Source organism: Perissodus microlepis, chromosome 8 (assembly GCF_051167445.1).
Source record: "Perissodus microlepis isolate ML-2025 ecotype Zambia chromosome 8, ASM5116744v1, whole genome shotgun sequence".
NCBI classification, from domain to species: Eukaryota; Metazoa; Chordata; class Actinopteri; order Cichliformes; family Cichlidae; genus Perissodus; species Perissodus microlepis.
In genome coordinates this window covers 20,406,550-20,690,287 of record NC_140468.1, presented here as the reverse complement: position 1 = coordinate 20,690,287, position 283,738 = coordinate 20,406,550, and the positions used below count along the sequence as shown (strand labels likewise).

The window sequence follows — 283,738 nt, the reverse complement described above, 5'->3', positions numbered from 1 at the left end:
GCTGGAAGAAGGAAGAGGAAACCTACCTTTAAAATGACGACAAATGTTAAGCGGTAGTAAAAGTGCATTAAGATAGGAAAAAGATGCAGAATATATGACACACAAATGCATTGTTTTCCCTGCTATGGTGCGAGTTCCCAATTTAGACTCAGGTGCTGAAAAGCTTTTGCACCACAAGTTGCTGGGCCCAAAGTTGGAACCTTTTAAATCATTGGTTACATAAAAGAATAATGCATGAAATTCAATCACAGCATTTCTGTCCATCATGAACTTCCAATACCTAAAGCTACAAAACATTTTAATAGGTTCTCAGGGCTGAAATGTCCTCTGGCTTTCAAAATGACGGGTTCGTTATTGCAGTGGTAATGACACTAGAACAGTGGAAAATAGCAATCAAAGAAAAACAAAAATGTCAAAATGTGTGCTGCTCTAATGCAATGAAATGTCTGGTGAATTTCATACACTCCTTTAAACAATCTTCATATAAGAAATATAAGGGAAGGTGTCATTATATAAATGTATAAGAGTGCGGTGCTAAGAGGATATAAAGTATAAGTATATACTTTTGTATATAAAGTAGCATTGTTCCAAGGTTATTAAAGGGCAACATACATACAGAAATATATGAAAACAGTGTCATAAATTTCTGTATTTTTCGGTCTAAGCTTGTATTGTTCAGCCAGGTTTTAAAAAAACAAAATTAAACCTCACAATTTATATTATTTTTGTAAGTACATTCTAAACTCTAAATATGAGAATATATAAACAGAATACACACACATTTGTTTCATGTACGTTTACATTGACCATGCTGGATCAGCTGGTGCTGTTTGTTTCTGCATGTTGCAAACAGGGAAATAGCAGAGTGCCCTCTGGTGACTAAACTATGCAACATCAATGCCTGTAACACAGTTGAAGGGTGTTTCTCCGGTCTCTCGTTTACACTATTCATTCTAATTTATCCCCAGCTATAAATGCCAAAACCCATTAGCAATTAACTAATATAAATAAAGTGGCTGTGGTCTGACAGACAATGAATGATGCCCTCATTCACACCTACATCTGATTTAGAATCAGTAGTTAACCTAACAAGTACGCTTTCTTAGGTCTCGTATAGAGAGAACTCATGCAGATACTGGGAGAACAGTGTGGATTCAATCCTAGGATGTTCTTGCTGTGAAGTCAGAGTGCCAAACACTGTATCATACTAATTATTAAAATATCAAAAATCTAAATGTTATGACTGACTAAAAAATATAAAGGATGTTAGCATGGGAATCCTCACTTTAAGGACTTTTGAAAAAACAAAACAAAAACAAAAAACTAAAAAGCTAGAAAATAAATTCAAAATTTAGTCTATTTATTGAAAATTATGGGATGAAAATGCAAATAAGAAATCTGGACGTTATTAGGAAAGAGGATCATGTTTTCTCTCCAGCCTCTCTGACAGGTTCATGGGCTGTGTGCTGCCCTTCATAGCACCCTAGTTCAATAAACCTAATACCATTATCAGTGACAGTCAATTAAACATCTAAATGCCAATTTCTGAATGCTTTATGCTACGGCACAGAGGGCAATTGAAGATCGCTGGCCATTGACTGATTGGTCTGAATATGCTTTGGGGGGAATATTGAACTAGAGACACACTGAAAACATGCTTCATTTCTCTAGAAGTAACCTTTGTAGTATCGCCTTCTTCTTCTTGCCCGTACATACGTTGCTTTTTTTCAATACAGCTGTCATTACGGGCTCATTTTGTGGATGAAAAAAAGGTCGTTTTTCTGGTCTCGCCGCAGCGTGGTATACAGAAAGTTTTGTCTCGCGAGGCGGCCCCACTGCCCGCAAAGACAGGCCACGGCAAACAGCACAAGTAAGAAAGGGCAGAACAAGACGAAGACGGATGAAAAGGTTGTCATGTGTTTGCTTTATTGAGAGGGAACACTGGTGAAAATTTCTGTCACATTGTATTGACACAGCAGGGAGTGGGAGAAAGGAGAAGCAGAAGAGGGGCTGAGCGATACAGAGAGAAGAAACAGTGAGAAGGAGGAGTGTTTGTTCTCTTTTTCTTCCCTCCTCAGCCTCAGACTTTTCCCTCCCTTTTTGTCCATTTGATGGTGTATGTGCTTCTGTGTGTGTGTGTGTGTGTGTGTGTGTGTGTGTGTGTGTGTACACAGTCTCTGGCACACTTGAATCTTTTACTGATTACTTCGCACACGTCACGTCTTTCTGAAGGGCTTTTAACGCTGGAGGATTATCAGGCAGTCGGGCGCTTTTTAACCCTTTTTCTGCCCTCCCTGCTGCAAGCAGGCAGTTGATGAATGCTTCAATTCCAAAAACTTTGACATGCACTTTTTTCTAATCTTAACGACAAATTAATACACAGTTATTAAGCAACAGGACGTCCTCATGTTACTCGACGCGGCTGTTATACGCCCTGTTGTTGTCTTCTCCTGTTCACAGTTCAAATAGGAATTGAAAATGTTGCATGAACAGAGAACTATCGAGCATCATTGGCATCAGCAGTCATGCTTAATATATTGTTTTCAGTTGTTTTGATACGATTTTTTGTGTCTATATACTGATTACACATTAGCAGCTCCTTTTTGCAATGCAGTGCAAAAACAAGGGCAAAAAGCCTGAAACCCCATTTCATTTCATGTGTCTGAGATGAGACCTAACGCACAAATTTGTAAATTTGCACCTAATCGACAGCCTTGCAATTACTGGCACTGCAGATGTCATTCGTTGACTTCAGCTTGAGGACATTTTCGAGATCCTTCCTCCTAGAAATAATAGCGAAATCTCGAAGCCTGGATTTTTAAAGCTTTTGATTAAAGACGGAAGATTTGTCAACCAAATTAAATATGGGAAACGAGACAAGGCCTTTCTGCTTGCTCACATGTGTCATCTCTAAGGTGGTCGTGTGTTTTGTCTCCGCTCCCTCCTTCTCCTCCTCATGTTTTCCTCTGTTTTATGTGTGTGTCCTGCTCATCCTTTTCCATTCAAACCCCCGTTTACCATGACAATAGTTGCCTGCAGAGACCCTCTCCCATGTATAGCCCGACCACCGCTACTGGCAGGAGCCTATTCAATCCCACAACTCGACTCAGGCTATAAAGACCCTGGCAAGACCAACCAGGCCCCCCTGTAAATGGTCGAAACCACACTTGTTCTGTCTGTCGGCTATACTATCAGGGAAGGGAGGCAGGGTGGTAGAGCAATTGGGTTTAAATACTTGGCTTTGTCAGGGGTAAAAAGGAGGCGTTCAGCTTTATGTGCCCAACAGTATAGAGCTGCAGATTGAATGGACAGGAAAACTGTTAAGGACAAACTGTCAAGTGTTTACTTTGAAAAGGAGGAACAAAGGAAATGGTGTATGACCAGATTGTTTCAAGATGAGATGTGCTCATGTGAGCTTATATGCTAATTTACTCTGAGAAACCTTAATTATGCTCTATAACAAGAATTGGGGTTACCTTTTTAACTATGTGACCGTTCGCATCTAACTTGAAATGTCAGAGAAAGTCCAAAAATATTAGCTAATCTTGTTTTAAAGGATAAGCTAAGATTAGCTAAGATTAGCTAACTAGCTACATGATGTCTACTTTTCATGTACACATTAATTTATCTTCTGACTTTCAGGGAAATTTGAACTCATTACCAACTTTTAAAGACAGTAAAACGACAGATGGAGTTGCCATTCATAATAGTATATAACCACTTTATTTGTTTTTGCTGAGTAAGGAAAATATGGACAAAAACTTGGTCCCTCAAGTCAGGTAAAAAGAGGCCTCAAAGCCCCTTCTTAATGAAGTTAAACAGCTACAATGCACACTAAAACATAATTTCTTTGTACCCTTTCATCAATTTAGACTCATTACAAACTTGCATATGACTACTGTATCCTTACGTTCTTTTGCTTACCATGTATACGTTTTTTAAAAAAATATATACTATTATATTAGTGTTGCCTATAGTTTTACTTGCTTACTTACTATTCAAGATTTGTTGAAAACTATAATTTACTTACTGTTGCTTGGTGACTGCACCGAATTATTTGGTAGCTGCGGTGACCAACTCCTTCAATCGCAGTTTGATTACATGAGTCACCTGTTGGAAGGCAATCTGGCTCTAAATGATCATGGCCAGAATGACTGCAGTCTCTCAGATTCGCAAGGTTCTTTAAACACAAACTTGACTGCAACTTTTTTGCAACAATTTTTTTGCAGCGGGGAACTCTACTCAGCTGGTTGCTAACTGCTTGCATTCCTGTTGTATTCCTACATAAAAGCAATGAATCTCTGTAGACAGCAACAGATTTGCTGTGTTTGCTGATTTTTCACATTTTGTGATCTTGTTGCCATTTTATTGCCATCTTGACCAGTATTACCATGTATAGACGCATTACATAGTAATGTGTTGATGTAACATTTCAGTAAAACTTACCTTTTTGTTCCTGCACACCTGTAGCACAGTCGTGTGATTTCAGTTCCTGCACTGGGAAGAGGAAAATTGTGGGTTTTTGAAAAACTTTTTTAAAACTCAAATACATATTTTCCTGTCACGTTATCTTTTTAATTACACATTTGTCACTGTCTCACACTCACATCTATGCATTAGACAAATGTAAGTCTATTATTCTTATTTTTTAGGGGCTTGTATTACTGGGCACCATGGGTGAACGGCTAGTGTCAATGCTTTAGGTCATTTTTACAAATCTTTCCTAAAATGCTCTGAGCAAAATGAGTTACAGCCGCAGAAAAGAAGTCAATTCAAAATCCAGCTTGCCTTAAAAATGCAGCCCGACAGTCTAAAATGAGGACGTTTGAAACTGTAATGTACCCACTGATTCTGGAGGTCATTTTGTTTTGTGCAGATGATTGTCAAATTATAAGAAACACAGTCATAAAATGTTGCCCGCTCTCCTTGGTGATACTTGGAGGTCATATGGGTTAGCAGGCAACTGTAGCCTCTTTAGCAGAAGCCATGTATGATTGCTCCCCATCTGAAGAGCTGCATTTGCTCCAAAATCAGTAATTTACTTGTGGGGCTTTTTCAAGGTCTCCATTTGATTGGGCAAGCTGTGTTTTGTGTGTGTGTGTGTGTGCGTGCGTGCATATATGATTATGTGTGTGCATGCCTTAGACCTTGGGAGGGCTGGCTGTGCAAGTCCCAGCTTGCCCCAGCGATGCCACACAGCCTGTCAGAAATGAAAGATAATGGCAGCCTACAGCCGGGAAATGTACGATATACACCAGTAATTCTTATGAGAACAAATACACAGCCAGCTGTAACACAAAAGCTGTGATATATGATCCAGCCACACTTACTGGCATTTTTTTTCCTGTTACAAATCTGCGATTATCTCTCTAGAGAGAGAGAAAGAGCTGAGAAAAGAAAGAACAAGGCACTTATCTGGAGGAAGAGTTGCATCCAACCGTTATTGACGCAGGTGACCCACAGTCAACAGATTGCAGTGTTTAAGATAAAACAGCTGACAAGTACTGCTTGTGTATCAGTGTGTGTGTTTGACTGTGTGTGTTCACTGACCTCACACAGCCAAACACCTATAAAGAAACAGAGCACAAATGCCTACAAATAAGCAATGAGAGGAAAGAGATTGTCGTTGATTTTACCTTAATCCCTTTTAGAGGGACGACAAAAGTTGTCGCAGAAGTTGTGATCAATTGGAGGCACCAGGTCGGATGTGGAATTTTCCACCAATTTGACCCAGGAAGTGTCACTTTTGTCTCTAGACTGAATCCTCTGAGCTGTCAGAGGCCAGTTAGCCGATTACAAGATCCTGGTATACAGTAACAAAGTAACGAAGAAGAAAACCAATCAATACTATAGCTCATCAATGTTAGAATTTTCAAGCAAGTGTCAGAAATACAAAGCAAGGGAGTTTTAAAGATTAAAGCAGCATGGCTGGTGATAGTGTTTGGTCTGAACTCATCTTATGGATGAGTTCATGAAGCTGTGCCAAAAATATTCATGAGATGCTGAATTGCCTGTCAAATTGTATCTCCGAAAGGAGAGGCTCTGATTTGTTGCTCTGTGGAGAGATAATGGGAGTAGATGAGGAATAAGAGCGATGGGATGTTAAGACATTTCAAGAACTAAAATTGGGATTGAGGTTGATTTGGATTGTGATCATCGGAAGCTGAATGCATTTTCTTTGCATAAATTTGTAACGGAGATAAACATACAGTATCTGATCCAGTTTTGTGGTCGTCCTGCTATAAAAAAAACAAAACAAAAACAAAAACCCCAAAACTGAAGTGAAGTTTTACATTAAAAAATACAAATAATCTGCTGCTTAAAAGAAACTAAAATGGGTGAATACAACGAGAGGTGAAAAACGACATGATATATTACATTGTGTCTTTATTAATGGAATAGAAACTGAGCCAAAAAGCATTTTATGTGATGTTATTAATCTGTCATGTGGCAAACATTAAATCCTGCTGCAGCATTTCAGTCAGGTTGAGGTCTGGACTTTGACTGGGTCATTTCAGCACCTTTATTCTTTTCTTTTTCAGCCACTCTGTAGTAGATTTACTGCTGAGCTTGGGACCATTGATCTGTTGTATGATCTAATTTCAACCAAGCTTTAGCTGTTGCACACATCGTCTCACATCAGACTGTAGAATATTTTCAGCATACAGAGTTCACGGTTGACTCAGTGACTCCAGGTGCTGTGGCTACAAATCATCGCTCCTTCACAGCTGATGTGACGTTTTTGTGCTGATGTGCTGTGGCTGTTCTTCACTGTGCATTATAATCGGAAATCTCCGCTTTGGTATTCTTAGTCCATTGTTCCAGAAGCCTTGTATTTCATTCGGGTGCAACTTTGCAAGCTTAAACCATGCTGCCATGTTTAAGAGGAGAAGCTTTCTCCTGGCAACCCTTCCAAACAAGTCCTACTTTTAAAATTGCATTTTGTTAACTTTTGACTGTTTTTGTTTTATACTTTGTGAAGCACTTTGTGATCTTTTATCTAGAAATGTGCTATATAAATAAAATTTTACTTACTTTTACTTACTTACTACTTGTTTAGTCTTTTTCTAATTGTGCTGTCATCTTTAACATTTAACATACTAACTGAGGCCTGCAGAGCCTGAGATGTAGAGATGTAGCTCTTGGGTTTGTTGCAGTTTGACCATGGAGTGAAATTGCTTGGATGTCCATTTCTGGGAAGAATAGCATCAGTAGTTCAATAAGGATGTAATTTCTGTCAAATTTCATAAATGTAAGCTATACACTGCTAAAATTAGCCCAGTCTTATCCCCCCTGTGAAAACTTTATTTGTTGACAGGTACAGGTGTAGTAAATGACTTAATAAAAAAAAAATCATCATTCAAAAACGGCATTTTGTATTTACTCTGGCTATGTTTGATCAATATTAAAACTCGCTTGATGATCTGAAACATGTAAGTGTGACAAATATGCCATAAATTAAGAAATCAGGAAGGGCATAGGATGTGAACAAGTGGCCTCAAGCCCAAGTGATGGACTGTGATGTGCTCAGTTCCTTCAAGTACCACAATCAAAAGAAGAACTGAGGACATGTCAGATGGTACGGATGTTTTTTTGCGCAGGTATGATGATGGCGTGCTTTGTGTGCAAAATGTTTGCAAAGCAGTCACTTAGAGAACGAAACAATTAAAATGCTCAAGTTTTGTTTGGATCAAGAATACCAGCTGCACTGGTTTTACTTTCACCACGTGTCCATATCCTTCACATATACTGAGTCGTAATGGCCCCATAACACCATCGTGACTGACTGGTAACAGCCAGCAGCTGCTCCTCAGTCCGGGCAGGTCCAGGCTTGCCTTGTTCAATGATTATTCCTGCTTGTCTTACACTGGACACAATGGCCCCTTCCTCTTAGCCTTGCACAGCTATTGACCCAGTGCTAACCAATTGGAACAGAATGAAACGAGCGGGGTAACCAAACCGTTTCATTAAGAACAATAAGAGAAGTGCGATGTGGGAGAGCCACATTCCTGATGTCTGTAATGACTGCGTATATTAGTGGAAATGTGACAGGCTGTTGCCATTCTTATTCACCTCACAGAACTACGCAGTGCTTTAGTGGCTACTTGGCACTGTCACATCATTCAAGCCTGCGACATACTAGATAGTAATGATATAGTAATGATATCTCTGCAATAACTTTAAGGTACTGTGTTAAAGTCCAGGGCACTATTTAGAAATAGATTAAGTTTTTATATCCAAGACAGGGATCTAGTAGCTCCTCTATTCATTCATTTATTCAAATTTTCCAGAAATTGAGCATTTGGTTAGTTTAGGTAAACCATCAAGTGAAGCTAAGCAGCAATCCTACCATGTCAGCTGATCTCAGTTCCTGCCCACATCAGCTGAAGGCTCAGCTGATACCCTTCTGTACATATGTCTGGCAAATCTCAGAGCAGTTACAGCACCTGTGCAGGCCGCTTTGCAACCCACATCCAATTCAGCTTTTAATCCTCTACCATTATCATATCTGTTGCCATGGATGCCTCCTCTTTTCTTAGTGAGGTTATGTTTCCTAAAATAAACTTAAAACCAGTGGTGGACCATTATGTCTTTGTTCTGGACACTGCAGATCTTCTGCCTCAATTTCACCTTATCCCTAGCATCCTCATCTATCACGCCAACCGTCCACATGTCTTCCTCCACTACATCCCTCAACGTCCTCTGAGGTCTTCCCATTTTCTCTATATTGACTATCCTTTGTCCAGTATATCCACTATCCCTCCTCTGCACATGTCCAAACCATCTCAGCTTTGCCCCTCTACACCATAAAAAAACACACCCTAACAAACAGTAATATTCCGGCAGCTGGGGCGCCAAAATAATACCAGAAAATAACAGAAAATAACTTTCCCAGGAAAATATGGTTATTTTCAGTAATGACAATACAGTTTGTTGCCCTAATTTTACATGGGATTTTGCCTTTTTCAAGTGCTTGTAAACATTAAATTAGGAACAATTTAATGTGATAAAACAATGACATTACCTATAAACAAGGTCAATGAATGTGGCAATATGAATAATAATACTTAAATGTACAGAAATATACAGTTAACTTAAATAATAATGGATTGCATTCATATCGCGCTTTATGAGACCCTCAAAGCACTTTACAACTCCACTTTACAATTCCCCTCTGACCATCACCAGTAGGTGAAGAGTCTTGCCCAAGGACACAACGACCGAGAGTGTCCGAGCCGGGGCTCGAACCAGCAACCTTCTGATCACAAGGCGAACTGCCAACTCTTGAGCCACGACCACCCTAAATAGCCGCAATAATAATAATTATTTGATGTAAAAAAAAGTTTATACGAATCATTTTATATATTTTTCCATAGCATTACATTTGAATTTAACAGTTCAATCTTTCAAATAATGGACACATATTTGTGAAATTATGATGCATTTGTGAATGTATTTTAACAATCTAAATATGCATATGTACAGACAAATACATTTAAAAAACAAGATAATTATGTTTTATTACATTTACAGTGATTTTACGTTAATTTACATTTGAAATGTAAGATCACAGTCTATTTATGTGAATTTAATGATATTCTATAAGAACAGTACAAAACTGTAAAATACACAGTAAACTACGTTTCTATTACAATTTTTTTTACAGTGTAATTTAGTCTCCAAACTGCTCAACCCTCTAATATACCATCTTGTAAACCTTCTCTTTCACTCTTGGTGCTATGCTTCTGTCACAAATCACCCCTGATGCTTTACTCCACCCACGCCACCCCGACAATCCTTCACCTCCCTTGTACACAGTCCATTTTTGGCGTAATACTACAAATTTCAGTTTACAATTGCTGGGCAGATCAAATTTAACGGCACAATGACAGAACAGCACTTTACATGTATACACACTTCAGCATTGTTTGTTTTGTTTGGTTTGGCAAACACAAGCACAAATCTTTGCATAAAAAGCAAAATCAGGAAAAGAAAGAGGACGTGGTTAAACAGCTGAGTCACAGATTGGCTGGGTTTCTTTTTGCAGCTCTGGTGTTCAGCGTTGATTCCAAACTGCAGTTTAATGAAAAGTTTGTATGAACTATTAGAGGGATTTTTTAGTAAGAAGAACAAATATATTAAATAGGTGAATTGAATATGATGATATAGATCCATCCTTTTATTTATAGCTTTTAAGATTAGTTTGAAAAGGGACTGCTGGTATAATTATTGCTTCCATAACATCCATCCTATATGTAATACACTGATGTTAGTACTGAATTTCTCTCAATTTTATTTTACAAATGTACTATTTTATTTACTGATGAAAAAACAGTGTTAATGGGCTGCACATTGGCTTTGAGGAAAATCATTCCTATTGTCTTGTTAATATTTAAACCAGGACAGAACAGGTCAAGCTGCTATGTTAACCTTTCCATAGCCGTTCTCACTGTTGCTTCACAGCTGTTAACTCAACTGTGTAAACCATGTCTGTCTAAGTAGTTTTTGCACTTATGGACAGATGCAGTGAAATAGTTGCTGCACATTTAAAATTTGCGTCAGAGTCTGCAGGAGACAACTGGGTTGGATGTTGGGTGTTCACAGAGACCAGTCAGAGACCTGGCTTTGCATTCTGGTTTTGGGCAATGATCCCATGGTGGATTTGTGTTTCCAAGAAGCTACCAACAGTGTTTCTGCCTCTTGGCAGAAATCTTAGTCCTTGTCCTCTTCTTCCTTTTCTGCCTCTAAAGTGACCGCCTATAGGATTCTCACTTGACATCATGTCCACATTGAGATCTGAAACGACCACCGGTTGTTGGAGAAAAATATGGCTTTCCTAACTGAGTGACAGTGGTTCCTGGAGGTTGCTGGTGTCATTACTCTAAAAAAAATAGACGTATTACACACATTACACAGAACACTTTTCTTAAAAGTAATTCAGTACGTTACTTAATTATTCCCAGGTCTGTTTGCTGGACATTCACTCAGCTGTAACATCACTCTGGGTTTTTGCCTAGCTTAGTGTCTGCATGCTTTCTGTGCAGATGCTTGCGAAGAGCTAAAGTTGTGTTAGCAGCATAATGCAGTTGTTTCTGTCCTGGATGCAGTTTGCACTTTAGCATTGCGCTCTCATCCTTTTGTGCAATAAAAATAAAAGTCATGCCCCTATCCACACCGTAGACTGCAGCACTGTTTTCCTCCTCTGGCACAAGAACTCAAATCAGCTGATTGTAGTGCAAGTGCAAGAACCAATAAGCAGAATCAATCGGTAAGCAGACTAACAATTCCAAGAAATTCTTTGTTGCTTTAGAAAGACAATGCATCACTTACCTATCTAAAGCATCAAAACCAATGTTGGCACATGAAGTCTGGACTCCATTTACAGCTGCTCAGCACTATAGGGGTGTGCTGCAACAAACTAGAGATGCAGCCCTAAATCACTTTCTTTAAATTTGCAAGAGTGTGCACTTGCAGATGACCACGCTCTCTTAACACGCTTTGAGCTTTGCTTTCATTTTGGGGAAGGGACTTGCTGTTCAGAGGCATTTGGTATATGCTACTAGTATATCAGTTACTCTATAAACATGAGTGGAAAAGAAAAGTTTAATAATGCTGCAGCCTACTACAAGGGGATATTGTTACTAGAAATTTGTTATAACTTTCTTCACAGTGTGGATAGAAAGCATCATCGGTTTACAAATGATGTTTGGTTCAGAATGTAGCTGTGTATATGTAATGTAATTTCTCTGATGCAATGTGTGTTACAGTGTCAGTGTTATTGTTATTTTTTTTTGTCACAGTTCAGTTGTGGAATATTATAACATATAACCTAAATAATAGGGGTCCTAATAAAGTTCCTTGAGGAGCACCCACTGATGACTTCATGTCAGCCCACTTAGTGCACGGTTAATTTTAGCACGCTTTTCTATTTTGCTTTTGAACGTTCTCTTCTCTTTCCCCTCCTCCCATGTGTACTGTGTGAACATCTCATAACAATTCCATGAAAATGAATCCAGTGAGACGTAACCTACACACAGGGGGGAGCACAGGAAGGAGGGGGGTGGGTGGTCACATAAACATGGACACGCAGAGCGAGGAGAAGAAAGAGAATTACTAACCATCGGAGAGAGTCTGAGAGGGCATTCAGGGAGAGAGCATTGTCAGAGTGATCACTAATGAGGTACGTGCATGTCGGTGCACCTATGTGTGAGTGTTTGTTTGTTTGTGTGTGTATGTGAGTGTGTGTGTAATTAGTGACTGTGAGCCCATGAGTGCAGGATAAGAGCAAGTCTTCAGGGCGGCTGGAGGACACATGGCATAGAAGGGGAGGATTGTCCTCTGGAGACGACAGAGAGGTGTGTGTGTGTGTGTGTGTGTGTGTGTGTGTGTGTGTGTGTGTGTGTGTGTGTGTGCGCGTGTGTGTGGACGGTGTTGCACCACTTTGATATTATTTGGCACAACTATCAACAAGATAATGTTGCATATAACAAAGTCCATTAAGAAACTAATGTCAAACCCAGCCCATAATTTCATGGAAAACATGAAACAAGACACACACACACACACACACAGACATACGCACGCACATATATGTGCATGACTTGTTGTTTGGAAAACATGAACCAGGTCTGTGACCACTCGCAGTCAGTTGCCACCCTCATCTTGAGTGAATCAAGATGGCAATAAAACAATAATTTGCTATCAGCCTGCTATGAGTTTGCAACTGAATGGGGTCAAGTCGGCAATTATATGCAGTCTGTGATGCTACAGCAATTAAATGTGATAAATTGGCAAAGAGCAGGCACAGAAATTTGCATGAACTAACTCATATTCAGAGTCCATTCAGAACCTCATTGATTTGAAGCAGAAATTCAAATATTTTTCCAAGATTAGTGACATCACATAGGTGCTCTGCAACCTAGCTTTTATGTAGAAATGTAACCAAAATGCAACCAGATGGCAACCTATTGCAAAGAGACACGCTTCTTATGAGTTGCACTTAGCAGCGTAGGCTGACAGACCGCAGCGTGTTGCCAATCATCAAGCAATCATCAGTTTTTTTCTAGTTGCAAGGAGGTTGCTATCTTATTTTTGCTCTGGTGTGACTGAGCCATAATGGATCCAAGCTTTAAAGAAATGCAAATGAGCTACAGCTATAGTTGCAAATAGACAAGCTGGAACATTAGTACAAAAATGTCACTGTGGATACACATCTTACAGTTTCAGAGAGCAGAGATTGTCTTATAACCTGCACATGCTTGATGTTTGTGAACCTCGCAGATTAAGCAGCTACTAGATAAAGATTTATAGTGAATACACACACACACACACACACACACTAGCGGGAGAAGGTTTTTCAGCATTAGTCCAGGTGGTGTATGGGACCATGTTGGGGGAGGGTGCTATAACATTACTCTCCATCAGCTCTGACATAGGTGGGATCATCAGCCAGGTGTGTGCAAGCCCTGCGGTACAGGTACACCTCCCCCTTCTCTCTCTCTCTCTCTCTCTCACACACACACAAACACACACACATATAAATACAGCCACCCCTCCCTTGCCCACTTAGTAGCCTCCTTCACCTGATGGCCAGGGTGCTGAGTCGGAGGAGTCTGTGTGTATTATTATGTGTTCCAGGCACAATGAAGAGAGAGGGTCTGTCAGTTGCCACCTGTTGGCCAGCTGTCAGGGTCCCATTTCAGGGTCACCTTTCCATCTTTCCACGCAGTAGTTACATCTATCTATCTATCTAGCTATCTTACCTGCAAGTGACATAAGTTTAATTTACTCCTATCAGGCCCGAAAAACCAACCAACCATTACGACACTACACAAGGAGGTGGAGGAAGAGGAGGTGGGGGGAGGTTCAGGGAGCACTGAAGGGGTATCTAAATGTGTCTCGTTTGATGCTGATCAATGGGTCGCAGATACCACCCTCTTCATGTTACATTACCATCTCTATGGGAGCCTTGATGGAGAGTTTCAGGGGTGGGGGTGTGCAAAATGGATGGATGGACTAGAAAAACCAAATGATGAATGAGTGATGGAAAAAGGGAGGCATGAAATGAGCATGAGGTGGAGGAGGAGGTGGACGTGACAGGGGTTGGATTGGAGAAGGGATCAGTGCAGAAGTGTGTGTGCGTGTTTTGGGGGGGGGGGGGGGGGGGTCGTGAGAAGGGAGAGATAATTTCCTCTGAGGAGTGGTGGTGGTGAGGTTGGGATGGGGAGGTGGGCAGGGTGGTGGTTGTTGTTGGGCGGGGGGGTAATGGCTTTGGGTGCTGCCTTAATTACACCAAGCAGCCAGTAGATGACAGAATGAGATTATTTTTCAGGAATTGTACGCAGGGTCATTAACTTGTCACTATTAGTTGCTCAGCCATACAGCATAGACACAACACAGAAAAAGGAGATTATAGGAGAATTCTTATAGTATAAAATCACAAATCACCACAAAGTTTTAGTTTATGAAATTTAAATGAGCCCACAGAGAAAAAGGAGGTTGAACTAGGCGCCTTCTTCGTGTGAGGCAACAGTGTTACCCATTTATCCACCCACTGTGCCACCATGCTGTCCAAAGAGTCCAGACAGTTCCAACTGTAGAAATTGTGCAAACAAAGCAGTGCAGTGATTTTTTATAGTGCTCAAGTTTTATTTCACTTAAATGCTACGTATAAAAATCAAATTAATTAAAAAAAAAAAAACACTGGAAGTTAACACAATCTGCTGGTGATTACAAAACAACAAACAAACAAAAAACAGCCTTTGGAACAATAGGTTTGGGGTTTGAATCCTGACCACGGCATGCCTCCAGTAAGTGTCCCCTGGCTAGGTCCTTCATGCTACTCAAGCTTACTTTGGGGTATGATTGAGAGACACATAACTGAAGCCATACCAGCTCAGTTGTTGAGAAACCAGGACACCACACCAGGCAGGTCCCCAGGTACAGGGTGTGCAAAGATACCCCTGAGACAATCCAGCACATAACAGCAGGGAGCAAGTGGCTGGCATAGTATAGGGGAAAATGGGAGTCAAAATGGGAGACGGCCCTAGGGTGGTTGACCATAACCAAGCAAAGATCCTGTGGAACTTCTAGATACAGACGGACAAACCAAGTGATAGTGACAGAAAGTGACAGCAAGATCAGGAAGAAGGAACAGGAGAAGCTGGGGAAATAGGGTGGAGGGTGAAGGCAACAGTGGTCCCAGTGGTAATCGCAGCAGTCGGGGCAGAAACCCCAAACTGGGCCAGTGTCTCCAGATCCCAGGAACATCCAAGATCTCGGTCCAGAAGAGCGCAGTCATAGGAACACTAAAGATACTGCGCAGGGCCCTCAAGCTGTAAGGAGTGGGGAACTTTTCTTTTTTAAATTTATCTGTCTTTCTTTCTTTTTATGCATTCATATATAATTATTATTTGTTTGTTTCTTATAATTACAATTCAATTTAAAGTCCATTTAATTACTGGGGAATTACACCCTTGCACAGGCTGTATTATGAAGTGTTACTGTTTTTCCTTTCATGCTTGCAGAACTGGCTTAAAGCATCTAATCAAGCCGGATTTTGATCAAATATGAGATTTTTAGATTAATTAATTGTCAATTAATTGTTAATCCTGCATTCCTGGCCCAATTGCATATTAATAATAAAAGAGAGTAGGACAACAATTATCACAACACCAAAGTCAACTCCAGCTAGTCATACAAAGACGACTTCTGCTCCATTGTGTATGCAGATCAGTGTTGTCCTCTCAGCTCCTCTCTAGCATAAGTGCGCACTTATTTAGAGTCAATTACAGACAAGACTTAATGAATGCCAGAGCAATCACACGTGTGTATGTGCATGCAAACGCCAGTGTGTGCGTGTGTCCGTGCGCGCTCAAAGAGAGGAGGAAAAAAGCGCCGGCGTCGACAAACCCATCGGTGCAACACGCGGTGAGCATCAGGGGCCGCAATAAGCGCTCTGCACGCTAATAAACCTTCTGCTTGAATTAATGACATTCAAATCCCCGAAAACACCACAACAGCATTGCTGTAATTTGAGCTTCGCACCCTCAGCGGCGGTCATGTTGCACCCCAACCTGTAAGTTATTGGTCTCGGGTTGCCATCTATTGGCCGTTCCCCAAACGCAGCAAGACTTCTATTTGTCCGGCTCTGACCAGTGTTAAGAAATTAGCCATCAGTATTTAATGGTGTTTATAGTTTCAGTGTAAAAGGGCACTATCATCATTGTCGGCTTACGTTATTGCACTCACGAGGCGTCACATCTGATTTGATTCTTTCTGCGTGCCCAAGAGAGGGTTACTGATTATCTGACAAACCGAAAAGGTCAGTTTATATGCCAATTTCATTATGATATACCATACTCAGAATTTTAAAAAGAATCACTTCTGTTAGCAGTAACGTAAAGTAAAATATCTATATTCACTGAAACAAAAAGTGTACGTGTTTTTGAATTCTGTGTATTATAATGGATTCTCCATTTCAAGGAGTGATTAATGATGTTAATGTATTAAAAACACAACTTCAAAGTTAAGAAATAAATGTGTAAAATGACAGAAAATGATCTGGTAGCTCACTGGCCAGACTGTCCTGTAATTATAAAACAAAGTTTCTGTGTTAACTCACAGAAAATGGCCTTTTTTGTGGATTTGTTGTAAATAAATATACATTTATATAGTCAGTAGTGAAAAAACAGGAACTTTTTTGTTATTTTATTGTTTATATTACTTGATTACTGTGGTGCAATATGAGCAGCTGTGGTGGTGGGGATGGGAAAAAGTTGTAAAACGTTTTAAAATGAATTTAAAAGTCCAAAAATGCGGCTTTTCCAAAGCCATTCAGCGGAACAGGTTGGAGTCTTTTCCAGGCCAGTTCTGCCCCTGGTTGTCAACCATGGTCTAAAATAGGGGTGGGGAACTCCAGGCTTCAATGGCTGGAGTCCTGCAGGTTTTAGATCGCACCCTGGGTCAACACACCTGAATCAAATGATTAGTTCATAACAGGCCTCTGGAGAACTTCAAGACATGTTGAGGAGGTCATTTAACCATTTAAATCAGCTGTGTTGGATCAAGGACACATCTAAAACCTGCAGGACACCGGCCCTCGAGGCCTGGAGTTCCCCACCCCCTGGTCGAAATGATCTGTGTGAGACACAGTCATTCATGACAATTCACAAACTCAAAAACCACAGACACTGTGGGCTCCAGTGGTGCAGTCTGGTAGAGTGGAGTACTAACTTATGAAGCAATGCTGAGGTTGTGAGTTTAAGCATCAGTCTCTGGCTATCTGAGAACAGACAACACACAGTCACGGATTTTGTCCTCTTGTGTTCATTGCCAGGTAGCTAAAACGCCACCACTTTTAATAAAACACACACACATACACAAATTCACCTTTTAACAGCTTTCTAGGATTGAGCGCATGAACCCACCTGTTTTTGTTGTTGTTTTTTGTAAACATATATATATAAAAAAAAGAGGTGAATATTAAAAAAACAGAACATCCATTTGTGACTGGAGTGCTTTAAAGGCTGTGGTTTCCAGAGTGGTAAACAAATAAACAAAAATGGCATTCCAGCCTCCAAATACTGAAGTAAAAAACATATTTGACATGATTTGTGTCTGAAAGCAGTTTCCACAGACATTAAAGTCAGAGGCTGTGCTGTATCAGTAAGGCACGCTGATGAATTTAGAGCCTTGTGTCCTTAGAGTTCACGGCAGAGCGTCCAGGAAGCTGTGACTGCTGGGTAAAAAGTACCAAATAAAACTTCCATGTGGCCACTAAGGTGTACTGTTACTGGCCAGTGCAAGTGGACATTGATTAGCCCAGTCACACACAGATCAGTTATTAGTCCATTGTTCTCCTTGTTTTCATGCATATTGATATATTCAGTCAAACTCCTGAAGGCTTTCATGCATGTTGTTTTGTATATTGAAAAAATACATCTGGAATTCACCAGTCCGTACAAAATCTAGAAATACTGATGGTTTTATCAGTCGTAAGTGCTACCAAGCACCATTTCACACATCCTATCTTATCAGTGGACATCAGCTTGGACTCCAAGGACTAACAGTCAGAGGAGGTGTGCGTTTAGGTCGTACTTCTCGCAGAACTTGTCTGTGATGGGGATGCAGGTGAGGTACTCGCACCAGTCGCACTTCACGGGGTAGATGTAGAAGAGAACGGCCAGAGCGGAGAACAGACCCAGGAAGATCAGCAGGAAGACGCAGATTTGGACTCGCTTTCGGTACATATCGGAACGGCCGAAGCTGGTGGGTGAAAAAAACAACAACAAAACAACAGTGACATCATTACTTCCCTCAGAGAACGGTCATTGTTTTGCATCAAACCTCTTAAATCATGAAAGTGATGAAGGGAGTGAAAACTGCATATAGACTGAGGTCAGACTGAGGAAACGTTCAGTCAAAGGAAAGAATAGAGAATCTAGAGGTAAGCCAAGTGAATGCTAAGCTAGGCTAACTAGCGCCAGCTTAATTTAGCTTTAAATATAAAGTGGCAACAGTTTTCAGTCTCTTCAATTTCCACAACATGTGAACCATTCCTTTCATTTCTTTATATTTTGCTTCCAAGGAGTCAGACCTTCCTACAGCAATAGTCCTCCAGGCTTTCTGAAGGTCTTTCAAAGCTTTTCTTTGGACACTTACTGCTTTTTCACTCGTATTCAGAATCTGTTTTAAACTGTATCTTTAGGCACTTTGTTACTAGCAGCCTGTCTTAAAAAACATAGAAAAGATAAAAGAAAAGAGGAAAGGAGAAGTAGTAGAAGCAGATAAACAGTAGATGAAAGTGTTTAAGAGATGCATCTGGCCCTTCAGTTAATCCGTCTACTCCATCAGACAACACTGAGGTATGCTAGCTACACAAGAGCTGGACTGAACACACATAAAAGTGCGGTCACATTTTGACCTACCATGTAATACCATCTAGAAAGCATCTGGCCTCGAATGTACTGCCAATGCAGTAAAGCCTGGATAGAAAGGCACACAGAGCAATAGTCACTTACCTGATGTATGGGAGGAAGGCGAAGGACAGGAAGAATCCGGAAACGAAACCACAGATGTGGGCAAAGTTGTCGATCCAGGGAAGCAAACCAAAAGAGAAGAAGAACACAGAGATGGCCAACAGCTTAGCAAACGCTCGCCACGGTCGCTCGAGGATCTGCCAGCTCTGAAACAGCTCCACAAAAAGACAAGCCAGGATGCCGAACTGGCTGCCAGCAGGACCCACCTGGGAGGAAAAAGACAGGCACCTATAGATCGCACACAGATCGACTAAATGAAAACAATGTATAACTATGATATTTTTTGGTAACATCAACATCAGCTTGTACCTCTGCTCTATAGGGCAGGAAGATGGCAGAGGCCAGGTTGCCAGTGATGCCACTGAGCATGTAGATAATAGAGATTCTGAGCCAGCCAGCCAACTTCTCTATATCCCTCAGCACCGTCATCTGGAACAACACCGAAACCAAGCAGTGCAGAATTCTGCAGGGACAAGCAAGACAGGCAACCAGTTATCCTTAACATTCCACAAATGCATGCACAATTTCACTGAAGTATTCAGGCAACTAAGTTTTTCCCATAATTTAACATCTTCATGGCTGCTTTAAATACTGAAGGGAGAAAGGAAGAGTGCAGTCACCCAGCATGAAGAAACAGGGACAACCAGAGCCGAGAGAACTGATCAGGGACCTCTGGGTTGAGGAAAGGCAGCAAACCGCAGACATCGTCCATGCAGGCCACCTGGGACCAATGAAAACAGCGATACAATCAGTCAGGGTTACGGCTACAACAGTCAGTGATGCTCTGCTGCCACCTTGTGGTGGAATGTGCCAGAGGTGAATGCAGTCCACAGTCCATTCTGTTGCATTGCGCGCTGCAGGCTCCAGTGGCGCAATCGGTCAGCGCGCGGTACTTATACGACAGTAACCTGCAGAGCAATGCCGAGGTTGTGAGTTCGAGCCTCACCTGGAGCAACAATGTTTTAAATCACCAGGCTCTCACTTAAAGGAGCAAATTTACACTGGCCAGTTTTTAAACATGCAGTTAAAAAAGGTGTGTGTGTGCTGTTTGTCCTACCTGTGAGCAGAGAGTAGCCTCCTCATGGAAGTAGCCATGCATAAAATCACAGTACTCTCTAGAAGTTATTTCACACCTGCAACACGAATTCAGGTTTTTAAGTAGAGATCAGTGTACTAATCTTTTATTCAAACACATTTATTATGTAATCAAAATGTGGATCAGTTCCTTTTTTCACTGCACCATAAAGATACTGTTAATGTTTGACGCTGTTACTGAGCACGTGTTGTAAATAAGCGATCCCGATCCTCACCGTCCTTTGGTTCCGATGCAGCAGGGCCGGCCTGTGATGGTGCAATCAATGTGGGGGAGGTTAGTGTGATTCCCAGAGTTGAACCTTGTGCAAACCTACAGATCAAAACCACAGTGAAAGTTTCTCATCGGATTACAGTTACAACAGTTTAGAGAAAAAAAACCACACACACAAGGAGAACAAGGAGACAACTGTCTGCCTCACATTGACTTGAACCAAACCACTTAAATGCAATATTACATTAGTCTTTAGAGACTCTCTTGACTCTCTTGCAGTACAGTTCTACTGAGCTACAGTTGTATAATCAGACATCTTAGCCTTTTGGTATATGACTGGCTTAGAAACAGAATCATTGCTATCTGATACTACCTGATCCATGTATCTACTCATTGATAAATAATAGTATCAGATGAACACTTGGCCCATCTGGAGTTAGGGGTAAGGTTTGGCTTTGGTTACGAATTTTAGCTGTAACACTGAAAAATGCTTAAAGACTTCAGTGGAAATGTATCTCCTAGTTTCCGAACAGTGGCCTGTTTAGCATTTGTTTTATATAAAACCAAACCCTTAATCTAACCCTGTGGATGTTGTGAGGTTAAACTGTTAACATGTTAGTGTGCTTACAGGCCAAGAAGTGATGTCATCCGGCCACTCATGCGGTGAAACAGAGGCTGGCTCCAGACAGATTCTGCAAAATCAAAAGTACAAGAAATAAGAGTGAACACTGACGTCTTCCAGCAGGGTAAGTCGGCTCCAACAGCTCAGCCCACACATGGATAAAAACAAAGTCTGTCCGGCAGACTGTTGCTCTTGTCTTAAGTTATGAGTCCTTCATCCAAAATTGTTTTCTATTAAAGCTGAAGAATGATAATCATGTTACCTGGGGTCCTGATGGCAAACGGCACCATGTTGCCGGAGTTCACTGTTCAAAGAAGGAGCACTGGGGTGCTGAGGCCACTTCACCCACACTGCCAGTGTGCTCTGCAGAGCAAAGACATGCCATGTATATTCAGAATGCACTGACACTATACGTCAATGGACCGGTTCTTGTATAGCACTATCTGAGTACTGAAAGTGCTTTACACAACTTGCTTCATTCACTGTTTTCTACCTAACATGCATGCAAGTTCTGCGTAGCATCAGTAAGGTATCATTTTCTAAGCACAAGTTTCAATAAAATCATTGTGTGCCTGAAATAAACAGGTCGTGGTCGGTGCTGAGACTCTTTCAAATCTAAGCTGGTGTCACTGACCGAACACTCCTCCTGTAGAGTCTGCAGGCAGCCGGAGCGATCATTCCTCACACAGCAGCCCGATTCTCTCTCTAGTGCTCGCTTCTCCTGGATCAGCTTGTGGATCTCTTCATCCTGACGCATGCACGGGGAAAACTTGGCTCCCAGGTGAATCAGCGCTTCCTGTGGCGAAGAAGAGATGACGTGACAATTTGAAAAGAAAAATGTCCATCTGGATCCTAACACTACGCCTCTGTCAAATAAGTCTTTCAAGACACCAGCCACAGGAAACAAACAAATACATTTGTGCATTCATTTCAACTGAAGATTGTGTGATTGATTTAAATATGGAACCTGGTGTGTTTAAATACTACTACAACAGAAAATGTATATTTTAACCATTTATTCCTTTATTTAGTCAAAAATCATACATGCATTTAATTTCGACATGCGTTTGAATCATTTAACTTTTAACTAACACTAACACATTATATTTATATGATATTTGTGTGTATTAGTAGCTAATGCAACAAGTGTTCATGAATACATGAGCAGATTATACACACTTATGGTTAAAGAGGGCGTACAGCCTCTTTCAATTCTACATCACTTTGTTCTTTAATTATCGCATTCACAAGATTTTTAGAAAACTCGACTTCTGACCTCTGACCTTGAGGCAGAGGTCACTGAGATTCAAACTCGCCTGCGATTTTTAGTAGTGTGAAAGGCGGTGGATAAAAGACTGGAAGTACTTACAGAGCTCGGACCCACCCAGAAGTTTTGCTGTTGCACAAACTTCACGTTTTCGTAAACCCCCTTGTTCCTCAGCACCTCAAAAATAAAAAAAAATATAAATTTCAGTATTCAAAAATTTGTAACAAAGCAGCATTAAACCCTTATAAAAGTCGAACAGTTTACTTACAGAGTCGACAGTTTCGTGTTGCGAGAAGCCGATAGGGGCAATACCGTAAATGGTGACAGCCAGAATGGTAATGAGCAGGTGGACGCAGGTGATCCAGTAGGTAAAAAAAGGCCTGGAGAGGGAAGCATTTTTAATGCATTGTTTACTTTTTGCATTCAAACATTTCTAAACAGCCACATCCCGTCTCACCTGTGATCATCCATGTCTTCAATCTGCCGCTTGACGTAGCTGTCTATGCGTTTGCGATACGACCGGTTAGTGAGACGTCCGACTATGCCCAGCCCGTACGGCCTCTTCTCTCTGGCAAAAAGCTTCTTAACCGGAACCACGATTCTTTGCCCTCGCTGCTGATGGCTGTTGACGCTCACCACCTCCTGTTTCAGGCGGACTTTGGGTTGGACCGCAGAGCCGGATTTTGCCTTCCGCCACCCTCGCTCTAAAGGCCTGAATCGGGGAGGAGGAAGCATTCTAAGGGATTGCAGCTCCTTTCATTTTTTTGTGTGCATGTGAAGGATACGGTGGAGACCTACATCATGAGATGACTCCTCTCTAGTTCGTTCCTATCCAGAGCGCTTCCCGTGAGCTCGCTCTCATCTAGCTGTTTGAGGGCAGCCTCCGATGGAGTCTCAAAAACCTCGTCAGCATAGCTGGACAACTCATCCTGCAGGCCTTCCTGCAAAGACGACTCGGTAAGCTGGACTCATTTCATAAATACACCGTAGACAGTATTTTTAATTTATTTCACAGAAATAAGCACACATGTTTTTGCTACATAAAGTCTCTGCGGGCTATCGCATTCAGAAGATTGCAGAACTGAAAATTATGCTGCAGGAAGTTCTTATACTGAACGAAAAAATGCAAGCTTTATCAATCTGTGAATTCAAATGAATGTCACAGTGACTAAAAGTCGCTTTGGGAGAGTGTGTCCACTGCTCACTCTGGTGAAGAAAGAAGTATCTAGGTCATCGGGGAAATCCGCAGTGTCATCTTCGAAAAAACTAGGAGGCATGAAACTTCGTCTGCGGCGCCGCCCAGCGGTGCTCTCGCCTAACGTCCGGCCCTGAGAAACGATCAGAAACAGGACATTTCAAACAAAGATGGAGAAAATTTTCTAAATCACATCGACAAAAGTACCTTAATAATAAAGGTATTACTTTATCATTGCGAAATGAGAGCTGGTTTCTATTAATGGAGACAAAATATCACCATTTTTTGTCAAAGCTACTGGTGACACAAATGCACACAAGGTGGCTCACTGGGTTCATGGTAATAGTGAAAAAGCTCTAACCTATGAACCCCTCGGTGTCACACTTAAATGAAAAATCTAAGTATCATGTAAAATGTCCTTTCTGTATTTCTTTTTCTAAATCTTTTTTTTGGCCTGTCTGTCACCGTAGCAACCAGAAAAATGCCCAACAGATTTACTTTCCCAAATGGATCATTATGGCTTTTCCCATACTGGTCTACTTGATTGTCATTGCTTGTTCGATCTGCATTATTTATTTATTTATTTATTTTACTTTTAAGAAAAGAGAAGTTGGGAAGAGGCTCAACAGAAGGAGAGGGAAAGAAAAACAGAGGAGAAGAGAGACAGCGAGAAAAGATACAAAAGATCAGTTTGTAAAAAGAGAACAACACAGTAGTGAAACTTTTCCTAAATCTTCCCCAAGTAGTTTTTGGTAACTAAACCTAAGCACTGACGCAAAAGAGCGAGACCGCGTATCGTTTCTTAATGATGCGATGTGGCCTCTGCGGGTTTGCACCTATATGAGCTCAGCTCTTCCAGAGTGCTCTGAAAACAAAGCAGCAGATAACTGAGCATTCGCTGGTGTTATCACGGACCATCTGCTGGTAAAACCCCCAGTAATCCCCACCCACCACACACACACACACTCTGAACAGCAGCATAATTCCTTTACATATGTGTTCTGTAGCTCGTGGTTCACACAAGGACAGTCACGTGCACACTGCTGTAAAGTATAGCGCCTGACTTTAATCCCCAACAGGACACGCAAATCTCCTGTATTACACAACATGCTTGTGTACAGAAAAAAAAAACTGCCAAATCATTATGGTAAGTGTATTTTTTCTGGGACAAATAAGAAATAACTTAATGTAAATCAAAGTCCTTTTATGGGCTATCTTACTAGAATCTGTTGCAAAAGCTTTTAATACCAAGAATGAGGAACATGCATGAATATCTTGACAGGCAGCAGTGTAGAAGAATTCAAAGGACAGCAAGACTGTCTTAGGTAGGAATTCTGGAATAAACAACAAATATACACCTTCATTAGCGCCGCCGCCGCCTTGAGACTCATGACGGCGACAGATTCTCGCTTGCGTCGTCGTGGGAGACGATTGAGGGCGGAGCGGGAGCTGGAAAATGAGCAGAGGGAAGCTGTGCCGGGCGTCATGGGAGTTTGCAGGGCGCTCAAGCCGTCTATTTCTTCCACATTGCGGAAGGCACGACCCCGAGCCAGGGGGTCTACGATCTGCACACAAACACAACGCGTCGCACAAGTGTGTCGGTTCACCACAACCTTTTTCTTTTAAGCTCGATTGACACGACAGAACAGAAGAGGCAACAGGGATGCACATACACATCGATATTAGGGTTAAATTGATGTAAAAGGGGGTAAGTAGATTTTACTTCACATGTGCTTTATGTTTTACGTCTGATATTATCTTTTATACTAAAATTAAGGGCAAAGTTTCAGATAAATTTGCTAAACCAAGGGCTTTTTAGGCTACTAGCACTTAGCGGGCTACGCTGACATGCTATTAGCTACACAGAATTCACAATGAAAGGAGTACAGAATTATTAGCCCCCCCCCACCTCCCCGCCATGAATATTTAATTTTTAAGCATTTAACAGAGCAAGGAATTTCAACACAGCTTTTCCAGCATCCTAGATTTATTTTTGAATGCTTACATCAGTATTACTGTGTACTGTGTGACTCAATTCATTTAATTCAATTCAATTCAATTTTATTTATATAGCCAAATCACAACAACAGTCACCTCAAGGTGCTTTATATTGTACAGTAGATCGTACAATAATAGATACAGAGAGAAACCCAACAAGCATATGACTCCCTATGAGCAAGCACTTTGGCGACAGTGGGAAGGAAAAACTCCCTTTTAACAGGAAGAAACCTCCGACAGAACCAGGCTCAGGGAGGGCCATCTGCCGGGACCAGTTGGGGTGAGAGAAGGACGACATTTCTTGATGATTCTTCAGTTCTTATAACTTTGAAATGCTGTGATAACTTTCTATATCCACCTCATTCTCTCAATAATTCTTTTTCTCAGCTCTAAAATGACTTCTTTGACTTTTGGGCTGATGCTTTCTAACGTGACAGCTCAAAGTTTTGCAGTTTTAACTTGGGACTGATGATATTAACCCTGGTAATTTTTCTTTTTCTCTGAAATAATTATATTTTTGTGTAACAACAGAAATAATTGATGCTTTCTAAAGACGTCTAATGTGTTTAAAAATGCTACTTGGAAAAACCATGAGAAAAACTTCATTTTGCATCATCTGTAACTGTATAATTAATATCAGTGCTGCACTCATTATTGTGACTTTCAGTGGCTTGTTGTTTTTGTGGTTAATCGTCAATAAAAAGTTCTTTCTCTGTTAAGACCCCATCAATTGAACCCTACGAAAGCGGACAAAGCAAGGCGCTAAAGCGACCCCGATTTTCAAGATGTGACATGAAGAACAGGAGGAGAGAGGTGGGGGAGAAATGTGACGAAAGAAAAGGTGCCCATCTACGTCTCCATCCCTCTAACATGCTCCCCCCCCACATTGGCGCAGGCCTACCCTCTGCATGCCATAGTGGTGATGACTGGGGTGGAGGGGTGGGAGGTAGAGGGGAGGAGGGGTCTCAGTGCTGGCAAGGGAGAGATTGTCTTGGCTGTGAAGCTCCATCTCCCTCATCACCTGCGTCTTCAGACCCCCGTACAGATGACTGCAGTGCTGCAGGCTCTTCCTCCTCCATCGCTGGGTGCTGTCGCTGTCTTTACTCACCCCAAACCAGTCAGCCGTACCCCTGGGGGAGAGGACACACTCTGCTTAGTGAAAGCTTATACTTTTTTTTGATGTAGAGGTAGTGTGTCAGAAATGAATCAGGTTCATCTTGGCACAAGAACTTAATAATGAATCAGGATGAAATACGGGCCATGATTTTAAAACGTCAAGAAAACAACACTTTTATATTATAACATCTAAGATGCTCTTCTTGTACTTTTATCTCTGTCTAATGTGTGCAAGTTTGAACCCAGCTTTGAGAGCCTGGATGACATACACTGTCTTGTTTCCTTATATAATTTACAGCCCTCTGCTGGCAGAAAAGAAGCAGATGTTGCCTCATATTCCCAGAGTAGATGACACAATATGGATCTTTGTTTATTACATTTCAGTTCGATAAATGTGCATTCAGGTCCCCCTTTTTCCAAGAACTGTGTCCGCACATCAGGCTGCGTGTTAACCGATCAGTGGGAGGAGGGGGAGGCTGTTTAGAGAGCAGAACGTTTAGTAATAAACACTCAGCCCTCATCATCAAGAAAAACGCCAGCTGGGGAAGCCTTTTAAGGCTGCACAAGGACAGGGTGGGGGTGGCGCAGCCCTGATTACTGTCCCTCCAGAGAGGGATCTCTTAAAAAGAGGAAACAGGTTTGGAACAAAAACAAAACAACGGTAGGATTTAGACTGGATGCCTTGAGCAAGAACGGAGACGTAAACAGTGGGATTAGAGAGAGAGAAATAAGGAGGACAGGAGATCCAGATTTGAAATTCTGAAAAACTTTTGCACAGTTACAAAATGTTTATTTCCTTAAATGAAGCTAGCAATCACACAGACCTCATAAACAATATTAAATCCTGGTGGAACGACAAGGCCAAATTTCAGAAATGGGCTCATTTCAGGCTCGGTGACAGTTGTTTGTTTAGAAAAGCAGTTCTTTTTCTTTTTGGGCACACGCACGAGCAAGCGAGCACGTCTTTTTCTTTCTTTTCTTTTTCTTAGTCAACCACACAAAACGCGAACAAAACATTCAGACTGCTTGACGACAGCACGAAACAACCACACATCGCAGAAGATTAAAGCAATTTTAACACGCGTGAATTAGTCTCCACATCCTCCAGGTAAGGCTGGTACACATGAAACAACAGTCGACGTAATTATGGGCTCACACGGCATTTTGGGCATCAGGGAGAAGAAAAGGCAGAAGGGTAAAGCTTTGCACAATCCAAACAAACACTACACAAAAAAAACAGGTAGCTATCAAACAATTAGACTACTGCTGGTTCAGTTTGCACATGCCCAGTCTCATTCATTCATAGCCACATGTGGAGGCAGCAAGTGTGACCACTGATAAAATTACTATTAAAGTCAAAACAGACATTATTTTAAGAATGCATTGTAACTCATTCAAGTTGTTTTCCTATGTACGACTTTATGTTGGTTTACATTTTTCCTATAATTTAATATTTACTTTTCAACTTTTATGTTTTCTAGAAACAATATGAATGAGTTTTTTTAATACATAACTACAAAGTACAACATTGTGCTGTGAGGTAGGTAAATGGTTCATCTGCCCTAGTCTGAGAAGTCCAGAGTTTCTCTCATGAGTTACATTTTCTAAAGCCTGAAAAACGTGTGCAGCACTCTAGTTCCCTCTAATGCTTTTGAACCACAATATGCTGAAAGGTCATCGGGGATTTATTTGTCCATCCATTGAAAGCTGGTTGTCTACACCACTTTTTTAAAAGGCCAGCATGTCAATGACGTAGTGTCTCATTTGGCCATTAAAGAGACAAAAATATAGAAAATTACTCATAAAACTCATAAAAGTATGAACTTAACATTGACCTTGGTTCATAATTTGGATTAGTTGATCATTCTGTGCAAAAATCCTGTAGAGATTCTTGTGAACTGTGGATGGACGGACATAGAGACGGATCAGTGTCTCGCAGTTGTATAAACTTGTTGGTCCTTCAGCTCAATGAGCCTAATAATGGCACCTTTAAATGTCACAAGTTAACAAGTTTAATCGTTTTTGTTTAACTTCCATAGACAGCTAAAAAACAAAAATGATATGCTACCACTGAACAGAGCTGTTTCAGTGGCTGTGGGTTACGCTAGTAACCAATTATTATACACTTTGATTAGATCACAGTTAATCATCTCCTGGCTACAGTTTAATTTATATTTATCCCACATATACGACAGCTTTTATCAGTCTTCTTACTGAACTTCCTAAAGCAAAGCAAATAAGCCACTTTTTCAGAACTATTCTCTTCAAAGCTTCAAAACTTCCTATTTTTAAAGAGATGGCATAAAACAGATGAGATGTACATGCTGGCAATCACAAACCCTTCCGTAAAACTCAACGTATAAGACTGAAAGCAATTTAAAATGTGAGCTGCTAGTGACTCTAAATCCTGTAGTTAATTTTGAGAAAATCTTAATCCCCCTCAAAGACAGAACAAGTGCTTTGTTGAGAATTTTCACTGACTTTCCAAAGCATCTCATGCTGAGCCAGATGTTTTGCTCTGCTCCAGTTTGCCTCAGCACACTCACCTGTCCTGAGATCTCCAAGAGGGCTTTAGGGTATGGCTCATTCCTGATTGGGCTGGGGACTCTGGAGCTGAGTGATCTCCATCGCCAGTACTGTCCCCGCTTAGCCCCTGACCCCTAACAAACCTCAATCTGCCAAATACAAACTGATCCTTCACAAATCCCACATACAATGTTCCATAAGGGGATTTCCTGATATCCAGGCCAGCTCTACGCCACCGCTAAGCAAAGAGCGGAGGATCAGCACATGTCTGGAGTCTGCTGAACATCCCTTTCTTCTACAGTGCTCTCCTGGTTAATCAAAGTTTGAGAGAATCCAGTGCTAAACTCCTCAGTCAGACGGGAGGCTGATGTCTACATCATGACGTGAAAAGAAATCCACAGAGAGCTTCCAATTTCATCCAGCTGGACTATATAACACACAATGAGTGGGTGGATCTTTGTTTTCTGAACTTGTGTCACCAGCACACACAGCCTAAATTTCCGTACCCCACAAAGAGCGTTAATTTGTCTGGAGATGTCCCTCTTTAAGAGCTCACATGAAAGGATGTGACCTACTGGGCAAAAAAGACAGTGATGCTGGTCCTCGTCAAACTGAACATTTTCCCATATCAACAGCCCCCAACGATCTCTATCAGTGAGTCCCCTCTCCCTCTGCCTGCCTGAGTCTCTGCCTTGTTTTGCAGGAGTGAATGTAAACACCAGTTCTCCCTCTAACATACCACAGGAAATGGAACGTTAGAAGGAGGGAGAGAAGAAACATCATCATGGGCATTAGGAGGGAGAAACGATGAAGGGAGTGCACCTTGGACATGCCTGGACATGACACATACACACATACTGTATATACACACACTACCGGAGAGGTTTATTTTCTCATCGCTCCAAGCTAAAATCCCAACGTGCTCTGCAGTTCGGAAACTCGCGTGAGCTTCTTTAAGGAAGTCAAACTGAGCATGTGAACCTGCGGTGAATGGCAAAGTTATCTACCGTTTAATTTTGTGGCCTCCTTAACATGAATAATGACCCGTAAAGAGCGCACCGATTGTCCTCCAGATAAACAAGCATCAGGGTGTCCTCCAAGATACCCCGTGAGCACACAACAAATCACACTCAGAGACGTGCTTTGTTTGAATAGTAAAGATTTAGCATGGATTCATGAACTCTTGCGAAGGAGGGACCTCAACTAACCTCCACGAGTCACATACAATCGCATTAATTCTCTCACAAACATCAAACGCGTCCTGTGCTTCTTCCACAAATGCAAATAAAAAGCTAATACATTTCTGCAAGATGAAATTAAGACATTAGGACACTCTCTTTTGAAGAGTATCTGCAGGTTTGAGTTGCGGCTCCGTCTTCTAACGTTTACATTAATTTAATTCTGTTTAAGCAGCTGCTTTGAAGTGGTATGACGCACATAAGATAGCCAGAATGAGCGTTTGTGTTATGTTGTCTCCTACAAACCACGTGGTCCTGTGTATGACCTGGACTGACACCAACAAACCCTCGCAGCTGTGGCATGAAGAAAATGCGACCAATGAGTTTGAAAATCTTTTAAACCACGATGTCAACTGAAAACATAATAAAGACAACACATTAAATGCTGAAACTTGTACATCTTAATGGTTTTTTGGAAAAGAAGTTGGGACAGTAATGTGTTTTCCTTTGTGTTGCATCAAGTGTGAACCAAAGACGTCAGTAGTTTTAGTTTTGAAAAACACGTTTGCACAGTTATTGCTTGACATGCAGTTTCAGCCGCTCAACGCTGTCATATTTAATAATGTATCAGTTACTGCAGGCAGGCCAGTTTAGTACTGTCATACAGTACTGAGCAAAACTCATGAGTCACCCCTCATTTCTTTATGTTTTGCTTCCAAGGAGACTGACTTTTCCTATCATTTTTTAAAGTGTTCTTCTCTGGGCTTTCTCAGGCTCGTTCATTGGCTTCTTTCAGTCCCATCCTTGTATCTGACCATTTTCAGATGAATAATATTTTTGTTTGTAAAGCCACTTAACACTGACCTATGAATCATTCAAGCATAAAACAGGCACCTACCTCAAAGGATGGACCAGTGTTGTTTCTACACGTAACAGACAACTTAGCAATAACCCATTGTAAACTGTATCTTTGGACACTTATTAACAGCCTTCTAAGTCAGGAACACATAATTTGTTCCAATTTCTTTGGCTGAATCAAAGAAAAATGCCAAAAGTAAAACAGTTTTGACAGACATAAAATAGCATTTTTGCATTCATAAATGATGACTGACATTAGGGCTGTTCGATATAACGATATATATCGGATGACGACATAAAAACGTCTATGTTTCATTTTACACTATCATTTGTTTCTTGGTGTCTCAAAATAAACTGTTTATGGCAATATTTTTTCATCGTTTTGATGGTCACTGTAGTGGCTATATTAATTTCTTAAAGTTCTCTCTTTCTCTTATATTTAATATAACCACACTAGGGACGGACAAGTGCCTGTTTTTATGCGTTAGCAACAACGATGGTAACAGCATCGCGTGTCTGCTTGTTTATGTTCCACATAAACCTTTCACAATAAAGCTCAAGATCCTGTTGAGACTTTTCAAAATAAACTGAATCACGTGAAAGAGCAGATTATTTACGGATGAGAATTAAAAAAGAGCCGCCAGGTGCTAAAAAATAAACCTTAGACTCAAACGTTAGAACAGGCTGTAATAAATACTCACAAAGAAAACGGCGGCCTTTACAACTTATGTCTAAAAATGTATAGTTTCATGCATCGGTTAAAACACTCGACTCCAGCTACATGACGCGCAGCTGGAAACACTTCCCGCAAGACGAGCTGCCCGAGATTCACAGAATTTACAGAAAATGTTACATTTTTGTGATTTATATCGTTATCGGGACGATAGAATTCTTATATCGGAGATTTTGGTCATATCGCACAGCTTTAACTGACATAATATAATGTAAATATAAATATGACATTAAGCGTTCTGGGTGATAAACATGTCATCATCATAAAATGTATCAAATCTTACACGAACATTTCAAAAGAAAATCATTTTTTAATTTATTTCTATTATTTTCAATATAGCATGTAAATGCTTCACAAATCAGCTCCATTTTTACTGAGAATTTCAACATGTTTTAAAGATAAAGCACAAACACAACACAGATATGTCACCTTTGGAGTTAAAGGTGTGATCTTACAAGCAAATAGCATCTGTTTTGAAGACTCAGTAGTTATTTGATGTCTGTATGTTAGTCCACCAGCTTTCAGTCTCAGTTTAGCTGTTTTACTCAATGTTAAGGCTGGATTAGACATTAAGCAACAAACATGTTTTTAGCATCACTGGACAAAAAAAATAAACCCATATTAACCTTTCAGCATACTGCAAATCAAGTGGAGTGACAGAGAACTGGAGTCCTTTACTTCCTTTTGGGCTTTGTCTTTGGGATTTAAGAAATCGAACCTGTGCTGAAAGCCCATTTTCAGGTCCTGTTTTAGATCAGGTGAGTAGTTTAAAGGATAGAATTTGTGTTGCAACGGGTTAAGCAGTAACTTTTCACCTGAAAGTCTGAGTCAAGACTCACTTGACAAGATGTTTCAACTAACTAAGTCCATGCTGGCATCCCTGGAGCTTGCTGAAGCCCAATAATCTACCAGTAGTCAAAAAAACACAGCTTCTACTCGCTGTTATCCTGGCCCCCTACTTCACCTCTCAGGTACCTGATGATTTGTTTTGGTATAGATGAACGCCGCCGGGTCAGTATCTTGGGGATACAGGACCGCCTTCGGATGGTTGACACCCTCCTAGGGCTCCTCTGGCCCTTTGGGGGAACGGTGTTGATGCGTTCAAAGTGCACCCTTTTCTCACTACGCTCACATCGGAGTAAGAGGTTTGAAGGGAGACAAAGAGGGAAAGAAAAAAGAAAAAAGCAAGGCCAAAGTAAAAGGGGGGAAAAGAGAAAAAAGAGAGCAGGATTAATTGAAAGGAAGCAAAAGCATCTAATAGTTTAGTTGAGGAATTATTAGAACTAGAAAACTTTGCATTTCCTGCGAAAATGCAGTGTGGATGCTTTAAAGCTGTATGCAAAAACTAGCTGAAAAAGCTGAAAAGTTGCAGAAATTGTAAAAACTTTGCAGAAGCAAAGGAACTTTGCTAAAATGGAATAACTTAGCAGAACTGCAATATCTTAGAGGAAACATAATACTTGGCAGAAATACAATAGCATAGCAGAACTTAGCAGAAATATTGTAACTTACCAGAAACATGATAACTTCTCAAAAATACAAGAATTTAGGAGAAATAGTATAAGATAACAGAAATAATATATTTAGCCAAAAATACTTGAACATTACAGAAACACTATGATTTAGAAAAATAGTACAACAGAGCAGAAATACTGTGATTTACCAGAGACACTGTGATGAACTATGAATATTGTAATTTTAAATCAATACTATGTTTTAGCACAAATACTATAATTTGACAGAAATACTATCATTTGGCAGAAATACTATGTTTCAGCACAAATACTCTGGTTTAGCACAAATATTATAACATAGCAGAAATACAATTATATAGCAGAAATGCTATATTTAGAAAGAAAAATATAATATAGTAGAAATAGTATGATTTAGCAGAAATACTACAATATAGCATAATAACAATGATTTAGAACAAATACTATGATTGAGCAGAATAGTAATAACTTAAGTGAAAATACTGGAAAAGTAAGATGACAAGCTGAAAAAAAAACGGAACATGGTTAAGTTCCCTCAAAACTAATTGTTGTTCACCTTTGAAAAAAAAATAAAGAAATAAAAATAAATTTAAAAAACAAGAAGGAAAAGCCAACAGATACACACAAAATCAAATATGTATACACAAATGCACAGAGAGAGAGACACACGGAGGGTCTATGCCAGTCAACCAGTCTGAATATATTATATTTTTTTCCAACAATGAGATGCTGCCCTAAAGAGGGTCTCTCTCTCTCTCTCTCTCTCTCATGCACACACACACACACACACACACACACACACACACACACACACACACACACACACACACACACACACACAGAGGGAGAGAGAAGCATGTTTTCAGTCAAGCAGCTTGGGAGCTGCTGAATTTGAATCCACAGAGGCTGTGTACTTTTTCCCGCCAAAACAGGTGCACACACGCAGCACAGAGACAGGATTTTTGTAGTCTATTTCTCATAGTGAGGATTCCCCTCAAACAAATGACCATAATTTCCTAACCGTAGGGGCTAGAATGGTCATTCTTACACCGTTTTGTTCAGAAGAGATGGGGGAATCATCAAGTGTTGACAATTTATCATTAAAATATGATTTTTTAGAGATATATGACATGGATGACTTGTTGGCTTAGAAGCCACGAAGGCCCTAATATGCAAATTTGAACGCCTCAGCCCACATATATGATTGGCTGGCTGGGAAGCCGTCCAGGCCCTGATTTGTAAATTTGAATATCTCAGTCCTCACAGAGGATTGGCTGCCTGGGGACCTGGCAGAAATATATAGAAACAGTATGATTAAGCATAAATACTACATTTAGTAGAAATACTATGTTTTAGCACAAATACTATAAAAAGCAGAAATACTATAATTTAGCAGAAATACTATATTAAGCACAAATCCTATAAAAAGCAGAAATACTATATTAGGCACAAATCCTATGAAAAGCAGAAATACTATGATTTAGCAGAATAGTAATAACTTACAAAATTACAAATATTGCATATTGAAACACAAATGCACAGAGGGACACAAACACAGGCTGTAATCCAGTCAACCAGTCTAACTATATTCAATTCAAATCCTACAATGAGATGCTGCCAAATAAGGGTAGGGTTCTCTCTCTCTCTCTCACTAAACACACACACACACACACACACAAGATCCAATTCAGTCAACCAGTCTAAATATATTGAATTTGAATCTTACAAAAAGGCGCTGTCTCTCTCTCACACACACACACACACACTCTCTCTCACACACACACACACACACACACACACACACACACACACACACACACACACACACACACACACACACACAGGGAGACAGAAGCAAGTTTTCAGTCAAGCAGCCTGGGAGCTGCTAAATTTGAATCCACCAATCAGAGAGGCTGTGCACTTTTTCCCGCCAAAACAGGTGCAGCCGTTTTTACACACATGGAGGAGAGAGACAGGATTTTTGTAGTCTATTTCTCATAGTGAGGATTCCCCTCAAACAAATGACCATAATTTCCTAACCGTAGGGGCTAGAACGGTCATTCTTACACCGTTTTGTTCAGAAGAGATGGGGGAATCTTCAAGTGTTGACAATTTATCATTAAAATATGAATTATTAAAGATATTTGACTTGTAATGCACCATAACTGAGTAGAGGCGAAGCAAAAACTGCCTTGACCTGCCCTCAAACAACGCTTTCTAACTCTAAATCTATTTGGAGTATCGATATCATTCTTTCACCGTAAGAGACAGCAGGCTTTGGTGAACAGTCATGGAAATTTTCAGGTCTCTGTGGAAATCCAAAAAAAAGATATGACGAGAGAAAAAATTGCCTCATTTCCAGAGTTTGAAATCTGAAGAAATCTGAGCGAAGGACGAATTTCCTACCCTCAAACAAGTCTAACTCATTTCAGAACGGTAATAGGTGAGAAAATAATTCTTGAATTGTGAGCGTCAGGAGTGTCTGAAGATATACTGGGACAAGCCTTATGTCTTAACTTTGCTTCGTTAAGGAGATATGACGATTCGAATATGCCTCTCATTACAGAAATCAAGCGGTGATTTTGAACAAGCTCTCCATTGACTTTCTATGGAGAGTTTTGCGACTTTGTGTTGGTCTGAGGAGATTTGCCAAAATTCTATAAATCCCACAACAATGATAGTGACATTTTCGGAAAGCCAGCAAAAATACCTACGTTTTGATGTATAATTTGTGGAAGTTGAGTGAAAATTGAGCAAGTAGCAAGAAGTTCGGACATGAAGAGAAGACTGCAAAACCTTCAGTGGCACACTGGAAGCCAAGTGCATAGCAACCATAACAACGCATGTATTTTGTGAAAAATCACAATTTTGCAACTGAAAACTTTAAGAGGCATAAAAGTAAAACGGTAAAAGATTTGAAAAAGCTGATTTATACCTGAATAGCCCAATAATTTGAGAACATTTTAAAGTTTGAATGGTTGTTCTACGTGAAAATATGAGGAAGTAGTTAAGTTTCAAAAACAAGCAAATTTTAGCAGAATTGCAGAAGTTTCCCATTCATTTCAATGGGACAAATTAAGCTTAATATTTTAAAAAGTATAATAGTGAAAAATACCAAAAGACATAGCACACATTAGCAGAAATAGCAGAATAGTTTAAAATTTGAACGGTGAAAATCGGCTGAAAATTGTGGAAGTAGTTAAGTGCCAAAAAGTGTACAGAAGTCCCAAGAGGAACTCAATAGTGTGGATGCCTTAAAGCATCCACACAATTATGGATTTTGCTTGCAGAAGCAGAAAGAGGAAATTAGCAGCTGGAGAAAATAGGAAGAGAGGACAGAGGAGTTCTCTTTATATACCCCTGTGTGTGTGTGTCTGTGTGTGTGTGTGTCTAACCTTTTAATGGACTGAGTGATGGAGGGCAATCTCTCCGCAGGAGGTCTGAGGTAGTTGTTGGAAGTTTCCAAGGCAGCAATGCAGGTCTGAGGGTTTTCCCCTGGCATGCTGACGCTGCGCAGGCGCCTCACTGGCTGTAACGTAAACACACATAAACACACACACAAATGATACAATCATGCTCTGTACCACTGGGAATGAGTGACTGCATGTCAAGAAACAAGCTAATTCCACACAGAAGAAGCAATCCGCTAGGCTAGAGTTTTCAGTGTCTTCTTCATTTGATGGAATTTCTTCATTTAATGGAATTTACTGAGTTGCCACCAGAGATGGGCAGTAACGTGTTACAAGTAACCCGTTACTGTAATCCGATTACTTTTTTCAGAAAAAGTAGAATTGGGCTGAAAGATCTATCGCTTTATCACCTATTCAGGTTGTAAATCATGTTTTTAAAAAGTAACTAAGTAATTAATTACTCTTGAAAATAAGTAATCAGTAAAGTAACAGGATTACTCTTTGGGGGAAGTAACCAGTAATTAGTCACTGATTACTTTTTTCTAGTAACTTGGCCAACACTGGTTGCCACCTCGTGAAAGATCGCCAGATGTTGTTGAAAGCGCTCAAAAACATTGATTTTTTTCCCAGTATAACGTATGCTTGTAGTCAGAATTTTACACCTCTTATCTTCCTTTTACTCCAAACATGCTTTTGAGTCCTGTGCCTTCACCTGGTTGGGCGCTGGCGTGTCATCCGGTGTCAGCTGGATGGTTGGGATGTCCAGTTTCAGCCATGGTGGCTTCTTCCTCTGGAGGCTGCTGTTCCTGCTGCTCGGCTCATCCATGCTCGCTGCCTCTCCTGACACCTGCCAGCTGGGCAACACAAACAGAGAAGGAAGTGACCAACTTGGCCGATTAATCGCAGACAGTAGACAGAGCGTGCTAACAAGAAACAGCTGTAATCCACGTGATGTGACCTCGCACAGACACAGTACTGAGGCAAATTCCTGAATAATCCAAATTATGAGCCACTAGTCTGCCAACAAACTGAATCACAATGTGGAGTGACACTGAACCACAGTTGAGCAGATCTACTATATGATCTTCTTTCAGATGATTGTGTCGACTGAATTACTGACTGAAATAAACATGCTGATAGTATTAGGAGCAGCGGCCCACTGTTTTCTTATTCTGGCCACAAGCAAGCTGCACCGTTACGCCTCCGGTGTCCTGAAGTTTAACTCCTCAACACTGATAGCTTCAGTTTGCTCCTTTGCTCCAGGTAAGGCTCAAACTCACAAACTTAGCATTACTCCGTGTTTGCCGTCTTATAAGCAGCACTGCAGCACATTTAGATAACTTAATGCAAACACATGACACATTATTTCAGCTGAGCTTAAACTTTTCCCAAACACCAGTTAATATTTTCTCCATTCCCACAGGATACTCAGCATTTATCTGCAAACTAAGATCTACCAGTACTTACTCCTCCCCTGGAGTTTTGGAGGCACGTTGGTGCAGCTATGTTTTACAACCACAAGGTGGCACTAAGCTGCTCACATGGAAGGCTTGTGCTCAGATACAACACAAGCACGCCACTTGTGTGGAGAGAAAAGGATGCTGTTGCACTGCAGGCCGCCCATTAACAGACAGCATCAGACAGAAAATTTGACCCAAGCTGAGCCACACCAGCAGACGGAAAGACAAAAAAAAGAAAATAAAAGGCCGAAGCTTCCACTGATCCCAGTTGCTCACTGGTTTATGACTTTGAAGGCATTCAGAGAGTGAAAAGGGGTTTTCCTCTTTATCTGTTTCCACGGCAGCTGTATGAGAATTCATGAGACGTTTCCTCAGTTTGTGAATGTTTGCTCTGGAACTTTTTAATAATGTGCAGGACCAAAACTGTAATTTCTTTCTCAAAGCTGCTGCTGCTTGGTGATGTATGCACATTTTGTCTGTTTACTGTCTCACTGTTTATTTAGTTACTCTACTCTAAAAACGATCCTGATCTACTGGCATATGTGGATTATCTGATTAATTATCTGTGTTGGTGTAATTGATGTTCTATATGTGATATATTGTGAAAAGTTCTTGCTGTGCTGAAGAGTCAAGTTCCGTCTTTAGTGTAATTTTTAAACTACTTTGTGCTCATTGCTTAAAGAATATCAGACAAAGTATTGTGTAGCTATCAAAAGCCAGCAGTGTGTTTGTGGGGTTAAAGTTGTCATCAACTTAGCACTACTCTACCCTCCCACGCACACAGTCTGGCTTAAATCTCATAAACCAAGGAGCCTAAAGCCTGACTGCTCCAGGTGAGGCTTGAACTCACAACCTCGGCATCACTCTGCAGGTTACTGTCTTATAAGTACCGCGCGCTGACCGATTGCACCACTGGAGCCCCTGCAGGATGTCTGCATTTCAGCTCATTTTGAGAAGTCTTTCTCAGATCACAGTTACAGCCTGTGCCAAGTGGAAGTCCTTATGCATGAGTGAAGGGGACTATTACTGCATAATAGGACATCTGCATGGGGCTCTGGTGAGAAGTAATGAGCGACCACCGCCGAGGTTTCTGCTGCGAATTGTTCTGTGATTCGTGGCGGTGAGTGAAATTACAGGCTCTCCTCTTTTGCCATAAAGTCATTAAAGTCAACAATAATCTCTTCCATCATAGGTGATCCCGGAGCTGATATTCAGACTTCTGGCCAGAAAATCAAAGGCGGCAGCAGGAGTACTTCTTGATGCAAACGAATCCAGACAGGACGGCATGTACTTCCAAAGCCCAAGAACTCCTGCACACAAACCTATAGAGTTGCAGCAAAACCGCGAATCTCTTTTTTGGATAACTTGGCTTGTCATTTCGAGAGTGTATTTTTCAGTAAAATCCGATTTTCTTGTGTATCTGCTCTCAGGCGAAAAGGCCGTGTCTATTTTGATAGTGATCTTTACGTGCCTACAGCGCAGGTGTGAACTCGATGTTGTCAGTATAGGGTGGGCGTTTGCACAAATAAAGCGTGATTACTCAGCTGCAGATGGGAGTAGGAGTAGTGACACAACAAGGAGCGTGAGTTGTGCATGTTCTTTGTTGTAGACAGTATGTTTAGCTGTATTATATGCTGGAGCTATTCAGGTTGGTGGAGTCTGGGAGGTTTGGTTGGGCTAAAACAAACTCATTTCTGCTAAGCACAGTTTATTTTGGAGGGGTTGTGACAGATTTAAATGAAAAGTGGAAGGGTTCACCACAATCATTTGTCTAGGTGGTAAAAACGTCAGTCCTGACAGAATAATCGTACCTTCTGTTGGATTGCTTCAACCTGAACTGTATTGTTCTCTAATACTCAGCCTACACTATAAATATTCATGTTAAATATCAACACAAACCGTTAGTGACAGCAGAACATAAGACTGAAGGAGCGGCAGCGTCATCCCTTATCAAATAATGTATCTCAATATCGCCTTAGACTGCCAAATATTTTGTGCAGACATTCATGGTTCCCAGGGGGATAAGTCTGCTGACTTTGACGATCCCCCCGATTGCTCAGCCGCCACCATGAGGTTTATATTTGTGGTTTTGCATGAGCTGTCTAGACTGCCATGAAATTTTGCACAGATGTTTCTCTCTCTCGAGGTAAATCGTTAGGCTTAATTTTCACCTTATCCAATACTTTGTTTTGCATTTAAAGTCTGCAAAACTAATCACACCCTCATCAGCTGGCTCTTTGTGCTTTGTCTTTAGTCCAGCAAGATTTCTTAATGACCGGTTGAAGATGATTATAAATGCTTTTTAAGACTTATTTCACATCCATATTGGCAGAAGAAAAGGATGAGGGATACAAATGAGAATCACAGAGCCAGAATTAGTCCAGAGCACCACCACTTTAATGTCAGCGTAGCTCCAAGCACTGTCTGGAGTTACATTGTCATACTGGCTAAACATACAACAATACTTCAATCTTTCTGGATCAGTAATTCCATCTATTTTAAGAAGATCTTCAACACTGCTGTCTGAAATGCAGCCTCAACCCATGAAAGAGCCTCCACTGTGTTTTACAGATGGCTGTTATTTGACCTCTTTCCTGACCTAGATGAGAATCCGAAGCAAAAAATTTAGACCTAAAAAAGATCTAAGGCATAGGTGTCAAACTCTGGCCCGCGGGCCAAATTTGGCCCGTAGCCTAATTATATTTGGCCCGTAGCCTAATTACATTTGGCCCGTAGCCTAATTACATTTGGCCCGCGAAGCCATACAAAATTACTATTAGAGCTGGCCTGCTGGTATTATACAGTTCATGTACTGCTAATACTACAATTCCCAGAATGCTCTGTTGGTGTTTTGGCGTGTCAGTCATGACAAGGACCCATTAGCACCCTCTCCTCTGTTGACCATAGTCATAGCAACCATGCAATCCTAAAATGGCAAAAAGAAAGGCAGAAAACAAGAGCTTTCTGGACAGGTGGGAGAATATGATGAAAATTTGATAAATGATAAAATGATCAAATTTAATTCAAAAGGCTGCAAATACAATTTTTATTTAAGAAATGAATTCCACTGATGTGTTATTTAATTGGAATTTCGATATATATATATATATATTGTTTACTATTAAGCTTTGCTTGTTCCATACTCAGTTTTTCAGCAAAACTCGTTTGAGTCCATAAGAAAAGATTCCTTGTTATATTTGGAGGAAGATTTTTTTCCAATGAATATTAATGTTAGCCCGCGACTTTGATCCAGTTTTGAATTTTGGCCCACTGTGTATTTCAGTTTGACACCCCTGACCTAAGGCTACTGATTTTAAATCCAGTTCTTGTGTAATTTGGCACATCTCTGTCTTTTCTCCCTGTTTCCTTTCCTTAAGAATAATGGCTTCTTGACAGCCACTCTTCACTGAGACAGACTGATGAACCAAAAGGCCAGATGCATCTCTAAGGTCCTGTGTCAGGTCTTTGTTGGATTATTTCCTATTTCTGTAAATCATGACTTTCATGTACTGTTCATCTGCTGTAAATAGCATTTAGCCCTGCCACTTCTTCTCTTGTCCTCCACTTGTCTAGTTTCCTCAAACTTTTCAAGGAAACACTCCACAGCATGCTCAGATTAGACCAAGTTTTAGGCTTTTTGTAAAAATGTACGGTTTATTGGTGCAAAAATACTGTTTTACGTCTGTCAAACATTTTTTATAGATTCAACTAAAGAAACCGTGTGTTTTTTCAACTGGCTGCTAGCAAAGTGATTCAGTTTTAAATGGGTTCTTTGCTATGTTGTCTGTTATGTGTAGACACAACACTCTCTCCTCCTTTGAGTTGGGTTCTTTTTCATGATTGAATGATTCATAGGTCAGTGTTAAGTGGTTTTACAAACAAAACATTCCTCTGAAAAGGTCCGGTACAAGGACTGGACTGAAAATAAGTGCTGATGAAAGACTGAAAGGCCTTTAGAAAGCCTGCAGAACAGTTGCTCAGAACCACTTTTTGAAAATTACAAGAAACTCTGGGACAGTACAGTATACAGTAAACACTAGCGTGCTACTGCCAAGTTTCAAGATCATCAAACAGATGTAATTACAATGTGGCTTTGAACTCAGATTATCTAATAAAGTATTTTAGAATTCTTCTTTGAAAGTTGAGAATGCACATGTAGATGTAGAGTGCATTCATGCACTGGGCCAACGCAATTTTGGTCACAAAGTAAAATATCAAACAAAAGTTGGATTCTGTTCTTTTCGCTTCTCAGCTGCCTGTGTCAGTGTTTTGGTCCCTCTGCGGTCACATGAAGGAGTCTGCGCGTTCTTTTATAAACACACCCCTGCAAATAGAAGGCTTCACTAAAATCCTTTGCTTCACCACATCCTTTGCTTATTTTATAGTGGTGATATTGTGTGTGCACGGCAACATGAACTCAGGCACTCTGATATGCACTTTTCAAGTAAGGTCAAAATTCGCTCACATGCATATACTACACAGCGCTCGCCTCAGCCCCCCCGCATCAGGTCTTTGCAGGTCTCTGCTAGAAGGTGCAAAGCGGTCCAAAATCAATATCCCCATTTTTCATCTGCTTTTGTAACATTCGCCATTTGTTATTCCATAATCTTGATCTCTTTCCTCTTTTTTTCCTCTAGTTGGATTTTTCATGACAGGCAGATTAGGGTATGTAATCCCCGTGCTGTATGCCACATGACATCGCCCTGCTGTTCAGCCACAGAAGCTTGTACTGCCCACCGATTCGATGGAGGTGATGCTGTGATATTGTCGTGAGCAGGATGTGGTGTCACTGATATCAATGAGTCAAATTCAGCAAAAAAGCAAAAGATAGTGTCATTGCATAATCCAACTTGCCAGTAAAGAGCTTCATATTTCAGTTCTGAAAATTATCCTCTCCTTTTGAAAGCATTAAGACTGACTACTTGCTCTGGATGAAGTAGCATACTTTTTATGATAGCAAAAAAGAACGTTTAAAGGCTTTTAAGTTCTTATTTTGGCTTCAATTTGCCATCAAAACTCCAATGTTGTCATGTCAAAGTGTTACCTCAAAGGAAATATGAACTTCTGTGCACAGCCTGCTGTGCGTTCAGGGGACTACAGCAGAATGGTAGCGTAATTGGATCTGCTTTACATGGAGTGACATTTGCTGACGTGTCGAGACAGAATAAAACAAAGGCATCTCTTTGGCACCGAAGCAGGACTTGTCCTGACACTGCTCCCTGATCATTTGCCTTTGTGGTGGCTGTAGCTCAGGCGGCAGAGCAGGTCATCTACTCATCGGAAGGTTGGTGGTTCAACTCCTGGCTTCCCCTAGTCTGCATGCCCAATATCCTTGGGCGAGATACTAACCCCAGATTGGTCTCTAATGCATCAAAGTATGAATGTGTGTTATTTAGCTAGAAAGCATTTAGAAAAATGTGCTCAGGTGAATGCACAAGTTGTGTAAAGTGCTTTGAGTGCTCAGAAGAGTAGAAAAGCATTATATAAGAACCAGTCCATTTACCATTCTGGTCTTTGAGGCTGCAACCAGTAACTGTGCCATGTAAAGCTACCGTGACTGCATGTCAGTAAGCTTTGATATTCAGTGGCTCATCATGTTAAGCAGGCCACAGTCTGCTCTCTGCACTGTCTCCCTTTTATTCTCTAAATCTCTTGCCTTCTTTGTTCTTTTTCTTTCTTTTTGGCTCCTCTTTGAGGGTGCAAGGCTTTCATTTACTCTGCTTTTTAATATTCAGCGTACTGCCCAAAAATTGTTTGGGTGCTTTGGTAGGATGGCTAAAAAAATTCTGGATATGCAATATCTAGCTATAATTAAATGAAAGTGCTGTATTACATCAACTTCTTTCATGCAAAGACCGAGTAACACAGTTAACTTAATCCATGCATCTTTAGAATATTTAGCTTTAAAAACTCTGTGACAATGTGACACTTGGTAAACTAGCGTACCTGCCAGCCCAGCTGCTGCTGCTCCTGCCAGCCAGGCAAAAAACAGTCAATTAAAACACCCAGGCATCAACTGTTTCCTGCTGTCCAGTATAATCTCTGGGCACTGGGTTGGTTTTAGTGTTACTTTTCATTGTTTCCATTGGCAGGATCCATATGAGCTTCTTTTCTATTTTCTCTCCGGTAGCACATTTAGCACCCCTGGCATTTTATCTGTGATTGTACAGAATTTCATTCAGCAGGAAGTCAGAGAAGAGAAAAAAGGCTTTTAGAGTTCTGGGAAGTAAGCAGGCTTAGCTTAGCTAGATTCCCACGACACAAGATATCAATGCGTCTCTGTCTTCTACTTTTTGTAACAATTCATGTTCTCAGAGAGAAACGTTTTCTTCATTTTAAAACCCTTGGCTCGCTTTCCCTCAAAGATCAATGATGTCTGGCTAAATTTCTGTGCTTTTGTTTCATTGCTGGAAGCAAATCCACAAATCCCAATGATTCCACTTGATTTAAATACACTTGCATGGTGTGGCCATGGCTTAATACCAGCATAATTTTATTTTTACATATTTTGAATTGTGGAAAACCAATAAAAGTTTTTCAGCTGGCTGAAGCCAGTTTCATTGCAACCTTAATATACTGACTTTTGACAGATTGCCCAGACTAATCTTTTGCATTACTGTTGCCTTTGATAGCAAAGCAATAGCAACTCAAATAACAATTCGTTACAAACCAAGATGTGCAGAAGAGCATCTTTGAATGCACAGTATACTGAACTTGAAGCAAATGGGCTACAGCAGCAGAAGACCACACTGCGTACCTGTCAGCTAAGAACAGGAAACTGAGGCTACAGTTTGTACCAGCTCACCAACTGCTACCAGTTGGACAAGATTGTAAAAGCATTGCCTGGTTTGATGTGTCTTGATTCCTGCTGCAATATTCTGATGGTGGGTCAAGGATTTGGCGTGAACAAAATGAGGACATGGATCCATCCTGCCTTCTAGCTTGCTTCAGGGTGGTGATGTAATGGTGTAGGAGATATGTTTTTGGCAAAAGCTGGGCCCCTTAGTACCAACTGAGCACCATTTAAACATCACAGCCTACCAGAGTATTGTTGCTGACCATGCTCATCCCTTTATGACCACATGGTATCCATCAAGATCACATAGTATGTCACATTCCTCAAATCAACTCAAACTGGTTTCTTGAACATAACGATGAGTTCACCGTACCTAAACGGCCTCCACAGTCACCAGCTCTAAATCCAACAGAGCACTTCTGGTATGTGGCCCATTTCAACTTCAGTGTTAAAGTAGTTTTTCTTCGCAGGGCAGCGCTTTTCTGATTTACTGCCATTTCATTGCATTCATCTGTTCCTACAAATCCTTTTGCACACAAAAACCCTGCTCCCAGAGACTTCCCACAACTGTGCATCTCAGTTCTTTTAATTATTTGTTATGGTTATGTAACAATGCATGAAAATTGAATTGCATTGAATTATCTTGCCTGCTTCTATCATCCTACCCTCAATCCCAACCCCCTACAAAGGGACTACATTTGCTCTGGGCTCTCATCTGTGCCAGATGTTAGTCATAACACAGTAGGTCATTTCCTTTCTGTTTGCAGTTTGGATGATGAGTGCATGTGTGTGTTTCTCTAATCTGCTACTACCTCTAAAACAAACACTAATAAATGATTAAACATCTGCCGCTACAGAAACAGAATTTCGGTCATGTCAGTAAGTAAAAACAAGAAATGATGAATGACAAATAAAACAGAAGAGCAGTCACGTCTTTCCTTGCCAAAAACATTAATTAAAATTGTATGTTGACTTTTGGACTTCCTGACTTTCTAAATTTGGCAGCATTAAATGCTTCTTTTAGAGGGTTTCTTACTGTAAAAATATAAAAGTACTGTGCTGAATAAAAGATTTACAGTAACATGTATAAAAGTAATTTAGATCTTTAGACATTATTAAGAGGAGACTTTAACTTTTGTGTCTATACCCCAACTCCTGGTTATAAGACGGCTGTGGGGATACAGCCTTATTTAACATTTTGGCAGCCACGCTGAGGCCGAACGCTGGCCAGAAAAGATTATTCACCACAGAAGTCTAAGTTGGACTCATTGCTAAATCGTGTTCTCAGCTGCATATCCGAAACATGCAATATGTTTGAAAAAGAACAAATAAACGAACAATATGAACATAACAGTTTATATTACCATCAGTCTTTGTGCCATAATCCAAGCAGCCACCTCCTCTCGCTGATACTATTTTTGCTTTTTCTTTCTGCAGCCTGCTTATTAAATGCGCTGGATGACAAAATGATTTTGTCCAGGTTAGTTATAATTAGGCTCATCCCAAATAAATGAGACTCAAATTTGACAAAATAAAAACATTGTAAAACAGAACAAGACTGCAAAGCAGCTCCTCAGAGACATCAGTGTTCAGAGTATTCAGCTGCACTGAACTGAATTATCTGGACTCACGATCAGATGAATTCAGCTATTTATCAATTATAAAATTCTATGTCCCAGACACAGGAAGGAAAGTGAGGATGTCGACTGATATTCATACCATTATTTGGTGATTTAAAAAAGAAAAATTCCCGATATATCGGCCAACATATCTTTTTTCTTTCAGATACATGAAACATAAACAGATTTCCTGACATTTGTCATGTGTAGTTATTTGTTTATTTATAGTATCCCTCCGATGTCTGTCTTTTAAATGCTCATTCATTGGCCAATATAAATGCCAATACTAATATATTGGTAAAAAGCTAACAGACTGGTAAATCGGTAAGTTTCTATGCATTCTTACAATAAAGCCCACCACTGATTGCCTGTTTATATGCCACATCACTGATTCCTTTTCCAAATTCTAACATCAATCTGTAGATTGTTCACTTACGAGTTTGATTGTGCTGCAAAAGGCGCTGACAGACTCACAGTGGGGGGTCTTAATGGGTTCAAAGCATCTGTCTAAACACTGCTTTGATTGTCCTGCGGCGTCTGTCTTTTATCTTCTTACCGCAGATTACACGACAGTGAGCAATTCATTAGTCAATCAGCCGCTGTGCAGCTACAACTCAACTCAGATCAGCGCACAGGGGTGCGGGAACATATCCCACCCGCTTAGACACACACACACACAAAACCACCAAAAAGAAACCCACACGCAAGTGACGCTGCTAGGCTACTGTATGTGTGTACATAAACACGTCCCACTGTCAAATACAACACACTGGAATAATTTATAAAAGAGACAGGCTGAATAAGACCACACTGTAGTCTAAACCTGTCACAAAGACATCTTTGAAACCTTGCATCCCATTCCTTAGTGATGCTTGGTTTTCTCATTCACAGAAGATGAACGTTTTTCAAGCAATTTTTCCATCTGCTTTTGAATCTTTGCACCATCTGCCACGACAAAAACTCTCAAGGGCTCCTCATCTATTTTAGAAGAAAACCACTGCCCTCACCTTCCTCTATAAGCAACCTCCCTCTGTGCCATAAAACAGCTTTAGTCAAACGTGATCTGGTTGCACACCTTGCAAAACAATTTTGAATTATTAAATGAAGCTGCAAGGCTTCTTGTTGACAAAATCGCTTGTTTACAGCAGTTTATTGATGTTTCAAATGTCACAAAAAAGAATAAAATGTCAATTGATTTTATAAACCTTTGAAATTTTGCCTTGAGGACACTGGTACAATCAGAAGCAGAATTAAAATAAACAAAAATGTGCCGTGTTCATCCTGTCTGCCTTTCACAGCGACACTGTAGGCTAGGAAATGCCTCACATTCCTGGAAAGAGCCCGAGTACCTTGCAGCCTACTTCTACTCTAATTTGTCAGCTGCAGTATGATAAGTGTGAGAACCGTGACCGATCAACATCAGGCTAGATATACGAAGATCAACTTTTCCAAAGAATGTGTTACTAAAAAGCAGATTTTTATTCTTGTGAAACTGAAAAGCTGACAGTGAATAATACTGACTACAAGAGGTGCGAAATCTTTAAAAAATTCAATTCGATATTGTGGTTTGACACATATTAATAAATGTAATAGGGGCAAGTTTTATTATCTCTAATAAAGCTTTATTGCTCTCCCTTAACAATGGGTTAGAGGTACTATCACCCAGTAAAGGCTAAAAAAAAGACACTTTTTATTCAGTTTTATTTACAGACCACCAGTTTGCAACAAAAGCCTTTTATGCTGTAAGGAAAAAAACTTACATATACGGAGAGTAACCCATGAGTCTCCTGTAGGCAAGCAGAGAAATGTTCCCTTTTACTCCAAGAACCAGATTTTATCATTACTTTCTAATAATTTATACACTCTAAAATCTAAATGCAAAGTTTATCTGCTTACAAATATGCTTGGCAGAATTGCTAGAATGTCCTTTTGCCTTAACGCAGAGGGGAACGGCTTAAAAAAGCTGCTTAGCTATACAAAGATAAACAGAAGCCCAAACAATGAGAGCAGGTCAGAGGTCAAATCTGCCTCTTAGTACAATCATGTCTCTCAACTAGTGAGCTATCGAAGCAGGATGGATTTAATTGGGGCAGAAGCGGGAAGTAAAAAATCGACACCTACACTTCCTGCACTCTTGGTTTTGCATAATCCAAAAGTCTCAGATGTGTTTCACAAAGGAAAAAAAATGTCTCCTATGAATGTCATTAAGAGATTAAAGGATTGGCACAGACTAACGGCATCAAGTGTTTCCACACTGTAGATTGACACGTGGCCCGTGGGGAAGCAGTTTCAGACTGACAAGCAGGAAAGGCACGCAAATGTGCGTGCATTCAAAATCCGACCCGCTGCACTTTAATTCACACCCACACAATTCTGATGAAGCAGTCTGCATAGGAAGACAAGCCTTTTTATCTGTGCAGAGCTAGCGATCGCGTCGAACCTCAAGGTAACCATTGCTGGGAAGCGAACAGTTCATAACACATCAAACTGTGACAGCGATGCCAGTAAAAAAAAAGTGGCAAAAGTTGCAAGGATGCATTCATTAAGGCTGGGAAAAGTTCTCCAAGGACGTTATAACGTGATAATGGGACGCAACCTCACGCTGCCTCTTGACTTGAGATGACCTGGAATGCATCGAGGCAGAGAGGAGAGGAAAAACAGAACAACAGATGGAGAGAAAATGGTTTTTATGTCATGTTGGCAGAAGACGAAAGATGGGTAAAAGAAAAAAAGACATGCTGCACCAAGTCAAAGAGCATAAAAAACCCAAAGGAAATCCAGTGCAGCAAAGCAGAGAATAAACAGTGTGATACTGTGTGGAGAGGAGATGGACACAGAACACACAAAATATCCCTCTGAAACGAAAACAGTCATCTGCATGTCCAAACAACATAAACAAGCTGTTTGTTGTGTATGTGTATGCATCCATGTACACGTCTGTCTGTCTGCTATGCCAAACATCTGCATCCGTTTACCTGTTTCTGCCTTTTAGTTTCGTTTCGATGCATGAAATCCTTCACATGTTCATCTTGTCAGAGCATTGAGAAGCCTGTAACTGAATTTCCCGAGCAATGCAGATATGATCAAGCTATAAACCCAGGTGACTTTGAATTACACTGCACTAGTAGGACATTATTTACACATTAAGCAAATGAAGCATTCGTGTGGCAATCGCCATCTTTGTGTACTGAAACTGGATGTGACAAGCGGATATGGATCACACTGTCAGACAACACCTCAGTCGGCATTGACTCGTCAGTCTCAAGTTCGAGGCCCACTTGTCCTGTAAACTTTCCACAGACTTGTAACCACAGCTATCGTCCCCCTGGTGGCTATCAAAAACATTGCAAGCTTAAAGGCTAAAAGCACTTCTCTTCATTTCGCTCAAAGCACTGAATCCATCTTTCATACTTCCTATGGACACAAAAAATGGCAATAAAAATATGTTGGGAAAAGTTTTACGTAAAATCTTTTCGGATTAATTGATGGTATCATTATTAGTTTAAACAGTAGGTAATTATTGGCAACTGCAGATAATTCAACACAAAAGACTCGATGGAAAACCTCTCTGTAAGAATTAGCCTGCAGCACTGCCATTCATCACTTTAAATGTTCCAACACCTCATAGCTTCATAGCATATATCGCTGCCAAAAATGCAGCTGGAGAGAGCACAGCAGTTTACAGCCCCTGTGCCTGGTATGGGACTTGAGATGATGGTGCAGAGTTTTCTCAGCAGAAGACTCAGAAGACTGGTTCCCCCGCCTACCATCCTGGTCTGTTATAAGGTGGCAACACCAGACTGAACAATAACGTGAGGGAAGAAGAGACAAAAAGAAAGAAAGAAAATACTGAACAAAAAGTCAGTGACAGAGGGTAAGAGAGACAGAAGCCAAAACAGAGTGAAAGAGACTACACAGTAACAGCCCCAGGAGAGCAGACTGAGACTGACGATGGGTTTTATGTTTCATAGCATCTTAGAATCAGTGATCATTAGATCCTCAACAATAAATAAAAGGAGCACTTTATAAGGTTGATTCTGGGCACTTTTAGGACTTCCCTTTCAACTAAAAACAGGACTAGCCGACCAATCACCATGCCCTCTTCTGGGACGGGCAAGGGGGATAACTCTGAGTCTGATGGTTAACCTTGGTTAGAGCACTGAGTTCTAGCTGAAATAGCCAGAAAACACCGGGGGACAAGATTTAACCCTCATTTAACATCAAAGATAAGAGTTACACATAACCAGAGATGGGAAGTAACGCATTACAAGTAACGTGTTACTGTAATCCGATTACTTTTTCAAGTAACGAATAAAGTAAGGGATTACTATTGCAAAAAAAGTAATTAGATTACTGTTACTTTCCCGTAAGCACACTACGTTACTGCATTACTAAACTGTGATTTTGTGAGAGTGTCTCATGACACATGCGACGTCTGTGACGTGTGATCAACAATAGATAATATGGAGTGCGGGAGAGAGTACGACCGTGCAGCGTTTAAAGCTTGGAGGTACTGACATTACTTTGAGTTTGATTGGTTAAAAAGTGATAAAAACATTAGCATCTGCTGTACAATCTGCGTGGGAGGAAAACTTCTTCCTAAAGCGAAAAATTAAACTTCAAATCTGAGCAAGCACCTAGCACGCTGCCACGGGAATGTGAGATTCATAGAGAAACCCCCGGATCCCCCCACTGACATGACCGCTGCGGCACCGGGCAAACCTCCACTGGCTCCACTCCAGCTAAACAGCTGAAAATAGACTTAAGGGCAGCAGGACTTAGTGCTGCTGACTCTTTGATTTTTGCTGTGTTTTACTTTCATCTATTTGAAAGAGTGTAAACACAAAACATTTTATTTCATATGCTGGAATATGCAGAATATAGGTTTAAATGTTAAACAAATTTCTTCCAGGTAAAGACAGTCGCATATAATATAATTTTTGCTTGATGCAATGTGCATGAAGTTAAAAGATTAAAACAAATAAAACAAGTTTTAAACAGAGATTTTTTTCATTTCATTCAATTTTATATGATGGATTATGCAGAAAAAATAGAATTGGGCTGAAAGGTTTGTTGCTTTATTATGTGTTCAGGTTGAGTAATAAGTAACCAGTGAAGTAACAAGATTTTTTTCTTGGAGAAGTAATTAGTAATTAGTAACTAATTACTATTTTCATGTAACTTGACCAACACTGTACATAACACAATGAAACTAAACAAAGCATTAAAAAAATGACTGCTCAGGGAAGAAAAAACTAATTTCACTGAAATTTCCACAATAAATTTTTACCACCATTGATTGCCGACACTCACATCAAGATAACAATTTAAATGTTTCTTTAAATGTGGTGTTGATGGCCAGTCTGAGCCTTGCACAGGTGCAGACTAATCGAACAGCAAAATCTGTCTTTGAGCGAGTAAAACGAATGAACCCTTGAACTCAGATCTTTAGAAGAACACTCATATAATGTAAGTCAGTGACCTTAACTGGCTAATACTGTCACACTTGCGATAAATAAGTTACTAATTAATTAAATAATAATATAATACAATAACTGTTAAAAGGGGCTTTAAACCAGCCAAACACTGGGGCATTGAGAGAATGCAATAACTAGGAAAAGAAATATTAATAACGACTAAAAACGAGACCAAGGGAAGGGTTGACTCGCAGGGAAGGGGACAAACAGCACATGCGCCTCATATGAAGCTGTTTTGTGTTAGCTGCATGGTGACAGGAAGGTCACCACTACAATAAGTGTCTAGTCAAGTGTGGGCTCGCCTGGAGACATGAACAGGCCTCCTCAGCAGCCATCTAACCCTCCTACTATTCCTCCTTCCTGCCGTCTCTCTACGTTGCCAGCAAATCCATGCTGTGAGCGCCAATACAACAGCTTCCTCTGTTGGCTGGCCTTGTATGAAAAGTTAATGGTAATTGCCCACAGATGCCACATAAGAGTAAGATAGCGAGGGGGATAGAGACTTGGCTCTGAAAAGAATATGAAGGAAAAATGGTGGTCATAATTGTGGTTTCAAAGAAACACAGAGGAGTTATTCAGGATTTTCATAAAGCAGTCTGGCCGGGGGAAAGCATTGTCATCAAACAGACACTGAAGGAGTGTTTGGAGGCCACATAATGGCCAGATTAAAATTCTTTTTTGACAGGCAGCTTTCTATTCATCCGGACTTTTATTTTTTAAATTTCGAGATAAAGATGATCTTTTCTCGCTGATTTTCTTTTCATGCTAAGTGAAAGTATTCTCGCCAAAGTCACAAAGAGTGATTCGATGTTCCAGCAATCCTCTACGCTTTATGATATTACCACCTGCAACAAGTCATATAAGCAATTAGTAACTAATTACTAGGGTAATGCAGTTGACATGCGTAATACTATATTTTCCCAGCTGGCCATTACAAAGAACACAGGTTTAATTTTGGTACCAACTGAAAGACCTCCATAGTGGGTACACTGCTAGCTGTTCATTTTAATCCATGTAGAAGCAAGTCTCACCATTAGGCAAGCATTCTGGTGGCACCTCTGAGCAATTATTATCTAAATGAACGGAGAGAAAGTCTTAACTTTTCCAATAAAACTGCTTGAGTAGAATTACAAAGGATTATTACTGACATGAACAACACCCCTGGTGCATTCCAGAGCTCTTGAGCAAATGCCGTGGTAATTCAGATTATAGATTTAGTAAGCCAAGAAAAACAATAAGTAGACTTACCTGCATTTATGCTAACAAGCACATGTGCCTCACGTCTTTCCCTGTTTGTCTGTTTATTGCTTCTTTGGAGGCAGAGGCAAGGCAACCGCCACCTTTGTCATTCCAGAACTCTCCTAAAAATTTATGGCGCTCTCACTTTTAATATCGAAGTAAGGTATTGTCCCTCCGGTATCACTGCACACCCACTGCAAGTCTACTCTTCAAAGACTCAACATACACTCGGGAAATCTGTTCATGCAGCTCCCACCCAACTCATCCTGAAACAAATGTTTCACAGTAACTGCAAGACTGCACATCTGCCCATCGGTCATCACCCCATCACACACTTATCACACTGATCCACTCATGACTGTTCCGTGACCTGCATGTCCGCGCTTACACTGTATAAATAAGTGAACCCGCGACAATCTGTTGCAGGGTACTTCATCGAATTTATGGAGTCTGATTTTTATTTTTACGCGAGACTTGAATGATCGAGGAAACTTTAGAGGATATTAAAATCAAACTAAAAATGCATACTTATGGCAGAGTTTATTTATTGCTTACAGTAAATAAAAATAACACACATATGAATGTGAACACCTTTTTTGTACTATCTGTCACTACTTGCATGGTGCACTGAAAGCACCTGTCTGATCTTATCTGAGGAAAAAAAATGAAAGCGCAAGCACCATGTGGTGACAGGAAAAAAAGAAAAAAGAGGAAGAGACACAATAATGGAGAGAGAGGATTAGAGAAATCCCTGTCCAGATTTGTGCAGATCAGCTCAAATCTTGATCATTTGTTTCTTCCGGGGGTTGGGGGTGGATGCAGGGTAAAACAAGCTGCACATACTCAACTATTTAACCATTACCTGTTAGTGCACATTTAGGAAAGTCATGTCATCGCACTGCTAATCATTCATGCTGCAGCTGAAGGTCTGAATTCGTTGCCAGCCATGAAAGGCAGCCGCGGTCTGCTGCCCCTCTGCGCACTCTGACTAAGACGTGACTGTAAAAACGAACTTTTTTATGGAGCCAGCACCAGACTGTTACCAAACAATCAGACAAATCTCACATTGCTGTGGACACTATCTACCCAAAAGTATGGGTTAACTCATGTTGGACTTGTTAAAGATGGCTAGAGGATTCACACCTGGCTTCACTACAGATTTTGAGCTAATCTGCTGATGCCTCAGACTTTCCTCTTCCCGGAAAACACATAGGTAATTTGTGTGGTACACGTGCATGTAAATCATGTGCTGTGCTGTTGTCATTTTTAGATGTAACAGCATCCTGGAAAGGCAGGAAAGGCAATGGAGGTTTCTAGCAAGTGTTAGTGCCAGTATGCAATTGCATGTGCACGTGCGGGCACACAAACGGAAGTGCACAAGAATAACAGAGATCGTCAGCTGCCCCCACACAGAGAGAGGAGACTTTAAGTCTACCTTTTTAAAGTAAACCTTGTTCTGCTCTGCAGCTAACATGAGCCTGACATAGCAGCACACACTCAAGGTTCTCCCTAAAAGGGCCTTCCATCTGTTAGCTGATCTCCATGACAGTGGAGTAAAGATACTGCATCAACACCAAAGAGCTTCTGGAGAAGCAGCTGAACAATATGAAGAACTACCACAACAGCAGCCAAGTCAAAAATGACAGAAAAGGCACGGAGAAGCTGGTTAGCAGCACCTCAACTTTCAAAATATGAGTCAGGGGATGACACAATATTCAATATTAGTACAACAATTGTGATTGGATAAAGAATATCTAAAAAGCACTGCAGAGTGCACTTGTGATTCTATGTGCAAAGCTGAGAAATCTTAACTATTTAAAAAATCAAAGTATTGTGACAATACGATTCAAATGAAGCGCCTTGAGGCGACTTTTGTTGTGATTTGGCGCTATATAAATAAAATTGAATTGAATTGAATTGAATTGAAAAGCTTTTTGAGTTTTCTCAACTCGTGATAGTTTTTGTTGATTTTACTAATATACACGCATTTAGACAAGAGTTCTGGCAACTTGAACTTTCTTGTTCACATAATTGCAGTATACTGATGGGCTTAACAATAAAATTTAATGTTAAAAAGCTAGTATTAGAAACATAAAATTTGCAACAGCTGGCCAGCTGGTTGTATTCTGGTTATATTCCTGGAGAACAGAAAGTTTTCTTTGTGAAAATGTGAATGTCTGTCTACGTAAACAGCAACAGATGTGCGGTTTTTGACAGTTTATCCCAGTTAATTACTGTATTATCAGAAACAGACTGCATGTAACTACCAAACTTGACCTTATTCAATTGCAGATATCTGATAACACACTGACTAGATGGAACAGATATTCCAAAACTATTGCAAAATGTTAAAAATCTCAATAATATTGTACCGTGAGTGAGGTATTGTGACAATACTGCATCATAAATTGTCAGCAACTAGGAGCAAACACAAACCCAAAGGTCAAAGCCTAGTGCACTCCCACAACCAATCATAAGTCTGGAAAATTAGAAGGAATACATCAACCTCATGGGAATATTTTAAGTAGATGAACAAGAAAATTCAAGCTGCCAAAACTCAAAAACGTATTGATTAAATTTTTGTTGATATTTTGCTTTTTCTCAGCTTTTTCTTTTTTATGTTGTGTGGAAAAAACTGCATGTAGTTAACCCAAACTGGGGGTTTTCCTGAACTATAACCAAATAGGTTTTGCGCCAAACCCTAACCAAACCACGAGTGAAAGCAAAACATAAAAGCAGCCAAGACAAAACTTGAACTCCAGTCTGTTGATCAGAAGTCAAGAGTTTGTGTGTGCCTGCCACTTAGACTGCAGACTGGCCAGGGTTGCCTGCAGCAGCCAGCTGATATGACAGGCACAAATCGCCAACACAACCATTTAGTTGCAGGGTTTCTTGAGATGTTTAGGAGTCATCAAAGATTACACTTTTACTGAGTTAGTTTAGCATCAGTATACCATTGTTTAAATACTCCTAAACTGAAATTGTCACTAAGGCTGTGGAGAATGTTGCTTGTTTTGCAGTTATTTGATCAATTTGACCTCCTTTTGTAAAAACACGCTTTTAGAAAAAATGTCTTTTAAAAAACGGGCAACCAAAGGAACCACAACACCTCCCATTCAAATTTGTGCAAACCTATTTACCGGCATATCCTACATGAATGAACTAGTTGCCCGAAAACAAGTAGTTGCATAAATCACATGAAAAATGTAGAGTATGGCTTGTAGGCACTAGAGATGATCCACTCCTGGGCAAGCTGCCATGAAAAATGAGTTGTAGAAAATGCTTGAGGGCTCCTGTAAAACCAACGCAGTTTTCCACCCTGGTGCACCCAGCGGAGAGGGCTCAGTATAAACATGAAGGTGCATTTCACTTGTGAGAGCAGCGGCCCAGAAATAAACCTGCTATTGTCACCGTCGCTTTTATGTCTAACTTGTTCAAACAAGCTCGATGCGGCAACCTCAGTGCGCCCATGCAAGAGACAAAGACACACCTGCGAAATGTCTTCATGCTTTACAGATGCCTACCGTTTTACATCTAGGTTACGCTGTTGGCTTCCTGTTTAGCGCTGTGGGTGCATGTGTGCTGTCGTACTTTTGTCATCAGGTTATATTAGGCGCTTTGAGTTCTAATTTAGGGCCACCATCATAATCAGGACTTCACGGCAGAGGTGATTTATGACACCATGAGCTGCTTTTCCATGTGTATTTATAACAGAGTTGTTGAGTGATGAAAGGATCTGTAATAACAGCAATTTAAAACAAAGTTTAAAATCACTTACATATATTTCCTTTAAAGTGAGAAATTGAATGTTTTTCACTTTAGAAATGTTAGTTTGTTTTGATTATTATATTTTAAAGATCAAATAATATGTACAATACCCAACCACTCTCTTTGATATGCCTGTTCAACTCAAACATCTAAGCAGCCAATCTCACGCCACCATCTCAGTGCATTAAGGCGTACTTGGTCAAGACGACCAGCTGAAGTTCAAACTGAACATCAGAATTGAGAAGGAAGGTTTGTTAGTTGGCTTTAGTGCCAGATGGTCTGAGTATTTCAGAAACTGCTGATCTTTCGGGGGTTTTCCTGCACAACCATCAAACCAATGATGGCCTGAAAAAGTGAAAATATCCAGTGAGCAGCCTTGTTGATGTCAGAGCTCAGAGCTCACAGGAAGACAGCAGGAAGTCAGATAACCACTCTTTTAACCTGAGGCATGCAGAAGAGCATCTCAGAACATACAAAATGCTGAACCTTAAAGTAGATGGGCTACAGCAGCGGAAGACCACACCAGATGTCACTCCTGTCAGCTAAGAATGGAAAACTGAGGATAAGATTCACAATAATTGGGCAAGTTATGACTGAAAAAACGTTGGTTGGTCTGATAAGTCACGATTTCTGCTGCAGCACTCGGATGGTAGCGTCAGAGTTTGGTGTAAACAACACAACAGCATCGATCCAGCCTGCCTTGTATCAACAGTTCAGAAAATCATAGAAAACAGCAGGTTTACTTGTTTAGAAGTGTTATAAATCTAGACATTTTTCATAAAATACTACATTGTATGTCCAAATTCACTGCCAGATCCATTTCCCTCCAAAATAAAGAGCATCCTGCATCCTGTCTTATTAGTAACATCAGGTACTACTAACATACAACACAACACAGTTACAGCTGAAAGAAAACGAAACATGTGTTTGTGACAGCTGAGCAATGAATTTGTTTTTGCCACACTCCATCAAGTCATCACTGAGATCGCAGGTTTTAACCCTGACCAAAACTGCTGTGTCCCTCAGTAGGGAGTTTTTTTTACAGCTGTGCCAGGTGATGTGTGTGTGTGTGCGCGCGCTTCACAAGTGTGTGTGCAAGTGTATGCTCCTGCCATCTGGCCCAAAAAGTCAGCTCCCTACCACGTTTCCGAACAGGAAGGCAAAACAAATCCTTGATGACACGGGTCAGTGGTTTAATTGTCTCTGTGGGATTCCTGCGCAGCCAGCAACTCTAGCAGTCCCCTTCATCTCAGCAACAGACGAGCCTGCAGCACTCTGAAATCAATTCATCACTCTTAAAAACCTGCAAGTGCCCTAGCGTGTGTGTGTCTGTTTGTGTGTGTGAATCATCCAACCCTGCCTTGACTTACTATATCATTTAAGAGTAGACAACATACAGAGATACTTTGCCAGTGGGTAACAAGGTCTGCCTTAGTCTGACTTTCCCTTTCTCTCTTTCATACCTCATTAGACCCGCTGATGGTCCTTATGTCTTGGACTTCCACCCATTTGACAGACCAAGGTATGTGTCACACACATTTGCTACCCAACAGCGTGGCGTTTTAATTCACAAGGCTTAAAAGACAGTCCAGATGTGTTAAACTCCCTTAGTACACACAACAAGCATGAACGCACAGTGCCACTAATGGGTGTTTGGTGTGAGCCTCGGGAGACCCCACCCAGAGAGCCCGTGTGCTGCAAAGCAGTTAAAACACAGCGTACCTGCACCACGAGTGAGATGCTGACAGCTCAGCTCCCGCCTTATAAATACTACACGGTGTGTATTCATTGAGGAGCCGGCTCAAGCAGCGACGATGTCCGCTATGACAGGCGACGTTATTCCCACCTACCTTCAAGATGAGGCCGGTTCCTTCTGCCGAGTACAGCACAGAGGGGTCCCCGCCGGTGAAACGCTCACTGCCCTACATAAGTTCTACCTGCCTCATCACGCGGCCACAAGGAAGAGTGGTTTCCCTGTTAAGCGCGAGCTCCAGATGTTAGTGAGGGCGGTACCGTGTTCACGTGCCATAAAAATGTGAAACAGCTGCCAGCTGAAGCCCCCGTACTATAGCGCGTACACCGGATTCTCCGCCGTACCAGCCACTGAGCTGCTCATGTGCAGTCTCCCACCCGGTCCGCCCACTTTGCCGCTGCTGCCGCCACCGCTGGATGGACGCCGACCGACAGACCGACCTACGGGCGACTGGAGGGCGCCGTCTATCGGCGATAATGAGCAACTACAGGCTAGGCGATAAAACAGGCTAAGAGTAATCTACATAGTTGTAATTGTAAGGTTTTTAGGCCAGGGAAGATTAGAAATACCATCTGGTCTCACAGTTATTTATTATTTTTTCAGTTTAAATTAAAAGTTGTACATATGTGAGAATTACCTACTTGAATAATAAAGGTGGTTTGCTTTAACACTATTTTCTTTCATTTATTTTTCCTTGAACCTTTTAGATTGAGAGCACAGTCAGCCAAAACTAAAAATTATAAAACAGTATCTGAGAGTGTATTGTTGTTTCTTTTCCTATGAGTTTGACCTTATCTTAATACAGTATACAGAAATCACTGTAAATGTCATATGCAGTATTTTAACCTAGTTGCCATAGGGCAAGAGGCAGGGTTCTGGGACAGGTTACCAGGCTAACACATGGAGACAGATAACTATTTACACTTATGGGCAGTTTAGAATCACCAGTTAACCTAACCCCACTAACTGCATGTTTTTGGACTATAGGAGGAAGCCAGAGAACCCATGCAGGCACAGGAGAGAAGAGCCAAACTCCAGACAGAAAGGCAGGATAATGGACTTGACCCCAGGACCTTCTTGCTGTAGGGTAGCAGTGCTAACCAACATGCCACTGTCCTACCCCTCATTGCATGATATAATAGCCAAAATCTTTTCTGTTTGGATCAGTTACAGCATGAGCAAGGTCGATATAGCAGAAATCCAAATTTCTGCTAATTTGGATCTGGAAGCAAAGTGATGTATGAAAAAGTACTTTCCTCAACATTCCTTTATAAAGCACCTTGAACACTAATTGAGAAGGATATATAAAACTCCTACAATTTCTTAAAGCCTATAAAAATGTCACAGCAGTAAAAGTATGTGTATGATCAGGAAATGCCCTTAAAGCATTACAAGGAATAATAAGAAAAATGCTCACAATTACAAATGCCGCCAGTGTCCCAGTAATTCAAATCATTCCAAGAGCAAATTGTACTCATATTGTAGGATTTAGAAGTGTTAAAAGAGACAAAACATTGTTAACTAAGAAAGCATATTTAACAACTGGACATATCCCTCATTATTAGGGTCTAAGTGAAGAAATAAAGTTTATCATGTTCCAGAAGCACTAAACATGCATGAAATCTATATTTAAGATCCCGCTAGACCCCAGGAATATTTGTGTACTGTTAAGCTAGTGAAACCTAATGTAATGACTGAAGAGCAGAATTGTCACGATGATAAATACGTAACTGATATGTTATTGCATTAGTTCAACAGAGGCTTTGGAGAGATGAAGATAATGGCTTTAGCTTTTTTGTTTGCCACCAGGTAAAGAAGTGAAAATACCTTAAATCTATTTTGCATATATTTTGGCTCAATGATTCAGTCAACATATATGCAAAGACTTGAAACCAACAACAACAACAACACAATTAAATGCAAAAATAAAATACAATAATTTTAAAATATTACAAAAACATATGCATAAAAAATAAAAAACAAATCAAAGCATGAAAGAAAAAAACAGGTCAAATTAAAAAGAGGGAATCAATACAGACTAAACAAATGCAAAAAAACGAAATAAAATTATAAGTTTATCACATTTCATAAATGAAATAATGTCTGCATGAGTTGTATTACTATTGCTGATGCATTAAATGGCATTTTCTTTATTTATCTTAGATATTGGCATTTTAAACATCCATATTTCTCTGTATGTCAAGGATAAATCTATCCAAGGGTCCTACATATATGCTGGAAAAAACATGTCATATATATATAGTAAAGTAATTTTATCTTCTTGGTCACAGTGCAGACTGCAGGAGTGATTTGTTCGCCCTAAAACAGACTCCCCTTCAGGGTCAGTGTCTTGGTCTCCCGGATCTTCTTACCATCCTCTTCTATACACAGCCATCTAAAGTCTTTAATAGGTTCATCTGACCACTGTCTCTCATCATAACCCCCACGACATTTAGTTCACACAGCGATGTGATTGTTGTAAGCGAAACAATATTGCCCACAGGTTATAGCCTAGAAAACGGATCATATTTGCGGTCACAGGTTGTGCAAGCCTGGCCAGGTGTTCCTGGGTGTGTTAGGGATAAATTTTCACTTCAGTGGAAATGGAGCTTACATGAAAAAATAAAGAATGCAAGGCAGTTATTTAAACCTGCAGAAATTGTATAATGACTAAAAATATACATACACAAAAAATCAAAGCAAGAAGTCATTGAACCTTTGGAAATGTGAGGGATTACAATGTCCAAATGGGTGAAAGTAACTTACAAGAACTATTCAAGGATGGATGGAAGGGAAAGAAGCTAATGTAGAATATATTTTCAAGTTGCTTTTAAAATTAGGTTACATCTAGTTATGCACAAGAAAACGTAAGACATTAAAATGAATTGGGAACCAGTTGCTAAATAAAGTGTTTCAATTATGCTTAAATAAAACATGCTTACAAATTTGCACACTAAACACCGGTCTCCGTGAAAAAAAGAACCATTGCCAAAACTGTTTAGCTTTGCTGAGGTTTGAAAGGGATGTTGTGTGGTAAACAGCTGTGTGCAGTTTGTCTTTTCTGAGTATTGGAGAGCAGGTTTCCTCCTGCTGCCTGTTTAGTTGTGAGTTGCTTGGCTGCATGCAACACTTCAAAGGCCACTTCCTTCTACTGCTGGAGGCCAGAACAGGAAACAGCATTTGCCAAGTTCTTTTTTCTCAGCACTATACTGAGAGGGACAGAACCTCTGCGATCGTAAATGCTGTATCGACCATCCAAATCCTGGTTTAAGCTCATTTACAGACACTCAGGTAACAGCACAAATACAAGAAGCCATAAACATGTGCACACATGTCACTTAAAGCTATTTCCAGTTTGTTGTGTGGCACATCACGTGGGAGTACAAAGAACCGCTTCTGTCTGTAAAAACTGCTTATGTTGAGGAGCTGCACCAAACTAGCTTTGAGGATAATTAGCTGGGGTAATCAGAACAGACTCGTGCTGTGCTTTTAGGAGACTTTTATCAGTGTTAGAGGGAAATATGTTAACTTTTTTAAGTATTATTTTAAAGGTTGAGATTTTTAAAAAAATATTAGAGTACAATTTAACACAGGATGAGTGAAAGATAAGTAGCTAATGTAAAACAATCATAACTGTATGGTTGTATTTATTTTACTGCTGACAAGCAGTTTATAAACATTCAAATCACACAGTCTGGAAACATGTTGGAATGATTGTGCTTCTTGTTGCTGGAGTGAAAACTGCTGTGTTGCCAGGACTTGATTATTCATAAATGCAGATGTTGTACAACCTGGAATTGTACAATCACACCAGTGAGTTAGTGGTTACTAATTTATAAAAGGCAAACAAATGTAAATCAACAAATAAAGTCAACAGCATACAGTATTTTAAAACGTGTTTTTGCCTCCTATTGTTGGACTTCATTGAACTGTCATTAGATGGATCCCACAGCTTATTCGGTTTATTTGGTTTTGAAGGCAGCAAACTTATTTATTATTAATGTTATTTCTCTAACAAATAAAGGGCTCTCTGTGTGTTGTACTGCTCACTGAAACATGTACTCCTGCTGATGCTGGCTTTTTTTTGTTACAGCAGGTAGAGAAATCATTTTATTCGTAAATAAAGGAATCTCTGTATGTGCGTTCATCTTTCTTTCATCCTAGTCTGGCGATCTAAGTGAGTGAGTTTGAAGTCATTTAGGTAAGCAGTGGTCTTTTGGGGCGGTCTTTTCCTGTTTTGTGAAATAAACAAATAATTTATTACACATAAACCTCCAGCAGAACTAGGCTCAGGAAACGGCAGCCATGTGCCATTAAAAGCCAGTAAAACTATTTGGTTGGTTTAATCAACAGTTATCAAAAATTAATAATTGGTTTAATCTTTATATTGCAACTCAGCTCCAGTGGTGCAGCTAGTCAGCGTGCAGTGTTTCTAAGGCAGTAATGTATGAAGAAATGCTAAGGTTGAGGATTCAAGCCTCACCTGGACTCTTCAGTGTGGAAATTATGTTACATGACCATAAATAGCAATTTAATCTGTGTTAGTCTCACTACTTAATTTAAGTAAATGTTCATAAAAATCATTCAAAATCTTCCATTTTCATTTAAAAGAGCTTAACAGAATTTCAACACCATTAAGGAAATCTTCAGTCACAGTCTGGTGCTCCAGTGGTGCAATCAGTTAGTGCACAGTACTAATGACTTAATATGCTGGAAAGCAGAGTTCAAGCCTCATCTGGAGCAGGCAGCTTTAATCAATAGCAAATATGGTGAACAACAAAGAGCACATTCTAGAAAACCTAACGGTCCACCTATGGACATAATGGTACCTTTCATTTCTTAAGCACTACAGGACACATACTCTACATTAAAAGGCTTTTTAAATCCTCATGGCCAGTCAATTTGAAGCAATAACTGGAATATATGTCTCTAACAAAAAAACTGCATACCTGTTTTGTTTTGTTATTTTTAAGAATACGAGCTTGGTCTTTGTGTGGACAGATTCACACTTGGCAAGCCTGAAGAGACTGTCGGTGCTTGTTTGAAATCATATATCTTGCTCTATAGTGGTGTCATTTTAATGTATTTACTTTTATTTTAATTATCTGTGCATGTTCTCATTTTTGTGAATTTGTGATATTATTTATAGTGTGGCTAAAAACAGTGGTAGGGTTTACCTACTGACAGGAGACCATTATCAAAACTATGTTCCTATAGATGTTCGGTGTATGTAGACGAGTAATTGTTTGGAGTTGTTTCTTTCAAACTGAACGATTCTGGCTTTTTATAATCTCATCTCTTTGTTTTTCTATTCAGCTCAATTCATGCGTTAACTTACTTTGGCACAGTATGTGTGTAACACTAAATTCAAGTCGACAATCATAATAAAAAGGTTATTTCTAATTTACCATGTTAAGCTTTGGTAATAATTTTGAGCCATATAAGAGGTTTTATGTGACTTTTGACATGAGAAGGGTTTTTTATAGCTTATTATTCTTCCAATCATTATTGATGTAATGTTATTTAATAACTATAAATATTAAAGGGACACTTGAGTAACTGTGACTCTTCAGCATTAAACATCACTTTTAATGTATATTTACCCAAACAAAAAGACACTTGTGCTGAGTTTTTTTGGTTCACCATATAAAACTGCTATGGACAGCTAGAGTCAATCAGGAGAATTAGGAGTGGCTTAAAAGGAGAGGAGCTAAAAAATAGCTTGTTTCAGTGGATGATCTGACAAGCTGTTAAAAAATTAAAAAACGTGGATCTGGAAATGAGCAAAACAGCTCCCCAGTAAGTTTACCATTGCTAGAAATCCAAAGTTTCCAACTCAGAATTTTGGTATCCAGAAGAAACGTTTAGTTTTATTATTTGTTTAAACCTCACTCAAGCTTCAAATTGGAAACAGAAAGAAGTCCAGTAAACAATATTAGCTTACATACAAGGCTCACTGAGTCCAGTGAGGCAGTTTTACACTGGCTCATTTTCACGTCTTGTGTTAAGATCAGCAGAGGCATTAAAACTTGGCTTATATGTGATCTCTATGTGCACTGCAGTGTGGTTCATAACGTTATGGGCTCACACCCACTGTTCTGTAACCGGCAACTTGTGGACCTGCAGATAACAGCAGCTGAGACAAAAAAATTATCATCCAAATTACACTAGTATTGACTCATTTTCTTTATTTTAATGTTGCTGACAGAAGCACTAAATTCTGTTTTAATAGTTGCTAAGGTTTAGAGAACATATTCATTAAAATAAACTTATGATTCAGTCTTAGTTTTTTAAAATGTTATTTTTTAGTGTGCGTGTGTGTCTTTGTTTTTTTGAAGCAGATACAGCAACTAATCTGCTAAAATGCCTATAAATTAAAAACTATTAACAATAGGCTGAAGAAAAAGAATTCTACCATCAATGAAGGGGGGGGGGGACCTCAACTACAGCTGCACCTTGAGCTCTACCCCACCAATGATATGGTAAATATGCAGTGTGACACACATACGGTAGCAGATAGTGTGGTGGTGTGGAGCCCGCACCCTGCCCTGGCTGCGGTCTGATAACACAGAGGCAGAGAGAGACAACACATCTGCTGAGAGATCAACCAGTACAAGCTGTTTTCTTCAGGCAGTAGGAACTATTACTTTTGCTCTTTCACTCATCCTTCTTTTTTAGCATTTAGGTTAACAGGTTAATGCAGCGACAAAAAATGGTTGATTAGTTTCTTGTTTGTTTTTTTGGCTGTAAAGACCTAACACTTTGGATATTTGGCTACAGTGTTTCTGTGTATGATAGGCCACAATGTTGTCCAAGAAGGAAAAAGACTTAATTAAGGAAATATGGGAAAGACTGACTCCTGTGGCAGCAGAGATTGGAGCAGATGCACTCCTTAGGTAGGTTGAGACTTACCTGTGTAACCTTCATACTTTACTGCATTGTCTTTAAATGGTTTTGCATGAAGATTTAGGCTCCTACACACAAAGTAACATTTTCAGTAAGAGTGCGTGTTGTGATAAATAGATTCCTCTACTAATACGCTTTCATTTCAGTTTGCAGATGTTAGTATTAGATTTTAGTATTGTTACGTGATTTCCTAGCCATTACTAAAGTAAGTAGTTACTGCAAACAAATCCCGCAAGAGAATGTAATGCTTATCTACTGCTCACTGCTGGGTAATTCCTGAAGTCTCTAATAGGGATTTCAAGGTGTTGGCAATGATCCGAGATCATTTTAGAAACTTGTGGGCCTCGAGTTCACACAAATGATAGTTGGTGACCAAAGACAGTCAATACGTAGCACTTACTCTGTTGCTCCTATCATATCAGCATGGAAATAATTTCACTTTTCCCTTCTTAAGGATGTTTGCTTCTTATCCGGGCACCAAGACATATTTTTCCCATCTAGACATCAGTCCTAACTCCTCCCACCTGCTTTCTCACGGGAAGAAGATAGTCCTGGCTATAGCTGAGGGGGCCCAAGACATCAGTCAGCTAACTGTCACCCTGGCTCCCCTGCAGACTCTGCACGCCTACCAGCTTCGGGTAGACCCCAGAAACTTTAAGGTGCCTAAACACCTCAGACCTATTTGCAGCCCTTCCATCCCCTTCTTGCATTGGATTTTTTTAAATTTATTTTTAATCTTTTAATCAGAGATAATCAGTTTTTTGTTATTCAGATTTCCCTATTAAGTATATCTACTAATCCAGTAAAGCCTGAACCACAAAATAATTGCCAGAAACTCATGCATCAAATATGATGCACTTGCTATTACAGGGTTAATATATATACTTGTGCAATTTCTTTGTTGTATGCTATAAGGCGTACAGGTGACTGCAATGTATGAAATTGCATTTATTTGTGCATTTTAATTCTCCATGCAAAAGAAAATCCTATTAGTATGTAGGGATTTTTTCAGTAATTCTATAATAGAGTTTAACTGAACTAAAAAGAAAACAACAGATTTACTAACTGTAAGTCTGCTGCTGTTTTGTTTTTCCAGCCTGTTCAGATGACACATCAAATCAACTAGTTTGTTTTATGGAGGAGAAAAAAAATGGAAAAATGTTTTTTTTTAAATCTATTGACAGCACTAATTAAAATAAATAATACATTTGATTAAATGGGTTCCTCCAGGAATATTGGGGTGCAAAAAGGCAGTATGTGAACCAGTCGGGAAATCTGAAAAATGGTTAAAAAAAATTATAAGTGAACAAAATGATAATGTGTATATTAAGTATAAGGTATTGTATTATAAATTTAAGACAATTGTGGATGTTTGGGGAATTACAAGCTGTGAAACTAGCCATTGTGAGGCGAGAGGGTGAGGAGGAGATGATATTTTTAATGCATTGTTTGGCACTTAAAATTATCAGACATGCTTTCTGTGCAAATTACACAATATTACATCACTATATTAACAATAACACACTGAGGATGACAAATGGCAGTGTGGGGGTTCATGATTTTCAGAAAACTGACACATGCTATAAATTATGCAAGTATGTTGTTTACTTTTTACCAATCTTTTGTGTTTCTCCTGCAGCTGCTGTCGCACAGTATGCTCGTCAGCCTTGCCTGTTACTTGGGGGATGAATTCACACCGGTGGCTCACGCCGCCATGGACAAATACCTGTCAGCGTTTGCTGCTGTTCTTGCTGAGAAATACAGATGAGACTCAAGCACTGGGTTTCCAGAAAGCATATGAGGCATTTATGATGCTATGTAAAATCTTTTTGTTTTTCTCTGTATGTGTCACTGTCATTACTTTGTTACATTTTTTAATGGTCAAAAATGTGCAATTCGTGTGTTAGTTTTTGTGCTGTTATATTATCAAATAAAAACAAATCGAATCTGTGGTTTTCCACGCATTATCATATCACGTTCAAAATGCATTGTGTTGATCATTTTCAAGGAATTCATCATTTGACTGAGTTAAGTTTTTTTAGTTGCTCACCATCATGTCAGCTGATAATTTACATTATTTTGCTTAAGCAAGCTTTCCTACTGTAAAATATTTTTAGAATAAATAATACATTTACAACTACAAAGGCACATTTAATATTAAATCTAATCTGTTTTTTGTTTTATTGTTTTATTTTTCTAGTATTACAGAAACAAAGGATTCAGGTTTTAACACCAGTGAATTGGGAGGACTCCAGGTTTATCTATGGACCTCAAATAAAGTATTTACCAGTTTACCAAATGGGGGCACTGTTGCTCTGTGTACCGTGGTAATACAGATGCATACTGATGCAATATTCAAAGCAGCTCATAGACAAGATGTTAAATGTCAGTTTTTTAGTTATTTAAGTGAAATAACTTCTGTAATTTACAGTCATCTTTGTTGTGAGGTTGATTACACAAAAATTTACTTTTTTTTCAGGATTGGATTGTGATGCTTTTAAGCCAAAACGTGCTAATACTCTTTTTTACTTAATGGGAGTGTAAATGTTTTTAATATCATGACAGCAGAATGAACTGCATTCATTTCTTCATCCTTGCTTTTACCTTTGCTGGGGTTTTTGTTGGGTTTTTTTTAACATTTTGAGTTGATTGTAGCAGTCATCTCATGTGAAGAGCATGAGAGATAATTTATGCCTTCTGTTTGTATCTGCGCACAGTTACGCAAGGTTGTACTTTTACAATCTACATTTTACAGGCTACATAGTCCAAATAATACCAAATTACTCATAATTTAGGAGCTGTACTATGATTAAGTTGAAATCCTCAGACTTCTTTCCCAGTAAAGTAAAAATGCACAGGCTTGATAGTTCCTGTGAACCCTAAACTTGCAGAGACTGGTGTTCTCACCTTTGGTTCTTATCTGTAGCTTCACGTACGTGAAAATCCATGAGTCAGACAAGGTTGAAATATTTTTAATGAGAGGGAAAAAAGACAAAACATCAGAGACACAGATGAAATTTTTATACACCTGACATCTGTGAGGACCGTGCCCTGTTGGTCCGAAGTTAGAGTTTGCTTGAAGCAATCTTAGCATTAAAATGACTGGGAGACTGTGCAATATGTAAGGAAGCAGTTACAGTTAGAGCACATGCTGAAGAGTAGGTGGGGTGTGGGTGTAGATGAGATTGGTAGAGGAAGGGCAGGTGATTGGGGGGATTTGAGAAGATGAGAGTTGGGAGGGTGAGGGGAGCTACTGTTGTTCAAACGTTGAGCAATCAGCAGTCTCCTCCACCTTTCGGCTGCTGTATTGAAATGTAGTACTGTGGGACACCCTAAAACGTACATTTTTCTTCATAACTCACTGACTAGCTGAGATGGTAATAATTTGATATTTTTAAAACATATATACAGTATGTACACTAAATAATAATACATTTTCTATCATTTTAATAATAATAATATTACAGTAATATTACATTTAATGTAAGATGTCAGAATATCTAATTATGTGAGGGTTTTTAACAATTTTTTAATTTTTATATAGTTAAAAACCAGGTGTAGATGTCAGGTACGCAGTGGGGGGAATAATTATTTGATCCTGAGGTAAATTTGTACGTTTGTAATTTGCAAGTTTACTGTACAGTGACTGTACAGAATATCAAACAAAAATCTAGAAAAACACATGAGACCAACATTATAAATTCATTTTCAGGTCACTGAGGGAAATGATTATTTGATCCCCTACAGTCCAGACAGAATTCTGTTTGTGCTCATTTCTTTGGAAGTGAGAAAAATACAAATTCACCAGAGAATAAAATAATTATTTCCTCATCTGTACCATCAGACTTCTGTTCTAACGTCATGAAATGTGACCTCCTTGCAAGTAAAAGTGACTCTAGGTAATTTTGAAGAGTCTAATTCAATCTTTACCATACCAAATATTCTTTGGTATCATAGACATGTTCACAATTTCTCTTAAGAATATTGTTTGAATACATGAATTAGATACTTTTAAAAACCCAAATAGCCTGTGTTTAATAAGGAGCTGTGATTTAGCTCTTCAATACACCATTTTTCAATGTCATTTGGTGAAAAAATATTTCTTTATTGACAGAAAAGTTTATTCTCATGGAAAGATAAGGTCCTTTTGTTGGGCCTGATTTTACAGCCATGACTCCAGATGTACATTTACAAAAGTTACTAAAGTGGAAGAAAATAAAAACTGTAACGTCCAACTGTAACTGTGATTAGTTGGTTTGAACCATGTGTCCACCAAAAGCCTTGGGCGCCCACGACCACGTGGACACTTCACCGGTGATCTCTCTCTGGGCATTTGTTCTCGGTAGGTTATGAAGATATTCTTCGATCGCTATGTGTTTGTAGTTTTACTTTTTCAGGGTTGAATTAGCACGTTTAATGTGTAATGTGTTTTCTGAAATTATACGTTTTTGTTTTCCATTATTTCATCAAATGTGAAAAGCATAAATATCTACTTCTATCTTGTTGATAATGTTTAAAAACATTCGTATTAAACATGAAGCTGCTGTGAGGACGTTGAACACGGCGCTGTCTCTGGTGCTGAAATTAGTTTGATTCCACTGCACTTAGCTATAATTTTGTATTTTTTAATTAGTTGTTTTTGTAATCAATGTCCTTTTTTCATTCATTTTTTTAGTTTTTTTTTTTTCTGTTAATTCAGATTTTTTTTTGTTTGGGTTTTTTTTCCAAACTCTTCTGTAAATAAACACAAATATCTTTATGCCCAGTTTGTGGTGTATAAATAGCTCTATTGTAAAGATGTGTAGAGGTGAAGGGCTAATTGATCAAGTAGTGGGGCGGTCACGTGCCCGCCCAAGTCCATGGGTTCACTGTTGAGTTCTCATTAATTTCTGGGGCTATTCCGCCACATTTGATAGTTTGCGTTATTCAGCTATAACTAAATAAAGTAATCAAATGACCGAGTGACGTGACGTGACCATTTTTATCACTGCCAATTCTATCACAGCACCCTGCTGCTTTTCTGTTTCTTTCCCCGTAGGATTGTCTCCCACTTTCTCTCTCTCTCTCTATATATATCTTTAATGTCATCTCTCTCCCTTACCTATCCTCTTGTGAATTATGAATTCCGCCGCTTTTTTAATGTCAGAGTTACAGATATATGGGACAGCTAACAGCACTGTATCACAAAGTCTTCCACCGTGTAAACCTGAAATCAGTGTTGCAGCTGACCTGTTCCGCTGTGGAGAAGAACAGCTATTGAATGTCTCAGATTTAAGACATTAATCTTAGACACTTCCACTCTTTGAGTCCCGTTTGTTACAGATTAGAGGGAAGAAGGAAACAATAGTCTAACGCGAAACTTACCGCTTTGGAGAAAGGGGGGGACACGCGTCATTTCGGTTGTAAGATATGGGATAGTTGGTGTGTGTTCATTTATTGGAAGCGAGTGCGTAATTGTGACTGGTGGATGGCCCAAAGCTGTGAGCGGAGTGCTGAATCTTTGGCTCTGTCCTCTAACTCTTCGCTTGGTCCTTACTGCTGCAGTGGGCAGACAGAGATTTTAATGTTGTATTAATGTATTTTCTATCATTAAAAAGGTGTAGGTGTCAATGTGACTGTGTTAGTGCGCAATCTGCAGAAAAAATAAAAAACATGAGCAGTGTGAGCATTTACGCATGAGACACATTAGCTATGTCTTCATTGCAAAATAGAGGGGTCGGGATCTGACGGTAAATGATGTTTGGTGTTCTTCTCGGTATAGCACAGGTCAGCTATACACACGGATGTCAGGTTTATGATGGAATAGTTTATAACAGTGTAGCTCTCCTCTGGATAAATCTTGCGCTCCACCTCAGTCTCGTTCCCCTGGAACACACTCATTCGCGGTGCTTTCTAACAAAATACTTCAAACCCAGTCTCACAGACTTGACAGTGTGACGGGGATCTATTAAAATCAATGCCCCTTTTAATAAACCATTTACCTCCCTTTTCCTACTGTGGCATGTTAAAGTGTCTCCTGTGGAAAAGGAAGTACTAAAAGAGATGTTGCTGCTGCTGAAACCGATACTTTTCTTTCTCCAAACAACCAGTTTGTGTCCTGTATAAAATGTAGCTCAAACACTGAGTCATCTTTTATTTTGTGCCAGAAAATAACAATAATGACTTTCTTATTGGTCGTGTTACAAAAATACATACATGAACATTTTCCAAGTTTCTGTTTTTAAGTATTAAAAGATTCATTGACATTCATTGCCAAGTCCAATTGTTGTTACTAAATATGCCTTTAAAAAACTCTGTCATGTCCTTAAACAGCTGCCCACTATGGGTTTGTTTGTTTGTTTTTGTTTTTTAGCCATACAAAAATCAAGGACTAAAATCAACTCACTGAAAAAAATTGTAGTTAAAATTGATCATTTACAGCGCTGAAGCCTGAGGTTTCAGCTCATAGAGATTGCCTGCATAGATATACTGGCCTCACTTTATTAAAGGTTTAATATACACTTTTACCACGAGAGGGGAACTTTCACTGGCCACTTTATTAGCTACACTTTGCTAGCATCAGGTTGGACTCTGTTTTTGCCTTAATTCTACACGTATAGATTCATCAAGGTGCTGGAAATACCCCTCAGCGATTCATTCTCTTTAAACCGATGGCTGTGGAGGAATCTTTTTTTAATGAGCAGCCTAAAAGAAGCCCATTTGTCAAAGGTAAAGAAAAAGCTAAGATGTTCCTTGGAACTGATGCATTTTTTTTTCCACATAAACAAATAAGCAAAAACTGCTGAGACTTAAAGGAAAAGTGTCACGTAATGTTCAAGTCAGGTCTCGTGGGACACTCAGACAGCGCCACCTGCTGGATTCAAGCAGAATTTGCACTTTTCTTTTCTTTTCTTTTCTTTTCTTTTCTTTTCTTTTCTTTTCTTTTCTTTTCTTTTCTAATTAACGCAGCCCGAGCTTATATAAGCGTGATGAAGTTTGCAACAGTGAATCTCATAAAGGATCTGATGGCTGACCTGAAACAGACGAAGTCGAAATCGTCCTGTTGTTTTGGCTCAAAGGAAACTATAGCAGCGCAGTTTTCTTCATTTGTATCATTTGTATAATAAAATATTAATTTTATTAGTTTATTTTTTTCAGATTAAGGTAATTTTATTGAGCAACTGGGCAATTGAGAGCAGTGTTGGTCAAGTTACTTGAAAAAAGTAATCAGTAACTAATTACTGATTACTTCCCCAAAAAAGTAATCCCGTTACTTTACTGATTACTTATTTTCAAAAGTAATTAATTACCTAGTTACTTAGTTACTTTTTAAAAACACGATTTACAACCTGAATAGGTGATAGGGCAATAGATTTTTCAGCCCAATTCTACTTTTTCTGCATAATCCATCATACAAAATGTAATCAAATGGAAAAGTCTCTTTTTAAAACTTGTTTTATTAGTTTTAATCTTTTAAAAAAAATTAATTATATGCAACATTCTCTGACTGGAAGAAATTTGTTTAACATTTAAACCTATTTTCTGCACATTCCAGCACATAAAATAAAATTTCTTTTGTGTTTCAAATAGATGCAAGTAAAACACAGCAGAAAATAAATAACATCAAAGACTCAGCGGTCCTGTTGCTCTATTTTCACCTGTAAAGCAGGAGTTGGGTAGGCGGAGGTTTGCCCTGGTGCAGGTGAGCCGCAGCGGTCAGTTGAAGAATCTGCGAGTTTCTCTGTGAGTTTCCCATTACGTCGTAGCGCACTCGGTGCTTGCTTGGAAGTTTAGGGGGTTTTTTCGCTGTAAAAAGAAGTTTTCTTCCCACGCACAACGGACACTGTTTTTGTCACTTTTTATGGAATCAAACTCAAAGTAAGGTCAGTACTTCCACGCTTTAAACGCTGCACGCTCATACTCTCTCCCACACTCCATATATTATCCATTGTTGATCTGCACACAGCTGTTGTCACAAACGTCGCACTCGCTTACGTCACTGTCATGAGACATTCTCGCAAAAAAATCACGGTTTTAGTAATGCAGTAACGCAGCGTTCCTGCGGGAAAGTAACAGTAATCTAATTTTTCTGCTCTTGCTCTTGACGAAGGCGGTCGCACTTTTCTCCTCTCCTCCTCCTCGTCTCCCTTAGTTTCCCTGCTTAGCCTCTTATGTCCTTGTCTAGTCTCGTGTTTTTTGCATTACTTTTCCCTGGAACACTCTCTCACAGTCTGTTGTCTAAAACCTAAAAGAGGAATTATGGATTGGATCAACTGGTCCCTAGATGCAATTGACACCCCTTTCTCAACGAGAAGTTTGGGCTTGGGTGAGCCTGAGTGCTGAAGATATCTACCTATTCGGAACCATGGTAACAGGGTTCTGGCTAATCGGAGCTGGCTTGGCCCTGACTTATCGAAGAATTAAGAAAGCGGAACCGGCTGTTCAAACCCCCACAAGGCTGCCCGCTGGGATTGGAACGATGGGAGAGGGTGAGTTTCTCAAAATGGGCTCATTGAGTGCAGCACGGATAAGATCTTGGAGATGCTATGGCTGCTGTGAATACTCAGAATAAGATCTCTGACTGCAGACTGGATTACATCTCGGAAGGGCTAGCTCGGAATAACATCTCTGGGCGCAAATTGGATGACATCTCGGGGAGGCACACTGCCGTGAGTTCTCAGAAATCGGCTCCTTGAGCACAAGAAATGACAACATCACAGAACGCAAGTATGGCGAAGCTCGCGGCTCTCCAACGGGAGATTGAGAGACCAGTGTTGGACTGTAGAACTGCTTTGAAATTCATATGAGCTGTTCGCACTAAAGTAAAAACACCATCACTTATGCAGATACCCCTTTGGCGCCAGCTGCAAGGCTGGAGCTGAACAACAACACCCTGATAACGACTGTGTTTAGTCTGTTCCTTCCCATTCCATGCAAGGCCACCTGGGTTGGCTGGAAGACTGTTTACTTAGCCTAACAGGGCGAAGGACACTGTCTCAGCTGAACTCTGGACACGCACACACATACATATACACTGATATGCACACACTCATCCCCCCTCCCTTTCCAAACGCCTTCGACGCTTATTCCCTTCCGATGCTGACGGGGATCAAGGAGACCAGCGCACGCAGGCCCGGATGCACTGTCTAAATCGGCTGTCTCTCACCCTTTACCCACCCCTGTTGCTTGTCATGTGTTTCTTTGGTGTATTAAGAGTTTTTTCATGTGCTTTGTGCAGAGGTGTTTTTTTCTGTTCTCAAACTGATCTCCCTGTTGGAGCTCAGTCTGGGGGGAGTTATTTTTTCTCCTTATCTTTCCTCATGTGGTGCATTTTCCATTGTGATACCTCTCTGACCTGTCTTCCCCATGTGATGTTTTGTGTAATGTATGTATGGCGCCGCCATTGTGTGCAATAGGTCGGCAGCCTTATGAAATTTCCCCTTGTGGGACTAATAAAGGTATATTAAATCAAATCAAATTACCGTTTTTGCAATAGTAATCCCTTACTTTACTCGTTACTTGAAAAAAAGTAATCGGATTACAGTAACACGTTACAAGTAACTGCCCATCTCTGATTGAGAGTGAGGAGAGCGGCATAAACAGTGAAATAGAAAGTGCAAGCAAGATAAATAAAGTATAAAAAATATAATCTTAAAATTAAATGTATGTATGTATGTATGTTTGTTTGTTCCAATTGTAATTTACAGGGAGTGCAGAATTATTAGGCAAATGAGTATTTTGTCCACATCATCCTCTCCATGCATGTTGTCTTACTCCAAGCTGTATAGGCTCGAAAGCCTACTACCAATTAAGCATATTAGGTGATGTGCATCTCTGTAATGAGAAGGGGTGTGGTCTAATGACATCAACACCCTATATCAGGTGTGCATAATTATTAGGCAACTTCCTTTCCTTTGGCAAAATGGGTCAAAAGAAGGACTTGACAGGCTCAGAAAAGTCAAAAATAGTGAGATATCTTGCAGAGGGATGCAGCAGTCTCAAAATTGCAAAGCTTCTGAAGCGTGATCATCGAACAATCAAGCGTTTCATTCAAAATAGTCAACAGGGTCGCAAGAAGCGTGTGGAAAAACCAAGGCGCAAAATAACTGCCCATGAACTGAGAAAAGTCAAGCGTGCAGCTGCCAAGATGCCGCTTGCCACCAGTTTGGCCATATTTCAGAGCTGCAACATCACTGGAGTGCCCAAAAGCACAAGGTGTGCAATACTCAGAGACATGGCCAAGGTAAGAAAGGCTGAAAGACGACCACCACTGAACAAGACACACAAGCTGAAACGTCAAGACTGGGCCAAGAAATATCTCAAGACTGGTTTTTCTAAGGTTTTATGGACTGATGACATGAGAGTGAGTCTTGATGGGCCAGATGGATGGGCCCGTGGCTGGATTGGTAAAGGGCAGAGAGCTCCAGTCCGACTCAGACGCCAGCAAGGTGGAGGTGGAGTACTGGTTTGGGCTGGTATCATCAAAGATGAGCTTGTGGGGCCTTTTCGGGTTGAGGATGGAGTCAAGGTCTACTCCCCGTCCTACTGCCAGTTTCTGGAAGACACCTTCTTCAAGCAGTGGTACAGGAAGAAGTCTGCATCCTTCAAGAAAAACATGATTTTCATGCAGGACAATGCTCCATCACACGCGTCCAAGTACTCCACAGCGTGGCTGGCAAGAAAGGGTATAAAAGAAGAAAAACTAATGACATGGCCTCCTTGTTCACCTGATCTGAACCCCATTGAGTGGTCCATCATCAAATGTGAGATTTACAAGGAGGGAAAACGGTACACCTCTCTGAACAGTGTCTGGGAGGCTGTGGTTGCTGCTGCACGCAATGTTGATGGTGAACAGATCGAAACACTGACAGAATCCATGGATGGCAGGCTTTTGAGTGTCCTTGCAAAGAAAGGTGGCTATATTGGTCGCTGATTTGTTTTTGTTTTGTTTTTGAATGTCAGAAATGTATATTTGTGAATGTGGAGATGTTATATTGGTTTCACTGGTAAAAATAAATAATTGAAATGGGTATATATTTGTTTTTTGTTAAGTTGCCTAATAATTATGCACAGTAATAGTCACCTGCACACACAGATATCCCCCTAAAATAGCTAAAACTAAAAACAAACTAAAAACTACTTCCAAAAACATTCAGCTTTGATATTAATGAGTTTTTTGGGTTCATTGAGAACATGGTTGTTGTTCAATAATAAAATTATTCCTCAAAAATACAACTTGCCTAATTATTCTGCACTCCCTGTACAACAAATCCCCAGCTGTGCACGCAATTCATCGCACAACAGAAAATGAAATAAACAAAGTAGTATCTAGTATACTGAAAAACAAGTATAGGGTACTCTCGTTAGAATGAAGAACAGCCTGTTACTGGTCATTTTGCGGTTATGGTTGTTTTTACTTACAAATCCTATAAAATATATGGTTTGGATTTGTTGTTATTATTTATTAGTTTAGTTTTTATTATAACCTTTGCAAGAGTGAAATCCGCTCTCATATTTCGCCATGTCACAGTCTAAAAACATAAAAGCACTAACAAGATCCTTTATTTGCCCTCTACTCGGCATCCAGCCCCCCAGTGTGATATAAGATATAACCTATAACCATGTGTAAAATTTAAAAAAAAAAAAATACAAAGGGAAAACGTAAACTTTGCTTCAGTGGGCCTTTATTTCTTTTTTGAGGTGATCCATAACATATTGAAACAGGCGTTAGATCTCCTTCTGGCTTCCAGATGCAGACGGATCTACATTTTAGTGGTACTGCTTTCCGAGAGCGGACACCACCACGGCCAAGAACTTCTGGAAGGTAGCCTGAACCTCTGGGGTGAAAGCGGAACCCATTTTTCCAGCAACAACAATGGTCAGGCAGTCAGAAAGCAGCTGCATGGAGAAAGAAAAAAAGGCATGAGAAAATGTCGTGTTTGCATTAAAAAGAAGAAGAAAGGCGGGTTCTGAGGTTTACCTTGAAGTTGTCGGGGTCGACGTGCAGCTTCTCTGAGTGCAGGACGCTCAGCTCGGCGTAGGTGGCTTTAATGTTGTCCATGTTCTTCAGAGCGCGGTCCAGACCGTGGAGCACTTTGATTCCGTGGGCAGCGACTTTCGGGTTGGTGCTGATGGCTTCGGCGTTGTAGAGGTTACCGAAGGAGGCGAAATACCTCTGAGTCCAGGGGTAAACGATCAGACACCTGCAAGGGAGAAACACACGTGAGTTTGGCCACAGGGCACGTCATAGGAAGGCTTGTCCTCTTGCAGATGTGTTCCTTACCTGACCAGAGCCTTGGGCCCAATCTCGTTATAGTCCAGGTTGGAAAAGATGTTGGAGATGATGCTGCGTTCGTTTTCGCTCCACTCAACCATGGTGGCGTTTGATTATGATTTTTTTCTTCAGGCTTGAAGGAAAAGGCTGAATAGTGCTTCACTAGACCCCCTGCATCTATTTAAATGCGTCGAAGCTCCCCCACCCTAAATGAGAAGTCTGCTGTGATAGGCTGGAGATGATGCGCGTGAGATAAACTGCAGACTTCACCAGAAGTTTCTGGATTTGTTGATACGGTTTTGTTATTCGTGTCCTGCGCAATTTTAGCAAAGCCAAAAACAACATTTCAATTAGCGCAGTTACTGTGCGGCCAAAGATTCCAAAGCCCAATACTTTATGCGCAAAATATTCCCAATATTTATCATGTACATATTCTATTACAGTTATTTCAAATGCAGTCCTCAAGTCTCTGATAATTCTTTTTTTTTAATTAATTTATTTTATTTATTCAGCTATTATTAGCTGAATCCTGAGTTGCTGTTGATTTTTTTTTTTTTTTTTTACTTTATTTTATTTATTTATTTATTTTGCTTTTAAACAAATCACACAGAGGATAAAATTCATAAAATGTAAAATGGGACCTTTTGAAAATTATCTGTCAACATTGATCAAAGTTTAAATAAATAAAATAAATAAAGTGTGTATATATTTTTAAATGTGAATTCTGATTTTAAAAAAAAAAATATGGAAATGCATAATTCGTCTGTATCTGCCTGATATTATACAAATAAAGGTTCAACAACTTCACATCTTCACAAAAATATCAACATTATATGGAAATATAAGTAAAAAGGCTAAAAATTTATGCGGAGAAAAATGAAAGAATTAATTTATTTATTTAGTCTTTATTTGTCTTTATTTTAAATGTGAGGAATGGTTGCCAAGCAGCTCGAGAGTGTTTGACGCTCTTTAAGTTATATCTCGTAAACCACACCGGTGTTATCTGCAGCAGCAAACCCCCCTCCACCCAAACCCCTCTGCGCCCAAAGATGCATGTGTTTTGATTAAGAACACTTGAGCTGGCTGATAAAGGCCGTCTGCTCTATGTTCTACCACTGATAGGAACTTATTTTATGGCCCGAGCCAAAAAAGGAAAAAAAATGCTGAATTAAAAAATTAAATCTGAGAAATCTGAGAAAGCTTTAAACAGTTTCAATTTGATAAGAAGAGCTGTTTTTTTTAATCTTGTATTTTTAGTATATCCTAGATCCACCGAGTGTATTTGCATATATTATAGAATTTTGCGCTCTTTTCTGTAAGTGCGTAATGTGCATGCACGCATTTTTGTAACTCCCACCTGCATCCATAAATGACCCACATTCTTTGCGATCATGAAATCTGTTTTTTACAAATAGATCATTTTCTTATACTTATATTGTACTTCATTGGTAAAATTGTTTAACTGATGATCACATCACGAAAATATACTTTATTTTTTTATTGATTGATTTAAGTAGTACGAATCGAATCGAATTGTTTTCTAAATATTCAAAATGATCATTATTATTACTACTACTACTACTTTTACTATAATTTACTTGGTTCAGGCCTCAGTAAAGCTGGAAGTAATAGAAAAATGTGTTCAGTTTTATGAATCAATCAGTTTTATTGGCATTAATTTCACAGCAACTCCTTAGACACGAGTTCACTCATTGTTCTTAGAACTGTAGACTTTCTGCACATGATATCACTCCGCCTGAGATGTTCTCCACTCATCAGTCATCAGGGGACCATGTGCTTCACCTCTAACTTCTCACAAACTTGCAAAGCAGAAAATGTGGTTACGTTGCACTTTTGGTATCCTACACGAAGAGTGTTTTTGCAAATTCACACCCAAGATGTCACCAGCAGATATCACCATCTGCGTTGGCCTAAAGCCAAACAAGTTTCTATCAGGTCCGGTGAATGAGTCCTATCTGCGTCACAGCTTGCGGCTTGGTATCAGATGCCGTGGGTGTGACCGAGGGGGAACTGAATTTAAGCAGAGCTCCTCGCCGGGTAGCATCATCGGAGAGAAAGAGACAACCAATCCAACATGAGTCTGAGTGAGAAAGAGAAGGCTGCCGTCAAGGCACTCTGGGCCAAGGTCTCCAAGTCTATGGATACTTTTGGAGGCGAAGCTTTGGGCAGGTAAGGCTGTATAGGCACTTCTTTATTGAATTCAGTTCAATTGAATTTTATTTATATAGCGCCAAATTACAGCAACAGTCGCCTCAAATATTTAAACACACTTCAAATTAACATGACTTCGACTACTTAAAATAAGCTCGTGCTCCAGGTGAGGCTCGAACTCACAACCTCGGCATTGCTCTGCAGGCTACTGTCTTATAAGTACCGCGCGCTGACCGATTGCGCCACTGGAGCTTGTGACCCACCATGTTCATCTCTGCTTCCACAGGATGCTCCACGTGTATCCGCAAACCAAGACTTACTTCTCCCACTGGCCGGACCTGACTCCCGGTTCTGAGCCCGTGATGGTTCACGGAAAGCTGATCTTGGGTGGAGTCACTGAGGCCGTGTCCAAGATTGACAACCTGAGAGGCGGCCTGCTGGAACTGAGCGAGCTGCACGCCTTCAAGCTGAGGGTGGACCCATCTAACTTCAAGGTAAGACGCGGATCATGTGCATATGCGATTTCAGTTATAAACAGAGGTTATTGTCTATTCCTATTTCACGCACGGTTAATTTATGTAACAAAGTAATCCAACGTATTGAAAAGATTGTTTTTAAGAAGATCGAGTTTATTGACTATGCATTTGTACTAACAAACAGTCTGTTTATTAAAAGCGATTTCTGCCGAGCAAACTTCATATTTGGTGTAAACTGTTTCCTCTCTCTGCAGATCCTGGCTCACACCGCTATGGTGGTGATCGCCACTATATTCCCTAAAGATTTCACCCCGGAAGTTCATGTCGCCTTCGACAAATTCTTGGCTGCCGTGGCCCTGGGTCTCTCTGAGAAATACCGTTGAGATGTCGGCAGTGAAAAGCGCAGTTTGTGACCATTAAAATCATGGTTGGAAAACGAAAATAAAGCATAATAATCCTGCTCTGTGTGTGTGTGTGTTTTTCTTTTTTTAAATATCCCACTGTGTCGTTTCACACCTGCACACGTGACACTGCAGAAAAAAGTCCCAATAAAGAGTTTAGATTAAATGGCAGTGTTCTTTTTTTAATGGGGAAGAACTGAGCAAAAATTATTTTATGTATTTTTCTTGATTTATTTTATGCTAAACAACAATCCATAGATTACAAACTGTCGTGGAATAACAGTATCAAAAAGAAATATCCAAAAGTATGCCCTTTTTAAAATATATGGAGTGAAAGACAGAGCTTATGGATATATTGAATCCTGCACCACAGCTGTAAATGGAGTCATTTCATTATGATTCGGAGTTTATCATCACCTAGAATGATCCTGCAAAAACAGGAAGAGACAGTGACACTGGTGTATCATTCCTGTGTCATTCAAATTTAGTAATCCAGTTATGTGTAACTTCTCTTACCTGACCAAAGCAGCGGCCACAAGACCTCCCACAATGGGACCGACCCAGTACACCCAGTGGTAAGTCCAGTAACCGGTCACCACAGCTGGACCGAAAGCCCTGGCAGGATTTAGACACGTTCCTGATATATCACCCCTGCACATAAGTGATAAAGTTAAACAAGAGGAAAAACAAGTTTTTAAATCATTTACTTAAGCACAAGATAAAATCCTGCTTAAGTAGGCCAATAATGCAAAACACTTTAGAATATGCCTAAAGCACCAAAAGCAATCAGACCAGGATATCATATATTTTTACAATATTATTAATGGGTCAAAGTTTTTGATTCATTAATATATAAAGGTGAACAACACTAGAGGGCAATTTCAAGCCAATAGCACAAGTCATCTTCAAGTGCAGGATCTACCATGGATCATACTACCAGAAGGCAACATTGCAGAAGTTGAGGACAGCTACAAGTACCTGGGAATCCCACAGGCAAATAGCAAGAACAAGATCCAGGCTATCAAATTGATTGATTGGTTGATTGATTGATTGGTAATTTATTTCAACATGTGAACAATATACAAGTGCATTTAGAAAAGAAAATAAGAAAGAAAAAAAAAATACTATACAAATTACATACAAAAAACAAAAAACAAAAATTAAAGCTGCAAGCAGCGTTATGAGGGCCCTCGCACCCCGGCACGTCGAGCCACGCCCAAAACCTAAAACCAGCACGTCTGATCTGATGTCACATTGATGGAATTCTTGCATTTAACCACCAGCTAACAATTCATCTCGTTCAATCATGATTACAGTCGTCCCACTAGGTGGCGCTCTAACCATTAATGACAAATGGCATAACAAACATTTCCGAGCTCGAGTCTCATCATGCCTGCGACCTTTGGGAGAGATTGGACATTGTGTTTTTGAGTGACAGCAGATTACTGCTTTTGGCGAGTGATTGAAACTCCACGTGCCGCCATGACCACCCCGTTTCCCTGAACGTAAAAAGCTTCGCAATTTAACATCACAAAGGTCTTTAGATTCTACACACTGGAGATCGTGTCAATCTGATGAAATCTCTTGGAGGAGTTCATCAAAGTACGGTGCCTGAAAAGAGGGGAAAATGTCGCCAAAATTACACGTTAATTTTAAAATGGCTGACTTCCTGTTGGATTTGGGATATTGCTCCAAGAGACTTTTTTGTACATCTTGATATCTCCCATAAGCTTACCAGGTTTCAAACTGATAAATAAAACACAGAGCAGGGGCTGATGATTTGAAATTTTGTAGGGGGCGCTGTTGAGCCAATTTGCGCTATTCTAGGAAAATGATCACATAACAACAAAGCCTTTAGCACATTGAAGCTGTGGGCCAAATTTCAAGACTTTTTAAACTTTCAAAGCCCCTCAAAAGGCCCTTCATTTTTCATGGTGAACCGCGTTACCACCAGGGTGCGCCGTTCAGTTTAAAGTCACAATTTTCTCACTTAAGCATCATGAGGGACTGATAGTGATATTCACCGCTTTTGAGGTGGCCACGATGAACCTGTGAAAATCAGTACAACAAAATTAAAGCCATGACATTTCCTGTTCCCACTAGGTGGCGCTCTGCGTATTCCTGACAATGGGCACATCAATTTGTTCAGGGCGGGTCTGACATCATGCCTGTAAAGTCTGGTACTAATCAGACTGGATTTCATGGAGTTATACTAATTTGTTTCTTCATGGCGAGACATCAAAGTTCGCCATGCTGCTGAGGTCACACCCTTTTGTGAAAAGTCACAGTTTTCACTGTAACCCAAGACCAACTCCTTAAGGCTTTCCTGGAGAAATTTGAGGCTGCAGATGTCACCCATCACTATACTGTACCCCAAAGTGTAAAACATGACATTTCCTGTTCCCACTAGGTGGCGCTCTCCCTGATGTCAAATATGGCAGTTTCCCTGGCCATGTCTGAGAACATTAAAATACACAAATTTTCACCAGACCTGACGCGTGTGCAAAATTTCATGAGTTTTTGAGCATGTTTAGGCCCTCAAAAGGCCGATTCATTTGCCGAAATAATAATAATAATAATAATAATAATAATAATAATAATAAACAGACCAGATACAATAGGGCCTTCGCACTCTCAGTGCTCGGGCCCTAATAAGAAGAAGAAGAAGAAGAAACGGAGCAGATACAATAGGGCCTTCGCACTCTCAGTGCTCGGGCCCTAAAAAAACGTTCTGATTAATTTACATGTTGAAAGGGAGTGGGAAGAAGTAAACACTTATTTAATCCCACCCCTTTGCCATAAATTATCAGTTAATATTTAGTCAGCTTCCTTACTGATATAATTTGTAATAAAAATAGTGAACATATTTCTGATATATTATATACTATAATATCACATCATGAGGTTTTTTTTTTGTCTGTTTGTTTGTTTTTTAAATAGAGATATTCACTTAATTTAAATATTTTCCTTTTCTTTATAGTTTGAGAAGATCATATTTTTATAACTCTTTTTGAACAGTTTTATGTATGGACATTGCTTTAATTCCATATTCAGACTGTTCCATAGTTTCACTCCATGAACAGAAACACAAAAGCCTTTTCTTGTAGTACGTACCTTCATTGTTTTGAAGTTACAAAAACCCCTTAAATTATAACTTCCTTCTTTCAAAAAAAAAACATACTCTGAATATTTCCTGGCAGTTCTTTATTTTTTGCTTTGAATAGAATTTGTGCTGTTTGGAATTTCACTAGATCGTCAATTTTCAATATTTCAGACTGCAAAAATAGTGAGTTTGTATGTTCCCTATAACCTGCATTGTGGATGATTCGAATTGCTTTTTTTTGAAGAGTAAAAAGTGAATGTAATGTGGTTTTATAGTTATTGCCCCAGACCTCTGCACAATAGCTTAAGTATGGTGAAACCAGTGAACAGTATAGAATATGAAGTGATGTTCTGTCGAATACCTGTTTTGCCTTGTTTAGTACTGCAATGCTACGTGATACTTTGGAATGAATATATCTTACGTGAGCTCTCCAGTTAAGTTTTTCATCTATTATTACCCCCAGAAATTTATTTTCACTGACTCTTTCAATATCAACACCATTTATTTGAATCTTTGCATTTGTATTTAAACTACTATTTCCAAATAACATAAGTTTAGATTTATTCAAATTTAATGATAATTTATTTTTATCAAGCCAGAACTTCACTTCACAAATTAATATCACCGCCCTGCCCGTGATAAGGTAAAATGGTAAATGGCCTGTATTTGTATAGCGCTTTACTAGTCCCTAAGGACCCCAAAGCGCTTTGCACATTCAGTCAGCCACCCATTCATACACTAGTGATGGCAAGCTACATTGTAGCCACAGCTGCCCTGGGGCACACTGACAGAGGCTGTGGGTGAAGTGTCTTGCCCAAGGACACAACGACCGAGACTGTCCGTCTCGAACCGGCAACCTTCCGATTACAAGGCGAACTCCCAACTCTTGAGCCAAGATCACCCTGCAGGTACACTGCTGGGATAATAAGCTGGCCAAAGAAGGAGATAGACACCACTGACATCAAGACAAGGAAGCTCATGACCATGCATGGAGGATTTCACCCTAAATCCAGCACCTTGAGACTGTACACTAAGCAGAAAGAAGGAGGCCAGGGGCTAGTGAGTGTCTGAACCACTATCCAGAAGGAGACAACGAACCACAGTGAGTACATGAGGAAAATGACCATAACTGACTGCATGCTCAGTGAATATCTCATGCAGCAGAAACCCAAGGGAAAAAAGGAGCAAGGAGAAGAATCATAATGGAAGGACAGGGCCCTGCGTCTCACCCTGCCAAGACATTGATTATGACCGTACAGCCAACCAGGAAAGGAGCCAGTGGGGTTTTCGTCCTGGTATTGACGGCCACCAGCAGCACCACCAAAGTTATCAGGCAGGTCATGGCCACCTCTCCGAATATGGCTCGTAACAGCTGGCTGTCTGACTTGAGGATAGTAAACGCTGCTCCCGTGGCATTGATGAAGCGTTCTGGAGGGGTCATCAGCTATGAAACAGTACAGTTGTGGTGAAAATTTCACAGGATACTCAAACATGCATCCGTTTAGAAGATGTGAAGGTGCTGAACCTTCAACTGACCTTGGCCATTGCAGCTCCCACCACTCCTCCAATCAGCTGGCAGACAATATAGAGCCCCACCATCATCAGGTTCATGCCTCCACACAGGTAGATGGCAACAGTGAAGGGAGGGTTAAAGTGAGAGCCACTGGGAGGAGGCAAAGGAGCAACAAAGACAAAGTTGAGAACAAACTGAGCTAACTCCACTCAAATCTGGTAAATGTCTACATGGTAAACCTTTAACCTAGAGTTATCAAACATAAGGCCCAGGGGCCAGAATGGGCCAGCAAAGACTCCTGATAAAGACCTCCCCATGAACACTTATGCTACTTCAAAGTAAAACAAGGTGATAGATTAACAGTGAAATGACAGAAAAGGTTTTTTTTCGTCACTTACTGTAAAAATTTCTTTTTGTTATAGTGAAGCCACAGTCAAATAAATAAATCTGTGCATTAACAAAAATGGTCTGTTTTATAATTACATGATAGTTTGGGCGATGACCTATAAGAAATTGTTATTTGTTATGTGATTTTACACATTTAATTCAAACAATTTAACCCCAAAGAGTTATGCCGACAGATTTCTTGCATTTTCTGCAGTGACGCGCTGTCGAAACTGACCTTCCTTTTCTTATATAAAGACATCACAAGGATTAAATGTGTCATATGTGGCAAGCTACGTCAAATCCCTGCTTTACCCTCTAGATTTTTTTAAATTGATTTATTTGCATTAATCATACATACACTGCCTCATTTATCTACAAAAGATATCCTGAAAAGATTTAAGGTAGGTAAATGAACTTTATCTTTAACCTTCAAGTAACCAAGGTTAAAGTTTGACATAAATGATATTCAAACAAACAATCCAACAACTAAAACATAAATGCCAACGTTTGACTTAATAAATAACTTTACCTGATTTTATCCATGACAGCCACCAGCACGGCTACAGCCAGACCGTGCACCAGGGCTGGCTGTAGCCGTCCAGCTTCTGGTACGTTCTCGATCACAGACACACAGCCGATGAAAACAAAGAACAAGGTCCCCACAATTTCAGCCAAGCAGGGCTGGTACAATCTCTCGTAGTTGTTAGGTTGAGGTTTCAACACGGGTTTAGTCTTCATAGGCTCCATTAGAGCAGAATCTCCCATTTCAATTTGCTCCTCGCCCATTGTTGCTCCTTATTTTCTTGCACCTGCAGCTGGCTTCTCTGAACTCGGACCAGTGTGCCGAAGTGCCAAAGGTGCTGCAAGGTGTTGGGGTTTATTAATAATCATCCCCCATAACCTGCACACTGAAAACATATTGCATTACTGGTTATAAAAGCATAAAGAATGAATTATTGAGCCATATAAATGGCTTCACACCTGTTCAGCCATGCTTGGCAGTGTTTGAAGGAGTGCACTTAAGTGACACCTTTAAAAAAAATAAAACATAAAACGCATAAAACATAATGATGCATGAGGGAGGGGTGGAGGTCACAAGTTCCAGAGTTAAAGTATTCTTCTGTCATAACAATCATTGTCTTTGCTTTATTTGAATCCCCTGCCAAACCTAAAGCAATCGCCAAGCGTCTATATAGATAAGCTAGATTAGAGACTTTGCAGAAAGTTATGGTCCAGGGTAAGTGGATTTTACACTCTTGGATAACAACATTGAACTTTAGACTATGTCAGACTAATTACATCCTAAACTAAGATAAACATGTATGTACCGAAACATATTTATATTATTTAATAGACAAATGGCATCAAAGAGGCCAAACGTCACAAAGAACAAAGAGAAAAGAGCGGTCAGAATCGTGCATCTGACCGTGAATCAAAATCTTGTTTCTCAAATTTATAACACAAGCAGCTCAGCCAGTGCAAATACAGCAGAAAATAATCAAACAGTGTCATATGACAATATATCAACCACTGGGACATTTTCTTTTTCGGCAAATCTTCTTTTTTTAATATGTGTGACATTTTTTTAGTGTTTATGCACTGCTGCAAGTACTTTGATACTTTCCCTCTATTGACCCTGAGACGAGACGGATTCAATAAAAAGAACTGAGAAAGTAAGTAAGTAAAAATATTATTTATATAGCACCTTTCAGGACAAAGATCACAAAGTGCTTCACGAGAAAAAAAATAATGTCAGGTCTGTGCTGTTTTGAGTTTGTTTTGTATTTTTGTTTCCTTATATTGTTGGAAATATGTTAAGTTCTTGTGTTGCCACTAGTAGTTAGGATTTAGTCGAGTTTCATTCTCGTTTTACTACTTTTATAACATTTATAAGTCTTCTCTTGTCTTCAGTGTCAATATGTTGTGTTTCTTGTCTGCGTGTTACATGTTATCAAGCTTGTGTGTCACGTCTTCATTTCTCTGTTTCCTGTTTTATTTTGAAAGTCTCTTGTTTCTTTGTTCAATGTGTTTACTTTTCCCCTGTGAGGTAGTTATGTTCATTTGTGTCAGCTGTTTCTACTTCCCCTGATCACCTCCTGTGTGTATTTAATCTTTTTGTTTTCATCCATTCCTCTTCTACGGTGGCCCCTAGAGACAAAGCACCTACAAACTCCAAAACACTTGCAAACTCCAAAACACATGCAAATTCCAAAACACTTGCAAACTCCAAAACACTTGCAAACTCCAAAACACTTGCAAAATCCAAAACACTTGCAAACTCCAAAACACTTGCAAAATCCAAAACACTTGCAAACTCCAAAACACTTGCCAACCCCAAAACACATGCAAATTCCAAAACACAACGGAAGTGCTCCAGGACGCTAGAGGCAGTGTTGAGCTTTTGTTACCTAGTAACTACACAAGCCAGGAAGTACCAATGACCGGATTTGGGCTGTATCCCAATTCAGGGTCTGCAGCCTTAAAGGCCGCATTTTAAGGCCGATTACGTCACAGCGACACAACGAAGGCTGTCCCAATTCAAAGGCTGCTCGAAATGCGGCCCTCAAATGCGTCCTTAATTTCCCTGAATTTTGAGGATGGGCCCAACATATCCCAGATTTCATAGCGCGGCGGTGGTGTTGATAATTTTGCCGAAAAAAACGGCGGAAGCAGAGCCGCCGAAGAGTAAACTTTCAGAAGTAAGTACTGAATATTATGTCACTTATTTATGCGCAAATGTTTTTATAATGAAGAACATTAAAACATTACTGTTGGCCACATGTCGGGAAAGTTATGTGACATTAGCGATAGTCAAAGGAGCTTGCAAAGAAAAGCATCTGGACTTCTTTAAGTTACTTGAAGACGTTTCACCTCTCATCCGAGAAGCTTCTTCAGTTCTAAGGTCAAATGGTGGAGAGTCCCGAAACTCTGGCTGATTGGGACCCACACCCAGTTTCACACCTTGGCTCAGGCGATTAGAGGATCATCAGGGGGTCCTTTTGTCCCTCTGTGGGGGGATACTCCCACTAGGTTTATATCTGGGACTCTCCACCATTTGACCTTAGAACTGAAGAAGCTTCTCGGATGAGAGGTGAAACGTCTTCAAGTAACTTAAAGAAGTCCAGATGCTTTTCTTTGCAAGCTCCTTTGACTACGATGACCTGGATGACTGAGAACCTTCACAGACATACTGACATTAGCGATGTTTGTACTAACTTGGTTTTAAAGCCTTTACTTCAAAATATACGCCTTTCAATAGTTGACTTTAATCTTACAGAGAATGTGATGATTTTATGGATAAATAAAGTCAGTCATATATCCACAAACACAACAAGCTGAAAGTCAGTGATGCTGCTCGATTTGCAGTCCTGAATATCACGGCACAAGCAGGATTCACTGCACTGTTAATGTTAGCTATGTTATATTGCTGCCTCTGTTCGGTGGTGTCGAGCCAAACGGACTTTAACGTGTGTTTGAACGAGCTGACGGTTCACTCGTTAAGCTGAAAGAAAGATGCTTTAATCACAGGAGGAGAAAGTATGAACATTCATTTATAAGTTACACTTGTGTTTGAATCCTGCAGCTTATCACACATTTGATTTCCATGTGTGACAACTGCAAGTGTCCAGAGTGAGGACAGACTGAGGGACCCACTGCTGCACATCATCTGTGAGGCTTTGCATCCCTGATGATCCACCAGGACAAACTCAGCAGTGTGTGAGGAAGAGGAGGAGGAAGAGCCAGCAGCAGCTGACAGATGGAGAGAATAGACAGACTGTTCCCTGTTTGTGAAGGACTGCTAGAAAAGTTTAGAATCACTAATTGTCTGTCCTGAATCAGTCTTATTAGGTAATGTTCAAATAATTTTATCCTCCCAGTGTTTTCAGTGTGGAAGAAGTACTCAGGGCCTTCAAGTTACACACTATGAAAGGCAGCAACAAGTTTAACATTCAGAAACCTAAAGTATGTATCAGCAGCAGAATGGACCTAAAAAAAAATAAATGTTTGTTTCAGTTCTATGAAGCTTTGAGTATTTTGCATTAGTAGCACTGCTGTGTTTGTTGCATCATATTGCTGTAATTGTTTATATGCTTTATATATTCTGAGGTAAGTTGATCTATAGTGTTACATCATATTTTATAAGGATGTTATGTGTTTGTATACTTTCTGCCCAGTTTGACCCATTTAGCAGAAGTCAGCCTGTTTAAGGCTCTGATATCTATTCTGTATGACTTAAAGCAGTTATGACATGGTCTGATTTTCTCACCCAATAAAGGAATATTCAATATATCAGTCTACTCTTCATTTTATCAGAAACAGTTATCACAGCTTGTACATTTTCTTTTTATAAATATATGTAAGCAATGAGCCAAATTTAGTAATGCTAACATACTGAAGGAACAACATTTGTCTCTTATATATGATACACCTATATATACACTGTCAAAGACACTTGTCTTTGAGTGAAGATTTAAGGTGATAAGACATATAAATAACTGCAACTTGAATCTGTACTGAGGCTCAGTATTTGACACAGAGTTCATGTTCACTGCTGTAATAGCTAATAATAATTAATATAATAACTATAATATTGGCCATATTATATTTACATTACCAAAGTGATATGACTTTAGTCTCATGAACAACATTAGCTAATTGTTATTTACTAACTAATCTTAAATGACTGTTCAGTACAGAAATTAAGCCCAAAAATCATGTTTTACTGTCCTGTGGTCTCAGCCTCAGATACTTATCAAATCACACAAAGCTCTTGTAGAAACAAACAAACAAATTAACAAAATATGTTCTCCTTCATTTCTGTCAAACAAAGTTGTATAACACGTTTCCAGCGGTTAGTATCATGGTTGCTTGGCAACCTGGGAAGCGAGACGGAGACTAGACCGTCCCATACAGACAAACTTGCCGTTTATTTTGCAAATCGAGCTCAACACTGCCCCTAGCGTCCTGGAGCACTTCCGTTGTGTTTTGGAGTTTGCATGTGTTTTGGAGTTTGCAAGTGTTTTGGAGTTTGCAAGTGTTTTGGATTTTGCAAGTGTTTTGGAGTTTGCAAGTGTTTTGGATTTTGCAAGTGTTTTGGATTTTGCAAGTGTTTTTGGAGTTTGCAAGTGTTTTGGAGTTTGCAAGTGTTTTGGAGTTTGCAAGTGTTTTGGAATTTGCATGTGTTTTGGATTTTGCAAGTGTTTTGGAGTTTGCAAGTGTTTTGGAGTTTGCAAGTGTTTTGGAGTTTGCAAGTGTTTTGGAATTTGCAAGTGTTTTGGAATTTGCATGTGTTTTGGAGTTTGCAAGTGTTTTGGAGTTTGCAAGTGTTTTGGAGTTTGCATGTGTTTTGGATTTTGCATGTGTTTTGGATTTTGCAAGTGTTTTGGAGTTTGCAAGTGTTTTGGAGTTTGCAAGTGTTTTGGAGTTTGCAAGTGTTTTGGATTTTGCAAGTGTTTTGGAGTTTGCAAGTGTTTTGGAGTTTGCAGGTGTTTTGGAGTTTGCATGTGTTTTGGAGTTTGCATGTGTTTTGGAGTTTGCAAGTGTTTTGGAGTTTGCAAGTGTTTTGGATTTTGCAAGTGTTTTGGAGTTTGCAAGTGTTTTGGATTTTGCAAGTGTTTTGGATTTTGCAAGTGTTTTTGGAGTTTGCAAGTGTTTTGGAGTTTGCAAGTGTTTTGGAGTTTGCAAGGTTTTTGGAATTTGCATGTGTTTTGGATTTTGCAAGTGTTTTGGAGTTTGCAAGTGTTTTGGAGTTTGCAAGTGTTTTGGATTTTGCAAGTGTTTTGGAATTTGCAAGTGTTTTGGAATTTGCATGTGTTTTGGAGTTTGCAAGTGTTTTGGAGTTTGCAAGTGTTTTGGATTTTGCATGTGTTTTGGATTTTGCAAGTGTTTTGGATTTTGCAAGTGTTTTGGAGTTTGCAAGTGTTTTGGAGTTTGCAAGTGTTTTGGATTTTGCAAGTGTTTTGGAGTTTGCAAGTGTTTTGGAGTTTGCAGGTGTTTTGGAATTTGCATGTGTTTTGGAGTTTGCAAGTGTTTTGGAGTTTGTACGTGCTTTGTCTCTAGGGGCCACCGTACTCTTCAGGTCATCTGTTGTTTCTTGCCATGTTTCCTGTCCAGGTTCATTTAGGTTCATGTCAGGGTTCTTCATGTTGTTTTTTAGTTCTCCCAGTTTAGGTTAATGTTTAGTTTTGTATCAGTTTGCCTTACCTTTTGTTCTGCTTCTGAATACTGTGACAAATACCAGGGCATTTAAAACAAAGACAAAAAATTAACCAAATGCAATTCCAGAAAGATTTTTTAGTTGTTGTTTTTTTTTTTTAAAGAGACTACTGAGTCCACAGATCTCAAGCTCACAGGAAGAGAGTTCCATAATGTGGGGGCCACAGTGGCAAAAGCTATGTCTCCCTGAGTTCTCAGCCTTGTTTGCTGTATAACAGGGGTGGGCAACTCCAGGCCTCAAGTGCCGGTGTCCTGCAGATTTTAGATGTGTCCAATTCAAATTTTTAAATGACCTCCTCAACATGTCTTGAAGTTCTCCAGAGGCCTGGTAATGAACTAATCATTTGATTCAGGTGTGTTGACCCGGGGTGATATCTAAAACCTGCAGGACACCGGCCCTCGAGGCCTGGAGTTGCCCAACCCTGCTGTATAACAAATAGGCCCTGATCACATGACCTCACGGACCTGCTAGGGACACAGGGCTGTAGAAGTTCAATAATCTAAGCTGGTGCTTGTCCATGAAGAGCTCTAAAAGTCAGAACCAGAATCTTAAAATGGAGCCAATGGAGCTGTATTAACAATGGCGTCACATGCGAGTACTTTGGTCAGAAGCCTTGCTGCAGCGTTTTGAACAACCTGCAGATGTTCCAGGGAGTTTTTGCTTAGACTTATAAATAATCAATTACAGTAGTCCAAATGTGATGAAATGAATGCATGTATAGCAACCTCCAGTTCAGTACGTGACACAATAGGACTTAGTAAATAAGTAAGTTCGATTTCTTGATTGTTTCATTGATTGATTGACTAAAGCTTACTTACAAAAACACTAGAAGGTGTTGCGACCCAACTTGTTTTCCTTGAAGTTTACTATTTCTGTTTTTAATTTGTACAACCTGTTCCTTCAATGTTATCACATCTCACAGTGAGGTTAGATAAGATTATGAGATAGAGATTAAAAGATTATACTATAATGTTATGTGTATTATACAACACATTTATTGACAGCATTCTTCAACGGAGTAATTGTACATCCACCTTTTTTCCTATCTTAAATCCAGTACTGTGCAAATGTCTCATTTCTTTATATCTTTCTCCCAAGGACAGACTTTATTGTTTTTTGGTCTGGAAGTTCTCCAGGCTTCCTAAAGGTCTTTCAAAGTTTTTCTTGGACATTGACTGCTTTTTCACTCACTTTTAGTCAACTGCTTGTACCTGAGCATTTTCAGAGAAAACCAGAGCCACTTAACACTGACTCGTGAGTCGTGATTTATTTAACCACTTAAAAAAGCACATAACTCAAGGGATGAACCAGTGTTGGGTCTTCACATAAAACACAAGTTAGCAAATAACCTATTTTAAATCTTTAGGCACTTTGCTAATGGCAACCTGTTGAAAAACACATAATTTATTCCGTCCAAAAGGTTGATTCTGTTCATCTGGACGTAGCATTTTCAGCATAGCGTAGCGCAACATAGCATTTTCAGCGTAGCGCAACGCTATGTCCAGATGAACAGAATCAAACCTTTTGGGATTTACTTACCTGAATGATTGAGCATGCATCAAGACATCATTTATTTCTATTTGTACAGTTAAATGATGCTGACATGGTTTGACGGGCATAAAATTGTAGTTTTGCTCCACGAAGCTGATTACCAAAGAGCTATTAGCTAAAAGCCTGACATATCTCAGCATTCTGTGGAGGACAAAAACAAGAAGTGGGGGAACAGTATCTGAAAGTCATGTCCTTAAGACTTGACAAAGGCCTGTTCACTGAAGCCTCATCAGAAATGGTCTCTGTGGAAGACTGGCTGTTAAGAAGCTGTTCTTAAGGAAAGGAGGGAGAAAAGGCTAAGGCATACTAGCTTACACGAGAACTGGACTGAAAAACGGCGGGAACGGGTTTTATGGTGTGTTGAACTGAGATGAGAATGTTTTGGCTCAAACTCTCAAGCAGGTCAGGAGAGAGGTCCAACAGCGAGTGTTTACAGCCATCTGTAAAACAGGTGGAGGCTCTGTCATGGTTTGGAGAGCCAGTGGTGTTGAGGATCTTGTCAACATTGATGGAATTATGAAGACAGACAAGAACAGTCAGATTTTGATCTGCCACGCAGTAACATGTTTAAGGCATCTGATTGGCAAAGGCTTCATTTATTAGCATCACACCACCACTGCAGTAAAAGCATACGTGTATAGAAACACACACAGTGGACACTATCAGTCATGGGCTGGTCTACTTAGGCAGAGAATAAAAGCGCTACATAACAAGCAGTCCTTTTACTTTCAAACTCAACAGAATTGTACAAGCTAGGTTTTTTCCTTATATGCTGTTTTTCCACATGTGTTAGCACGTTTCAATAATTCCCCGACGAGATTTACAATGAGTGACTCCAGACTTTTGTTCATTTTGATTATGAAATTTTCACTTGCAACGGAGTATTTTGTCTTTAAAAAAAAGAATCTACGTTTCAAGTATCATTGGATCGAAGTACACCAGTTTATGATTCTAATCTGCCTTTATATTTTAAGCCACTGGCCTGTCCTTGTACCATCATTTAAGTAATAAAACTATTAAAATGCTCCTTACCATGTGGGACTTTGATTCAAACAAATACAAAAGACTCAAGTAAGTAGTGCAGAGAGCAGACAGTGTGAGCGTTTGGAAGAAACTTTTATTGTTAAATATGCCTGGACTTTTTCCAGCCAAACAATAGAAGCCAACAGTTATGGTGGATATCTGTGGGCACACATTCTTCACATGTTGCTGAGAAATGTATGACCATCCGAATGGAAAAGATGCCAAGATACCCATCAACTGGTTGTGGTCTCTGCAGTCCTCTTTAATGAATTAGGCCTTCACTTTAGCACAACTCGAGTTTTATGGTCACCGATCAACAACCTGCGAAAAAAGATAATCTTTACTGGTTGTTTCCATCACATTTATTATCCATTTATTGTCATGACCTTTCATTCATCTAAGAAAAAAATTGCTAAATGCACATGATGTGGTACAAAGCCACTGTGTGCTTTTTACACATATTCCATCTTTTGTAGGATGTGTGTATTCTGAATACACAGATTCTTCAAAGAGGCATAATCTAAATAGAAACAATAGAGAGACTTAATGTAACTGCAAAGTGTGTCTCATAAGACCCCAGGAGTTCCAGTGTTGGGTCTATAAATGGTTAAGAAGGATATAATACTTAAGCATTATGATTGGCCTTGCAGAAGTAACTAATAATAAATAAATAACACCTACTGAAATACTAAGAGTATTTAAAAAGGTGAACGTATTGTGGCTGACTATCGTACTTGAGCTGACTTGCCACCCACTTTCATCCCAACAGTAGTACTGCAATGCTACATGAATATGGCCTTTTTTACGAGGAACTACAAATCTATACTAGACATATGTGAAATGTGCACGTTTGACTTTTGGACGCAAAAGCAAATAACATGTCCTGAATCTTTACCTGATGATGCTGACAGTTAGCAGTGCACCAGCAACGGGTCCAACCCAGAAGACCCAGTGATTGTCCCAGTGGTTGGCAGCCATGGCAGGACCAAAGGCACGGGCAGGGTTCATGCAAGCTCCAGACAAAGTCCCTCTGAAATAACAGTCATGACAAACCAACACGTTAATACAGCTGGAGATCAGTGATGCAGATCAGCAGCACACTTCTCCTGCAAGAAAAACAGGATATACAAGCAATGGGATAATGGTCCACATGCTTGTGCATGACATAAAGACTCATTTAAAAGGGAAACTTGATGAAGTTAATAAACTCATGAGGATGTATTAGAGGAAACAGAGATTAACCTGTTCCAGTGGTTCTCAGACCTTTGCTGCCATGCCTTGCTTTATGAGCTGAAAGAAGTTTACACCCTACATCTTTTGATTTGTATCAGTGATTTAAGTAAAAAAAAAAAAAAAAAAGTTTAATTTTAGTAAAGTAAAAAGATGATGTAGTAGCAGTAGCACGCTCTTGTTTATTTTCCCTAAAAAAAAAAAATCATATTATCATATCATACTAGTTTCACTTTCATTTCCCCCCATTAGCAACACCCCCCAAGGTGGCACTTCCCCACAGTCTGAGACCCCCTGGGCTATAATAAGAACCAGTATTTTTAGGTTCTGCCATTTTGAATTTTACTTTTTCTCCTTTTCAGTACTTATTACAAAAGTCAACCAAAAGCAGGACAAAATAAACAAGTAGACCTTTTTTTATTTTTATTTTTTATTTTTTTAAATCTGAAACCACGGCTCCTATCATGGCCCTAATAGTGATCAGAGTCTAGCTCCCAGTGATTCCTCCTGAGATTCTTACCCAGCAAGTATGTTGGCAGCCACAGTGAGGCCAATGCAAAAAGGAACACAGTCTGTTTGGGTTTTCCTGTTGACGGCCCCCAGGCACACCACCATGGTGAGGATCAGGGTCAACAACATTTCTGCCAGGGTGGATCTACCAGCGTCAGCAGAGACCGCGTTAAAGGCTCCTCCGAGGGAAGCGGTATAGTTATTAGAGGGATACACTGCCTAAAAGCAGAACAAGTAGAACACATAGGATATAACATGACTGGAACCTTAACTCTTTTTTCAGTAAATCAAAATATCATTTAATGATCTTAAATTACAATCTTGTATGGTAAATGTTTTTGGCTCAATCTTGATAAGGTCAAGTCAATGATGTTATCAATCTTGAAGTCAAAGTGCTGCTTGGTAAGTCATCAGAAATCACAATTCTGAACTGTCATAGTGTGTCATCCATATTTATACACAGTAAGTCAAAAATATTGGGTTCAATGATGTCAAAATGATGACATAACCTTGTAAATTCACATTTTACATGACAAAACATTAGAGTCATGCCAGAATAAACAAACGCTGACTTACTCAAAACTAAGATCAAAGTAAAAATAATGAAATAATGAAAATTCAAGTCTTGAGAGCCCAGTTTTACTGATTTTTACAGATTTTAAAACATATCACTCCATCAGTTAATTAGTTAATTCATTCATTAATTATTATTATTTCTGCATTGCAAGTTTTTTTTTAACTTTTACATTGACATATAGAAATAACATAATTAAATGAAATATATAGTGATTTGCACAACTTACAGAAAACTATTTGTAACAAAATAAAACCCTAAACATAAATTGTTGACATCTTCTTACCACTATCTAAAGGCCAATGATTACAAAGAAAAACAAATTTTCCACACTGGTAGTGCATGAAATAACATTTTTTGCATTTTAGCATTTAGTTAAAAAATCAGCAATTAGACTGACGACAAAATTTAACATCTTGACTTATAATGAATTTGCGTATCTTTAGTATTTCATCTTTTATTTAGACTATATCTTACCTTTGACAAAAAAGCACCAACCACTCCTCCGGCCATCTGAGCTACGATGTAAGGTACGAGCAAAATCAGCTTCATCCCCCCGCACAGGTAGACGCTCAGCGACACTGCAGGATTAAAGTGTCCCCCGCTGCAAGAATTGGAATTAATTTTAGTCTATAAAGTGATCAAGCAGTCACAACTGTCCGTCAAAAATGGATGAATAGATGAAAAAGGATCAAAGAATAGAATCGGATGAATAGAGCATTTGAATAATGTGTTTATGTGTGTGCTACCTTTGTTGTATCAAACTGAGGCAATACAAAGTGTGACAAAAAATGCATCGTTTTTTTGCTGTGGTTTCCAACACCTAGATGCTCTTTAAATTAAAGAAACTTCTACAAGTTAGGGCTTTTTACTCTAAGTACTAAATCCTAAAAATATCCATAAATTTGTTTTTTCTTTGCTTTTACACTAACCAAAATCCCCCCAAAAATTCTATTTTAATACTGTAAATACAAGAAGAAAAAAAAGTATATAATAAATCCGTACCTGATTTGCCCAAACACTGTGATCAGCACTCCCAGGGCCAGTCCATGTGCCACGGCAGGCTGGATGACACCCCCCGTTTCCACGTTCCCGATAACAGAGGCACACCCCACAAATACAAACAAGCAGGTTCCCAACAGCTCAGCCAGACAGGGCTGCATGTACAGCTCGTATTTGCATCGTATCTTACTTCTGTTGCCAATGTCTTTCTCCACCTTCGGCTCCCCCATTTCGATTACTGTGAAGACCTCTGTCTTACTTTCTAGCCCTGACATGCTGTATTTGAAACCTTCTGCCCTGTGCTTGACTCCCTACCACTTCCACTGGTGGACTACAGTACGATCAGCATATAGTTCTGTATATAAGCCTCACATATGATGATGCAAAAGGGAAATACATACGTCCATGCATTTGCGCTGTGATGCCCCTCCGTCCTGCAATTTTTTATACTGCCAAAATATTTAAGATGAGCTTGTTAAATGATTAGTGGAACATCAAAGTAGTCAGGGTGAGGGTCCTGTTACACAATCACAATGTTTAGTTGTGTTTTTTTTTTATTGCTGAACCTAAGCTCATCAATAAGCCTACAGATACCAATACAAATAAATAAGTAACTTTTATGACCTATAAGGTCCCCTAAATAAAGTCATCAGTCAATGATACAACCCAACACAAAGTCTACCTGCGCAATTAATGCAATCAAGAATTCTCAGAACTTATCGTGGTGTTCACTCCCAAGAATATCGCACGCACTCTGGATAAGCCAAGGCTTTAAACATAATCGTTCAGATACTTTGTCCATAACAAAGTAGATAACTGACAGTTCAACGACATCTTACACAAAAGATTTTCTTTAATTATCTGCACTTGATTGATCATCAAATATAATCAATAACAAACTAATCTGTCACTTTCTCTCAGCTAGGGTCAACATTTTGCAGGTAAATGTAAAATTAACGAGCATTTGTATGCATTTCACTATTTATGGCATGCAAGTAATAATCTGATCAATAAATTAAATTAAAATGGCACATGAAAATCAGGAAAGCACAAATAAGTAACATCTGTGATTCTTAATACATTCTTTCATCTCCATCATACAAGAGCAGATTTTGTTGATGTTTTGGACATGTTCACAATTCTCATCATGTCTTCGACACATACAGGGATATCAAGGATGCTTGTGAAACTGCATTTTGCTGATGCCGGGACTTTTCACACCAGAACGAATCCCAGATGAGGGGCTCGGCAGAGAATTAATGACTTCCTCTTTCCTTAGGCCTCCTTTAACACGTCTTCTCCCGCTGTTGGTTTTGGCGGACACACAAAAAGTGGCGCAATTTAATGCTCAAAACGCCAACTGAGAGAGACCTGTGGAAAGAGAACATGACCTGTTCTTGTTAATGGCCACAGCAGACATTCAAACTGATGAGCGGGGGATCTGAAAAACACGCACGAGTACGACAAAGTAAATACGCTGACAGTCAGTTTGTCACCATTGTAGTCAGAGAACATCCTGAAACATAGCATCTGTCACTTTGATGTCCTCTCACAGCTTACGTATCCATTCACAAGGCTAACATTAAAGTGTGCATTACCCAGATTAAGTTTATCCTTGGTGGCCCAGCAGATATTGTAGTGCTGAAGAAGTTGTTGCAACAGTTCCTTCTCATCCAAGAACTCCAGATGCTCAATTCTGAAAGAAATGAAAATCTACTCAAGACTTTGTCTTAAAATGTGACTTTTCATTTCAGGAAGCTACAGTCATGTAGACTGGGTTGTAAAATTCAGGTGTGTGTTAACACAATGCCACATTCTTCCCATGGTGAACTCACCACAGCGACAGATGGCGCAACGCTCAAAAGAGAGCTGAAAGAGAAACAAATCGAGGTGTTGCAATGGCCCAATCAAAACTGACTCCTCAACTCTGAAATCCTGTGGCGGGACCTTAAAAAAGCTAAACTGATAAACTGAAGCAACACTGAATGATTTCAAACTAGGTTTCAATAGATTGCTGCACTCAAAAAACAATATAAAGAAATCGGGGGGGCTTGATTCACAGTACTGGATAATGCAACAATCCTATAAATACCTTTCACTGAGGCTTTTTCCAGATGAATTCCTCATAGTAAAACTCCACAACATTCAATATACAATATTCAATATTCTCGTTATCTCCAGTCAGAGAATCCATAAAAATGTACATCAATTATACTGTCAGGACTTCAAACTTTACTGGCCTTCACTGGCAGCTTTACTAGCACATAAAATGGTAACAGTCACAATTTAACTGGATTAAGATGAAGAAGCAAGACAAGAACCCGAGCAAGCCCACTCTACGCTCGGCGAGTATCAAACGTAACCACCAAAGCCGGACCGATCGACAATAAGAAAACTGGAGATATAGATTAAGCTTAAAAATTCTTTAATGAGCTAAAAATCACATAAAACTCAACTAATGTATATAAAGACATAAAAAATAAACCATTAACTGCAATAAAGAAATGATTAAGTGAAACAATTTTAAAAACATTTCCATATAAAAAAAACAGATAAAGATGAATTTATAGCTGAAAATGAGGAAAAAAATGTGGAACATTTGATTTGCTACATATATATTTGCTTACTTAATCCAGTGTAAATGTATAATGGTAAAATAAGGAAGTGAAAGCACTGTGGGAAAAGAGCAGAGAGGTGGAGAAAGGGGAAGGATTTGAAATAAAAGAGTGTTTTAATGAGTCAGCAAGGTCAAGAGTTCATGGACGACAAGAAGCGAATTTCGGGTAAATGGCCTTGGAAATTTACCAAAATGTGTAAGTCATGACTCTGCCACGGCATTCACAGCACTTCCATTTACCAACTGCAAATGAGCTAACATGTAATATCCGTATCGGAAAAGTGAAAAGGGTTATAAACATTTAAAGCATTCAAATAAGTTCAGAATCGTCTGCTTCAGCACAGCTGAGCTGCTTTATTTAACCAAGATAAATAAAGCGGCTATATGTTGATATGTTAGAGGACCTGAATACTGGGACTGAATTTAGGTCCCACTAGAAATCCCTCCACCATCCACACACAGGTGGAGATGGGGAAAAAAAAGACAGTAAAATAAACTCTTTTCCACCAACGCAGAGCCATTGCTGGTGCAGAGCCAGCACTCTGACAGTACTTTAGTGCATCATGACATAACGTAACCAAACATTACATAGAGTTACATAATAAGTGTATGGGTAATTTCTACAGAAGCACAGACCAGATAGCAGATATCAGATAAGCAGATATCCATCCTTCCATAGAGAAAGCATTTATATAGCCCCAAATAGCAACAACAGTTGCCTCAAGATGCTTGATACTGCCTGCATTACCTTGCCACATCATCCTGAGGGAGCATACTGTAGACCGTCATCATATCTAGAGCGTCAACGTGTTCCCAGCCAGTTTTCAGAAACCGATCCTTCTGCAAACGAAGACAAATTAATGTCTGCAAAACCTCCCAAAACAAAATAAATAATACATCCAGCAACGCAGTGTCATTTGTTAGTGTACACAGCATCTCTTGGATGTTCAATTCAATTTTATATAAGGAGCTTTATTATTGTAAGGTAAAGACCTCACAATATTAAAGAGAAAACCTCCAAAATCAGCCGACCCCATGTGAGCAAGTACTTGGCAACAGTGGGAAGGAAAAACTCATTTTTAACAAGAGAAAAAAACCTTCTCCAGGCTGAGTGAGGGGACTCAACTTGTTGGGGGTCTGTCTAAAACTTGACAGCTAGTTAACCTGCTCATAATCCCTTATGATGTGTATTGATGCTAACAAAGTCACTGATGAGATGGAGGTTACCTGAGAGTCCAGAGTCTGGCAGGCCTCCACTCCCGCCAGGGTGCACTGGCGACGCTGCAGGTTCTCGATCATCACTTGACCAAATCGATCACTCATGTTGACCTGGACACAAAGACAGCACATAAATCACATTTTGCTCCCTTGATAAAAACCTCCCTGTTACTCAGCTCCAATCGACATGAAGCATTTCAAATACTCAGTGTGTCGTACTTAGGTTGCAAACAGTTGACGACTAGAAAGGTACAAAAGAATTTGCAACTAATGCTTGGAAAAAAAAAACAAGTACTTAATTATGAAGTTGTTAAATTTGTTTACCTGTTCATAGTTGATGAACATGGCAGTGTGAAAGGTTTCTGCTGCCCAGTGAACAAGGTTGGAGGAGTGAGATGGTGTCATGTAGACCAGCACACACTCTGACAGAAGCAATGTCGGTAACCTGGAGACGAGACCAGCACGTAAAAGAAGAACATATCAAGAATGCACTTAGTGAGATCTCGGCAAAGACAAAACATTTATCCACATGCAGAAGAATATAATGTGCAGAAATGTCTTCATTTAATCCAGTGTAGTGGAAAAAAAGTGAAGGTGCTCATATTCCTGTAATGCTGGTAGACGGGGAAAAACAGCTTCCTGTTCTTATGCAAGCTTTCAATAGTAAATTAGGCCAAAAAAAAAAAAAAAAAAAGAAAAGTTCCCAGCTATCTCGAAAAGGTCCGCTAGCCCTGCTGCAAAAATGTCCTTGTCTTATCTCTCTATGCCCTATTTTCATTCAACACAACTGGTAAAGTGATTCTACAGCTGAAATCTAAATATCAAGCAGCTGAAGGATAGAAGGTGGCTGTAATGATTCCTCATAACAAAATGTATTAAAGTGGTGTCTAAGGTTGTAAAGGCAAATTTAGCCCCTCTATGATTCTTTTACACAATAACTTAAAAATGAATAATCTATTATGAGGTACATAGTCATATAATAGACAGAACAGGAAACCATAAAAGCACACCACTGTCATGTTTTTAAGAAATTCAGTATGTTAAGGTTCTTTGTGGTTCATTTATAAAGCCAATTACTGTGTAAAATGGAAATGAAAAATTAAAAAGCAAATGATTTCCAAATCTCACAAACCCATATTTTATTCACAATAGAACACAGAATAGTCACAGTAAGAAAACCATTTTAAGAAAAACATTTTTTGATGGCAGTAACATCAAAAAGTTCAGAAAATCTGTAGGAATCTCTGTGCGCAAGAGACAAGAATGTACATTTTGCACATCGTTTACAGGCTCCCCAATTGCTCAGTGACCTCATGGTTCTACTAAGAGTTTTGGGCTCCTAACGCACAGGAAGTGCAAGACACAATTTTCTAAACTCTTATTTCAAACATTTTTTTCTACAGATCTTAAACGGGATCCTGCATAATTTTAAACTTAGACAAAAGCTCATTTGTAATAAGTCATAAATAATCTACAGTGCTGTGGAAAATATTTCTTTTAAAATGTATTTATTTTAGACATGTGTCACACTTGCATGTTTCACAAATGCAATTTTTAAATGATCATTTCTAAAGGGAAAAAACTTTTGCTTGTGTTTCTCGCTGGCTCTTTTTGTGTGTGTTGCAGAGTTGTATGTGTCATGTACCTGTAAATGCAGTGGTGTGTGGCATACAAAGAAACACTATAATATAAATAAACTACAACTATGGCGGTTAAAATGAATCTTCCATGTCGTGTTTCGCAATAGAACAAATTAACGCTCAGATCTGCTGTTCATGAGTCATGCTAGCTCCCCGAGTTAGCATATTTAGCAGAATGTAAGCAAAACCATGACTAAGCATACAGACGCATTTTAAGTCTGAGTTTTAGTGTTTCATACTCAAGCGTGCCTTATGGGCGTGGAATGCAAGATGCAGAAGGTTGACATTCCATCTGCTTTGCAGCCACACACATCAGTAGGGTGCCCCTTGTTATCTTCAGCTACTTACACACAACAAAGAGATAAGCTGCAATTCTTGAGGCCCCGGACGAAAACAAATTACAACTAATACAGAGCTGTAAAAGGTACTAATAAAGTGGAATGACAGGGAGCTTTTTTAAAATAGATTTTTCCATTTAAGAGATAAAATACAAAAATGTATAACACATACTCTGGGTTAAGTTGAAACTTTTTCAGTTTTTCATCCAAACTGGAGATGTCTCTGAGGTCCGCCCCAATGATACAGTAACGATCTGATTCGAGGCTGTGGGCATCTGGAGAAAGACAGAACCACAGTTAGAAAGAGTTGGAGTCATATAATTGGTATTTAAAGCCACTGAAGCATCATCTGGATACCAAAATAACTGCACCAGTTACTGCGTACCTAGCAGTAAGGAGTCTGTTGAGTGGGTTTCGATGATGGGTTTGGACAGAGGAGGTTTTGTCCTAATCAAAGAAAGCAAAGTCATAATTAAAATAGAATATCAGCAGTAAATAAGTATCCAGGTGTTTTACATACAAACTAGCAGAGATTTTCAGTTCCAAAGTGTTAAAAATGTATTTATACATTATAAATATACAAATCAGAACTACATAATTATTAGTTCATTAAGTGCATGTAGCTTTTAGTGTATTTTTCAACTCAAATTCCCTGTTAGTAAATTAATTAATGTGGCATTTAAATTTTTCTTACAGGCTGATTTGTTTTGCAAATACAGTTACGATGTTACTCCAGCCCTTTTGTGGCCCAGCTGTAAATTATCTTTTTTATGAAACAAGAGGCTCTAGCTCCCTCTATGGATCGCTCCTCTACATTACAGTCACCAAAGAAACCAATATAAACATGACATTCACTTTCCTTTCATTTAGTCATAATTAAATCCGCAGAGGAGGTTATAAGAGCCATTCTGTATGCAAATATCATTGAATGAGGCTCGCTTCATTCCCCTAGAAAATCACAGATCCAGGTATTTGATTCTTGCATGTATGCACAAAAGGTTCAGCCTTGGGTGATCTTGTTATATATTTAATGGATATAAATTAAGATAAACCTAAAACAATGACTAATATACAAGTTCAAACTTAGAATTTTAAAGACTGGAATACAGCAGAAAAATCACGTTGTCTTACTTTATATTGTGTATTTTCCTTGCCACAACAGTTGGAAAGTCAACTTCAAAGAACTTCCGTGGCATGAGGTTTTCATCCTATAACACATATAAACCCTCAAGATTAGCAGTAAGTTTTTTGAGGGCAAATAGAAGGTACTTGGATGCAGTCACGTCACAACATGAGACATGATTAAAGTCACAGATTAATGAAAATCAGATTTAGAGCACAGCGAAGGAAGCAAGCTGATTGTTTGCAAACCTTTAGCCTCCAAAATGTGGTATCCAGTCCAGCACCCAGGTTGATGACTTGACAGTCACACTGTGTTTTCCTTAGAAACGCATCGAGGAGGTGGTTCACTCCCTGCACACGGGCGTAGTAACCTGTCAAATCACATGAGACATGCAAAAGCTAACTAAACTGTACAACAAGTGTTATGAGCTGGTTATATTTCACCAGCTTATATGTTAAATTACAAATTATGAAATTATATTACAAATACTACACAGAGATTGTTCAACAAGCTATAAAAGGCCAAGTGCTTTTAAGGAAAGCTGCTTCATTACTTGCCTCTGTTGATTTCGGGGGCCTTTCGGTCTCCTACAGATCTTACAAAGTATTGGATATAAGGGTCCTTCCAGTAGCCTTTACTGGTAGCAAACCTATAACATAGATTTTATATACTACATGAAGCTGTGTCATACATTCAAAGCCAGATTACTCATTGAAATATTAAATGGATGCTTATGATAGAAACCCACAAAACAATACAACTAAACAGCCTAGTTGTGTCAACAACAACCAGAGAGGAGTTTCTGTATTTCGATGGTGTTGCTGTAAATAACGATAGCATTGAAATATCAGGGTAACTGACTCATGCAGAATAAGCTTTAGCCTTTGACTTCTTCGCCTTACGTTACCTTTACTGACTAAATGATGCTGTTACCTTTTGCATGTGGTTGCATCGTCACACGTCGCCCTCACTGCTTCATCGGCAGTGTCCGTGTCTGTGAAGGGTTGCCGAGCTGCCATTGGTGATTCCCGTCCTGCTGCTCGTCCACCTGCTGGTCTCTGGTTACCTGCTACAAGCTAACTAGTAAAACTGCAGAGAAAACACCGCGAGCGTAGTCGGGAGGCGGAAGTCCTGGTGAAAAGCCTGCAAGTTACGAGATGTCAGAAATAATAACCGGTACGTAACGAGGTTATAAATATCGCTGCCTATTTACGAACTACTTGGAGCTGAAAATGTATGAATAAACAACTGCCCGGAAGCAAAATATAATCACCTCCGGCTTGGGTTTGCTTTTCAGATTAAGAGTACTACAGGTGCTCTTATTTTGAAAAAGGAGGAAATAAACCTCGAGAGGTTAAAGGGGAAAAAAAGCAACGCAGAGTGCTGCAGTACTTTTGTGCAGTACTGCAAATGTTAGTATTGATCATATACCAAATAAATAGAGGGTCAGTACAGACAATACCAATACCAACACTAATACCTTTAACGTATAAAGACCACTTATGTAGGGGAGAACGGTGTGTCATGATTTATGAGATGAATCATCACCAATTAGCAAATTTTTGACACATTTTAATGGGCCACTGAATCACTGTGATTGTTAGTTTCTATAATAATTAGTTAATACATGGGGGAAAACACCTTGAAATATTTTGAAACTGGATTATTTATTTATTTATTATTTATTTTGAGACCTGGGATCCAAATGCACCTGTCTCTGAAGCACTTTGGGTCAGCTTCTGTTGTTTCAGTGTGGTATAGGCTATAAATAAATTAGACATGACAGTCAACACAAAAATGTTCAGACATTTTTCATTACGTATGTTTGAGATATCTTCTTCATCGGATGATACCCTAGACAAAATATGTTAAATTTGAAGCTGCCAGAGAGGACGTTCATGCAGAGGGCTGGTGTGACAGAAAGCTCTGGATCGGTTCAGATGGGAGGCAGATGATCCGCAGTAGCGACCCCTACAGGGGACAGCTGGAAGAAAAAAAGAAGGTGTGTGAGGTAAACCAGCTCTTACAGGATAACACTAACAAAACCACAACGATCAAAAGAGTTAAACAAGCAATGTAGGCGTGCATATGCAGAACAATAGCATATGAAATTGGACCTCTGACACAGTTGTGGGCAAACTGAAAGGGAAATCCCACCACGTTAAAGTCAGTCTCACTGAGGACACCGAATGTCACTCAGATAATCAGATAATTAATCCTTTTTAATTCTGCACAGGAAGATAAAAAGTGTACAGTTGCTGAGACCATGAGACAAAGACTGTAATAAGTAGCTGTGAGGTTTGCATTAAACAGTCTGATACTGTCAGAGTGATTTCCGAACAATCCACGTGACTGCATTAATGAACAGCTGAGTGGCAAATCTTTAAAATCCACAGTTTCGATCTTACAGAAGCGTAATGCATTTGGCTCTTGGCATAAGTCTTTTGGAGCTATTTCACTGGTGTCGGTTACTTGAGTTGAATGGCATTAAGGGTGAATATATAGCCTTTTTTATTGCTGCATAGCAAAAAGGATGTGGGCTCCATTCCCAGACTTGGTGATGCCAATGCTTCCTGTAAAATGCATCTCTTTCTGTGTATTGTCATTGCTTTCATTTTATTTATTTATTTATTTATTAGAAAGAACATCTTTTGTGTTCATTCTTGTTGGGTTTGACATAAATTTGAGATCATTCAAAATGTTAAACCCTGGAAGCCACGTTAACAGAGTAGATCTTTATCAGTTGAATGAAATTCCTAATTATTATTAACATAAAGCCACATAAAAAGTCTGTAATATCAACAGCTTTGAAAGTGTCTTTTGCAGCAGCTGCATACCCTGCTCCCATTTTTTTCACTTCCAAGCTGTTTAGTCACTGGTCTTTGTGGAAAGTCCCATCAGAAGTTTGCGGCTTTACTCGCATTTTTTCCTTATCTTTTTGTTTTATAATGTGCCTAATTTCTTTTGTTTCAGGTCAGTGAAACTTTTTTATTGTATTTTTGACTGGCTTAGGTCAGAATATATTCAAATGGTAATATGTTTTTTTCTTTATATTTTAGTGACTTATCGTTTAGGAAAGCAGCAACCCAAAGGCTCTTATCTGTCCTGCCAGTTTAAATCAAGTCTTTTTTTCCCTTTGCTTAAATACAATGAGTCTGGAGACTTTTATTAGATTTTGCATAGTGAATTTTTGGTGGTGTGACTGTAGTTAATGATGTGGTCCATCTTCATGTTAAAGAAAAGGAACATTACTGTAGTCAAAGTTCATTACTGGAACTTAAAACAAATTCCTATAGTTTTAAGTTTTACAGTGGAACAAATTATTGGCCAAAAACATACACTGCGTGAATGAGCATATAGAGGGCTTTCAGGCCTGCAGGAAACATAAAGCAGGAAATATTTACAAATTCACAAACAAGCTAACAAAGTTAAATCTACAGTTGTGTGAAACAAAGAAGGTTTTTAAGCATACCCTCAACTACTTCTGTTGGAATTAAGAGGGTCAGAAGGAGCCAGCTGCTAATGCACTTGATTCATTGGCCATTAGCAAGTGTGAGCACCTCTGTTTTGGCAGTTTGTAGGTCTGGAGCATTCAGGTGCATTAACATAATACCACAAGAGACCACATTTACTCCGAGGTCAAACCATGCAATGCTCAGAGAAACTGGAAAAAAAAACCCTTGAGCTACATCTTAGACTCTGCAGGCTTCAGTAACTCATTAAATATTAAAGTTCATGACAGTACAATTAGAAAAAAAAACAAGTATGACTAGTTTGGAAAGGTAGAAATGAGCCCTTTCTAACCCCCCCCCCCCCAAGAAAACAAACAAACAAACAAACATGGCAGCATGGTTTAGGTTTGCAAAGCTGCATCTGAATAAACCACAAGACTTTTGGAACAAGGCGAGAACAAAGTGGAGATGTCTGGCCATAATTTGGCAAAACCCGAACCAGCACAAAAACACCTCAGACCAGCTTTCAAGCACGGTGGTGGAGGGGTGATTTGGGCTTGTTTTATAGACACAGGATCTGGGCGCCTTGCAGTCATTTAGTCAGCCGTGAACTCCTCTGTACATGCAGATATTCTGGAGTCAAATATGAGCTCCAACAGAAAGACTGAAACAGGAAGGAAAGGTGCTGCAATCACTCAGCCTGACTGAAGTGCTGTGGCAGGATCTCAAGAGAGCTGAGCATAAGAAACAGCCTGCAAACCTCAATAAACTGAAACAACACTGTAAAGAGGTTTGGGCCAAACCTCCCCAACAAATATGCAAGAGAGTGATAAACTCACACAGAAAGCAAACACCTGAAGTTACTGCTCCTAAAGGTAGCTCTACAAGCTGCTCAATCACTTGCACTTAGTTTTTCACAGAACTGACTGAAGAAAGAAAGCTTCCTTTTTCACACCACTGTAGATACTATTTTTTAACCTGCTGGGAAGAGGAAAGAAGGTTTAACAAAATGAATGTGGTTCTATGTAGAAACCCTGTGAGCAAACTCCTAGATGCTTTATATTAACTAGACCCACAAGGTTTAAGTGCATTCAACCCATTTTAGCTAAACCCAAAAATGTGTCTGTGATTTTTTTTATTTTTCACTATACTAATATTAGTGATATTATATGATAGTGATATATATATATTGCTAGAAGCCCTTTCTACACCCCCCCCTCCCCCATTTTCCACTATACTAATATTAGTTATACAAATGAAAAACAAAAACAAACAAACATCCTGGTGTTTTAGTTTAGGAAGGCATTGTTTTGAGTAGGTTTCTCCTGGCAGTGTCCAGGGGGAGGTGGTGCTGCCTGGCAGATGCTGGCCGTGCACTTACGTTACTTCCTGCCGCTGTGTGTGTGTGTGTTGGCAGTGGCAGAGGTGAGGTGCTGCTGCTGCTGCTGCGCACTCAGCTCTCAGTCATCTGCTGTGCTCTGGTGGAAAAAAGCGGCCGACGGATTATCCAGCTCCCCTAACAGTGTTAGCTATTCGGCTAACAGACAAGCCAGCAACCGAGAGGAGCCATGAAAAGCCGCCGGAGCCGGTGAAAGTTAGCCACGGGTTACTTTGGGACTTTAATGCACGCAAAGATACCAAAAAGGAGGTTCGCGGGTCATGCCGTCGCCCCCAGCGGGAACTTTTGCCTAGAATTTCCACTTGGGAAGGGCTAGCTCGGGGGGCTAGCTCGGCTACGAACTATTTTTAATTGGCTTTGGGCTCAATGGCTCTCGCTTGTTTTTCCCTGTCATAGCGACAGCTTGGGAAATTGGAAGAGGCCCCCTTGTGAAGTTCATGACAAACCAAAGGCCGGTTTTGAAGCTTAACTTCGGACGACTAAACTGGCAAGGGAGCGAAAATGAAGAAGCAGTTCAATCGGATGAAACAGCTCGCCAATCAAACAGTCGGCAGGCAAGTATTGTGTTCAGCTCCGAAGCTTTATAGGCGAACTAGCAGACACACTTTTCTTCTTGCTGTTCTCAGCAGCTTTCTAAAGCTTGTTGGACCGGAATTTAACTCTTAACCTTATTTTAAACTAACACCAACTTGTTTGGTAGCAGTTCTGGCTGTGAAATTCAACGAAAGAGAGTCGCATGAACTGATATTAATTAAAAAAAAAAACTAATAAAAGGAAAGGCTACACTGGCAAGTAGAGCAGGTTTCATGAATGAATCGTTTGACAACCAGACTGAAAGATGAAAAACTCTTAAGGCTGAACTGATTTAGCAGCTTTTCAAATGTTTTTTTTTTTTTTTGTAAGTGCTTATGTAGAAGAGGGTGAAGACTTCAAATCTGGCCATTTATTATTAGAGCATTAAAAAACAGTTATAAAAGATACTGGGTTTCCTACCATATCAGTTGTTAGAGTCATATAAAATGATAAGAGTCTGTGTCTGATACCTCATGAACACTATATTGATATGTCTGTGACAAAGGGGTTAAACCTTTGCTGTCTAGTCCATGTATTTTCCTGCTTGCCCCCGTGCAGCTGAGTGTAGGCATCAAATTCAAGCGCTGTGCTGACTCTAAAGCCTATGAGACAGTGGCAGTGGCTTTATGTGCCGCCTCCACTTTTATTTTTGGGTTGTTTTACAGTTAAAAATAACCCTCTTTTATTCTTGACGGAGCCCTTCACTCAATAATGGGTCTGAAAATCAGTGTTTTAGCTCATCTCTCTTTAACACAGCGCTCTTCTGGTTGATTGGCTGACCCTTGCAAACAGAAAGTTTGAGCAGCTGCTTCAGCGCTGGCAGCCAGAGCTGTGTGGCTGAGATCACTCCAGAAGTGATATCCTCAATTATTAAAACTGTCTGAAATTGAGCTTTAAAGCAGTCCAAAGCCTGAGATTTGGTTTAATATTCACATCCGTCATTGTAATAATATATAAAGGAAAGAAAACAGAGAAGAGCATAGCAAATCTTCTTTCGTCATTCCTTTGAATTTGAGACGTGCGGCAGTGTTGAGGCTAGATCCATTCTTAGAAAAAATAAGTAAGGGTTTATTTTGTCGTGTGTGGACCTGTCGGCAAGTGCTTTTATGTTTCTGTGTGATGACACATGCTGTCCCTGTGTAACTGGATATCTAAAGCTGGCGATAAGCTCAGCCTTGTGAAAACATGAGGGTGAGACATGTCAAAGGATCTTTTCACCCTGAGAGGTTTTTCTCATGATGTCAGGTGTTATGGGTATGCACCTTAGGCAGATATTGGGCACAGCCAACAGTGGATGGTACCAGATAAAAGACCCTAACAGGTGGGTTTTTTTTAAATTTATTTTTTACAGTGGTTAACAGTGGTTTAAAAAATAGAATATATAAGTTGCAAAATCCAAACTCAAAGCTATTTAATTTGTTTTATTTCTATTGTACTGTTTTATATGATGATTACATCTTTTATATATCAGTCAGGCAGTGCAGACATAGGATGACGGATGTGTGTTATACACTTTGCCTAATTTAGAAATAATTTGTGCAGTTTGGACTTGTAACATTTATAAGTAATAAATCGACCAACTAATCAGCAGTAAATGAAAATGCACATGAGCAGACAGGGCTAGCAGAAAATAAGTTGTTGGCAGCTTTGTTAAGTTGCGGTTATTAGTGTGTTGATGCGCATTCTGTGTTTACTTTAGCAACAGCAGCACTGACACGGAGGTCTATGGAGATATTCTGCTCCTAAAGCCAAAAACTCAGGACCAGGAGAAGCAGGACAGCTGGAATACTCATAATTCCCTGTCTGCACTCAGCAGCAGTAAATTAGAAGTGGAGAGAGTGTAATGCAGAAAACAGACACGTGTGTGCATGCATGCAGTAGTTACTTGCTCTTATGTATGCACAAGTAGGGTTAATCCCTCATACACTCATATGCACGGCCTTCTGAGTGAGTGGTCTGTCAGCGGTTGGATTTGGAGCAAAGCGAGCATGCTCTGTTTCGTCCATTATGTTTGTGGCTGCTTGAGTCTGCAAAAAGCCTGGGAGTGCAAAAGGCCGTCTCGGCCGGCCCCCGGGTTCCTGTGATTGTGCGAAGGCAGAACACTGTGTCCAGCGAGCAGCCGCTCTGAGGAAATCTCTCCTTCTACAAACAGGAAGCTGCGTCCCAGAGCCACGCTTTCTAAAGAAGAAGAAGGAGAGAGAGTTTCAGGAGAACTGATGTTGAATCAAGACAGTGAAACAGAAAGATAGCGGCATGTGATTCATGTTGGGGATTTTATTTTCTCCTCTCCTTTTAGATTACTGTGGTTTGCTGTCGATGAACTTTCTGACCCTTTGTCTATCTTTGTTTGCGGCAGGTAATGTGCTCAGATAGTGACACCTTTGGAGGAGATAACTTGGCAATAGGAAGTTATAGACTATGACTGCTGTCTGCATTAAAATGAATGCTCACAGACCTTGAATGCAGTGAGAATTTTACTCCATATAACTTTAAGTTAATGGCGACTTCATATGCTTTTCCTATTTTTTTTGCCATACAGTTGATGATCTGCATATTAAACACGACAAAAGCCTCCGGTGAGTTAAAAGTTACAGCTTCAGGCTGCTCTAAACACTTTGTTTCAGACAGTTTTTCTACTTGTGAGAGAGCGTATATCCTTAATATCTTAGGCATGCATCAAACCCACAAACCTGCCATTCAAATTTTATATTCAGAAGAAAGCTGGCTTAAATGGAGCCTAAACGCCTTGTTCTGATAGTCGATGAAGGCATAGCCTAAGATAAGAATTATTTTGAATCGGAGATCTACTCTTGTTAGAGAATAAAGCATAAGGAGCTGGAAATGCGCATCACAGATCTTTTCTGTGTTTCGTGGTGATGTCAGGAACTAGAGTGACAGTAACACTTTGGCAATAATGGGTGGTGCTGAAGTGTGAGACAAGCACTTGTATGTGTGGGAACTCAGACAAAGATGAATCAGAAAAACATCTCAAATGTTTAGAGTTTTTCAAGTTAAGCATGTTGGCACACTGCTTACCACCTCAACTAAATTTAGATGTGTGTGACATTATCTGGGTTGCAGAGGTAGATTGCCACAGTCACTTGCATCTCTTTTAATTATAGCTGCTTTGTTGTGTGCCTCTATTCTTCCAAGCGTGCGGTCAGCACATTGACAAATACTTTTAAATATCATCATCTCTGCTTGCACTGTTTTCATCAACGCTTTTATCCTCCTCCCCCATTGTTAATAATTGACTGGCTTTATAAACAACAGTATTATATAATCCTCTTTTGATGCTATATCTAACAACATAGCTGAGTGTTATGCAATTTAATCATGCATTGTATTTGAAAGTCCTTGATCGACTTGAGAGAGGCTCAAGTTGAAAAGAAACTCTCCCTACAGGAATCAACAAAATGTCACCGTAGAGCTAACAAAGATAGGTGACTCTGGGCGTTCCCCCTCCATATGAACAATGGCATGTATCAGCTGGGATGCCTCTGTGGCACTGGTAAGCTATACGTGCAAGGTTAGGCTGCTGTTTCCAAGTGCTGCTTAAAACCAAGCGCTACATCTCAAAGACTTAAAATGACAGTGTACTAACAAGATCACTACCATGTGTCTCAATAATGGTTCCATCATAAAAAAGTTCAAATAACATAGAAAACTGCCTGTCACCAGGGAAAAAACTGGTGGTTGTCAAGTGATTGCACTGAATGTTTTTTGCATTTGGTGATTGACTAAAAGTATAGTTGCTTGCTTGGTTGAGTGTGGAGTCAATTCAATTCATATGTAGCCAAATCACAACAGCACTCACATCAAGGCACTTTATATTGAAAAATAGAGACCATACAACTTTACAGTGAAAATCCCAACAATCAGACGTCCCTCTTTCAGCAAGCACTTGGCGACAGTGGTAAGGAGAAACTCCCTGTTAACAGGATGAAACCTTTAGCAGAACCAGGCTTAGGGAGGATGCAGCCATGTGCCGTGACCAGTTGAGGGTGAGGGGAGGAAGAGAGGAAAAAATAAAAAGCACACTTTAGAGAGAGCCAGAGCCTAGTAATAACTAATGATTGAATGCAGAGTGGTGTATAAATGCATAATGAGTGAACAATTGGGGCATCTGGTTCCAAGGCTCTGCTACAATTCTACTTTTAAATATCCCAGCAACCATAAGTAACCCAGCGTCCAATTTATCGCAAGGTCGTCTGGTCGGAGGTAACCTGTCTCCACCCAGCTACAGTCTGACTCACACTGATTGCTAATTTGCCGACACGTTGCAGTCAATCTGAGTCAGTCTGCGCTGAAGAGCACATCTCGTGTGCACACGTGGCTTTGTAGCAGGTGACTCCATCTTATAGCAGTTTAATCGCCGTCTTGATGCACCACAGTCACTTTGAAGATGGCAGCTAATTATGAGTGGTTGCTGCAATTTCAAAGCAACCATTTCAAAGCCAATGAGATGGCACTTCATTGCACACAGCCACAGTAATTACTCTAATAGTAAACATGGAGCTTATTTAAGTTTCAGTTTGACAAAATAATTTTTAAAAGTCATTTTCTGGCAACTTTCTGTCATATTTGAGACTTTTGAATCAAGAAAATAATTGTTGTTTGCATCCCTTTTACAGTTTTGCACACTGGACTAGTTTAATTACCTAGTTATTATTAGAACATTTGGATATGAATATTGGTGGTTAGCTTTATCTTGATGTGTCTCTATACATCTTTGCTGTTCATCCCCATCTTATGCTTCAGGTTAATTTATCAGCTTACGTAATCAGCCACATTAGATGCGCTGTATGAGCTGAGTCACTCCATTATACCTCCAGCTCCTTTCATCTAGGCCCAGTATCCATTACCGTATGCCTTAAGCTGCCAACTGTTGCTGCTGTAAGTGCAGACCCTTTTTGGCTCCTGAGTTTAGTGACTGTGTTGAGTGGCCGGTAACAGCCGCTGTATTGTGCTCACGGCTTTGCTTAATCGCTTTCTGTGTTCATAGTAGATCACCATGGTTACCATTCTGAACAAGCAGCATCCACGGCCGTGCAGCGAGGCGCTCTTGTTGTTAAGAAGTCACATGCAGCGCACAGTTGACACACTTTTCTCCAAAGGCTGCTGCTTCAGTGAGGCACGTCGGGGTCAGCTCTATTCACTGTCAGTCAGCTGATGCTGGCAAAACAATTATTGTTTTGTTTGTTGTTTGTCCTCTGATCTGGCTGCACACAGCCTATTTTTGACTCTGTGACACTGCATTTAAAGGTTTAAAGTGTTGCTTTCAGGTGAAATACCAGCGTCTCCACGTGTGATCAGATCATTCAGTTGCAGCCTGCGCTGGGTCAGACTGTGGACACGTCATAAACACACCTCACCAGGTTTCTTTGTTCACATCAGCATCAGGAAGCGGAGCTCAGGGATACCAGTCAACTTCTTGTGTTTCTCTTGGCTTGTAGATGGTTTAGTCTGGTTTCGATTCAGCTCATAAATCACACATGTCATTAATTGGGCCAGATGCAAAATGAATGTGTTTAAATGGCATGAATATGGCAGTGAGTTTTTTTAAGTGCCTTTCCCGCAGTTTTTGTTTAGGTACCTTAGAAGTGTAGCTACTTCTTCTTATTTTTTATTATTAATATGATCTTTTCTGTTAGCAATCAGAAATATGATGCATATTCTTTCAACCAGCTACATTTAGGCCAGCAACTGGAAATTGCTGATGAAATCGCAGGGGTGTGAGTGCAACACCTCAACCTTTGCATTCATTCAGTTTTTGCAACAGAAAAACAATAAAATGATTTATTTAGGTTTTTTGTTTCAAAACAGGCAAGGAATCTAAACCAAGGATGTCTTGCGGTATCTACATGAACAATTGAACAAACTGGTTGGATAGTATGCCCTGTTTAATGATCTGTGAAACGGTAGCACCACTTGGCCAGCTTAGGCCTCAATCACACAGGCCTGTATTTTCCAAATGGTTGGCAAGTGGTTTCTGGAGGTTGCTGTCAGTCACTAGTTGAAATCAGTCACAAAGAAGGTACTGCTCTCAAAACCTCCTTATGATTTCTTTGGTTGCTAACATATTTAATCTAAAATTGAATTAATTAAAGTGATTCTAGACATAACCAAATGGCACAAGGGTGTGATCTGTAGGAGTGTTGCAATGAAGGGAAAAGTACTTGATTTTTAAGATCAGGACCACACCAAGAGCGCTCCAGCATGTACACTAGACCAAAACATTGATTGCATATTGTGGTTTTGTAATCACTTTTTGCATGTGTGCACATTACTGTGTGTGTTTGTTTGTGTGTGTGTGGGTGCGGGGCGTTTGCATTTTTCCACATCTATGTTGAAGTCTTGTCTGTAGGTTTCTGTGGGTTATTAGATGTTTTACTGTGGCTTTCTTCTGGAGAGCATCTTTCCATTCATCTCAGATTCCAGATTATTCTGGTTTGAAGTCTTTAACTCCCCCCTAATTGCCTCTGAAAAACCTAAATAAATAAATGGATTACACTATTTGTGCGTCTTTCCTTCGGACCCCAAACCTATGGTCCCTTCTCTGTCAGTCTGTTTCTCCTTGCTCCCTGCCTCTGTGTGGTAATTGAAAGCAGCTGTGTGGAGGTTACCATCGTTCATAGAGAGCAGTTTTTGGAGGAGGGCCCAGGATTTGTTTAGAGCTCAAATCTCCCAAAATTCAGGCAAATGACAGTCTTCAGGTTCTCTCAGTTGGAGGACTGAACCTGCACTTGGAAAAGTTTGCACAATAATTGGGCACAAATGCATCAGTGTAGACTACTTGAATGTCATGCCTCCCTTGCTTGACTCACAACTAGGGATGGGTATCGTTTAGGTTTTATCCGATACCAGTACCAAACCGGTACTTTTGAAACAGTGCCGGTGCTTAAACGGTGCTCGAACCGGTGCTTAAACAATGGAGAATACAAAATTTGTCCAAAAACCTCTCATGTTCAGCTGTTTTTTTTGTAAAAAGATAACAATGTTAGCCTTTTCTGCAGCTATAGGGCATATATGGTATCACTCTCAGCTGGAAGCAGTGCTTAATCAATGGAAAAAACACAAACTTTGTCCAAAAACCTCTCATGTTTAGCTGTTTTCCACCTTTTCTTTGGTCATTTTAGCCTTTTTGGTCAGGGTGAAGGGAGTATCTGCCATCAAACAAGAAGACAGCCGCATGTAGCAATGATGGTGTTTGCTAGTTCACCTTACGTGCATTAATGTAATAACGTGGTTAGCCTACTCAGCGTAAATTACACACGAACAACATTAAGCTACTCACGCAGAGAAGAACGGCTGCTGCTGCCATCATCATCCGTCATCATTTCTGCTACACTGCCAGGACTCCTCTTCGGGTTTTGGGGGGATGCTGCTAACTCCGGGTCCGATAACAGGCCGCACACCTGCGGTAGATGTGCACGGTGTGAGGTCTCGCAACAATCTATCAAATACGGTGCATTTCTCGGCTTTTAAAAAAATGCTATGCGTCGCCAGGTGTTTCATTGGATTTGAGGTGTTACCTCCTTTGCACAGTATCACAGTATCACCTTAAAGCACTTGTTGCAGGCTGCTGAGTTTGCATCTTTTGCTGTGAAGTACAGCCAGACTTTTGGGCATTTTTAATCTGTAGCTCTGCTCTAAAAGAACGTACGTACCTGGGTCCGCCTACTATCCTCGGAAACGCAAAATGATTGGCTAGAATCTAAAGTGTATCACATCTCAGGAAAAAAAAGCACCGAAATAAAGCACCGAAATGTGTGCTGCTTTTTGGTCTGGTTACTACCGTTTATGTCAGATACCGGTACCCATCCCTACTCACAACCATTTATTAGTTCATCCCTAGAAATTTGGATGTTGGCTAAAATACAGCACTTATTCATTGGAAGTATTGCTTGTATGAGCTTAATATAACTATGGCACACAAGGAAAAAAATAACAATACAGCAGGCAGTAAACTGTCCCTTCTCTCTAACAAGAAGCCACCACCCCGTGTGAAGGCATTAACAAGCAGTCTGAGGTGTGCCTGTGTTTTCCCAGCCTTCTCTCTTTAAGTGAATCTAATCTGTCTGACCTCTTCAAGTCCAACTATTAGTTTGCTATTAATAGTTCAGGCAGAGCAGGGCTGCATGCTGTGCGCATGAAGACATGAGTCTGAGCTCCTGCAGCTTAAGGAAATCAAGGCTTGTTGAGCAAACAAGAAAGAAACTGAAAGAGTAAACAGAAACACACCTTCTGCATTGTTGCTCGTTTTTTTTAGTTTAAGGACACACTGAAGTTTGAAGAGAAACAAGACTTGCTTGACTGCTTGAGCCATGGAAACAAACTAAAAAGATCAACACACTCTTTCAACATTCCCACAGATTCCAAGGGCACAGCTTTGATTTTAATTTAACTGTGGAAGCCAGCGTTTCAGGGTTAACGTCATTTCCCTCAGATATTTTTCAGAGTGTATTGAACCACTTGTCTGCCGTCATCTGTCAGTGCTAATTTGTGCTCTCTTGTTTATTTTTTCTCACCCACAGAGCAGAGAAAACAGAAGTTCTCAGTGATGACCTCCTGCAGGTAAATCATTAACCGGACACTGTAGAGCTCTGACCAGCTCTCAATGTGGGCGTATGTGTCAAGCAGGGGTTGTAGCTGGTTGTGCCATTGTGTCTGTGTTTTGTATGAAATCAGTTTTTATTTACATCTCTACAATTCAAATATTTGGAACAGGTGAATTGATGACATGTTCCTCAATAAGGAACCAGGAGTGTTCTCAAATGCACTGAGTATTGAATCCAGGACTCCACTGTGGTGTTGACACTGAGCTTGAGCTTATCATCTACTGAAATTTCTAAAGTATTGTGTAGTAGTGTATAACTGATTGTCATTAGTATTAGATGTACAATGCTGTGGAAAAGTCTTGAGTCACCCCTCATTTCTTTATGTTTGACTATAAAAATAAACAATACATGCAGTGCTTTGTTGAAATATCTGATATATAAGGCTGCTGCCGGTTGGGAACCAAAAATTTCCCTTTTGGGTTCATCACCTCTTGCTACTGACTTTGAGTCCTTGAGCCTTTTCTCCCTGTTTCCCTTCCCCACGAATGGCTTCTTGACAGCCAAACTAAAATTGATACCATTTCAGATTCTGCTTTAGCAAACAGTAACTGGATCAACTGAAGGTCCAGATGCCTTTCAGGTCCTTTGTCAATTCTTTGCTGGATTTCTTTTCTGTCTCTCAAGGACATGAATTGGCTCTAGATGGTCTTTTACACCTGCCAACTTGTGCAACAAGTTGAAAAAAAAAATGTACCTGAAAATGGGCATCTACAAGGACTGGATAGAAAATGACTGAAACCAAACCAGAAACACTGCAAGACTTTCAGAGGGGCTGGAGAACAGTTGCTCAAGACTTTCTCAGCTTGAGCAGATTAATACTATAAATTTGCCATTCTGTTGCTGCTTCATGCGACAGTTACAGCCACAGTGTAGGACGGATCGCTGTCGTAGGAACTCGATCTCGACAGCAGTCAGACTGTACAATACCCACACAAGATAAATACTGTATAAAAGCACATGTATATTTTATCACTCCCACTGCACTTTACGTACATTATAAAAAGAAAAATATTGGTGTATTCTGGCTTTTCTTTTTTTCTATTTAAATTTTTCTAATATAGCTCTAATTCGCCCTTTCTTCCTGTCGCTTGTGCAGCTGTAACAAGTGAATTTCCTCAGTGTGGGATTAAATAAAGTCGATGTTTATGTCAGTTACTTGTCTTGTCTTCTAGGGTAGTCACTGGCAGCACTTTGCTGTTGACTTCTCAGTACTATGAAGTGACGAGCCAGGACATGAATTTAAACCACGGAAGCGTTCATTTTTAACTTAAAGCGTGACTTCACTGAGTACTGTAAAAGCTAGCAAAGAGTTGTCATGACAAGTGCTGGGTGAATAACAGTATATCAGTGCATTCATTTGAGTAGTACTTGTGTAACTCATGTGGCTGTTGCTGGTACAGGTGAGAGTCACCAGGCACCAGTGTTGGTCAAGTTACTTGAAAAAAGTAATCAGTAACTAATTACTGATTACTTCCCCAAAAAAGTAATCCCGTTACTTTACTGATTACTTATTTTCGAAAGTAATTAATTACTTAGTTACTTAGTTACTTTTTAAAAACACGATTTACAACCTGAATAGGTGATAAAGCGATAGATCTGTCAACCCAATTCTACTTTTTCTGCATAATCCATCATACAAAATGTAATCAAATGGAAAAGTCTCTTTTTTTAAACTTGTTTTATCCGTTTTAATCTTTTAACTTTATGCATCAAGCAAAATTTAAATTATATGCACCATTCTCTGACTTGAAGAAATTAGTTTAACATTTAAACCTATTTTCTGCACATTCCAGCACATAAAATAAAATATTTTTTGTGTTTACACTCAGTCTTTCAAATAGATGCAAGTAAAACACAGCAGAAAGTAAATAAAATCAAAGACTGGCAGTCCTGTTGCTCTATTTTCACCTGTAAAGCAGGAGTGGGGTAGGCGGAGGTGTGCTCTGGTGCCGGTGTGGCGCAGCGGTCAGTGGAAGAATCCGCGAGTTTCTCTGTGAATTTCCCATTACGTCGTTGCGCACTCGGAGCTTGTTTAGGGTTTTTTCCGCTGTAAAAAGAAGTTTTCTTCCCACCACAACGGACGCTAATGTTTTTGTCACTTTTTATGGAATCAAACTCAAAGTAAGGTCAGTACTTCCACGCTTTAAACGCTGCATGCTCATACTCTCTCCTGCACTCGATATATTATCCATTGTTGATCTGCACACAGCTGTTGTCACGAAGGTCGCACTCGCTTACGTCACTGTCATGAGACATTCTCGCAAAAAAATCACGGTTTTAGTAACGCAGTAACGCAGCGTTCCTACGGGAAAGTAAGGGTAATCTAATTACCGTTTTTGCAATAGTAATCCCTTACTTTACTCGTTACTTGAAAAAAGTAATCAGATTACAGTAACGCGTTACTGCCCATCTCTGCCAGGCACTCTGAGACACAATATTATTGTGATTTTTAACATTTTGAGATATGCCGAGTATTGAATAACATATATGATAACATCTATAGTACTGAATATTGTAATAACCTATATTGCAATTTATCACCTTTTTTAAAACTGCTTTGTCTGTATCTGTTTTAAACGATAAGATACAATCATCTCACTTTGGCTATTTTTTGCTGCAAGATAAGATTGTCAAGCACGCCATCACTGTCCATAAATGTCAGTCAGTCTGCAATTGAATGTTGCAGTCGAGTTGGCAATTACATGCAGTCTTTCTGATAATATAGCAATTAACTGTGATAAGTCTTGAAAATCACGTATCTGTTGCTGCCTACAGAGACAGAAGTTCACAACACCCTCACATTCCAGACACAAGCTGCAGTCGGTCACAGAATATGTAAAAATTCTGTGCAGCCACTGATTTTTGTAGATGCAAGGAGGTTGCTGTCTTGTTTTTACTCATGTGACTGAACAGGTAGGAGACAGCTTTGTTAGGCTGAGTTTGTCCAGTGTTGAATGGTGTTACGATTAAGCTGATTTAATGTTTACTTAACGTTAATGTGAACGTGCTTGAGATGAGCTCTCTTGTTTGTAATATTTAATTTATTTCATAAAAAAAATTCAAATACTACATTGATACAATATCACCATGCTAAATATTGCGATGCTATGATCTATCAATTTTTTTCCACCACCTCATTGCTAGAAAAGTGCTGTGAAGCACATGCAAAGTACTTCTGAACTCTGCGTGCAGAGCAGCAGATATATCTGTCTGCTGCCTCTGAGCTGATCTGAGGCAGACAGCAGGTGGGGCTGGGGCAGAATACTGGCTGCTCAGCAAAGAGATTCCAGCAGTGAACATGGTCTCTGTTTTAATGGGAGATGAATATAAACTGTCAAGGAAGCTCTGCTGCCTTTGCACTACTTCCTGCAAAGAGATGCAATGTCCATCACCCTCCATTATTTTCATTGGTCTCTGCACTGTCACCTTATATTGCTGATTATCTAAACCAACAGTAAATGAGAGATGATGGACGTGAAAATGAAGTGAGCCTCATATGGACAAAATACACATTTGAGTGACAGCTAGAACATCAGATTCAGAGCCAGCTGGACTTACTATAATTCAAGTGGACAACAGTGGTGACTTTAACCGCTTGGGGTGCTTTTTCACTGAAGAAAGGAAGTTATATTTTTCTGACAATTGACTTTGACCGCTCCTCAAAGACACTGTTGTTCTACGTCTGTCTGGAAATCAGCTGTTGTTTTCCTGGAATCAGTCTCTAGGATCTTTCTGATAAAGAAAAATGGAGTGAGTCACTCAGAGATGGCGACTCAGTCACCTTTAATTCCTACGAAGGCTGCTTTCACTTCTTGTCTCGAAATAGGAATTCTCTGTTTGTTTCTTAGTAAGTTGAAAACCTACAACTTTTGTGTTGTCCTAATGTTTTTGCAGAAGACAGTTTAATTTGTTGTGGTACATCTTCCGTTAATACCCAGTGATAATGTATAATTTCCAAAAATTCTTTTAATCCCACCTACTGTATAGCCACTACAGCAACAAATACTCTGCTTTGGCAGTAGATGTGTTGAGTATTGTTAATTTCTCATTTCTCTCAAGGGCCTTGTGAGCATGACTTAAAACGCTAGTAAGATACATTAGCTAACATAATGATTGTCTATACACTTAATTAATATCCACTGAGGTTCTAATACATACCCTCATAAAAAAACAACAACTTTGTTTGGATGTACTGTATAGAGCTAAGTGTGGCCACATCAAAGCAGTAAGAAAATCCTCATTGCATCTTTGTATCCAAGCAGTGAGTCGAAAGAATTCTCATTCATGTTTTTGTTTTTCTTATACTGTCATGTTGCAAGCCTTGCTTTTTTAGATCCTTAAATAGCTTCCAGTTAAATATCGAGTTTAAGTCTCATTATAGATAGATGTCATAGATGTGTTTGCTTAGTACATCCCCAATAGTAACAAGGACCAGTGATAACAATAATGACCACTGTAAGTACAGGCAAGTATTCTTAGTAGTTTATTTTGCTCCAGTCCACTCATAAAATCCAGTTAAAGCCTGCATGTTGGCATGGTAACCCATTAGTGTTGACTCAAACCTACATTAGACGAAGGTGGACAGTTTGTTCCTGAGTGTCTGGCTAGAGATAATCGAATTCCCTATGTAATCACTGCTTATTATTAATCTGCTATTGTGCCTATGTTCATGTTTTACTTATTTGTGTCTTTATTAAGTTTGTCTGTAATATATTTGGTTTTAATTAATGGCACTTTGATTAATCTCTTTATGTAATGAGGGATGATGGAAGTACTGTCTGAGAAGCAGCTTAGATTAGAACAAAATAGAATAGAAAAGAATAGCTCTTTATTCGTTATACATGTAGAACAAAATTGTGGTTGCTCAATGCCAACTATGCAGGAATAAAATATAAATGAGAAGACAGCAGGCAAAAATAACAAACAGGGGAAATGTACACAATCAAGAAGAATATATGCAAAACAAGAGTAAGGCACAGAATGCAGAAAAAAGTGCAGTCAGGTTCAAAAAGTATTTGAGCAAAGACACAATCTTTTTTTTTTTTTGCGTCTGTACACCACCACAGTGAGTTTGAAATGAAACATGGTGTGATTGAATTGCAGACATTCAGAACCATTTTTATATGTAGTCCCACATTTCAAAGGCTTCGGATGGATAAAATTCCTTTGGAGTCTGTGACTGTCTGAAGTCAAGAGCCCACGGACGTCACTAAATGCTGTATTTCCTCTCTTGGGATGCTCTGCCAGGTCCTCAGCTGCTGCTTGTTTGTGGGCCTTTCTCCATTCTGTTTTGTATTTAATAACTGGAAAGCATGCGCTGTTGGACTGAGATCACATGACTCAGTTGGCTATTGAAAAGAACCCACTTCTTTTCCTTGAGAAACTCTTGCTTTTGCTGTAAGCTTTGGGTCATTACCCATTTGCACTCTGAAGTGTTGTCCAAGCAGTTCTCTTTCATAGCATTCGTTTCGTGTCTCACTATGGGAACGCCTCCTGCGTGACCTCATCAGAAGCTCAAATACCATTGCGCCAGCCCTTACAGGCTGGCTAGGTGACGCCCATGTCAGGAGGGGCCAGTGCCTCCCTATATAATAGGCTGACATAGCGTCAGACGTCATTCAAAAACCTCTTCTCGCTTCTCACAGAAGCCTGTAGACAGCTGTGCTATTGGGTGCTAAAGCTAAACTGTCCACAGATTCGAGTGAACAACTCGGTCGCCGGGCGCTTTGTTCCCAGCTTTTCAGTTGTCCACTAGCATACAAGCAGTAGCAATACTGTTCTGTAGCTAGTGCGGGTGCCAAGTAGCAATACTTTCACCCAGGGAAGTAGCAATACTTTCCGAAAGCGAAGTAGCAACACTTTGCTAATAAAGGTACCCCTAGCTTCACCATCAGGTAGCAATACCCTTCGACGCTAGCGGTTTCACACATTAGGTAGCAATACCTGTAGAAAAGTAGCAACACTTTTCACCACACGTTAGCGAGGAATAGTAATATTCTCCGCACTCAGTGTCAGGCTCGCTAACGTGCGCAACCCTCTAGCTAACCATGGCTACGACGGCCAACGAAGTTGCAAAACTCTGTCCTTGCGGCAAGAAGATTTCTGCCTGGGATACACACTCCGTGTGTGCGGCATGCCTGGGTTTATCTCACGCTCAGGCTGCCTTGACACCGGCACAAGATTGTATCCACTGCGCGGCTTTCCCACGCAAACTACTCCACCGCAGGCTAGCTCGCCAGGCTAACCTGTCGGGTGGTGACCCTTTGCTGTGTGAGGCTGCTGCGGCGCAAGGAGAAACTGAGATGCCCAATGATTTGGCCGCAACGCCAGGGCCGAGCTGGGCAGAGGCAGACCCTCAGCCCATCGCGACCGCTTTCCCGTCGCTGGAGGCACACGGAGATCGTGTGTTTTTCCCCGATGCTGGAGTCACCTGGGGAGGAGATGCCAACGAGGACGGAGATGAGTCGGCTGACTCGGAGCTCCTGCTGTCTGACGACGGCGAGGAGGAAGATTCCACCTCCTTGGCTAGCATCGGCTGGGCTGCAAAGCCCTCGGCTATCGGCGAGGTTGAAAAACCGACACCGCCGTCTCCCCTGGATCTCGACATGCAGGACATGTGCAAGCGCGCAGCCGCTAGGCTCAACGTCCCGTGGCTCGCCATACAAACAGAGGTTGTAAAGTCTCGTTTTGACGGTAAGAAATTGCCGAAGGCGAAAAAGACGGGGAAAGCATGTGTTGCCTGTTTTCCCTGAGCTACTCGATGAGATAGCGGTGACGTGGAAAGCAAAACCTTACAGCGAGAAACACCCCATCGTGGGGAGCTCCCTGTTGGATTGTGAGGGGATGGAGTCTGTCGGCCTCTGCCAGATGCCACAAGTAGAGCCGTTGGTAGCGAGCCATCTTCACCCGAAGACGTCTCTGTCCTCATCGGCCCCGTCTCTCCCCTCCAAAGCAGACCGCTTCCAGTCTAGCCTTACAGATAAGTGCTACAAGGCAGCGGCTCTGTCAGTAAGAGCCCACAACGCCTCCTCTATGCTAATGGCTTACCAAGCTGAGCTAGAAGAGGACATGACAGCTAAACCAGATACCACAGCGTGGGAAGAAATCTGCGTTATAACTGACCACGTCCTCCGCCTCCACAAGGTAGCGATACAGGCTACTGGGAGAGCCATGGGCCTCATGGTTCTTCAGGAGCGAGCACGCTGGCTCGGGCTCACCAACCTGACGACCAAGGAGAAAGAGGAACTCCTCGACACCCCTGTCGTCCCTCACGGCCTCTTCGGTGCGGCTGTTACATCCACACAGAAGAGATGTGAGGAGAAAAAGAGAGATGATGAGGCTCTGAAACTCTGCCTGCCGAGGAGGGCCCAGCACGCCACCCCAGCAGCACCGCGCCAGTCATTCGCGCAGGCAGCGTCTCGCCCGGTCCCCGCTTTCAGGATTCCCAAAGTGCCTAAGACGCAGGCAGCCCCCCAGGCTGCCGGGGCCCCTAAGAATCCATGGACTCGGAAGCAGTCTCCCCAGGCCAGACCTCAAGCGGCCCCTCCTCCTCCCCCCGCTGCCGCGATCGTGAGGAGGAAGAAGCGGCCGGCCTGACAGCCTCTCCTCTAGGCGGGAGCGGACCCAGTTTCCCCCCTTCATGGGCCACCCTGCCGCCTCCCAGCTCCGTTCCAGAGCAAGTTCAACGGGACATGTTCCACACAGAGTGCTTAACTCGGGCCGGCGTTCCTGTCACCGGACCCGCCAGAGGGAAAGAGAGCCAAAGTTCGCAGTGTTGTTTCACAAGCACTTCTCTCATGCATTCTGTATTAAAAAAGCCCCGACACGCGCATCCAGGCAGTTTGCCGAGGGCGCTGTCGAGTGTTGCAAAACACATGAAAAAATCAAACATGCTGAAAAACAGAGCACCGTCTGCCATAACGCAGCCCGTGGAGACTCGCGTTTCCACGGCTGTGATGATGCAGATGAGCCCGTCACCTCGCTCACCTGTGACAGAGGTGACGGGACACCGGAATGGCGTATGTTTCGCGCTGCGACCACAAGGGGGCGCCAAAACGCCATATTCGGTGGAGTGGCCAGTGAGCGCTCTGTCTCTCCACATGAAGAGCTGGGCCACCTGCACTCAGTCAGCATGGGTGCTGAGGACATTGGAAAAGGGCTACAGGCTGCAATTCAGTGTCGCTCCACCACATTTCAAAGAAATCGTTTACTCTTGTGCTCTGGGCGAGTCTGCCAGTTTTCTCCTGGAGGAAATTTCCACCTTGAGAGACAAAGGAGCTATAAGAGTTGTCCCTCCCGAGGAAATGCACAGCGGATTTTATTCAAGGTATTTCCTTGTGCCAAAGAAAGGGGGGAGGGGTATGAGAGCCATTCTGGATCTCCGTGCCCTGAACCGGCATTTAAGGACATACAAGTTCAGGATGTTGACGCACACCTCGCTGCTACGGTTTGTACGAGCGGGCGACTGGTTCACATCAATCGACCTGAGGGATGCTTATTTCCACATCCCCATATATCCCCCACACCGAAAGTATCTGAGATTTGCTTTCCAGGGGATAGCATACGAGTTTGTAGTCCTGCCTTTTGGTCTCTCACTGAGCCCAAGGGTGTTTGTGAAATGCACCGAGGCAGCAGTGGCCCCGCTCAGGAAAAAGGGCATTCGGGTGGCCACATACATCGACGATTGGCTGGTGGCAGCCCCAACCCGCCAGGGAGCGACTTGTCACACAAATGCTCTCATACACCATCTGGAGAGTTTGGGTTTCCAGATAAACGTGGAAAAGAGCACATTGACGCCAACTCAATGCATTACTTTCATAGGGCTCAGCCTAGACTCCCTCCGGGTGAGGGCTTTTCTGTCCCCGGAGAGAACAGCGGCCATACGGTCATCCCTAGCACTGTTTCGCAGAGGCAACACAGTGACCCTCAAACAGTGCCAGAGGCTGCTCGGTCTGATGGCCTCTTCTCTAGTGGCGATAACACTGGGATGCCTGCACATGAGAGGCTTTCAGCGCTGGGTGGGCTCGCAGGGACTGGACCCTCACCGAGACGGCCACCGTCGCGTGAGAGTCTCTGCAGACTGTTCACTCACTCTCCGCGAGTGGAAGAGGCCAGGTTTCTTGTCTCAGGGCGTTGCCATGGGGGCAGTTTCAGCCAGGAAAGTGATTTCCACAGATTCCTCTCTTTCGGGCTGGGGGGCCACCCACGAGGGCAGAACAGTGAATGGAGAATGGGGCCCTCACATGCGCTCCACCCACATAAACTGTCTGGAACTGCTGGCGGTTCACCTGTCGCTAAAACACTTTCTCCCTTGGCTGAGAGGTCATCATGTTTTAGTGAGGTCGGACAATTCCACCGTTGTGGCCTACATCAACAGACAGGGGGGTCTGGGGTCCCCCAAGTTACACACACTGGCACACAGACTGATAATCTGGAGCAGTGTCCACCTGCTCTCACTGAGAGCAACTCACGTGCCGGGGATCTTGAACTTTGGAGCAGATCTTCTCTCTAGGGGCAACCCGCTGTATGGGGACTGGAAGCTTCACCCAGAGGTGGTGAAGCAGATCTGGCTGCGATTCGGTCAGGCGACCGTGGACGTTTATGCATCCAGGGAGAATGCTCAGTGTCCCCTGTTTTACTCGCTGCGCGATCAGAGAGCTCCTCTCGGGGTGGATGCTCTAGCTCACGAGTGGCCGAGAACCCTCCTCTATGCTTTTCCCCCAGTGGCCCTCATTTCTCCAACTCTGGCCAGAGTGAGGGAGAGAAGTCACTATGTGATCCTGATAGCCCCGCACTGGCCAGGGAAGCACTGGCTGGCGGAGATTTTTCAGCAGCTGTGTGGCCCACCTTGGCCGTTACCACTACGCAGAGACCTCCTGTCTCAGGCACAGGGGGAAATATTCCACCCCCACCCAGAGAGGCTAGCTCTATGGGCTTGGCCCGTGAGTGGTTTAACCTGAACACGGTGGGGCTCCCTCATAGTGTTATCGACACTATTCAGTGTTCTAGAGCATCGTCTACTAGGACGCTATATGAGCACAAGTGGCGTGTGTTTGAAAGCTGGTGCGTCGAATCACAGGCCATCCCTTTTCAGTGCTCTGTAGCTGTGATTCTGTCATTTCTTCAGGCCCTAATTGATAAGGGTAAAGCCTTCTCCACCATCAAGGTGTATTTGGCAGCAATTTCAGCCTGCCATATTGGTTTTGAGGGAAAGACTGTTGGCCAGCATCCCTTAATATGCCGTTTCATGAAGGGTGCACGGCGTAAATTGCCTACATCTAGGCCGTTGGCTCCATCGTGGGACCTTCCCACAGTATTGGCTGCCCTCTCCTGTTGCCCATTTGAACCCTTGGAACAGGTTGAGTTAAAATTTCTGTCCTTGAAGACGGCTCTATTAATTGCTTTAGCTTCTGCTAAACGTGTGGGAGAGATCCACGCTCTCTCAGTGCATCAGTCATGCATTCGGTTCTCCTCGGATAATACGAGGGTCAGTATGCGGCTCAACCCTGCCTTTGTCCCGAAGGTTGTCGGCACATGTTCCCCTATAGAACTGCCGGCCTTTTGCCCACCGCCTTTCTCCTCTGAGGAGCAACAGCGGCTGCATACCTTGTGTCCGGTCCATGCTCTACGCATTTACATGGACCGAACCCAGAGTGTCAGACAAAGTGACCAGCTGTCCGTGTCCTGGGCTAAACCACAGCCTGTGTCTAAACAGCGCCTCTCCCATTGGATAGTGGGAGCAATTGCCCTGGCCTATACTAGCAGGGGCCTTCAGCCCCCTGCTGGCTTACGTGCGCATTCCACTAGAGGTCTGGCAACCTCATGGGCTCTCTTTAGGGGAGTTTCTATTCAGGAGGTGTGTGCAGCTGCATGCTGGACCTCACCTCATACGTTTGCTAGGTTTTACAGGTTAGATGTGACAGCACCTAACCTAGCACATTCAGTTCTCAGTGCAGGTTCTTCCCGGGTGGGGGCCTCTCCCCTGTGAAGTGCTGTTGGGGACAGTTGTCTTCTTAACAGGCATGTCTGGCAATCCGGGAGTCAGTATTTCTCCCATAGTGAGACACGAAACGAATGCTATGAAAGAGAACTTAAGGTTATGTATATAACCCCGGTTCTCTGAGTAGCATGAGTGAGTGTCTCACCAGACCGCCCTCCTTGCTATGGAAGCGAGGAAGAGGTGGGCTTGTTTTGAATGACGTCTGACGCTATGTCAGCCTATTATATAGGGAGGCACTGGCCCCTCCTGACATGGGCGTCACCTAGCCAGCCTGTAAGGGCTGGCGTAATGGTATTTGAGCTTCTGATGAGGTCACGCAGGAGGCGTTCTCATAGTGAGACACTCACTCATGCTACTCAGAGAACCGGGGTTATATACATAACCTTAAGTTTTCAGGATTTGGCTAAAGCTGAGCAGAGAGTACAACCCTGTGCACTTCACAATACATCCTGCTACTTCTATCAGCAGTCACATTATCAGTATATCTTAGTGATGTAGTTCCAGTGGCAGCCTTACATGCCTCCACTATGTTTGACGGGTGTTGTGCTGTGCTTCAGATCATGAGCTGTTTCTCTCCTTTTCCATCTTTGCAGTTGTCAGTCCAGTACTTTTGGAAACTAACCAACTCTTTACAGTCAGCTTCTTTCTTAGCTCGATTGCCTCAAAGCGGTCCTCTGCTTGATCCTCCAAGGTGGGAAAGAGTCAGCCAGCATTCCTGTGCCAGCTGCCTGCCCATTTCTTCTTCTCTGTATATAGCATCAGTCCACATGGGTACTGCAGAAGTACTTCAGAAATATCGTGTTGCCAGTGTAATAAGTTTGGAGCCACCTGTTTGAACACTTCTGTCATTGATCCCTCCTGCAAACAAAGAATATTTTGTTTCCCATCCAAGGCTTACTGAATAATTCCACCCTTAATGCGTCATCTCTAGCTATTTTTTGCTCTTTCAGGACATGTTCAGACATGTTAACATCATTTCTCTTAGGAACCAATAAATAAACACATCCACTGTCTGTCTTTTTCCTCCCTGTCTGTCCTACATATTATTGGGATTCCCTTTCCTATGACGCATCATGGGATTGACCAAGTATTGACCTCATCACACGGCAGGAGGGGAAAAAAACACGCCCCGCTGCTTTTCAGCTTCTTTTCGGATCTGCCGAGGCTCCTCAGGATAATTTATTCTTTCTCTGGCCCCACTTTCTAACAATGTAAGGAAGAAGGTTCCTGCCATGTAATCCAAACATTTCCCATACACCCACACAGGAATTTACGCCCTTCTAGAGCATAGGGAGGGGAATCCCCTGAATGATTTTGTACCAAGCACTAAATGAACTGGGTTTAATCACTGTTCCCAAGCCTATAACGCGTGTATCCTTGTGTTCATGTGTGTGTTTTGGTTAGATTGTATTTAAGCCAGCTGTTTTAGGAATGCCGGGGGCCACCATGGGTCGGTACTGACGTAAGAGCGCGAGGAGAGGGGAGGGGCGGCACACGGAGGCGGATATCTGCTGTGCAGTTCCTGCGTTCCGACTCCGTTCTGTTTTTGGAACACAATTGTGCGGTATTTGGTTTATCCTCCTCCTGAATTCGCCTCCCTCCATTTCTGCTCGTGTTACTGTCTAGATCTCACTCTTCCCCTTTATAATTTGAACATCTCGTAAGTGCATGTTTAGCGCTTTGAGACATTTATAGAGTTCTGATTTCTCACTTCAGTAGAAACCTGTTCTGTGAAGTTGCTTTCCTATTCTTCACAAGTAAGGCCAACTTTAACCAATTCCTTGCGTTGTCACGCTGTGTTCACCAGACTTCTAAGTACATGTGAACAGTAACTCGCCATCAGCCCTTCCATTCACGGGTTAGCGACAGTCGGCCTAATGTTGACGCTGACCGTCGCGGTCAGACACCTGGCATGACAAGCACAGTGAATAGTGACCCTGGGGCGTTTCAGTTGGCCTCTGTCCTTCAGCCTGAATAGCTGTAACTTCAATCAATGACAGTATTATATCTGGTGTCAGGCTAAAGGCACAGAGTGGATCTGTGGAGTCAACCGAGTAAACAGGAGAAAGTCTGTGTAATCAAAAAAGCCTTTTCAAAGCCAAAGAGCTGCTCGCCATGGGTCACATCTCGGTGGGCGCTGCTGTGAAGACATTTCCGATGAGTCACGTGTTTCGAAGATAACATTCCAGCGTTGCTCCGCAGGAGCAGGCCTTATCAGTCACGCTTGAACTTTGACCCCTGACCCTGACAAGGCCATCACAAATCATGTTTCTGCATGGAGCTGGAGCTCATTAGCCCTTAGCTGGGCGCTCTGCCATGTTGGGTTTTGATGACAAGTTAGTGGGGTTGATGAGATTAATCTAAAGTTCTTTAAAGAGGCTGGTTACACTTTTCCTTCTACAGTGGTTGACACTAGGGTTGTTGATACTACGTTTAGTGTTTGCATAGGCCAGTACCGACAATAACATCAGTGACAGCACTATTAAATTGTCTAACACAGTGGTGGACGTACAGTAACATAACTGTAATGTATTTGTGACACATTTCAATGTTCTCTTAGGTAGTGCAGAGACGAGGAAAATAGTTTGGTTGTCTGAGGTCGTGCTGTGCTTCTGGTTACTTGGCATCATATTTCCACGCTATCAGAGGTTGGCTCCGACTGCTTGTCTAGCCGCTGATAGACTTCCTCAGCTTCAGTCTGGGATTTTAACAGAAACACAAATAACTGCTAATCAGTTGAGTTGACAGGTTATGGGCAGGATTCATCACATTTGCTGCCTAACTGCTGCATTATTATTCTATTAGTAGCCAAAGCGGCTATCGGGTATAGTGAATGTTTAGCATTTAACATGTGCACTTTCCAAGTTACCTTAAAGCAGTGGTTCTTAACCTTGTTGGAGGTACCGAACCCCACCAGTATGTGCAGTCACTGAACCCCTCTTTAGTGAAAAATAAAATATGATTTTTTTTTTTTTTTTTTTTTCAAATTCAAGACATAGATATGTTTTTTACTGGTGCACAAAATGAGCCGTGCATGTCAAGGCGGAGGCTCTGCCGAACCCCTGAGACTGACTCACCGAACCCCTAGGGTTCGATCGAACCCAGGTTAAGAACCACTGCCTTAAAGTGTTGCTCAGTGTTGTAAACATACGCTGCTTCAGCTGCTAGTGGGGGGCAGAGCTGTGTCACGTTGTGTATCAACTGAATTTTCTCTCTGTCTCTGAACCAAAATCTTCATTGCTGCGTTCCAGTTGCCTTGGAAGTTGGGTGTCGGTCACTTCTGAGTTAGTTAGCTTGCTGCTCTATATAATGTTAGTGACAGCTAATATCCCTCTCATTGGTTCTGGCTGTGATCACTGCAGACCCACCCAGCTGCTGTTTAAACCTTCTGTTTGTGATGGGCAGCCAATCAGAAGATAAATGAAATGTAGGCAGGTAGAGGATGACGTGGTGGCTCGTGAGTCATGTGAAGTACTCTAAAGGAGTGCCTGAGCCTGGTTCTGCTGGATGTTTCTCCTTCCCACTGTCACCAAAGTGCTTGCTCATTGTGTTTTTCTCTGTTGCGTTATTGTAGGGTCTACCTTACAATACAAAGCGCCTTGACACGACTGTTGTGGTGATTTGGCGCTGTATAAATAAAATTGAATGGGATTGAGTCCAAAAATAAAAATATGGTTGTCTCCTTTTCTAATTTTGATAAAGTACAACATTAGTTGGGTGTTTGTGTTCTCAGTGTGCTCTTTCTACCTCAGCAAAAAGCTCTTTATTTGCCTAAGATCTCTTCTTGTATGTCTTGTGCACAGATCGAACGGCGCATGGAGCTGGTACGCGTGGTGTCCCACAACACACACAAAAAGATGGTGTCGTGTCTACAGGGACACATCGGTGCAGAGGCAGAGAAGAGACATGTAAGCCATCAAGTTTGTGGCTATAAAACCTGTTAAAGCAAATCAAGCAGCTGTTCCAGGATTTAGCTGTTCCTCCCACACACGTCGGGGTTTTTTTTATTTATATATATTTTTTTCCTTGAATGTGTCCACAGTAGGAAGCACAATCTATAATTTCTCTTTTGTTTTGTTTTTCTACCCTACACCACCCAAAATATCCACCTCAGTCTGTACCACGCCTCTATACAGGAAATGGTCAGGTAAAAGCACTTACTCCACTTCTCCAATCCTCAGCACCACTTGCTCCATTTCCCATTTCCAGCATCTGTCATCTTCATTCACTATGCATGACACGCTCGTCTTTGGGGATTCTCTCGATTAAAAACAGGATGCTGCACACACATCAGTGTTTATTCGCTGATGTAAATCATATAACTGTAAAAATAAGCTGTCATTTAGCAGATGTGTCACTTCCTTAGTTTTCGTCTTAAATTGTATTCATCGTCTATTTTTTTTTTCCCTCTTCTGCTCAAAAAGCTCGCTTCCTCTTTCTGAATTTACACTTGATATGTTCAATGGAAAGTCCTAAACCAGTTTTCCATTGGCTTGACCTTGTATGCATAAGTTCATGTGTTTGTGCACCCGCATCTAATCACTGTTTGCATTTTTTCCTCCACTAAACACACAACAGAAAAAGCTTCCCCTCACGGCACTGTCCCAGGCAATGACTGAAGGTGGAAGCCAGTTGGGAGAAGACTCCTTAATAGGGTGAGTGTGTGATTGATTGACACACCAGAAATCCAATTGCCTTGTCTGGGCAACGGTTGCCGATATAGAGCAGAAGCACCCCAGAGAGTGTGAAATGCAAGGTCTCACATTCAGGGTAAGCGGCCTTCCCGGTTCTGTTTGTCTGTCAGGGGCTTTCAGCAGTTCCCTTACAGAAGAATCAGATCAGCTATTCTGGCGCTCATACGCAGAGTAGTTGAGGATCTAGAAAGTAGATGTCTACAAATCTACACTGCAGCTATGAGTCTGTCTGGAAAGAATGAGGAAGGGGAAGTATGACAGTCTGCTTGCACTTGTGATTCAATCATGCCAACAGTTTTATTGATATCTGGAACTCGCTGTTTCTCGTGTCAAGGCTTATAGGTTTCATATCTGGGAAAACTGCAGCTCAAAACTGATTCACTCGTAGATAAAGTGTCACTAGGTCACTTTGTGCTCCTGGCTTTGAGTGGCTAGAAATTATGACATCAGTGACCTGGTTTTGTTCTCAGCTGTTGGCTGTGGACAGATGAAGGCCTGGTTACGCAGACTGTGGTCCTTCTGTGTTGTTATGTAAATTCCATTTTGCAAAGAACACGTGTGATTACACTGGTTACAGAGGACCTAACATCCACATCTGTTAGTGCAGATATGTTAATGAGGCATATGTGTGACTTTGCTTGATTTTAACAGGCCTGTCTCTCTCTCTCTCTCTTCATGTGCTTGTCAATAGGAAAATGATGGAGGTGTGCGGAGATGCAGAGAATCGTCTGGCATCAGAGCTGATGCAACATGAGCTGCAGATAGAGAAGGACGTTCTGGATCCACTTAGCCAGTTAGCAGAGGTCAGAAACCCTATGCATTAATATTAACTTAATATAAAGAAACTGCTTTTTGAATGGCTAAAATAGCAGCAGCACCCATTTCTCCACTTTAACTGGTGTCATTTATACTTTATATGATTAATTTTCTCTTGCTTTGTGCTGCCCAACTCCAAATGAACGAAAGCTTTTTAGTAAAAAGCAGCTAGTTGCTAGAGCAGTGACCCATTATGGTGATTGTCCTGTGTTTTTCGAAACATCCCAGCCCTTATAACACTAGCCAAAGTATCCTTGTCCTAGATACTGAACCCCGAGTTGCTCCTGATCAATTCACCAGAGTGTGAATGTTGGATAGTAAGAACTTAGGCATAGAAAAAGTGCTTGTGTGGATGAGTGAATGAGACGTTTTTTAAAGCTGTTCTGAGTTCTTAACTAAAGTAACTAGAGTACAATAGCGCTATATAAGAACCAGTCCATTTAACAATTACCATATTTTATTCCACCTCTAATAGTCATGCAGGAAAATCAGTGGCAGTGCCTTGCAGGTCTTCTTCAGAGGTATATTTTCTTAAGCTTGGTGTGTTTTAACCATTCATTTAGGTGGAAATCCCTAACATCCTGAAGCAGAGGAAACAGCTGGCCAAACTGGTGTTGGACTATGATTCTGCCAGAGCAAGGTGTGTCTGAATGTCTTTCTGCTTGTTAGGCGATGCATTCTAAAATACCTGGAACTGCTAACACAGTAGCATAAATCACATTTATTCACAGGCATTAACTTTTTTACAGTGCCCACATTTTAGATTGCGGTCTGCATTTCCTGCTTTTTCCTCTTTTCTTTCCGTATTCAGATGGTTGCAGGCAACCAAGTCAATAATCTCAGGAACAAACACTCAAGCACTGACGGCCAAGGCTGACCTACTCAAGGAAGAGGTGGATGAGGCCATGAACAAAGTGGAGCTTTGCAAGGTAATCTTTATGTGCAAACATACTGATTCATTTCTGCAAGTCTATATCAAGGCAAACTACCAGTCATGTCAAATCAGGACCATATCGAAGAAATGCCACTTGCAAGGTCATGACCTGATTGATAATGTAACTCAGCTGATGCCATTAAATGTAGACTACTTTGTTCATGGCTACTTGTTGTGTTTAAGACTACTTAGGCTTAAAAGCAATCACATGGCAGAGTTAAAGTGATCTGAGTAACAGAAACTGGAAATAGGCCTGGGAGTAAACTCATTAGAGCAACAACTGGACATTCCAAGACCCTTGGAATGGCCGGTTTGCTGACGCATGCAAACTGACTCTGTCCTGTCAGCTCTCTGTGTGTTTGTGTGCATCTACTGAACTGAGTCACTGGTGACTTTAGTGTCATGACTCCATGATGTGTTTTTCTGTCCAGGAAGTACAGAACTTTCTGTAAAACTTAGGATTTATGAGTCGTGCGAAGCTTAACCGGCCACTGACGCCTGAACTTGTGCCACCTGAAGCACTTTTTCATTCGAGGGATGACACTAGTAGATATGATCCTCTTTAAATAGCCTCACTAATTCCCCTGTTTTCTCTTATAAATGATAACTTAACATCATCTTTATATATCTAACAGCATGCCTTTTTGTTTCTTCTACAACAGGATCAGCTTGCTGCCGACATGTACAGTTTTTTCTCAAAAGAAGGCGACTATGCCCACTATTTCGTAACGGTGAGTTCACTGTGTCAACAAGCCAGCGCTGTTGTTGCACGACTTTCCGTGGGAACGTTCACAGCTGCAGAGTAGCTGTGGGGCGGATGCTTGGCAAGCTGTTTGTATTTACTTTGCTGTCATATACTTTACTGCTCTTATTATTCTGCTTACTGTGTGTGTCTCTCTGTTTCTGTAGCTCTTAGAAGCTCAGGCAGATTACCACAGAAAGTCTCTCACTGTTCTGGAGAGTGTCTTGCCAACCATCCAGGCTCAGCAAGGTATAAGATATGCAAACATGCTTTAAGCACACACACCTGTTTAACACAAAATAGTGCAACGTTGTTGTGGGGAAAATAAAAAGGCACTTTCCCATGCATAACATGTGACGTGACCCTTTTGCTTATTTCTTGGAGGAACCTCCTGTACCTCCTTCCCAGCAGCAACCTCTGTTTTACTCGTTTTTTTGGCTCCCCCTTTAAATATCTACTTTACATGGAAATTCACTCATATGTGTCCTGACTTGCAATGAGGAGAATCAGATTTTCATTCTCAGCTGACTCAAGAAATCCAAAACCGCTACTTTCAGTTACATCCCGCCAATCTCTTTTTCTTCCCCACTTTTTGTCATTGTTAAAGGTACAGTGTGTAAAATATCACCACTAGATGTCAATAGATTACAGATTGCAGTCAACTGAATTCTGTCTTCTTACCATGTCAGATTCGAGTGCGTAATCTTAACGACGCTGGCCGCTCTAGGACAATCACTTGGCCCTGTTTCTATTACTGTTTGTTATAACATAGTTGAATATTATCAACACTTAGCAATAGATCAGGAATAAAATGAAAATGGATATGTGTTAATTAAATATTTTGGAGTATTTTGCATATTAACTCCATGTCTCTAGCTACGGTGGCCGTTTTAGGACAAACAACTCTGGCTGCCGTTCATCTGTAGTGTGTAGGCGGTCAGTGCGCTGTTTACCTCAGCTGTTCATCCTCGTCTATTCATGGGGAGAGGAGGAGACTGCAAAACTTTGAAAAAGGTATCCAATGCAGTGTGATGAGTCAGGAAAGCTCACTTAGCTGTTGTTGTTGAAGATGGCGGGGCTTCCACCAGTCTGTGCCCGCTCCTTTGTATATTTAATGGGTTAATTCTAAGTTCAGTTTTTTTGGAAAATGTAATAAATAATCATATTTATGAGTACGGTATTTTTCTTTTCTATTAAATAAACTCTAAAAATGACTGACTATACCTTTAAAGGGGTCCTGACATTAAACAACAGTCCTTGACTCTCTGAAAATTTTAGGATTGTGATGTCTCCTCTCAGTTTGTTTTCATCTTGCGTGCACTCTTTAGCTGTGTCTTGTTCAAGGAGTTTGTTTTTTCTGCATTAAACACATGTGGTCTTACACAGACTAGCCTGGTCTCCCAGCATGTGGCCATGACTCATGAGCTCCACACACACCCACCTGGTTTTGGAGCGCCCCACACCACCCCAACATTCTTTCCCCGGCCCTCCCTCTTTATTTCCCTTTAAGCTCACGTGCTCACACTCGCTCATAAACACATAAAGATGACCGAACAGTCACTTCTGTTGGCTGAGAGCATGTGGTTATTATTTGGCGATACCCTGTAGGGGGAGTCAAGACTGGTTTTTTTTTGAAGGGGGGGGGGGTTTAAACAAAATGGCCCAAGGGGAAGTTTGTGTTTCTAATTCCACTCTTTGCTCCTTTCTTCTCCTCTCTATTTATTATTAACTCTCTTTACATTCAGATTCATGGATGGAAAAGCCAGCGTTTGGCACTGGTTTAGATGAACACCTGAAGAGGAGTGGGAGGGAGATCGCCCTGCCAATAGAGGCTTGTGTCATGATGCTTCTAGAGACGGGCATGAAGGAAGAGGTATGGAAGTTATAGATTGTGGCAGGGAGTGAAGACGAGATACTGATTGAAATTTAAGTGCTTTGGATCATCGAAGTAAGATATACGGTCACCAGATACTTTCAGTTAAACCTTATTAGTAAGTGGTTGCTTTATGGCAGAGATTCAGTAAGGTGCTCGCAACCTTCCTCAAAGATTTTGGTTCATATTGACATGATAGCATCACATAGTTGCTGCAGATTTCTTGGCTGTACATCCATGATATGAATCTCCCATTAAACAACATCCCAAAGGTGCTCCATTAGATTGCGATCTGGTGACTGTGAGGGTTATTTGAGTACAGTGAAGTCATTGTCACGTTCAAGAAACCAGTTTGACATGATTTGAACTTTGTGGCGTGGTGCATTAATCCTGCTGGAAGCAGCTAACAGAAAATGGGTACACCGTGCTCATAAAGGAAGGTCAGCAACAATACTCAAGCTGTGGCATTTAAACAATGTTTAGTTGTACTAAGTGGCCCAAAAATATCCCTCAAACATTACACCACCATCCTGAAACAATGTTGTTTACATCCGATTCACCATCTAAATGTTGCAATAGAAAACAAGACTCACTGGACCAGGCCATGTTTTTCTCTTATGAAATGTAGCCTCTGTGTCCTGTTCTTAGCTGGCAGGGGTGGTACCGAGTGTGGCTTTCTGCAGCTGTAGCTCATCGGGTTCAAGGTTCAGAGATGCTCTTCTGCATGGAGTGGTTGTAATGAGTGGTTTTTTGAGTTACTGTTGCTTCTCTGTTAGCATGGTTGTGTCATTCGACTTGTGGCACTGTGGTGGAAAATGCCAGCAGATCAGCAGTTTCTGAAATACTCAGACCAGCCCGTCTGCCACTTAAACTGCCTTGATGCTTCATCTGACCTTCAGCGGGTCATCTTAATCATGTCTATGCGCCTAAATTAATCGATTTGCTGACTTATGATTAGATATTTGCCTTAAGGGGCAGTTGAACAGTGTATAAGGGAGCAGCCCAAAGCAGCTTTAGAAGAATTTCCATTTTTGTCTTGTTGCTGTTTTGCTTGTTTAAAATGTGCTCGTCCATTTGTTAATATCGGTTGGAAATAGTGCAATAAGGGAGTTGTCATCTAGCATGTAGCATGTATCAGCTGCATAACAACGGTGATTAGTGCTTTGCTGTCTCATAGGGTTGCCAAGTGTCAGCATGCATAATGAGAACAGTAACTGATCGAGACAACTGCCCCGTGCAGTACCACAGGAAGTGTTGTGACTGTTTGACAGCTGATCTCCAAAGGTGCTGATATATGATCTGAACCACTCAAGAACGTTATTGGAAAAACGTAGACGCACTGCTCCAGAGAGTGAGCGAGGATTTTGGGATCGGTCTTGTCAACAGCTGCACTTAAGCCAAATAAATAAGAACAGCAATCTTATTAGCATCATGCTGCAGTGAACACTTACTATGGTGAGGGCAGTTTCTGTGCTCTTTATCAGACTGGAACCTATCAGGGATGACATATCGCTTTAAGAAAGCACAGACTTCCATGTTGTTCTGCTTTTACTCAGTGTGCTCCCGCCAAAGTTTGATTTCTATAAGAGGTTTTAGTACAGCCTCTTTTTAATGCTTTTCATAGGTTGTCGATGCTTGTTTTAGAAATCAATTCTTATCTAGTTTGATGAGCTTATTGGCTTTTACTTTATTACTCGTTTTAACCAGTGAAGTAAAAGTAATGCTGGCATTTTAATTAGAAGTGGCATAAACGGCTCGACTGGTCATTGAGAAAATTGAAACTAAGCTTTTAATTGTTTGTTTACACGAACATCTAAGGAGATGAGCAAATTGCAAATGATTTTCCGTAATGCTGTTCCAGAGAAATGGTCGCCATGTTATGGTGAATGCGAATAGACATGAAATGTTTACGTCTCCACCCTGATACAAATTTAGAATACAATGTGCTGGGACGTGCTCGTCTCCTGTCCATAAATCAGAAGGTTTTGTTTCCCCCGTGATTGTGTAAAAAGGGAGGGAGGAAAGAGGGCAAGTGTTAACTCCAAAGCACATTATTTGTTTCCTGATTCATTCCTCTGTGAGTCCAGTCTGTGTCATTATGGTGTGAAGACAGCCTTTGTTTATGTGTCAAAGTAAATGGCTCGCTATGCTGTGACTGGTGGGTGTGTTTGTTTGCCTGCTTTAAGGTTTCATTGTGTGCAGCTGGCAGAGGGAGTATACGTAGTGGATACAGAGTCCGTCTGTAACTGTGTGTGTGTGTGTGTGTGTGTGTGTGTGTGTGTGTGTCAGGGTCTATTCAGAATTGCAGCAGGGGCGTCCAAGTTAAAGAAGCTAAAGGCGGCGCTCGACTGTTCCACTTCACAGCTGGAGGAGTTCTACTCTGACCCCCACGCTGTCGCTGGTACGTTCCAAACCGGCACCGTTCTTCAGCTGTTGTATCTCTTAGTGTAAAATTTGGACCAAAATCTCAAAAGCAAGCAAATATTTGCTGTTTATTATAATTAATGTTTCTTTCAAACTTTGTATTTTCTTCTTCATATTTCAGTGACAAACTCAGGGATAGGTCAATTTCACTCTTCACAATTCTAACTGATAAATGACGTAGCGGCTCGATTTGAATTCATCTACATTTTTGCCTGTAATAGTGTTTTTAAATAAAACTATTGTGCACATGTGTGGTTACAGGAGCACTAAAGTCCTACCTGAGGGAACTCCCTGAACCTCTAATGACCTTCCAGCTTTATGATGAATGGATCCAGGCATCCAGGCAAGGCTCTAAATAGTCCTGCTGAATCTGTCTTTGCACAGCACATTACAGATTCAAGTTTTACTTGCCATCTGGAGATTGCACCAGTAATTATAAAGGACGGAAACTTCAAAAGTTGATAAATAAACATGTAATCAAAGGTTTTTAATATGCTTCTTTAAGTTTCCTGTATAATGTGAGAAGGGAGAATGATGACAAAAACTCTCAAATGAAAAATTCCCAAAAAATTCTCAAAAATTTTAATGCTTTATTTTGGTGGATTTGAAATACATATTTTTATGTATATTTTTGGCTTCTTATGTCTTCCATAAATAATGAGCTGTGCTGTTGTTTATCTACTTTCTTCTATCATTCTAGTGTGTCAGACCCAGACAAACGGCTCCAGGCGCTCTGGGTTGTATGTGATAAACTACCAAAGAACAACAAAAACAACCTGAGGTCAGTCGCTGAAGCCTACATAGGGACTGATCTTGCTTTTGTCTGTCACGCAAGACTATTCTCACCTCTCTGCCCTCTGTGTTTTCTTTTAGGTATCTGGTGAAGTTTTTAGCCAAACTGGCTCAGGAGAGCGAGCTGAACAAAATGACCCCTAGCAACATTTCCATTGTCCTGGGACCCAATTTGCTCTGGGCCAAGACTGAAGGGTGAGCAGGCAAGACAGAATAATCTGTTGCAGCTTACTTGTCAGTCATGTTTAAAACAAGGGAGATGTAACAGTGTCTGGGAGGTCAGAGCCTAGTCTAGGGTGGTGAAGAAAACGTAGAAACGATAGTCTGTTATTTAAGCTTATTTCAGTTTATCCCTCATTATGTCAGAAAGCATCTAATTTTTGCACATCTATGTATGCACACCCAGGAGTCTGGCTGAGATGGCTGCAGCTACCTCTGTGCACGTGGTGGCCATTGTTGAGCCCATTATCCAACATGCTGACTGGTTCTTTCCTGAGGGTAAGTCTTGGGTTTCCTCTATAGCTGCTTATTTTCAGTCTGACCTTATTTACCTTCTTTGAAGCCATTAGTCCTATCAGTATATAAGGCAGTCATGATGAAGGCAGCTGATATTGATTGCCTTGCAAGGCCGATAATCAGGAGTGAAAGGGGACTGAGATAAGATGACCAAGGTCAAGCAGTTTTTTGTACTTTGAGGCTGGCTGGAAGATGTCTTTTATTGAATGTCATATACATAAAAGTTGCTTTAAACACTCACCAAATCCAGTGAACTGAAGAGCTAAATGAAAGTAAAACTCCCTCTTACTGTTAATATGTAACAGAGTCAGTAGTTTACATGCTGGGTTACATAAACACACGCCCCCACTAATATCTGGTGTTCTCTCCCTTAGAGAGTCACACCTCGACCAGGTGCTTTTGGTGGATTCCAGAAAATCCCAAAGACTTGTGCACCTAATTCTTGTTTTTTAAAGTCATTAAGGATGGATGGTGTGCATTCATTGCACCCTGGAAAAAAACTGTTTAACAAAATCATGAAAAGCCAGAAATACCATGACATCCATACTGATGTTGGATGTATGTAAAGTTCTGAGGCAGCTGCATATTTGTCTGGGTTGCACAGGCAGGTTAGTTAAAGCCTCTCTTATAGTCTCTGTTGAGGGCCTGTATCTTAGGCAGAGATGATATATTACTAGTGTTGCCATAATTGAGCATCTCTGGTGCACATACGGAGAGGGATGATGAGACAGTGGGAGCTATCACCTCACAATAATAAGGACTTTGGTAAATTGCTGACTGTGTTTGTGGAAACTCCTTTCACAGTCTGTAGACAAACACTTTCAGGCAAATCTTTGATTCTTAATTTCGTTCAGTTAAATTTGAATTGTGTGTTTTTGAGCAGCTTATGAAAGGTTTTTGGAGCATTCCAGCCTAATGTAAACTGAATAATAGGCTAATGTTTGTGTCAGAATAAACAAAGTAAACATCTGTCATCTGGCAACATCTGCTTCTTCTTACACATAAAAATGAGTGTTTTCGGCTTGTTTTCTGTTTCAGTCTAACAAGCTTGGATAACGACCCGAGACCTCCATGGTCTTGTTCAGTTAGGTTCTCCCTCTATCACAGGCCACAAGCTAGCCTAAAGTAAAGAATGCAAACATGGATTGATTGAACATTCTGTGCATTACAGTGAATAACGTTAAATTTACGTTAAATTGTTCGTTTGCTGTTTATTTAACCAAAAGGGGGCGCTATAACACCCACCTGCACTCTTTCTTTATACAGTTTAACCTGTTTTTCTTAACTGTGTTTTTATAGACGTGGAGTTCAATGTTTCTGGCATGTTTGTGATGCCCACACCTGCATCCAACCACAACAATCACTTAGATTATGACTCCGGCACCATTGAAAGGAAGAGACCTGGCAGCATGGTGGGACCAGAGAACGACACAGGACGCAAAGACAAGTAATCCTCCAGAAGTTGCTCGCTGATCACTCTGATTCATTTGTGTCTTTTAATCCAGCTGCTTTCTTATGCTTCTAGATAATGTTGGTGTAAATAATCCGGTCACTTTTCTCGTTATGCTGTGGTGATTCTGCCCTAATCATGAATCTCTTTTGGTGGTTTTTGTTTCTCTCCTTCACCGTCTCCCTGCTATCCCTGTGTAGTACCACTAACAAGCACTCGGACCACACCCTTCGTAGAGGCAGTAACACTTTAGGTAGAAAGCAGCACACTTCACCTGCTTTCCAGCCTCCTTTACCCCCCGTGGAGGCTCAGGGACAGGGACACGGGGCTGGGCAGGTTCCCCAGGCCTCGGCTGAGCCCCAGTCACAAGCTTCAACTGGGGGTTCAGGGTCTGATCCTTTCCAGCAAAGTTTGGCACAGGGTCTTGCTGCTCTTGCAGCTGCTCAGCAGCTTCTAGCCCAGCACACAGAGGAGCTCAGGTAAGAGGTGTTTCCCTGCATCTCTGCTGCTGGTGGCAAAAACGTAGCATGCCTTACAAGCACATGCATGCTTTTATGTTTTCAGGGTTCAAACTGCAGGAAGACATTAGTGAATTGTCGGTAAACACACAACGTCAGTCTGATTAGTTGCATAAAGTGGAGAGGTTTATTAATGCATAGCTCACTGGCACCTCACAGACATCAGCTCTTCTCTTGGTCACCTTAGCTCAGCTGGTGGTTTCTCTAACAAAACCACAAGTTTTCTTACGCCACCACCAGTTGCAGCTATGCAGACGACTCTAAAATCAGCCCACTGAAATGGCACAACAATGGCCTCTGTCATTCCACTAACAGTCGCTCTCAGGGCCTCTTGACTTCCCATCCCTCTGCTTTCCTCCCCAAATCACTAGAATCAGCAGGAAACTCACACTAACTGGCTCAAACTGCTTTGAAAAGCCTGGACATTGGCGCCTGTTATGCAAAGACTGAACGAGTGTCTTTGATTTAGTTGCTGAAAAGACAACATTCATTTTCAGACAGATGACACTATTCAGTTCAGCATTTTTGGCTCTACAGACTCCACTGGGAAAGCAAATTTAGATGAGCCTCCCAGATTATATTTGTGGCACATACTATGCAGCACATGAGAGGGGTTTGCTACTACTAAAATAAACCTGATTCTACTTTAATAGCTCTTAAAAACATTCAAGGCTGGATGCTGTTGCATATGTGCTACTCAGTTTCGGCCAACTTGATGGTTTAAAGCTTCTTCTTTTTTCTTCTTCTGTTTTTTTGGTGTGTGTGTGTTCTTTCTCATAAGCAGCCCAAAGCTACGTGACTCCACCCCAACCCCTGCGCTCCAGAGGAATGGCTCTGGAGGAGGCAGCCAGGCTGCTGGCCAGCTGGGCACTGGAACCCCTGCGGCTGGATCCATGGGGCCCAGTCCACATATGATGCGCAGAGGTAAGAATCTACACCCTAAAGTGGTGCAATAAGTCAGTCATTCATTGCTTAGAAATACTAATTAAATAAAGATCGAAATATGTTTAGGACATCGGTACAGCTTCTGCATGGGTTGAATTCCCATAATTCCTCCCTCTGAATAGCCAGACCCATGCAAACAGACTTTAGGGTGGGACCATCACTGTTTGCATGGCTCTTGGAGATGGTATGAGATTGATGGCTTGTGAAAAATTAAGCCAGTACCCAAGTCCCAAAAAAATACAGTTCCTCTAATGGTCACTTCAGGTTCCAGCAGTTACTCACAATTGATTAGGGAATGCACGTCTTTCCCTTGTGACCTGTGGTTGGCAGAAGGTGTCTAGGCCTGTGGGACTGGGGCCTAGATTTTCTTATACAGATGGATATCGTATGTATACTTTTGGACTTTTATTTATGTTTCCCACCAATAATGGCAGTTTACCTTTTGCTTCCAGGTACCAAGAAGCAGGCTCCTGCTCCTCCCAAACCCACAAACCCTCCACCCAGTCAGCCCTGTAATTCTGTAAACCACTCCTCATCCTCTGTCTCCTCCCAGACTTTCAGTTCCACCCCCAGACCCCTGTCTAGCCACTCGTCCACCTCTGTAACCTCCCCCACCTCACATCCAAGTGCCACACATCGGCGCCATTCGAGTAACCAGCCCCCGATCCAGGCGCCGAGCCATCCACCCCCAGAACCTCCGACGCAGGCCAATCCCTCTGTGCAGCCCACATCCCTGGGCCAGCCCAGCGGGGACCAGCACAGCGCCGACCCCTCACCCCCAGGAACCCCAACCCCTCCAGACACCCCTCCACCCTGCACTAACAGCCAGGATGCAGTTACCCCTCCATCCCCATCTCCATCTCCCTACCAGTCGGGCTCGCTTCCCCGGCCGCGGCCTGTCCCCAAACCACGGAACAGACCCAACATCCCCCCGCCGCCCCAACCCACCACAGTGACCAATGAGACCAACGGGATCTGCACCAAGATGATGGGTGGGTACCGTTTCTTATGTGAAGGGTGTGTAACAGTGTCATTACTAACCGAATACTAATGTACTGTAATTCTAACACTCTTCACTGTAATACCTCTGCAGGTTAAAGACACACTTGTGAGGTTTGTTGATAATTGACACTTGCAGTAGCACTTTTTTTTTTCTTTTAAATATACATCATCATCACAGCCTGCCGGCTCTTTCACATCCTTTTTTTTAAAACTTTGATGCACGACTGTCCCATGATGTGTGATGGATTTTAGTGAGAAACCCACTTCTGATGTGAAAAGCAGATATTTGATACGGTTGCACTGGCTGCTTCCAGTCGAATGATGAGGAAGAAATCAGCAGATAATATTTGTTCCTCTTGAGATCTTTAAAAAAAAGAAAGAAAATGTTGTGTTTTTAAACACTCAAACTTCAATTCATCAGTTGAGTTGCAAAGTATAGAGGGAATATAGCCTCACTGATCTTTACCCACTTATAGTGGGCCATTCATTCGAGTCATTGAGACACATTTCACCCCATGTTTTCTAAGCACCTCCCACAGGTTGGATTGGATTAATGTCCTCTTCTTCTGTACCATACAGACTTTGCTAGCTACTCCAATATAAAAGAAATACCTGAAGGTGAAACACGAATCATTAAAATCTTTCCACCAAATTTTTTGGCTTATGTTTGTGCACTAACTTTAAAAATGTTGTGTTTTTTTCCATTAACACGGAAAGACACCTGAGAGCTTCACACTGATGGACTCGATTAAACTGTTCACTTTATCTTCCACTGCTTCTCGAAAACATGTTTCCAGAAGTGGATGTCTCACTACGGGTAATACGGCAGTCTGGCATCAGAGCTGTCATTGCTCACGAGTCATTTTCATCGGCTGTCACTGTGTAATCACAAACAAAAGGGTTTGAAACTCTGATCAGCTCTTAGCGAGGCTTTCAAACCCTTCACTGTCCGGGAAACTCCGTTCAGATTTTCAGAAATATGAAGTGATCCGTGTTGTGGAGTTTTTAAGCTTTTGTATTTTTTTTAACTCATGTGCACCTCTAACATGCATGTTTGTGTTTCCAGTATTCAGAATCATGTCCACCCCTCCACCCACCCCCAAAACAGTGTAATGCCCTAGTTTTATTAATTGCATTCAAATGCAAATAAGTTTTCCAGCTAAAATGAAACAGAAACATCTTTCCGGACTTTACATTTTCTCTCTGCTTCCACTGGTTTGTTGCACTGCTGCTCATCAGTCTCTGTTGCACAGCGCCACCTGCTGGCTGGAGAACTCCTCACTTGCCAAACCTCTGCTCCAGTTTAGTTTTAATCTGCGGAAAATATGACACAGTTTGACTGCTCTGCAGCAGCTTTAAGTGTTTTCATACGTCGGGCACGTGTTTGCCGTTATGGCTGCTGTTTGTCATGTGGGCATTTATCTTTTTGGGATGTTTATGTAGCGTTTTATATGAATTCCTATGTGCATGGGAAACCCATTTGCAGTCCCTTGCTAACATAAACAGTAAGTGGAATTATCTGCTTCAGCTGTTACCACACACATCTCCTTTTATCTAAAGATTATTTGCTATTGTGACTAAGCTTACGTGTTTCCTCACCGCAACTAATCTGTCTTCCATGATGTGTCCCGCTTTGTAGATCCGGTGATTCCTTTCAAAGGTTTGAGTCGAGCTTTGGTCTCTGACCTCACGGCAGTAGACCAGCAGCTGCCGACTGCCACCGCCTTCTCCTCCTCCTCCTCCTCGCCGCCTCTTCCTAAAGACTGTGACCTGGAGAGCGAGAGCACTGTCCTATAAGGAGGCGCCTGCCCATATCTGCAGCCCTCGTATAAAAGATGAACCTCTCCAACTGTGCCTGGTCATGAAGGACAACAAACTAATGGTGGCCATCATGGAGGTCAAACAGCTTCCTGTCAGCAAAATACATAAAATCCAGTCACATGATTAATCTTTGACATGCTAGTTTATTATATGCGAGCTCTATTAGTATTTATACCCACTACTACACACACATTTTAACATCACATTATTATAGGGGGTAAGCTAGATGAGTGGCAGTTTGTCTTAGAGCGTTACTACTGGTTGTCTTCACTTTTATAAATGCCATAACTACAGCTTACAGTCAGTATAGTTATTGATTATATAACACATCTTTAAGCTAAAAGGGGTAAAACATCACTATAACATCACAGAACTGAGCTGATCCCAGCTCACATCAGCTAAAGGATCTCACACGCAAGCCGCTTTGCAACCCCCAGCTCCGTCGCTTCATTCTGTTTTTAATTTAATTCATACGTGTGAAACAGTGTACTAGGAAATCTAGGAGTGATAGTCATGTAAATGCCAAATTTTTGGTTTATAGTCTGACAACAGAGGTAGCGTCCACATGCAATTGGTGTTTTCCACTGTTTCTACTGTTGTTTAGTGCAGTTCGTGTGTCTCAGCCGTCATCGGCACTCGCTTCCCGACAGTCTTTTCGACCTCCATGATGTTGCCAGATGTGATTTCTGCAGGGAGACTCGTGATACAAAGCCTTCACCCTGCGACATGTACCGGCCCCTCTGTCTTTACACCGCACTCCCTGCAGATCAAGCTCCAGACAATCGTCAAAGAAGAGCGTAGCAGAAACGAAGGGCAGATGTTGGATCAGCACTGCTGTTAGAGACGGTGTTACGGCAATATAAAAGAGCACGGTGGGGTAATGTGGGGCGGTTGCCAAACTACGGACTGATAGGACTCAGTTGTATTTGGTGTGAGGTGGGTTTTTCTGTGTGTGAGTATTTTTCAGTGTTGAACATGGCCTTAGATCAAGAAATAAATAAGTTGTATTTTTAAAAGGTGGATGGAATAGAAACCAAAACAGTTGAAGTGTAGCTGTGACTGCAGGTTTCCAGTCGTCTCAAACACTTAACTTTCCCCTTTCTCCCCCTTTATATGGAAACCCATACTTTTATTTCTTTTTCCTCCTGCCTGTATTTATTTACCAATTTAAAACAAAAATACATTCCCTAGTGGCTTGACATCTTTAATGCAGTCTTTAAATATGCACCATGCCTTATCGGTTCCTCCCAGAACTATGAAATACGCATTTACTGTATGGAGGAGGGGGGGTATTCCCTTCTAGTACCACAGTATTTCTAAGAAGCTGTGTCGGTAGCGGGTATGTTTCAGGCCGTGTCCGATAAGAAACTGTGCGCTTCTGCATTGTTCTGCAGAAGTTGTGTATTTAAATGTGTTTTGGGTTTTCTAAGCAGACGTAGCAGGGGTCGACCTGACCCTCCCAGCCTGAATGCAGTCAGTATTTTTTGCCTTTCTGTTTCTCCAGTCTATCTTAGTGTGCTCTCCGGCATTCGCCAGGGCATTACACACAGCGGGGCTGAGCGTGAGCGAATGTAGTGAAACATCACCCTGAGCAGAAAGATGCATAAAGAGCTGATTTTGCACTTGAGCGCAGGCCAGACTCATTGAGTGGTTTTCTAGTGAACTCGGTTATAGAGGGCTTGGGGTTTTTCCCTCTGTCTCTGTCTTTCCCACTGAGCTGAGTGAACACGGTGCTGTGATATCTCAGTAGTGATGTGGTGTTAGATTTTTGCCCGGTCTGTTGTTTTTGGATTTTTTTTATTTTTTAAATGGCTTTGTTGTATTTTCTGTGTAAACTTTGCTTTATTGTTATTATTTTTTGGCCTCTGATAAATGCAGATTTTGGTTCTTAGAGAGCTGACCCAACATGGTACCAGGTGAGAAGGTCTTGGATGCTGCAGTTGCCCTGAAAAGAAGTTGAGTTGTGTTTTTCAGAGACAATCAAAGCATTATGATCCCCTCCTTTCTCTCTGTGCACTCTTGTACCTTGCTGCCTTATCCTTGTGCGTTGAGAGAACAAACAAATGCCATTAAACTAGAAATGATGATAATGATGCTGCATTTTTAAGTTCCATAGTTTTATATGTATGCTGTCTGGTGAGCTTAAATATGGGGGAAAAAACATGTAATATGAATGCTTTCCTTTCCAAAGAAAATAAAGTATATGAAGAAACTATTTAAATCTGCTCCAGGTTGATTGTCTTGTGCCTCGACTCTTGTCCTGTAACAGCCTTAAAGAATGAGGGTTAAAATATTCCTGTAATATGATTTTTAAAAAGGGTGACAAATTGCTAATGTCACTGATTAAAAAGCTTTTTTTTTTTTTTTTTTTAAATTGCATTAACAAAATATTACCTATAAACATTTTTTTTTCCTGTTGCCACTGAAGGGCTATATGCAATTATGCTAAAACAATCAGGTTAAACTGAAATAAGATTATTTGGGTCATTAAAATATTTCAGTTAACTGTAGACTGAGCTGTTCACATGACGACCACCCACGCTTTCCACGAGAAGGGTAAGCCACAGAAGCCTGACCCTTCAGAGTGCTGCCACAGAGGATATTAATGGAAAGATGACTGGAAGGGGAAAGGGTGCACAAGCAACAGGGATGACTGCAGCCCTGAGAGGATTGTTGGAAAAAGTCGATTCAAGAACTTGGGAGACCTTCACGAGGAGTGGATTAAAGCTGGTGTAAGTGCACCAAGAGCCTCCATCACTCTGCTGTCACGTCCCTAATATCAAGCCACCAAAGACCAACCAGATGAAGTGTTTTACGTGGGCTAACAAAACCAAACTGTCGCTAAGTTGTTCCCTTTTCAGATGAAAGTACATTTTAAATTGACTAAAGTCTGGAGGAAGAGTGGAGAGGGTACTGTTTCCACAGTCACGTCAGGTGCTGCTGCTGCTGGTGGCGCTCTGTGTTTTATCACGTCCAGAGTAACAGCTGTATATCAGCAGATCGATCTATGATACTTGATATGCTTTCTTCCTTTTACTGCAGATTAGAATTCAGCAGAGATTTGCACATGGACTGATTTATGTTGATACTTTTATATCTGCTATCAGCTGATAACAATGGGCGTTCAACACGTGGGTCACTCTAAACCTATCACCTGAAAGCACAGATAAATCAAACGGCGTTACTTTCAGGCATTTTTTTTTTTATTTAAAACATTTTAAACATATCCTCCATCTGAAAGCAAACAGAAAGGTAAAATGATCACAAAACATTAGCAACTTTTCATGAAAACATATAAAACAGTTATAAAAGAGAACCAATAAGTTAACCTAGCTAGACTAACAGAAGTGTATTTAAACCTAAATATCCAGGGAGGGTAAATGCTACCAGCTGCACAGCTTTTATACATTAACTGCACCGACATGCAAATGACGGGGACGAGAAACACCGTTACTACACCTGTAGCAGCTAGGAGTGTATTTTTTATTTTTATTTATTTATTTTTACAAGGTCACAGTCACCTCGTGAGCCTGACTAAAGCTATGCATTAAGAATAAATAAAACGGTAATTTCCTGGTGACACTCTTGGATAAGAAAGTGAACTGGGACTTGGAGGACAGGGGAATACAATAAAAAAAAAAGAAAGAAAAAGAAATGAGCAGTGCATAGCAAAAAAACAATGAATTTACAATTTCAATAGTTCATAAACAGAAATACAACACAGCTACAGGTACACTGTACTGTAGAGGAGTCATGACATCACCATGACAACCAGAAATGCAGGAAATGTCCATTTACAGTGTGTTTTTCCTCCCCGCACCCCCTGTTGACGCGCATTCATCCAGAGGCCGCCCACTTGTTGGAGCAGAGATGCATTCAGAACACTAGAAAGGCTCGACAAAGTGCACAACCATTAGCCGTTTGCCAGAAGCAAACAGCTCACGCTTCACAATGAAGCTGGCTTTCGCCTTTGAGTACAGCCAACAACAAAAAAGGACACTAATCACCCACATGCTCTGAAACTACAGAATTTGACGATGTGCCGATGGCGGGCCGTAAAAGGTGCAGCATTGTTTGCAAAACATCACTCGGAACCCTCAAAACAAATGTGCAAATGAATGTGGATTTCACCGAGTCCTCACAGGGAGAACAGCAGTGATGCTGGATGAATACGAGCGGATGTTCACAGGCTTTAGTTCGGGTGCAAATGGGCTGCATTTACTCAGTTGGTCAATGCGCATGTTGCAATGGATTGTAAGTTGCAGTGACCAGCTGCTGAGGAGTCGCAAGGAGACTGCAATTGTTTGGAGACCGGTTGCCTGGTGGGAGGCAACATGTCTCCAAACAACTGCAGTCTGCATCTAATTTATAAACGCAGACAGATTGCATGTTACACTGACTCTGAGTCAGTCTACGCCAGTGTGCGCAACTCATCTGTGTGGTTTCTCTTTGCAGTAGGGAATTCAACTCAACAGTTTGCCACTTGGTTGTATTCTGTTTATCTCCTGTAAGGTTGCCCAGCACCTATTTGATTTGCAGTTAAATCGCCAACCTCCAGCAACTACGTCACTAGTGGTGGAGGAATTTATGGGCTTTTGGCTGGACTGGGAATACAAGTGGTTAATTTTTGTTTTATGTGAATTTGGACATCAACAGATTTCATGTGATTGCCGGCTTGACCCCCTTCTGATAGCAGACAGACTCCATCTTATTGCCGTTTTATTTCCATCCAAGTCTTCAACGCAACAATTCAAAGGCAAAAAATTGATTGCGAGCTGTCATGGTAGAGTGTTTACACTTGACTGACATAAGTAACAATGTAACCTTAAAGGATGCAGGCCAAAGAATTCTCTTCAGATCTGTTTGTTTGTTCAAATGACAAATTTGATTTTATCACTGCAAGATGAGTTTTGGCTTGAGTTATTTTAACACATTTTATAATAATAATAATAATAATAACAAGAAGAAGAAAAATTAAAATATTAATAAAACTTAAATCTGTAAATTTCTACAATCTTTACGGCCTTGCTTTGCTTCCATAGACATCAGATCCTCAACACTTTAGGACCAGAGCTGGGTGTGTGTGACTTTAACTCGCCTCTATCAGAAGAGAAAAGAAAAAGGATTTTCATCATAGATGTCATTTAAATTCACAGTAAAGGAAATAAATATGACTACAAGTCATACAATTCATGTTCTAGATTCACAATTTGGACATAAATTGTTTAAAAACTCCTACCGTCTACAATTTCTGAATGTTTAAAATATATCCTGCTGTATGGGAGGCAGTGAGCGCACCATCAAACACTAACACTGAACTACACCTGTCAGTCATCTTGAGTCCAGATAACTGTCATCAGCCTACATTTATGCTTCGTCTTTACAATTTTCAAATATGATCTGATAGAAAATATAAACTTTATATAGTCGTATAATAAACATGTAAATAGTCATACCAGTTGTTGTCGTTGCTTAAACCTCACTTTAATGCAGCATCACAATCAAGGGCCTTGAAAGGCTTCTTTCTAACAATCTTTACAAATTTACCAATTAATGCGCATTAAAAAGAGATGTAAATAACGTTAATAACTGGCGGGAGTATTGCGTGTGTGCTGTGGAGTTCCTATTGATCTGTGGACACCTGAATAGTCCTGCTCTACCAGCACCTGAAGTAATAGCACTGCTGCACACGGGGCACTCGTTAACTTGTGGTTTATCTACATACAGATACAGCGCATTTCCATTGTGTTTGCTATAGATGACGTGGTCTCTGTTCCCGTTGGTTTGAGTGTCTGTGTGTGATCTTGGCACTTTGGTTATGGAAAGCAGAGTGAAAACTGAGCCAGCCGGCCTTTTCGGTTTGGCCCGACATCTGCCCGCATTTCTTGCTTCTACCAGGCCAAAGGGGAAGACAGTCTGGGGCTTCTGGGGTTTTCCGGAGTCTGGATCTCACTGAGAGCTCTCTGCAAAAGAAAAACCATAATCTCCTCTTATTTATACTCATTTTACCCCATTATTTTCAGATTTAGAGCACATTCATTTATTCCATAGACAGTGCCGCTTTGCAGCCTAATCAGTTTATAGCTGCAGGCAGCCGGTCTGTGTGAGAGCACTGTTTGAATGCCTCATTGTTTAGTAGGTTTGAGTCTGTCACACGCCTGCTGAATATATCCAAAATATGACTGTCACCTTCTGGAACAAGTCAAATTTAGCCTCGCTCATCTATCAACACCTTGACAGAGAACAGTGGAGTAATAGCTCACCTCAAACTTGGATACGAACTCTGAAAAAATGCCAAAGAAGGTCTCTGTGCTGGAGGACTTGCTGTCCTCTCCAAAGTAGGAGGCCACCTTGGAGAACTCCTCCATGGCTCTGGTCTGCAAAGATTCCAGAGACTGGATCGCAGGGTGGCTGTTCTCCAGGAAAGTCTGTGGGCACAAACGTTAACAAATATAGAGGGGGTCTTGATGAATGGTGCAACTGGGTGAAGATTTAGAAAACAATTAGTGATGCTGCCATGATGCCCTGATTTCTCTTGTCTCTATATTTACACTCCTCCATAATAATGGATGGGTGCTACAAAATTGTTTGAGGCAAAGCAAGGTGCCACCACCTGTACACTAACTGAAGTAGTCCTGGTTTGAAAATGTTATTGATATCTATTGAGAGTCCATACAAATATGTCTGGACTTTCCTCTTATACTTCTGGTTACTGACACCTAATAACACGAGCACAGGGAATGTATCGTATTGTTTCTTTGTTGTTTTTCTCCAAATACCCTGCTTTCCTCCCACAGACTTGCTTGTTAAATTCGGATTAAATGATGAACTAACCATAGCTGTAGGTGTCAGACAGATACAGTGCACAAATAAATGTTTGAATGAGTAGCTTTGTGGTCAATTAGACCGTTGAAGTGCAACATTATCATATTATTTGTGTTTGTGTTACTATCTTACCCAACCAGGAAACGGTTAGCTTAGCAGTGCGAAACGGGCAAGTCATTATGTTGTTTGTTTCAACAATATGGAACCCAGACAACAAAACCAGCCGATTTTGTTACGTTTTTCCTGAGCTTTTATGATATTTTTTACACTTATATTATAACCTGTATGGTAGTAAACATCAGAGTGCTTGTAGTCGATGAGAACTGGACAGGGCCAGCCAAGTGATTCCTTTGCTAAGCTGAAACTGCAAAGACACAAGAGTGGCTCTTTAACGCTTAACATCATTCATTTATTTACAGATTTTACTGTAGGGGTGCATGGTGGAACAGTGGTTAACACTGTCACCTCTCAGCATAAGGGTTCAACCCTGCTGCCCACCTGGGCCTTTGTGTGCATGTTCTCCCTATGACATTAATCTGAGTGTCGTTCCTACTGTTTCAGCTTTGTGATAACATGCAAACTACCCATTGTACACCCTGCGTGTGCTGGAATAGGCTCCAGCCTTGAAAATGGATGGGTTTTATCGTACACTCATGACTGAAGTGAAGTGATCGTCAGGGGTAGACTGGATCTTCTGACAGGCTGCCCTGATGTCCTGCACGGTGGAGTGAAGGTCACTCAGCTCTGTTGTAATGGCCCTCTGGTTCACTGTCACGGGAAAATATTGGAGATGAGTTAACAAACCCATTGAAACTCAAAGGAAATATGCAAATCAAACTGTAACAACAGCATAAAATATGCAAAAGAAGCACACCTGATTCTACTGTATATTAACTATTAACTAAGAGCATTGTACCTTTAGCTGCCAGAGGCACTGTTGTGAGGTCTCTGGGAAAGCTGAGCAGCTCTGGGAAGTGTTGGCACAAAGACTTGGCCAAAATGTGGAGAAAGGTGGATTTCCCGTCTACTGTTTTGGTTGTGCTTAGCTAAGAGACAGAAGGAGAAGCGCATGAGCGACTAAACACTAAACTCGAGCTTACCGCGTTGAAGGCACAGACATCCGTGCTGTACCTCAGTTAGGAAGTTGATCTTAAAACTGGTCGTCCTGTTGCTCTTCGGCTGCCCATTGTTCAGGTAATTTCCCATTGCAAGAACAAACTGTTGGTAAAGTAAAGCCGTAAGTATTCACTGCTAACACAGATATTCACCGATGGCTTTATTTTCATTTCGACTGCTCTAAAGCCTTACCTCCAGGATCTTGGCTAGTTTCTTGCTGCTCCTGAGCTCCACTGAAGCCTTGTAGATGTAATCGTACGCGATCTTCATCTCCTCCGTCCTCTCCTGTAGGGTCGTTTTAAAGTAGAGGCTCCGCAGGCGAGTCTTATAATCAGGCACCATTAGCATCTGAAACACAGACAATGTTAAATCATTTAGTTTTACTCTTTAAAACATCTCTGACATCTCTGACATTTTTCCCCCCACAGTCACCTGGAAAATGAACTGGTCCGGCTCGCTCAGCTTGCCCGGGTCCTGATCAAACTGTTCGTACTGTTTCACCTCTTCTTCGTCTGGGGCATACAGCAGCAGCTGCTTGATGTGGGCCGGCTCCAGCCTGTCGGTGGTCATGTTCATCAACACCTGACGCAGCTCTTCGGGGGAGATTTTCAGATGGGCGATGAGGATGGCTGCAGGGAGGAGGAGGAGGGTGAGTAGGTGGGGGAAAATGTGGAGAATTTATGTACCAAAGAGGATCACTGTGTTCCCGCTCTGCTGACAAACCCTTCATCTGCCTGTCTTTCACTCACATTTATTACCATGTGTCTGTAACATGTAGCTCTGAAACCCAGAGTCACATCATAAACTCGCTAATTAACAGTGAATTAGCAGTGCCGTGACAGAAGACAGAAGTTGCTGTGCCAAAGAGTCCAATCTGGATAACTGCAGAGAAGCAAGGCATCGTTTTTAGACTTTTCATTGTCTTGCTATATTGCTATATTGCTACACTGGCCTCCATTGTTACGCTGACATAAGATGACTCTTTGTAATTCTTTGATCAAATTTGGCCAAATCTGATCCACGATCTAGGAAGAACATAAATATACATGTATTTTTCTTCTTGTAGAGACTCACTCTTTTTCCTTGTGAATGAAACATGAACGACCTGTTGGTACCAGTTAGCACAAAGCAAATCTAGAGAAAAATCAGTCAGAAGGTATAAGGAGAGAGCAATGATCTGTGGCCAAATCCATTTTCTTTAAGGGAGTTATCTCACTGTTACTTCTGCAGTGCACCTGTTTTCACCTTCATTCCAACCAAGGGAGGTGAAATCATGATGGTTTATAACTGATATTCCTGAACTTTAACTCACTTGGATCATCCAGTGTTTCTTTAATTTATTTGAACAGTGTAACTGTATCCATTACGGTGGCCCTGAGAGGTCAAATGCAACTTAAGAAAATGCAAGCAGGTAAAAGCACAGAGCACACATGGGAAGCTGAATAAGTGGTAGCAGAAGTTTAACAGCTGCAGAGTCAGTGGTAATTTTCAACTCTTGATTCTGTTCTATTATCCTTGTTATGCTAATATATATGTCTGAGTGCGCTCTCACCTGAACCCTGCCCTTCGATGCAGCGTTACTACTTCAGGCTAACATGTTTTTATCAGGTTAATCAGTTTATCAAATAATTTTCATCAAGTTTATCAGCTATATATTATCTTGTGGGCACAATGTGGATTTGATACCTTGTCTAAATAGTGTCTATAATTCCTCTTCCACATCAGTGACGCAGAAAATGTTTGGCCTTCGTTAAGTGATGTTCTTTGTCTTCTACTTGTGCAACGTTTTTGTAACCAGCTGTAACTATAAAAGGTATCTTTGCTGCAGTCTCACATCCTTGATCCTCGACCCTTGTGTCGTGTTTGTGTGGCACTCACAGGCATTGTAGGCTTTCTTATGAGAAAGAATCTCCACCACGTCTTTCTTTTTTAAGTTCTCTGGCTGGAAGGCTGGCTCTAGAGGAGAGACTGATAATTTTAACAAACAGTGTAAGGATGCGTTCTCCTGGCACCAGGGGTCAATACGCAAACTAAGTCACAGAAGCTGAACGTGGCGGGTTGTTGGGTTAATAACACACTCTGCCATTAGAGGCCAATAAAATGATTTTTAATCGGTAACAGCAAGTTGTGTGGTTTGTTTTTTACATAGGCAGATCTGTGTTATTACTGATAATCATGACAGAAAACAAGAGGGGGATATGGTGCCGTATGGAGAATGGATTTGAGGTGCAGGTGAATGAAGCAGCTCCAATGGAGAACATAACTGTGAAGGTACAAACACAACAGGCGACGTTAATAAAGACACACATATATTCAAATGCAATGCAAATGTATCGTTTTAGACACAAAGAGGTTAAGATGACTTGATGAAGACGCGACAAAGTTACAAAATCACTCACTGGATCTGCGTTGAGTCCCAAAGTGCAGGTCCAGGTCTAAGTGCTTCACCATGTCGGTGAGCTTGTCATACTCCGAATCCTCCCCGAGCTAAACACAGACAAGGACACACTGTACTCTCCGAAGGCACAGTCAAAATCAGCTTTTTTAACTTATTTCTTTTATGGATGGTGTTCAGATTTTATTCATGTCTGATAGGACTATATGCTGGGATCAAAAAGGCTCAACGTTTTAACATCTAAAAGCAGATCAAGTCTGGCACAGCCTCTGTTTACAAAAACAACATTGTTGCCTTGATGACTCATCGGAGACACATAAGGAGGTTTTTCCAAATATGGATGGAGATATGTAGGAGTAGTGAGAAAACTCACAGTCCGAGTGGGTAGATTCACATGTTGTTTTCTTTTTTACTGACAGAGCCATACATATACGTATCCGTACAGCCTCTAACCACAGGGTAATGCAAGATAACTGGAGATCACCACTCACCTGACCCCATATTGTTCCCTCAGAGTTCTCCACCTGCTCCCAGCGGAGCCTCTTTACACTCATGTGGTTAGCGTCTGAGGCTTGCTGGCCCGGCTTGGGCAGCGGAGGTGGGTCACAAGGAGGAGGTAATGGTGGAGGAGGTGGTGGTGGAGCCTTGAAGATGGAAAAACAGTTACTTAACACTTAAGCCATAGTGTTCTAGTTCAGCACAAAGACAGCAGTTCTCACTACTGAATCATATTCCCACTGTGCGCATGGACCTCACAAGTTTCTTGTATACTCTTTAGCAGTTGTAGACAAAGAAATTATTACTGCTATTATTAGTTATTTAGGGTATGGGTCTGTCGTGGAAAGCAACAGCAAAACCGGGGACAGAGCACGAGGTTAAGTCAGAAAGAGCATGGCAGGAAGTACTGGGGTTGAGATGGGTTGCAAAGTGGCTTACAGCACACTGTGGACAGGATAAAGAAGATTAAAACAAAATAAATAGATTTCCCACTCAGGTCTATAGGAGAATATCAGCTGAACTGTGGGTTGCAATGAGATCATGTGACCTATCGGGATGAAATTGATGGTCTGCCTGAATGCTGTTCTCGAGTAATGAAGTCCAATTAAGATCTGAGCCAAACAATCAACTGTATCTGTGATCCCACTTAATAGTGGACACTGATTTTTGAGCAGATGTTTACGTTTTAAATGGATCTGCATGAAAAGAAACATAGAGTTTATTAGCTTCTTCCAAAGAGGCCATGTGAGTTGTTTATTGTCTCTGTGTTTTTGTCTGTTTGTTAGGAGAATTACTGGAAGAGTATGGTGTAAAGATTCTTTATCCTGGATCTTTACACTTATATGACACGGAAATAAAAAAACTGGAAGAAATCTGGAATCATGTTCAATTCACGAACAGTGTTGGGGGATTTGGGGTTTTGGTGGAAGAATACAGTCTCAGACTGCTCATGTAGTCCTTTTATTTCTCCTTATCCTCTGACGTCCCACAGGTCAAACCACACAGAGTCAAGGTTGGGCTACACTTAACATACTGAAGGCGTTAACTTTCAAATCAAGCCTCTTAAGTGGATTTTGGCCTAATAGATCTTCTGTCATAAAAGGCACATTTGGGGATGAAATAGATTTTAAAAAGTTGCATATAGATCAGACGGTACATCAAATCCGAAACTGGATGCTGGCAAACAAGAGCGATGTTAAAAGGTTAAAATGGGGCAAATGATGCAGAATGTTGATTAGCACCAGAGTGTTTAAGTGCTAGTTTGCACCTCTGTTGCTAAGCGCTCTTGGTTGCAGCACTGATGGAGTGAACCTCTTTGTGTTTTCATTTTCTATTTCTGTGTGTGTTGACGTCTTATTTGTACTTCAAGTAACAAGACAAAAAACAAACGAACCACAAAGTGCAGATGTTACCTGTTTGGAGGTGTGGTGTTCCTGCCTTGTGGTTTCCAAGGTCTTCATGTGACTGGGGAGGGTGGAGTGAGAGGTTGGAGGCTGCGAGAGCAGTGAGGAGCCCGCGTGGCCCTGGCTCTGACATTGGGATGGGCTGTGCTCCTGGAGGGACGGCGGCAGTGGGCCCTGGTAGCTGTGTTGGTGGTGGAGCTGGTGGTGCCTCTGCAGGACGAGCTGGCTCGGCCTCAGCAGCTGCGGGGAGGGCTGCGGGGAGGGCTGGCGGATAGGCTGAGGCTGGCTGAACTGTCGTGGGAGGTAGGTGGGGCGGGAGCGCAAGGTTTTGGTGGAGGTCAGGGTTGTGTGGCCGAGGCGGGTGGTGGGTTGGAAGCGCTGGAGAGTCTTCTCATTTTCGTCTCTGCTCGGGTGCTTTTTGTGTAGGGGAGAGCGGCTGGACAGGATGGTCCTCGGAGGGGGTGGAGGAGGAGGGATGATGGGGTGGTGCGGTTGGAAGGGCATCCGGCTGCGCGGCACGTGCTCGGGTGAGAAGCGCACTGGTGGGAGAGGGTCGGTAAACGGAATGGGAGGGGGTATGAGAGCCTGCAAGGGCGGAGGAGGCGGGGGGCTTTGGGTGGGAGGTGGTGGGATCGGTTCGGATCCAGAGGAGTAGCAGGGAGAGGAGGCCTCGTCGCTGCTGCTGTGATCCTCACTGCTGCCGCTGCTGAGCTGCCGGGGCATGAAGCCGATTTCCTGGTCCTCCTGGAAGCTCATCTGGAGGGAGGAGGAGTGCACCATCAGCCCCGAGAACCACCTTCACCTCCACATGGTCTAGTAAACGGCTAATAAACAGCTTCTACGTTTTAAAATCCAGTCTATTCAAGCTAATTAGGTTATTATTAGGTTCATTACGGCTTTGACGTTTTCTTGAAATGTTGTACTGAAACTTACTCCACTGCCTGTTTATATTTGAACAGAAAAAGCGACACAGGGTGCGATCAGAATGTTTTGGAACTCTGACAATTTATTTTAAATAAAGGTTTTGTCCTTGTGCACCTCTGGACTACTTCTAATAGTGCTGCTATTTTACGTCCCATTCATCTGTGATTTCTATCTAGACCACAAACGTTGGCTAAAAGCCGACATCTGTGTCAGACTGACCCAGCTTTAATGTCCTGAACCATCTGTGCTGGTGAGAGGTGGGTGTCCGGCTACCACCAGCGAACCAAAAAGCAGTTTTCAGTACATAAAGTCCAAGCTTGCTCAGGAAGGTCAGACTGTTCACACAAACTTCTACTTCAGCTCCATGCAGATCTGGCTCCCTACAACTCTATCTTTTCCCCAGAAATAAAGTTAAAGCTAACTAGTTCACTAAAATCAATGCAGAGGTGCACAAAGGTGCAATCTTGAAGGGGTGACCAGCCAAATTCAAGTTTGCTTGTTTAAAAAGGAGATTTTATTTTACAGGTGTAATAGCAAGTTCAGAAATTCTGCTTTTTTTTCTCTCTTTTTGACTTTTAGAATAGAAAATATCTACAAAATAACATCAAATCAAAGTGCTGATCTACAGAATTTAAAACCCATGCACTTAAATATCTCCAAACCTCTATATAAAAACTATGAAAATAACAATACAATATATTATAATATAACATAATGTGAATGGAAAAGAACCGTGACAATGCTATAAAAAGCCCAGTACTTGTTCTAAATACAGATTACTAAACAGAAATATGTAGATAAAACTCTATGATATAACTGAGTATCGTTTTACTTACAGGCACAACTCTTCTTCTGAAACCATGACAACCACCTTGATATATCTGTTCGTGTGACACAAGTGTTCATTGTAGCGTACATTAGAGGTGCTCTAATGTAAACATGCAACACTACAACGTTAATACTTCTCTAAATGTTCAACTTGCTTACTGTTTATTAAGGAGCAAATGCACAAACAACAGATTCTCTCCTTATCATGCTAAATATATAAATCGAGATCACGGCGGTCTAACAGCTTCCACGCCGCAGCGGCGCACATTCTGTGCAACTGAGTCAGACAGGATGACATTTTCCCGTCTGGCCCAATCAATATTGTGGCAGTGAAAGTGAAAGTATGACCAGCATTAGCTTTTATTACAGCATTACTCGCACTCTGCATTGAAATTTAAACTCATTTGTAATTTAAAAGTAATGAATGTAGCAGCTTTAAATGTGAAATATAGACAATAATAATAATCCTGTGATGCATGACACACGTTAATTGCAGGCACGGCTTCCAGTTATTCCTCTCACTGAACCAGCACCTATAAGAGTCTGAAGGTTTAATCAATGGAGATTTTATTTTTGTAGAATGTAAACATTACAGAAGCTAGCTTCTTCTGCATAGGCTGCTGTAGGCTGAATAGTAAGTCACTCACTCTTAAGGTTAGGTCCATAAATTGTTAGACAAGTCTGGTTTAAAATCCACTGTGGGTTAGGGATCAGGGCTCAACAATGAGAGCGTTCCACTTTTTCTGCTCCAGCTCCAAATAAAGGTAAAACACTTGTAGCATAGTTCTGCCTCTCACAGCTGGCAGCTCAGTGGTGGAATAACTGAAAATCATGTCTTAAGAAACAATAACGCTCTAAGATCGTGGCCTGTTTTTCTTCCTCACCTCCTCGTAGTCGTTCTCACCAGGCACGAAGTCATCCACCAGAGTGACCCGGTGGCCCAGCTGCTCGCTCAGGGAGTCCAGGAACTTGTCTGTGTCTCGGCTGCGTGGCGGCCGGGAGAAGGTGAACAGTTTTTTGCGGTGGGTCAGCACGTTGTGGCCGCTGTCTGAGTGATGAGGGGAGGCCGGGGGGCTCTCCAGACTGACATAAGGATTGGAGTCTATGCTGCTTTGATGGTGGATTTCATACACGGGAGTGGGAAGAGGCTCCTTCCAAGACAGGGACAGGCCAGATTTACGATTACCTGTAGAGACGCACATTAAAAACGATGGCCTCGATTTATATTTAGGCCACCTTGACGTGAGAATCTTTCCTCTTAGTAAATATCTGACATTCTAGACCATGTAGTCACCAGGAGGATTATTTCTTCTGAGAGGTAACCATTGCAAAATAAATAAAAAAAATAAACTGAAAGCTTGTGTGTTTGAGTGGTTGCCATGCCATGTTCACATCAGACTGGCAAAAAAAAAGCATCACTTAGCAGCAATTCTGCTTGTTTGCCACCTATAAGGACACATCGTCCACCACAACCCCCCAAATCTCATCATGATGTAAACATGGCATCAGTCACGTGCCACCAAGGCCCAAAACTGATCGGCTTCTATCACTTTGCATGTCATTTTATCTGTTCATTATGCAAATATGGGACCCTGGTGGCTTAAAACAGCAAGATGAAAGCATGTATCTGAAAGCGTGTGGATGCGGTGAGTTTTTAGGAACCCAGAATACCTGTGAGGGTGGGGAGTGTGAGGGGAGAGAGAGGGCTCTCGGGCTCTGGTGAGGAGCCGCACTGCAGTGGAGGCACACTCTTTCCTGCGTACACGTTCTCCAGCTCCGTATACACACCTGTCATCTACAGATGAAGGCATGATCATCTCATTAGCACATTATTGCTGGGCACATTTTCTTTGAAGGTCTGCTGCTTATTAGTGTTTTAATAATTTTTTTTTTCGGTTAAGCTGCAGACTCACATCTGACCAATTATCAAAGTAATAGTAATGATCAGCAAACCTTCAAATCAAGTGAGACCAGAGAGCACAGAGATCATAGCTAGCGTTCCGTAAATGCCAGTCGCTGAGGAGCTAGGCGCGGGAAAGCTGCGGGTATACCTACATGATTGAGGTCAGGGGACTCGGGGAAGGAGGTTCCATCTCCTGACTGCCTCTCCTCCGGGCTCCCGGATTCATCGATATGAATTCCTAAAGCACAATAAAGCATGAACAGTGACACGTGTTCATCCACCATCCACCTCCAGCCTGGGAGGAGAGCGGATGAAGCAGAGCAGGACAGCGCAGAAGGAGCAAAAAAAGCTCAGGTCCCGCAACGGGGGTTAGCGATGGTAATGGAAAACTGGGAAAAAGTAAAGCACCTGAAGCCTGAAACAGTCAGGAAATAAACACTGTTTCAAACTGAGAGGTTGGGGAAGTTTTTAAAAGCAAACGGATGCTGAGAAATGGATGTAATGTATGACCTGGTGATGACTAGAGCAGGGCGATATGGCCAAAAATATTTATCACAATATATATTTGAAAATTTGCGATAACGATATAACTGACGATATAATTGATGCGAAACAAAATACAACTCCACAACATTACTAGCGCAAAAAGACAACCTTCCATTTATTTTCACTTAAACAAGAAGCTGGTTTTTATGTACATTAAAGCTTTATAAAAATTTAACAGTGTAAATGCAAATTCCTTGCTGAAAGTTTAACCAAAAGGCATTTCCAGTAGAAATGGGCTGACATATCCTGAGCATAACCATGTATCATATCCACTGAAGTTAAAAAGAGGTGCTTTGCAACATTAAACTGCAGTGTGCAGTACGTATTTTTCGGACCATAAGGTGCACGGGATTATAAGGCACATTAAGTGAAACAAAGCAGTCAGATAAATCAAACTTTATTAAACTCATTCTTCTTGCTTCCTCCACTTCTGTACCATTGATTCATTAATGTTGAATTCTCTGGCAGCTGCTCTATTCCCATTTTGTTGCAGTATATTAATGATTAACCTCGTATTGTGGATGGATTATCTCAGTTGTTCTCCTGACTGAAGTTTGGTCCGTTTACAGCATCCTGCCATGCGATTGCATTTGTCTCTAACTATCAGGAACCTTAACGTTAACTTTTATAAGTGGAAAAGTGTTAGCGTTCATCCTGCAGCTTCACTGTTTATGTTATGCTAACATAGCTGTGTCGCTAGCGATCACGTAGCACATCATCATATAGCAGCTACCCCAACTTCAGTAACCCTACAAACGTCACTGCTGTTTAGTTTCCTGTCTTCATTTATGTTGGAAGTGATAGCAGAGCTGTACGTTTGAATTTTTTCAGAAATCTCTCAATCAGAACATGCTATATCATGTTTAGGTAACTAGCGAAACTAGCGAGCTAACTTCCGGTAGCTTCCTGCTAACTTCTAACTCCGTTAAATGTAATAAATTTTGTTTTTATGGATGCCTGGAAGTTAAACTTCATAGTTACACCTGGTAAAGCAGCAACGCTGATCGTTTTATTAAAGATGAAAGAATTTAGATAGTTTTTAACTCTCAGTGATGCTGCAGTGTTCGTTTGACCTGAGGTATACGGAGTTTAGGACCCAGATTACTCCCAGATTTAAGAGCATCTTAGTCCGACAAATATATCCACACCACTGAAGTTGCAGCATTTTTACAAACCAATTCTGGTTCATCTGTTTCACTCAACAATCGGCTATGTGCGCATGAAAACAAAGGTACTGCGCATGCGCGTTTTACTCATATTCTATCGCGATATTTCATTTTCCTATCGTTGCCTAACATTATACCGGTATTACCGTGAACGGTATAACATGGCCCAGCCCTAGTGATTACTTTTTTTCTTTTTGTTAGTAGCAGTCCTATGTGAGCTCACACACTTACACACATTCCCACCTGGGACTTGGCCACTGCAAATAAAGCCTCATTACTTATCTCTGATAAGACCTGGATCAATGGGAATTTAGGTAGCGGTGCGTGAATAGTACAGTAACTTCATCAGGAATCCCCATTTACTGTCTCATCGTCGATTTCTCTTGTATGTGTTGTGTTATAACGATGGGAACACTGAATTACTTATAAGCAGATTTAAATAAGCACACAGCTTATTAGCAATTTAAATCCCTCTTGCTTTACAGATTTCATTAAAGTGGCATTAACATTCTGTGTTGGTCACCTGGAGCAAACAACCTTGTTACGACACCATTTCAGTTCATCCTGCAGTGACAAAGCAACGTTCCCACTCAAGTCTCTCTTTTTTTGCCTCCCGAGGGAAAAAATCTTCATCTTCATCAGCTAAATGTTCACCGGCTCTACCTTTAATTGCTAACTTTGTCTTCCAGCTGTCTTTGCGCTGTAGCCTACAGTGGCTTATTAAAGCTTTTACATCAAAGAAAGGTTGCCCGACGACAAGATAAATTGCTTAAAGTGGTTATATTGTAGCAGATGTGTTGCAGGAAGGAGCTCGAAGGCTTTTTAAAACCTTTGTATCAAACCCAGCTGAACAATTTCTGGAATTATAATGATTTTGTGCTAAAGGACAACAGGCTCTCATTCAACATGTTTATCCCGCTGGGACGTTGCCGTGCATAAGCGTACCCATTCCTAGGTGAGTCCCGATGATGCAGTCATCGGAGCTCCTCTCTCGGACGTTGTTGCGGTACGACGACCCCGTCACCCGCATGGAGCTGCTGCGCCGGTGGTGCTCTGGACCGTTGTCAGGCTCTAATAATGCTGCAAAACACACACACACAGGGTCAGATTGGCTCTATTTTGCTATTTATATAAAAAGCACGATAAACATCGATAGTACATTACGATAAAAATCCAATTCAACTTCTCATTCGTTTCATGCCTCACCGTTGCTCTTGTAGCCAAGGAAACGAGACAGCTTGCCCTGGCAGCGCTCCTGTTCATCGTAGGTCAGCAGCTGGTAGATGAACTTCCAGATCAGCTGCTTGGCTGGAGTGTCCAACACTGGAAACACGTCCACGATCAGGGTGTCCACGTTCCTGCAAACACACGTGCTCCATATCCACTCACTGTCTTCTTTATATAATTCCTGCTTATGGCTGACTATCATTCAGTGCAAGGGTTTATTTTATATTCTTTGTACCATGTAAAGCTGAGAAAGAGATGCTGGGGGAGAGCAATGAAAAGGGTGGGAGGATAACAAAGATGTCACTTATGGTATGATTTATGTTGTTGGGTGTACGCTGTATGCATATACAGTTGAATAACAGTGGTATTTTAATCCTGCTGCCTCACATGTTTGCATCATCTGCTGAGCTAATTCATCATCCCATCTTTCTCGATCCCTTCATCCTATATAGGAAATAATATCAGAACCTAACTTAAGCTGTAACTTCCTGCTTCCGCTGCTAACCCTTCATTTGCTCAATAATCCATGTCTTCGTTTGCTAACAGATTCCTCTGTAACCCTGTAACCCTCTGCTCCCTGTCCCTTCGCTCACTGACCTGTGCTGGAAGAATGTCTCTAAAGCTTTGCAGACACTGTATCTCTCCTGGATGGTCAGCAGGTGCTCCAGCTGCTGGCTGAAAGTCCGCCCGTGGACTTTGATGCTCGGTGGAAGAATCTCTGCAACCCACTGCAGAGAACTGAGACCAGGAGACCTGGACAGCATGTATGGAGGAAACCGAACATTAATTTTTCCATTCCTACTTACTGAACTAATCCTTCTCCTTCATTCAAAACTAATACACTGCTACAGGCTAGGTCTAGTGTCAGATTTTTGGTGTGCTAACCTAGAGCGTGGCACTGTGGTGGGGGCCAGACTAGAGGATTCATCTGCATCTGTTTGGTCTGAAGAAAAGTCAGATGGACCCTCCTCCACCACAAGAGTGGGCACTGCCCCGCTGCCCTGCAGCATAGACACCACCTTCTCATGGGAACAGTTCCTAAAGCAAGGGGAACAAAAAGGAGAGACGATGGCTGTTAGCTGTATAATAGAAGGACTGAAGCAATGTGCACAAACCAGCAGAATCACTGCGTTATTATGTAATACTAAGATAAGACACAGAAATGATAATTTTACAGCCATAATTGAAAAATTATGTAAGCAGACATACATAAAAACTACATTTAACAGGATTATATAATAAAAAATAAAATAAAAAATGTGTTTTTTGTTTCAGAAACACTGCTGCTGCTCTAAGACACCTTGCAAGCCACGAGAAGCTTCCCACACTTACTTCTATATTTTGGTACAATATATGAGAGCATCTTGTTCTTTATGTGATGTACACAGACACTATGAATCCAAATATAAGCCCTGGTAATCACGTACTGCAAAGTTTTAACAAATACACGGTTTTTTTTTACCTTAAAGGTATGAGGACTGCAAAAATCATTGTTTCCATCATTATAACAAATATATCATTTTCCACATTGTTACAGACGCTTTGTAAACACTAGACTGTAACGTCCAAATCTCTTGTACTTTCTTTTCCTCCTTCTTGCTGGCGAGCACCTCCCACTGTTTTCCTGATCACCTCCTACGGCTGCAGCAGCATGTTATCAGGGAGAGCAGCGAAATTATACATTGCCAATCAAATGAGTACATCAAGCAGCCTGGGAGATGCGCTGTGACTCTTCTTTCACATGGTTATCAGGGTGGCAGGATAAGTAGTGCTGTTTCCTCACATGGAAATACTGTCTCATGTATTGCTTGGTATAGTGTATTTGCTGAGCTCGCACAGGTACAGTTCAAATTCAGATTTCTTATGTGCACTCCTACACTCACTCATGAGAAGGAGAAGGTCAAGAAGTTGTCAAGTCTACAGAAGAACTACAGTGACTCCCACGAGGAAAGTTCAGTTTACATAAAGGCTGTGATCACGTTCATCAGCCCATGCGCGCATAGGGCACCTGCACACGTGTCAAGGTATGTGAAGGAGCACTTCATTCACATACCCCTCAGGATGGGCTGTAAGAACCCATTTTTCCTGGAGATGTAATTACTTGAAAATGTAGAGATCTGACTGTCAAATATCCAATAAAAAAAAAGAGAACTGAGTACTGTGCAAAAGTCTTGAACCACCAGTCATATTATCATATTTTGCTTAGAAAATGGGAAATAGGTACATCATTTTGTTTGCACAGTTTTAATTAGCTTTAAAGTCAATATTTGGTATAACCACGTTTTTAATAAAATCTGACTTTACTTTTCGGTGCTCATTATTAGATCCCCTACTGCAGCTGTAAACATGACAGTCTCCACTGTGTTTTACAGATGGCTACAGACATTCACTCCAGCATCTTGCTTCTGACATTCTCTGTACATATTGGCCAAAATCTGATCCAGACCTGTCAAATTTCATCACTCAGTCAGACCTGTTGCCACTGCTTTTCAGACCAGTTCTTGTCTAATTTGGTATACTTCCACATTTTCTCCCTGTTTCCCTTCCTTGAGAATGGCTTCTTGACAGCCACCTTTCCACTGAGAACCCTTCTGATTAGACATTATGTGTTTTTGTAACAGGCTGCTAGTAACAAAATATCTAAAGATACAATTTAAAATGGATTCTTTGCTAAGTCGTCTGTTAAGTGTAGACACAACACTGATTCATCCCTTCAGTTAGATGTTTTTTTAATGCTTGAATGACTCATAGGTCCGTGTTAAGTGGTTCAACATGAAAAAAAGTCCCCAAGACCACTTCAAAAAAAGTCTGGCTCATTGGCAGCAAAATATAAAGAATGAGGACTGACTCAAGGCTTTTGCTGAGGACTGATAAAACATGCTGGTGTAAAAAAAAAATGCTATCTTTGTGGGGTTTTCAAAACACTAAAAATTCTGCTCATATATAAAGGTAACAGGAGATAGATAGTAACAGATATAGTTATGGTACACATCCCTGAACTAAATAATGACTCTAACGAAAACACTGCTGTACGTCCTGACATTGAACTTAATGCCAGAATTTAGCCTGAAAACGGTCACTGTGTAACAAATTTAACAGTAACACCATCATTTGTGCTGTGAGTTGTAGAAATGAAAGATTTCCTGTAAGGTCTTGACTCATCTTATCTTGTGTTGACTGATCAATAAAGTTAGTGCTGCAGTGCAATATGTAAAAATGCAGTGTGGGGATACTCATATGGGTCCTGCTGCTTTAGATCATTTTATGAAACTCCAAGTATAAAATCAGAGGAAGAAATCCTGTAAACAGCTGAAAGCAATAAACACTGTTCTCTTACAGACAGCACTCAAGCATGTCTAGGGCTTTTTGTGTTTTCTTTGATATACATATGTTGGATTATTGGTTGATTTGCATCAAAGTAAAGAGTCTGATAACTAGACTTTAAATTGTGTGCCGAAAAAAAAACTGTCTAAAGTTAGGCTCTGAGATTTTTTTGTATTTAATGTGAGATTTGCTTGGGTAGTGATGAACAGTTACTAAAACCTATGGTTTTGCAGTGCACAGCTGAAGACAGTCCACAAACTGTTTCTGTGATGAAAATCTCATAAAATTCAGCACAGAAACTATGAAGGAGAATGTTCAGAGAAAAAATAGAAGCGTCATGTGCTTGTGAAAATATCGAGGAGAATCTACGTCAGAAAAAAATCAGAAGGGTTATGTGTTTGTGACGGATTATCTGGCTCGGTGAGAGCTGTTTTTCATACTGAGGCAGAATAAATGGCAGCAGATGGCTTCTGCTGGAGAAAAACAAGTGCTGATGTCTAAATATACTGTGTAAGGTCAAGAACTCGGGCAGCAGGGGAAGGCAAAATACTACAAACTACTACTGCTGCTAACAATAATTTCCATTAAAGACAAACCTCATGTCCAGTCCGTTGAGAAAGAGGATACGGTCGCCTGGTTTCAGTCCACATTCCTCGGCAGGACTATCTGAGAGGTCGACAAAGATGGCAGAAAATCAAACATCAATCAGAGACTGAAAAAAACCCCTGAAACCAATCCTTCCAGCTAACGAGGTGCACAGAACAGACGGGCACAACGGGGGGAGAGATGGTGACTAATGTGATGCTGTCAATCTGTGTATGAGATCCAACAAAGCCCATCAACAAACAAGATGAGCTCCATGCTAAATCTTATTACGTAAGGAAACAGTGCTGTCAAAACAATCCCTGGCAGAATAAGTTCTGACTGCACTGTACCCATCGCCTCCTCATCTGTCAGCACACTGCGGATGAGGAGCTGTCATGTCATTTGTTTTTTTTCCTTGTTCTTTTTTAACCCAAAGTTTGGATGCAGTAAAGTCCTAATGGGGAAACGGGGTTGTGGCTTCTGGGCTATCGGCAAAGAATCTGTGGTCAGATCACGATGAGAACTATGCCACCCACCTCCACAAGGGCCCACTGAGTCAGTCCGCTCTGGCTGTTTCAGCACATGTTGGTGGGGGATGATGGTGGGCGGGAGCAGTGCCGTCATCGTCAAACACACACACAACGCACACGCACACCGCCTTCCTCACCAAGGAACCTGGCAAATTCCCTCAGCAGTAGCTTCACAGCCTCCTTGTCTGCTAGTTTTGCTTCAAAAAGCAATAACTGTGAATTAAATAACCTTTTACTGCGGGAAACTTAAGAAAGTAATTATGAATATTTCACATAAGCTCTAAGTGGAAATTAGATTTAAAAGCTAGCTTTAATAAAACAAGCAAAAACCGCCTGTGAGAGTCGTTCAGTATGGCCTTACAGTCACCCTATATGTTGATGCAAGTCTATAAAGGAAAAACATATTAAACCATGGCTGCTTGTAGAAATAGTCGACAATAAGAAAAAGAACAAATGGGAAATCAGCCTAATTGCATGTTTGGCCAGAGTTAGACAAGGAGATCAACAGCTAGGCTGGCTAGATTGCTATCAGGCATTTAACTGCCCACAAAACCCCAAGCTGACAAATCTAAGATGACGTTTTCTGCATGGCTTAAATATTAACGATGAAACCTGTTGGTAAGTAAGCTCCAGAAGAGATGATTACCACAGCAAGCTGTTTTGTCTTGTCCTCAGTCCCAGAAGCATTTGAGTGCCCTTCATTGTAAGTATATGACACTAATATATTTGCAGTATGACTTGATGTACAAAGGATTTACTCCTCCACCCTATGACCAGTTAAACTGCACAGGAAGAGCAATAAACAGAATATAAAGTACATCTGTGCGGCACTGACTGACCACAGGTGTACCTGCTGCCGCACAGCACAGCCTGTTAGCATTTCACTAGTGAGTCAGATAAGTCCACTTCCAGCAACACTCACAGTCTCACACACACACAAACGCCTCCTGATCACCTTCGGCCCCGAGCGGCTGGCACCACAACAGCCTCACCCGCGTAAAATACATCTGCCCCCCTCACCGCCCACAACACAGAACGGCGCACGAGTGAAAAGCCGCCACACAAAGAGAGGAGGCGTCAGTCAGGACTGCACTGTACTTGGTTTTATTATAGAAGCAGTACCTGGGATGACGGAGTCGATGCAGACGGGAGCGTGACCCCGCAGCGTGAAGCCAAAGTTCTTCTTCCCCCTGTAGACACGGACGATCCTGAGGAAGGGATGCAGGCGGGAAGTGAGATGAGCAGTTCATTCATTCGGATTTAGAGCTCTCTGAAAAACCTTCGCGACTAAATGTTTCTAGCAGCGGCCTTCAACTTTCAAAGAGGGTGACACAAACTCTACATGAAGCAGAGCGCATTCATGGCATTTATGTGCAAAGCATTTTTCCTTTGTTCTGAACACTTTCAGCCGACGCTCTCTGCTGAATCACATTTTCGAATTTCTTGTGTTTGCGTCAATCCATCCTCCAAAAGCAGCACCTTTAACCGGCTTAAAAACTTTCAATTTGAGCAGTAACCAAAACCTGTAATTTATTTTTTGGGCTTTTTTGATTCCCTCATCACCCATTTAGTCAAAATCTGAACAGTCTAAAACGCAAACAATGGAAGAAAAAGCTGGAAGTGGAAAATGTGTGGAATTTGTAAAAGTGATCAGTCAAACAAAATCGGACGAGCGAGTTCTCAGTGTTGCTCGTGACGTCATTTAACAGCATTGATGGCTGTGAATGAATGAATGGGAAGCCCAGCTGTCCCTGGAGTGAGCACTCACTCGCTGTTGTTTACAATCCTGCCTGCGCTTCGTTTTTGCTTTTGTCACTTCCTGTAAGTGGGAGTCTGAACAAGCACAGACGTGACCCTCTGTTTGCCTCGATCCAAGCTGACATTTTTCTAACGTAACACAAATCAGTCCTGCTTGAATGCCAGACATTGTTTTTTGTTTCCGGCTTGAATAAAAAAAATTTGGGACATGTTCAGAATAGCTTTGACATTTTGCTGAATGCGGGGCTCCTCTCTCTCATTCACCCCAGTCGGAAGAATATGCGTCGGAAACCTCCCTGTGTATCAAAGATGAGGCTCATTCAGTCTATCCGTGGAGCGTTGCCATGGAGATAACTAAAGGCAACACTGCTTTGGTATATAAACAGGAGGAAGGCAAAAAAGACAACAAGAGAAAAGAGACAAACCTATTCTTGCCGTGGTTATACACTCTTATGTAAGCCAAGCTAAATGCAGAAAGGCACACTGGGTGCTGAATGTGGATTTGTGTTTGAGGGCTGAATAGAAAAAAAAAGAAGAGCTCACAGCATCAGCTCTGAGCACACTTGACAAACTAAGTGTTTGTGACTATCAGGCTGCTTGAGGCCTCTCCTCATTCCCTCCGGGCTACACCAGCAGAGCTTCATACACTTATGTATAATTTCACATGACCTCAGCTGAATGCACTCTGAAAAGGTATCAGTCAGTCTGCTGGTACATCAACAACCGTCACATTGTACACACACTATACAGACAGCTACTACCCTATAGTGCTTGATTTTGTGTATCAATAGTCAGTAGAACATTTTGTACAACAACACATCTGGGGGTGGATTTACCCGAAATGTTATGTCGACATCTCTCTCCACCTGTATCCCACTGGTCTATCGATCTCTTTCTCCATCTCCCTACCTAAATGTCACCATGTTTCTCGGTCTATTTCTATCTCCCTACCTTCAGCCATCTGTCTGTCACTGTTTCTTCACCTCTGCCAATCAGCTTTTGTGGTCGGTTTGTTTGTCTGGCAGGATTACTAATGAAGTTATGGACAGTTTGGCGCAACTTAGAAGCAACTAACTTTCACAGTCTATCTAGATCCACATCCAAAATCGGTTGTTTTTGAAGGTTTTTTTGACAACTCCTTAGTATTGCCAGATAACTGGAAATGGGGAAAACTGGGGGACATTGTCCTGATGATGTCAGGAAATAAATAATCTCTTGGATGCAGAGGCTCACTTTAATTTATGCAGATTTTCAGCTGTTACAGAGTTATGCAGTCTCTTGAATTCTCTCGTTCCTATATGTTTTATCTATATTTATTTCCTTCTGTCTATATTATTTCGTCTAGATATAGATATATAGACTGCATCTATATCATCACCTCATATCACTCTTTATCGCTCCGTTTACCTGTATTCCCCATCTCTCTATTCTCATTGCCATCGATCTCCATCTCTACATCTGTTTACTCCTTACTTCTGTTCTTCTCTTTTTCTGTTGATATCTATATCCATCTCTCTGTTCCCACCTCTAGCTCTGTCTCTCGCTCTCTCTCTCTCTCACTGCTCTATGCATATTTCCAGTTACTGTGGAGACACAACAGTGTTACACAACAGTCTTTTGGGTTTATTCAGTGCATGGAAGGCACCAGCAATGCAGCGCGACTTCTTACTGACACAATCAGCTCACCTCCTGCTGCCTTGTGCCCGGCCTGTATGATCACACTTGACATAAAGGGCCACATGTTTTTTAAGACCTCCTGTTGCTGAATACTCAAAGACCACAGGATTTTATTAGTTAGCTGGCTACGGATATTTACTGCCACAGTCCTGTGCTGCACCACGTCCACTGTGGTGTTATTAACTGGACAGTTGTGTAATCAAGTGTGTTAGTGGGTGGAGGAAAAGTGTCAAATGGTTAGGGGGGGGTCTACCCCATGTAGGATGGTTGCCAAGAAACAACCAAGAAGATGGTAGAAGATGGTTACAATGTGATGTTTTGTTAAATGAAACAAATACGCAGCTGTGTGTGAACATCTTCGTGCATGCACAGACTTGCTCTAAGTGCAGCTTTATAAAACTCTGAGGAAGAGGAGTTTTAGCACACGGTAACAGATAAAGCAGTCCCTGAAAGGGACTTCTCGGCTCTTGAATTATGAATTAACAGTTAACAACACTTAAAACAGAGCAAAAGGACTCGTGAAACCTGCTGTGTTTGATATGTGTGCTTACCTCTGATTGGGTCCAATGGGGGGATGCACGGGTATCCCTGAGACGGACTTCCTTAAGCCCCTGTCTCTCTCCGCTTCTCCCCTCCCTCCGGGTTCTCCTCCATCCCTTGGCACTGAGCTGGCCCGTTTGGACCCGCGGTGGCGGTCGGAGTGATCCTCGCTCCGACTGCGACGGATTCTGCCATGCGGCTCGCTGATGCTCTTGCTGCGGCAGAGTCGGTTGATCACGTTCTGGGAGACGGTGTCGTCGAAGCGCTGCCGGTGCTTCTTGGGAATGAAGATTCTGGCCAACATGGCAGCATATGAGGAAAACAAATTGGTTGGTGTTAACTGTTTTTCCATAAGAGTTCCTCTACGAAAAGCAAAGAGATGGGTAGAGGATGGATCTACATCACAGATCCACCTCGATCCATTTTAAAGACACAAATTCCACAATCACGACTCTGAGAGCGATGACAGCCAGTGTTGGAAGAGATTAAAAGTTATGATACACTTCAAACTCTACTGAGAAAATGTTCACAGTCCTAGTCGGCACAGATTCGGCTCAACAGGCTTCCTTCATGTCTCAGATCTGAAGAAAAGATGAAAAGGTTTTGACTGATGGAGAGTCTTTCCCCTGACTGAAAAAGAAAAGAAGTTGAATTTGATGCAATCTTTCTCTGAGGAAATAGACGGTGAAGAAATCGTGGCGTCACTCACTGCTTGCTGGAGTCTTACTGCTGCAGCAGGGGTACCAGAGCCAGAATACAGCATGAGAAAAAGGTGTGGGAGTGAGTGAGCAAGGGATTTCTCCTCTCTCTCTCTCTCTCTCTCTATATACAGCAACCGATTCTCGGTCTTTCCTACACTTCCGTCTACACATCACCTACAACTGAGGCAGGAAGCTGACCAGTACTTTAAGTTCGACAAGGAAACGCAAAGTGTAACGCACTGGGATAAAATAGGGGCAGGGGCATCAATTACAGTGAAATACTGAGTTAAACTGTATGAAATCACAATGTTTTTTTATTTTGTAATCCAATGTGATTTCCTACTAAACACCTACTGATTTCATTTAAATATCAATATACAGCTATGACATCGATAAAAGTTATTTTCCCGAAGTCTTACTTTGAGAAAAGTCAAACACTTGAAATGTTATGCTTGTAATATAACATTTTAAACATAAGCAGTCACAGTGACTGATATGTTATAGCAGCTGAACATTGGTAGGGTTAGTCGTCATCACTCATGAGTGATGAGTAACTATCCCCTGTGGAGCCTACAGTTGGTTGCTGGGGTGCTGAAGGGTTTCAAACAGTAGCTGTGCTGGCTTGTCAGATGGAGGGGTGGGACATGCAGCTGACATTGAGAGTGGGAGCATTTATCTGGTTTATGCTGTAAAAACAATAAGACACATTGCAACAATCCAGTGGGGATGAATTCATTATTTTAACCGCTTACAAACAATGTATCTAACAATGGAATGTTTTTTTATATAACCCTAGCCGTAATCCTAGCCAATCAGAATTGAGATTTTTTTTAATGGTATTATTCTCCCAGAACAAAGAAAATAATCTAATAATCTAAAACTATACATCTGTTTTTCTCCCCCCAAAGAGTTAGGTTTTGCCTTTCTCTAGGGTTATGATCTATGACGACCGATATCGAAAGCTACGTTATCCACACACAATAATAGAAATAAAGATTGTGTAACACTTATGAATTAATGTGCATTTAATGAGGTATAAGTATTTGATCACATTTGTTACTTGGTGGAGTAACCATCCTTAGCAAGCACAGCTTTTAGATATTTCTTATAGCTATTGCTAGGTTTGAGCTGAGTTTTCAGATCTCCTCTTTCCTGATCTTCTCCAAATTCTTAATGCTACTTCACCTCGAGACTATGATGTGCTTCTTCTTCTCGAGGGACTCCTTTGTTGTCTTGGCATATGCTTTGGATCAGTGTCCTACTGGAAGACCTGCCCATGATGCGTTTGTCGGGCCCCGGCTGAGTGAAGGAGATTCTTGTCCAAGATTTGTCCATCTTTCCAATTGAGCGATACAGTCATCGTGTAGCTTTGGCAGAAAAACATCCTCAGAGCACAAAGCTTCCACCACCATGACAGTAGGGATGCTGTTCTTTGGGTCACATTCACCCTTCTCTTCACTCCAAACACAATGAGTTGGATTGATACAAACCAAGTCAATTTTGTTCTCATGTAACCACATCACAATCTCAGAAGTCTCACCTGAATCATTCAGGTGTTTCTTTGGGGGTTTGTGTTCTTTTTTTTCTTTTTTTTCCAAGTTTGTAAGAATTTGACAATTTTTGCTACGCAGCGTTACAGATACTTTTCGCTGGTACCGAAAACATGTAGATGGTTCTCTTGCTCGTCTTTCTAAGCAGACTGGGAACAAACTAAATATCAAAGAGGGGGATAAGAGTGAACTGTACATGCTGTTTCTTATGGAGTGCTGCAAACAATAGCAGTGACTAAGAGACAAAACAAAACAAGTCCCCACTCACCAGCAAACACACACACACACACACACACACACACACACAGCAGACAGAAAACAACTATTCATTCAAAAGATTAGAACTGCTGCCAGGAGACAAGACAGCCACCCACACACACATACACGCACACGCACACGCACACGCACACGCACACGCACACGCACTTTCTGGAACTATATTTCTTAAATGTAGATGATCTAACATTAAATGACTGATCATCAGGTTTTATGATATGCATAGCTCCGAAATAAAAAACAGTTGGAAAAGTCAATAATCTTAATATTAGGTATACAAAGTAAACAAAATATCCAAGAAAACTGGAGTAACAGGAACCCCCCTCCAATGTTTATGTGGTTATTCTGATCATTTCTAGCTTATAATAGCAGTTGAGCTTAGATTCCATACTGAACACAGTGGGAGAAACAGCTCGCATAGCACCGTCCACTCGTTTAAAGTGGATTTTCTATTCATTTCCTTATTTTTTTTTCATTAATAGATAACTACATGCTCATATATTTAGGGCGAGAGGTGGGGTACACCCTGGGCAGATCGCCAGTCTGTCACAGGGCTAACGCAGAGACACACAACCATTCACACCTATGTCAGTTAGACTGGGTATTCTTAATATGGTGGTCATCACAGATACATACGTTTGTATCTGTGAGCACAAAAGTTCCTTCAGCTTTTTCTTTACGAGGGGCAAAAAACTGAAATGTAGGGAGTGGGGTAGCTTTTTTTAGTAGATGAATTTAGGGATCCCTCAAAGTCCTAGTATAGAGTCTGCCTGTTTGTCTATATAGATAGTTATTTATCCCCACATGAATTCGAGGAGATCTAATTCTATAAGTATGCTAAGGCTACTTTCAGGTTGTCACAGGAGGTTGTCACAGCAGATAGGCTCTGCCTTTTTGATTTGGCAGATTGTTTTAATCTGATGCTCTTCCTTACGTAACTCCCAGGGGACTTTTGTCTCCCACCACTGGCAGGAATATATAATTTGTTAGGTGAGTGTGTAAACCACTACACTGTGGAGCTACTTTCAGTACACCAAACCAGCTCATGAGCGGTGAGAACTGGAAAAACCCCCAAAAGAAATCACCCCACCTCTGAGAATTTATTAGCACAAGCACATACTGCCATAAGAAGGCAGCAGCCTACACATCCTGAAAACAATGCATGCTGTATAAAGTCTATTAACACTACGCTTTTTCTCTACTTCTCAAGGACCACATGTGAAGGACGTAGAAAATTCAAAGAGCACCAAAAACATTTGAAGTTAACATTTGATGATCGTTGGATCAGTGAGCTGAGGCCGGACACATATTTGCACAAACAACCATTTTGATTCCCACCTACACCAGCCTGTTGTGCTCTGACTGTCTGCTGCCGCTTATCTGCTGATCAGATGAATCAGTCATTAGCAGACAGGGCGCAGGGTCGGTGAAAAACAGCACCAGTCAAGCAATTAACCACGAACGCGCAAACAGAAAGGAGGGAGGAACAACAGCTACCGCTGTTCTTGTCCACGCGGAGCTAATTAAGCTGCAGCAACAATTCTGACAGCTAAATAAAGCAATTAGGACACTCTTTGGACAGAGAGAGAAGCAACTTCACAGCAGATGTGACTTTTCGCCAGCGTGCATTTAATTATCCATGGCTGCTGAAGTGCTTTATTAGGAGGTATTCAGGAAAATATGCAGCACCTTCAGCCCTGTTCTGTACTTGTAAGTGAGGCAAATAATGAAGACTCACTCACATCCAGAACCTACCGGTCACAGCTGCAACTAGTCAACTAATGAAGAGCTTGTTTTTGAAAAACCTGCCCAAAACATTTCATTCTTTATAAGCTGTAGAAACAGGCCTGTAGAGATAACAATGATGTCATTAGAGCCTGAACCATTGTCCTTCTGGCCAGTGGTGGTATTTGACACTGTAATAACTACAAAACAGCAGCTGATGTTGACAACCAGTATAAACCCATCAGGCACATTTCAGCGGCTGTCTTTAATGACAGCAGCCGCCTCCAGCAGGAGATGCCACAATCTTCCAAGGTCACAAATAACAACACCAAAAGCATCTACTGCCAACGTCCCACTGCAGCTATAGGTGTGGTGTTTGTGCCCCAACCTGTCACAGCTGTTTTGCCAGCATGCACAGGGAGTACACAATCTTATACTAAAGGTAAAATAACTATTTAAGTAGTCTTCAGGAGTAATTTTACAGGCCTCTTGAAGGACTTTTTGGATGTTTGCTGCTTTCTGATCTCTTCTCTATGTCAAGGTGATCCCACACTGCTTCAATAATGTTCAGGTACAGGCTCTGAGGAGGTCAATCCATGACTGATACTCTTCTGCTGCGTGTTTTTCTATCCAGGTACGGTTTTACTGCATTGGTAGTGTTTTCTGGGAGCACCGTCATTGTCAAAGATGGTGCTGGGAAGAGCACGCTCTACTCCATCCGCCAACCAACATCACTAGGCAGGCTCTCGGGTGGAACCCTCAAGGCGAAAGAGAGGCTGCCCAAGAAACACCTGGAGATGAGACCTCGAGGCAGAAGTAAAAAAGATGGAGCCAACTAGAAAGAATGGCTCAGGACAGAAATCTCTGGAGATCTATCTTTGGCTGCCCTTACCCTGGCAGGGGTGATAGACAGTAGTCGTAGTAGTCATGCTGAAAAATGAAGCTGTTTCCAGACACCTTTCAGATTGCATTGCATGATCTGAAGGCATTTTTTTGCATTCATAATTCCATCAATTTTAACATGAGCTCCAGCAATACTGGCTGAAATGCAGCCCCAAACCATGACACAGCCTCCACCATGTTTTACAGATGGGTGTACCCAGGGGTAGGCAACTCCAGGCCTCAAATGCCGGTGTCCTGCAGGTTTTAGATGTGTGCTTGAACCAACACAGCAGGTTCAAATTGTTAAATTACCTCCTCAACATGTCTCCAGAGGCCTGATAATGAACTAATCATTTGATTCAGGTGTGTTGACCCAGGGTGAGATCTAAAACCTGCAGGACACTGGCACTCGAGGCCTGGAGTTGCCCACCCCTGGTATAGACATTCAGCGTTCCTCTCTCCGTACATCCAGTATTAATAATCTGAAGGAATTTGTCAAGATTTTTGCACAAAAATACACACCAAGATACAACTGTTTTAAACTATTTGCATCTTTTTTATAGATGCTTCAGTACAAATGCATAAAGAATTCAGACATTTCCAACTTGGTCCAGTGGTTACCTTGCAAAATTTCCCGGGAAAATCGAACCACAACTCCCATTTAAACTGGCGGTTTCTTCCTGTAAGAAGGGACTTTTTACTTCCCACTGTCACCAAGTGCTTGCTCACAGTCTGACTGTTGGGGTTTTTATGCAGTCTTTACCTCACAATATTAAGCACCTTGAAGCGACTGTTGTTGTCATTTAGCACTACATAAAAAAAACTGAATTGAATTGGAAAAAATTGAATTTTTTCCCAATTTCAATGGTCTCACAGAACACATAAGAATAGAGTGACCAGAAAAATGACACTGACTGTGTCATGGCGATGATATCATGTTGTCACTGTGCCTGTGTGGATGCATGTTAACAAGCTAACTGGGAGTTCTAAATTGACTATAGGTGTGACTGCGAGTGTGAATGACTGATTCGTCTCTTTGTTACCCCTCTTTGTAACGGATTGCCCTGAATCTCACCCAATGACAGCTGACACAAGCTCCAGTCTAGGTTAAAAAAAAGTGGATAGATGGATACTAATTCGCTAAATCATTAAAACGCTAACAAGCTGCATTATGGGAAATGTGAAATACAAGGTTTAGAGTATGTGAACCATAAAAGTCAGGATTACCTAAGCTCTACTGTATAAGCTTTGAGGTTTTTCCAACATTGCTAAACAACATAGTTTACAGGTGTAATTGTCTGAGAGTACACTCCCCCATCATCACAGCAAAGTGGGAAATTAAACAGCTGCAGATGCGCAAGATCAACGTTTTCTGGGTGTTTTGAGGTACGGGGCAAAATATTCACAGAAATAGTCTCACCAAAGAAGTTTAAATAGATATTAATTTTCAGAAATATTACTTTTCCCCCTCTAATCTAACCTGCCATTTGCAGAAAACTGCACAATCGCGCTTCCAAAAATGTCTTAATCATCAGCCAGGCTCCAGGTTTAGCAACATTATTTTTAAAGGCTTAAAAATCCACATGCTGCAACTTTAAGCGACCTGCCATCCTACACCATTTGTTAAATCTTCTTTGAGGTTTTTTCCTATCTCTTGTTTTAGAGAAGCTTTTAAGCGCTGGTGTGTACCGTCTCTTTGAAACAAATCTGTTCAGTTAAAGATATAGGACACATATTCTTAGCCCGCTGTCACTGTCTCTGCAGACTTTGATCAGGCTGAGGTGTGGATGTATCTGCAGCCTGAGACAGTGTTGCCTGAGCACAGACTACTGGCTACAATAAGCAGACTCCCTAGATATAAATAAATGTTCTCTTAGTGCCGTAGGTGTAGCAGCCCACACAGCCCTTCTCTGCTCTCTGTGCCCGCCTGCTATTTGCCATTTATTCACATCACAGCACTATTATGCCCTCCCATCTCTCACACAGAGATGTGGTACCTGTCTACGCAAGGCTAATCTCTGTTGGTGTGTAGCTGTGGCTATTAGCATCTTTTTATATATATATGTGTGTGTAAATGCAGCTGTTTACCCACCATATAAACACAGCTATCTGTTGCAAACAACAACAACATAATCAAAAGAAGTTTTCCGCGTCAACTCTTGGAAACTAAATGAGCGCTCTGATTTGACCTCATTTATAAAGAACGGAGATCTATAATTATCTGAAGGAGGGTTGTGGAGGAGGAAGCAAGCTGGGAGGAAGGGACAGATTTCTCAGAAGGGAGGAATGACAAGCAGAAAACTACAAAGACCTCATTTCATTTTGAGTGTCCAGATGTGACTCTGATGCAGAGAAGGAAGTTTGGTGCAAAGCCTAAATACATATAGGTTGGATAAGTAAGATGGGCAGATGATGTGATCTGTTAAAGTTAGCAGAGCATCTGCCCTTCTGACCTTTTGAGGGCAGATCATTAAAAACACTGCAGTTTAAAATTAAAGTGTTGCAATCAAACTATGACCACAGTGATGAAAGAAATAGCAATTCCAGATAATTAATATAACATAAATTATTTACAAGGGATATACACTCACCAGCCACTTTATTAGGTATGCCTGTTCAGCTGCTTATAAATAAATACCCAATCAGCCAATCACATCGTAGGAACTCGTTACATTTAGGAATGTAGAAATATAATGAATAAGGAACAAATCAGGACATTAGGAAGTAAACTTAGTCTTTGTCATCTTATAAAAACAAAGAGTCTATCTTGGACAATCACTCTAGCACCTCTGCGAGGCTGTTCCTGAGCAGAAATCGCGCTTTAATATCCTCCCACGCTCGAGGTGACGGCGCTAACGCACTAATTTAGCAGGTTCGTGGTAGCATATGTCCGCTATCCAGTTAGTGTGTTTGCCATCAAACTGACTGGATAGTCTGAATATAAAAAAGTGAGTGATGATTCAGAGCACAGAAAATAAATGTTGTAAAAGGATCAAAAACTTAATTTAACTTAGAATTTCCACGAGGCAAAAAAAAAAAAACACAAAAAGGAAAAAGGCTGCTAGAAAAAAGGCCGTATTTAAAAATACTGCAGAATCCCCCAGAGACTGCAAGCTGTGCATAAAGGACAAGGCTCAGAAATACATGAAGACTAATACTCACTGTTCTAGTCGCACAGAAATGCTATCGTGATACACAACGGGGTTCAGAAAAATGCGTGACACTTGTTCATTGATGATCTGGGTTTGCCGTGATTAACAAGGCTGGCCCTGTCAGGGGCCTCGGGGGTCTTATAAAGGCCATCTGCAATGTATGCAGTTCTTAACTGATTATTTCTTTCATGCAAAGAAAACTTTTTCTTTGGTGCCTTTCAGAGGACTTTGGTTTCCTGCATGACACCGAACCATCGCCCTGCTACAGAAGACCACAGAGACACCAAAGACTCGGGTACTATGTTAAAGAGACTTGAAAGACCACCATCATTCCTTTTTAACCTGCGGAGAATCTGTGAAGCAATCACACTCAGAAAATCTAAAGGTCAGACAGTATACCCCGAGGCAGCTGCTTGCTTGGAAGGCAACGGTCATCCTCAGCTGGATGGTGGTTGAAGTGATATCAAAGAAGCTCATTTAGCGAGAAAAGCTTTCTCTAAACTGAAGAACATTCCGTCATAAAAAATATAACAGACATCTGTTCATTACGATCACCTGGATCTCTCCAAATAGTCAAATGCCATCTGCATTTTGTTTTGTCCCGCAGCTATTTTCATACTATAACATATTTATTGAGTATCGATCTTCTCCGGCAGACTGTTCTGGAGGAACAAACACATTTTGCAAGTGCTTAATCACTTGGAACAAGGTTTACACTAATAGAAGGAGGCAACTTGTTCCACTCTCGACTGTACCCACTTTGTACTTTGTGTTCACTTCATTGAAGACGCTGTACAAGGCTCCTGTGAGGAGCTTTTTTTTTCATGTACCGAGTACAGTGCAGCAGTAGCTCGGGAATAGTTAGAAACAAGCTCCAGCCTCTGATTCCTGCAGTCAGAACTAAACACCATCATTATCAGCACCACTAACAAAGCAAGATTTGTGCTCAGTGTGCAGCATGATGAGGCAGACTACTGCCTGCGACCACATCTGGATAATTGTTTTTAATGTCTGAATGGCTACAAATGAGAGATTTTTTGACTGATTTACACATTTAGCCGTTAAAAAAATAATAAACAACATAATAAATATTTTCAACTGATTATTTACATAATCTCAGAGTCAAAATGATGGTCCAATTCTAGCACACAGACATTAACTGAACCACACCCTCTGCTCATACACGTGAAAAGAGAGTACACCTTAAAAGCAGAGACTTAGTGATCCTAAGAACCCCCAGTCACTTCATACACAGACACGAAAGCGTTGCATTGTTAACTGTGTTGTTAACCACAAACAGTTTTTATCAACCCTAGTGAGACTGCATTACATCAAACTATATGAATAAACTGCCAATGGTCCAAATGAGCTTTGTTATCCCCGAAATCAGGGGGATAATGAATTTAAAATCTATCAAACATCAGCAGCAGCTGCAGCCTGTCCTGTACTTTAAGGACTGCATTAAACATCCACTCAAGCTCTCACATTATTACACCTGCACAGCCACCAGCAGATGGGAGGTGATAAAAATTCACAACGTCCGCAAAAATACACAAAGAAGCCACATTTCACACAACACTGGAGAATATCAGCAATGAGAGGAGGATATACTCACCCCAGGCAGTTCATTGCTTTAGCTGTCAGCCATAGCTCAATAATCAGCTAAACGTCTGCACAAGTCTAAAAGCAGCAGTGAGCAGAATACTGGGCTCGTGCACTGCTCCTGAGCTGCTCCTCTGTGGGGGATAAAAGGTCTTCTGGGACCTCGGTGCGGCCAGGAGGCCGTCTTCACCAAGTGTCAAGAAAAAAATGGTCACCGCACAGAGAAAGCAGGGAAACAGTCTGAGCGGTATAATAAGAGGACAATCTATCAGTGCTAAACACAAACACCCCTTAAGAGAGAGGGAGAGTGAGGTAAGAGAGCTGGGAGACGGGCAAGGATGGAAGTCCACAGAGAGATGCTATTAATGCTGGTATCGGTCCTTGTAGCAGATAGGAGTGTCCCTCATTGCACAAATACCAACTCTCAGCTTTGGATTATTCATGCCTAATTGAAGGCACTAAAAATCTTGTTGCCTATCTCAGCAGTGACCTCATACAAATGGAAACCCTTCTTACGGTATATTAATATCACGAAAGAGAGTTGAAAGTGGTGTAGTAGTACTGGAGGAAGGAAGCCAGCATAGTAACAGAATAAAAGCTTCAATTGGCTGGACTTGTGGATGGAGAGGAATCTGTGGACACACTGTCTGGGGATTTATTTTGGCACACAGACAGCCCATAACTAAAGAGTTGTTCACATTTGGTTACCTGGCACAATTCTGTCTGGTAGAAAGCCACCTCCACGCATCTTCAAAAAAAAAAAAAACCTGCTGGATGTAGCTCCAGATTTTATTTTAATTTTTTTTTATTTGAAAGGGCTGCAGGGACAGAGAGAGCAGCATGGCTACCAGTAGTTCCACTAAGCGAGTACTCTACTAAATCTGTGAGTGGCTCATCATCACAGGCACCTCCATGCAGTGAATGCAGAACATTTTGCCAATCCTCGTTTTCCCCCCTAAAACTCTAAGCTCCCAGTTACAGACCCGTCCTTGTCAGTTTAGTCTCTCAGTTTCTCTTTAAATGACAGTTTAAGAAACTTGGGAGGGTCACTGTGGATTTACCATGTGTTGCAGATGGAACCCACACATTTCTCTAATCTGCAACCAAATGTGCAGTAAAAATCCAGTTTACAGTCATTATGAATTCAATCCATGCAGATTATTTTAGGACCAAACACGTGCAAATCTCTGTGATGCAACACAAAGAGATGGCCTAGTATGGTAGCGTACTTTAGAGAGCATTTGACGTTTACAGCTCACTCACAAATTGCTTGCATTGTTTGCATCTTCTCCAATGAAGACTCTAATCTACTTCCTATCTGTGCAATGTGAGCTCAAACCTCTGTCTCCTACCTGATGCTGGAGATGAGCTGTCGATGTTCGTCAGTGGTGAGTATGTCCGGCAGGACAGAAGCTAACCACTCAACTTTCTTCTCTGCGGCGTACTGCTTCAGCACAGCAAAGAGTCTCTCTTTCACTTCGGGATCGTCACCTAAAATCTGGTCGACCTGTTGGAGATTCAAAAGAGGGTAGCTTCTGGTAGAGAGGAGGGTAGTCAGTAAAAAAGGAAAAGCTATGACCTCACTGTTTTTAGCATAGTACAAAACAGAAGTATTTATTTTTGTGTATATTTTATGCTGTAATTTTCATTTCTCTTGTCATTATTTAACCAAAAAGCAGCGTATGAAAAACTAGTACACCCCATGATTCAGTAGCTTGTAGAACCACCTTTAGTAGCAATAACTTGAAGTAATCATTTACTGTATGATTATCGTTGTGGCATTCATTCATGCATAGCTCTGTTAACTACAGCACTTTTCAGCCAAGATTTTGTAGACTAAGGGAGATCATTGTTTTTTTGCATGACCCAGTTTGAGACAAGTTTTAGGTGCTGGACAGATGGCCTCACCTTTGACTCTAGAACACTTGTGCTATACAAAGTTCATGGTTGACTCAGTGATTGCAAAGTACGTAGCTGCAAAATAGGCCCAAACCATCACCTGTCCATCACCGTGTTTTGCAGTTGGTATGTGGTGTTTGTACCAATGTGTTGTGTTTGTGGCGCTATACATTATGGCCAAACATCTCCACTTTGGTCTCTTCTGTCCAAAGCACAAGAAAGCAAGCCTTCAGCTTTCAGGCCGATCTTCTGTGGAACCAGCTCCAAGTTTAGATTCAGGAGACAGACACAGTCTCTGCTTTTAAGATTAGGTTTGAAACATAGTTAGACTTTGATCATAAACCCTCCCTTAGTTATACTGCAGTAAGCCTAGGCTACTGCAGGCTTCACTGGGTGTTTCTTCTTCACTCACCTTTTTCACTCACTCTGTGTTTATACACTTCTTTGCATTTAATTACTAGTTACTATGAAGTTCTGGCTCTTTTCCACAATGTGTCTTTTGTCCTGTCTCCCTCCACTCACCCCCAACTGGTGCTGGGGGATTTTCCTGTTAAATGGAAGTTTTTCCTTCCCACTGTCGCCAAGTGCTTGCTTATAGGGGAATCAGATTGTTGGAGTTTTCTCTGTATTATTGTGGGGTCTTTACCTTACAATGTAAAGCTTCTTGAGGTAACTGTTGTTGAGATTTGGCGCTATAAAACTAAAGTGAAATTGAATTCAAATGCAACTTTGCAAACTTAAACCATGCTGCCATGTTCTTTTTAGAGACGAGAGGTTTACTCCTCGCAACCCTTCCAAACAAGTCACATTTGTTCAGTCTTAAGTTTAAGATTTAACATGATAAGTGAACCCCGAAAAGTCTGAGATTCCTCTGAGCTTGGGGTAAATTTACTGGGATGTCCAATCCTGGGAACTGGCAACTGTCCTGAATGTTCTGTACTTTTGAACAATCTTTCTCGCTGTAGAATTATGTACTTCAAATTAGAGATGGCACGATACCACTTTTTTATGTCCAATACCAATATTATAAATTTGGATATCTGCCGATACCGATATGAATCCGATATATAGTGTTTTTTAATCAATAAAATGTTTTTTTAATATCTTGCTGCATTTTGTATAAGTTCATACTCAAGTTTAAATAAATAACAACACTAAAGCTATTCTGTTATACCTGTATGTAAAAAATACACTGCGCCCAAAATATTTCATAGTTCAGCAAAACTGATCAGTCTAATAAACTTAAACCTATTCCATCCTCCCTATTCTGGTAGTTTAAAGAGTACTTAGCAGAAATATTAAGCAACCTAACTAATAGGGTTGCAAACTCCCAGCAAAAGAAAATAGGGAACCACCCCCCACCCTCCACCTCATGATGCTTAATCGATGTAATCAAATTTAATTTGATGCAGGGGGAAAAATGCACAGAAATAAATTATTTTTCAAGAATAATTAAATAGATTCAACATCTTTCTTCAACAGAATTGCAGACTGCACAGATGGTATCTTCCCAAAGGAAAAAGTACTATAGCTTACGAGGGTATATTAGACTTAATAGTTACTATATCCAGTAATGGACTTCTATATATTTTACATCAGATTAAAACTTTGGGTGTAAGAGTCAGATAATTATTTATTAAAAGCTAGACATTTTAAATGAGAATGAGAAAGAAAAGTATGTCTTTGTGCCCCCTTTTCCCTGTTAATGCCCTATCGGCCCCCCTGGCTAAACTTTGCTAGATCCGCCCCTGCACAGTTACCAGCCGTCAGCTACGTAAAAATCCTGGTGTAGAAAGTAATATTAAATAAATTCTAACAACAGCTTATCAAGGTTAAACGTGCTGCTGTTGTTCAGCCGCTGGTTTCCTCTTTCTGGTGAGAAGTGGGCCAAAAACTAAGAAGAGAGACGGACTCCCGACAGAAAAGCCGATCAGATGATCATTGATCAGTTTCACGATTGAAGTAGCAGCAGGAGAGAGAGAGAGGCAGTCGCTCCATATATCGGTTGTTAAGCTTAACATGGGAATGCTTTACAAACATTCAGAGATGAACTTACACACTTGCTTTACTTCTCTCTGGGACAACTTCCTCGGAGATGAAATGCTGGTTTGGTGGCGAGGCTACAAATACACACAGCTGCTCTATCACGTGATGCATACTGCTGCTATGTGCTACGGTTATGAGCCGAGTTACGCCGTGTAGCAAGTTTTGTGAGGTGCTTTTTTGATATTTAATGGATCGGATTACATTTTTTATTTCTCGCCGATATCCGATCCAGTAATTTGGGTCAGTATCGGACCGATACCGATACGTAATATCGGATCGGTCCATCTCTACTTCAAATGCAATGGCCTTATAACCCCTCACAGACTAATGGGTAGCAGCAATTTCTTCTGTTGAGCACCACATTTCACACAACTAGAGCATTCAGGTGTGTTATAACAGACAAACTACCAAATCTTTTGCTTTTATAGAGGTGTTCATTCTTGCTGATGACTATTTACATCTTTATACTTAGTGAAGCAGTAGAGTACTTAGTTTTTCACACACTGATTCTGGATTTTGGCTTTGTTTTTCTTAAACTAATAACAGCATGGTGTAATATTTTATGTGCTGCCTTTTTATTTTAAGTTATGTTTAAATAATTTGATAACCTGGTACAAACCAGAATAATATTTTCATTGTGACCTGACACATAAAGCCTTCAAATTGAAAGAGGGTGTGTTTTCTTTTCCACATGACTGTAAACAGAACATTGTTGAATTTTGAGTGATTTTATAGAGTTACTATCTGGCCTGTCATAAGAAGGTGGATAACTATAGACTTTCATTCATTCTGGTCTCAAAAACATGTCGACATTCTACATTTGATTACATTAAATATTCATGAAATAAGCACTAAAAACACATACAACTTAAAATTTAAAAAACAAACATTGTTACATGACATCCCCGACCTCATCTGAAGTGTGTACAATTGATTAGTATATATATAAAATGTTGGCAAGTATATAAAAGTAATCCCGTTTAACCCAAAGCTCATATTCTGTTGAGCACCAGGCTTCTCTGATCTTTGACTGTATAAAGCACTCTGATGATACAAATTTCTTTATATGGTTATCTGCAGTAAGCACACAATATACAGACAGTACAGCTCAGAAGCTCTGGGTGCTGCCCTTCATTTGGCTTCTGGAGGTTGGCCAATCATAAGAAAGACAGGTTTTAGTAAGGGAAGCCTTGAAAATAAAGGTGCTTGTTTCAGACACGGGACAAATTGAGGGACTGTAGGATAAATAAGGATTTTATTTTAACCATGAATCATGCAAAATTATTCCAGTAGAGGCACAGAAAAAATAAACAGCAACCATAATAGGTCCTTAAATTCATATAAGGTTTTGCAAAACTCTGCTTGGTGCACAGAAATACTTATTTATTTATTTTTTTTGTCAAATAAACCCTGCCCTCTCCAAAACAGTTGCATGGGAACAAAAAAAACAGCTTAGGCAGAGAATGTTGTCTTTAATTAGAAAATACCTTTTAACTCGAAACCTACCTTCCTGTTGAACTCCAGAGCCTTGTGTTTGCGGTCCAGTCTCGCCCCCTCTCCACCCATCTGACTGTCCTCTATGCTGATGCTCCATTTGTGCCTTGGCCCAAGGCACAGCACTCCCAGGCGGAGTGTCCTCCCCTGGGATGCCTTGATTAGTGCCGCAGCCATCTCGTGCTGCCTGACTGGGATACCGTTCACTTCCATGACATAATCCCCAGCCCTCAGGCCTGCACGGCCAGCTGGAGAACAAGGAGAGCAGTCCTCCACCAGTAGGGGGCAGTCTCCCACAATGGTAAACCCAAAACGACCATCTGGACCTGGCGTGATGTCCATCTGTACGAGACATTTGCCTCAGTGTTTGACCACAGAGCATATCCCCCAACACCTATCCACAATAGTGCAGGTCTACTGCTTACTATACTATGACATGCATTTCCACACCCATTAACCTACACATGCAGTATAGATCTAAAGGATTTGAGAGCTGCATGACCTGCTGTATGCGGGACACCACTCCAATGCTGGGAGGGATGTTCTTCTGAGTCTGGGCGATGGCGATGACAGCTTGAGGACCTAGCGTCGACACATTGTGGCCTTCGATCTCCAGGACCTGATCCCCCGCCTGCAACCCTGCCAGGTGGGCACTGCTGCCTTCCTCCACTGACAAGATGTAGCTAGGTCCAGCCCCACCAAGGTGGAAGCCAAAATCCTCAGGCCAGCCCTGGTTGGATGTCGGCATGCTGAGGACTTTTAGAAACAGGGAGAAAAAGACAGTGAGGTTTGCTTCAATATGGAGTCTCGTGGTACTTAGAAATACTTACCCACTGTAGCCAGTGGATTCAAGTTCAGCGACATTGCAAGAAAACTCTATGATACAGTCTTTTGTTTTAAAGAGATTCAGTTTGTTCTCTGTCTCCTTCCCTGTCTTTAGCTGTACATCAAGTGTGGCTCTGTAACCCTCTATGCTGAACCATGACACACTCAGCAGTCCCTGACCTGGTTCATAAACTCTTTCACAGCCAATCAAATTACAGCATTGAAAGATTGTGACCTTAATTAGCTCAGGAGACAGAAGTTCCTCTTGCTATTTTTTGCACTCAGAGCACATGCATGTCTCTCCTGTCGAACAGTAATTGAATGGAAAAGCAATAACGTGACAGAGCACACCACTGGCTGCATGGATGAACAGGTAAGAGGTTGAATTCCAGGTTAAATAACAGGATTATTTCCAACCAAATGGGAAAATAGCAGGAAATATAAGGCTTTCAGAACCACCTCTAATGGAACAAGTACAAATTTCACAGCAATGAATTGCTATACACCCTGTAGCTCAGCTGTAGGCTAATGATGTGCTGCACAGCTTTCCAAAAGCCACAGCGCAGCAGAATTCACAGAGCTGACGAAGACGAAGGTTATAAAGACTTACAGAAATCTTTGGCTGGATACCGAGAGCCCCGTTTGCTCTGGCGGAAAGAGTATCTGCCCTTTTTGTTTTGCAAAAATTTCTTCATCTTGAATGTCAGATACCCGGTGGCCTGCTAGGAGGCTGTTATCCAGTCTTCTCAAGTATAGTGTTTTTAAAAAAAATAATATCCCCACCACTCACAACCCAAAGTCAAAGAGAAAAGGTGACAAACTCAAAATACTGCCCCATTCCTCCTCCCTGAAACCACAGCAGTCTCCTCATGAGCAAAGGGTGAGTGTGCATGAAAAGCAAGTGCAGTCTCTTCCTGTGAGTATGTCAAGGAGTTGGTCCTGCATCTCATCCCTGATTCATCCTAGGGCAGCCTGCTTGCACAGTGTTAATCAGAAAACTGGGACGCGTGCACCCGCGCACCTCGGTTCCTTAATAATTCTCTCTCCAAAAAGGGTATTGTAAGGCCTCATTTTTCTATAAATACACCCATGTGTCTTTTCTTCCTCCCCCTCCTCTCTTGGCAAGGTGGCTCTCCGTGGGACCGCTCCTGGCCCAGAATCACTCTGCGTCGATGCGAGAAAGCCCGAGGAGCTCTAATTGGAGCGTCTGCATGCCTGTGATTCTCTGCGTACTCTGAAATGGTCGGTCCATTGATAAGGAGCGGGGGCAATTTAAGACTTTAGCCTGTGGGATTAGTGGGATTATCAGCTGAATCTGCTCTCCTCCACCCCCCTTGTTATTAATACTGTAGGAACACATGCTCCCCTCCCGCATTAGATATTTAGAGTGCCTCTAGTGAAGTTTATTTTAGCACTGTGCACACTTTTAGACGTGTATTTATGATGAAATAGGCTAAATGCTGCTCTAGTTCAATTCAATTCAATTGTATTTATATAGGGCCAGATCAGAGCTGAAAACTAAAACTTAAAACTGAAAATTTATGGCGTCAATGTGCTGATTAAAAATCAGCCCGGTGGATTTATCAGCAGATATCAGCTATTTGCCCACATATTAATATCAACATCAAGAAGGAAAAACCCTTCAACCATGCTATGGGTGCTGATGTTGTGCTCTGCAACTTCCCTGTTGGCAACACACGTTTGTAAGACTGCAAACACAACGACCAGCTGATACCAGCAGAGTCGAGCAGAGCATGAAGATCTTGTTGTGACGGTAAAACATGACTATTTTTTAAACTGCAATGCTTTATCTTCTTAGTAAGGACTAATGAATCAATACACATAACAATTGCTAATCCATTTATGTATGTGCGTCTGAAAGAAAAAACCATATCGGCCAATATATCCGATTTTTTAAATCACCAAATGTTGGCATAGGTCTTAAAAATCCTATATCGAGCAGACTCTAAGCTGCACGTGTAACTATCTGCTTATATCCTTGAACTGAAGCTCACATCAAGTTTTACTTTTACAGTATTACACGTATTTTTTTTAACTGACATGCATAACAGCTGGAGAGGAAGCTGAGGAAGAGCGCAGGTGGGCTTATTGGAGTGTAAACTGTCATTAGTGCCAAAGCGCACAATAAGGAACAAACAGTTCAGTGCAAACTGAATAATTAAACACAACTGACTGCATCTCCAAACACACTTTTCACTTCAATCAAACTCTCCTCTTACACTTACAGTCTTAAAGACGATTGAGTCGTTTATGACAAGATGCGTGACAGAAAATCTTTAAACCACCTGAAACAATTTATCTTTTGACAAAGAAAATTGTCATTTCAGGTATAAAGCTGTAATTTTGATTTCAAACTGTAACAGCAGATACGCTCGTGGCACTGTAACTTGATTTATTCGACATAAGAGACAATAAAAAATGATTAAGGCCCCCAGCACAGCACATCCAAACATTCAGTACCTGTTTAAGCAGCATTCGGAGATGAGCCTGCACAGCTCCCGAGTAATGCTCCCCTCTGCAGCTCTGTGAGCTGTAATATGAGTGTTGGGCCATGTCCGCAACAGTATCCACTGACTGGTGTCCTGTGGTGCCTTGTTGCATTGTGTGGAGGACTGGATTGCAGAGACAAACAGCAAACAGTTAATGATTTTATTCAGGCACCAAAGTCAAACACTATAGGCCTATATTAACCTCAATGGCGGGTATCAGTCTATAATCAAACCAGATGACAGTAGCTGATATTTGTTTGTCATTGTCGGATCAATTTTTGAACAAAATACATGTTCAAAGCTAGTGTAATGAAGAGTTGAAAGACATTTCTTCATGTCTCTGGCACAAAGGGTGGGATAAAAGCATCGCTCACAGCACTGTAACTTGATTTATCTTATATAACAGTCAATAAAAGATGATTAAAGCACCAGCACAGCGCATCCAGGCATTCAATAAACAAAAGGAAGTTAACTGTTGTTATACTGAAATTATATATTTAAAATTCTCCTTTTTGAAGTTTGTGTGCTAACTTTTAGACAAAACCTTTTATGCTTCAATGCATGTTTTGAAGTCCCAAAAAAGTATAAAATACTCTAATTACTCACATGTATTTTGGACACAGGAAACAAAACATTACTGTTGATGCTATCTCACACTGGATTCCTCAGGTAGCAAAGCTCCAGACATCACCTCTCTCTTTCTTGAACTATAGAAACTGCAGGCAGAAATTCTCTCAATGAAATAGTGAATTAACCAGTAACACATTTAACAGTAAAATCAAGAGTAATGCACACATTCAATATTCCTCCCTTGACACTGCACATGATCCAGCTAGAAGCAGCCATCGTAGAGAAATGCACATGGTTGGCAAAAATACTCAGGTGGGATGTGGAATTTAAATGATGCTCATTTGGTAAAGGGGCCTAAAGTGTGCCAAAAAATGCCCCACACACCATTACACCAGCAGCAGCAGCCTGAACCATTAACACAAAGCAGGATGAATCCCTGCTTCATGGTTTTTACTCCAAATTTCGACCTTGACAATTACATGTCAAAGCAGGCTCCAGGCAACATTTTTCCAGTCTTCTGTCCAAGTTTGGTGAGCCTGTGAGAATTCTAGCCTCAGTTTCTTGATCTTAGCTGAGATGGCACCTGGTGTGGTCGCTGCTGTAGCCCATTTTCTTCAAGTGTTGATGTGTTTTGAGTTTAGAGTAACTCTGTGATGAGTTATTTGAGTTTTTATTGCCTTCCTGTTAGCTTTTTCTTTGACAACTAGCATCAACAAGACATTTTCACCCAGAGAACTGATGCTCACCGGATATTGACTCTTTTTTGGTACCATCCTCTGGAAACCCTAGAGATGCTTGTGTGGGAAAATCACAGTCAACCAGCAGTTTCTGAAATGCTTGGACCAGCCTGTCCAGCCCCAACAGCAATGCCACATTCATAGTCACTTAAATCACCTTTCACCCTTTTCTGATGCTCAGTTTAGTGAACTTCAGCAGGTCGTCTTGGCTATGTCTGCATGGGTAAATGCACTGAGCTGCTGCCATAGGCTGATTTAACATCTGTGTTGACAATGTAGTAACCAGTGAGTGTATGTGGGTAGTGATGTGCATCATAGCTCTCTCTTTTTTTTTTTTAAATAGAAGATGTTTAAGCAAACTTTAGAAATGTCTGAAGCCTGTTTTAGATATTGGGATGGGGATGTAAACTGTCGAAAAATAACAGGATTTTCAATAAAAGAAAGAGCTGGCTGAATGCACTTGTCTTGCACACCTCCTTGTATGGCTATTAATACACGTTTATAACAGGAGACAGGGACTTTTAACGCAAAGTATACTTACAACTTTTAAAATTAATAATCCCCTCTCTTAATCAGCCGAAAAAAACCCAAAAAACAAAACACACTGTTCATTTATTTCAGTGTAAAGTAAAAAGGAGTAGGACACATTTCCACTGTCCTCTCACAGCAGGGAGGCTTCGACGTTAGCCCAGCCCATCAGCGATGCTAAGGAAGTAGCATTGTTTACAGGGGCAGGACGTGAGCATGGAGCAAAAGTGAAACTAGAAGCCTCCTAAACCGACTCTGTTGACTTGAGACAAACACTAAAAGGCAGCTATGTGTAACCTCGACTAGATGGTAAGGGGAGAGCGAGCATGAAAATGGGTTTACAAGGTGAAGAAACGAAGACTTGGTTCAGTTTTGCTAACGCTGCTGTGTGGGCGCTGAGAGGTTTCAGCGGATGCTAACGTAACTTGTTCACCTGAGTCGTTTTTAAAGGTCTTTAACGCGTTTAAAGGAAGTAACTATGACTAAGAATTAACTGTAACAAAGCTTAATTGTTTCTTGTTAAGCTTGCTACCTGCTCTCGGTGAGTTTGTACCGTAAACACCTGTTGTTTGCCTCTCTGCGATGCTGCCAGGTGAGATATGGATTTCCTGACGCTGTTTGGTATTTACGTCGTGGTGGTGCTCACATGCATAGCTCTAGTGTGCAGATACTCCGGCCAGCAACACAGCCCCCTTAATTCACTCTACAGCTTTGCATTAAAGGTAAGAAAAGAGCAGAAACGGGATGAGTATGAAGCTTTTCTTTTCATGCAATTCCAAAGACCGACACTCCGTGGCGCTGTTGTCTCAATATAAAGAAAACCTATCCACTCCACTTACAACTATGTGCTTTTTTTCACAGAGACTTGCATCGATTACTCCAAAATGGCTGCAGAAGTTTTCACAGTGGACTTTGCACAGACTGTTCCATCAGAGGTTTGTAGTTCTCTCTTAGCGTTTACAGAGATTAATGTTTATTTAAGGCTTGATTCAGTGTTATTTGAATTTGACTGCAGGAGCAACGCGTTCATATACCTGCACATCCTGCTGGAGGGCGCCGTGTATGCAGAGTTCACCTACGAGGTGTTTGGCTTCTGTAGGGAGATGGACACCACTCTGATCAGCCTATCTGTGCCTTTTATCCTGTTGGCCATCAAGACCTTCTTCTTCTACCTCTGCATCAAGACAGACCCAGGTTCATTTTAGTTTGACCACATCTTGTTTAAATGTGTGGTGGTGGTGTCAGCAATGGCAGTGTGTTATCTCACTTCTCTCCATCTGTCAGGCACAGTGACAAAGAAGAAAGTTGCCGGTCAGCTGCACATCTATTCGTACGATAGGAGGTTGTTTCACCCGGGAATCTCATGTTCGACTTGCCAGCTTGTCAAACCAGCCCGCTCGAAACACTGTAGTGAGTGCTTTTTAATTTGTCAATGTCAGCACCTGAGATACTGGGAGAAAAAGAAAGGTAGCGTGTCTCAGTGCTGACTGTAACTCCTCCTGTGATTCAGGGGTCTGCAACAGGTGTGTGCAGCGTTTCGACCACCACTGCGTCTGGGTGAACAACTGCATCGGTGCTCAGAACACACGTTACTTCCTGCTTTACCTCTTCAGCGTCTGTGCCATGGCGTGCGACATCGCCCTGTTAACGGTGGACATGCTGCTTCATGTCGTGCTGCGCACAGGGCTCCTGGGGGCCAGTTACTTAGATGAGAACGGCCAACGGCAGCCAGCGGGATTTCTGTTTGTCGTGCAGGTACTGCTGACACACTGAATATTGCACACAGCTGTTTTTGCTTCTAACTGAAATTGAATTTTAATCACCCGCCCCTCCTCCCACTTTTTTCTTCCAGCATCTCTTCCTTACTTTTCCCCGAATTGTCTTCATGCTGGGCTTCTTACTCTTTGTATTCTTCCTCCTGGCGGGTTACACCATGTTCCATTCCTTTCTTGCTGTTGTGAACCAGACCTCCAATGAGTGGTACAAAAGTCGAGGCTACGTTTGCCAGCACTGCCACCCATCTACAGCGGCCGATATTCTCTGTAGCCCCGTCCCAGATCACTCTAAAAGATACTACTACAGCAGGGGAGTCTTCCGAAATCTGGGGGAGATTTTCTTCCCTCCACGGCCTGTTCAGAAAAAAGACAATTGATTGGTTACATTTACTGTCTACGATAACTACTGTAAACACTACTGGAAAATAAAGTTTATTGGTTTCTTTATGGCCTCTGGTTTGTGAATTGCTGATTGTTTTAATTAACTGTTGCAGCTACAAGCTTACCAAATCAAACACTTAGAGGTAGCTTTTATGATTATGTTAAAGCCCAAAGTAGCTGCTGCTTGTGGGATTAATGGGGATGTATTTACACAAGTTATTTTGATGGCTGAGGAGGGTTTTTTTTATGTTATTACATTTAACTTCTTATGACCAGTATGTTGGAGTTTTAGTAATATGAAAAAGTTAAGAAGTTGGGAGGAGAAAAATAAAGTATAGAGGAAGTCACAATAATATAACATTGAAAAGAAAAAGCTGACCCTACCTTGGAACTTCAGCTAAATGTAAGGAGCGTGTTTCCAGTCAACACTGAACAAAAAAAAAATAGATAAAAATCAGCAGCTATCCAGGCTAGACGCCTTCGTTTGCTAACATCGATACACGAGCCGCCTCATGTTGCTTCCAGGTGGGGAAAGAATGAAAAGACAAACCCTTTTCGAGCTTATTCTCTTGCCGGTCGTGCGATCGAACATTGCAGCCGACCACACAGCAAATATGAACGGTGGCTGTTGTGTGTGCCTTCGCTCCCTTTTCGCTTGCGCTTTGTTTAGACCCCCAAAATGGCGGATCGGGCCAAAATCCTTTCCACGCCCACCCCCGTGACATCACGCTCCATAGCTCTGTGGGCGCAACTTAAAGAAGAAACTCTAAATATAAAAAAAAGAGGATCAAAAGTCTTGAAAAGGCAATTTTCAAAGACATTACAAAGGTACTGGGTATTACACCTAACCTTGTTATCATTGCGTTGGCTGTAGCTTCGCCGTACCAACAAGTGGTGATTTCGATATTCAAAGACCACCTGTTCGCATGGTGTGGAAAAACAGAGGACGATGAAGACCAGCTACCAGAAACTGACAATATCTCCCAGACACTTTTGAACGAATTTAAAGATAGTATATTTCCAATACCGGGAGAAAAATCATCATCTGGAGTTACTGGCAGATCTTGTGATGCTGACAAAAATGAGCATGTGAGCGCACTTATTCAAGGTGTACTCTCACATGCTGAAAAAACGTCCCGCTACAAACCTTCAGCTAAACTACACAAGCTGCTCTTTGACAACGTGGTGTCTGATGTCAACATCAAAGACCTGTATGTAGATGAAAAAAAATTAAAAGGTCTCGATAAGGCCATTTACCAAGAGCTCCAAACACTTTGCAAAGAAAAACCTTTGTTAAAGTTACTGAATGACAGGGACCCCTTAATGCGCAGGGTGACGGTTCATACAATTAAAAATCACTTGATCGAATCGTTGCAGAATCCAGCCCTTAGGGCAGCTGGAGAGGTTGAAAAGTACAAGTCTTCTGCGGAAATGTGTATTGAGGACTTGGTGAAGCAGCTTGTCGAAAATGCAGACTCACCCTGCTCTTCTGAAAAAGCTGATACCATCGCCAAACAGCTGTTCAGTAAAGTCTGGCCTCGAATCAAAATGATTCCAATCCCCGCTGTACATGTGATATTCCTCAGTAATATGGTGTACAATTCTCTCATAGAGAAGTGGAAAGACCCAGATGTAATACTGACATTCATGGCATTAGACCACAGATATGTTTACGAGCTCATTATTAGGGTCTTCAAAGAGCATGCTGTAACCATATTAGAAAGTCAACCTTTCATCGGAAGCTTCTTTTCCTCTGTGGGTCGAGCTGTAGGGTTCGCACACGCACAAAACAAAATAAATATTTAGAGTCAATCCATCAGGATTGACTCTAAATATTTCTTTAAAATTATTTGGACAGTTTAAGTGTATTAGTTGACATCAAAGTGACTCTTTAAATTGGCTAACAGCAAACGATTCAAACAAGCTAATTTATTTCACATCCAATGAGTCACTTTAAAAATCCCACGACCGGTCGAGGCAGATGGCCGTCCCTCACTGAGCCTGGTTCTGCCGGAGGTTTCTTGCTTTTAAAAGAAAGTTTTTCCTCCCCACTGTCGCTGAGTGCTTGCTCAGAGGGAATTGTCAGATTATTGGGGTTTTATTTATTTTTTGTCAACTAATACACAACTCTAGCCCGACGTCCCGGAGCTAGCGATATCTCCGGTCGGGCGACCAAAATCTATCTCAGCCCCACCCGTCGGGTTATCATATAGCCCGACGGGCGATTTTGCGAGCCCTGCGATCTTATTGGGCATTCCAAATTGATTTTTTTTTTATTCATTAATAAAGTCCTAAAAAGATTATATTGTGAATATTGCATGTTTTCATTGTCACACAAATGTGTACATTTTCAGCCTAGACTGAACATGTGTGTTTGTCCTCTATTCAAAATCAAACATTTTAGTAGCAACTACTGTATTAAAATATGGCAGATGTTTTACTCTGATTACACAAACTTTATGTAGGAGTAGGTCACAGATAAGAGGTATTTATTTGTAAATTTGACCTCTGACCTCACAGAGATACAGGATGACAGGATATGTGATATTAGAATCCACATGTATTGGTATATAATCTCCTAAATGTTGCCAATGGCAGTAAGGAACATAGCTCTAAATAACATTATCATCTTTTTGACCCTCACTACAGTCTGTATGACAAGTCAGAACAAAAGGTCGGAGGTCAAATGTGGCATTAAATCCTAATGCGGTACATTCTTATGTTGACAATACACACCACACTTGTAAGAAAGTTATAAGTTAAATTATAAGGCTTTTTATAAGGTGTTTCTCTATGAAAGCAGTTAAGATCATTATGCAAATACATAGCCTCAGTATATTGGGGTCTGGAATAAAACTAGAATTAATTAAAAATGTGTAATTAATTATTTAAAAATAGAAATACAGAGCATTTTAAACTAAGTCAATGTATATTTTAATTACTTATTTATATATCTAGTGAACTATTTCCTGACATATTCAGTTATTTTGCTCCTCATCAGCAGCAGTGCTGTGCATCCTGCAAATTTCGTTATCGAGTAAATTAAGAGCAGTATTGCAGATACCGATACTTTTAAAAAAGTATTAAAGGGAGCTTATGTAGGGGAGAGCAGTGTGTTATTATTTATGAGCTGAATCATTGTACATTTGCCAAGTTCGGAACACATTTTCATGAACACCAACACACCAATGTTGTAAGTTTAACAACCCACAGTAATATACTAGTTAACACAGTTTTCTTGTGTATTGATACTGTGGATTTTTAGAGACCTGAAATGTAAATGTGCTGTCTTTAAAGGAGTTTGGGTCAGCTTCTGTTGTGTAAGTTTGTTATAGGCTATAAAGACTTGGAATGAAAATCTTTTTTAATAAAAAGCAAGATTCAATTAAATTATCAACAAAAATTTAATGGACTCTTTGCTGGCTGAAACTCACCGCGCGTGATCACTTGTAATGTAAAGACAGACATGTGACCATTCTGTATCTGCAGGTGAATCAGTGAAGCTACATAAACATTTACATTAGCATAGCTTTCCAGCCATCATGGCAAACCCGGTAAGAACACAGTGGGGTGGGGGGTCGCTTGACATTCTAACTTTAAACCGAGGATTTTAAAAGTGTTTGGTGTAGGTTAAAGCAGTGCACCAGTAGGCTACATGTTTGACATCCACCACACAACTTTCACTGAATCACAACAACTGTGGATCGTCGTTGATCGTCAGCATATAGTGCTTTGGAGTTGACGTCACGCCGCAATGCATTGTGGGAGCGCGGCACCATTTTCGGGGTTTACGAATCAAAACAAACACACTGTGTTGGAACGACGATTACAAGATGCTTAAAAGCAGCTCAAAAGAGAATGGACTGTATAGAGACCGATTGCGTCCAGAGGTACTTGCAGAAAATAGCGTGCATTGGAAATGTGGACCCGTATGAAATACAGCCGTGGAGTAGAAACCCTGAAGACCAACCGCTACTGACGTAGCCTGATATATTTTCGTGCCTTATCTGTGGAATCAGCGTACAAGTCGTCATTCAAACAAAGGTAAGTCAGCTCGAGTACTGCGTGTGAAATGCGTTTGATTTCCCTGCAAACATTCAGATTAATGCAGCATAAATTCATTCATGAGGGGAAATTACAGTGAGAACATGTGGAGGCTGTTAGGTGGATAACATAGTGAGTTCAGTGCATTGATGTGACATTGTCCTGAAGGATTTAGTTATTCTTTATGGTTAAAGAAATTGCAATGATTTATTCATATTTATTATAAATAATTCTAATTATACATCTTGCTTCCATATTTGTATCTTGTGTCACTAAAAATACATTTTCTTTTAATTTTATACATTGATTAATGACCTGCAGAATCTCCTTATCATATTAAGTGATTCATAATTGTCACTTTATGCTTTCTCCATCTCTAAAGTGATGACATTACACATTACATACTTTAGGTTCATTTTCTGCAGGCAGGTTTCTGACAGAGAACAGGCAGATTTACACTGTAACATGCAGCGTTGTATAGATGGATACATAAAGAAATGAAAAATTACATGTATGTGCTAACTTTCTAAACACTTTGTTACATTTAAGTAGATAAAACACATTTATGTCGGCCTTGGCTCATAGTTCTTGTCTTTAAATTAACTTTGTCTGTGTGTGTTTCAGGTCCTGCACTCTCAAAGACTGAATGAACCAGCATTGCAGCCATGGGTCATTGTGAGCATCACAGGGAAGGTTGAAGCCGCCCACTGCACCTGTAAGGCCGGAGTCGCGGAGAGCTGCACCCACGTCACTGCTCTTCTGTTTAATGTAGAAGCAACAGTGTTGATCTGTGGCACAAGGACTGTTACAGATGAACCTGCATACTGGGTTTTGCTGGGTAATATGACCAAGATACAGTCAGTGGTTGGCTATAAGATAGACTTCTCCTCTTCAGCTGCCCAAAAAAAGGCTCTTGATCAAAACATAAACAGACCATCCATATTGAAAGGTAAAAGGAGCCGTCCTCAAAAAAGAAAAATCCCACCTGCTACTGTGGAGGAGTTGTCACTGCTATAATGCCATAATGTTTTATCTAGGGGTCTAGATTTATGCCAGAAGTGCACTGCCATGTAAATAATTTGCATTTACTGAATATGTACTGACTGAGTACCACTGTTCAAAAATTGAATAAAGAAACAAACTAATTTTTGCCTCTTTTTTTTTTTTTTTTATTAAAACCACCTTATAGAACATCACATCTGTTACAGTGTAGAATCCATCATTTATAGTTTACAAATGACAATGTTTACATAGAATCATGACAGTGTTTACATGATATCACCCACTACTAACATTACTTTATTTACTGTATCTTTTGAAGAAAAAAAAAAATACCGCTATTTATACAGCAAAAGACTTAAGAATATTTAACAGGAGCAGGTTTCATTTTTCCCTGGTTTTACTATCACACAGTTCACCAAACGTAGCAAACCTTCACCATCTTATCCAGAAGGGTCACCTCTTCACCCTCACATGGAAGAAGTAATCTGATTGGCATGGTGGTATGTTTGAAGCAGGTCCCTTGTGTAGCGCTGGAACCCAGTCATGATGTTTCATCCATTTCATAGACTGGTTTGCTGCAATAATGCCAAATAATTAGCAACTCTATAAATAGAAGGTAGTCCTGCAAAATCACTCTGCTTGAGGGTCCATCCATCCAAAGGGCATTAGCTGAAAGTAGGCAGGAAAACCAAAATCTAGAGAACATGATTAAACAAATCCAGGCAGAGAAAATTCAGCTTGTAGAGAAGTGCAGACACATGGAGGCCCTAAATAAGCAGTTGGAAGAAAGGCATAATGAATTTGTCAAGAACCAACAAGAAAAAGAAAATGAAAATAATCAAAGGCAGCCCAATGTGGATAATATAAATGAGGGCTGGAAAATAATAATTAATAAAGCACAGGAGCAGATTTTAAACCTGATGACAAAAAACAAACACAACTGTGCTGAATTAAAACAAATGTCCCACCTGCTTGAAGAAAAAGAAGATATTAATCAGGAGCTCTATGGGAATCTCCAAGACACTGAGAACAAGAATCTGCAGCTTCAAGTAAAACTTGATGAAGCCCTGGAGAAAAACAAACATAACTGTGCTGAATTAAGACAAATGTCCCACCTGCTTGAAGAAAAAGAAAATATTAATCAGGAGCTCTATGGGAATCTCCAAGACACTGAGTTTAAGAACCAGGAGATGGAAGTAAAACTTGATGAAGCCCTGGAGAAAAACAAAGAGTTAAACTACAAATACAGTGAAATCCTAAAAAAGAGCACAGAGCTCGAGGAACTTAATAAGAACTTAAAATACAAAAACAATGAAATTCTGAGAAAGAGCACAGAGCTTGAGGAACTTAATAACAACTTAAAATACAAATGCAGTGAAATGCTAAGCAAGAACTCAGAGCTTGAGGAACTTAATAACATCTTAAAATACAAAAATGATGAAATCCTGAGAAAGAACACAGTGCTCGAGGGACAGAATAAGAACTTAAACTACAAATACAGTGAAATCCTAAAAAAGAGCACAGAGCTCGAGGAACTTAATAACATCTTAAAATACAAAAACAAGAAAATGCTCAGGAAAAACACAGAACTCGAGGAAATTAATAAGAACTTAAAATACAAAAACAATGAAATTCTGAGAAAGAGCACAGAGCTTGGGGAACTTCATAACAACTTAAAATACAAAAACAAGAAAATGCTCAAGGAAAACACAGAGCTCGAGGAAATTAATAACAACTTAAAGTGCAAAAACAATGAAATGCTCAGGAAAAACACAGAGCTCGAGGAACTTCATAACAACATAAAATACAAAAACAAGAAAATGCTCTGGGAAAACACAGAACTCGAGGAAATTAATACGAAGTTAAAGTGCAAAAACAACGAAATGCTTAGCAAAAACACTGAGCTTAAGAAACTTAATCAGGACCTAAAATACAAAAACAATGAAATACCCAGGAAAAACACCGAGCTCGAGAAACTTAATTACAACTTAAAATGCAGAAACAATGAAATGCTGAAAAAGAACACAGAGCTCGAGACACTTAATAAGAACTTAAAATGCAGAAACAAGGAAATGCTCAGGAAAAACACAGAGCTCGAGAAACTTAATACCAACTTAAAGTGCAAAAACAATGAAATGCTCAGGAAAAACACAGCGCTCAAGAAACTTAATAGCAACTTAAAGTGCAAAAAAAATGAAATTCTCAGGAAAAACAGAACTTAATAACAACTTGATGTGCAAAGACAATGAAATGCAGGTGCAAGAGCAAGAACTGGAGAAAACACGTAATGAGAGCAATCCATCAGGATTGACTCTAAATATTTCTTTAAAATTATTTGGACATTTAAGTGTATTAGTTGACATCAAAGTGATTCTTTAAATTGGCTAACAACAAACGATTCAAACAAGCTAATTTATTTCACATCCAATGAGTCACTTTAAAAATCCCACGACCGGTCGAGGCAGATGGCCGTCCCTCACTGAGCCTGGTTCTGCCGGAGGTTTCTTGCTTTTAAAAGAAAGTTTTTCCTCCCCACTGTCGCCGAGTGCTTGCTCAGAGGGAATTGTCAGATTATTGGGGTTTTATTTATTTTTTGTCAACTAATACACAACTCGGGGCTCGCAAAATCTCTAGCCCGACGTCCCGGAGCTAGCGATATCTCCGGTCGGGCGACCAAAATCTATCTCAGCCCCACCCGTCGGGTTATCATATAGCCCGACGGGCGATTTTGCGAGCCCTGCGATCTTATTGGGCATTCCAAATTGATTTTTTTTTTATTCATTAATAAAGTCCTAAAAAGATTATATTGTGAATATTGCATGTTTTCATTGTCACACAAATGTGTACATTTTCAGCCTAGACTGAACATGTGTGTTTGTCGTCTATTCAAAATCAAACATTTTAGTAGCAACTACTGTATTAAAATATGGCAGATGTTTTACTCTGATTACACAAACTTTATGTAGGAGTAGGTCACAGATAAGAGGTATTTATTTGTAAATTTGACCTCTGACCTCACAGAGATACAGGATGACAGGATATGTGATATTAGAATCCACATGTATTGGTATATAATCTCCTAAATGTTGCCAATGGCAGTAAGGAACATAGCTCTAAATAACATTATCATCTTTTTGACCCTCACTACAGTCTGTATGACAAGTCAGAACAAAAGGTCGGAGGTCAAATGTGGCATTAAATCCTAATGCGGTACATTTTTATGTTGACAATACACACCACACTTGTAAGAAAGTTATAAGTTAAATTATAAGGCTTTTTATAAGGTGTTTCTCTATGAAAGCAGTTAAGATCATTATGCAAATACATAGCCTCAGTATATTGGGGTCTGGAATAAAACTAGAATTAATTAAAAATGTGTAATTAATTATTTAAAAATAGAAATACAGAGCATTTTAAACTAAGTCAATGTATATTTTAATTACTTATTTATATATCTAGTGAACTATTTCCTGACATATTCAGTTATTTTGCTCCTCATCAGCAGCAGTGCTGTGCATCCTGCAAATTTCGTTATCGAGTAAATTAAGAGCAGTATTGCAGATACCGATACTTTTAAAAAAGTATTAAAGGGAGCTTATGTAGGGGAGAGCAGTGTGTTATTATTTATGAGCTGAATCATCGTACATTTGCCAAGTTCGGAACACATTTTCATGAACACCAACACACCAATGTTGTAAGTTTAACAACCCACAGTAATATACTAGTTAACACAGTTTTCTTGTGTATTGATACTGTGGATTTTTAGAGACCTGAAATGTAAATGTGCTGTCTTTAAAGGAGTTTGGGTCAGCTTCTGTTGTGTAAGTTTGTTATAGGCTATAAAGACTTGGAATGAAAATCTTTTTTAATAAAAAACAAGATTCAATTAAATTATCAACAAAAATTTAATGGACTCTTTGCTGGCTGAAACTCACCGCGCGTGATCACTTGTAATGTAAAGACAGACATGTAACCATTCTGTATCTGCAGGTGAATCAGTGAAGCTACATAAACATTTACATTAGCATAGCTTTCCAGCCATCATGGCAAACCCGGTAAGAACACAGTGGGGTGGGGGGGGGGTCGCTTGACATTCTAACTTTAAACCGAGGATTTTAAAAGTGTTTGGTGTAGGTTAAAGCAGTGCACCAGTAGGCTACATGTTTGACATCCACCACACAACTTTCACTGAATCACAACAACTGTGGATCGTCGTTGATCGTCAGCATATAGTGCTTTGGAGTTGACGTCACGCCGCAATGCATTGTGGGAGCGCGGCACCATTTTCGGGGTTTACGAATCAAAACAAACACACTGTGTTGGAACGACGATTACAAGATGCTTAAAAGCAGCTCAAAAGAGAATGGACTGTATAGAGACCGATTGCGTCCAGAGGCGAAGCGGCGGTACTTGCAGAAAATAGCGTGCATTGGAAATGTGGACCCGTATGAAATACAGCCGTGGAGTAGAAACCCTGAAGACCAACCGCTACTGACGTAGCCTGATATATTTTCGTGCCTTATCTGTGGAATCAGCGTACAAGTCGTCATTCAAACAAAGGTAAGTCAGCTCGAGTACTGCGTGTGAAATGCGTTTGATTTCCCTGCAAACATTCAGATTAATGCAGCATAAATTCATTCATGAGGGGAAATTACAGTGAGAACATGTGGAGGCTGTTAGGTGGATAACATAGTGAGTTCAGTGCATTGATGTGACATTGTCCTGAAGGATTTAGTTATTCTTTATGGTTAAAGAAATTGCAATGATTTATTCATATTTATTATAAATAATTCTAATTATACATCTTGCTTCCATATTTGTATCTTGTGTCACTAAAAATACATTTTCTTTTAATTTTATACATTGATTAATGACCTGCAGAATCTCCTTATCATATTAAGTGATTCATAATTGTCACTTTATGCTTTCTCCATCTCTAAAGTGATGACATTACACATTACATACTTTAGGTTCATTTTCTGCAGGCAGGTTTCTGACAGAGAACAGGCAGATTTACACTGTAACATGCAGCGTTGTATAGATGGATACATAAAGAAATGAAAAATTACATGTATGTGCTAACTTTCTAAACACTTTGTTACATTTAAGTAGATAAAACACATTTATGTCGGCCTTGGCTCATAGTTCTTGTCTTTAAATTAACTTTGTCTGTGTGTGTTTCAGGTCCTGCACTCTCAAAGACTGAATGAACCAGCATTGCAGCCATGGGTCACTGTGAGCATCACAGGGAAGGTTGAAGCCGCCCACTGCACCTGTAAGGCCGGAGTCGCGGAGAGCTGCACCCACGTCACTGCTCTTCTGTTTAATGTAGAAGCAACAGTGTTGATCTGTGGCACAAGGACTGTTACAGATGAACCTGTGTAACCAACTTTAAGGTATAAAGGTGAATTACAGCGCAATAATTACTTGGGCTCGTAATAAGACCCTGGCCAGAATCAGAAGACACCAAATTCGTATGGAGCCAAAGTATTGAGCAGCAATAATGACCTGGACACAATGTTAACTTTTGAGTAGCCACTCTTGTATTGTTACAAGGTATAACAGGTATTTGTCCAATTTGTACAGATAAAGTATAAAATAAAATAAATAGTGTGCACACTCAAACAAAATAAAAGTATTCGTTGGGGCCCTTTAAGAATTTAGAGTTAAGCTGGCGATAGCCAACTTCAAAGGTCCTTGTGAGTGTAACTGGAATGTATGAGTGTGTGGGTGTGTATCTTCTTTGGGGTAGATCGTCCTCAAAGTGGTTGGCTCGCCATCTATCACAACCAGAATATCGTCCTGGTCCTTGGACTTTTCTGTCCTCTCCAAAAACCTGACCTATAATCCAGGTCATAAAATGTACATTCTAATCAGTCTGTTTCAGATGCATTGTTTAAGGTTAAAATACAAAATCAAAATATTGCATCAACCTCATATTCATTGCATCAACATCTTAAATCTTATCAAATCTCACAGTTATGTTGTACAACATTCAATTTTCAAGTATATCAAATATGAGAACTAAACATCTAAGTTGCTCAAATATTTCTCTATTCATGTAAACATTAATTAAACAATACTTATGGTAAGTAACCATTGACATTCAAAATACAATACACCATAACAAATTCAGAACTATGTGCAAATAAGCAACAAAATATACATGTGAGTTCAGTTCAGAGGCATTAAAGCAGTGTGCTTAATTTCTCCACACTATAGGCCTATTCGTGAGAGAGAAATGCACTAAAAATTACCCTCTAGATTACTTTAAACTCACAGTGAACTGACAAAAATTAGCTTTAGAGCGGCTAAGAACATGTTGCTCACCGTTGCTCTGTTTCACAAAAGCCCAACACACAATGGTGTCAGAATTGCAGCAGCTCTCCGGATGAAAGGTGAGTGGTTAGCCTGTGAGACACCGAGCTAGCATTAGCGTGATCACGACGGTAAGTCTCTACAAGTTTTTTCTGTCGGAATAACACTCGTCTTACCGACGTTGCTTCTCCCCTTCATCCAGCCACTCGACTCCGGACTTCCAGCAGGTAAGTAGGCTGGCTTTCCTTCCTCTCAATTCTGAGTTTTTCCTCTCTTTTGTCCGTGGATTTCTCGGTTTGAGTAGCAGATGCCTCCACTCCTCTTGCTGAGATGAGAAAAAAACCCGGGAGCACCATGCACCTTCACCTCACTTCCTGGCTGACAGGGTCAATGCGGCCTGGGTAGGCTCTGATTGGTCGCTGAGCTAGGTGCCCTCACGTGGGGTGAACTGAGAGGTGCATTCAATGGTCATAGGAAATATGACGCTTGTTGATGTGGACAGTTAAAATAAAGAGTAAATATGATTTTTTCATCTGGGCTACACCCTCCCCTCCTGAACTCATGCACGTCCCTGTGCATGGTAGACAGTTAAATGATGATTATTTGACGGGTCAAGGAAGAGGGCGGAACAGGCTCTTCACCATCACTGATGACATCTGCCCAAGCTGAAGACAGTCCTTGCAAGAATGATTTTGCTGCAGTGATCAGAGGATTGCCTAGCTCCGTATAGTCAAGCCGTCGTGGCGGACGACGGTTTCTCTCAGATCTCCTTACAGAATCATTTGTATCTGTGTTTTCCCCTGTATCCACTGGGACTATCTCCTCAATTCTCTCCTCAGGATTCGCACCTCTGGTGCCAGCCTCCTGAAATGGAAGTTGCCTTTCTTGGACGTCTGGGTCATCAACAGGTGAGTCATTTTCAGTTAAGGTTGCTTCATCCACTTGTTCGGTCGGTGTGACTCCATTGGTAGATAAGGACTCAGTATTATCTGTAGTACTGTTAGGCATATCAGGTATGTCGCCAAAATCAGATTGGCTGTCAAAAACAGGTGGGTTGTCAATATCAGGAACATTGACAGGACTCTCACTCACTGTGTGGACAGGGGAACTCAACCAAACAGGAATGAGCAAATCATCTTCTTCATCTGAGGAGTTCTCTTCCTCTAGCGCTGGATTTGCACGGGTTCTTGGCCTGCGTGACACTGGCTTTTGTACATGCTCACTGCTTTCCTCCACAGGTAGGTAGCCACATGGTAGCAACAGATCACGGTGTAGTGTTCTTAGGGGACCATCTTTGTTTTCAGGCTTAACCGTATATACTGGGAGGTTGCCTGCCCTTCTCACCACTACATGCACAGTGAGTTCCCACTTGTCTGAAATCTTATGTTTGCCCCGGATACGGACATTCCTGACCAATACCCGATCTCCAGCTTCCAAGTCTGAGGCAATTACATGTCTGTCAAACCTCATTTTGTTCTTATGAGCTATCTTTGCAGCCTTGTCCATAGCTAACTTGTAGCTTTCTTTGAGACGTGACTTGAGCTTTTGCACATATTCAGAGTGAGATGAGTGTTGTTCCTCTTGTACTGGCAGGTTGAATGCAAGGTCAACTGGCAACCGAGGTTGGCGCCCGAACATCAGTTCGTACGGTGTGAAACCAGTCACTTCATTCCTGGTGCAGTTATAAGCGTGGACCAGGGGTCTTACATGGTCACGCCAACAGGACTTATCTTGATCCCGGAGAGTGCCCAACATGTCAAGCATGGTACGATTAAATCGTTCCACAGGATTGCCCCTAGGATGGTATGGGGTTGTCCTCACCTTGTGGATACCAGCCACCTGACAGAGTTCCTTGATTGTGCGGGACTCGAAATCTGGACCCTGGTCACTATGCAATTTTTCTGGGATGCCATAGTGTACCATAAAGTTCTCCCACAGACACCTTGCCACCGTGCGGGCCTTTTGATTAGGTGTTGGGATAGCAACTGCAAACTTAGTGAAGTGGTCCGTGATCACCAATATATCCTTGGTTCCACTCTTGTCAGCTTCCAGGGACAAGAAGTCCATGCACAAGAGTTCAAGAGGTCGTGTCGTATTAATGTTGACCAAGGGGGCCGCTCTTTCAGGCCGTGCCTTCCTCCGCACGCACCTGCCACACGTCTTCACTTTCCTTTCCACATCCAAAGCCATCCTTGGCCAATAAAATCTTGTCCTTACAAGGTCCAGTGTACGATCAACTCCCATGTGACCCATATGGTCATGCAGACTGGTGAGGACTGTGTTGCGAAGCTCAGCTGGAAGTACAAGCTGGTAGGTTGTCTGGGACCCCTCTTGGCGTCGCCGGTACAAGACATTGTTGCGGAGCTCAAGACGGTTAAGCTCTCGGAGGAGCAGTGGAAGCTCAGGGAGCTGTGTACGCACGGTTGGAGGTGGTGTGTCCCCACATTCGATCTGAGAAATAACATGCTTTATACACTGATCGGCTCTTTGCTCGTCTGCCAGCCCTGCCTCAGTTAGATGGGGAATGGTTGGCAGACCTCCAAACTGTTCCTCTTGCCCATAGCTATCAGGTACAGCACTAGGAGACATAGCAAGCACCTCCACCAAGGCAACACAATCTGCATCTGCCTCTCTTTCATTGTCAGGACTGACGCTGTAGGTGAACTGCCTCTCACAGATTGCTTTCACCACAGACTGATTTACGGCATTGATGTTGTCTGGATCACAAAGGTGATCTTGAGTGAACTGTTGTATGCGTTCAATCTCTTTTTGTGATTTCAGATCGTCCGCTAGCCCTCCGTGTGGTCTGCGTGATAATCCATCCGCATCTCCATTCTGCTTCCCTGGACGATAGAGGAGTTTGAAAGAGAATGTGGACAGTGCTGCTAGCCACCTATAGCTAGTTGCGTCAAGTTTTGCTGAAGTCAGTATGTAAGTCAGCGGATTACTATCCGTTACAACGGTGAAGTGGTTGCCGTAGAGATAGTCGCTGAACTTTTCTGTAACTGACCACTTGAGTGCCAGAAACTCCAACTTGTGCGCTGGATAGCGATTTTCACTCCGTGACAGCCCTCTACTTGCATAGCCTATGACTCTAAGTTGTCCCTCTTGCTCCTGATACAACACAGCACCGAGCCCGGTGGTACTGGCGTCAGTGTGCAGAATATAGGGTTTCTGAGGGTCAGCGAAGGCAAGTACAGGGGCAGTGGTGAGACTTTGGATGACTGACTCGAAGGCTTGCTGGCAAGCTGACGTCCAGCGACCTCCGAAAGGGTCTTTTGGGTCATGGTACTGATGTGCACTTTGTCTTGTGTTTGCTTTTGATTTCTTGTGGCTAGGTGGGTACCCCGAAGTTAAGTTGTGGAGAGGTTTCACAATGCTGGAATACCCCTTAACGAACCTTCTATAGTACCCAGCAAAACCAAGAAACGACTTTAACTCTCGCAGAGTCTGTGGGACAGGCCATGTTTTAAGAGCCGAAATCTTCTCAGGGTCAGTCCGAACTCCATTTCTGGAGACCACATGTCCCAGATAACGGACTGAAGTCTGGAAGAAGACGCATTTCTCTGGTGACAGCTTTAACCCAAACTCTTTTAGACGAGTGAGCACTTTCATGAGTCTTTCTTCGTGTTCCTCAAGGGTTCGGGAGAATACTATCACGTCATCAAGAAAGACCAATGCATCCTTCAAATGCATATCCCCCATGCACCGCTCCATTAACCTCTGGAACGTGCTGGGGGCGTTCGTCACACCCTGAGGCATTCTGTTGAACTCCCAGAAGCCGAGAGGGCACACGAAGGCCGTCTTCGGTTTGTCTGCTTCTTCGACCTCGATCTGGTAGTACCCTGATTTTAGATCAAGAACAGAGAACCACTGTGAACCATTGAGGGCTGAGAACGTGTCCTCTAGCTTCGGAAGGCTGTACGCATCTTTTATAGTCTGGAGGTTTAGACGCCTATAATCAATGCACAACCGGACTTGGCCGTTCTTTTTCCGGACTACCACTATGGGTGATGCAAATGGGGACTCTGACTCTCTAATAACTCCTGCATCAAGGAGTTCCTGAATGTGCTTCCGGACAGCCTCAATGTCCCGCGGGTGGATTGGCCGGGCACGTAGTTTGAAAGGCGTGTCATCCGAAAGTTTTATATGATGTCGCACCTGGTCCGTCCGGCCAAAATCCAGGTCATGCTGTGCAAACACCTCAGGCATGCCGCTGAGCTGCTGAGTGATGCGTTGTTTCCATTCCAGTGGAACTGGGGAGTCACCAAAATTGAAAGTTATGGTGGGCTCTTGGGAAGACGGAGTCTCTGGAGTTCTCTGGGGTGTTTCTGACTGTTTGGTCTTGTTGTGTTCCTTTAATAGGATGGTCTGATAAGCACTAACCTCTGCAATAGTACACTTGGCAGGGATGACAATGTCGTGGTCAGACTCGTTGCTTATAACAACTGGCAACTTGTGGGGCCGTCGCTGGGGAAAGTCAACCAGACCGGCTTTAAGTAGCAGGCCACCGGGCAAGGGGGACGATGACGGGTACTCAATGACAACTGATTTTTCATCCTGAAGGCCCTTGCCAAGGGCGACTCCCTCCACCACTACAGTTGAACCAGCTGGAATGACTTGAGGCATCTTGCCTAGTAGCTTCACTACCCCCTGATGGGTGTCACTTGTCTGCTTCCGTCTCAACTCAATGATTTTGAAGACTACTTTGTAGCCATGTGGGAGGGGTTGACGATTGGCTAAGTCAGTCTTTGAGTAGATGTCGAACAGTACATCTAGGGTGTTTGTGCCTATGAGCATGAGGGATTGTGAAGTGTCAGGGACGATTAAAGCAAGTGTGTTAACATCTACTGGAACACCTGTAAAGTCCTTTGGAAAAGTTATGGTCATTTCTATATAGCCAAAGTAAGGCACTAGCTGGCCATTAGCACCTTCCACTTCTAAGAGGTCATGTAGTGGCTTGATCTTTTGCTCTGAAAGGTGCTGCTGGTAGAATGACTCAGGAACAGTGGTAACTTGGGAGCCTGAGTCAAGAAGACAGTTGACTTCTTCACCTCTCACTGTCACTTGAGATGTACTTCTGGCACCAATCAACTGTTTAGGGAGTTGGAAAGATTGTTTCTGCTCCGAATGGTTTAAGCCAGAACATGTTTGTGCTTTGACAATCTTTACTGGGGTACTTATTTTGTTAACCTCAGCTGTGAATTTGTCGCCATTGTTTGCGTCTGAGGGACGTTGTTGACTCTCCTCAGCTCCTGTTTGTCCCACAACAGGAACTGTTAGATGTTTAAAGGCGAATCTGTACAATCTCGCGCTTCCCACTGGCGTTGTTTCTCCTCCAACTGCTTCCTTTTTTCTGCTACTAGGTTGGGGTTAGCAGGGTCAACACAGCATGGAGCGATATGTCCATCTTCACCGCAGTTGAAACAATACCAGGGCTTGGGTCTGCCCGTTTGCCTCTTTGAAGTCTGTCTTTGCATACGTCCATCTACATCATGTGGCTTTGACATCTTACTCTGCGGCTTCCCTGCAGATCCCTTGCTGTTTGCAAACTTTGTCTTTTTCTGTGACATGAATGTAGTTAGTTGACTTTGCAGACTCGCCACCTGCTTTCGCAGATCCTCAATAGCAGCAATGCTACTCTCATGTTTCTCCTCTGGTTCACAAACATGTGCGCCCTGGAACTGTAACTGAGTTCTCTGCTTTGTGGTGCCAATGTGTTTTCTCATACGGCTAGTTTTTGCTTGCTGTCGATCTTCCTCAGAGCGAATCATTAACAACAGGTCTGAGAATTGGGGTGGGCTGCTCTTCTTTTGCTCAAGTTGCAGGGCGCTGAGTAGGTCGTTGTCCCAACATCCCCTGCAGAACTGTTTAAGTAGATGTTTGTCCACTTCTTCACATGCGACTCCCCCCCTCTTCGTGGCTCTGTTTAATGCTAGCTGTAGCCGGTGAAGGTAAGTGGATGACTTCTCACCTGGATCTTGAAGGGTGTTCAGGAATTGAGCGAAAAGTTCCTCGCCATCTTCTACAGTGCCAAAGGCTGAATCTAGAAGCTGCAAATAAGTCACAGATGGTGACTCAGGCCGCAAACTCTTAACTATGTCAGCTGCTGGTGGGAGCAGGCTCTCGTGGATCTTTCTGGATATTTGCAGGGGGGACATGCTGGGATCATTTTGGAGCAGTTCAATTTGTGTGCGCCATGTGTCATAATCAGTTTCGTTGTTAGGTCTGGGAACCTTACCGGAGAAGGAACGGAGTCTCACCTGAGACTGGATGTGTGGAACAACATCTTGCCTTCGTACGATATGCTCTACCACGACCTTCTGAATGTCAGGTGGGTTCAAGTCACTTACTGAAAGGGACGCTGCTCTCCTTCCATTAGTGAGGGGAACATGATCAGTAGCACCAATATCACTTGGTGTAACATCTGAATGTGAGGTGTGACACTGTCGCTCTTTAGGAGCGGGCAGAGATACAACAGTAGTCTCGACATACGTGGGGGAAGGTTCTTCAGTGGTAGGTCGCATGGCTTCAACATCCTCCCCAATCTGACACATCATCTCCTTCAACACCTCACCGTAGTCTTTGCCACTCAGCTTGGCTAGTTCCTTGAGTTCAGCCAAGTAGGTCTTTGTAACATTACTCCCAACCTTGGTAGTGTACATGCTACTGAGTGTTTTAATTTCATAGACAACGCTGGGATCAACTTGTGCTGTGTACGTGTATGGCAAACGAGGTTCTAAACCTTCTAAGGCTGAACTGCTAGAGTATTCAACGATCAGGTTTTGGTAGAAGTCGGACAGTGAATCATCAACAAAAAGGACTCTTGCGATTTTACCATACTGTTTCAGAAAGTCAATGACCTGTTCATCTTTCTCAGATACCCGTGTTATCCCAGCGACAACAACCGCATTAGGTATTTTGACACCAGACTTTTGTATGAAATCCATGCTGGTCATTGCCTCAATATTGATGCTCAAATCAAATGGCTCCTGGCTGGCTCGCCACTTCTGTAACCAACTTTAAGGTATAAAGGTGAATTACAGCGCAATAATTACTTGGGCTCGTAATAAGACCCTGGCCAGAATCAGAAGACACCAAATTCGTATGGAGCCAAAGTATTGAGCAGCAATAATGACCTGGACACAATGTTAACTTTTGAGTAGCCACTCTTGTATTGTTACAAGGTATAACAGGTATTTGTCCAATTTGTACAGATAAAGTATAAAATAAAATAAATAGTGTGCACACTCAAACAAAATAAAAGTATTCGTTGGGGCCCTTTAAGAATTTAGAGTTAAGCTGGCGATAGCCAACTTCAAAGGTCCTTGTGAGTGTAACTGGAATGTATGAGTGTGTGGGTGTGTATCTTCTTTGGGGTAGATCGTCCTCAAAGTGGTTGGCTCGCCATCTATCACAACCAGAATATCGTCCTGGTCCTTGGACTTTTCTGTCCTCTCCAAAAACCTGACCTATAATCCAGGTCATAAAATGTACATTCTAATCAGTCTGTTTCAGATGCATTGTTTAAGGTTAAAATACAAAATCAAAATATTGCATCAACCTCATATTCATTGCATCAACATCTTAAATCTTATCAAATCTCACAGTTATGTTGTACAACATTCAATTTTCAAGTATATCAAATATGAGAACTAAACATCTAAGTTGCTCAAATATTTCTCTATTCATGTAAACATTAATTAAACAATACTTATGGTAAGTAACCATTGACATTCAAAATACAATACACCATAACAAATTCAGAACTATGTGCAAATAAGCAACAAAATATACATGTGAGTTCAGTTCAGAGGCATTAAAGCAGTGTGCTTAATTTCTCCACACTATAGGCCTATTCGTGAGAGAGAAATGCACTAAAAATTACCCTCTAGATTACTTTAAACTCACAGTGAACTGACAAAAATTAGCTTTAGAGCGGCTAAGAACATGTTGCTCACCGTTGCTCTGTTTCACAAAAGCCCAACACACAATGGTGTCAGAATTGCAGCAGCTCTCCGGATGAAAGGTGAGTGGTTAGCCTGTGAGACACCGAGCTAGCATTAGCGTGATCACGACGGTAAGTCTCTACAAGTTTTTTCTGTCGGAATAACACTCGTCTTACCGACGTTGCTTCTCTCCTTCATCCAGCCACTCGACTCCGGACTTCCAGCAGGTAAGTAGGCTGGCTTTCCTTCCTCTCAATTCTGAGTTTTTCCTCTCTTTTGTCCGTGGATTTCTCGGTTTGAGTAGCAGATGCCTCCACTCCTCTTGCTGAGATGAGAAAAAAACCCGGGAGCACCATGCACCTTCACCTCACTTCCTGGCTGACAGGGTCAATGCGGCCTGGGTAGGCTCTGATTGGTCGCTGAGCTAGGTGCCCTCACGTGGGGTGAACTGAGAGGTGCATTCAATGGTCATAGGAAATATGACGCTTGTTGATGTGGACAGTTAAAATAAAGAGTAAATATGATTTTTTCATCTGGGCTACACCTGCATACTGGGTTTTGCTGGGTAATATGACCAAGATACAGTCAGTGGTTGGCTATAAGATAGACTTCTCCTCTTCAGCTGCCCAAAAAAAGGCTCTTGATCAAAACATAAACAGACCATCCATATTGAAAGGTAAAAGGAGCCGTCCTCAAAAAAGAAAAATCCCACCTGCTACTGTGGAGGAGTTGTCACTGCTATAATGCCATAATGTTTTATCTAGGGGTCTAGATTTATGCCAGAAGTGCACTGCCATGTAAATAATTTGCATTTACTGAATATGTACTGACTGAGTACCACTGTTCAAAAATTGAATAAAGAAACAAACTAATTTTTGCCTCTTTTTTTTTTTTTTTTTATTAAAACCACCTTATAGAACATCACATCTGTTACAGTGTAGAATCCATCATTTATAGTTTACAAATGACAATGTTTACATAGAATCATGACAGTGTTTACATGATATCACCCACTACTAACATTACTTTATTTACTGTATCTTTTGAAGAAAAAAAAAAAAATACCGCTATTTATACAGCAAAAGACTTAAGAATATTTAACAGGAGCAGGTTTCATTTTTCCCTGGTTTTACTATCACACAGTTCACCAAACATAGCAAACCTTCACCATCTTATCCAGAAGGGTCACCTCTTCACCCTCACATGGAAGAAGTAATCTGATTGGCATGGTGGTATGTTTGAAGCAGGTCCCTTGTGTAGCGCTGGAACCCAGTCATGATGTTTCATCCATTTCATAGACTGGTTTGCTGCAATAATGCCAAATAATTAGCAACTCTATAAATAGAAGGTAGTCCTGCAAAATCACTCAGTAGGATGTTTGTTCTAATTTGCTATGAGCTCAGAGCGCATCGAAAATCAAACTAATAGACTATAAAGAGTGATATGAACATATTTAGAACTTACCGGAATGAAAATGTCTGGAGCACCAACAGATATTTGGAGATGGAAGAGAACTGGATATCAGCTCGTCTCACAGCTGCTATCCAGGCTAGACGCCTTCGTTTGCTAACATCGATACACGAGCCGCCTCATGTTGCTTCCAGGTGGGGAAAGAATGAAAAGACAAACCCTTTTCGAGCTTATTCTCTTGCCGGTCGTGCGATCGAACGTTGCAGCCGACCACACAGCAAATATGAACGGTGGCTGTTGTGTGTGCCTTCGCTCCCTTTTCGCTTGCGCTTTGTTTAGACCCCCAAAATGGCGGATCGGGCCAAAATCCTTTCTACGCCCACCCCCGTGACATCACGCTCCAAAGCCCTATAGCGGTTGCTAGGTAACGGCACGTTGCCGTTATATAGGATGTAGGCGGAGCTTAGCGCTAGAATGCCTTTGATCCTTTGATCCTTTGACGTCTCAAACCCCCTAAATACAAACACGCTCCAAAGCCCTATGGCATCATATATCGTGCATGCAGATCAAAGGCATCTGATCCATTCAGAAAGGTATAAATAGGGGTGAGAATAGCAAACTTTTAGTCAGTTTATTCGCAGCAATCGTGTTCGCAGCATTCAAACATAAACCTGAGAAACATTTTGAAACAGTTGGATCATTTACACAGTTGTTTTATTAAGATTCCAACATGTCTCAGAGAAAACACAGCAAAAAACAACAAGCTTACGCTGACCCTCTGCTCGAGGGTCCATCCATCCAAAGGGCATTAGCTGAAAGTAGGCAGGAAAACCAAAATCTAGAGAACATGATTAAACAAATCCAGGCAGAGAAAATTCAGCTTGTAGAGAAGTGCAGACACATGGAGGCCCTAAATAAGCAGTTGGAAGAAAGGCATAATGAATTTGTCAAGAACCAACAAGAAAAAGAAAATGAAAATAATCAAAGGCAGCCCAATGTGGATAATATAAATGAGGGCTGGAAAATAATAATTAATAAAGCACAGGAGCAGATTTTAAACCTGATGACAAAAAACAAACACAACTGTGCTGAATTAAAACAAATGTCCCACCTGCTTGAAGAAAAAGAAGATATTAATCAGGAGCTCTATGGGAATCTCCAAGACACTGAGAACAAGAATCTGCAGCTTCAAGTAAAACTTGATGAAGCCCTGGAGAAAAACAAACATAACTGTGCTGAATTAAGACAAATGTCCCACCTGCTTGAAGAAAAAGAAAATATTAATCAGGAGCTCTATGGGAATCTCCAAGACACTGAGTTTAAGAACCAGGAGATGGAAGTAAAACTTGATGAAGCCCTGGAGGAAAACAAAGAGTTAAACTACAAATACAGTGAAATCCTAAAAAAGAGCACAGAGCTCGAGGAACTTAATAAGAACTTAAAATACAAAAACAATGAAATTCTGAGAAAGAGCACAGAGCTTGAGGAACTTAATAACAACTTAAAATACAAATGCAGTGAAATGCTAAGCAAGAACTCAGAGCTTGAGGAACTTAATAACATCTTAAAATACAAAAATGATGAAATCCTGAGAAAGAACACAGTGCTCGAGGGACAGAATAAGAACTTAAAATACAAATACAGTGAAATCCTAAAAAAGAGCACAGAGCTCGAGGAACTTAATAACATCTTAAAATACAAAAACAAGAAAATGCTCAGGAAAAACACAGAACTCGAGGAAATTAATAAGAACTTAAAATACAAAAACAATGAAATTCTGAGAAAGAGCACAGAGCTTGGGGAACTTCATAACAACTTAAAATACAAAAACAAGAAAATGCTCAAGGAAAACACAGAGCTCGAGGAAATTAATGACGATTTAAAATACAAAAACAAGAAAATGCTCAAGGAAAACACAGAGCTCGAGGACATTAATAACAACTTAAAATACAAAAACAATAAAATGCTCAAGGAAAACACAGAGCTCGAGGAAATTAATGACGACTTAAAATACAAAAACAATAAAATGCTCAAGGAAAACACAGAGCTCGAGGAAATTAATGACGACTTAAAATACAAAAACAAGAAAATGCTCAAGGAAAACACAGAGCTCGAGGAAATTAATAACAACTTAAAATACAAAAACAAGAAAATGCTCAAGGAAAACACAGAGCTCGAGGAAATTAATAACAACTTAAAGTGCAAAAACAATGAAATGCTCAGGAAAAACACAGAGCTCGAGGAACTTCATAACAACATAAAATACAAAAACAAGAAAATGCTCTGGGAAAACACAGAACTCGAGGAAATTAATACGAAGTTAAAGTGCAAAAACAACGAAATGCTTAGCAAAAACACTGAGCTTAAGAAACTTAATCAGGACCTAAAATACAAAAACAATGAAATACCCAGGAAAAACACCGAGCTCGAGAAACTTAATTACAACTTAAAATGCAGAAACAATGAAATGCTGAAAAAGAACACAGAGCTCGAGACACTTAATAAGAACTTAAAATGCAGAAACAAGGAAATGCTCAGGAAAAACACAGAGCTCGAGAAACTTAATACCAACTTAAAGTGCAAAAACAATGAAATGCTCAGGAAAAACACAGCGCTCAAGAAACTTAATAGCAACTTAAAGTGCAAAAAAAATGAAATTCTCAGGAAAAACAGAACTTAATAACAACTTGATGTGCAAAGACAATGAAATGCAGGTGCAAGAGCAAGAACTGGCGAAAACACATAATGAGAGCAATCCATCAGGATTGACTCTAAATATTTCTTTAAAATTATTTGGACATTTAAGTGTATTAGTTGACATCAAAGTGATTCTTTAAATTGGCTAACAACAAACGATTCAAACAAGCTAATTTATTTCACATCCAATGAGTCACTTTAAAAATCCCACGACCGGTCGAGGCAGATGGCCGTCCCTCACTGAGCCTGGTTCTGCCGGAGGTTTCTTGCTTTTAAAAGAAAGTTTTTCCTCCCCACTGTCGCCGAGTGCTTGCTCAGAGGGAATTGTCAGATTATTGGGGTTTTATTTATTTTTTGTCAACTAATACACAACTCGGGGCTCGCAAAATCTCTAGCCCGACGTCCCGGAGCTAGCGATATCTCCGGTCGGGCGACCAAAATCTATCTCAGCCCCACCCGTCGGGTTATCATATAGCCCGACGGGCGATTTTGCGAGCCCTGCGATCTTATTGGGCATTCCAAATTGATTTTTTTTTTATTCATTAATAAAGTCCTAAAAAGATTATATTGTGAATATTGCATGTTTTCATTGTCACACAAATGTGTACATTTTCAGCCTAGACTGAACATGTGTGTTTGTCGTCTATTCAAAATCAAACATTTTAGTAGCAACTACTGTATTAAAATATGGCAGATGTTTTACTCTGATTACACAAACTTTATGTAGGAGTAGGTCACAGATAAGAGGTATTTATTTGTAAATTTGACCTCTGACCTCACAGAGATACAGGATGACAGGATATGTGATATTAGAATCCACATGTATTGGTATATAATCTCCTAAATGTTGCCAATGGCAGTAAGGAACATAGCTCTAAATAACATTATCATCTTTTTGACCCTCACTACAGTCTGTATGACAAGTCAGAACAAAAGGTCGGAGGTCAAATGTGGCATTAAATCCTAATGCGGTACATTTTTATGTTGACAATACACACCACACTTGTAAGAAAGTTATAAGTTAAATTATAAGGCTTTTTATAAGGTGTTTCTCTATGAAAGCAGTTAAGATCATTATGCAAATACATAGCCTCAGTATATTGGGGTCTGGAATAAAACTAGAATTAATTAAAAATGTGTAATTAATTATTTAAAAATAGAAATACAGAGCATTTTAAACTAAGTCAATGTATATTTTAATTACTTATTTATATATCTAGTGAACTATTTCCTGACATATTCAGTTATTTTGCTCCTCATCAGCAGCAGTGCTGTGCATCCTGCAAATTTCGTTATCGAGTAAATTAAGAGCAGTATTGCAGATACCGATACTTTTAAAAAAGTATTAAAGGGAGCTTATGTAGGGGAGAGCAGTGTGTTATTATTTATGAGCTGAATCATCGTACATTTGCCAAGTTCGGAACACATTTTCATGAACACCAACACACCAATGTTGTAAGTTTAACAACCCACAGTAATATACTAGTTAACACAGTTTTCTTGTGTATTGATACTGTGGATTTTTAGAGACCTGAAATGTAAATGTGCTGTCTTTAAAGGAGTTTGGGTCAGCTTCTGTTGTGTAAGTTTGTTATAGGCTATAAAGACTTGGAATGAAAATCTTTTTTAATAAAAAACAAGATTCAATTAAATTATCAACAAAAATTTAATGGACTCTTTGCTGGCTGAAACTCACCGCGCGTGATCACTTGTAATGTAAAGACAGACATGTGACCATTCTGTATCTGCAGGTGAATCAGTGAAGCTACATAAACATTTACATTAGCATAGCTTTCCAGCCATCATGGCAAACCCGGTAAGAACACAGTGGGGTGGGGGGGGGGTCGCTTGACATTCTAACTTTAAACCGAGGATTTTAAAAGTGTTTGGTGTAGGTTAAAGCACCAGTAGGCTACATGTTTGACATCCACCACACAACTTTCACTGAATCACAACAACTGTGGATCGTCGTTGATCGTCAGCATATAGTGCTTTGGAGTTGACGTCACGCCGCAATGCATTGTGGGAGCGCGGCACCATTTTCGGGGTTTACGAATCAAAACAAACACACTGTGTTGGAACGACGATTACAAGATGCTTAAAAGCAGCTCAAAAGAGAATGGACTGTATAGAGACCGATTGCGTCCAGAGGTACTTGCAGAAAATAGCGTGCATTGGAAATGTGGACCCGTATGAAATACAGCCGTGGAGTAGAAACCCTGAAGACCAACCGCTACTGACGTAGCCTGATATATTTTCGTGCCTTATCTGTGGAATCAGCGTACAAGTCGTCATTCAAACAAAGGTAAGTCAGCTCGAGTACTGCGTGTGAAATGCGTTTGATTTCCCTGCAAACATTCAGATTAATGCAGCATAAATTCATTCATGAGGGGAAATTACAGTGAGAACATGTGGAGGCTGTTAGGTGGATAACATAGTGAGTTCAGTGCATTGATGTGACATTGTCCTGAAGGATTTAGTTATTCTTTATGGTTAAAGAAATTGCAATGATTTATTCATATTTATTATAAATAATTCTAATTATACATCTTGCTTCCATATTTGTATCTTGTGTCACTAAAAATACATTTTATTTTAATTTTATACATTGATTAATGACCTGCAGAATCTCCTTATCATATTAAGTGATTCATAATTGTCACTTTATGCTTTCTCCATCTCTAAAGTGATGACATTACACATTACATACTTTAGGTTCATTTTCTGCAGGCAGGTTTCTGACAGAGAACAGGCAGATTTACACTGTAACATGCAGCGTTGTATAGATGGATACATAAAGAAATGAAAAATTACATGTATGTGCTAACTTTCTAAACACTTTGTTACATTTAAGTAGATAAAACACATTTATGTCGGCCTTGGCTCATAGTTCTTGTCTTTAAATTAACTTTGTCTGTGTGTGTTTCAGGTCCTGCACTCTCAAAGACTGAATAAACCAGCATTGCAGCCATGGATCACTGTGAGCATCACAGGGAAGGTTGAAGCCGCCCACTGCACCTGTAAGGCCGGAGTCGCAGAGAGCTGCACCCACGTCACTGCTCTTCTGTTTAATGTAGAAGCAACAGTGTTGATCTGTGGCACAAGGACTGTTACAGATGAACCTGCATACTGGGTTTTGCTGGGTAATATGACCAAGATACAGTCAGTGGTTGGCTATAAGATAGACTTCTCCTCTTCAGCTGCCCAAAAAAAGGCTCTTGATCAAAACATAAACAGACCATCCATATTGAAAGGTAAAAGGAGCCGTCCTCAAAAAAGAAAAATCCCACCTGCTACTGTGGAGGAGTTGTCACTGCTATAATGCCATAATGTTTTATCTAGGGGTCTAGATTTATGCCAGAAGTGCACTGCCATGTAAATAATTTGCATTTACTGAATATGTACTGACTGAGTACCACTGTTCAAAAATTGAATAAAGAAACAAACTAATTTTTGCCTCTTTTTTTTTTTTTTTTTTTATTAAAACCACCTTATAGAACATCACATCTGTTACAGTGTAGAATCCATCATTTATAGTTTACAAATGACAATGTTTACATAGAATCATGACAGTGTTTACATGATATCACCCACTACTAACATTACTTTATTTACTGTATCTTTTGAAGAAAAAAAAAAATACCGCTATTTATACAGCAAAAGACTTAAGAATATTTAACAGGAGCAGGTTTCATTTTTCCCTGGTTTTACTATCACACAGTTCACCAAACGTAGCAAACCTTCACCATCTTATCCAGAAGGGTCACCTCTTCACCCTCACATGGAAGAAGTAATCTGATTGGCATGGTGGTATGTTTGAAGCAGGTCCCTTGTGTAGCGCTGGAACCCAGTCATGATGTTTCATCCATTTCATAGACTGGTTTGCTGCAATAATGCCAAATAATTAGCAACTCTATAAATAGAAGGTAGTCCTGCAAAATCACTCAGTAGGATGTTTGTTCTAATTTGCTATGAGCTCAGAGCGCATCGAAAATCAAACTAATAGGCTATAAAGAGTGATATGAACATATTTAGAACTTACCGGAATGAAAATGTCTGGAGCACCAACAGATATTTGGAGATGGAAGAGAACTGGATATCAGCTCGTCTCACAGCTGCTATCCAGGCTAGACGCCTTCGTTTGCTAACATCGATACACGAGCCGCCTCATGTTGCTTCCAGGTGGGGAAAGAATGAAAAGACAAACCCTTTTCGAGCTTATTCTCTTGCCGGTCGTGCGATCGAACGTTGCAGCCGACCACACAGCAAATATGAACGGTGGCTGTTGTGTGTGCCTTCGCTCCCTTTTCGCTTGCGCTTTGTTTAGACCCCCAAAATGGCGGATCGGGCCAAAATCCTTTCTACGCCCACCCCCGTGACATCACGCTCCAAAGCCCTATAGCGGTTGCTAGGTAACGGCACGTTGCCGTTATATAGGATGTAGGCGGAGCTTAGCGCTAGAATGCCTTTGATCCTTTGATCCTTTGACGTCTCAAACCCCCTAAATACAAACACGCTCCAAAGCCCTATGGCATCATATATCGTGCATGCAGATCAAAGGCATCTGATCCATTCAGAAAGGTATAAATAGGGGTGAGAATAGCAAACTTTTAGTCAGTTTATTCGCAGCACTCGTGTTCGCAGCATTCAAACATAAACCTGAGAAACATTTTGAAACAGTTGGATCATTTACACAGTTGTTTTATTAAGATTCCAACATGTCTCAGAGAAAACACAGCAAAAAACAACAAGCTTACGCTGACCCTCTGCTCGAGGGTCCATCCATCCAAAGGGCATTAGCTGAAAGTAGGCAGGAAAACCAAAATCTAGAGAACATGATTAAACAAATCCAGGCAGAGAAAATTCAGCTTGTAGAGAAGTGCAGACACATGGAGGCCCTAAATAAGCAGTTGGAAGAAAGGCATAATGAATTTGTCAAGAACCAACAAGAAAAAGAAAATGAAAATAATCAAAGGCAGCCCAATGTGGATAATATAAATGAGGGCTGGAAAATAATAATTAATAAAGCACAGGAGCAGATTTTAAACCTGATGACAAAAAACAAACACAACTGTGCTGAATTAAAACAAATGTCCCACCTGCTTGAAGAAAAAGAAGATATTAATCAGGAGCTCTATGGGAATCTCCAAGACACTGAGAACAAGAATCTGCAGCTTCAAGTAAAACTTGATGAAGCCCTGGAGAAAAACAAACATAACTGTGCTGAATTAAGACAAATGTCCCACCTGCTTGAAGAAAAAGAAAATATTAATCAGGAGCTCTATGGGAATCTCCAAGACACTGAGTTTAAGAACCAGGAGATGGAAGTAAAACTTGATGAAGCCCTGGAGGAAAACAAAGAGTTAAACTACAAATACAGTGAAATCCTAAAAAAGAGCACAGAGCTCGAGGAACTTAATAAGAACTTAAAATACAAAAACAATGAAATTCTGAGAAAGAGCACAGAGCTTGAGGAACTTAATAACAACTTAAAATACAAATGCAGTGAAATGCTAAGCAAGAACTCAGAGCTTGAGGAACTTAATAACATCTTAAAATACAAAAATGATGAAATCCTGAGAAAGAACACAGTGCTCGAGGGACAGAATAAGAACTTAAAATACAAATACAGTGAAATCCTAAAAAAGAGCACAGAGCTCGAGGAACTTAATAACATCTTAAAATACAAAAACAAGAAAATGCTCAGGAAAAACACAGAACTCGAGGAAATTAATAAGAACTTAAAATACAAAAACAATGAAATTCTGAGAAAGAGCACAGAGCTTGGGGAACTTCATAACAACTTAAAATACAAAAACAAGAAAATGCTCAAGGAAAACACAGAGCTCGAGGAAATTAATAACAACTTAAAATACAAAAACAATAAAATGCTCAAGGAAAACACAGAGCTCGAGGAAATTAATGACGACTTAAAATACAAAAACAAGAAAATGCTCAAGGAAAACACAGAGCTCGAGGAAATTAATAACAACTTAAAATACAAAAACAAGAAAATGCTCAAGGAAAACACAGAGCTCGAGGAAATTAATGACGACTTAAAGTGCAAAAACAATGAAATGCTCAGGAAAAACACAGAGCTCGAGGAACTTCATAACAACATAAAATACAAAAACAAGAAAATGCTCAAGGAAAACACAGAACTCGAGGAAATTAATGACGACTTAAAATACAAAAACAAGAAAATGCTCAAGGAAAACACAGAACTCGAGGAAATTAATACGAATTTAAAGTGCAAAAACAACGAAATGCTTAGGAAAAACACTGAGCTTAAGAAACTTAATCAGGACCTAAAATACAAAAACAATGAAATACCCAGGAAAAACACCGAGCTCGAGAAACTTAATTACAACTTAAAATGCAGAAACAATGAAATGCTGAAAAAGAACACAGAGCTCGAGACACTTAATAAGAACTTAAAATGCAGAAACAAGGAAATGCTCAGGAAAAACACAGAGCTCGAGAAACTTAATAGCAACTTAAAGTGCAAAAAAAATGAAATTCTCAGGAAAAACAGAACTTAATAACAACTTGATGTGCAAAGACAATGAAATGCAGGTGCAAGAGCAAGAACTGGAGAAAACACGTAATGAGAGCAATCCATCAGGATTGACTCTAAATATTTCTTTAAAATTATTTGGACATTTAAGTGTATTAGTTGACATCAAAGTGATTCTTTAAATTGGCTAACAACAAACGATTCAAACAAGCTAATTTATTTCACATCCAATGAGTCACTTTAAAAATCCCACGACCGGTCGAGGCAGATGGCCGTCCCTCACTGAGCCTGGTTCTGCCGGAGGTTTCTTGCTTTTAAAAGAAAGTTTTTCCTCCCCACTGTCGCCGAGTGCTTGCTCAGAGGGAATTGTCAGATTATTGGGGTTTTATTTATTTTTTGTCAACTAATACACAACTCGGGGCTCGCAAAATCTCTAGCCCGACGTCCCGGAGCTAGCGATATCTCCGGTCGGGCGACCAAAATCTATCTCAGCCCCACCCGTCGGGTTATCATATAGCCCGACGGGCGATTTTGCGAGCCCTGCGATCTTATTGGGCATTCCAAATTGATTTTTTTTTTTATTCATTAATAAAGTCCTAAAAAGATTATATTGTGAATATTGCATGTTTTCATTGTCACACAAATGTGTACATTTTCAGCCTAGACTGAACATGTGTGTTTGTCGTCTATTCAAAATCAAACATTTTAGTAGCAACTACTGTATTAAAATATGGCAGATGTTTTACTCTGATTACACAAACTTTATGTAGGAGTAGGTCACAGATAAGAGGTATTTATTTGTAAATTTGACCTCTGACCTCACAGAGATACAGGATGACAGGATATGTGATATTAGAATCCACATGTATTGGTATATAATCTCCTAAATGTTGCCAATGGCAGTAAGGAACATAGCTCTAAATAACATTATCATCTTTTTGACCCTCACTACAGTCTGTATGACAAGTCAGAACAAAAGGTCGGAGGTCAAATGTGGCATTAAATCCTAATGCGGTACATTTTTATGTTGACAATACACACCACACTTGTAAGAAAGTTATAAGTTAAATTATAAGGCTTTTTATAAGGTGTTTCTCTATGAAAGCAGTTAAGATCATTATGCAAATACATAGCCTCAGTATATTGGGGTCTGGAATAAAACTAGAATTAATTAAAAATGTGTAATTAATTATTTAAAAATAGAAATACAGAGCATTTTAAACTAAGTCAATGTATATTTTAATTACTTATTTATATATCTAGTGAACTATTTCCTGACATATTCAGTTATTTTGCTCCTCATCAGCAGCAGTGCTGTGCATCCTGCAAATTTCGTTATCGAGTAAATTAAGAGCAGTATTGCAGATACCGATACTTTTAACCTATAAAGGGAGCTTATGTAGGGGAGAGCAGTGTGTTATTATTTATGAGCTGAATCATTGTACATTTGCCAAGTTCGGAACACATTTTCATGAACACCAACACAACAATGTTGTAAGTTTAACAACCCACAGTAATATACTAGTTAACACAGTTTTCTTGTGACATCACGCTCCAAAGCCCTATACATCCAGTGTTTTGATTTATTTTTCTTAAACTTTATTAAATCACGATACAAAGTAACATAACAATTAAAAAAATCAGAAGGTGGGTTAGAAAACAAATGGGTTTGCTGATTAAGTTATTCACACAACAAATCACCATCATAAAGCACCTGTTCTTCTCATTAAAAAAAAAAAAAAAAAAGATTTTATTACTTTAATTTTATCAAAGCGGAAGTTTGACCGGACTTCTTAGTGTGTGGCTCCTGTCACTTTAAGCCGGTGCGGAAGTAGTCGCTGCATTGATGCAACACTCGGCGGTCAGAAGGTCAGGCTGCTTCTCCGGAGCTCCTCACACAGCACACCAAAACCGGTTGTTTTGACCGGTTATTAACGGTTAACATTTACAGCTCGCCTCTTTGATTCCTGACATAGCGCTACTACTTTACTTGATTAAGTATCGTGACATTAGCGGCTTTTTTTTCCCGGTGAGGAAAGCAACGTCCAATAGCGATAGCGACCAGTCGATAAAGCTTCCCGTTTTTACATTTCTTCACGCTCCGTTCACCGCAGTCTTCCCCGATGTCTGTGTCAAAATGCACCCGGCTGAGTGGAGCTCTGGTGAAGCAGCTACTGGAGTCTGTGGACAGCATCCTGTTCGACTGCGACGGCGTCATCTGGCGGGGGGACCAGGCCATTCCCGGAGCTCCTCAAGTCATAAACCTTCTCAAGGAAAAGGGCAAGACGGTGTTTTTCGTCACTAACAACAGCACCAAGTCCAGGAAAATGTACGCCGATAAAATGACCGCACTCGGCTTCGACGTGACGGAAGATGAAGTGTTCGGGACCGCGTACTGCTGCGCTATGTACCTGAAAACGGTCTGCGAGCTGGAGGGCAAAGTGTACCTGATAGGAAGCAACGCGATGAGGCAGGAGCTGGAGGCGGTGGGGATCCAGCAGACCGGGGTGGGACCCGACCACATCTGCGGAAAGCCGATTGACTGGGCCAACGTGCCCTTGGACCCCGAGGTGAAGGCGGTGGTGGTCGGTTTCGATGAGCATTTCAGTTACATGAAATTGAACCGAGCCATGCAGTATCTGACCCAGCAGGGCTGTCTGTTTGTGGGGACCAACAGGGACACCAGGCTGCCCCTGGAAGGAGGCAAGGCCGTCGCAGGTAAACAGTTACTCTGCACTTTGTTCCATTTAACGCATTTTTAAAACCTTTTATTTGCTTTTATTTAGGTCAGAAAATCCACAGAACTGTTTTCAGGGTGATGTCAGCACAAGGGATTTATTGTTCAGCCTTGTTTAACCCTAAGCAGATGTTAGAACACCTGAATAGAGGCAGTGCAGAGGCTTTTAAGTGTATTGGCAACAATTTATTTTCAATTTTTGACTTTCCTGTCAATCTGAACAGACCTGTTCTGTTGGATTAAAGAGTAAACGGTCACCTCACCTACTGACTGTCACTCTTAACCCTCAGGTACCGGCTGTCTGCTTCAGGCCGTTGAGACGGCAGCCCAGCGTGAGGCCCAGACTGTTGGGAAGCCCAACCACTTCATGTTCGACTGTGTGGCCTCCCAGTTTGGTGTGAAAGCCGACCGTTGTCTGATGGTCGGCGACCGTCTGGACACTGACATCTTGCTGGGCTCCAACTGCGGCCTGAAGACCCTTCTAACCCTCACGGGGGTCAGCACTGTGGCAGATGCCGAAGCCCATCAGAAAAGTGGCTGCCCAGAGAGGCAGGGGATGGTGCCGGATTACTACGTGGAGAGCATCGCGGACCTCCTTCCAGCTCTGCAGGGATGAGACTGAGAAACCTGCACAACACTCAGGATCCAGTGTTTTTTGTTTTGTTTTTTTCTTTTAAAAAGGGAATTTTTTTTGTTTTGTGTTGTCTTCTGCTGCTTCAGCACTGTAACAGCACTTACCTGCTTGGACAGGAGACTAAAGCTATATATATCTATATTTTATTTTATCTGCTAAACCTAATTTTAATATGTTTTAAGTGATTATTAACAGCGTGAGAACAATAATCCTCAGTATTTTTTTCAATGTATTTAAGCGTTGAGTTACGCTGCAAAAATGAGTGTGTTCCTTTCTTTCTTTTTTTTTTTAAAAAAGATGTCAGTGAAGTATAAAGGCCCTCACCAGATATGCAATGTAACCTCTTGAGCAACTACAAGTCAAACTTGGGAAGAGAGGTGAGCACACATGAAGTGTCAACAGTTTAGTAATAAGGTTTACATCATTGTTCCAACGGGCAAAATCAGACTGAAAGGCGCTGAACTTGAGCTTTGTTTGTTCTGTATTCTAAGACCTCAACACAATGTTCCGATATCTGCATTTAGATTCAAGGGATTGTGCAAGAGTAATATTTGGATCCGTCATGTTATTTATTACTTCATAAAACAATCACATTAACATTTTAAAAAAATGTCTGACTTTCCTTAAGGGTAAGTATCATATACAAAAAACACATGTTAAACTCAAAAATAAACTATTTTTACATGATCTGTCATACCCTCTGCCTGGTTCATGTTTCTTGTTTTTCAACACATTCACTGATTTCCTGATTATTATTTTTAAAATTGTTGAAATTTCTTATTTTTGGGTGGTTTTAATTTTCATATAGAAGATGCTACAGCAAAATTCATCAGCTTGATAGACTATTGACCAGGACATGTCCTTCAGTGTTCATAGTAAACACGAATTGTTTTCATGCAGTTGCACAACATCTCTAAAATGCATGCACAGGGACTAGAAAGAGAGCGTATTTCTCCTATCACTGGCTCCAAGTTAGATCCAGAATCTAATCTAAAATCCTTCTCCACACATACAAGGTCTTGAATAATCAGGCCTTATCTTTTGTTGAAGACTTCATAGTACTGTATCACCCCAGTAGAGCACTTCACTCAGACTGGTAGCCTACTTGTGGCTATTTAGAGATAGAATAGGAGGCAGAGCCTCCAACTTCCCGTTTGGGTTCGGGAGATAGGCACCCACTCTGCTTTTAAGATTAGACTTAAAACCTTCTTTTTTGATAAAGCTTATAGTTGGGGCTGGATAAGGTGACCCTGAACCCTCCTTTAATTATGCTGCAGTGGTCTAGGCTGCTGGGGGCTCCCATGATGCACTGAGCGTTTCTTTTTCACTCACAATGTGTTTAGAAATCACTCTTTATTTCACCATTAGTTATTATTAATCTCTGGCTCTCTTTTGCAGTGTGTCAAACTCAGTGTGTCAACAAAGAACACGTTTTCCATGCTGTTTTTAATCTAGGCCTGAACATCAAGTCCATTTATTCTGGCCACTTGTGTGTTCTTTTTTATTCACTTACGATTTGAATCCTGTTACTGGTTAAGATATAAATACAGAAATATATTTTTTATCATCTTTCTGCACATAGGTTTTCTGTTGTTTTTAACACTCATAATGCCTTTCCCCTTCCCTGGACAGCCATGTAAATTCAATTGTGCATTCTTTTAATGATCACTGTTTTAAATAAGGTAGCTCCTTTTAAAACCAGAAATGCCCCCTCTGCTAAATCCTTACCCTGGATGAGTAACAGTATTAATAATTGATAGCATTCAACAGTGGAACGTTTGGACCAGGCAGACGGTGCGGTAGATGCCTTGATTATTATAATTTACTGTCTTGGCTGACAGCTGGTGTCATTAGTCATAACCTCTGTTCAGTGAGGGTTGTGCACAGCTGATATAGATAGACTCCTTTACTCCTGAACCTAACTCCTGTGGATGCTGTTAATACCTTTGAAAAGAAACTCAAGAACCACCTGTGATGGCATGCCTTTAGTTAGTTGTATCTGTTTATAGCATTTTAGTTGTTGTATCTTATTCTGTAAAGCACTTTGTGACCTTGCTTCCTGTAAAGCTCTATATAAACAAACCTTACATACTTACTTCCTCGTTGCTTTAGGTTTAGAGCTTCTCTCAAAGTCCTCAGTCACCTTGAGCTGTCATCGGCTGGATGCAGCACCAGCGGCAGCATATCACCCCTCACCTGACGAGAGAGGCTTCCCAGCCCGTGCCTGCCTTACCTCTTTGTCCATTGTTTGGACTGTTGGGGAGAAGCCAGTTCCTCTCGTGTAAGTGTATGTTGGAGCAAGGGGGAAAAGGAGTGGGGGGACAGGGGCAATAAAGAGATGGATCATGTTAAAGAGGCGTATTAAACCACATTAGAGAAGACATAAAAAAAATGAAGGTAATTTCTGGAAGGCAAAACTTGGAAATTGAGTTTGGCGAGGTTAGGAAGTTTTGGGTGAAGCGTGACTTTTTTCCCCCGGTTTTTGGGGGGAGGGAATCTGTGAGACCTGAGGAGGGGATGAGGGGAGGGGGAGGTGTGAGGTTTGTGAGGACAAAGAAAAGAGAAGCCGGTCAGGTGTGCCGAGTCTCAGTCCAGTGCTGGTCATGACCACAGCTCCATGCCGGTAGCTACGAGAAGGGAGCAGACCGAGTGAGGAGCCGCCAAGGGACACAGCGATGGTGAGGTGCTGGAAGCGTTCAGAAAACTGCCTGGAGGAAGAAGAGTGCACGGTAAGCGCGTTACAGACAAGATGGAAGATTTGAAATAGCTGGGATATGTTGGTTACTTACAGACCCCACTTTTGTTGTATTACACGTTTACAAGTGTATTGCTGGGTGGGTTCCTGTTCTGCCACAGCCTGGGATTTAAATACCCCAAATAACCATCAAATAGGTTTTTTAAAGCCTGTTGCTGGTTCATGTGTTCTCAGGATGGGGGCCCTGAGGAGTCCCCTTTGTTCCACTTCCCGCACAAGGCATTCTGGGTCAGCCTCTCAGCCTGCCTGCTCCTGGCCATCCTCGCCCTGGGTTTGACGGGGCACTTCGGGAGGTCTCAGCCTCACACTCAGGTATGACACACACCTTCTCTTATCATGCCCTGGTTTACATTTTCCAACTTCTGATTTACAAATCTCTGTTTTTTCAGCCTTTGCAGACTGTGAGGTTCACTGTTTCAGATCAGACTGGTGCGCTTATCAACCAGTCAGCAGTTGTTGACCAGCAGAATGACTTGGTGACCTTCTCTGTGACCTCGTCGCTGAATCAGACGTCCACTGTGCTCTTTGATATAAAACATGTATGTCCAGATGACTTGAATTACTCTGAATAATTAGAAAAAAGGGGGAACATCTGCGAGTTATGATGGGTAAATGTGTTTCTGTGTTTCAGAGTCTGATATGCTACAAGCCCGTCAGCCAGGAGAGCTGCTTCCTGAGAAAGATGGAGCAGTCAGACTACAAGAATGTGAACTCCGTCCTCCACGAGTCGGCACGCAAGGTAGCGGGCAGGGGACATGTTATATAATATGGTCTTCCTCACTGCATTACTGCATTACGAGAGACATCAAAGTGCACCAGGCATATTAAGAAAAAGTTGCCCTTTTAGCTCTGCCAGGTGTTTCTAAGGTAGCAGCCGCACTAATGTGTGAACTGGCATTTCAGTGCACTGCACCACTGAGCCAGGACTTGGTGGTTTTGCACGACTTTGTTGGGTACGCCGTACAAAGAGAGAGGTGAAGCGTACAGGGCCTTGAAGAGCCTCATAGTCTGTCTCTCTTACTCCGATGGCTGAATTCCTCAGCACATCTGATCCCTTCAGCCCCCTCGGCGTGCCCGAGGATATTCTTACAGGAGGTTACGGCAGCGAGCCCGAGCCCTGGCCTGGGCACAATGGCCGCTCTGTGTGAGGGCTTTTCAACTTTTAAGGCGCTTCTTTTTGGATTAAAATACAGGTTGATGCATTAAAGGGCCAGCGTGTATCTGCTTGTTGACAAATGCCTGGATCTTGAACACTGACATCCAGTCTTTAAAAAGTTTTCATCTGTGTCATTATCTGATTCTTAATTATGAATTGACAATATGATCAGGTGAATGGTGCTGGCCCTGGCTGAATGGAGACCTTGAGATGAGTTGTGGGACCTCGGAGGTAAACTGAGAGGGACTTCTTATCATCTTTTTACACAATACCCAAGTTCCTCGTCTCAGAAGCTGCTTTTCTGTGATCCTGTCTCATGGTGTCACATATCTCATACAGGCTCTGTGTATTCAAACGTAGCTGCTGTAGCCATTTAATCTATGATATTGGGGCTAGCAGATGTGACTTGTTTGTGCTGAGGCACAATGGTCTTATTGGTTCTTTTTAACAGAAAAGGAAAACTGGTTGCTGTGTGAGCTACTCGAGCACAACAGGACTTTAAGCGGTTTGTTATCAGAGCCAATCAGAGTTGTAAGAAGCGTAATTACGCACAGTGTTTGGGGTGAATGCGAGCACAAATTCAAAGTTGGCCTCATCAGTGCAGATATCAGGCTAATAGGAGCTCAAGTTTCCATCTTTTTTTCTTGCTTTTTCTCCTTTATGAGTTTAATATGATAAAATAAGAACTCTTTGTTGTGGATGTTGATACTGCGGTGCTGTCCTCGGCAGAGCCAGTTCCAGCTGTCTGGGAATGAGACCCAGAGGCAGATGGAGTTCCTGGGAGTCCTGGCAGCCAGTCAGGTGAATGTGTCCTCGCTGGAGGAGCCTCTCCAGACTCTGTGTCAGGACAGGTCGGTCCACTGGACCAGGAGGACCGAGGGTGAGGGCACTGCTTTGGCTCAAACGTCAAACGTTAAAAAAAAAGCTTTACAATTATTCTGATAAGGTTTAGAAAAAAAAGTTAAACTAGTGAAAAAACAAAGCTGATATATTCTGAATTTTACCTGTTGTCAACAAATCCTCATGTTTTCACTGTGTGACATCTTTTTGCATTATTAGTGGTGGGATATCAATAGTATCGATACCAGCTTTAGTATCGGTACTGGATTGATACTTTGTTTCACTCACTGAATTGTGGTGAGAAAAGTATTTTTTGGGGATATGAAAGAATATACCTCAAACATGCACCATGAAAAATGTCTGAACCGGTTTGTGTTGACTGTCACACACATCAACAACAGAAGGTGACCTAAAGTGCTTTAGGAACAGGTACATTTCAAAATACATGACCGCCACGAAAGGGTTGTTATACTGATTAACTAATTTAACTAACTATTGTAGACAGTAAAAAATTACAGTGATTTAGTGGTCATTAAAATGTGTTCAGAATATACAAATTGATGATTAATCTCACAGACCACACACACTGCTCTCCCCTACATAAGCTACCTTTACTGGTTAAGTATCGATATCTGCAATACTGATCTTGTATATATTTAGTATCGGCTCAATACCAAAATTTGAAGTTTTGCACAGCTCAAAGATCAAACGTGCATTAATCCGAAGCTGAAAATGTCTCCCAAAATATCTAATGATTTAATCCTGTTTTTTGAATAACTAAAAAAACCCAGTGTGCTGCATTTCTCCTAAACTTACACTTTCATAAAAAATGAACTGGCGTCAGGCTCAGTTCCTCAGGAAAGTCAGAACATTTTATGGGCTCTGGATTTTTTTGGAACATAGGCTTTAAAAACTGGTTTCACAAGAGCTTCAGATTCGGCTTAAAAAGCAATTTCTGATACTGTTTGACAAAGCTGCACCAAAGAGCACCGCGGAGTCTTTTACTCTGATGATGATCCCCTTAAATATTCAGAAAACAGTGGAATTTTCTATAACCACCCCAGAACTGTTCCCTACTAGTTTCATAGACTCATTTATGAATCGACTCTTTTTTCCAGACACCCGAGTCACAAATTGGGAGAACAGAACAGAAATTATGCTGAAGTTTTCACACAAGGGCTCATTTGTCAGGGTCACCGGAGCCTGCGCGCAGAGAGGTTTTTCAATTAGCCCTGCGGCCGCTCCGCAACGCAGCAGCGTGTCAGGCTGAAACCTGATTCGTGGCCTAATGTGACCTTTCCACGGGGTGAAAGTCTTTTTATGTACTTTACCGTGTGCTCCCTCAACAGCATGTACGTGAGCCCATTCTGAACACCAAACTAAATCTGGCTGCTTTTAAACCATGAATGCTTCATGCAAATGACTGCATTTCTAAATGATTTGTTTTCAAGTGACACTTGAATCTAAATTTGTATTTTTTAATGAGTCACATGACCTCTCATTTTCTCAGGCCCAGGCAAACAGAGGTTGGTCTACTTCTGCATCGACATCTGCTTCCCCAGCAACATCTGCGTGTCCGTGTGCTTCTACTACCTTCCAGAGTGACTCTGCATTCTCTCTCGATCCTCCCGGCAAAAGATCAGGGAAACAAAGTTGTCTTTTTTTTTTTTTTTTGGCTCCCTCTTCAAGAACAAAAGCGAGCTTTGACTGTTTCCTTTGTGCCATACAGCCACCAGTAAACCATTTTCTTCCTTCCGAGAAAGAAGTGAGCTGGAGACGGGCTGTCACAGTTATCGCCAAATCCCCATCATCACTCTCTTCATGTATAATACCCTCTCTGGTGGCACGCTTCAGAGATTAAAGAAGAAAGAACCCCCGCTCCCCCTTTTTTGTTGTAAATGCCTCTAACTGTATGTCCTGTAACGGACTGCTGTGTGTAACCGTTCCTGTTACAATGTGACTGTTTTGTTCTGAGAATAAAAGACACAACCTGTTGGGTATAAAGACATTTCTGTACACCATTTATTCAGCAGTCCTCCTCCACATGACGAAGAACAGAACAGCTATTCAAATAAATCATACATAGCACATGTAAGAGATTAAACAACTCTGCTGCACACACAAAGCACCTGTGATTAATGTGGTCTTTTTTACAATAAATACAGCGCTCTGTAAAAACAGAGTTTTGCAATTTGAATTTAAAAAAACAAACTATTATGTCTGCCTCGTCATTGACAGATTTCTTTCTGTACGTCTGTGGAAACAAAATAGGTCCATTAAAACAGATTTTAGCTTTACAGATTTTTATTTTGGCTGTGTCGCTCTGCATATATGCCAGAGATGGCCACTGTGCCCGCTTCCCCGAGTCGATTGTTGTACTGGCGCTGACATACGCGACATGAGTGGCATCCTCATAAGAGTCTTTAGTTCCTGTCTGACAACCTATTATCTCTTCCTTCTGCTTCCTCCTCCTTCTCCTTCTCAGCCGAGCACGCTGTCATTAAAGGCCAGACACACCACGGCCTTCTGGTGGCCGCTGTATTCCCTTTTGATCTCACCAGTTTCCACGCACCACAGGCGAGCCAGGTTGTCTGAGGAGGCTGTGGAGTGAGTGAAAAAGTAGAATTAAAACAAAGCAATGTCTAGCCTTACATGAAAGTATCTAAAAGTTAAAAAAAAAAAAAAATCATAAACTGAGAACAAACCTACAGCCATGTTTCATTTTTAAACCCCTTTTACATCCTTGCAGACGTAATGGCAGGGCAGGGGTTAGTATGATAAATGAGGACAAAATCAGAAAATGAGACGACCTTTTTATCTTACAAACAGCCACATTTCAAATCTGCAGCCCTCAGATAGATTGCAATGTTTTACTTTAACAACTCTTATTCAGTTTAGAGATCTGGTGTTACTGTGTGCTGCTGTACGGACCTGTAACAATATACTGCGAGTCTCCGGAGAAGGCGCAGTCCCACATCCAGCCTCTGGATGTTTCTCCCGGATTATTGCTCTTGATGCTGAGCTCCGTCATCAGTGAGAAATTGGACGTCCTCCAGATCTTACACGTCTGGTCTGCTGAGCAGGTGGCCAGCAGCCTGGAGGCGACGACGAATGCAAAATGTCAAGTTGTATTTTCGGTGGGGAAATGAGGGGTAAATTGGAGAAAAAGGTTCACTCACGTGGAATCGGGGCTGAACTTGCAGCGGAGGGAATAGCGTTTGTGTGCAGGGATCTTGGTCTTGGGAATGAGCTGAGTCACTTCATCCCCGATGCCTCCAGCGAGGTTCCACACATAACAGTTTCCCTGTAAAAGAGAGCCGGGGGACGGACGGACAAGGTTTTCATTAACATGCTATAAAAGAGTGAATGTATTATCCTGCACCACATATGCTGCAGATTCTTTTAGGCAACTGACCGAGCTGTTGACTGCTGCCATGTAACTCGCATCTGGGTCAATGTGAACTGAATTAATTGAGACCTCCGGCTCTGGAATCAGCTGCTCATTATGGTCTGTCTTCAGATCCCAGATATGGATCACTCCACTCTGGTCTCCAACTATCAACTCTGCCTAAAAAAACATAATGACATCTTCGGCATTAAGTGCAAATGCGCCAGATAATAACCAAGAGCACAGCCTCACCTGATTCATCTGTGTGTACTGAGTGTCTCACCTGGTTAGGATGCAAGCACACGCAGTTGATTGGAGCGTTTACTTGGAAGATCCTCTGACACTGCAGATTTCTTGACCTACAAGGTAGAGCAGGGATCAGAGTTTAGTTTGCTGATCATTAAATAAACAAAGACCATTGAGCTTGTCCTTCAGTACCTCAGATCCCATATGCGAGCCATGCAGTCCTCTCCTCCTGTGTACATCCAGCGTCCATCTTCGTGGAAGCCCACAGACGTGATGTTCTTGCTAACTCCATCGTAGTTGATGACCGGGTTGGGGTTGTTGGAGTTCAAGTCGTACATGCGGATATGCTGATAACCTTGAAAGCACAATGCAAACATTACTATGAAGCAAAGTAACATTAAGGTGAGAAATGAGAAAAAGGATTGTGGGGAAAATTGTAACCAACCTGCAGCTGCAATCATACTTCTGTCAGGTGTGACCTCGAGTGAATTTACTTGCTGAGAGTAAATGTTAGGGAAGTGGACAATGTAGGTTGCTGCTATAGTTAAAACAAGTGGAAGAGTGTCTGGAGAGAGAAAGAATGAAAGTCAGCAGAAGCAAGACAGAATACATGTGTGAATGAGAGAGAGACAGCCATAACAGTGAAGGTAGCTGAGTTTAGATACCTGAAGTCAACCAACTAAAGTAAAAGACAGTCCACAAGAGAGATGACAAAGAGTGAGCAGGCAGGCTGGAGAATGTGGGGATGAGTGTCAGAAGGATAGCAGCAAGAGTGAAAGTGAAGGTTTATAAGATGGTAGTGAGACCTGCTATGATGTGTGGTTTAGTGATGGTGACACTGACAAAAAGACATGAGACACAGCTGGATGTGGTAGAAATGAAGATTTCAAGCTTCATTCGGAGTAAAGACAGCGGTTTGGAGACAGGTTAGAGGCGAGGCTGAAATGGTTTGGACATATGCAGAGGAGAGACAGTGTAAATGAGACCTGTGTAGTGTGAATATGGAGCTGCCAGGCAGGAGGAAAACAGGAAGACCACAGAAGAGATTCTTGGACATGCAGAGGGTTGGTGTGACAAAAGAGGAGGCCAGGGACAATGTGAGATGAAGGCAATTAACCCACTGTGGCAAACCCTAAAGGGTTTATAGAAGATCTATAAACACAGAACTAAAACAAAAGCACTTTTTGCGTTCACGTGGATTTTTGTGAGAACATCTGATTAACTTTGAACTTAAAACCTGAGATTTATAAATGGTCATAACCTATAATTATTCAAACATGACAGTACACATTCTGCGTAAGCGTCCATATATCAGGGTAAGGATACTGAGTCCTGGTGCTGGACCGTCCTGGTGCAGATCCCGCTGTGGGCCTGCCAGAAGCGGACAGTGTGGTCGTATCCAGCCGTGGCCAGAATGACCGGGTCGCTACCCACCGTCCCCTGATTCACATTCATGACGAACTCCTGGCGGATACTGCAGGGAAATTCGATTTGCAACAATTAAAGTAAAATACAAAACACAGCTAAAGCACAAAAAAGGGTTAAACTGTTAACGTATCATAAGCTAACTTTAGCAAAAGAGGCTAGCCAAACGTATAGGCTGTGCAATAAACAATAAACGCTTCTAGTATGAAACCATTAGATCCCTTAACTGTAACAACACAGCAATACTACCGTTTTAAAAGGACAAATTTCTTTAGTTCCCTTTGTTGTTGTTAGTGTTGAAGTCAGCCAAGAAGTACGTCTCTTTAACGCGTCCCTTGGAAACATAATAGTGTTTCAAGAGTTCCGGTTTAATCACTAGATCAGTAATGCCCTCTGCTGGTGTGTCCACGAAGAATAGACATGCTGCAATTAGATACAATGATTTTCAAAGAAGTGTACACCAATAACTCATAATATTAATTAAGACTAAGCGGATCTCATTATGTAATATTGCAACATCTTTTAATTTCAGCTTTATCAGCATCGTCTGGAAAGTTGCTTGTGTCAATATGGTGACATCTCAGTCCTAATACTCGGTACTAAAGTAAAAAAAAAAGAAGTAAATAATAGAAAGTTCAAAAATGCCATTGAGTCAATAGGATTTAAGATGATCGCTTCTATCACTGTATCCTGTGTTATTCTAAGTACTACTAAACTTTTCGTACATTTCAAATGGCAAGGGGTGAATAGAAACATAGCTGGATGTATAGAAACGTGCCAATATGGATACACGATTGTTGCTTAACTAGTAAGGTTTTTTTTCGGTTTATAAAAAATTACACTCCAACCTCGTGACATCATCCTCTGTCTGTACAACCTAGAACCGCTCAGAAAAACCTCACAAATACTGTACTCTGTACCACAATCAACAATAGCTGTAACAGGTATTAACTACACATCTAGTATCAACTTGACAGTTATGAAATACTCATTATTAACAATGTAAAAACAAAAAGGAAACAAAAACTATTGCAAAATGATATAAAACTAAAGACATTATAAATCAAAAATCGTCATGGTATATTGTCCCCTCATAGTTTCATATATGATCTACCGTCTGGAATGCATTGATGTACAAAATATAAAATTATTAAGATTGAATTAAGATTGATCATTATCTAAAAATAAAAAAACAAACAACAACATAAAAACTCAGGTGATTAAAAAAAATAAACATGAGGCCCAATCAATATGATTACTATTTGTTTTTGTCCTAGTTTAGTATTTATTCCTAATTTTGTGTCGTTTTTGGTGTTTCTTTGGGGCAGATCCGGTTAGAAAAGTGTTGCAAGTTAAGCAACATTTTGTACAAAAAGTTTAGGTGCTGTAAGCTTAAGCTTCAGTCTCCACCTTTTCAGCCAGTACTTTAATGATTAAAATATTAGCTTCAACACACCCGCCATCAATAGTTTCTTGGGCCCACATTAAAATATTATAAGATACATTTTAAGAATAAAAAAACTTAAAGGGATGAAATTACTGTTTAATAAAACAGTTCTTGCTCTTCATTGTCAACATCCGGTTTCAGAATGGTTGCTGTTGGTTACAGCTTCACGTCAGAGTTTGGCTCATTTACCTTTGATTGGCCGAAGTCAAGGTGAAGAGGAGAATTCACAATCAGAAACCTGTGAGTCTGTTTGGGGGAAAATGTAACTTAAGTGTTTCTGAAAATGTAAAAATGAACATTTTCAGAGTTAAGTGTAATAAAGTGGTTTTTAAATTTGTTTAAAATAAATTGTAGTACCATAATTAGGGTACAGAAATGTCCCCAAAGCATTGTTGGATTTTCTTTTGATTGATTGATTAATTGATTGATTGAGCTAAATTAGGAAAGGGTTTTCCAAGTTTTACTATTGTATGTTTACTGCTGAACCTGAGGATAACATGTTTGCAAACTGTTAAATGTTTGTCTCCAGTGCCTATAGTTATTATTTAAAAGAGGCTAGTTAGTTAGCTAGCTAATGCCATACGCAACTCTTTTATCCAAAACCAGTTAGCTAATCCAACCAAACTTGCATAAGTAGAAAACAAATTGAGAGTTTATGATTGTGTGTCACCTATTCATGTCTATGACAGTGTCATACTAACAGCCCCATCATGTAGCCTCCAATGACTGTAGCTTTAGGCTAATGCGAAGTCAGTAAAATGTTAGCATGTTGTCTAAATAAGGTACACTTAAAGTTAATGTGTTGAGTCACTGCTCTTCCGGACATACAACTTAAAACTGTCAAAAGTTGTCAATTCATTTCAGTGAGAACTACAATAATTTTTATTTTATTTATTTTTTACCTTTATTTGACAGCTTTATTTGACAACATGTCATTGGTTCATGTCTATCATTACCCAGGTTGATACTTTACACTTATATTACATTTCACAGTAACTGGTACAGGTGTCATGCCAAACATTAATCCTATGTTTTTATGTGTGCGCGATTATTAGTTTTATTATTATTTGTCTAATATTTTTGTTATATTATTAATATAATTAATTAATTCTCCATCTAACACACTGTAAACACTGTAATAGTTACACCCTTTTTACACACTTTTCTACTCAGTAATATTCCTGTCAATATTCTTGATATTTATTTATTATCACCTCTGTCAATCCTTGATATTTATTGTTGAGTGATTTGTATATATTGTGCTATTTCTTCAATTTGCAAATCTGCGACATATTGTATTGTTAAATAGTCTAGTCTGTTTCTGTTTCTGTATTGGAGCAAATGTAACCCACATCATTTCCTGTGGGACTACTTAACTTTTTTATGCAAGAAAACACCTCGCCACGCTCTTCATACTCTGAAAAATTATGCAGGAAGTTGTTTCTCCAAATAGATCTGTATATCATGGTTTTCTTTACCCCTTTTTCCTGACCTCTCTCAGATGCGGTTCTGGTTTCATTATGCATGAAATCCATGAGAGATGTAGAGGCGTCGTTGTAGAGGAGCAGCTTCCCTTCCCAGAGGTGGCGCCTGTGTGCTTCAGACTAAAGCAGACGAGTAGACCCCGCAAATGGTTCCTCAAAATAGTCTCTGGCCCATATCCTTTCTGTACTGAATGAAGTAAGAATGTCATTAACTCAATTTCAAACCTTTTTATTTATTTTTATGTTTTTTTTTTCTCTTGTATACCACTCAATATGTCCACGTAAGCTTCATCTGTTGATGAATTTTATGAATGTGTTTAGACCTTAACCTCTTCTTCTTCTACATGGTTGGATTATTTGTCCATACTGGTGGTCCTGCTCAGCTGCGTGAATGACGGCATGTACCAGCCTTGTGTAGAGGTGGAAAAGGAGAGCTTCACCCGAGAGGTTGTTTAATGAGCTGAGCGTCAGAAGAAGAGACTAGCAGACTAGAAGTGTTTACTAGAGACCTGCTTATGTTTTAGTCCAATGCTTATCACTGTGCAGAAGAAATTATGCATCTTCATCATCTTTGGTTGGCGGTTCTAGTTCTGTAGAAAAAAATGTAAATTTTGGGAATCATGAATATTATGCTAATATTTCTACAGCTGAACTTCAAATCATAGCAATTTAGATGAAGATGGCACAACAGGCCCAACAGAAAGTATACAAATGTACAACACGTGAACTGTCCCTTTAAAGACTAATGATAAGCTGTAGTTTATAACACACTTCGTAAACTCTCTCATTTGTTAGTACCATAATGTGCTAGCGTAATCTTGATTCTTGACTTCATGATGTCCTCGTTGAAAAATCCCAAAGTGCTTTGTCAAGGACAGGTTTTAAGTTTAAAATGTGAGTTTTTGTACCATATATGATACTAACAGTGCTAGTCCTACACTTAATATTTCAATTCTGCAGCTGCTTTTTAAATGTTCTTCTTTAAAAACTGACAGGATTACTCCCATCATTTAAAGGATTTTTTGGTTTGTCTTATTTGTGGCCAAAAACAGATTTAACACAGAAAGAGAGAATTTTGAATGACAAACATGTATTTCATTTCCACCTATTTCTGTTGCATGACTTTAATTAAAATGGTTATCTTGTTTTTCTTAACCTGACATAAGTCAGCATTAACTTTGTCAGAACAGTCACTTAACAATATGTCATCTTAAAGAGGAGGTAACTTATTGCAATAAGTCAAATTAAACAGTAAAATCTTGTAGAAATGGATCAGAGCCCATAGCCTGACCCCAAGACCCCCTTAAAAGCTCAGATGCAGCATCTGGATATAGTATGTTATATCTGTGCTACTGCCGTTGTTACCAGTGATTGTATGTTAACAGTATGCCTTGCCTTGTTTTGATATTTGATATAATGATGTTTTTCGTTCTCTGTATACAGATTTTGGGTTCTCTCGTCTTTCTTTACTTCATCATGGAAATGCTCATTAAGACAATAGCCCTGGGATTCATCGGCCATAAAGGAAGCTACCTGAGCAGCCACTGGAACAAGTTTGACCTTTTCATCATCTTTGCAGAGTTAGTATCCATGTGTCTATGTGTCTCTAGAATTTAGTTTCAGTTTAAAAACTTTTGCAGGGCAATTCCAAAAAGATGCAGTTTTACATTATTGGAAGGCACACTTATTTTTATGAATGAAAGAAAGTAAAGCTCATCTTCTTGTTTGTGTCTGTAACTGCCCCCTCAGGCTAATGGATTATACGTTTAGATTCTTTAATCTCCACGTAGAAGCATCTCATGCCATCAAGCCAGTGAGACTAATCAGCCGAGTACCAAGTAAGTTGATATTTACAGAGTTTGAAGAGAACAGAGGCCTGATGATTGTCATTATTTAGATTAGTATGGTTATTTTGAATGTACACTACATTGTTTAGACTGGAGGGCTAAACAAGGAGAGTTTTAAAAGGCAGGCAAGCATGTGGCATGGTCATCCAAGTTTGTGAATTTGATAACTCAAGTACAAAGTGATGTGTGAGTTTCAGTACATCACCTATGATATCATAGATGTATTTACTAAAAATCTTGGACTAATTCAAATCTCAGTGTCCTTGACCTCAAGCTCAGGTTTTCTGAAAATCTTGTGATTGCGATAATTCGAGAACAAGGTGACGTAGGATTTTGTAATTGAATCCATAGGTGTGTCTACTGGGAGGTTGAGGGGTAGCAGTGTTTTTTCTTTGTTAAAATCAGATTTAGTTTAAAATGTTGAAGCACTCCAGTTAAACAACAGTAACAAAGAATTTTGCTCCACAGGTTGTTTATTTGTAACTGAATACTGTGAATAAAGGTATTTATATGTGATTATAAAGGGGAAATGTAATATTTCATCACTGCATTGTAACCGTTGTGACAAATCTCCCTGAAGTATACAACATCAATAAAATATCTTTTAAATATTTAAGCTTTCACAGTAAGTAATGTAAGTAAAATTAAATTCTGAGACATTTTTCGTGGAATCTTTTCAAAACACAAACTGTAATAAGAAATTAGTGAAATTTGTCACTTTCGGATTTATTTCTTCAGGATGTTTGGTTGATTTTCTGTCTCTCTCCAGTAAAATGAAATAACCATAAGACCACAGAGAGCAAACTTACAATTTCAGGAGGGGATCAAATAATTATTTCCCCCAGTGTATGGATTCGTTGTGTGGTCATCGTCGAGCATATGGAATGCAGTAATTGAGTTTCTGTTAAGCTTTTTACTATGATCTGTACAATTCCACAGTACCTGCTGGATCCAAGGAGAAGGGTTTTAGTCCAGACTTACAAAACAAATTAAAGTTTTCAGAGAGAGTCTAACTATTATTCACGTAAGCTACCATTTTCTTGCTCATTCGTGTAGGTATGCGGATATTGGTGACAATACTCCTTGAAACAGCCCCCATGCTTGGTAATGTTCTCATCCTCTACGCGTTTGTCATCCACATCTTCGGAGTCATTGGAGTTCAGATGTGGGCGGGGAAGTTGCGCAACCGCTGCTTCCTGGGCGAGGACATCCTGACGTATGTAAACTGCTTCATCTGCTCTTCTAAGACTTTCATGTTTTTTCTTTTCTCTCTGGGCAGCACAAGCTTCTAACAAACTTTAACCAATTAATTAATCCAACTCTCTGCCTATAGCAAATAATGTCTTTAAGTATTAAATTTATCAAATGCCTTCCATCCATTTTCTACTGCCTATCGGGGGCAGGGTCGTGGGTGCAACAGCCTAAGCATAAAACCCAAACCTCCCACACCCCAGCTTATCCAGTGGAACACCATCTGACAGATGTAATCTCTCCAGTTTGTCTTGGGTCTACCCCGGGACCTCCTCCCGGTGGGGACTGCCTGGATCACCTCACCCAGGAGGCATTCCAATCAGATGCCTGAACCATCTCATCTGGCTGCTTTCGATGTGGAGGACTAATGGCTCTACTAGTGAACTCCTCAATCTATCTTTAAGGAAGAAACCACCCTTTGGAGAAGTCCCATACACTCAAAGTACCCCCACAGGATACTCAAAAGGACACCGTCAAATGCCTTCTCCAAGTCCACAAAACAGGAGGGGAGAGAGCAGGGGTCTCAAACTCCAGTCTTCGAGAGCCGGTGTCATGTAACTTTTTCATGTGTCCTTGTTGCAACACACCTGAATAAAATTAGTAGGTCATTAGCAGGAATATAGAACTTGGCTGCATGCTGAAATGGCAACCCCTAACCCTACTCAAGTAAATTTAAGTAAATGTAAGTGTTTGGAAAAATATACTTCTAAAAGGACTTTTATTGCACCATGTTCATTCACTCATGATCTGCTGTAACATGAATCAAATGGCTGAATTGCCACCTCAGCATGCAGTCAAGTTCTATAGTCTAGGGAGTTTGTTCTACCTGTTCTGTCCTTGGGTTTTCTCTGCTGCTCCGGCTTCCTCAAACAGTCAAACACACACGTGCATGTTCGGTTCGTTTGTGGTGCTAAACTGGCTGTACATGTGAGGTAGATAAATGTACTTTTTACTTTTTCACACAGGCCCAGGTAGGTTTGGATAATTTTCACTTTAATAAGTTCACTCCTCATTTAAAAACTGTGTTCTTTATTTACTGTGGTCATTTTTGTCTAATAGTAAGTGTAACAAATATGCAAAAAATGAACAAATCGGGAAGGGGCATACATTTTCATGGCATTGCAAAAACCCTACAATATTAGACAGAAAACCTCAACATCTGACATGAGCAAGTACCAGGTGACTGTGGGACAGAAAAAAAAAACATTCTTACAGAAAGAAACATCTGGCAGAGCCAGGCTCAGGGATGGGTTGCCATATACAGCAGCTTCTCATACATACAACACTGAAATGATTGACTATATTTAAATGATTGTTTTACATAATATGTGCACATTGTTATCCGTTTCTATCTAGAATGTATAACGTGTCCCTGAGTCCATACTTTGTGCCCATCTTTGGTGGACGGTCCTCGTTCATCTGTTCACCTGACGACAAGGGTGGAGGACGCTTTTGCCGTGATGTGCCGCCCTACCAGGAGCATGGCAAAATCTGCACACTGGCAGCAGACGAGCCGATCCAAGCTGGCCAATGTGTAAACTGGAACATGTACTACAATGTATGCCGTGCTGGGGACCACAACCCTGACTTGGGAGTTATTAACTTTGATAACATCGTCTATGCCTGGATAACCATTTTCCAGGTAATAAATTGTTGATATGCATAGAAAAACATCTGGATTATGTCGACCTCTGTATGGCAGTTCACTCAAAGATTCAAAATTCATAAAACAAATGCATTTTCTTTGGCATGTAGTGCAGTTTATCTGTTCATCTGCCTGCTGTTTTGCCATCTATTATCTGGATAGTATTTGTGTCTCCCTACTCCCAGGTTGTGACACTTGAAGGATGGACCAATATCATGTATTATGTTATGGACTCTTATTCTTTCTGGAGTTTTGTGTTTTTCATACTTGTCACTATTGTAAGTACCCACACCTGTTAAATCATTTTTATTATGTATTCAATAACAAGTATTGACGTGCCCGTCTGGAAACCAAAACCACTAAATCAGAGGATGCTGAACTTTTTGTTTCTTATGTGTAGATTTCAACAACCCTTCACAGTTGGTTGTGCAATTTCCCCAGAAACTCTATAGCTAATTCTTCATCTCCTCAACTAGATGGGCTCCTTTATCATAATGAATGTGTGTGCAGTCATTATTGCAACCCAGTTCTCGGAGAACTTCGCAAGAGTCACAACAGAGCAGCATGCTGGTCCTCTGTCTTTTAAAAATCTCTTCAGGAAGTTTGTTTCCTTCCTGAAGATGATGACCACCAGGTAAGAAAAGTACTGTGGCTTTAAAATCTCGACTTTGTTGTGTTTGAGGTCAGATTTGTAGTTTACAGGGTGTTAAAGTGTCAGGAATGTATTTTTAAAGTATTACTCATGTCAGGCTAGGTAAAAAAAAAAAGTTGCGCTTTCTTTACAAATGGAAATAAAAAGAAGAAATATTTAAAAAAAGAATACAGAAAGTACTAGAAGAACATAGGTCACAGCTTAGGTCAATGAGGTCCTTTTGTTAGCTATGAACAGTTTTTCACGTGCTGTGTGTTTACATCATAACAGGGTGCAGCCCATCAAGAGCTCAACACATGTCAAACCCGCACTGGTAAGACCAGTTTGCAACTGGGTGCAGTAACATCAGTCATAATAGCGTTAGCTGTTTGTGATTGGCCTAACCAACTGTCTCATCTTCCAGCATCAAGTCTGGATCCCTTTCAAGGAAAAGTTTAACATTCTTATCAACACTAAACTCTTTAATGGAATCATCATTATTGCTATTTTCATCACTATTGTTACCATGGCGATAGAGCACTACAACCAGGTGAGACATGTTTGCGATTATTTATTACATAAATTTGATCTCAGTGATATTAGAAGCTTGCGCTGTTAGATTAAGAGTAAGAAGAGATAAGAGGCTTCATTAAAAAAATCCATATTTACTTTTGCATCTAATGATGACTCTTCCCTTACGTTCATGCATTTAAATGATTCTTATTTCTCTTGTCTGTGTGTGATTCTGTTTCCTTATTTATTTCCATTTTCTCCTCCTGCAGCCTCAGGAGTTGACGCGAGTATTAATTGTCAGTAACATAATTATTACCATTATATTTGTGGTGGAGATGATAATAAAGTTGATCGCCCTCTCGTGGATGTACTTTGCGGACCTTGACAACATCTTCGACTTTGTGGTTGTTCTCACCAGGTATAAACCTTTATCCTTTGACTTTGAAACTTTGCTTATTGTTTTATTGCGTCACATTCGCAAACATTTCTTTGTTCTTTAGGGGTTTCTCAAGTTTAAATAAATGTAACTTTATTCTCGCTCTTCTTACTTTTGTCATTTTTATTCTTCATATAAATATTTCTGAAGCCACATCCTAGTGTTTGTATCATGTTAGATGTCTTTCCAACAGGTCAGACTAATGATATCAGTATAATAAAACATGATCTCAGCATACGGTTATTAGTCTTTGTGGACAAAGTGGTCTGACAGAGCTGCACGTTAACGTGTTTGTTTGTGGTTTTCAGTTTATGGGAATTAGGCTCCAAAGCTGATGGCAAGCTGTCAGTTGTGCGAGCATTTCATGTGCTGCGCTTCGTGAGGGTGTTTCACTTCCTCCCGTACCTGAAGAGGCAACTGCTGGTCCTGAAGAGGACGATTGGAGGGGCATCCACTCTGTGCTGGTTAATGCTGTTTGTCATTTTCATTTTTAGGTATGTATCCACACACCAAGAGTCTCGGTGTACACATTTGTGAGCTCTAAGATGTTATATTCATAGACTGTATATAAACGATAGACGTTGTTTACTGGGCTGAAAAGTAAAGCCAATACCAAAGTTCCTTTAAATTACATTCTGTCTAACAGCCACCAGGGGGCGACTCCTCTAGCGTCAAGGTTTTTTGGACGTTTATGGGTCTGTGAGTGAGCCTACTCGCATCAGTAAATAATCTCCTGATATAGATTTAAAATTCTTAATACATTGTGGTGCTAATTTTATAAATTATGAAAAGTAATGATGGGGAAAAATGATTTTAAAGCATTGATACTTTGCGCCTGCCAAGTGATTTACATATGAGCATGCAGTGTCCTTCACTCCAAAGTCAGAGCTACTAGTTACAATTTAAAAAAACTTGATGAATAAATAAATATATTTAATAATTTGCACAAGTTGAGGCTTCAAAATGACTGTTTGCTTCTTTAAATACAGTTTCTGATTTAGTGGTTATATTTTCTGTCACCCTTCAGATGCCATATTTACATACATGTGATTCTCACTGCAGCTTGCTGTTTGTTTGCAGCATTGTGGGCATGCACCTCTTTGGATGCAAATTTCACTTCAGGTCAGTATATAATGAAACCGCTGATGATCGAAAAAACTTTGACAGCCTGCTGTGGTCCATGGTCACTGTGTTCCAGGTGAGGTTTTGACTTTGGGATGTGTGTTGTTTCATTGTCATGTACACTCAATGGGAACTTTATTAGGAACATGTGTCACCATCAATAGAAACCTCCGGGATGTGGGAGACCATAAAGTGTCTAGTGAGTGTATGGCTGGAGTCTTTATGCATGGAACATGATGTGCTGTGTGTTAATAGATAATCTTTTATTATACTACATATTATCAATGAACTTCTAAATATTCAAGAACATAGAAAACACAATGAAAATGAGGCTGTAGTGTAGGATGTGGGGGAATGTCATCAATGTCATTGATGTACAGCTGACAAATCTGCAGCAACTATGTGATAATAATGGATTGCATTTATATAGCGCTTTTCTAGGCAACGAGAGCGCTTTACAATTCCACTATTCATTCACTCTCACATTCACACACTGGTGCAGGCAAACCAGAGTTTTAGCCACAGCTGCCTTGGGGCAGACAGACAGAAGCGAGGCTGCCATATCGGCCCCTCTGGCCATGTGATGCTCTCATGTCAATATGGACCAAAATCTCCAAGCTGTGTTTCCAGCACCTTGTTGAATCTGTGCCACAAAGAATGAAAGCTTTGTTAATCTATCTAGATTCTGACTCAGGACGACTGGAACGTGGTGCTTTATAATGCCGTGGCTGCCACCTCCCCGTGGGCAGCTATCTACTTTATTGCCATCATTGTGTTTGGAAAAAATGTTCTTCTTAATGTACTGGTGGGCATAGGGGTTGACAGCTTCCAGGCCAGGGTAAGAACTGTTTCAGTTTTCTTGAGTTAAATGTTAAGTTACGATAACATTAAAGGTGTGTGTGCACACACACCGCTGCCGATCTCTGTTTCCTGATGTACCTTCTGACAGCCCAGTGAAAACATTCATCAAGACTCCTCTCGCTGTCCCAGCTTGGCATGTGAGGCCGAAAGCTCCCTTGAGGAGGTACTGAGAAGGCTTTTAATTGACTTTGCTATTTGCTGATTTATAAATCCAGCAACTGGCTGAAGGTGCCTTTGTTCAAACATTCACACTGCCACTCACACCTTTGCTCATGTTATTCCAGGGCCCCAGAACAATCACAGGAGAATATTCTGTTCCTGCCACTGAGCCCAGCAGATCCAGTGGGAGTGCCTCAGCCTCTGAGATTCCCTCCACACAGACAAAAAACAACAGTTTCACTGTAAGTATAAAAATGATTGTTTTTAAGGTCTAGTTTGGCTTTTTTTCAGTATTTTATTTATGCTTTGGATAAAGAGGAGTGACCGATGTGTGACCGTTGACTCCTGCAGAGATTTTTGAATAGGATTCAGAAAGTGCTGCTGTGGTGCCAACAGCATAAAGACTGGTCATTGTACATGCTGTCTCCACAGAACAGGTAAGTGATTCACACACAACAAGGGACACACACTTTATACTTAGTTTCATGAGATTTTTTACTCTTTACTTTATTACGTTTGACTGGACAGAGCTCCACTGACTTTTACGTTTTTACTAGCTGAGATTTCCTTAACACTGAAGCTCATTCAGGTCCACTAAACTAGTTAATAGTTACTCAGAACTTAGACTTTTCCTGTGCGGCTCCACACATCTGTAATTTACTTGGATACAAATCAACAGTCATTTAAATTGTATTTAATCCGCCGTCGCTCCTGTCCTATCTGTTGCTGGCATTAACCCTCTGGAGTCACCGAACACGGCAGCACATTCAGATCATTCACACGTTAGCAGCAAGATGCTGAGTCTTTGTTTCAACTGGTGTTTGAACAAGTTTTAATCCTAACAGTGCAGCTATGTGGATGTTAATGGCACTTTGATGCAAATAAGTCCTACACCATGAAAATAGATTGACGCTAATAAAATAACCATGCTTACAGTATGATGAAAGTGGCCTCAGAGGGCTAACAGCAGCATGTTTAGCTGGATAGACAAAGTCCTAATGACGGTACCTGAATAGTGTATTTACTGTCCATGTCCTGTTTGTTATGAACTGTACAGGTTCTCCCTGATTTCCTTGACCTTGTAAGACAAATCAACATTTTATAGAAAGTAAAGTAAAAGTATAAAATTCTACACTTCTGAGGACCAGTTGGATTCAAACATATACATATTTTACCTGTATATTCCATGAAAGGTGAATTTGTGCATACACATACCTAAGTTTAAAATTAGTTATCTAAAATATTCAAATGGTTTTACAGAACAGTGAGAGGAATCCTCGGGACATTTCAAGCCTCATGTTTTTCTGACCCTAATTGTGTTTGTTTCGTTCTTAAACGACTGTAATTAAAGTGTCGGTGTTTGTTTTAGGTTGCGTAGATTTTGCCAGCGTTTGATGTCTCACAAGGTGTTTGACCATGTGATTCTCTTCTTCATTCTGCTGAACTGTGTCACCATTGCTATGGAGAGGCCCAGCATAAACCCTAAAAGCATGGTGAGACCCACATCTGGAGCAGTTACAGATATACTCACTCAGAGAAGCACAAATATGTAGACACATTTCAGATGTGGCATCGGTGTGGAGTTACATGCTGCCAAGCTGGGTGATGAACACTTCAAGCCTCTGTGCAGTCCTGTAAAAAAAACGTAAAAAGATTTAGCCTGTAGAGTCTGAGCTCTTTGAGTCTTGCACGGTCTGACTTTGGGGCGAACTTGCTCCTGAGAAGATTGTGGCATTGTGTTAACACTCACTCGAACTCCCCAGACCAGCACACGGACAGTACTTTTGCTTCTATAGAGGTTCTTACACTTGCACGTAATGTGTAAAACCTCTTTAGTATACCTAATGAAGTGTCAAGTGAGCGCATGTTTCTAAAAGAAAACACATGTAGGTTACAAGTGAATGTCACTCTGCTCTAAAGGAACGCTTGATCCTGAATGCATCCTGTTCTGTTTTTACTGCCGTCTTCCTGATCGAGATGGTTATTAAGGTAAACACCAGATTTGCTTTTATTTATTTTTTTCAAAATAATGTTCTTCAGTTTTGAGCAAACATTTTCAACCTCAGATTGTGAGTACTTTCAGCTGTGGGAATCAGGGATGTTTTGAATTTATACTGTTGATTTATTGCTTTAACACAAGGTTATAGCTCTTGGCTTGGTGATCGGGAAGGGCAGCTACTGCCGGTCATTCTGGAATCTCATGGACGGCTTTTTGGTGATTCTGTCCTTAACCAACTTTATTATCACTTTGGTCACTTCTGACAAAAAGAACATGCTCAGCATCCTCAAAGTTTTTCGGCTGCTAAGAACACTTCGCACGCTGAGGTACCGTGTGTACACACACGCAGTGTAAATAGATGTTTGCTGTCATATGCAGCACCTCATTTGAGATTTGTCTTACTTTTCTCTGTATATGTCTGTGTGTAGATGTGCTGGCGTTAATACATACATGTATGTTTGTGTGTCCCAGGATGATCAAGCAAACCCCAAAACTGAAGCTGGCTGTCAAAGCTCTTATTGCCTCTGCTAAACCAATTGGGAACATTGTCCTGATTTGCTGTGTCCTCTTCTTTTTCTTTGGGATCCTTGGGGTTCAGGTTAGCCCCCACCCCCTCCCAAACACACACACACACACACACACACACACACACACACACACACACACACACACACACACACACACACACACAGAGACTTTTTGAACAAAATTACAGCATGACTCCTTGTTAGCTTTTAGCCAAACATTCACAGTTAACACCCAAGAGTGTGTACTCCTTTTGGCATCAACAGTGTAATAACCTGACATCAAAATAAACCCTCTGCCTCTGTCTTTATTTCACACTCGCGCTGCAGCTGTTCAAAGGAAAGTTCTTCTACTGTGAGGGTGAAAACACTTCAAACATCACCAATAAGGCCGAATGTCTCTCTGCTAATTATACGTGGGTTCGGAAGGAGTACAACTTTGACAACTTTCCTCAGGTACGGACTAGTTCCACATTGTTGTTAAGTACAAGTATAGAAACGATCAACAGCTCCATATTTATCACAACTTGTCCATTATGTCCACATTCCCCCCTCTACACATGTCCAAATCATCTCGGCCTTCCATCTCTACCTTTGTCTCTAAATCAAGTTTCATATTTAAGTCCACCTCTAGATCAACCTTCCCCTTCCCCCTCTCGTCCTACTTTGTCTTCGGCTAACAGTAGCATGGTTTCCACTGGCTCTGTTGGTCAACAGCACTGTAGCCATTGTTAACAGTTAACCCTCCCCTTTTATCTGAGGTTGGGATAGGTACAATGAGTGTGGCTGAGTTTAAAACATTTCATCTCAGAAGTAGGATTCAAACCCAGACCTCCAAAGGAGACTGTGACTTGTTAATATTAATGTTCTACTAATATTGGCACCCGGAAAATAAATGTATGTCAACTTAACAGCTGTTTCTGTGTTTCTTATTCAGGCTCTGATAGCCTTGTTTGTGATGTACTCTAAGGACGGCTGGATGAACATCATGTATGATGGACTGGATGCTGTGGGAGTAGATCAACAGGTAGTTTTGCTACCAGTACTTTAATGTATGTTTTACATTGTTGCTAACACACATTATGAAGTAAAAGGATTGTGATTATATGGGATGATGTAACTAAGTTCATGGTTTGAATGGACTTTTTTTGTTTTTCAAGCAAGTTTCATGGGTTTGTTAACTGAGTTCTTAGGATCCAGGAAATAAATGAAGATCTGAAGGACATAATAAAAAAAACATCGACAAATTCCTGTAGAAGCAGTAAGGGTGCCCTTAGTTTTTCACATACTATTTTTACATTTTTGTTTAGTTTTTGTAAATTAATAGTAACACAGACTAATGCTTGATGTGCTGTTGTTCATCTGAGGATATATTTATGTCATTTTAAGACCTGGTGGTGTCATGATCTATGAAAATTTGACATCCTCCAAGGTCTTCAAGGTCACCTCAATAATTTAAAGGTCAAAAGACTGTAACTTAGAAACTGTGGTGTGTGTTGTCAACATATAGAAAGTACCATACAAAAAATTAAAATATCACGTCACATGACCTCACATGACATGACCATGTCACAATACAAATATTGCAATATTTTCACTGCACTCCAAACTTTTTTAAAATACATTTAAAAATAACAAAGAAAACAATGAATATATACAAAATACAATACTATTACTGTTACTATTACAAGTAAATACCTCCCACAGAGTGAGGTGCCCTGACAGAGGTTTGCTCTCTGAGCGCTTCTTTTACATGTTTCCAGTCCTTCACACACTCAAGTCTAATGTGACAATAGAACGATTATTAAAGTCCGATTATTTAGTTCTTAAATTTCTCACAGACTTTCCTCTTGTGTTTCTTTTTCAGCCTGTGAAGAACTATAACGAATGGATGCTCATTTATTTCATCTCCTTCATGGTAATGAGTTTTTTCCTCCTCGACATGTATATCGGCGTCATGGTGGAGACCTTCCACGTGTGCCGGCAGCAGCAAAAACAATCGCTGCAGAGAGGAGGAAACTCACGGGATAAACGTAAAGGTGATGAAAATAAAGCATCGTTGGGCGAGATACTGAACTCTGAGACTTCCTCTCGATGCACCTATCAGAGTGTAGATGTTGGTGGATGTTTAAATACCTGTACCCTTACATGTGTGCATGTCTCTTCCAGGTAGAGAGGAGAATTATTTCAGGCACTACTCCCTCGTGCGTCGCCGTATCTATGACCTGAGTACCAGCAGATTCCTCGAGTTATTCATGACAGTAGTCGTCTTCATTAATGTCGTGTTGATGGCTTTGGAACACTATAATCAGCCTTTGGTAATGCAAATCCACACACACACCTACTCCTTTCAAAAAATGCACATGTATCTATGATAGAAATGTGTGTGTGTTCAGTATGTAGATCAGATGATAGAGTACTCCTTCTATGTGTTCACTGTCCTCCTGGTCCTGGAAATCATGCTAAAGGTTGTGGCATTTGGCGTACTGAGGTTCATAAAAAACAGGTAACACAGTTTTGCCCAAGAATTTAACTTACGTGGTTTGTTGGGTTTTGTAAAGGCCTGATTGACTGCATGATGTGTGTGTGTCTTTAGTGGGAATATGCTGGACATCGCTATAGTCTTGGTTTCCTTCATCGTTATCATTTTCACCAAGATGAATATGGAAGACACTCTTCCCATTAATCCCAGCATCCTGAGCGTCACTAGAGTGCTCAGACTAGCACAAGGTACACACACACAAACACACACTTGACAATATGAGATATTTTTTATTACTAAGGCATTTGTGTGTTCTACACATCTACAAACACTTTGAAGACAACACTTGTTTCCCTTTTCAGTGCTGAAGGCCAAGAAGATCAGAGTTCTGCTGAGAACCATTACTAAGACGCTGTCACAGGTAAACACCCAGAATAAACTCACTAAGACCAGCTGATTTTACTTTCCATGCTTAGAAGTCTTTAAAACAAACCAAAAGTAGGATATATAAATATATACATTCAAATCTTCAAAGAGGATTTCACAGGCATTTTGGTTCCAGGTTGGAAACCTCTGTCTGCTCTTTATGTTCTTCTTTTTCATCTACGCTGCACTGGGAGTGGAGCTCTTTGGCAACCTCGGTCAGTCAAACTACTATCATAACAGTCACACGCACATAAATGTATTGTGCATGATGCAAAGGAACCTGATAGATGATTTATTTTATTTGCACTGTATCTACGTTGTTAAGTAGAAAAACAAGGAAGTGAGATATTTGCATAACTTGTACAGCAGTTTGGTCAACTGAGGTTGTTAGAAATGTGCTAAACTGAATTATTGCATTTATCAAGGAGGCAGTGCAGAAAAATCACTCTGTGTGTGTGTGTGTTGTCAGAATGCACCCCAGACTATCCGTGTGAAGGCATAAATCAGTACGCTAACTTTAAGAACTTCGGGATGGCGCTGCTCACACTGTACAAAGTGTGCACAGGGGACAACTGGAGTGGCATTTTGAAGGTATGCTTGTACTCATTCACCCATGCACACAAACTCTGCACATGTTGTCTTTTAAACAGTGAAGTCCAAAACCTGTATGTAAGGAATAATCAACACTTGAATCTCCAGTCAGGGTTTTGTGGTTCATTTATACCTGCTCTGTGTCTCTAAAGGACACATTACGCCCATGCCGTCCCAATGATAAAGCCTGTCCCAGCTACCTGTGGTGGGCCTCGCCAATCTGCTTCGCCACCTTTGTGGTCATGGTTCACTTTGTTCTGGCAAACCTGGTGGTGGCAGCTGTCATGCAAGCGTTGGGGGAAAGCAAAGAGGTAGTGTTGCTACATGTGAACAGACTTAGAGAGCCCAAAAACATGCAGGTATTCACCAATAAGAAGATCTGGTTTTGAAACCAGGATCACGCCGATAACCAGTTGTTCTCTTTTAAACCTCACTCACAGTATCTCACAGTGGGAAAAGATGGCATGTGTCCTGAAACAGATCAGTGTAATAAGCTGAGACAAGGGTGACCTCATTAAGGTTCTGTTTGGACTGGGCTGCTGACTTGTAAACATTCTGGTACATGGAGGCGGTGAAATGCTCTGTCTTACCTAGTATAGAACATAAGTTTGGGTGGAAGTGATATGCCACCAGCTGCTCCACCACTGGGGCCTCAGCAGAACCCAAAACCCCCAGTGGTAACTTCCAGTCCAAAATGAACCTCGATGAGAACTATGTGGTCTAAAGATTATTCCCAGTAACACCCCAACTCCTTCATATAAGCTGGAACAGTGGGCATAAGCTGCTCAGCAGGTTCTTGATAAGAGGACATCAATTTCCTGTTATACAGATCCCTTTCCTGCCCCATCATCCTTTGCTGTGAACCAGTTAATAGACAACCTGGCTGGTGCATTTGGTATCTGTCAGCTTTGATGGCAAATCACCACTCAAACACTAGGTCACTTTATGTGCTAGAGCGGTAACTACATACACAATGCCTCACCAGAACTTTTGTGATTGTCCCCCCCAGAGGTTTGAAGGAGAAGTGTGAGTTGAAATTTTTTTTTAGGAAAGAACACACCTTCCATCTGTAATCTAACAGTACAGGCTAAACTTTAGCTGTAGTCAAGCTAGTATATATATGGCCAAAGGTTTATGCATATTCATGAATGTAGGCATGAATGTCATAATAATTTGAGGCTTTTATTGATTTCTTTGAACTGTTTATTGATATAGAGTACAATTATTCTAATGCCTTGAAAAACAAGACTTTGTTCCATGGGTTTGCAATTATTGTACACCTAAGTCACACCTTAAATAGAATAGCCATCAATAAGCTTGTGCTAAAATTATTGCTGGACATTTGCTGAAGGTAATTCTTGGCAGAATTGATAGAATCAATTTAAACTGTTTGGTTTGTTGGCACAGACCCAGATTTCAAGCATAAATCACAAATTTTCAACATGTTGTGGCCGGAGGCTTTGGGAAGGCCATCCTAGAAGCTTAATGGGCCATTTCTAAGCAGTGTCATCCAGAGTCATCAGTTTAAACAATTATGAAAACGTACAATTTAATATAATTATTTGGATATGTCACCATTTTGGCAACTGTCACCCTCAGATGAGGGAAAATTGGTTAGTGGGTAGTCATTACAGGAAGTGGCTTTTGAATGGCAAGCCATCTAGGCCATAAACATTTACAAATCATTTAAGAAACAATGGAAAAATCAACATTTATTAAGTCAGGACACTGTAAAAGTTGGTGAAAACTCCACGATAGTAAGTGGAGTTTTGAACCTCTTCTTCTGAGTCATTGAATGCCGCTTTGTACATCACACAGCTGCTCAACGTTTATGAGCACTGGAAAAAGTGTGTTTTTTCCAGTGCTCAGTGACAGCAGCGATGGTGCTTTCTTAAATTATGCAGGGCCCTACCCATTTTCTCATCCACTTAAGTTAAACTTTAATCACCTGGAAAAGAAGAAGTGCAGACTACACCAATTCATCATGGAATTTAAATTAAGTGGTGAGAAAACCATGGGTAGGGCCCTGTATAATTTAAGAAAACGCTGTCAGAGCTGTCACTGAGCGCTGGAAAAAGCATGCTCAGTGCTCCAAAAACGCCATTTTTCCCACCACTCAGAAGGAGGCGTTCAAAAAGCCACTCGCTGGCATAAAATATGGTGTTCTGGCGGGGTTTTCCCCGACTTACAGCATCCTGACTTATTAAACTTTTTAAATCATTTCTTAACCAGATGGGTTATAAAAGTGTTGATTTATGGCCTTTTGAAACCTGAAAACACTGACAGCTGTTAAGCATGGTGGTGGTATATTACTACCAGTGGTTTCGGTGACGTTAATTATATAGTTCATTTTAAAAAGGTATTTAGTGGCGAACGTGTATAGTATCCTATAATATCTGAAAAAATGCTAATAAAATACCTTGAAAACTGTTTTGTTGACCATGGATTATCCAGTATTAATTCTGCCACATAATAATAATCTAAACAAATCTTGGATTTCTCACGCTTACAATGAAATAAAATCTTACACAACAATATTTAAATATTTCAGAAAAGGCCTAAGACTGAATCCTCAGACATCATGCAGCAACCCCAGGAGTCTCCAAGCGAACCCGTCATATCCAGCTCAGCTGGTACCACCGAAGGAGTCCACTTGTAAATCACTTCATACCTTAGACTTGTTTTTGTTTATACTTCTCTGTTACTGTGACATTTTCTGATATCCTGTAAATGTTAAAATTTTTATGCCTATGTACTTTTATCTTACTGTAAACATCTTTAACGAAATTCACTTAAATGTTAACAGTTCCTTTGTTAATAGTTGTTTATATAAACTATAGGTAAACACTATATATAGATAAATACTACAGACATACACACGTTGTTTACAATTAGTAGTATTATAGTAACTACATTACAGGTGTGTTTAAACACCAAGATCCATGATCTTATGCACTCTTTTAAATGATCAAACCTTTAAAATGTAAAGGAATAAACTTCTTATAAAAAGTAGCTGAACTGTCTTTATTCCAAAATTATTTCAAAATGAATTGAGATAATTTCATAGATTTATCACCACACAAACACACACTCATGGTTTACGGTATAAGTGCTTTCACTGTATAATTAAGCAGTGTCTACATCATGGCTCATTCTACTTTAAACGAGGTGTGAAAATTAGTTGAAATTATAAAACACATTGATGACTAATATCACTGAGACAACAAACTGATCCAATCAATAAAAGTCACTTTTGGATCACTGGAGAGTTGGGTACAGATTATTGGTAATAGAACAGTACTGCCCTCTGCTGGTGTGCAGAAGTAGGGCAATATTTCTTCTGCATGTTCATGCACCAAGTTTGGGTTTGATTGATTCCTTGTTTTGCAGTTTTTTAGAAAACTTGACAAATGAAGGCTAAAAAAAAGAAAAGAAAAGACCAGAAAATCCATTATATTTTTTATGACTCTTGGTCTGAAGAACAGAAAAACCTTTTCATCAACTAATGCATAAAATTCAGAGATTAAATGGTGTCAACTTGACTTAATTCTTTAAACAGAGCAGTACCTAATCTTTAAAAATGCTTCAAAAGTATGTATCACACACTTCTAGGGGCTCCAATGACTGAAGAACATGAAGAACACAGCTTATTGTCTAACTTGTGCATATTTGGAGATGTTTTAAACCCAGACTGCTCGTTAGCTTTCATATAATGGAACATAAAAGTTGCAGTGTAAAACATAACACATTAACATGGAGCTGATGAAGTTAGTGTAACAGCTTTAAAGTCAAACAACTTAGCAGCATGTTTATAAATACATACTTTTACATAAATACATTAAATAATCTGGAGTCCTAATAAATAATTGGTAATAATTAAAACTCAAAGTGCACATGCATGAAAGCCTGTTGTTAACATGTGAGTCCAAAGACCAAACAACAGGTGAGGCAGGAAGCTGAAACTTGTGAGTGAGTGTGCTGATCACAGGCGCTGCTGCAGCAGAGCAGACATGTGCTGCTTCACCTCTCCTGGATCTGCCAGCGAGCAGTCCAGGACCATGCCCCTGATTCCACTCTTCATCTTAGGAGAAGGAATGATCTACAGCACAGAGATTTTTTTCAACACTTTGTTTTTTACAGCTAATAGCTTTTGCAGCTTGGTATCAAAAGCTAAGGTACCTTCACATATATTTTGCATCTCTCCAAAAGAAATTTCCACTTCATTGCAGTCCTCTCACCATCAGTCAAACTGATGAACTCCTCTGTCTGAATCAGATCAAACAGAAAAGGTGATGTGGCAAAGCTATCAACCACTGCCATTCATTTACTGGATTGTGGAGGTTCATCTGAGCAATAGCTACAAAATACAGAATATTTACATAATTTTGTAACTGACATCTGAGCCATACAGCACAGGTGTAGGAGCACAAGGTTTAGAACTGAGACTGGAGAGTCGTCTTTCTATGAACTGATACTTACTGTGCATCCCAGAGCCTTTTCTGCCACTGGGCTCCTGAGGCTGCAGGCGTGCAGAGTGCCGGTGTGGTCTGTGAAGTCCACCAGGAGATCAAAGCCTGTAGTGGCTGAAACAATCTGATCCTTTCCTGGACATAACTGGTTGGTGCAGCTGTTCAAGTCCTCAGTCACCAGGAATTTGCATTTCGAGCTGAAGCAAAGACAAAGCAATACGCTGCTCTTTGTTCTTGTTCAAGGAAGTGGCTGTCATGGTTATAGTTAGTAAACAATGTGTGAATTTACCACCGTGTCTTGATGACTTTTGAAACAGACGAGTCGAGGTCGAGCTTGGAGATGAAACTATATGTGATGCCAAATAAAGCCTCGGGATTCTCTCGGGCCTTCTGCATCAGCTGGCTCACTGTGTAAACGTCGGTGATGGACTCTACTGCAGACCAGAACAGCAGCATACATGTGTACTTAAAGGGCACTTTCTTAGGTACACCTGCTCAAAAGCTCATTAGCACACATCAGCCAATCACATGGCAGCAGCCAAATGCATTTAAGCATATAGACATGATCAAGACCACGTGCTGAAATTTTAGGAATCATCAGAAAAGGGTGAAGATGACTTCACTGCTCTGTTAGATTCATATGACCAGATCTTGGTCCAATAGAGCACCTTTGAGATGTGGTGGAATAAATCATTCACACCATGCAGGGCTCTAGAGTGCGACTAATTTGGTTGCAAATGTGACCAAATTTTTCAATGGTGCGACTAAAAAAAAATCTTTGGTCGCACCAGTGCGACCAACTGTTCGGGTGACAAAAAAAAAAAGAAAAGAAAAAATCTCTGCAACTCTCCGTGTGGTCAACAAAAGACACACATTATGCCCCTATCATGGACTAAACCAATCAGAGATAGTCAGGGCCGTGGTCCAGTTGAAAGTGCAGGTGGAAGAGAGAGGTGAGTAGCTTGAATAAAGCGATATCGATTCATTAAATCCTGAATTGACTTTTAAATATAAACTGTGTTTTGCCGGAAACGCCAGATTCTCAGATTAAAGCTCACAAAACTATTTCAACAACCACCAAACAGCAAATGAGAGCAGGTACACGGATTCCACACAAAGACGTAAGCACAGATGGACCCGACGCATCAGAATCAGCTTTCTCTTTCTCAGCTTTCTCACCAGACGGCACGTAGACGGACACGCTGTCGGGGCCGACAGCTCACTGATTCTGATGCGTTGGGTCCGCGCTGTCTTTACGTCTTTTTTGCGCTAGATTCTGAGCTGCAGGTTTTGTCTCTCTCCAACCAAAATTCACCGAGCCAGCAGCAAAAGAAGCAGCAAACAGGTTGTCAGAGGAGGCCGAGATGATGATTAAGTTTAACATTTTCTACAATATTGCCAAACAGTGCCAAAGCACTTTAAGCACAAGATTGTTAGTTAATCATTTACAAATGAATATTGTCTGTATGGACTGCAATTTCCCCCCAAAAAAGTGCACATGTAAAACTGCAGTGTTAAGCGATGCGGTTGAAAAATTTGAGTGTGCCTAACTTCAGTGCAACCATGGCAAAAAGTTAGTCTAGAGCCCTGCCATGGATGTGATGCCGGAAAATCTGCAGTAACTGTGTGATGTTGTCATGTCAATATGGACCTAAATCTCTGAGCAACGTTTCCAGCAACAATTACGGTGGTTTTGAAGGAAAATGGGGTTCAACCAAATTACTAGCAAGGTATACTTAATAAACTGTCACAGTCTGCAGTCTTTATACAAAGAAAATCCTGATGTGTTTCCACTGTAAAATAAAGGAGCCAGGATACTGATATACTAAATATTAAAGAAAGAAATTCCTCCTCAACAATTTAATCGGTGGGAAAACATGTTTTCGGACTGGTAAGTCATATTTTCTATGTTGTTTAACACATCTAGATGTAACTACCAGGGAATAAAAGCTAAAACTTTTGATCTCACACTCGCATGTCTCAGTGCACGGCAAAATCAAAAATTTATTGGCATCATAGTCTAAATACCTCCTCTGGAAACACTCTTAAAGCCTGAAAATCTTTACACCAGAAGGTCTCTATGTGGACTGAGAAAAAAAAATAAATGAATGAACTATTGGTTTTCATTTTCAAGAAGAAAAACAGCAGCTAGTGTAACTGTGTGGCTTGGTAATGTGCTTTTAATGAGGAGCTGAACTGTCTGTGCTACCACTGGTCAGTGATGGAGGTCTAAGCCACAAGTTAGCCGTACTCGTCCGTCAGATCCTGTTAGTTTTGCTCTTTTTAGGGGATTCACCAAAAGTGGGAAAATTACTTTATGATTTGATAATAGCATCTTGCATTCACCTTTTAAACTTTCCTATATGCCCTCTGTAACCGAAAATATAATTATTTAATATAATATAATCTTTTGCTTAAAGATCCAAGACAAAAGCAGGGGAAATAACAGCTTCAAAGAGTCTTTTACATTTAGATGAGCAGACTGACTTATATGAATATGGGGAAGTCATGACAGGAACTCATTATAACTTACCAGGGACATCCTCTGGCATGTCATCTTGATCCAGAGCTCCAGACTCTGACACTTCTTTAGCATAACTGAACAGCAGGCTGGCCTCTCGGGTGTCTGAAAACAAATTATGATTGACTCTAGCATGTTTCTCTCCCTGCACAGCAGGAAGGAAAGCTCCATTTCTTTCACTGTCTACCATGACTGATTGGTTAAGTCCAAAACCAGCATTTCAGTCTTGTTTTTGATCAGTTACACCATTTAAATCTCTATCAGAGCCTGTGTTTTTGTAAGTGCCGCTGTGATCTCTTACCAGGATTGACAGTGATAATGCTTTTCGAGTTAACGGTTGCCACCATGCTGCTGCGAAAGCTGTCAAAGCTGATCTTCGCGTCGGCTATGAAGAGCACTTGGAATGAAGAAAAACAGTTGAAACAACAGAAAACCATCTTAAACGCAAACACGCGGTTGGATCTCAGGTAACCACCGCTGTTTGTCTTCAGCTCAGTATGCTAATGGGACATGACGGGCAGGAATAACAGTTAAATAAAGATTCATTTCTGCGGCGGAGAAAGAGCAGCAGCCCTCAAACCTACCCGTCTCCCTGGGTATCAGAGGTTGCATGAGCTGAATGGCTTCTCTGTCCCAGCTGTGAGTGAGACAGAGGTCAGGGAGTCACTCAGGGAAGAGCACAGTCAAAAATCAAACACACATGTAGTTCAGAGGGGCAATCTAAGGCGTTGTATCGCTAATGTAAATTTGTGGTCGCTTAAGGAGACACAGCGGTGATACAAAAGGCAGTAAAGATGGAATATGGCACAAAAGCAATAGAAGTAATAAATCTACGTTCATTTTCCAAATTAATAAATGCCTTTGACACACCAGATGAGGGGGAAGGAAGAGACGGAGTCATCAAAGAGCCTCACTTCCAGCCTCTGCCCTCTGCGTCCGTCTGAAGTGGTGAACTGCTTTGTGTCTCCGATCTGAAAATGCAAACACGGTCGCTTGAAGTTCCTATCACACTATCTCCCTTTCATGTGACACTGAGATCAGGGCGGGTCTGGCCCGTGTGTGAACTTTGGGGCCATTATGGTGAGCTGGTATGTTCCAAAACCAACAACCATTCACCATGAAACCACACGCACACAGACACAGTGTAGCCTAATTGACAATTTATAAGATGTAACTGAAAACTCAACTTATTTGATCGCTCACTCATCACACTCATACACATCAGGGTTCCCACCACAGCGTCTGTCTGACAGGTTATGTGACTTTCCGTGACTGACTTTAATAATCCAACATCGAGCCACTTTATAACAACCCTCCCTCTCTTTTCTTGTTAAAGTTGTTTTTCAGCTCAGGAAACTTTTAACAGACTATTTTCCACCATAGTTCAGTTTATGGTAGAGGAAAAAACAAAACCAAACAAACACCATCTAATCAATGTGGGAGCAAAGTTGGAAAATACATATTTTACTAACTGAAAACCACCTCTTAAAATATGAATACATTTAATATACTCAAGTTTATATGATTGCAATCTGTTACTTGGCAAAGAATCTACTAAGCACATAAACATACTATAAATGTTTCTACTGAACGTTTTTTACTTTATTGCATTGTCTTTGGAAATCTAAATTTTTGAGCACACTGGGTCAAACCAGGTCAATAAAAATTTGGTTGATTATCGTTTATTTATTTCTTCTTTAGTGTCAAACTAAGTTTACACAACCTGTGATGCTACAGAACAAATAAACACAGGCTGTCAGTTCAATGTGAAAATCCTAGGTGATTTTCAGAGAAGTTAACCATCTGACCTTAACCTGGAGGTTGACGTCACTGAGATTTGAGATCATATGAGATTTTTAGTAGATGCACCTATGGCATGAATTTCAAAATCCTGTGTTACCTGGTTCTCGAGTTATCACATTCACAACTTTGGGTGTCTAACAGGTGGGGTACGACAATACTCAGTCAGCCTTTTACAGCTGAGGGGCAAAAACTATGTTTAGCAGATGAACAGTATCTGAGAATCTAGGAAACAATCCAGCAAAGACCTGACAGAGTATCTGAGAAACGCTTGATCCATCTACAGTTCACTGAAGCCTCATCAGAAATGGTCTCAGTGCAAGTGTCGCTGTCAAGAAACAATTCTTAAGGAAGGGAAACATGGAGAAAAGGCTGAGGTATTAAAATTACACAAGAACTGGACTAAAAACCCAACAGGTCTTCTGGAGTGACAAAGATGAATTTGAAATGTCTGGTTCAAATCATCATCAGTAATACTATCAGTCATAGACTGGCCTCTCCAGAGACCCCACCTCAACATTATTAAAGCAGTGTGCGATCATCTTGATGAACAATGGAACAATCGGCAGCCAGTTTTGAAAGTCCTTCCAGAAGCCTGGAGAACTGTTCCTGACTACATAAAGAAAGAAAGCTGCCTAAGAGAGTTCAGTGTTAAAGAATGACGATGAGCAGTGGCACAAAACTTTTGCACGCTAATATAGAAAGAGAGAACGCTTTCTTTCCCACTTAAAGAGTCTTTAAAATGCCATTATGGAAAACTGGGAATGCTTTTGGAAAGGTCATTGCCTATTTGATTGCTGAGAATTTGAATATAAAATAAAAACTACTGTAATAATTAAACTGTAAATATATAGCTGCCAGGATTTGGCCACAAAACAAAATCCAGAAAAATGAGTTCAATAATCAACATTTTATGCCACATTCTGCCCACATTTTTTAAAAATAATCATCTTACAGAGACTTTGAAAGCCATTGAAAGTCATTTTTCAAGAACTCAAATATTTATTTCCCTAGTTGGTGTAATGTTTATTGCCTTTACTGCACATTGCAGCAGTGTTCTCAGATCTGTCCATGCATGTATAGAAAAGCATTCTGGGAAAAACAGGAAAAAAACACTAACCTCAGTAAAAGCAGGTCAGGTGGGTTCATGAAAATTTCAGCACAATAAATATGTAAATAAAAAGTCTTTGTGATTAACAGCTTACAGCACTCTACACAAAACCTTAAGTGTATAAAAGGTGAACTTTTCTCAAACTCCTATGTAACACTGAGCGACTGAAGCCTTAAAGTGTCCTACCGATTTTACAGCAGCAAGTATATTTATCACCGAACCATCCAGCTTTTGCCCGTTGGCCACTATGTCTCCCAGAGAGTAGAAATCTCTGGAGTCCTTAACAGGCAGGTGAATCAATGGCAGCAGTCTGTCAATGGTGTCCATATCAGCACACAGACACACCTGGGAATGAGCCTCCGTCACCAGCAGCCTGTAGTGGCTGAGACAGCAGATGCTATCATTACACATTACTCCCTGTTACACCGTGCTTTGCACAGTGTTACATTATGTTTGCCTCACTTGCCATCAGCTACCTAAAAGCACAGTAAGGAGAACATGCTTCTTAGATACCATCTGTCTTAAAATGCTAAATTACCTCGGTGTTGCAGGACAAAATCGATCTCCTTTCTCCAGGTCTTTGGTGGCAACTAAAGGGTTTTCAATTGTGACTGGAAAGGAAGAAAAAGAAGCAGGTCTGTTTCCAAGCATCATTATGTAATTTCTATAGGCAAGAAATACATTAAAAATGTTTCAGTTCATTAAAAAATGACTTTAATCGCGAAAGAGGACAGTAAAAGAAATCTACACAACTTTGAGAGAGACTTTCTCACCACAGTCCCCAATGTTGAAGCTGCTGGCCAGCCCGTTGACATAGGCATCATTTCCCCAAGTGCTCACGTTGATGAAGAAGTCCGGAGAGTCTTTAACAGTGAAGCCAAAGGTGAATCTGTCCATACCAATATCTGTATTTCAGAAATGGAGGGTTAGTTTAGTGATGCAGTTCAACGGAGAAAAAAAGAAACGTAAAAATCACCACCAGGAGAGGGCGCTGGTGTACAAGACACAGAAGTGCAGAGGAGGAAAGTTGAAAATAATGATGAAGGTGCACTGATAGAGATACAGCCAGGATACGAACTTTTTCTGTCAGGGAAGCTTTTGACGTCAGTTTTTCCAATGATGATGCCTGCCACTTTCTGGAAAACATTACAAGGACAACGGAGTGCATCATACTATTTAATCAAACTCGCTAAAACAAGCCTGAAAATACACTGGGCTACATTAGGGTATAAGCCCTAGGAGAAAAAAGAAAATAAAGGACATGAAGTTTAAAAAAAAATCAGTTGAACTCACTGAATGAGAGATGTTGGGATGCAGCTCAGAGATAGCGATATAGGTGTGAGCAGCCATTTTGTTTATTCATAACCTCTGCACGGTCTATAAATAAAATAAAAAATAATAAACAGAAGTCGGGAACTGGGCTTCAGCTCAACCTCTGCAAGACGGTTTCAGCTCTGAATACACTAAAACACACTAAAACACAGTGAGTAATGTGTAAGAGCTACATACATTTACTAGCTAAATTTAACCTAATGCCGTAATTATATAAGTAGCAAGGTAACACTGGATTATTTTTAGTCATTTTAACGCTAAATTTGATTCAAACAGACTAATATTACAGTTCTACTCTAGCCTTAATACTAATTAATTTAAGTCTCAGCATGTTTTTTTTTTTTTATCGTTTGCTGTCTGCGGTTTTTACCTGTCTCCAGCCGTTTTCTTGTCACGTGACATAAGATTTTCGCGGTAAAGCTGTTGCACGCGACGGTATAACGGAGCTTTGATGCTGCCTTCATTGTTGCTGGAAATTTCTGCATTAATACAGCTGCGTCTTCAGGCTACAATACACACACAAACGAAAAAAATACTTACTTTAAAAAATCTCCTTTCATAGTGGCATACATTAGTAAAACGTACAGAACAACTGTTAGTGTGAAGTAGGAGTTTTCTTTATTATTTCATAATAAAGGTTTTATGCCGGTTAAAATCACATAAGACTTTACTGTCATTGTACCACTATCACATGGTCACCGCACAACCCAATAAATAAAGAAATACAAATAATACTAATGATAATAAATATAAAAGTCTTAAATACTGTCATATAAATAATCAAATGCAAACATAAAATATTAAAGGAAACACACACACACACACACACACACACACACACACACACACAAATATATACATGCAATATTATTCAAGTCTTTTAGCAGCTTCACTTCACTGGTCCCCTACGATGTTGGTGGCCCAGTTTGGGCAGTGGGGCTTGAAGATGTCACTAATTGGAGTTGCAGGATCCCAGTGATTTTCTGGGCCTCCTTGGTATTCCTCTGTAGTGCCTTCTGAGTCGGTTCTGAGGTAACCCAACCTTCCTCAGGTTCCTCATGAGATCTAGGCATTGCTGAACATTGCCAGTGACAGCAGAGGCTCAGGATCCTCTGAGAAGGGGACACTGAGGAATTTAAATCCAGAGATACTATCAACAGCATGCATGTTGACATTTAGTAACTAACTAACTTCTTTTCAACTAAGCATAGCCCAACAAGCAACAAAATACGTACGTGCTACTGAACTCCTCATTAGTTCAACTTCTTTATTCAGAAAATACAATATGAATTAAATCTATTTCCCCAATTTAATCATCATTTTACATTCTGATAAAAAACACTGACTGTTACTATAATTTAAGCAAATCATTACTGTTTCACCTTTCTGCACTTTAAACCTACTCTTTCTCAATTTCACTAACTGATCAGTTGCATTAATCTTGATTTCGTAATAACGAACACAAACCAGGCTCTATTCACCTAATGTTTTGTTAGTTGCTGTTTAATGTTGCGCAAGATGAAATCTACAGTTTCAACACGCATTCAGTGTGGTAAACGCCGATACAGCTGCGCAAACATGCATTGAAACAGGAGTAACAATGAAACTGCAAAGGACACAATGGCTGAAAGCTGTCAGTTATGCACACTGAAACACGCACACGTTTTATTTGAGTCATCTGTTCTAGTGTCTTTGTACCTTAGACTTTAATATTAGCTTGATGATCCTACCCAGCTATCATTCACAACATGGGATTTGTGCTCAGACAGCCATGCTGAGATTAATTTGACAGCTTCCTGGTTTGTTTTGATAGCACAAAGCCGTGTTTGACATATGATACTGTCTCATGTACCTAAGCAGGAATCAAAAGGTGTAACAGTAAACCCTCATTCAGCTTCACAGAGCCCTTGCTCATTTCCCGTGTTGACTAATCCTCACAGTCGGATCAGATAACTGATCCCTGTGACTAATGTTGATTTTTCAGACAGTAATGTCTCTGGTGATGTGATTTTATGGCTGCTGCTAAAAAAAAGAAGAAAAAAAAGAGAAGGCGGGGTACAGTAGCAGTCATGTGCGTAATAACAGAGTAAGAAAACAGCTAACACAGGTAGATTATTCCTGAGCAGATAGCCTGATGTGTAACTATCCATCAGTGTATTGGTGAGCTTTGTATAATCTTGTGTAATGTTAAACTGAAGTGGTTAAATGCATTGAACTTTTATCTACACAAAAAGGAATTGATTTGCTTTTTGCAGCAGCGGCAGGCTATTCAAATGAAAGAAAATTTCAAATTCTAATTTCATTAGGGTTTTTCTGACTAAACTTGGTGAGTCCATTAATCAAAGCACTGTAAAGTGTCATCAGATAAATCAAGTGAAACTTACTGTTGGTTTGATGAATTATTCATAACGAATTCACCTGTCATCAATCACACGCCGATCAAACGTTCAACTGGTTCTTTTGACGTAATTTGAATAAACTATGTAAATGTCTATACCAAAAGCAGTCAGCTAAGGTCTTGCTTGTCACCTTCCAAAAACCTGACTTTATGCAGAGCCGAGCAGGATGTCGCATGCACGCAGTCGCCGCAGGAATGTGCTGTGATCGCGTGGCCTCTCTGCCTCAGGTCGGCTCCCCAGAGGGCCTGCAGCCGTGTGGCCACTAATCAACTATTAATCCATCATCTCATGTGTATGAGTATGAGCTCCTTTCTGTCGATGCGCCATGCATGTCAGTGCATACAGCACATCTATGTTTACTGTCATCAAAAGGACAGTTCAAAGTTCATAAAGAAGGCCTGTAGAAAACAAGAACGATAACTGCAATAATCAGAGGTGATGCTGCTTAGAAACAGATATTCAAATGACAATAACATTCATGCAGGAAATTTCATATCTTGCAGCTGCTGCATCAATTACTGTCCTGATGAACTGCCATGAATAAATCAAGAAAATTGCTTTTCTAGATTCATATTAATCTGTAAACTTACAAAAAACAACTGTTCAAACAGCACATTTAAAAGCTAATTTCATAAAGAATAATGTCTATGAATGTAAATACTCCACCAGCTTAGCTTTTGCTCACATCTCGCATGCTTCAGTGTTTATCTATTGAGCATCTTAACAGAATGAAAAGGCTCGTGCTTCACATGATTCAGAATCAAATGCATTAGAGCTCAGGCAAATAAATACATTTAAAAAACCAAATGTAACTACATGGTAGTGCAACTATAATAAATTTCTCATTTTAGATTTGCTTAAATTTTCCAAAATCAGGAGTCAAAGTCATTTACAGGTAAAAATGATTTTTCACCTCTACAATTTACCTCTTTTGAAAAGGTCAAAGAAAGTTATGAAAATACATAAAGTAACATGAATAAAAATATATTTGCATTGAAAAGGTATAATTAGGAAGACGTACAGTATGACTCAAAAAGATTTTGGGGGTTTTTTGCATTAAAAAATTATCTGAGCACGTAAAATGTGATACAATAATATATCTATCGAAGTGTTTTTACTCAAGGGTGAAAAGTTCTGTAAGCTTCAACCTCTAAATACTGCTCAAATGTTAATGTTAAAAAAAACGGTGCCCAGTATAATCAAAATAAATTAAATAAGACTGACAAGAACCTCCAGATTGTTTGTTCTCTTACAGTACTTGGATTTTTGTGTTTAAGTGTTTTTACATTGTGGTATTGCTATTTAGAGCAGCTCTAAAGCTCTTCCACTTCTTTCACAGCACTCTCCTGGACCTTATGTAAAGGCACCAGACAGGAGATTTATAGTTAAACTGCAAACCATGTATAAAACATGAGAACACTGGAGGGAGTAAAACCACCACAGACCTGCTCGGAGACCAGGCGACACAAAGACAACACGAAACCAAGTTGAAATCCTTTAAAATTGCAGAGATTCAGAAGTGCAGATCTGTGGCACCTTCATATATCCTGCATGCATCCAACAGCAGAGGTTCACAGACTGATGGTTTGATTGAAATGACCTTTTCCAATCAGGAAGTGAAAGAGCCGGTGTTTACACTATATCCATATGTTTGGTAATGTACCAAAAAATCCTGTACAGGGTTTTACATTGCTGCAAAATGCTTTACAGGAAGTGGGTAGACAGGTTGTAGTATTTAGATGGTTTGCACTCACGTGTGAGAAGGTGCCCATGATTGTGCACATGCGAGACAAGGGAGCCATTGTTAAAAAAAAAGGAAAAAATGGGACCAATCCTCATTATTTTATTGTATCCGACCATTAAAACATATTGTTCTGCGCATGGTGAGCAATATCTTGGCATAACTCAGACTTCAACATCCAACTATAGCTTTTGCAGTCGCTGGCAGGAGCCTGAGCAGTCTTTATTGGTTTCCACAAGTGGAAGACGTCCAAGCTACAAGTATGTGTACACTGTAATTTCCCTGCCACCTGTGTGACTGACTATGGTGGAGCTGCTGCTGCTGAGCCACTGGGCCTGCTCAAAGCCATCGGATCTGCCCAGCTCTGGTAGAACAATGCGCTCCGTCTCCTCGTCCTCGTGCCCAGTGAGATGGGGATGTGGAGGAAACTTTAAATGATGTTAATAACATGCTGTTGAAAAGCAACACGAAGACTGAAATCGGTGGCATGCACGCATGATGTCAGCTCCCATCATTATGCCACCATGAGGTAATGGGAGGAACACTGCGGCGTTTGTCATGCGATTGCTTCGGCTGGCTTTTTTGATGTGCTGTTAGCAGATTTAAAGTCGTGTTTTTCAGATTAAACTTTGCAGGAGTTAGAGAGGAAGCATTTCAGTACAGCGAAGACTGAAATACTGATGAGGAGGAAATAGAAATATGAAGGAAAGGAAATTTGTTGAATATTACAGCACAACAGGAGCTTTCATGAAACTGTTTTCACAAAACCGGTTACACCACTTACACACCCAGATCACGGGTGTTTTCTATTTGTGAGGCTTGCTCACTTATGGCCTTTATCCCATTTGTGGTGTGCTAACTCACAGGTTTGACTGGACAGGTGAAGAGTATAAGCAAAACTTCATCAACCATTTTTCATTATTGAAGTTAAACCAAAATGTGACTATAGAAAGGCTGTTTTCTGCAAAATAAGTTTCTGTTTCCGAGGCTGTGCGCGGCTGACTTTTAAGCAAAACCTTTAATTTTTTCTGTGAACGCAATCAATTGTAAGATTTTATTTAGTTAGGTCCAAAAATATTGGTTCCGTTTAATCAGGGTGTGGGTTATAATAGAGTATACAGTGTGGTTACAGTGATTAACATGTGGTTCGGGTTATGGAAAAGTTGTGACTAAAAATAATTTTGAAATATGAAACGACGAGGCTGTATAGAAGATGGATGTAGCTGCAGTGATGTCACTGGTTTGTAGACTAATTAAAAAAAAAATCCTGCTCCGTTAATGCATCAGTAGCAAAAACTGCACCTAACATAATGAAAATTAATTTTTTAAAAAGGAGCTTTTCCAGGAGCCTGCAGACTTTAACTTCATTTTTCTGACTTTAAGACTTACATATTTCTATTTGAGTGTTTTTAAAGTCCCAAATACTTCTTCCACTTCTTTAGCAGCAGCCTCCTCGATCTCTGTAAAGGCACCAGACAGAAGATTTATAGTAAAACCATGCAAACCATGCATAAAACATGAGAACAGTGGAGGAAGAACAGACACCAAAGATCCCCTAAAAGACATGACGGCACGAGAACAACACAAAGTCCAAGTTCTTTAAAGCTGCAGTGAGTCAGATACTGTGACATCTATTCCCTGCATACATCTAATAGCAGATTTTCACAGACTGATGATTTGGTTGAAATTACATTTTGTAAACAGGGAGTCCATGTAGTGGGTAATGCATAAAGGCAAGAAAAGAACTTGAACAATAGCTCAAGTTTACAGCTTTCACTATTTTTCATAGTCCAATTATTAGAACGAAGAGGCTGGTGGGAATGCCATTATTTCTGATGGCTGGAAGCTGGTTAGAAGTCGCCAACGTAGCAGACAGACTGACTTGATGATTGTGTAAAAAGCAAAAACGACTACTAGTTTTTCTTAAGGGGAAATTTATTGTCTGCATCACATGACAAGAGAACTCAACCAATAGTTCTTCAGATTTAATCGAACCTTCATGGTAGCATCATGTGAAAGATGGGCTTTGGCACTTTGTGCATTTTGGTGACGGCCAGAGTGTATTCTGATTACCTTTTTCAGGTAACGAGTAAAGTAAGGGATTACTATTGCAAAAACGGTAATTAGATTACCGTTACTTTCCCGTAGGAACGCTGCGTTACTGCGTTACTAAAACCGTGATTTTTTTGCAAGAATGTCTCATGACAGTGACGTAAGCGAGTGCGACGTTCGTGACAACAGCTGTGTGCAGATCAACAGTGCATCATATATCGAGTGCGGGAGAGAGTATGAGCGTGCAGCGTTTAAAGCGTGGAAGTACTGACCTTATTTTGAGTTTGATTCCATAAAAAGTGACAAAAACATTAGTGTCCGTTGTGCGTGGGAAGAAAACTTCTTTTTAAAGCGAAAAAACCCCCCTAAACTTCCAAGCAAGCACCGGGAAATTCACAGAGAAACTCGCGGATTCTTCCACTGACCGCCGCGGCACACCTGCACCAGGGTAAACCTCCGCCTATGCTACTCCTGCTTTACAGGTGAAAGTAGAGCAACAGGACCGCTAGTCTTTGATGTTATTTATTTTCTGCTGTGTTTTACTTGCATCTATTTGAAAGAGTGAGTGTAAACACACAAAAAAGATATATCTTATGTGCTGGAATGTGCAGAAAATAAGTTTAAATGTTAAACAAATTTCTTCCAGTCAGAGAATGTTGCATATAATTTAATTTTTGCTTGATGCATAAAGTTAAAAGGTTAAAACTAATAAAACAAGTTTTAAAAGGAGACTTTTCCATTTGATTACATTTTGTATGATGGATTATGCAGAAAAAGTAGAATTGGGCTGAAAGATCTATCGCTTTATCACCTATTCAGGTTGTAAATCGTGTTTTTAAAAAGTAACTAAGTAACTAAGTAATTAATTACTTTTGAAAATAAGTAATCAGTAAAGTAACGGGATTACTTTTTTGGGGGAGTAATCGGTAATTAGTTACTGATTACTTTTTTCAAGTAACTTGACCAACACTGGTGACGGCCATGTTGTTTTGCATTTTTTTGAGTCAGAACAGACCAAATTTGGACGGGAGAAGTGCAAAATTTTCAGTTACCTCTAGCATCTATAAATGCTATGAGATATACACAGATACGTGTTAATTAGTGCAAAAAGTAATAATGGAACATCAGAATTTGAGTTGCTAAGACTGGGGCTCAGTTTGTTGGATGGTCTGAAACACACAACAGGCCGTATTTGAAAGATAATTCCATTAAAAAATACTCTAAAAGCCTCTAATGGCACAGAGATGTGCTCTAGCAGCGTGCATCGACACCTATCAACAGAATCCTCGCTTCTGGAGCTAGCCTCAAGTGGCCAGTCCAAGAACTGCAGTTTTTGGACCTTTAATGCTGGCTTGATTTTCAGTTCTGGATGCTATACCATGAACAGAATGGAGATTTTCTCAGGGTAATGGATTTTAATAGTAAATTTTATGGTAATCGAGCCAATATCTGTTGAAACAGCCCAGAAAAACAGACAAACCAGAAATACTATGTCTGGAGTCCATGCAGTACTAAATCTTTTTCCTTATATGTAATACGCAGCATATCTACACACGTTCCCCATTTATCATGACTTACTGATCTGAATTTGGAAGATGCTAAATGTCTGGTATGAAGTTGTGTGACTTGGAGCGAGTGTGTCTTTTCAGATTATATGAATGAATATTTGCGTGTGTGTGTGTGTGTGTGTGTGTGTGTGTGTGTGTGTGTTTTGGGGTTTTAATATCAAGTCAAAGGGCATCACTCAGTTCAAACTTTTTATCCTCTAGGACAAAACTCCGGCCTGATATACAGCCACTGTCAATTTAATGTTACCCAGAGAGATTTTTCATCCATTCATCATTTTAACTGTGGAAAGACCTGGAGCTGTACTTCAGCTACATCAAAGCCAGTGCTGCTGTCCCAGTCCATCACAAACGTCCTCACAATATCCACTGCTTAGGTAGTTCCCCTCAGACAAACCCTGACAGAAATATTGCGCCCTAGATTTGACCCCAACGCTTTCAAATTAAGAAAGAGCCCCTTTTATTTTATATATTTTTTTGTTCCTCAAATATGTGAGAAACACATTTCTTCAATTATTGCCGAGTGATATATGAAACAGAAGCTTTCTTTTCTGTGCCGCATGTGTTCCATTGAACAATGAAATCATTATATTGTGGAGTAACATGGCACTGAGCAGGACACAGTTTCATGCGTTATGACAATAATGCTATTTATTATTGTTTAATGATTTCAGTGTTGCTTTGATTAGGTGCTGATTTTTTAGCATGTGGAACCAATGTCCTATATAAAGAATCATCTGTACTGAGTTGAAATGCAGATAAACTCCTTCTGTATTATTTACAATGGAAAACATGTTTTCACTGATTTCCTTGGAATAAAAATCAAAAAGACTGGGTATCTGGAACGTTTTGGGGATGAGTCATTTGTATTTTTGTATTTTTTTTTGCTCAAAAGCAGAATGATCAAACTGAAATTCACGTCCTCTAATTTACTGGTGCCATGGTTAGAAATCGTCAGCCTAGAGTCTTATTGTAACAATTCAAAACAAAACATGAAACCCACATAAGTTTTTCGATGCCTATCTACTGTTTATGTTCATTGCTTGGTGCGTTCAAGCGTTGCACTTTCATTCTTCTCCGTTTTGTCATCGTTACGATCTGTTTTAAGGATTTAATATGAGGAAAAACAGAAACATTCATGTTCTCAGTTTTCAGGGGCCTCGTTGTTCTGCCCCTTAACAGGAGATAAGTTTTGTCTGCGCTGTGCTTATTTCTAGAGTCCAAGCATGTCTCTGCAAAGGACGTTGAGTAGAGTCATTAGGTTTCCTCTGTTTGTGCTTATGAGTCACATCCATTAAAAATCAATTCCATCCACTGAGAAGCAGCTTCATCCATCAGAAACCAATTAATTCATCAGAAACATTACACTTTTGGATCTACATTAAGTTATCTGCCCAGTTTCCAGTGACTGACTGAAAATTTGTTAAGCACTGGATGTGTTTGCATAAAAGGGTCTAAAACACCAAAGTGCTTGTTGGCATTTTTGGAAATATGCTCACATAGTTCAGGTTTTGCCATGTGACCCTTGAACTCATCTGCCACTTTGAATATATGATGCTGTGGGGTCAAGTAAGGCCACAGGAAAACAGGTTGGTCAGTGATCCCTCTGGCAACCACCTGTGTATTACTTGACTAGTTGATGAAAGGTTATTGGAGGTTTATGGCAGTTGCAATGAGAAACTGGTTGCAGAGAGGTATACGGTGTTGCACTGAAAACCTTGCCTTTGCTTTGGCTGTTAGCACTTTGCCGAGGTCGCTTGCATGGAAATGCCGACATGTCTGTAAACATCCAATATGCTGGACAAGTCTTGAGCAATATCCAGGTGACATCCCGTGAGAACTCTAAAAAACTGACTTTTCTTTATGCAGACTTTAAGTCGTGTTTTGCTATATTACTTTATCTGCCTGCAAGACCAAGACATGCCACTCTAATCCCAAATCCTATTGGATGTCATTTAGGGCTTTTTTAAACCAAACTCTACCATTAGAGGGAAAAAGGCTCCGCCTCATCTGTCTCTTCTAGTCCTGTCTCTCCTTTGGATGCTAGTAACATCACATATGGAAGACATCAGGCTGTTACAGAGCAGCTCTCCTCACCAAACACTAATAACAGTGTGGCTATGGGTTTAATAAAAAGGAATGGAACGAATTATGGCCCCATCCTAGTCAGAGCCATCATGTACTGCAGCGCATTAGTGTGGCCTCAGCAGCCAGAGCAGACCAGCAGAGACGGGAGGGGAGATGAGTGGGCGTGGGGGGGGGGGGGCTGACTAGGAACAACCAGACTTTCCCAGCAATAACTAGTCAGACTCTTAGGGTTCAGTGCTGTGGTATTGAGAGGGGGAACACACAGAGAGATATAGGGAGAAGTCTGTGGGCAGCTAAAACACGGCCTCTGGCAGAGGTAATGGGACATCAAGAGGAGTTTGACAAAGGTTAAACTGAGTCTTCCAAATGAAATTATGAAAAAAAAAATCACGCCCATCTAGAAAAGTGAAAACATAGGAATGCCATGGGAATGGGAGCGAAGAACTTGCTAAGTTCTTAGCTAAGAACTTAAGAATGAGAGGAAAAACAAGCGATCCAGAGCTAAGGGAATGTAAAAGTGAAGAGAACTCATGCTGCAGACAGGTGATAGACCCCGTCAGTGACCCCCATAACAATTTGGTTTGCAAGAAAAAAATATCAAAATGGAACATCTTCCGCTTCTTGGCCATTGTTACCCTGCAAGGTTTGCGTAGTTTCCTCTTAAACACACACACACACAGGTCTGGCACATCCCACAGGTGCCTCAATCTAACTCGAGTGAATTGACATGTGGGGAATTTTTGCTTTCTGGTACATTATCCTGCTGAAAGAGACCACAGCCAGCAGGGATTACCGTTTCCATGAAAGAATGCTTAAGATGGTGGCATGTATCAATGTAACATCCTCATGGACCCAAGGTTGCCCAGCAGAACATTGCTGAAAGAGCACACTGCCTCTACTGGCATACCTGCTTTGCATAGTGCATCTTGGTGCCACACAGGGGCGTAATTTCCAGGGGGGTTAGGGGGGTTATAACCCCCCCAATAGTCAGACCCAACCAATATAACCCCGCCAATAAATTTATGAATTATCTTGCATAAATAGGTTGTTGATTTTTTTTACTCATTTCAGGTATTACCAGCAAAATACAGTGGAACCCTGACTTATGAAATTAATTCGTTCCAGAGGGTCTTTTGTAAGTCAAAGTTTTCGTAAGTCGAAGCAACTTTTTCCATCGCCTTTTGAGTGAGGCGATGCTGGCCTAGACGAAGTTCTTGGTGGAGGAAGAGGTGGCGGAGGTGGTGGAGGCTGAAGAAAGCATATGAGCATCACTCGAATCACTTGCAGAAAGTTTTTTCGGCCCCATTATGAATGAACGATAGGCTAATTGCTAACTGCAACAACAATACGTCTTTCACGTGGAACAGCGAAACGCAAGTACGAAAGCCAAGAGGTTATCACATGATTCGGGCATTCTGGGCATTCTGGGCTCAGCCAATCAGAGCCAGCGGATTTCGTTACGTGGGCATTTTGCCGTACCACGAGCAGAAATATTGCCGTTAAGTGTCTTCGTAACTTGAATCTTTCGTTAAATAGGGTCTTCGTAAGCCGGGGCTCCACTGTAGTTGCATGTTTAATCATCTGGGAATTTACCAAGATTTATTTATTTATTTAGACAGAGATCTTGACCCCCCTCCATGTTCAGCACAAACATACGCTGATGGTGCCACATGTTCCCCAGGTAAGCAATTTGCACGGACCCAACCATCCATGTGATGAAAAGTGTATTCTCTGTATTCATACACGTCTCTATTAGAACCAGCATTAACTTTTTTTTAGTAAGTTAAGCTACACGGGCGATCCTTCACTCTCAATGTGCATCAGTGAGCCTTGGCCACCCATGACGCTGGTTTACCACTGTGCCTTCCTTGAGCAATGTTTGATAGATACTGACCAGTGCAGATGGGGAACACCCTCACAAGAACTGCAGTTTTGGAGATGCTCTCCCCCATCTAGGCATCACAGTTCGACTCTTGTCAAATCTCAAATCCCTATGTTTGCACATTTTTCCTGCTTCTCACATCAACTTTGTGCCATGATGATGAGATGATCAGTGATATTCACGTCACCTGTCAGTTGTCAGAATGTCTGATCGGTGTACACATCCATGTTTACCTTTTAGAATTCTCCTTTATTGAATTTGTTGGCTTGCTTGTTGAATTGATTGGTGCAATAATGTTACCAAATGTTGAACAGAAAAGCTACTTAAACAGCATGCTGCCCTGATGTGTCGAGTGCTCAGCATGCTGTGTGCTGAATACAAATAAAATAAAGGCTTTCTTGCAGAACTTTGATTTCTTTTTCCGTGCTCCACAGAGTATCGGTAATATAATCTGTACTGAATTTAACCAAGATACACTGAATGTGTGTAAATGAGGTACTTTCAAAATTCTTCTTATGACTTTAATTTGATTCAATTCATAATAATAATAACTTTTATTTGTATAGCCTTTTTGAAAACACGGTTACAAAGTGCTTAACAGTTTGAATTAACCCACACATCAAATGTAAGTGTAGATGTGTAAACATACAAACACGCAGTCAAACATATGCTCTTAGATTAAATCCTGCATACACCCTTCCATACACACATTAGGAGAACAAGAGCCAAAAATAATGGGCGGAAAGCTTAAGGAAAAGCTAACCAATAAAAACGAGTTTTCAGCAGTCAGTTAAAACAAACCACAGATTCAGCCGACCTGATAGACTGAGGAAGGCTGTTACAAAGCAACAGATTTAAAATAAAGAGCGTGGGAACAGTTAAAACACCCTGCTCTGGAATGAGCAGCGGGTCTGCTTTATGAGCAGGAGCCTGGTCATGTAGGGATTTATATGTAATTGATAGAAAAAACGGTAGTACTCCATCCAGGTGCATCCACAGAAAGAGACAGAAACACACATATATCCACGTTTTAGAAGAAGTAATACAAGTGCTCACACCTCTGACACAGTTTTCGTTTTATTAAATCGTTAGCCTGCTGCCCCCACAGATGATCTGACCTCTTCCTTGCTCCTTGTGTGTCCCCGTCTCATCTGCGAGTGGACTATGGAAAATGCATGGAGAGCATTTTTTGGGAAAGAAAATATTACTCTTTGACATGTGAATATAAATATGGCACCGTGGAGTAGATATAATGAGGGAAACACACAATAGTCACAGAATTTATGTATTTGTTTATTTATTGCTGGTGAAGCTTTCCACATGCGGATTCTTATTTGTCAAGATCATGGAGACATTCTGGCTCCCAGCTTACGTCTTTATTTTGCAGATTTTCACAGAAATCCCAGCAATGACCCTTTGGCTTGTGTATATTTTTTTATGTAGTGGTCTCTGATTAAAGAGCTATTAAAAGTGATATATTGCACTAGTCAACATAACATAACAGATATTAACGTATGGTAGCTTTGCCGTGATTAATGTTGCCCTTAAATAGAGCAGATGAAGATGAGCAGAGCAGCTGGGAGGGAGAGTGGCTGCTTTTACTTCATGGGTGGGCAGATCTGGTCCTAACCCTTGTCTCTGTATGCAGTGACATGTCTGTCTTTA

At 40.8% G+C, this 283,738-nt stretch overlaps 19 protein-coding genes and 3 non-coding genes across 40 annotated transcripts; 11 read left to right on the top strand and 11 right to left on the bottom strand.

Moving 5' to 3' along the window:
* Positions 1-14,233: 14,233 nt before the first annotated feature.
* rhbdf1b (rhomboid 5 homolog 1b (Drosophila)) lies at positions 14,234-59,270 on the bottom strand. Of its 5 annotated transcripts, none has more exons than XM_084938155.1 (20): positions 58,952-59,270; positions 37,455-37,596; positions 36,728-36,861; positions 32,815-32,961; positions 26,330-26,558; positions 24,789-24,995; positions 23,441-23,563; positions 23,034-23,176; positions 22,693-22,947; positions 22,504-22,615; positions 22,338-22,412; positions 21,603-21,764; positions 21,231-21,331; positions 20,975-21,038; positions 20,351-20,445; positions 20,098-20,173; positions 19,661-19,761; positions 19,350-19,503; positions 19,023-19,246; positions 14,235-18,267 (listed from the first exon to the last, which is right to left on the bottom strand). In XM_084938155.1, exons 2-20 carry the CDS (start codon positions 37,566-37,568, stop codon positions 18,072-18,074), a joined length of 2,712 nt encoding a protein of 903 aa, XP_084794281.1. In that variant the 5' UTR covers positions 37,569-37,596; positions 58,952-59,270; the 3' UTR covers positions 14,235-18,071. The 5 variants fall into 5 exon arrangements, with proteins under 5 accessions (XP_084794285.1, XP_084794281.1, XP_084794283.1 ...); XM_084938157.1 differs by having other exon boundaries at positions 26,450-26,558; XM_084938156.1 differs by lacking the exon at positions 58,952-59,270 and adding an exon at positions 53,343-53,797.
* On the top strand, positions 19,901-19,994 carry trnai-uau (transfer RNA isoleucine (anticodon UAU)). The gene is made up of 2 exons: positions 19,901-19,938; positions 19,959-19,994. It is a non-coding gene; the product is annotated as a tRNA-Ile (tRNA).
* Positions 39,028-39,121, bottom strand: trnai-uau (transfer RNA isoleucine (anticodon UAU)). Its single transcript has 2 exons — positions 39,084-39,121; positions 39,028-39,063 (listed from the first exon to the last, which is right to left on the bottom strand). It is a non-coding gene; the product is annotated as a tRNA-Ile (tRNA).
* Positions 59,271-65,363: 6,093 nt separating the features above from the next.
* On the top strand, positions 65,364-67,732 carry hbae4 (hemoglobin alpha embryonic-4). Its single transcript, XM_084938695.1, has 3 exons — positions 65,364-65,750; positions 66,215-66,419; positions 67,400-67,732. Exons 1-3 carry the CDS (start codon positions 65,659-65,661, stop codon positions 67,526-67,528), a joined length of 426 nt encoding a protein of 141 aa, XP_084794821.1. The 5' UTR covers positions 65,364-65,658; the 3' UTR covers positions 67,529-67,732.
* Positions 67,733-77,418: 9,686 nt separating this feature from the next.
* hbbe2 (hemoglobin beta embryonic-2) lies at positions 77,419-78,117 on the bottom strand. Its single transcript, XM_084938154.1, has 3 exons — positions 78,023-78,117; positions 77,720-77,942; positions 77,419-77,637 (listed from the first exon to the last, which is right to left on the bottom strand). Exons 1-3 carry the CDS (start codon positions 78,112-78,114, stop codon positions 77,509-77,511), a joined length of 444 nt encoding a protein of 147 aa, XP_084794280.1. The 5' UTR covers positions 78,115-78,117; the 3' UTR covers positions 77,419-77,508.
* A 1,916-nt stretch (positions 78,118-80,033) lies between these two features.
* On the top strand, positions 80,034-81,112 carry hbae5 (hemoglobin, alpha embryonic 5). The gene is made up of 3 exons (XM_084938153.1): positions 80,034-80,203; positions 80,472-80,679; positions 80,916-81,112. Exons 1-3 carry the CDS (start codon positions 80,109-80,111, stop codon positions 81,042-81,044), a joined length of 432 nt encoding a protein of 143 aa, XP_084794279.1. The 5' UTR covers positions 80,034-80,108; the 3' UTR covers positions 81,045-81,112.
* Positions 80,344-80,437, bottom strand: trnai-uau (transfer RNA isoleucine (anticodon UAU)). The gene is made up of 2 exons: positions 80,400-80,437; positions 80,344-80,379 (listed from the first exon to the last, which is right to left on the bottom strand). It is a non-coding gene; the product is annotated as a tRNA-Ile (tRNA).
* Positions 81,113-81,447: 335 nt separating the features above from the next.
* Positions 81,448-86,851, bottom strand: aqp8a.2 (aquaporin 8a, tandem duplicate 2). Its single transcript, XM_084938152.1, has 5 exons — positions 86,595-86,851; positions 85,702-85,828; positions 85,395-85,609; positions 81,579-81,713; positions 81,448-81,490 (listed from the first exon to the last, which is right to left on the bottom strand). Exons 1-5 carry the CDS (start codon positions 86,849-86,851, stop codon positions 81,448-81,450), a joined length of 777 nt encoding a protein of 258 aa, XP_084794278.1.
* Positions 86,852-94,930: 8,079 nt separating this feature from the next.
* Positions 94,931-98,889, bottom strand: aqp8a.1 (aquaporin 8a, tandem duplicate 1). The gene is made up of 5 exons (XM_084938151.1): positions 98,176-98,889; positions 97,648-97,774; positions 96,607-96,815; positions 95,752-95,886; positions 94,931-95,177 (listed from the first exon to the last, which is right to left on the bottom strand). The coding sequence occupies exons 1-5, from the start codon at positions 98,445-98,447 to the stop codon at positions 95,135-95,137; spliced, it is 786 nt and encodes a 261-aa protein (XP_084794277.1). The 5' UTR covers positions 98,448-98,889; the 3' UTR covers positions 94,931-95,134.
* A 112-nt stretch (positions 98,890-99,001) lies between these two features.
* On the bottom strand, positions 99,002-106,396 carry lcmt1 (leucine carboxyl methyltransferase 1). The gene is made up of 11 exons (XM_084938150.1): positions 106,042-106,396; positions 105,666-105,757; positions 105,357-105,478; positions 105,117-105,193; positions 104,371-104,432; positions 104,158-104,260; positions 102,332-102,452; positions 102,017-102,118; positions 101,538-101,629; positions 99,771-99,868; positions 99,002-99,543 (listed from the first exon to the last, which is right to left on the bottom strand). The coding sequence occupies exons 1-11, from the start codon at positions 106,125-106,127 to the stop codon at positions 99,521-99,523; spliced, it is 978 nt and encodes a 325-aa protein (XP_084794276.1). The 5' UTR covers positions 106,128-106,396; the 3' UTR covers positions 99,002-99,520.
* Positions 106,397-109,928: 3,532 nt separating this feature from the next.
* Positions 109,929-150,900, top strand: arhgap17a (Rho GTPase activating protein 17a). 8 transcript variants are annotated; one of them, XR_014801187.1, is made up of 22 exons: positions 109,930-110,513; positions 119,070-119,109; positions 133,956-134,060; positions 134,267-134,299; positions 134,731-134,807; positions 135,538-135,649; positions 136,226-136,302; positions 136,474-136,591; positions 137,259-137,327; positions 137,506-137,587; positions 139,084-139,211; positions 141,501-141,612; positions 141,897-141,978; positions 142,336-142,416; positions 142,509-142,622; positions 142,834-142,925; positions 144,243-144,390; positions 144,594-144,872; positions 145,693-145,835; positions 146,309-146,848; positions 146,950-147,675; positions 148,498-148,566. XR_014801187.1 is itself a non-coding variant. In XM_084938143.1 (22 exons), the coding sequence occupies exons 1-21, from the start codon at positions 110,461-110,463 to the stop codon at positions 146,952-146,954; spliced, it is 2,490 nt and encodes an 829-aa protein (XP_084794269.1). In that variant the 5' UTR covers positions 109,930-110,460; the 3' UTR covers positions 146,955-146,969; positions 148,498-148,608. The 8 variants fall into 8 exon arrangements, 7 of the variants coding, with proteins under 7 accessions (XP_084794266.1, XP_084794265.1, XP_084794267.1 ...); XM_084938143.1 differs by having other exon boundaries at positions 146,950-146,969; positions 148,498-148,608; XM_084938140.1 differs by lacking the exon at positions 146,950-147,675 and having other exon boundaries at positions 109,929-110,513; positions 145,696-145,835; positions 148,498-150,900.
* A 960-nt stretch (positions 150,901-151,860) lies between these two features.
* grid2ipb (glutamate receptor, ionotropic, delta 2 (Grid2) interacting protein, b) lies at positions 151,861-194,701 on the bottom strand. Of its 5 annotated transcripts, none has more exons than XM_084938136.1 (26): positions 194,558-194,701; positions 191,754-192,007; positions 191,264-191,593; positions 187,165-187,319; positions 175,936-176,217; positions 173,072-173,157; positions 171,431-171,500; positions 168,396-168,548; positions 168,108-168,263; positions 167,490-167,641; positions 167,229-167,363; positions 164,724-164,809; positions 164,340-164,463; positions 163,553-163,854; positions 162,677-162,721; positions 160,926-161,672; positions 159,507-159,659; positions 159,020-159,107; positions 158,499-158,588; positions 157,053-157,249; positions 156,813-156,968; positions 156,636-156,722; positions 156,421-156,550; positions 156,154-156,272; positions 154,943-155,107; positions 151,861-154,642 (listed from the first exon to the last, which is right to left on the bottom strand). In XM_084938136.1, the coding sequence occupies exons 2-26, from the start codon at positions 191,997-191,999 to the stop codon at positions 154,571-154,573; spliced, it is 4,326 nt and encodes a 1,441-aa protein (XP_084794262.1). In that variant the 5' UTR covers positions 192,000-192,007; positions 194,558-194,701; the 3' UTR covers positions 151,861-154,570. The 5 variants fall into 5 exon arrangements, with proteins under 5 accessions (XP_084794262.1, XP_084794259.1, XP_084794261.1 ...); XM_084938133.1 differs by lacking the exon at positions 194,558-194,701 and adding an exon at positions 192,687-193,224; XM_084938135.1 differs by lacking the exons at positions 162,677-162,721; positions 194,558-194,701 and adding an exon at positions 192,687-193,219.
* A 1,784-nt stretch (positions 194,702-196,485) lies between these two features.
* zdhhc4 (zDHHC palmitoyltransferase 4) lies at positions 196,486-198,643 on the top strand. 2 transcript variants are annotated; one of them, XM_084938147.1, is made up of 7 exons: positions 196,486-196,871; positions 197,014-197,143; positions 197,283-197,356; positions 197,437-197,615; positions 197,706-197,831; positions 197,932-198,176; positions 198,274-198,643. In XM_084938147.1, exons 2-7 carry the CDS (start codon positions 197,021-197,023, stop codon positions 198,571-198,573), a joined length of 1,047 nt encoding a protein of 348 aa, XP_084794273.1. In that variant the 5' UTR covers positions 196,486-196,871; positions 197,014-197,020; the 3' UTR covers positions 198,574-198,643. The 2 variants fall into 2 exon arrangements, with proteins under 2 accessions (XP_084794273.1, XP_084794272.1); XM_084938146.1 differs by having other exon boundaries at positions 196,508-196,730.
* Positions 198,644-204,729: 6,086 nt separating this feature from the next.
* On the top strand, positions 204,730-206,880 carry LOC146381938 (uncharacterized). The gene has a single exon (XM_084938647.1). It carries the CDS (start codon positions 204,730-204,732, stop codon positions 205,843-205,845), a length of 1,116 nt encoding a protein of 371 aa, XP_084794773.1. The 3' UTR covers positions 205,846-206,880.
* Positions 206,881-215,220: 8,340 nt separating this feature from the next.
* LOC146381937 (zinc finger CCHC domain-containing protein 18-like) lies at positions 215,221-216,900 on the bottom strand. The gene has a single exon (XM_084938132.1). It carries the CDS (start codon positions 216,898-216,900, stop codon positions 215,221-215,223), a length of 1,680 nt encoding a protein of 559 aa, XP_084794258.1.
* Positions 216,901-219,955: 3,055 nt separating this feature from the next.
* LOC146381936 (uncharacterized) lies at positions 219,956-223,015 on the top strand. The gene has a single exon (XM_084938131.1). The coding sequence runs from the start codon at positions 220,031-220,033 to the stop codon at positions 221,978-221,980; it is 1,950 nt and encodes a 649-aa protein (XP_084794257.1). The 5' UTR covers positions 219,956-220,030; the 3' UTR covers positions 221,981-223,015.
* A 3,602-nt stretch (positions 223,016-226,617) lies between these two features.
* Positions 226,618-229,575, top strand: LOC146381935 (uncharacterized). The gene has a single exon (XM_084938124.1). It carries the CDS (start codon positions 226,716-226,718, stop codon positions 228,537-228,539), a length of 1,824 nt encoding a protein of 607 aa, XP_084794250.1. The 5' UTR covers positions 226,618-226,715; the 3' UTR covers positions 228,540-229,575.
* Positions 229,576-230,321: 746 nt separating this feature from the next.
* Positions 230,322-232,572, top strand: pgp (phosphoglycolate phosphatase). Its single transcript, XM_084938128.1, has 2 exons — positions 230,322-231,232; positions 231,542-232,572. Exons 1-2 carry the CDS (start codon positions 230,638-230,640, stop codon positions 231,865-231,867), a joined length of 921 nt encoding a protein of 306 aa, XP_084794254.1. The 5' UTR covers positions 230,322-230,637; the 3' UTR covers positions 231,868-232,572.
* A 1,502-nt stretch (positions 232,573-234,074) lies between these two features.
* On the top strand, positions 234,075-238,345 carry bricd5 (BRICHOS domain containing 5). Of its 2 annotated transcripts, none has more exons than XM_084938129.1 (7): positions 234,075-234,166; positions 234,499-234,614; positions 234,815-234,952; positions 235,030-235,179; positions 235,272-235,379; positions 236,526-236,676; positions 238,147-238,345. In XM_084938129.1, exons 2-7 carry the CDS (start codon positions 234,561-234,563, stop codon positions 238,239-238,241), a joined length of 696 nt encoding a protein of 231 aa, XP_084794255.1. In that variant the 5' UTR covers positions 234,075-234,166; positions 234,499-234,560; the 3' UTR covers positions 238,242-238,345. The 2 variants fall into 2 exon arrangements, with proteins under 2 accessions (XP_084794255.1, XP_084794256.1); XM_084938130.1 differs by having other exon boundaries at positions 234,089-234,166; positions 234,513-234,614.
* Positions 238,346-238,640: 295 nt separating this feature from the next.
* mlst8 (MTOR associated protein, LST8 homolog (S. cerevisiae)) lies at positions 238,641-242,056 on the bottom strand. Of its 2 annotated transcripts, XM_084938127.1 has the most exons (10): positions 241,942-242,056; positions 241,840-241,853; positions 241,597-241,744; positions 240,716-240,767; positions 240,463-240,625; positions 240,308-240,383; positions 240,052-240,204; positions 239,816-239,940; positions 239,568-239,731; positions 238,641-239,236 (listed from the first exon to the last, which is right to left on the bottom strand). In XM_084938127.1, the coding sequence occupies exons 1-10, from the start codon at positions 242,038-242,040 to the stop codon at positions 239,118-239,120; spliced, it is 1,113 nt and encodes a 370-aa protein (XP_084794253.1). In that variant the 5' UTR covers positions 242,041-242,056; the 3' UTR covers positions 238,641-239,117. The 2 variants fall into 2 exon arrangements, with proteins under 2 accessions (XP_084794253.1, XP_084794252.1); XM_084938126.1 differs by lacking the exon at positions 241,840-241,853 and having other exon boundaries at positions 241,945-242,036.
* Positions 242,057-243,289: 1,233 nt separating this feature from the next.
* On the top strand, positions 243,290-262,081 carry LOC146381931 (voltage-dependent T-type calcium channel subunit alpha-1I-like). The gene is made up of 33 exons (XM_084938123.1): positions 243,290-243,382; positions 244,644-244,799; positions 244,971-245,073; positions 246,070-246,206; positions 246,376-246,464; positions 247,530-247,689; positions 249,081-249,366; positions 249,555-249,647; positions 249,846-250,003; positions 250,292-250,334; positions 250,425-250,550; positions 250,783-250,931; positions 251,258-251,443; positions 252,030-252,147; positions 252,754-252,909; positions 253,021-253,095; positions 253,217-253,333; positions 253,443-253,528; positions 254,461-254,584; positions 255,012-255,080; positions 255,232-255,416; positions 255,562-255,688; positions 255,945-256,070; positions 256,552-256,641; positions 257,482-257,653; positions 257,784-257,932; positions 258,011-258,120; positions 258,211-258,344; positions 258,459-258,517; positions 258,659-258,737; positions 258,992-259,113; positions 259,266-259,424; positions 261,665-262,081. The coding sequence occupies exons 2-33, from the start codon at positions 244,663-244,665 to the stop codon at positions 261,770-261,772; spliced, it is 4,032 nt and encodes a 1,343-aa protein (XP_084794249.1). The 5' UTR covers positions 243,290-243,382; positions 244,644-244,662; the 3' UTR covers positions 261,773-262,081.
* An 896-nt stretch (positions 262,082-262,977) lies between these two features.
* Positions 262,978-270,753, bottom strand: meiob (meiosis specific with OB-fold). Its single transcript, XM_084938122.1, has 14 exons — positions 270,717-270,753; positions 270,308-270,391; positions 270,093-270,150; positions 269,788-269,919; positions 269,553-269,625; positions 269,201-269,396; positions 266,974-267,074; positions 266,688-266,740; positions 266,405-266,500; positions 266,116-266,208; positions 263,872-264,016; positions 263,593-263,779; positions 263,293-263,379; positions 262,978-263,212 (listed from the first exon to the last, which is right to left on the bottom strand). Exons 2-14 carry the CDS (start codon positions 270,362-270,364, stop codon positions 263,096-263,098), a joined length of 1,395 nt encoding a protein of 464 aa, XP_084794248.1. The 5' UTR covers positions 270,365-270,391; positions 270,717-270,753; the 3' UTR covers positions 262,978-263,095.
* Positions 270,754-283,738: the final 12,985 nt, after the last annotated feature.

Excerpts from the sequence above, each read along its gene's own strand:
- LOC146381935 (XM_084938124.1), top strand. The coding sequence starts at position 226,716 with ATGTCTCAGAGAAAACACAGCAAAAAACAACAAGCTTACGCTGACCCT.
- hbae4 (XM_084938695.1), top strand. The coding sequence starts at position 65,659 with ATGTTGTCCAAGAAGGAAAAAGACTTAATTAAGGAAATATGGGAAAGA. Across the intron at positions 65,751-66,214 it reads GGAGCAGATGCACTCCTTAG|GATGTTTGCTTCTTATCCGG; the intron begins GTAGGTTGAGAC and ends TCCCTTCTTAAG. Across the intron at positions 66,420-67,399 it reads TAGACCCCAGAAACTTTAAG|CTGCTGTCGCACAGTATGCT; the intron begins GTGCCTAAACAC and ends TTTCTCCTGCAG.
- mlst8 (XM_084938127.1), bottom strand. The coding sequence starts at position 242,040 with ATGTTTCCAAGGGACGCGTTAAAGAGACGTACTTCTTGGCTGACTTCA. Across the intron at positions 240,205-240,307 it reads TGTGCTTGCATCCTAACCAG|GCAGAGTTGATAGTTGGAGA; the intron begins GTGAGACACTCA and ends ATGTTTTTTTAG. Across the intron at positions 239,732-239,815 it reads AAGTTCAGCCCCGATTCCAC|GCTGCTGGCCACCTGCTCAG; the intron begins GTGAGTGAACCT and ends CGTCGCCTCCAG.
- LOC146381937 (XM_084938132.1), bottom strand. The coding sequence starts at position 216,900 with ATGACCAGCATGGATTTCATACAAAAGTCTGGTGTCAAAATACCTAAT.
- aqp8a.2 (XM_084938152.1), bottom strand. The coding sequence starts at position 86,851 with ATGGGCGAGGAGCAAATTGAAATGGGAGATTCTGCTCTAATGGAGCCT. Across the intron at positions 85,829-86,594 it reads GCTGTCATGGATAAAATCAG|TGGCTCTCACTTTAACCCTC; the intron begins GTAAAGTTATTT and ends GCCTCCTCCCAG. Across the intron at positions 81,491-81,578 it reads GTGGCCGCTGCTTTGGTCAG|GATCATTCTAGGTGATGATA; the intron begins GTAAGAGAAGTT and ends CTGTTTTTGCAG.
- aqp8a.1 (XM_084938151.1), bottom strand. The coding sequence starts at position 98,447 with ATGTCAGGGCTAGAAAGTAAGACAGAGGTCTTCACAGTAATCGAAATG. Across the intron at positions 95,887-96,606 it reads GCTGCCAACATACTTGCTGG|AGGGACTTTGTCTGGAGCTT; the intron begins GTAAGAATCTCA and ends CTGTTATTTCAG. Across the intron at positions 95,178-95,751 it reads CTAACTGTCAGCATCATCAG|GTTGTTGATCGGTGACCATA; the intron begins GTAAAGATTCAG and ends CTTTTTTCGCAG.
- rhbdf1b (XM_084938155.1), bottom strand. The coding sequence starts at position 37,568 with ATGGATGAGCCGAGCAGCAGGAACAGCAGCCTCCAGAGGAAGAAGCCA. Across the intron at positions 32,962-36,727 it reads ATCACTCAGTCCATTAAAAG|TGAGAAAAGGGTGCACTTTG; the intron begins GTTAGACACACA and ends ATGTGAGCGTAG. Across the intron at positions 19,762-20,097 it reads AGGCTACTCTCTGCTCACAG|GTGGCCTGCATGGACGATGT; the intron begins GTAGGACAAACA and ends CATTGGTCCCAG.
- LOC146381938 (XM_084938647.1), top strand. The coding sequence starts at position 204,730 with ATGTCCCACCTGCTTGAAGAAAAAGAAAATATTAATCAGGAGCTCTAT.
- arhgap17a (XM_084938139.1), top strand. The coding sequence starts at position 110,461 with ATGAAGAAGCAGTTCAATCGGATGAAACAGCTCGCCAATCAAACAGTC. Across the intron at positions 135,650-136,225 it reads CACTTAGCCAGTTAGCAGAG|GTGGAAATCCCTAACATCCT; the intron begins GTCAGAAACCCT and ends CCATTCATTTAG. Across the intron at positions 144,873-145,692 it reads CAGCACACAGAGGAGCTCAG|CAGCCCAAAGCTACGTGACT; the intron begins GTAAGAGGTGTT and ends CTTTCTCATAAG.
- zdhhc4 (XM_084938147.1), top strand. The coding sequence starts at position 197,021 with ATGGATTTCCTGACGCTGTTTGGTATTTACGTCGTGGTGGTGCTCACA. Across the intron at positions 197,144-197,282 it reads TCTACAGCTTTGCATTAAAG|AGACTTGCATCGATTACTCC; the intron begins GTAAGAAAAGAG and ends TTTTTTTCACAG. Across the intron at positions 198,177-198,273 it reads GATTTCTGTTTGTCGTGCAG|CATCTCTTCCTTACTTTTCC; the intron begins GTACTGCTGACA and ends TTTTTCTTCCAG.
- meiob (XM_084938122.1), bottom strand. The coding sequence starts at position 270,364 with ATGGCTGCTCACACCTATATCGCTATCTCTGAGCTGCATCCCAACATC. Across the intron at positions 269,397-269,552 it reads TTTTGTCCTGCAACACCGAG|CCACTACAGGCTGCTGGTGA; the intron begins GTAATTTAGCAT and ends CTGCTGTCTCAG. Across the intron at positions 263,780-263,871 it reads AAAGTCATCAAGACACGGTG|CTCGAAATGCAAATTCCTGG; the intron begins GTAAATTCACAC and ends TCTTTGCTTCAG.
- lcmt1 (XM_084938150.1), bottom strand. The coding sequence starts at position 106,127 with ATGGCAGCTCGGCAACCCTTCACAGACACGGACACTGCCGATGAAGCA. Across the intron at positions 102,453-104,157 it reads AAGTTTCAACTTAACCCAGA|GTTACCGACATTGCTTCTGT; the intron begins GTATGTGTTATA and ends TCTCGTCTCCAG. Across the intron at positions 99,544-99,770 it reads CAAGGATAAACTTAATCTGG|GTCTCTCTCAGTTGGCGTTT; the intron begins GTAATGCACACT and ends CTCTTTCCACAG.
- LOC146381931 (XM_084938123.1), top strand. The coding sequence starts at position 244,663 with ATGCATGAAATCCATGAGAGATGTAGAGGCGTCGTTGTAGAGGAGCAG. Across the intron at positions 250,335-250,424 it reads CACATGTCAAACCCGCACTG|CATCAAGTCTGGATCCCTTT; the intron begins GTAAGACCAGTT and ends CTCATCTTCCAG. Across the intron at positions 258,738-258,991 it reads GGAGCTCTTTGGCAACCTCG|AATGCACCCCAGACTATCCG; the intron begins GTCAGTCAAACT and ends GTGTGTTGTCAG.
- pgp (XM_084938128.1), top strand. The coding sequence starts at position 230,638 with ATGTCTGTGTCAAAATGCACCCGGCTGAGTGGAGCTCTGGTGAAGCAG. Across the intron at positions 231,233-231,541 it reads AGGAGGCAAGGCCGTCGCAG|GTACCGGCTGTCTGCTTCAG; the intron begins GTAAACAGTTAC and ends CTTAACCCTCAG.
- hbbe2 (XM_084938154.1), bottom strand. The coding sequence starts at position 78,114 with ATGGTTGAGTGGAGCGAAAACGAACGCAGCATCATCTCCAACATCTTT. Across the intron at positions 77,943-78,022 it reads GGGCCCAAGGCTCTGGTCAG|GTGTCTGATCGTTTACCCCT; the intron begins GTAAGGAACACA and ends TCTCCCTTGCAG. Across the intron at positions 77,638-77,719 it reads TCGACCCCGACAACTTCAAG|CTGCTTTCTGACTGCCTGAC; the intron begins GTAAACCTCAGA and ends TTCTCCATGCAG.
- bricd5 (XM_084938129.1), top strand. The coding sequence starts at position 234,561 with ATGGTGAGGTGCTGGAAGCGTTCAGAAAACTGCCTGGAGGAAGAAGAG. Across the intron at positions 234,953-235,029 it reads GGTCTCAGCCTCACACTCAG|CCTTTGCAGACTGTGAGGTT; the intron begins GTATGACACACA and ends CTGTTTTTTCAG. Across the intron at positions 235,180-235,271 it reads TGCTCTTTGATATAAAACAT|AGTCTGATATGCTACAAGCC; the intron begins GTATGTCCAGAT and ends TCTGTGTTTCAG.
- LOC146381936 (XM_084938131.1), top strand. The coding sequence starts at position 220,031 with ATGTCTCAGAGAAAACACAGCAAAAAACAACAAGCTTACGCTGACCCT.
- hbae5 (XM_084938153.1), top strand. The coding sequence starts at position 80,109 with ATGAGTCTGAGTGAGAAAGAGAAGGCTGCCGTCAAGGCACTCTGGGCC. Across the intron at positions 80,204-80,471 it reads GGAGGCGAAGCTTTGGGCAG|GATGCTCCACGTGTATCCGC; the intron begins GTAAGGCTGTAT and ends CTGCTTCCACAG. Across the intron at positions 80,680-80,915 it reads TGGACCCATCTAACTTCAAG|ATCCTGGCTCACACCGCTAT; the intron begins GTAAGACGCGGA and ends CTCTCTCTGCAG.
- grid2ipb (XM_084938133.1), bottom strand. The coding sequence starts at position 192,771 with ATGAAGAAATTTTTGCAAAACAAAAAGGGCAGATACTCTTTCCGCCAG. Across the intron at positions 191,594-191,753 it reads TGGTGTCCCGCATACAGCAG|ATGGACATCACGCCAGGTCC; the intron begins GTCATGCAGCTC and ends TGTCTCGTACAG. Across the intron at positions 155,108-156,153 it reads ACTTCACTTCAGTCATGAGT|ACTTTCCTGGAGAACAGCCA; the intron begins GTACGATAAAAC and ends TTGTGCCCACAG.